We start from the raw sequence: 267,500 nt of genomic DNA, 5'->3' as shown, positions 1-267,500 counted from the left end.
GTCCGGGAAAAGGTGCTGAGGTCACATTTAGTGATGCTCTAAGGCCAAATCATACGTTCCACGCTAAAGCTGATTTGGCACAGGCTGCCTATTCATTATTTTACCGTGCGTGCATGTTCCCCTGTATAACCATGCCATTGCATCCCGCAATGAGGTGAATATACAGGTAAAGAGAAAAGTTTAAGGATACATAAATTTAAGTATTTTTACAACTTCAGTGTTTGTAAAAGAAGGCTCAGTCACACCCATGACAAATATACAACAGCATGTAAATCAAACTGTCTTATATTTATATTTGAGCAGAATTATACAGCAGACTGTTGTCAATATTGATGCATATTATGACCCCTGTCTCTGGTAAAGTAACTGAGCCTATGTGACACCCATCAGTATTTTAATGACCATGCAACTGTTGTGTTTAGAGAGGTCCAAGGCACAAAGTAATGGAACCAGACAGGTTAGGACATGGTTTTAATATTGAGTAGATAAGGGATCCATATATTACTTTTCTGCACCTAACCTTATTTCCATAGAAGCAATACGAACATCAATTTCAAGGAACAAACGAGAGCAGAATAACCAAGTGAGAAGGATCAAGAATTTGCCACCCTTTTTGTCACGCTTCATTTCTGATTTCTCAGATTTTTTTTTTATAATAGCATTTACACTTTCTCCTCTACTATTACACCTGCTGTTTTAACCACCACAGCTATTACGACTACATGTTGCTTTGATGTTAGAACTATTATCACTATAATCAGTATCACACATTTACAGTAACACATGCTGCTTTAATGCTATTACTACTATACATACAAGTTGCACAGTGCTACTACACTGTAAACAAATGGTAATGTTTTCAGCACAGTGAATGACAGTCAAAGTCATCCTCACCTTCAGTTTATCTGTGATTTCCAATGCCATTCAATGAATCCATCTTAGGCAATTTGCATTGCAAATGGATGCAAGAGGTTTTATCGGACCAGTATGAAGAATACCAACTGAACCTGGACACAGTACAGCCAAAGATGGCTGATGAGACAGCTTCAGTCTCAACCCCAAAGCTGCCTTGGAATATAAATTAAGCATCAGAGACAGATTCTCCTGTCAAGAGGTCAAAGAATGGGGAACAGGAAAATGTGATGTGTGTGTCTGTGTGTGTGTGTGTGTGTGTGTGTGTGTGTTTGTGTGCGTGCGGATAGGCTTTCAAACCCAGTGGTTTTACAGTGTAGTGGCTTACTCAGGACACAGGAATTATTTTATGTTCCTTAGTATTCAGCAGTACAGTAAATACTTTGGAACATAAAATAATTCCTGAATAAGGCAGCCACTACAAAAAAGGTTGCATCCACGGTGACTTCTGCTGTGGCAAATTTCTCCAGAACACATTTGTTGGTCCTCCACCATTCAGAGTGAAGTGGCACTTTGCTCAAGTGCTCGTCCTCCATCACCATCGGCGCTGTCTTTTGATGTTGTTCCGACGGCGTGACAGCGGAACGGGGTCTGAAACGGGCGCGTGACGGGGTTCGGGACTTTGTGTGCGAGGGTGGGGGACACGGGGAAGTTGGGCTGACGGGGGAGCAGATGTGCGCGAGGTGGCTGGGGTTGAGCTCCCAGCGGGATTGGCACGCGCGGGGACGCTGGGTCCCCCCCGCCCCACCCGCAGGTGACACATTCCCAAAAGAGCAGATTGTCACAGTTCCTCCCCGCCGCTTCGGGGGAGCGGAGCCATAAATCACCCCCCCCCGCCCCCCCCGAACCCCGCCGCCGGCTCCACCCACGGCGCCGCGCCGCAAGATGGACGAGCGCCTGTCACGCGACCAGAGTAGGATTACCATCCTGCAAATGGTCCCCACGCCCTTTCCCAACACCCTCCTCAGGGCCCTGGCCCTCACCCATCCTCACGCTCCGAACCCTTAGAACCGTGGTTGCCTCTGTCCACCAAAAGACCTCCATACTTTCACTCACTCCCAGTTCCCAGATGAACACCTTCTTTTTTTCCCTTGCTCTTTTTGTTGTCAGGAGGGTGACCGATCTATACAAATCACTGTTGACCATGTTCACTTTGACACCCTTTTGTGCTGTGTCTATCCGCTATGGATAATTTCACGGTGAGAATCCAAAATAATTTGTTTAAGGCGAGAGTCAGCTGTACAACATGTTGGAAGAAATGTTTTGTTAAATGCATTATACAAATACATTTGATTTGATTTTAATTGGTTTTAAGAAGATGACCCAGCCTGTAGAATCCTATCAGCTTGTTAGTGCCTGGTGTATTCTGTCAAAGGGGCAGAAACTCCATGGCCTATGTTTACAGCGCCGTCCGCAAGTGCTGCTCATGAGTGTCAATCGGAATAATTCACTGAGTGACTCAGAAATGAGCTTTTGCATTCTACTGTCAATAGCAAACTTTGAGCAAGACATCACAACCGAATCAGAGATCAGCACAAACACTATATATTCTATTTCTATCATTTTCCCTCTCATACAGGGCACTCAAACTGACATGCTTCTACGTGTAAGCAATTTATTCAGGATGAACATTATCTTGCTTTGTCTTGATCTAGGTTGTACTTCTGCGCTTGGGGTACTAGAAGCAAAGAAATAAAACAGCTGTATTTATGCATTATCACATACTGTAGCAAAAGTTTGAAACCATGTATGATGTCATAATCCTCCTGGTACTGGATTTGGCACGACATGCAATTTGTAATCTTACTGGTTCCCTCTAGTGGAAGGATGGCACACTGCACATCTTGTTTTTCAATGTTTTTTTAAATCAGACATGCAGACAGTTTAGAAAGGTTTGAACATACTAATGCTGTGAATAAAAATTAAAGCAATTAAAATAAAGTAGCGATTAAAACTAAAGCACACTGATTTAAAATTATGGCTACTGTGTCTCAACAAACAGGCAAAGAAGGTGTGTTCTTGACGTAGGTCACTATTTATTTATCAGTGAATCTGAGCTCTGGATGAAGGATGACTACAGAAATAAAAATTCTTGTAAGATAATAATTCTTAAAAAGTGCTGTGTCTTCATTGTAATGATGAATTGAATCCAAAACAAAACTATCGCAAAATACGGACAATGTAAAACTATTAACGAAGTTCGCCTTCTCTGAAGGAAACAGCGCGGGACACTGAGGGGACAACAAAGGGGACCTGAACCGACGGAGTTTTTATCCAGTGCGCATTAGGCGAGCTAACTTTCCTCATCATTAAATGGGTTCCCAGAATGCACCTCTCCTTCCCCGGGCACAGGCATCCTCATGCAGCAGAGCGCGGGCTGCTCCCGCTGTAGAGGGGCTGTTAGTTTTAATTAGTCCGTGGGCCGCTGGACGCATAATGGCAACATCAAAGGTCAGATATACATCAAGCGCAGCCGGGAGAATGTCGGCCTGCTCCGGGAGGCTGGGCCCTGGGCTCGGGAAGAGGCGGATGAACTTCAGAGAGAGGCGCGGGACGCGGCTTAACGAGGAAGGTATTTTTCGCCTTGTTTATCACTCTGATGGGGGGGTGGGGGAGGGGGGAGCGCGCTAGAACGCACAAGTCATTATGCAAATTAGGGAGGAAGATGTGTCTCTTTCTCCCCCCCCCCCACACCCACACCCAAGCGTAACTCAGATGTAAGGATGCAAGGCCAAAGCGTTCCGCTGCCAGCTTTTCCAGCATTGTTTCAGTCCTTTGAAAGCATGTCTCAGATCAAATGGCAAATGCAAGTTCGGCAGAATAAAAGCAGAAAATCGCTGTTTGCCCTTCACAATGCAAATAATGAGATCTGTTAACAAAAAGCGGGTGGCCGTCCGCTCTGACAGTCTAAGTATTTGGCACAGTGGGGGGGAGCGTTATTTTGCTCATTTTGATCTCTGAATTTAATTCAATAGAGGGGAAAAAGACCATTATTAACGAACAACATGCTGCTCTAAACTTTTGCATTTGCTTTCTTGTAAACTTGGGAGAGGGGTTTGCTTTGACGCTGAGAAAACTCGGCTAATAACGGCTAATATCAGGATTAGCTTAACATGAAACCTTTCCATCCAAAAATCTCTTAAGTGCCTATTCTGTGCTGTTTCCATCCTAGATCTGGCTTTCTTATAAACCAGCTTCCCCACCGGGTCAGTCTATCCTTCCACACCCATACAGAATGATGCCATTAATATCATGGTTTGGAAAATGAAATTTGAGAGGCACTTTAGGTGCTCAGTACTCCCGATGAACCGGGTATGTAAAAGGGTTTTCTAGCTTACGAGCTCTAATGTAAAACCCTAGAGTAAACTGAGGGACCCTGTTGTGGAGGGAAAGAGGTTGATGCAGCAGGCATTTATCTGACTTCATGAAAAAAAAAAAGATTCAATATTTTGTTTTATTCATTTGATTTTTTTTCTATCTGGATTTACATTTCTCAGAAATCCAAAGTAAAAATGTAAAAAATGACATAATAAAATTCTGGTATCCAGGAATGCTTTTTGGTTTTGCACCTGGAGAGCGTTATCGGTACTCCGAGAGGATCAGAGCTGTCCAAACGCATTGACTGGTAATGGTGCGATTAAGGTTGGCAAGACCTGACATTTTGGGGGGGAAAAAAGAAAATAAATTTGACAGGACTCGGCTGCCTCTTGGCGTTCCCCCAGCCGAAATCGTCTCACTCTGACTCTGTCTCATGCCATCCCAGGTCCTGCTCAGCTCCTCCGTGCCGCCGTTAGATATTAAATCCGCCCCACATTTGATGTGAGGGACTCTCGCTCACAGGCTATACAAGAGGCCATGACAGGACTTTGATAGTGGGAGGGGTGGCCTCTAAACTTTATTCTTCTATAAAGTTTGGATTTTCCAACAGAATCAGTCATTGCGAGGCCACCATGCAAATCCGGTAAAGTGTTCCGACTGCATAACTGTCTGCCTCTTTCCCCTGGGGAGTTCTGCACTGCTGTGCTCCCGTATTCACGTTGTTTAAAAAGAGGCAGCAGACTGCAGGGGTATATCCTGTCACTATGCATTATCAATTATGCACTGCCAACTCATTTAAACAAAGGATGCAGAATTTTTCAATTTTGTGATTGAGCCAGACCTACGAAGAATAAAATGAGTTCAAAAATATCTTTCAGTTTTTTTTTTTCTCTTGACAAAGGACACAGCTAACAAGGAACACTGCGGAGCAGTCTGGTTAAATTCCCATTTTGTCATGGAATAACACTGTGACAAGACCTTGACAGGGAAGAGTCGCTCTTGCATGATGGAACAGGTCAAAAGCAGTGGACCGAAGCCCTTCCTTGGCATATGTGCATTTTAAGCGAGACCTTTTCCATTTAATCAACTTTTTTGTCTGTAAAATCCATAATTGTGCTGCTTAATTGGAATCGTCATTCACTATTTGGCAGTTGGCATATACCAGAGCTTCATTGAAGAAAAAAAAAAAAAAACTTTGTGCGACCCAGAAAAACGGCTGCCAACGGTCTGGCAGACGCATTACAGTCTAACCTCTCCTATACCTTGTAAACCAGATTGCATCCTTAAGTTTGGCAGCAAATCCAACAAATCCAATTTTCCAGCATGGCTTCCGTAACAGCCCTGGGAGAGCGCACGTGGACGGGAGGGGTGAGGGCTTCGTCGCAAGGTGACCTCACTTTCCCTGAAAACAGATGATATCAGCGCTTCGGCTCTCTAATCACCCCGCTAGCCCCCTCGGCTCCAGCAGTGCCACTCTCAATCGCCGGAGAAGGGTCGGGGATCCTCCGCTCTTCGCCGCCGTGTCCGCCGCCGCCGCCGCCGCCTGCTCGCGGACGCAAACGGGCCGCCTGATGTGCGCCGAGCGTTGCCGCGGATCCCGGGAACGGGGACGAGACGGCGACCTTCCGCCTCGCGAGCACGTGACCGGTGATGCCAGAGCGCCTCCGGGCCACGCCGGGCCGCTGCGGCGGGGTTCTCGCGGCAAGACGCCGCCTCCTTGTCATGCGGCGAGCGCTTGGCGACTCCCTTCCTCCCTCCTGCCCGCACTGTCCCTTCACCTTCTGCGGTGCCACTGTTCCACCCTCCCTGAGACTTGAACCCCCTCCAATAATCGTTATTCATTTTTGCCCCTGCTACTCCTACCAACCTGGCCCCTGGCCCTCTCAACCAGCTCAGGCCCAAGCTTTAGACATAGGGTTGCCAATACCACCAAGAACTAATTATCCGTTATTTTATTTTTTTTGCCTGTTTTGCATTATTGAAATTTGTATGCCTCTTTAAATAAGGATTTCCCATCTGCAGCTGTTCCCATTTTACTTGATTGCAACTACAGTAATGCCGAGGCATTACCTTCAGAGTACTTCACATGAAGTTATTTAAAATTATTACAAACAGCCTGGGTTATTTCAGGCTACAGCTGCTGTTTGGTGATCCTTGTTTAAGTCTGGCACACTTTTTAATCACAAGAAACAGCAAATTCAAATGTCCTTTTTAATCATGTCAAAAGCCAGCCTGAGGCAATTGGCAGTTGAAAGGTAAGGGTTTAAAGGCTTTCTTGAAAGGCTTAATGGCGCCTAGTCAACCCAATGCTCCCCCACCCCTCCAACCCAACAACAAACAAGCACACATACGTACACACACACTCACACACAACAAATGCATTCACACACATGCACACACACACACAAACACACAGATGCATGCACGCACACACTCGCAAACACACACGTACACACAAATGCATGCACGCACATATGCATGCAGTCACATGCACACACATACACACACACACACACACACATGCGTGCAGTGACACACTCTCTCTCTCTATCTCACACACACGCACATACACACACACTTGTCCCTTTTCCCCTGCGTTCTTGCATTGTGCCCTCCCTATTTGCTTAGCAGACCCTCACTCCAGCACAGAGCAGATAGAGTCAGTGAGCATGTGAGCCGGCCCAGGCAGTCTGCTGTGCCAGATGGAGGACACCTGTGTCATTCGAGGCTCTGAAAATTGCCTCCAGAAATCTGCGGGAGAGAAAAGGTCACAGCTGACTGATCGATGATGTATAAACACAAAAAAACCTTGCGGGGTTTAGGTGAGAAAACTTTGCCAAATCTTTCATCTTTAATCCTCTGAGTGCAATATCCTGGGATCTTTATCAGGGATCGGGTGCTGGAGACCGGATTGACGTCGATACTGCGGGAGCAATCTCGGAACCCATTGGCTAAATCAGAATTAAAATTATGATTTAGCTATTATGGGGACACGCGGTAGTCCCGTGAATCGGACTACCCCAGCAGACGCAGGCAGACAATATCTGCCGAAGGAGCATTCTTTCCGGAAGTCCTGCAGTGTTTATAGTCTGATACGCAACTCTTTGAACGAGAATGCAATGGAGATTACAGATTTTATTTTCTGAAATCAACTGTTTTAACAGATTAATACCATTGTACAATGCTCAGCAATCTGAATACTGCTTGCCATTGTGTGAGTGTTATTGTGTGCTAAAACAGCTGGGTTCAAGAAACAAACAGAGTTCATTCAGTCCTTGCTTGCGCAACATATCTGGCAGTTCCACTGAGATATCAATTCATGTTTAAAATTTCTGTGGTTTTTACATTCCTAAATTCAAACATTAGAGCCTGGGTTCATTGTAACAAATTCAATTTTGTATGAGGGAGAAGCAAAACAGATCACTAATTGTCACCAATGGTGATGTTCCAATGATAATAATATTAAAGGTATTTAAGTCCACATAATTAATGTTCATCAAAGCTTATCATCAGCTGCCTGACATTGTATTCAAAATTTCAAAACACTGCAATGCCTTATATTGAGATATTTACTGAAAGAGTAGGACATAACTGTCTGTCTGCGGACAGGTTATGGGAAGAGTTTAATATACATAACATAGCTCACAGCTTGCAATTCAGCCATTTTCAGGCAATTCAGCTATTTCCTATCAATCAGTATCGTCAGCAGTACACATGTGGTGTTTCTCGTGGGTTTTACGCGATTGGTCGAGCCTACTCAGCTTCCATCACATCCGACGGGAAGTTCTCGCCTACGTTTCCATTTACGTGATTGACGTTTTGAAACGGTCTGCCGATAAATGGGAAAGCCGGTCAAAGAGACACTGCTATGGGAGTGGGTGGGGAAGGGAGGGGGAGAGGGGCGGGGGAGCCGGAGGGGTCGCGGCCCAGGCTGGTTTCAGAGGCGCTCACGGTCGAGTCGAAAGACAAAGCCACACAGCCAGCGTACGAATAAACGCATGCTGCAAGCTCCAACGCCAGAACTCGCCTCTCCATCTCCTTTAAGACGGGACGCCTGAAGTGAACGGAAGAACGGGGCTTGTTCAGATTAGCGTTCGTCCCTTGACCCCAGCAGGTCTGGAGGGAAATCACAAGATGGGTCTACAACACACAGGTCAATAGGGAGACGGTTCAAGGGGGTCGTGTAACGGTCTCGAGAAACACGGGGAGAAACGGAGCCTTGCACAGGGTTCCTTTTACACAGGGTCACACACCCAGAGCAGCTGAACTCGGGAAAGCCTTTATCTGCTGGAGGCTGCTGTCTGCCGAGTGATCCACGGCAGGCTGCTGCTAGGGCCGCGCTGCCGTGCTCTGCTTATTTAAAGAGCGGTTTTACTTTGAGACGTGAAGATTAATCATTCGCAGCCTCGCTAATCCGAATTATAATAGTCATTCATTCTGTTTGACATGACCGGCAAAATAGGTGTCCTGGGGTTTGTTTTCTTATCAGATTTACGATTTTTATTTCCTAAAAATATATTTAATTTTGATATATTTTTTGTCAGTTGACTGTGAGGTAAAGTGTTTGCAACCCCAGGAGACGTTTACAAATGAGGTGGTGGTGATAGGCAATCGTTTCGACTCAAAAATATTAGCTGTTAGTTCTCAGGCAATGAAAAATAAGAGGATAGCTCTCGAGAACAGGGCTCTTACCAAAGACTAGCCCGACCAAATGGCAGCAGCTCAACAGCTTGAAATCATCTCATTAAATTCTGGCATGAAGATCATCTATATCTCTAAAACAGCTGGGTTCAGGAAACAAACAGAGTTCATTCAGTCCTTGCTTGCCCAACATATCTGGCAGTTCCACTGAGATATCAATTCATGTTTAAAATTTCTGGGGTTTTTACATTCCTAAATTCAAACATTAGAGCCTGGGTTCATTGTAACAAATTCAATTTTGTATGAGGGAGTGTAATGTGCCATGTGTTTATTTTGTGTGGACTTCCCTGCCTTCACCTGTCAATCACCATCCACCAAGTCCCACCTTCACCAATCCCCACCCTCCGTGTCAATTCTGGACAACCAATCAGAATTCGCCACATCTACTATATAAACCCCAACTGTTTGTAACAATGGATGTCTGACTGTTTGCTCTGTATTGTGTATTTGACTATGTTAACCACTCATTTGAACTTGTCTTGTTTTGTGTACACTACCAAGGCTTGGGACAGGTAAGACTGGGGGCTCCTGTACATATGCCCGTAGGCTATGTTGTGTATAGATTCACTAGTCCTTAGGGGTGATTGCCAACCAATTGTGTTTTCAGTCTGCTAGTTAGAGTAGATAGGCCTTTTGTTTGTGTACTTGATACACTAGATTAATTTACTCTCTGGTTTAGCTAGCTTGTTTTTCTGTTCTTTTGGCAACATCCAGCGTCCGTTGACCCTGGTAGTGTGTGTCTGGGATGTTGTATGTCTGGTAGTAGTTTGTTGCACCTTTTTGTTTACCACAGTAAAACACCCATGCACTGAGTTGCTGCTTTGTCTGTGTTTGATTTATTGTTGTTACCATCTCTACAGCATTAACATCTCCCGGCTATTAACATCCAGTTACATACCCCATGCACCCCTAAACCCATGGGGTCGTAACAGGGAGAAGCAAAACAGATCACTAATTGTCACCAACGGTGATGTTCCAATGATAATAATATTAAAGGTATTTAAGTCCACATAATTAATGTTCATCAAAGCTTATCATCAGCTGCTTGACATTGTATTCAAAGTTTCAAAACACTGCAATGCCTTATATTGAGATATTTACTGAAAGAGCAGGACATAACTGTCTGTCTGCGGACAGGTTATGGCAAGAGTATAATATCGTTTCGACTCAAAAATATTAGCTGTTAGTTCTCAGGCAATGAAAAATAAGAGGATAGCTCTCGAGAACAGGGCTCTTACCAAAGACTAGCCCGACCAAATGGCAGCAGCTCAACAGCTTGAATTCATCTCATTAAATTCTGGCACGAAGATCATCTATATCTCTCCCTTGTATGAAGCAGCTATTAAGAAATAGTTTGTCATTTGTTTTGGAGTTTCAAGTGGTGTAAAGATTGAGCTTGAGTTTATGAGACCATCTCATACTGAATAAATGCAGAATAAATGTACTAATACCGCATCATTATTTCCTGCACGAATGAATGATTATATGATTTTGTGCTGTATGTGTATGTGTTTGAAAAGCCCAGCTAGGGACAAGCATCGGAAATTAGTATATGCTATAAATGCTGAGATACATTGCATTGGTTATTGTTTGTCAATACGCTATGTTAAATGTATCTGTCCCTATCAAATAAACATTAAATAAATAAACTAAAAAAATGAACATTAGCTACGCATGTAAATAAAACAACAGGAGAGGGGAATTCGGCTCAAGAAAGCTGGAGCTGTCATTTGATTGATATCGAACCCATCAGTATAAGGAAGATGGGAGTGACCTGGAGAAAGAGGGAGAACCATAATAGTGGATCCACCCTGGCCTGGTTTGGTGCGCAGAACTAATACGAGAGCACAGGTTTGATGAAGTGTGAATAATTTCAGTGCTCTTGTGTAAGACTAAAATAGATATGACATCGTAGGCGCAGAAGGGGGACCCATCAGGTTAGGAGTACGTGCTGCAGGAGGGGGTGGGAGGAAGTCTCTGCCTCAGAGGCAGAAGGTCAGGCTCATAGGAACTGTGTTCCAGACAGCATGTCTCCAGCACAGAGAACATGGAACTCAGAACACATGCAGGACATGTTCGGAAAAGTGTGCAGTGACAATAAATCTCCACTAGGCTGTCATCCCATGCATATTTCATAAATGTAATGAATTGTACTATGAAGCGGAGGAGGCACCAGCATCCTGTGTGAGTCTCACTCCACCGTAAGACAGCATCAAACTAACCCCCATTAAAGTTAAGACTTGGTTTTCCTGGAATTTGTGTTGACATTCTCAGAAGTATGAGGATTTCAAAAGAACTTGGACACAAAAAAAGAGACAACATGCGAAATAGGAAACTCAAACAGTTCAATCAATGACCTTGCGAAGACAAGCCATTTTTTTTCAAACACATTTTCTCTCTCCTCTTATCCTTATCAAAGTTTATCCATTCAATTTTGGCATAGAGCAATGTCATGCAGAAAGAAAGAGAGAGAGAGTGAGAGAGAGTGAGAATGCGTGTTGCACCAATATAATCTGTCATCGCTGATCACCCTTTTTAATTAATTGTGCTTCTTAAAGAGATGCTGTATAATGGTTGATCGTGATGTCTGGGTTACTGTTGGATTGAATGTAAACACACTCCCTCAATTACTTAATATTTCAGGTAATATTTTAGTTCACTGCCACTGCAAAATACTCATTTGAGATAACAAAAATGTCTTTTTGAGGCCATTGCACTCATTTCAGTCATTGCATTTCGATGTTTTGCTTTTGTTTGTGTCCTGTTTCAAAATGAATTAAAGTTAGCTATAATTAAGTGGCAGTGCTATTCAATACTCCATCATACCTTGTGATTTTATATTTTGTATCAATAATTTATGTTATTGCAAAATATAAATTTAATAAAAGGGTGTTATGATAGCTTTTACATATACTATACCATGCATTATATGTTATTGTATAATTACCTGATGCATATCACCCCTCATATAAATATGTCAGATGAAATAAGGAACTGTGGCACAGCAGTGATAACCCAGTCTAAAGTTGTGAGACAGAATTTATGAATGGCAAGAGTTCACTCTTGAAACAAGAAACTCAGAAACAAGTCAAAATCTGATACTGGACTGGGATGCCTTGGTGGTTTAAATGTATTTTAAAGTAATCGTTTAAAAAAATACATGAATCAAATTAAACTTGGTCCACAACCATTTGAGTTTTGTCCCGTGTGGTAAGAACAGATGTTCATGCCTCCTCCTTTTGTCTTACAAAGCTGCTCCAGATGTGTAGCGTGGACACATCAAGAGAGACACTGTGTCAGTCTCTTTAAAATTCAGCATACGTTTGCGGGAATGACTTGCAAGCAGATCGCATCTATTAGCACGCTAATTCTCTGCAGCAAGGCCTCTGACGTAATGAGATGCACTGTGTGTGTGTGTGTGTGTGTGTGTGTGTGTGAGAGAGAGAGAGAGAGAGAGAGAGAGAGAGAAAACATTTGCATAATGACAATGATGAAATCTGAGTAAAAAAGGAAAAGATTGTGTTCTTTACACAGATATTAATTGGGTGGAGATGTTTTTTGTGACGGTGATTTTCCAGCGATCCCTGCCTTTTATGTAAGCAAGGATTAAACAAATGAGACATTTCCTATTTCCTCCCATCTTTAATATACCCCCCCCCCCCCAGATCCTAGGCACTCACAGTCTAACTCAAACCAGAGGTCGACTATTTTTAAAAGAGCATAGTCAAAGGAAACAGAAGACTGCAATATAATTAGCAGGGCATTTTGTGGCATTGATGTAAAATACTAAAGCGTGACCCCTATTGGTATTTACTATAAAGGCTGCTTCGAAGCCAAATGCAAAAGAGAAAGAGAAAGAGAAAGAGGGATGAAAAATAAAGGAATGGTGGTGGATAGGCCAGTCTCTCAAGTGAATTTGGTTACTGAGCACCACACCTCACGTAAGATAAACGATTTTGAAAATAGTTATGGTATTGATACGAGTTTTTATTTGTACCCTGAGAGGACATGCACATAATGATATTAAATAGGCAATGCTTTGACCAGCAGGAGCACTGATGCAGATCAGGCCTTGTTTTGATGTTGAAAGCAGCAGGATATCCTTGCTTCATTCACAATGACTATGCTAGTGACTTAGCCAGTACAATCAATCAGCCGTAGGCACCTGTGACATTGTAGACCCCAGTGTTTTTAAAGGTTTCCTTTGGGACAGGCGAATGCTATTAGGTCATGATGTATCCATCAATCTGTTTGACAAAGACCTCCTAATTGTCATTACAGTGAAGAAATTACTGCGGATGCCATGGCAAATTAACCACATACCTGTGTGTGCTTGCGTGCATGCATGTGTGTGTGTATATACTTAAAGGAGTACATGCGTGTGGATAACGTAGATCTGTGTGCATTGTGTGGAAAGATCTGCGTTTCTATGCGCGAGGGAACTGTATGTATATGTGCGTATATGTGAGCAAGGGGTAAATCATTTCAGAAGTGAGATAACAGACATAGAAAAAAAACATTTTGGCACTCCTGATGACTTCTCAAATGGAGACCAAAAAATTCATTTTAATTGTCAAGGAGTGTTGGGGAATGGAGATGGTCATATGACCCAATTTGTTCAGTAATAATAACGTTATTTAGAACACTGAATAATCTGATTTAAGCAGAGATACTTGCCGACATAAACCAAAAGTGAGGGTTAAATGAGGGGTCAAAAATGTATGTGAGTGTATGTGCGGCTAGGTGTGCCTGCATGTGCAGCTAGGTGAGCCTGTGTGTGGGGCTAGATGAGCCAGTGTGTGCGGCTAGGTGAGCCTGCGTGTGGGGCTAGGTGAGCCTGCGTGTGGGGCTAGGTGAGCCTGCGTGTGGGGCAAGGTGAGCCTGCGTGTGGGGCTAGGTGTGCCAGCGCGTGGGGCTAGGTGAGCCTGCGTGTGGGGCTAGGTGAGCTTGCATGTGGGGCTAGGTGAGCTTGCGTGTGGGGCTAGGTGTGCCAGCGTGTGAGGCTAGGTGAGCTTGCATGTGGGGCTAGGTGAGCCTGCGTGTGGGGCTAGGTGTGCCAGCGTGTGAGGCTAGGTGTGCCAGCGTGTGGGGCTAGGTGTGCCAGCGTGTGCTTTTGGTGGGGCTCCCATCCTTTTAGTACAAATGAAAACTCCTCGGACATGGTAAACAGCGCTTTAGCTCCCAGCACGAGTGGTGAGCTCCGCTCGTAACTCCAGCACAATGGAGACATGGTGCGGTCATGCACAGAATATGGGGAAGGAAGACAAATGGCCTTAGCTTATATTCCTACTGTTCTACAGTGCATTGGCAGTCATGCAGTTTCTCCTATCTGAAATAATTCAGCAGCTACAGAGAACAGCGTGTCTCTCTGGTCCACTATTACAGATCTGGCTCTTCTGGATGGAGCATGAAAGAGTGCCCGCATTTCTTATCTTAAAAAAAGAAAAGCACTAACAGGTGGCGAACCCTTTTAAAATGGGTGAGAGCCGGCTCATATGCCGGAAGAAAGGAATAAGGGCCTGGCAACAGGGAGCCACAAAGCCACACCAGCATTTACTATATGAAAGGCTTCATTAAATATAACAGAAGCATAAAACTTCAAGAAGCCGAGGGGCTTTCTGAAGGCGGGATCGGAACACGTCCCCCACGCGCGAGGGAGCGCCAGTGGACTCGCTGTGGGATTTACCTCAATCCTCACATTTGTAAGAACACATTCGGAGGATCGCGCCGAACGTCTCTGGAGAAGCCTGCCGAGGAAGAATGTCTTAACAAAGTTGCACGGAAAAGGAAAAAACAAACAGGCGAGCAAAGCTCCGTGGCGACAAACATGTTGTTCGATTTCTTTGTCAACTGAAGCATTATGAAGTCTCTCTTGAAAATAATGAGAACTGATGCAAAGGCTTTTGTAAACATGCTGTGTATCTGTCATTATAATTGGATTAGATTCACTTCTCAATTGCAATGCAAGTAGTTGTAAGTATTAGAAACTAATAACTCCATGAAATGTGATTGCAGATTCATTATTACCCACAAAAACACCTATGAGGAGGAATGGAATACACATAATTTAATAATATTTTTTTGTATAAATTTGCAGCCTAATTGTAAAAGAAATCATGTGATACAGGGAATTTGTTTTCAATGTTTGACTTGCTTGTTGAAATGCTGTTTGTGCATAACACTTTATTCCAAGAGGAAACAGTTGAATACAAACTAAGTGCTGCATTACCTGATTAGGAAACAGCATTGTATGGGATACCAAGCAAAAAACCCCTGTTCTCTTAAAAGCTAAAAGAACATCTCAGTAATAAAAGCAATCAGCTATAAAATCAGTGAAAAGCTAAGGATAAAAGACTGATTTGTGACAGTATATCACAGGATGTTTTGAGACTCAGTTCACCAAGAAGCAAACAAAAGCATTCCCAAATAACAAAAAGGAATCAATTCTCCTTGTGAAAGCTGACAAAGATACTGTCCAGTACCAAACCAGTTTTAAAACAGCGTTTCCCAATGCAAAGAAAAAAGGACATAGAAAGGTGTGGAGGAGGGGCGTGGTTAAGGTACAGACTACAGGCAGCGAGCAGAGGAGCACTGGTTTAGTCAGCAGCCATGGCTGAAGGCAAGTAGGTCACTCGATTTAAGATTTATCTGTTCTGCCTGCAGTGATACTGTGGCAGTGGAATGTGCCACGTGTGTCTGTTCTGCCTGCAGTGTTACTGTGGCAGAGGGATGTGCCACGCATGTCTGTTCTGTCTGCAGTGATACCAGGGCAGAGGGATGTGCCACGTGTGTCTGTTCTGCCTGCAGTGATACCAGGGCAGAGGGATGTGCCACGCGTGTCTGTTCTGTCTGCAGTGTTACTGTGGCAGAGGGATGTGCCACGTGTGTCTGTTCTGCCTGCAGTGATACCAGGGCAGAGGGATGTGCCACGTGTGTCTGTTCTGCCTGCAGTGATACCAGGGCAGAGGGATGTGCCACGTGTGTCTGTTCTGCCTGCAGTGATACCAGGGCAGAGGGATGTGCCACGTGTGTCTGTTCTGTCTGCAGTGTTACTGTGGCAGAGGGATGTGCCACGCGTGTCTGTTCTGCCTGCAGTGATACCAGGGCAGAGGGATGTGCCACGCATGTCTGTTCTGCAGTGATACGGGAGGAGAGTGACAGTGAACAAGAAATACAGAGGCAAAGAAAAAAATAAACAAATAAATAAATATTCATCTTCCGACTGTTGATACTGTGGTCCTGTGTACAGTTGTTCCAGTTAGTGTTATATCGACATCAGGAGCAAGTCCGTTATTTAATTTTATGCAAATATGCATTACAGAAAGTCTGTTAACTTAATTGTGTTAACTTGCCTGGTAGCAATCTTACTGCAATACCCCATTAGCCAATACTCCCAAGTAGGCAAGCATGCCGTGAGACCATTTTGACCCAAAACCCAACTGAATTTTAATATTAACTAGGTAACTTGACTACCATTGAACCTAGCTTAAAGCTAAAATTGGTTTGCATTCTAACGTGATTGAGAGGGACAAGGAAGATGCTATGTTAACATTGCGTGACCAAACCATTTTTTAAAAAATCAGATACGGCTCTGATCCACGTATACCGGCTTAATTCCTATCATTATGATTACTGATGAACTTGATGTCAATGTAAATAATGGTAATGTTAAGGCCAGTTCAGATCAATGATTCGCAATGAGACGAAACCGTTTTAGAATGTTGCAGAGAAAACTGCAGCGGTGTGAACTGGTTAGTAGCAGAGCTGTTGCCTGTCCCTTTAGTTAGCTACATAGCAACGTTGGAACAAGGTAGCATTGCATTCCAGAGACGGTTGGCGAGGTCGGTACCGGTCAGTAGCGTTAGCTAGCGTTTTTTCTAATTGTTAGCTGACATTAGATTGTGTTAATTACATTAGCTAGCTAGCTAACGCAACGTTACCTGATATGAGAGATGGATACTGTGCGCAACGTTGTCTAAACTAATGTTGCCTTTCTTGACATGATCCGGTAGCTAGCGTTAGCTGTGCAAATAGCTATGTAATTTAGCAACGTTACATTGTCATCAAATGTAATACGAAATCTACATCAACAAATAATATGACCTCTCATGTTACACAAGAACTTTTTAGGGTTCCATAACTTCCTCTGTTATTGTAGCAGACCCCGGAAAAAACAGTACACCGCTCACACACAAGTGAGTTGAAGAGCAAGCCTGTTGCGTTAGCTCCGCCTACCCTCTCTGGCGGACCAACCACTGATGGGTGATGGAAAACGCGTCACTATGCGCCGCTTGTGATTTTTTCCCGGGAATGTCGCCACAGACACCCAGTTCTTTAATCATAAATTATAACAATAATAATAATATAAATTAATATAATAATAGGCTCAATCACCATTGTGTTACCTAATTTGGCGATAGATAGTGACTTAACAGACATTTATTTTAATGAAAATCTTTGAGATTATTACTTTAACTCACCAACACACCAAAATATCTGGAGAAAATCGTTTTGGGAAAAATGTACCTGTTGTACACTGTGCTCTCAGGTAAAGCAAACTGCTAGTTTCTCACAGTATTTTGAGGAAGGGGGAGATTTTCTGTATGAATGAATATTTCCATTTGCTACAGCTCCAAGTTGCTTTTGAAACCTCTCTTTGAAGTATCTTTTCTCCTGAGTGGAGCTATTACTTGGAAGGGCTTCCAAATAGGCGCCAGTTTTCATCCTCAAATGAACCTGGTCAGTTTTGTAACACCTTGGCATGCATATACGGCATATTCTTTGTCGTGCATATATAGTAGGGCAGCACAGCTTATTTTTCATGAGGGGGAAATTCTGCAGTTCAGTTATTTTGCTATGCGGAGATACAAGCAAGGCAAATTCTTGTTTAAATTGAACTTTGTTGGTGACCAAACAGATGAACTTTAAAAACTGCACTGTATCAGTAGCATCTGTGCTTCCATCCAAAGCAGCTGAAAAATATACAATATCCTTTGCTTTTCTTTTGATTTAAAAAAACAATACCGGGCATGCTGTCATAGTTATTCTGCAGTGCGATGTTTTTAAAGTTGTCTTTTGTTTCTGGGCAACCTGTCTGATGTCTGCATCAAACAATCTCACAATTGCTGAAAGGACAGCTTGATTTTTGCAATGACCTGAGCAACCTTGAAACTTGAGATTGTGCATGCCTTTGGTTCCTTAGTTTTCTTTTTAAACACGTTGTTGACATGCACAGTAAAATGGCCAATGTTAATTCAACTCTAACAGTGTTAGTTCAACGCTTAACAGATAACATTTGGTCCCACAATGTGAGACCAAGTGTTTTCTATTAAGAGTTGAATTAACACTGGACGTTTTCCTGTGTAGCAGCTTTGTTTACAGGGAGTCTTTGTTGTTATATGTCTCATAGTACCATATATACTGTAATCTTGCAACAACACACCCATAGAAGGCATAGAATACAGCATCAGAGGTCTCATTTTTAGAATGGATTTCAAACTAAACCTGAGAATATGGCCAGTTCCTAAATTGTGCTGGGATCTGAATTTATTGTCTGAAAATGGCATCTTTGAAGATAAAAATGCTTTGTCTTCTTATCCAATTTATGGTCGGGCATCATATTTTAATTTCATTCCAGGAATTCATTTGAAGACTTGACATGTTAATGAGATGTGATTCTTCTTCACAACAAAGGTTTTTTTCATTGTGCTTAAAAAAAAGAAGATATTTTTTCATAAGAGAACGAACACCAAGGCAAGCTAATGAAACTCTGCGCAGGTTCATTTTCTCCTCTTCTGCACAACGGCGTTCTCTTTGTCACATCCCGCTGTTTGTTTAATTCTCTCATAATTGCAATGTACAGTTGTCTTAATGTGGCTAATATGTCAAGGCGAACGGTGGAGTGAATGTGGGAATGCTGAAAGGCAGAAGTGATGAAACGGTGCGATGGCTTTCCCGGCTCCGCCGCCCCGCTCCCGCTGTGCTTCGGCAGGCGTTCGTCTCTTTTAATCGGAAAGGCCCGCGCGGAGCCTGCTCTCGGCTATGTCAGTCATCAGTTATGATTATGAGAATGAGCACGGCCTGCGCAAGCAGATTTAATATCTAGGTCGAGTTAGAGGATGCTTGTGTAAATTTGCCAGGTAATGTTGGGTACAAGATTCATAAGTAACTGCGGTCAAACATGCTGACTCCAGCAAGCAGGAGCCTATTTGTCTCTCCGCCTCCACATATTGAAATGCCGGCTGAGCCGTACGTCATGGTGGACTTTTACCATTTCTAATGGCCGAGGAGATAAAATGCATTTGTGGATACCTGAAGGGAGGACAAAGCAATCAGTATTGAAGGTCTGGGCTTAACAGAACAGCTAGAATATAATGTTACAAGGTTAAGCTCACCTTAATAAAAGTTTTAAGAGGTATCCATGTTTAAACATGATTTTTACAGCCTCCTTTGTTGTAAACTAATGCAAGCATTTCTGTCTGCAAAGTGATTTGTCGGACAGTGGAAACACACTGCAGTCACAACAATGGATGACGACCCTCAGATTGATATGTGTTACGAGGCGATATCTTTTAATCGCAGGTTGAAAATATAACATCATTTCTTTTCTATTTTTTCTACCTTTGATTGATTGATATGTAAATTAAAGGCTCAACTGTGAGGCCTGGAAAAAAGTATTTTTCTCTGTCAGATTTTTTAATAGAACAAACCTGACAGGTCATTTCTGGTGAGTCTGGTGGGGTGGGGGGGGAGGGGGGGTGAAGAGGAGGTAATGCATCTTTAGATGGGTTACTGGGGACAGGGATAGTATTAGCTGTATTATTTAGCATTTCAAATTTCTTTTTACACATTCAGTCACTGACATTTCTGAATTATCTTGCTGCTAATTCTTTGTGAGTACAAATGGTATATTCACTGTGTATTAACAATTAATAGCCATACTGTAGAAAATATGACTATTAAAATTGCTGTGAACATGCACTTAAAGTAAGTAAATAAACCTTAAACAGTAAATTAAATTTAAACTCACACACTTGTGCCTGACGAATCAAATGAACCTTGGTAGACCGGCAGTCTTACCCAGGTCCTGGAGAGCTGCAGTGTTTTTATTGGTTACTCAGCACTTAATTGACCAATTAGAACAGTTGATTTCACAGTTAACTCACCAAGACCTAGACTAGATTAAAATGATGTAACTAATAACATTTTCATGTAATGATGTGATATAGATAGGGATGTCATGATGGCACATAGAGTACAACAAATCTTCCCACCAAGGTGCAAAAAACCCACTGGTGGCACTGAAATCGGGAAGGAAACTGGTGAAATGGACTGTTTAGAGACATTAAAGTGGGTTTTGAAAAATTGTTTTTATGCCCAGACAAAGACTAAAATGTATTAAACATGCTTGGGGGAATGCTTGGGGGAAACTGTCAGAACTACTGGAACCGCCTCCCCTCCCCACAACTTTTAGATAACGTAGAGTCACTATGTGAAGATCAGTGAATTTGTTAATTTGTAGTTATTACACATTGCACAATACTTAATTTTGATTGGTCAGTTGCTGCTCTTTTGAGCAAGACTGCTGTTGTTAGAACATATTCATGCAAAACAGTTTCATGCCCAATAATAGTACTGATATGACTTCACAAATAAGTTGATTTTGAATAATAATTGGCTCTCTGCCAAGGCTAGCCAGTGAAGCAAGGACTTTGCTAGCTAACTGGATATATATTAGCTAAATCGGCTCATTGTGGAGGTTTGAGCAAACGGCAAGTTAGTTTGCTAAGCTCAACACAGTTCAATAGCTAGCTGACAGCGGGCTAGTCGTCACACCACCATGCACGAAAATGTTCAGCCAACCATTATAGTGTAGCCTCTTTTTTATCAAGCTGCATTGTAGGGGCGAGCAGGGCCAAATCTAAAACAAAGTAAAATGTAACACAAACTTTTTAGGTAGATCGAGCCTGAACAACATATTTCAGGCTAAACACACAGAATTACCACTTCTTTGTCTCCAATGAACAGCAGAAGAGTTCAATAAATATTCTGGAATTATTGACAAAAGTCAATTATGTTATGGCAATATGCAAAATAGTATTTTTTTTTAGCAAATAGATTTTCCACCAGAAGTGTTTTTAGGCTAGTGTATTGTGTATGTATGTCAAGGAATCCAAGTATATATAATCGTAAACAGTCTTTCAGTAACTAACAGATCACTTAATTTTGATATAGCATGCTAGTTTGCTGGGATTGCCAGCCAGGTAAAAGTTCAGACACCCCCGCCCCCCCAGCTATGTCCCAAAAACTTCACTGTGGTGTGCATCTCAGCATTCGGAACTTCCCTTTGAAACATACCCTACTGCTGTGTGAAGGACAAGAGCATGGATCGCTTTCTCCGCTACATCATATCTGTGATTAATTCCTGTAAGATGGGTCTTGTGGACAGCCTCAGGGGAGGACTGGCTCTGATTCCTGCCAGCCCCCCAATGGCATGCACCTCGGTGCTGGCACACACTCCCCAGCGCTCAATCTGACAAGAGCCGCTGGAGGGTACCCCAACTCATTAGTTAGACACACTCTGAAAAGACAGCGATCACAGAGATGGTTATCCCTCCTGTATACATGCCCTGCATTAACCGGGGTGAGGGGGTGGATGTCATAGGCCTTTATCAGGACTTAAGCCAGCACTGTTCTCAACACAAGCAGACTCACTATCACAGGAAAAAGCAAAACCAGGCAGCTCTGTGAGGCAGTAGATGGCCAGGGGGGTGGTACTTGCTTCAGATTACGTCCTCATAAGTGCTAGTGCTTACCTAACAATGCTATTCTGCTGCTGTTGTTTTTCTAGAACAGGAGTGTGAGACAAGTCAATAGCCATCTATAAAATATAAATCGGTTGCAGTGCATATCAGTCTTGTTCAAAGCTCATGCCATTTTGTACAGATTTGAAGAATTATCAACCCACTCAAGAGTGGCATTTAAAGGTAAATTTACCTTGAGGAAAGACAGTTTTGCTATGGCCTTACTCACCACCTGTTTCTTTCAATCCACCAGAATAATTACAAAAGACATGGCCTTTTGTTTTTTCACAGAAGGTAGAAGAAAAAAAACTGAATTTAAGAGCTCACTGTTGTTTATGGATTCTTTGGCTATGATTAGCACTAGGGGCCAAATCCTGTTCCACAATTCACAATTGTAGGTTTCTCAATCCCGTGTGCATTTAGAGGACCTTATTTTATGGAAAATAAATGTTAGATTCCTTCCCCGCAGATTTGGCAAAAAAAATAATAGTAATCACCTGGCCAGGAGGAGATTTTTTCACTGTTCCACCTCATGACTAGGAAGGGTTTTTTATTTTTATTTTCCTCTAAAGTAAATGTAATAACACCAGGACATTTCATTGTTTGTAATGCCGCGAGGTTCAGGTGTTTATATTTCATTCGAACAACATTTGTCATTAAATATGACTTACAAATAAGTACATGTTTTTTTGTTTGTTTTTTTGTTTTTTCACAAACACAGTTTGGCAAGTTCATCAATCACATTTACTTGCCGAACCGTGTTTGTGAATAATGAAACAAGCACGTTTGTTTTTATGTCAAAGCAAAGGATAAATGTTGATTGCATTTAGGCCTTTGTTTTTCAGTACAACTAGACTAAGCAATTAATTGTCTTAGTCAGTGGTTTGCTACTCTTAATTTCCCCCTTTGTACTCAGTGATGTATCAGGTTTGCTTTGCTGTAAGGTGAACTGTAAAAATTCATTTTAAGGCCAGGATACCAGTTCACAATTGACTGATTGGCTGATAATTACCTGGAACTAATTATGGGGTTCAAGCTCGATGTGATCACTTATTTCAGCAGTATGTGCAAGACTATGTACTAACATTTAAATGAACTAATCTATATTTATCACCCATAATTACCAGTTATTAAAATGATTAACAAATGGAAATATTATTCATATTCACCTGAACTTCTATTAATGTGGCAAATAAAAACAGGTGCAAGGAAATTTTCTTTATATTAACTAGAATTGACATCAAATTGACATCAAATTGATGAAGTTAAAAGAAACAACATTGGCCATCTTAGCACAAATTAAACAAGTTCCAAAGCAATGCGACTCAAATAATTTCATGTAACTTCATGTAACTTGGCCCTGTGTGTTCACCGTACCAGCTGAAGAGAGTATGGTTATTCATACTTTATGTGTCACACCAACGTGCCAAATGCCAATAATGTATTGTGTAAATAATCTGCAATTCAGCTGTGTTACACTTAAAAATTGTAAACGCATGTTTTGCATGTGTGCCCTGCGATAGATTGGCAGCCTGTCCAGGTATATTCTTGCCTCTCGCCAAATGCATGCTGGGATAGGCTCCAGCACCCCCCGTGACCCTGCCAAGGATAAGCGGGTATAGATAATGGATGGATGAATGGATGTTTTAACTATTGTCGCCATCCACTGTTTTTGGTGTATGAAAAGTACATCATGGATAAAATGCATGTTATTAATAATAATAATAATAATATTAGTAGAATTATGTTTAAAAAATTGTGTTTACAAATATAGACATCTGGGCCCGATGTCTAAGAACGTTTCATGGAAGTACTTTTAAACCCATTCCACTTTATTGCAAGCATGTGTCATGTATCACTGTTGGTAAATACTGCCAGTTTAAGGCTGTGCTGAAGTAGCAGAAAAGTGATGATTTCTTCAAAGATTTCTGCAGTGTTAATCCTGAACAGCATGGAGAGAATGTTTGCTTATGTTTCTTCAGTTTATTGTTTACTTCAGTTTTCAATTTCCTTTACCCCTCCACCATATTTCTCTGAAAGCTGCACAGAAGTTATGGCCCTGTGTCTGTGTAATGTTCAGGCCATTGCTTTGTTCAAGCCTAATATAACCCAAACACAAAGGCAAGCTGTCACGCACGCCTGCTGATATGAACCCTTGGCAAGCCACGGTCATCAACACCCCGCAATGCAACAGGGAACAGAGTGCTGATACGTGGTGCCCTGCTCGAGAGTGTCATTTCGCACATGTGAAATCTCACCGTAAATTATGAGGCTTGCCCATCTGGAGCAACGATCCATCACACCTTATCTGAGATGGGGAAGGGGCGCTTGGTTGGAGTGGAAAATAAAGAAACTGCTCTGTGCATAAGAGCATTCCATGCCATTACCCCCCCCCCCCCCCACACACACACACCCCCCCACCCCCTTCCTGTGGCCCAGCTCCCTATACACCCCCCTCCTCTCCTCAACACTTGTGGGTTGCTCTCCCCTGGCCAGACTGGCAGATGTTGGAGATGTCCCTGAAACTGTAAATCGAGTCACTGTCTCATTCACACTGTGTGAGTTTCTATTTAAGAAATTCAGACATAAATCTGCTTGGTAATATCCCACGGAAGTGGGCGTGTCTTCTGTTGCCAGGAAGTCCTTAAATATAAGCAACATGCCCATAATACACATATGAGACCAGCATAATGCAACATAAACAAGTTGTTTCAGTCATTTGGTAGTGTTGTTTGATTTTTAGCAAATTAAAATTCTTTAATGGCCATAGTATGCAAGCAGACTACATTTCCATACAGCATTCAGTACATTCCCAGGTTTCACCCGACCCAGGTCCTCATCTATGCAGCTAATGTTGTGGCAAATACAATGAGCAACTTTATTTTTAAGGATGACAGCAAGAGCACTAAGAAAGGTGGAAATCATTATAATTCAGGCCGTGTTCAGGAGTGCAGTTATCATCAGGCACAGCTAATCAGTTCTGAAAGAGCTAGCATACTCTGGGTAGGGATATGTCGTTTCTCATAAGACCAAAAAATGAACTATGGTCTTGTGTCAAAAATTATGCCAATTTGGAGGTTGTTTTCACTGTTCAGGACCTTTTCACTATTGTAACAATGTCTGGGAGGTTAAAAAATGGTGTGACGTTGTTTTATATCATTTTTAATCCCAAAATGTGAATATGGAAAATGTCTGCATGAATATGACTTCCTGGTACAACTTGTGGCGTCAGACACACCGCGCTTCAGTGGTCTATTATAGTAGGTGCGTTGTAATACTTAAAGAACGTATCCTCCTTTCCTCCACTGCCACCACATCGTTTCTGTGCCCCGGAAACCAATCTTTGTGTCCTCCCTTGCTCAAGTGTGCCAATAATGGAGGAGACAAGCAAAGCAGCTTCAAATTTGACTCCTTGCCTCCTCCTGGCGCTGGGCACGTCGATGTATGCTAATGTGAAAGCCTCTTCATATTTCTGGGGGACATCATCATACTTGAGTCCACAGAGATTGAAAGACGGTCCCTCAGAATCTGACATCCAAACTTCAGAAAGCGAAGATGGCAGAGCACTTTAATTTCCCCAATTATGCAAGATGTTTAGCCAAATTTGTGCGGTTCAGCAAGTTATTATCACGCATAGCATCCTAATCGAAGGATGGCATGCCTACAATAGATAACAAAATATTAGTTTGTTTTTGTGGCTCATGTCCACAGTTTCAGTAATCTGTGGAAATGTTTCCAATTGCCTTGAAGTCAGGCCTCCACTACTAACAGATATCAACAGCAATAAGATAGACAACAACAGTGTGCCATCTTACTACTTTTTTTAGATTCAGACACCACATTCGTTCTGCATATTACAATAACAATAAGGCCGAACAGTCAAAGGCACCACCCAACCAGCTGCCAGAAGCAAACCACTAATGTGACCCTCTGCAACATGTTCTCATACTCAACCAATTGCATACACACATCACTACATGTTCTCATACTGAACTGCAAATCGCATGCACACTTAGCTAATGAAGCGCCTTTGTTAAACCAACAGTCAGACTTCTCAGGTGCTGCTCATTGCCTGCACTGCTTTTTGCTTCGTAGACTTTCTGCAGCTCACAGAACTGCATCACCTTCCACCACCCCAGCTTCCACCTGTTGTTTGGATCTGCTTGTAGGTACAGGAGGGGTTTGGTATTTCTCTTGTTTGGTAAATGGTAAATGGTAAATGGACTGCATTTATATAGCGCTTTTATCCAAAGCGCTTTACAATTGATGCCTCTCATTCACCAGAGCAGTTAGGGGTTAGGTGTCTTGCTCAAGGACACTTCGACACGCCCAGGGCGGGGTTTGAACCGGCAACCCTCCGACTGCGAGACAATCGGTCTTACCTCCTGAGCTATGTCGCCCCCGCCCCAGGGTAGGGGGCGACATAGGTAGGGGATATGTATAGTGATCCATGTTTGATAAGTTAGTGCGTGTTGCAGCATGCACAGGCATACCTAAAGTGGATCCACTCAGTGCCAGACCAAAAATAATTACTTTGCATATTCATTAATTGGTTTGATCTAAATACATGAGTTGCCCTGACTGAAATGATCTTTTTTTAAGGAAATTGCTTTTAAACCAAGGTTAGCTCCACTCCACACATACATTCTAGTGGGGACTTTATTCTAGAACATTCCAGTGATCCAGAAAAGCAGTGTATAATTTGTATGGAGAAGCTGATGTGACCTGTTCTGCTTCTTGTCCTTCTTAGCATCCAGCAAGACTGAGAGGAAGTGCTCAGTCACTACACTGCTGTGGATGAGTAAACCCCTGGTTTATGCCTGGACCACAGTGTCGGAGCTTTATGGCCACCAGAGGAACCATTTTCAACTGTGTGCTGCAACTCAGTAATGTACAGTGCATTGCTTGCTTGTCTTGGGTCTTTTTTTTTTTCGCTAAGATTGTTCTGTCATTGTACTAGAACTTTTGGAGAGCCTATTTCTAATCCACACCAAGAGTCATTTTTTCTAGTTTGCTTGATGTATCCTATCCTCACTCCACATGTTTTTCAATGAGTATGTCATTGTGTGTGTGTGTGTGTGTGTGTGTGTGTCAATGTTTGAGATGAAGCCTGAGGGACATAATGACACATGGTGCAGTAAACACAAAGTATAATCAGACTTTTAAGTATCTACCGAATTAATGGTTGGAGTGTCATTAGTGTGCCCTAACCAAGACAAATTGACCTGCTGAGTTAAGTCAAACAAGTGTAAACTGCTTGTGTATTTTGTGTTGTGAAACACATTTTGTGTTGTGAAACATAAAACACTGATTTTGAGACGTAAAAAAAATCCAACAACACTACATTATACGAATACAGAACAATCTTCTGCAGGAGAGAAAGCAGTTTCCGAGTCTTATATTTCTTTTTTGGGGCAGGAGGGGTCACTTAGGAGTTGTTGATGAGTCTTGAGATTGCACATAGTAATAAGTTAAGGGGTAGTAAAGTGAGACAGCAGTGAGAATAAAAATAGTGGGTGAGTCAGAGAGTTCCTGTTCAGATCTCTGATATATTTTAGCACAAAAATGAACTGCAAAGCGCCACCAAAGCTGCAGTGTAACAGGAAACCTAATGGGTCAATTGTCTGCTCATCAAGCTAAGATGGCTTTTAGGTCAATTATGTTGTGCTGTCATATTCATATTCAATCAATGTCAGAAAGATAAAACCTACAATCTTTCATTCAGTTCAGGTCACCTTGTCATGTGCTTAATCCTAAATAGGGTCAGGGATGGTTGCTCTTTCTTGGGATGCCTCTTAAGACATCACTACGGAAACAGAGGTCCTGAAACACTGTGGTCATTAAAGATCCAGTTGCGATTATCACAAAGAGCAGAGCATCCTTTGGTGTCCTGGTCAATTCTCTGCTGGGCCCTTATAATCATCAGCTAGGTTCATTGTCTAAATAAATCCCTCTCTGACCACCTCAGGAACTACGTAGTGAGCCTTCTGGTAAAATTACTGCCATGCATCAATGAGACAGATGCTACACATCGGTGGCGGTTGATGCGATTCCCTAACTAAGCATTTTTTAACACTTGAAAAATAGATGACATCAATGGAAATCAAATAATTTAATTAATAGAAAATGGTCATGTATATACATACAGTTTTTCAGAAGTCATTGGTTACTGGCATCAGTGCACTGATGATTTAACAGTGAAGCATGGAAGAGTGTTCTCCCATCAACAGAAACAGCATGTAGTCTTACAGCCATCATGGTCACAATGAGAGAGAAGAGGAGTCTGTCTGGTATATATCTTTTACACTGGAACAGAATAGCTCTAGGGGAACTAATCTAAAAATCAGTGTAGTAGCGTGAGATTGCATGAAATTGAAGATTATATTTTATTCATTTATTTATTTATTTATATGTGAGAGCAACATGTTACAAGGGTGTGAACATCACAAATGGCTTCATCTTCAACATTTTATTTCAGTTTGCATATGAAACAGCCATCACCACATCACACAACCCTTTAACAAAGTCAAAGCAACTACCCACTGATATTATTGATATTTCAGAATTGGGAAAACTGTGAGGTAGAATGTATTTATTTAATTTTTCATAAATTTTAATTGAAAACAAAATTGACAGAAATAAACCCTTCGGAAAGTATTCAGTTCAGCATGGCCAAATATTAGCAATTTCAATATTTCAAAATTATTCTGGTATGTAGATGCTTGGTCCAGTCCAAACAAACACTCTCCTCTTTTTTAGATAATGTCCCACAGTGCCATTAATGTGTTATTTGCAATACATATGATTTGTTCCTCAGTACATAATAAGCCATTTATCCATACAAGAACAGAAATTGAGTCTGGGCTATGCCATTAGCTGACTATTATTGAAGCTGTCCCGAAGTAGCAGGACATAATTAGATTTGTACCTCCAGGGTAGGGTAGGCTTATTTCGACCTGCCATCTGATGTCGCTACTGTTTATTTTAGCACCTCCTAGGAACTTGTGGCAATCTGTTAGCAAACCACTACTCCTATATGTGTTTCCTGGTCTCTTGTAGTACAGGATAGAGTTAGTGGTGTGACAAATATCTGTAAGAATAACAGAAGATTTAAAGTGGGAATTGAGTGGGAGACATTCACTCATTCCAAAATAGGGGTGAAAATAGGCACAATATAATGGCATATGCTTACAGTAATTAAACAATGATTTAATCAGAATTTTACTTTTTACTATTTTATAGTAGAATAAGTGGAGAGAGTTCCTGGTGACCTTTATCTATTTAAATTAAAAATGAGGGAGACATAATACTGTCAGGTGTCCCAGGAAAATATTGGATGGAAGATGATGGCTCATGTAGATAGTGCCAAGGGATTAAGGTGACAAAAGATAACATTTTAATAGCTTTTAATTTCCATGGGTTTCAGTTTTAATGCAAAGTTTAACAGTGAGTTTAAAAGCCATGACAGAATCCATTGCCTTGCTTTAGTTCTTTTCCTCATGTTAGCATTTGCTCCTGAATCATAATAATTTTGCCACATCTTGCTTTCTGGAGCTTTGGTCACCTTGAGAACCGCTTCACACCACGTTGCAATGCAGTCTTGTGGAGCCATGAAAATGGCTTCTAAATGTGGCTTTACACCAAATAAAAGATTAATTGAACATTAGAAATATATTTAATTGATAACCGTGAGAAGTTATTGCTCCAAACTCTAACAATGATGTTCATTTTCCCATATTTTCTGCACAAGGGGGTGTGTTAGTAGAGTTGTTCTCTACAGTACCTTCCAGAACGTTGAACATGGCTGAATATCTCCTGAACTATGACAATATTGAGGAGACTTCTCTGCTTCCCATAGTTGGGAACAATGTACGCTTCCACTGAGAACACTCAGAACAATGTATGCTACCACTGAGAACAGTGTATGCTTCCACTAAAAAAAGTATCCCGTCTGCTGAAACACCAAATGCCTGGTAATGGACCGATGGAAAATAACATGAATGAATGTCCCCTTCAAGCTATGGAGTTATTATTTTGAAGGAGGTTATTTTATGGGCATTTCAAGGCTTTGTTGTGCAGCCCCATTAGACTGCACTATAAAGCAGACTGGTGCGGTTCTCAGGGTGACCAAAGCTCCACTAAGAAAGATGTGACAAAATCATTTTCATTACCGATCAGCATGATGGAAATAGGTAAAATGAGTCCAAGGTGAAAACAACAAAGTTATCTTAAATTTTTTTTTTTTTTTTTTTTTTTTTAAACTGCTAAATATTGGAATGGGCCATCGATTCCAGAGGTGATTGTTCCGCTATAGCTGGGAGATGATTTTTGGAGGGGGTATTGATTTACCTCAGGACATGAGGGGGATTTCTGAGAGGTTGGCACCATGGTGTCAGGCTGTCTGTGAGGGCGGAAGGACAGGGAGTGAAAGTGGGAGGGTTTCACATTGGCAATAAATCCCACATTATCACCGGAACCGCACCTCCACACAGCAACTGTAAATAACCACGCCGCCCGCCTGCATTACAGTACTAAGGGAGGTGATTTAGTGCTATTTGTTTTCGGGTTCTATTTATTTTGCATGATGGCGATATTTACGAGCCGTTTGGAGAGGGCTCCGGTGAACGTACTGTCAGACATGACAATATGACGCAGTACCCCGCTGAAAGCCAATTTCCAGGTATTAGACTACTTTCAGTTTTATGACCCCACATCACCAAACTTAATATAATTACCCTGCAAGGGCAGTCTGTCATTCAGGGTGTGTGCGGAGGTTTGTGTGTGGGGGGTCAGAGGAGGGGGTGGTTGGGTTGTTATGTGCGGGTGAGAAGAACATTATTTCAGGCGAATTCCCCCCCCCCCCCCTTTTAACTTCCTGTACGGCAAGCAACAGGTTATGACCTCACCCATGTTGTTATTAATGATCTTATTATTCTAATTTGGTAATAACATGGACATGGAGCAGAGGTGATGGAAATCACTAAGTGGCCATATAATTAATTTGTCCTGAATGTTTTCCCATATATGTTACTGTAGTAGACAGATCTTTCATTCCTGGGAAGGAAGATGTGGCAAAATGTCATATCCAGGATGTATAATCATCCACCAGTCCCTGGCCCCATCTCTCTCTCTCTCTCTCTCTCTCTCTCTCTCTCTTTCTCTCTCTCTCTCCCTCTCCCTCTCTATAGAAATGCAAACCACCTCTTCACAAATGTAATATACATGACCTATCCTCAGCTTGATGTAGACAAAGGCAGACCACCCACAATCTTCTGTGAACTTCTCAAGCATTCATAAATAGTAACACTGCTGTGCTGCTTGGGTTGTGACATGCTTATGCACGTGTGCTGTACTGTGAGTACTGTTGACAATGACATCAGCCAAAAACAAGTAAGTAGGTGGCACAGTGAAACCTCAAAGCAAATGCATATTTCAGTACCTTGGAAAAGGATCCTAATTGAACTTATTCGTTAGAAAACTAAGAGTGCTCTATAATGCTTGGGACAAAGATTCATTTCTAGATTTGGCATGTAGCAAAAGTAAAGATTCTCAGCTTTCATTAAATACATTTATACATTTGGGTTTCACCATGTAGAAATGACAGTACGCCCATCCCCTCCACCCCCTCCACCCCCCATTTCAGGGCATCATAATCTTTGTAACAAATGGCTTCTCAGGTTTTTCTGATTTGTCAGGTGTGTTCAATTGCTTCCTTAGTAGAGGTGTAAGAGAGCTTTCAGTGTCTAGTTTTGATTCTAGCCTTTTGATTGCCTTTGGAGTTTGCTATTGTTACTGCTGAGTTTGTCAACATGAAGATGAGAGTTGTGTCAATGAAATTCAAGGAAGCCATTATGTGAAATAAGACAAACACAGTCAGAAAGATAGGCCAAGTTTTAGGGTTGCCATAATCAACTTGCCTGGCCCATTATTGAGAAGAAAGAGAGCACTGGTGAGCTCAGAAATCACAAAGGGCCTGGTAGGTCCAGGAAAATGTCTACAGTTGATGACCAAATAATTCTCAGTGTAATGAAGAAAAACACCCAAAACCTGTCCATCAGATAAGAAACTCAATTCAAGAGGCAGGTGTGGTTGTGTGAGGGACTACTGTCCACTGAAAACACAGAGGCTACACTGCAAAAAGAAAACCATTAGTTAGCCACAAAAGCAGGATGGCCGGGTTTCAATCTGCTAAGAAGCGCCTAAAAGAGCCTGCACAGTTCTGAAAAAAAGTTCTTGTGGACAGATGAGACCAAGATGCACTTGTATCAGAGTGATGGCAAGAGCAAAGTGTGGAGGCCAAAAGGAACTGCTCAAGATCAAAAGCAACCCCCTCATCTGTGAAACATGGTGGTGGGGGCGTTATGGTTTGGGCTTGTATGGCTGCCACGGATATTGGCTCTTTTGTCTTCATTGATGATGTAACAGCTGATAGCAGCAGAAGAATGAACTCTGAAGTGTACAGAAACATTGTATCTGTTCAAGTTCAAGCAAATACCTCAGAATCCATTGGACAGTGCATCATCCAATAGCAAGACAATAATCCCAAACATACTGCTAAAACAACAAAGGAGTTTTCCAAAGCTAAAAACTGGAAAATTCTTGACTGGCCAAAGCATTCAACCAATCTAAATTCAAATTATTTCAAATGCAAAATCCATGTTTCAAATGCAAAACGCAATGCAATAGCCCTAAAAACAAGCAGGAACTGAAGACGGCTGCAGTACAGGCCTGGCAGAGCATTACCATTGAAAATACCCAGCACCTGGTGCATGCAAGGGATATGCAACAAAGTACTAAACATGACCTCTTCCATTTTCATAACGTGAATATGTTTCAAACATTATGGTGCCCTAAAATTGTTGGGGGATGCTAGGTATAGAAAGTGCTGTAATTTCTACATTGTGAAACCATGTTATGGTTATGTTATATACATTTTTGGTTTCGCCATGTAGAAATTACAGCACTTTCTTTACAATCTCAACATAATGTAGGTTTTCCAGAAACATTTTAAATGCCATCTATATCACTCGTTCGCTACAAAGGACCTCTTTAAGATCTGTTCTCACAGCCATTCCCTCTGGCAGTACAAACAATACACATGCACTTCCAATACATGCTGACAATCACAGCTTACAAAAGCCTAAACAGTGTAGTAGCCTCATGGTCTATTTTTTCATGTCAATATTGTCAAAGTATAAAATACATACCAATAAAATTTAAAAAACTATTTGAGTATGATTTGGAATGATAGTGTATTAAATTAAATTGAACACAATAATGTCACATTGATAACTTGATTATTTTTAATCCAATTAAAATTCCATTAATAAGAAAATGATCATCTAACTGCATTTCATTAATAAAGCAAATTGCTGCACCTGTATAATTGTATAAATAATGTCAAGTTATTGCCACCCCTGAATCCTGGATAATAGGCTAAATCGTCATGGCTGCACTTCAGAGAATCCTGCGCCTCAAACCAAAGGTGCAGAGGAATATGTTGATCATGCAGAAACATGGTGAGAATAAATGCTGCAGGGTCAGGGTCAACTTTAATCCACTAGACCACTTCACAAATGAAGCCAGGGGTGGGTAATTTTTATTTTATTTAGCCTATTATTCTTGGAATCTTTTGTTTTAATATTTACGTCTTTAGTTCCTCTTAAGAATCTGTCTAACAATTGTGTTTGGGAAACCCACTTAAGGAGAGAATGTCCGTTGCTCAACTATCCTCATAAACACACTCGTTAATCCTAAATTCCAGTGTTATCGGAAAACCCACCCCTGTTTTCTAGGATAAGGTCCAAGGATTTCTGTCCTCAATCTCACTTGCCTATGCATGTTAATGAATGGGAAGGGGTGAATTATGCTTCTTATCTCACTGGCTAGTGCTATTGGATATGGCTTACTTGTTACATCATTTTACTACCTACCTCACAAACAAAATTATTTGTGAGGTATGAAGCATAGGCTAGCTAATTAGACACCTGCAGTCATACGCATATATCTTACTTCACATTTCTACAGTCTTAAACCATCAAAAATGAAACTTAAGGTTTCATTTTTTAATAACATTAATGTTTTTTATTATTCAGTATTTTGGGAATCATTGTCAGTCAATGGGATTCATCTGCACTAGGCCTTATTATGATGCAGTGCATTCAGAACATGAGTGCATTGTATTTGCTTTTAGTTGCAACATTAACTAATATAGAACTTCCCTGATGTCGTGGTCCGTGCGTGGGAGGTAGCGTGGAGGTAGTTTAGCATGGAAGTAGGCGCTTATGCATGCACTAATTATTTGTTTTGCTTGATACTTTAGAAACAAATCTGATTCAATATATGAGTCACAGGAAGCCACGTAGCCGCGACATCCTCCCAATGTGAAAACTACCTCCATGTGACATAGAGGCTACCTCCCACAGACACAAAGCAACATTGTGCCTATGTCGGCCTTAGTAAAGTAAATCATAAAATGCTAAAAATGAGTCCCACAGTGGTCTGATTAATGTTAAACTGAGAAAATATTGTTCACTTTGTGGAGCATGATGTCCATGGTTCGATCTCAATTTCTGTGTAAGAAAAATGCTTTTATAGTGGAAGACACGACTAGTAATAAAATAAAACGTGAACAAAATGTGTATGTCCATGCATATTTTACTTATGCCTTTTAAGAGTTTATTTTTGGACTGGAACATCTCGGCTATGGTTATATTGAATCATACAGTACTTGCACGTACCGTACACAAGGCATTTGAACCCATGGACCTCCGGTAACAAATCCACCACTCCACATTCTCAGTGGGTCCCTATCTAGGTCACATGTTGTGCCCTTTGTTGTTAATGTCTTTTTCCCTCTACATGAGATCTGAGATGAGGTGGACATTAAAAATGCATCCTGAACAAACCTGCCATGGTCAGAAGTGGTAGTGGTGTGAGGGGGTGAAGGGGGGAGGACAGTGGAACTGTAAATAGTTAATGCAGGGCAACATCCTTCTTTAAAGGTTAATGACTTTCTAATCTGTGTACAAGAAGAGCAGGAAAATGTTGGGTATTAATAAGGCAAGACAAGCTGAGCGCAGATGGGCTGTGTCTGGAGTTTATTTATTTATTTTTTCCTGAAACATTAACATTGAGTTTGTCCATTATTTAGGATACAAGGTAAATGAGACACTGATATAGCTGAAATTCCTGGTCCTCTAAAATGTAGTGTAAACTCCAATTCCTTCATGGGTCATCCAATATGGATGGTAAATGCTCTCAAATTAAAGCTGACAGTCTTTAACCTCATATTCATTGTTTCATTTCAAATCCATGTGCTGGAGTACAGAGTCAAAACAGCAATTTGTGTCACATGTCCAAATACTAATGGACTGCACTTGACATGGGACTTATGTTATATGATAATGTTAATAATACGATTAACATTATCAGTATTCTTACACTCACACTGGATCTGCATAACTTTTAAATCAGTGGTGCATTCTCGGCTGCACTGAATACTATATTTCATTTCATTCTGACAAACAGTCGCAGATGGAAAATGGAATCCTGCAACCTCCAATTAAAAAATTACATTTTATTAATGGGTTAAATTTTTTTTTTTTTTTTTTTGCAGATTTCACAATAATGGAGAAAGCTATTTCAACAGCATTTATTAAAACAATTCATTCAAACATGTATGCAACTATTTCAGTGTAACCTTCACTTTCCCCTTAAGCAAACAGGGAAAATTCTGTTACTTGGCAACTTGAGACCATGAAATGCCATTGAAAGGCATAGCTTCTGGGGCAACATAAAGCTGTGGTTCTTTGGAGTAGCTATATTGCTTATATAATATGTATTGGAATAAGATACATTTATTCACCATGCGTGGTGACATTTCACATGTAAACATGAGTGGTTATGAAAATGGCAGTTTACAATGCTGTCCAAATACTACATATAATTAGTACAGTACATGCTTCTGCATGACTAGAGATTGAAAAAATCATACAAACCATGGTGTGGTAGTCAGGGAAAATAAAGGCCTGGATTGTATTATTATTAGCAAAGGTTGGTTCAGTTTAATCTTGATACAGGGCAGTTTGATGCATTTCATTTTAAATGGTATGAGTGCGAGATAAGCCTTCGGATAAAATAGACTCAATGAATGGGTGACAGGGAGGAGAGGAAGAATGACTGGGCAGGTTTTCCTCCTCTCTTTCCCTTTTCAAAGGTTAGACGCGACAAAGCAGACAGTGTAAAATGCAGTGATCCTGGTATGACATTTCATCAGATGTTTGCAATCCGCCTCTGCTGTGGTTATTGGCTTTTTACTGTCAAGGTGCGTCAGTCTTGTGTCATCATCCACTCACATGTCCTGCACCACCCTGACAACCCTAACAGTTATCTCAAGAGGCAATCTCCATTGATCAATCAAAGCCATTTTATTTAGTTTTTATTATGAGAGAAGTCATGAGGACCTCAAAAACCTCAGGCTGTTTTTTTCCTATCCTATAAGACAAAACAGCATCTTAAAAAGAAAGGAAAAAGAATTGTTCCCAGCGGTGACATCAAGTTTTGTAATTAAAACTAACAACTGAAGCACAAGACTAAACAGAGGCCCATGAGCCCAGGGCTCACCCAGTGTCACAATACCTTTACTCACCATCATCATCATCATTACTCTCTCCCTCATTTCTCTTTCTCTCTTTCATCTCTCTCCGTTTGTCTTTCTTTCTTTCTCAGGAATGCTCATAGATGGGCAATTTAGTTCTTGAGGACTCTAGCCATATCTGTCTTCCAGTCCAGCTCAGTTCATGACAGAGGTTATTATTTTGAGTTTCAGAAGTTAACCTTGCACTATATCATCAATTTGTCTCTGCCACACTCCCCACACTCTCTGCCGGTCCCTATCCTTCAAGGAGAAGAGCTGCACATCGCTGTTGTTAAACTCTAACAAAACCACTTACACATAATCATATAGGCTATAGTAATGACAGAAGTTTGAGCAAAAGAAACACTGCAAGGCCAAAATGGCACAGACTGAAATTGATTCTTTCCACATACCAATTCACTATAAAAAAAGAAGGAAAAAAAGAAGTTAAACTGATGCTTTGGTCAATTAGGGCTGTGTGCATCAATCAAAATAAATTAGCCTGCCCAAAAATGAGGAGCTATTATGGAAAGTGATATCCTGGGAACAATCATGGAACTCCCACAGACGAGAGAAGAAAGGGCAGGAGGACAAAGACACTGGTGATATCTGCACAAAGTAAGAAGCCGGTGTTCCTCTTAAGTTCTATATGTGCATGCCATAAATAATACAAGGGGAAAAAAGCAATAATATAATGTTAATGCTGGGAGGCCAGCGAGATATTTCAAGATTGATAAGTGGAGAAGACAGGGCTACTTATTGTTAAGGTCTGGTAATATAGTGTTGTCAGTGCTTATTAAAATCTGGCCAAGATAAAGTTAGTCTGATTCAAATGCATAATAAAGATGATTGCCCTTTTTAAAATGCAGTACTTGTCCTGAAACCAATGACTAAGTAAATAAAATGCAATAAACCATCCAGTGGGAGATAATATAGAAGAGTAGGAAGGTGACACAAACTCACATCTGGAAATGAATTATGAATACAAATATGTATAAAAGAGTTTCAAACCTTTGCCAAAGCCACACAGCTTTCAATTTTTTTCCCATCATCTGTATTTTCATAATAATTACAAATTGTATCTTTCAATTATCATATACATTCATCATTTGTAATGCATGCTTTTCTATACTTCACCAACTGTATTGATTGATACAATATATAATATGAGAAATAATACTTGCATACAATGCATATGTAACAGCACAGTCTGAAATGGAGTTTGAAATGCAGCTTCCACCCCGCATTATATGTTCTGGCAACTGTTAACTAGACGTTGAATGTAGAAATGGAATTGATTCAACAGCTTCATGGAAAATAGTTGATCCTTTGTCATTGCAAATCACATTTTATGATATTTCTTTTAAAAACATGTCTGAATAACCTGAAGACTGTCACGGACTATAGAATTACCGCAGTCTGCTAATGCTCTTATTACTACTCTTAATTTCTTCTGATGCATTTCTGCACGTTACTCGTTAATTGTCAGTTGACTTATTAAACACCCAAATGGCATAAATGCAGGCGGTTCAGTTTTATTGCAGGTTTTAAATCAGCAGTTGTTTTAGATTTGTGTTCACAGGTGGTTTCACTGTTCATCCAACACGGAATGCAGCAGTGATGATGTTAAAAAAAAAAAAAAAAAAAATGGGGGAGGGGTTGAGAGTTAATTTGGCCTTCATGGTTCTGAGTTGCCCACTCTTCCTTTTTATCGATAGGCTGCAAGTTATTTCCATCAAGGCTTTATGTTGGTGAGAGTGCTGACGATGGGCTGAGAGGGTCGTTAACCTGCGGCAAGCCAGCCCCGATGGAATATCTGGGGAAGCGTATCTGTTAGGGTTACACACAGTTGCACGTTTTAAGGGCACATTTCTCCAACTGCTACAACCAAGACCAGGCTCTCGGTCAGTATGTCAGAAAGCAAAATCCATTTTTTCTTTCACAGATTTAAAAAAAAGTTTTGCTTCTCTCATTAACACCAGTTTGAGCCAATTGCACACGAGAAGGTTGTTATGCTGCACAATTTAAATTAGCAAAAATATATTAAACAATAACCTACTGGAGTAAAGTTAACTGAAATTAAAATGTGGAAAACCTTAAAGGGAACACATTTTTGTTTAACTTTTTAATAAAAGACCATTTAAATGTAATTGTGTTGTATACATCACAACCACTGTACTCATTCATGGAGTATTGCTGCTATGCTGGGTGCTAAGGTTGATTCACACACTGGCATGAATACTAGCTTGAATTTCTATTTGGCAAAATGACAGAAACACAATTGAGCAAATCTAATTTAACTTGACTGTTGGTTGTATTAATTCTATTATATGCTGTTCTATTTATTTATTTATTTATTTACTTAAACTTACTCCATGCTCTTTACATAAGTGTTGTCATACAGTATATCAGTGTAATAGAATGTATGACAAGCTTGGATTTGGTGAATGAATGCTGACTTACCAGTGAATACTAGTTTTTTTTTTTTCTTTGCAAATGCTGATTGGTGAGTCTGTGATTTCTGATAAACAGGCATCCCAATCAATTTCTGCACAGAACAATTTACTTCCCATCTGTTTCACAAACTTAGTCAATCTCTTTGTTTTTTAATCTTATTTTATTTATTTTTTAAAGATGAGTAGCTTCCCCTTACCCCCGTCTGTCAGTGGTAATGAGAAGCCTGTTTACTCACATGAGGACTGCGAAGCGGAACCAACCGCGGGACTCCACAAACACGCTCTGTCACACGTTGTGTTTCTCCTGCCCAATAGGAGCCTGATCACCCAATTCTATTTGATGTCATCCGATTAAAATCCATTATTTATTGTTGTTGCTTAACACAAGAAAACACCGCTAAAGGCCATAAGTGCGATGATGTATGTGCAAGACGATGTGAGCTGCTTAATACATGAATGAATTGCTTGTTAGGGTTATGGAAGAGTAAAATGTTTTTTTTTTTGTTTCTCACATCTCACAGGGCACATCTGGGGCTCTTTAGAGGTCTGGTATGAACTTTTACACATATCCTGCAAAATAATCAATAATTCACTTTGTTACTTATCATACTTTATGTTCTACAAGGATTCATTGAACCCAAGAATAAATGTTGCTGTCTAAACATTTCTGCAGTTTCTGTATATGTGCTGAAAAGAACAGCTATCCATATACAGTATATATACAGTACATGGCCAAAAGTATATGCACACCTGACATAAAATATTTCATCCAAAATTATGGGCATTAATATGGAGGCGGTTCACCCTTTGCAGCTATAACAACCTCCACTGTTCTGGGAAGGCTTCATATTAAATGTTGAAACATTGCTACAGTGATTTGCTTCCATTCAGCCAGAAGAGCATTAGTGAAGTCAAGCACTGATTGGGCAATTAGGCCTGGCTCATAGTTGGCTTCCCAATTGATCCCAAAGGTGTTGGATGCGGTTCAGGTCAAGGCTCTGTGCAGGCCAGCCAAGTTCTTCCACACCATTCTCAAAAAAGCCATTTCAATATGGAGCTCGCTGTGTACTCGGGAGCATTGTCATGCTGAAACAGGATAGGGCCTCCCCCAAACTGCCGGGGAAGAACAGAATCGTCTAGAATGTTATTGTATGCTGTAGCATTAAGATTTGCCTTCACTGGAACTTAGGGGCCAAGGCCAAAACATCAAAAACATCCTGAAACCAAGGGATGTCCAGATATTTTTGGTATACTATATATATATATTTGATGACAGTGCTTGAGGGTTTGCATGTTCAACTGCATGGTATAATGAGCAGTGTAAACAGGCATCTCTAATAACGGAATACCAACACAACTCCATGCGAAGGTACTTCAACAAATTCAATTGTCCCACAGAAAACTTTTGCAAGGGATCACTGATGGATCTCTGATGACTTTACAAAGCAAGTAAAGCACCCTAGAAATCTATACGGAACAGTGCAGCTTTGTGGAGGCATAATGATTTCCTCTGCACATGGCTAGTTTACATAATAGCATCTAATTAACCTAGACCATATGATGTATTGGCCGATTTGTTTCAAATGATTCTTTTCCCCCAGAATTCCATTACCATACGATGCTCATCCCAGGCTTTTAAATCAAACTCATAATGTTATGACTGGAGTCACTTACCCGCCAGTGAAAGTCATTTCTCTTCAGGCACACTTAATGAGACTGAAACTGTCCTTTTAAGATATCTCAACTATGGCAACAGGGATTGAGGTCTGCAGTGAAACTCAAACAGGCTTTCCTCAGCCAATACAGTAGGAATCTTCCATTTGAAAGGTATTCAGACTGCCAGCTACAAGACTCCCCTTGAATAAAACATAGAAGCTAGTATTATAAAAAGACATTCATCTGTTTTATTCATTTGTATCGTTATTAGATTGTGGGTAATGTACATGAATTAAGACATATGAGAATTTAGAATTGAATTCTTTTTTTTGGAGAAGACTTGCTTAAAAGTTTTGCAGTCAAAGCACAAGTGCCTTAGTTTGAATGCAGTATTTTTATTTTATTCATGACAGGTGACCTGTATGCTCAGAGGCAGCTCTGAATTTATCTCCCTCTGCATTGCTAAGCCTGTTTGCTGCTACACGTAGGCTGCTGTAGTTATGAGGCAGATAGGATGCAGTGTAATGGAAATTATTTCAGCTTCTGGTATAAAAGAGCCTGACACAAGGCCAAACACCTGCTGTTTTTAATGTGTCTCAGTAATGTGTTACACAGCTAATTAAGAATCCTGTTGATGTTAATCAGTTTAAATACTCCCAAGACCCCCCATTTCCCACGCTGAGCCATGATTTTGCCGAAAATTCAATAGCAGTGTTCAAACAGTCTCAGCTGTCAGATTAAATGTAATGTTGCCCAGTGGCCATGTTATTCCATTTTTATTTTTATTATTATTTTTAATTTTGTTAATTTTATTATTATTTATTTATTTATTTATTTATGGTGCCATTCAGAATAAAAATATCCACATTGTAAATATATTGCACTTATCAAAAGTATTACATAGTGGACTGTTGTAACTGTTGTTCAAAGAGATATGCTCAGGAAAAGTGTTATTTTGAATGAACCCTATGCTAATAAATTTGCCTTGAAGCCTACTGACTTGATGTGTAGTCATACAGCATTTCCTTCCTTTAAATCTTTTAATACATATGTGTTTCCTCCTGGAAACCTTAAATGATTTGTTCAAACTTTAAATGACATTTAAAAATAAATTCATAATCGCAGGGTGAATGAGGGCAATTGTACTGGAGAGCCCATCTAAATTGATAAGAGGTGCCAAAAACTGTATTATTAATTTGCACTGTTCTGGAGGTTAGATGCCAACTGGGGAGACAGAGAAGAGAATGGAGGAGATATTGAGAGAGGAACAAAGGAATGGTCTGATGCAATGCATCAGTAGGATAGAAGCGTTCAGGAAGTGAATTCTGATTGACGGTAGCCAAGTGGCTAACACCGACTAGCAATAACCAAGCGAAAACATAAGCTGCAGAGTATCTGGTGTTTCAGAGAGGCTGTACAGAATGAGGCAGACAGCATTTCCTGGGTGGATGTCTGGAGCAGGTTCTGAAAAGTTGGGGGTGACAAGGCTTAAATCTCCAAGGTACCAGATGAAGGCAGTTGTCAACCATTCACTGGGGTCTTGTCAGCAGCCAAAAAATGTTTTAATGGAACTCTGTGTTTTGGGATTTTCACCTCATCAGAAGCGGAAGGAACTCATGGGAACAGGATGAAGACTCATGGACGGTTTCCGTAGCCTTCGTCTCCTCTGACTTTGGTCACAAAAACTTCCACAGTCATGTGATGAACTTCTTTAGCATTCAAAACACTATATGATATGATGCAAGTGTTTGGTATGTGGGTTTTGTTGTTTTCTTTGTCAGGAAACGGATTAAATTGGCAGAGGCATGCTCTCAAAACCAATTTCTGTTTGACAGGAGTAGAATAAGAAGTGTGCTCTCCTTGAAATAAAATATATCTTGATGACCTGCATTTCAAGCCCATTTCATTATTATGTCTATCCCATCGGATATTGATATGCAGATTTAATCTATCTCTCTCTATCTAGCTCTCTCTCTCCCTCATGCACTCTCTCACTCTCTCTCCTTCCTTCCCTCATGTACAGATACACACACACACACACCGACACACACACAGATAAAAAAAAGAAGTGTAACTGAAGCGCATTTTATGATGTATGAAATGAATGGATGAAATTAGGACACAGGAGAAGGTTTATATACCGGGCTGGGCACTGCCGTTATCCTGTGTGATTGAGGAGGGTTCCAAATGACGAAGCCATGCCAGTCAGTCTGCATGGGGCCGCTGCTGAGGGAGGAAATTAGGCCACATTATTTTTTATGTAGTGTGGAATGATCTTCAGAATTGACCTGCGTAATTGAAAACACTTCACCAGAATTAACAAGCCATTGAAAGGAAATGAAACTACAGTTGTGGACATGAATAGACCGGCAATTACTGATCTTTTAAACCATCCATTGTTATCGACAGATAATCTGACATGATTTTCCCTATGCCATTAGGCACCGAGCGGGAGGGAGATGTGGCAATTCCGGAAGTGGACCGCTTGGTTGCCGCATGGAGAGAGAGAGAGAGCGCACTCACACAAACACGAAAATCAAATAAACTAACACCCCTCACCCTATCCCCTTCCTGGGTGAAAACTATAAACTAAAACAACAAACTAAAATAATAGAGATGAAAAGAAAGTAAAACAGAGAGATTATTATTATTATTATTATTATAAATAATACAGTGTCATAATGGGTTCTTTTTTCCATAACAGACCTGCTGATTTGTACCAGAAATACATTGGATGTCAAAATTATTGACAAGATAAAAACCATAAAGTTTTTTTTTTCTTTTTTTTCCCACAGATCCTACCCTACCCTAAACCAGGGGTTCCCCCTGTGTGCGATGGCATTAGTCAGTCAGTCTCTGGATCAAAGGTTGTTGAAAACACCTTAAACAAGTCTTCATTTTTCAATGATAGTTAGGTATTACTGATACCACTGATCACCAATACCATATCAGTGACCCATTGTCCAAATATTTATATAATTAGGACCCCTCCGATATGACCAGTCAGAGTATAATATAATCCATTTAGAAATAACCTCTCATACAAAGTCATGTGCCATGTAAGAAATGAAATGGAAGAATTGGCTGATTAAAAGCCCCCGGATGTCAATATTGGACATTTAGTGGTGATATGAATAGCTTTCTTACATAATATGGTGTTAGAGTATAAATCATCCTTTAGTAGAAAAATAATTGTGTTAAGAACAATGCACATATTTTTTACGGTTCAGGGGAGGGGTTACAATTTTTGGGTGGAATGAAAACCAGTATGCACAGTGGGGCCCTAGCACCGAGTTTGTGAACACCTGTCCTAAACAAGCTGAACTAGACCCATAAAGAACAGGCCTGCCATGCATGTGCTTTGCCAAAATGGCCAGCAGCCATTTGGCAAATAGGGGGCCTCGTAGGCTTTTGGAAATCTAAGTTGCTGCTGGAAGGTGTGCTGGTGGGTCAGTACAAGGTGGACTTTCCTTCTGGCCAGTAAGAAAAACCAATACCCAGGGACCACAGAATACTGCTCTGTATAAGGTTTGAATCCCAGATTATGCACTGACAAACCAAAGCAAAATCAGTTCAGATAAAACATGCAATATTGAGTTTTAAATACTGATAATGCCAGAAAATAAATTAGATGATGTTTTCCAAATAAATTTAGCTTTGATGTTTAATGTTGTCTGGGAATTGTGACAGTTTCTATTTGTTTTATTATACCAGCGAAAAATGGTTTCGTTTGATATCTAATATCTGATGTCAGATCAATGTAGCTGTGCATATAAATCTGAGAGTCCCTCTGTTCAATGATTTACAACATAATGATAACATTATCAATTCAGACTACTTTGTGGAGTGAACAATGCAGTGTAATGTATTCAATTCATGCTCCAATTAATCCTCTGGAAGAGAATAGATATTTCCAAATGGTGGTTGAAAATTAGTCACAAGATCATGCATCCACTCAGAAAAATCTCCATGTAGAAATGCTGATAGACTGCCAGTGACACAGCTGAGCTCATAAATTAGAATCACATTCTTTGTGAAAATTGTATCCAATCATGTAATTAAATTCAATAACTTGTATTTTATAATCAATATCCCTTTATTATTTTGTTCTATTTAAAACCAAGCATCGATATCACTCATGGACTCCTTTAGTCCATGTACCACATTTTGCTTTCATCTTGGAGTTAACGCAGTTGGATACTTAGTCAAACCTGATAACCATCGATTTTGCATCGATTTAGAAACTCTTTTTGGAAAGACATTACACAATTATAATTTCTGAAATTGCATCCCTTGTCACTCCTGGCAAACCACATTGCTTCTCAAGTGGATTTTGATTGTATCAAAAGTCAGGGGCTGATTTGCCTTAATGCAAAGTTATTGTCCGTTCCCATTTGGTATAACAAGACAGAGGGCGATGCTGACTTGGTTTTAGTAGTGTTGTAAAATTTATTAACAATGTCAATTTTCAGTTTAGCTGTTTCCATTTTTTTGACTGAAATGAGGTGCCATTACATTTTGATTTATTAGATAATAAATGACAAACTTCAAACCAGAAGACATTATCCTGGCTCTCAATGACATGTTTGCTGTCGAAAAAAAAACAAGGACAAATGAATACAATTATAAATACACAGTAAACTTTCTATGACTTGCTTGCTACTTTTGGAGTCATTTACAGCTGTGACCTCATTATTTTTCGCTCGGTTCATCCAGTCTTATTCAACCCTCTTCTCTACAGAATCACTGTACAATTAAAATCTATGGTATGCCCCTTGGAGCTCAGTTATTCTAATGCCTTAAGCATATAACATTCTGTCCTTGGATGAACCTGAATTGCTAAGCTTTTCGTGGGCAGGGCTCGATGGAATGGGTGCTGTGATCTCACAAACAATTTCAGTCACCCTCCCTTTTAAAACATTTCAACGTTGTTTTTGATGCAGATATTGACATAGGACATCCATCTACACACAAGTACCAATATATATTTTTGTATTAGTATTGTATCTTTTATTCTGTGAGTATATAAATGTGACAGTCTTAACAGAAAAATCGGCAAAGCTAGCCCCCTCAGCGCAGAGAATGTGCCGGACACGCCCCTACCCCTCCCCCCTCTACTCAGCGCACCGTAAGTTGGTAAGCTGTTATTTCAAAGTGAAGCCACATCATTTTTCCAAAGCTCGGTTGTGAGATGTAAACACCAGTGTTCCCAAAGTGGTGCAGGGGCCCACATAAGTAATGTTGGGGGCCACTGTGGGCATTCAACGGTCTGACAGTTGGGCTACTGTTGGGAGCTTTGGGAACCTGTCAGCCCTACGCCTCTGGACAGAAATATAATTCTGTCAGTTGCCACTTACGTCTTGTTAACAAGTTAACAATGGCAAGACGGTGCTTTCACATGTTCTCACAACGGTGAACTGTTCCACCGTTTGTACTTAGGATATGAATACTGCTGGAATAGTATGCAGTACTTACAGTATATGGTGGTATTTTTGTAGCAAAATTCACAAATATGTCAATGGTTTCACAAATCTGTAAATGGTTCCACAAATCTGTACAGTAAATGGGGTTTCACAAATATGTAAATAATTTCACAAATATGTAAATAGTTTCACAAATCTGTAAACGGGACTTGACAAATATTTAACTGGTTTCACACGTGTCAAATGTGAGTCCCGAATATGTGGAACTGCCTGGGCAAAACTGCAGTGTGACATTGAAATAGTATACAGATACATGGAGGAGAACACGTGCTTAGGACTTCTGTCTCATTTAGTGTCTGTGCCATTTAACAGGACAATACATTTGCCCTTAATAAACTGGCTGCCTCAGAGAGTTATATCATTCAGGAAATATACATTTCCTAGCTGAGGAAGAAAACACATCAGAATTTATTTTGATACAAAATACCCAGAAGTAAATGTATCAGAATAAACTATAAAATATTATCAAATACAACAAATCAAATATCTTATTATCAAAATAAGTTTTATGAATATATACGACTGTGAGTTGCACAAAATCTTATCCTTTATAGAGGAGGTTGGAAGATATTTTGCTGCCTTTGGGTCTAAAATTATAGCAATATGCTGAATGTGCTGCATTGTGGTTACATGCCCGGAATACTGTATGTGAAATTTCAATGCACCAGGGAACAATTTCTGTTTTTCCATTTTCCATATAATTTTTCATCACACAGCATTACGTTATTTCATACAAAACTGACACCCTTTACTGAAACAATGTCAGATGAGTGCATTTCTCTAGCAGTAGTCCACCCAGAAATGAAAGCTGCAAACGTCTGAGAAGTCCCCATATCCGCTCTTCAGACTAGTGAACAAAGCAATGACCTCAAGTGACCTCAAACTCAACATTGCAGTCTTCAACAACCTATCCCCTCTGCCCAGCTCAGAGGCAGAGCTTGTAACCCCCTTTGTATTTCAGAAAGTCTCTCTTCCGCTTCTACTGCAACAATGTTCATCAAAGATTCTTTTTTATTCGCTTTTTAACTGAGCGGCACAGTTTAAACATGGGGTATCACAGACTGGAACACTGCAGCAGAGAAACAGGAAGGAACTTCAGCTCAAGGCTCCAGCCTGCATTACAGAGGGATCTACTTGTTGTCCCATGACAGTTACCAGTGGTTGCTAGTGGTTACAGTATGTCTCACTCATCCTCATCCTGGATGTAAAAAGGATGCACCGATGAACTGAAGGGTTCGCTCTTGGGTTCATGTGCATGTGGTTGTAATGGCAGTGGTATATATAGCTGTGCTGGGTATTCTCTCTCCCTATTATTGCTGCATACATCAGCACATTATTATAACCGGAATTTAGTTCACATAAAACCATACTGAAATACTGTGCTACCTCTGATGAGGTGCAATGACCCTTTTCAAAGGCAGCAGTGGCCATTAAAAAAGTGCAGTCTTCTCACTGGTTCATTTGGGAGAAATAAATTATAAAAGAGGAACTGTATGAGGGATTGGGCGGCCTGAAACACTTCGTTTTTCCCTTTTTTTAGTTTGTGCATGCCCCAAAGCACATAAAATATAATTACCACAAAGAGCACCATTGCTGTTAATAGAAAAGGCTAACAATCGTGAATTTTTAAATGAGTTCTAATGAGTGAACAAGTGTTTCTGTGGTACAGCCATTGATTAAATTCTAACAATGCACAGAGTATGCCTGGGGCCCTCACTCTAAACTGCAGCACCTGGGCCCTGATAGGCCTGAGTCATTAATTGTGGAGAAAAGGAGGAAGAAAAGGAAAACTACTATGAGAGAAGATCAGCGCAGGGGCTCAGCCAGATGTGGGTCACTAGCCTGGTGTATGCAGTGTACTAAATTTGAACTTCAGTCATCAAAACCTGTAATTGCAGTATCTGTTCAAAATTCCTGTTTTTGAAAATAAATAAATCAATAAACATTTAAGGCTCCGTTTTGAGCCTCTTCCCAGTGCACAGCTGTTGTAATAGCAGATTGGTATTTTAGAATAGGTCAGAGAAAAGAGGCACAAGGATGTTTCCGCCTAGTTTGGTATTTTCAGTATTAATGTTATTGCGAAGCAACACTTAATTATTCACCAACATATTGACATATTGTTCTTAAAATTTGTCCACTATCTCCTCAGAAAGCTTTCAAGCTAGATGCACCCAAACAACTCTCAACTATACAACATAGTATCAATCAGTTTACGTTCCAAAATTCCTAATGGTTGGTAGGATATTTTATGTTCCCATAGAGAACGAATGGTAGAAATTTCAGATTGCAATTTCCATTTTTTTTTTTTGTAAGATTCATTTTAAAATATCCCTTGGCCATTTGTAAATGCAAAAAAAAAAAGTATTAAAGCAACACATCAGCAAAGAATTCACAGATTTCAGTTTCCTGGACCTTTAAGCAAAATAAGTGAATGCTCTTATTGTTCAGGCTATCTAGCCACATATTCCATTACCTTCACAACAATGACAAAATTGAATGTAGCCAAGCTAATTTTATTCTGCTGACATAAGGTACTTTCTTTCCCTTAGTGACTAGCCTACTGGAAGGCCAGACGGTGCCTCATAAGCTAGAGTAGCCTACTTAAGGTAGCCACCACCATCTGCTAGGGGTCAAGTAGTTCATTCCAGTTTATATTTTGTTTATGAAGTTTACATTTTGACGGTGAATTGCCCCGAATATTAGTGACCCCTCTTTATATTTTAATCTTTGGCAAATGCCCATGGGACAAGAGGATTAAGGCACTCCGAGGTGAGCATTAAAGGATTTTAACACACTCTGTGGAGGCAACCACCCTCCAATGTACACTAGGTGGTTCCCTTTAAAACCCTTAACATACACCTTGTCATTGATTATTCTTTACCTAGCTAGCTGTAATGTTGGCTAACTTCAGTGACAGTAAAGATGATATAGAAAAGTTTTAAGACATAGAGAATTAGAGCACAAAATGAAAACTAAACTGAAATTAATCTGTTTTCGAAAACACACAGCGCATAGACAGGGGTCAGCACCCAAGAAAAAGTAAGAACAAATAATGCATAGGCAAAAAATAATAGTACACCAGCAACATCAGCTCCATCGCCCTCAGTTAGTCATTTCTGACAGGTAGTCCAGCAATCAATAATGGATCACATTGTAAAGTGCTGCATATCTCACATATTACCCTTGTTATAGTTAACAAGGATAAGTTATCCCTATTCTGCATAACTCCTTCATTCTCACTGACTTTCATTTTTCTCCAGAATGTGACAGTTCACCATAACAACAATGGATGACAACAGACAGTTGCCAAGAAATGCTGATGGGTTACTTCTTAGTTCTTAGCTCCATTTGATGAGTAACTTCTTAGTTCTTAGCTCCATTCCTTGCAAGTGCCAAAGAAGTGCAGCTGGAGCAGAGTTTTGTTAAATGACTCATCATTCTAAAGCTTGAACTTTAAAGCTTGTACTTTAAAACTGTATAAAAATAGTACTTTTTAATATTTTTACCCACTACCTTACTGCCACAGATGGTCACAAATCTTGCTCTGTGTGAAGTTGCAATTTCTTGTTTTGTAAAGGTGTCAGGCTGGGGTTTTCAGATTTACATTGAATAAATAACTTTTGTTTTATACTGCTATCCATTGCAGAATGGAAATATGAAGGGAGCATAACCACAGGAGAACCGCACGCAGTCAAGGACCCATTCATCATCCCTGGAAACTTCCTTTTACTTCCTTCACGAAAACAAGTTGTGCTCAGTTTAAACATGTTTTGATGATTGTATATTACCAATCATAAATATAAAGTGAAGAATGCGAAATAAATTATTTCATCAATATTTTATCTAGATACAGCCACAATTTTAAAGGAAAACATAAACTATAAACTGTCATTCAAAATAAGTTTGCTCAAAATAGTGTAGCTTCATCTCTAACAAGCAGGAAGTCCAAATGTATTTTCCATGTAGAAATACGTTACTTGCTTTTTGGTGTGCTTTTGTTTTTTTAATAATCTCGCACACAAAATGTGACACATGCACGCATGCATGCGCACACACCCACACACACACACACACACACACACACACACAGAGTAGGCCAGTGGGCAGAAATGCCAGATTAACAGCACATGAATCTTATTTAATTATTTTCTTTAGGTTTAGATAAGCTAATCTTATTCTATAAAATATTAGACTGCATTTGTATCATGTTCTGACCAGTTTGCTCACACATTTTGTACATAATTGAGCCAGGATGCACACGCAAGGAAAATACATTTTTATATTAAGAATTCACACGTTTGTAATTAACAGGTCTGGATTTAGTATGCATTCAATCCAAAATGTAGGGAGAAAAATATGAACACATGTGACATCTTTGTATGCTTTGAGACCACTGTTTAACATTCCCATGACCTTTCATTTTTCTGGGCTAAGTACGAAGCGTAAATGGGCAATGTGAGCACCCAGATGGAACACTCTAGCTCAACACAACTAAATTATTCAGGGAGAAAGTAGGCACAGGAAGTTGATCCACTTAGTGAATGAATAGAAAAATGCCTCTCTTTTCATGACTAGCTGACTGTCGCTAAGGTAGACAAAGGCTCCTGAGGTTGGAAAACATATGCCTCAAGGCCTCAAATAAAACATAATAAATAAATACATACATACATACATACATAAGTAAAATCACAATACAAAGTATACATACAAATGCATACAAAGTGTGGTTACAATAAAACAGAGGTATCCTACCAGTGATGTAAAGGAAAACGCTTCCTCGTCATTGTATCAAGGTGTGAAATATGCCTATGTAATAATAATGCATACTGTTAAAATTCCAACAGCAAAATAGGTGTGGGGAATCAAAAGATTAATTTCAATTAACCATTTGAAAAACATTTTGAAAACAAAATAATGTAAAACCCTGTTGAAGCTTGACTAAAACAAGTTTTTATTGCACTTGCTGTGTTACCAGGAGCTAAGTAAAAACTAAGTGCAAACTTTTTTGTTCTTTGCTCTCAGAAGTAAAGCTACTGTGGAGTTATATTTTTTCCAGAAGGTACAATAATGTTCTATTTGGGAACTAATAAGTACCTTTTACAAGCAAAAAAGGAAAAAGGGTACTCATTAATTGTTATGGATTGCTGGATTGGGGTCCAGTTTTATGTACCTACAGGGTACCACCACAGTGACAAACATTTGTACTTTTTTTTGAGAGCATTTCTTATTGTAAAAAAATTTCAAAAGTGCATTTTAGTATGTTTAGAGTGAATGGGGCAGCAGAATGTTACAATGGTTAGCAAACAGATGTCATTTAAGGGTGGGGCACTGCCAATTGCACCCTTGAACAAGGAACCTAATCCGCTTCAGTAAATATGTTGCCATTTAAACAGATTATATGTTAGATGTAAGCTGTGTAAGTTTCTTTGGATAAGCATGTCTGCTGAACGCATAACTAAAATGTCATTTTTATCTATGTCAGTGTTGAAGTAATGCAAATCTCAAAATCCCTGCCAAGTTCATAGAAAAGGACAAGGTTATGCCCAAAGTGGTCAAGTTACTTATAAAACCAACATTTGGTAAGTAGAATATCAAGTCTGGAGGGTAAAAAGCAATTCGGCCTCTATCATTTACTGCTCTGCGATGAGAAGCCACATTGTTTATAGGTTTCTAATTATTTCGTGTGGCAGCAATTAATGGGGACATAAAAAGCTTCCCAATCTGCCATGCGTGACAGATGGGGCAGATTTGCGACTGACAGTCAAACTGCGCTTAGTGCCATCACTTCCACAGACGCAGAGCAGAGGACACTGTTCACAGCAGTGTCTACGTTATTCTTGAGGATGTGTATCCTGGTTTTTAGAGATGTGCTTCAGTAGTGTCCCTCTGTAGAACAATGGGAATAAATATGATAAAAATGTATTACATTATTTACTTACTTATTTAGTTAGTTATTTATTTCATGCCTTGTGAAAAAGAAGGCATTTGATTGTAGTTTTCCTGTGTGAGTGTGGGTGGCGGGGCTGCCTTCCCCCATTGCTGCGCACTACAGTACCGTCGGTGCAGCAGAAGGCTTTAATTATGAGAGGGAACTGGCACAGCACAGGCTGCCACGTGCCCTTCCTTTTAACACCTCGCCTCGTGGCCTCTAATCAATAAAACATGTGCTTTTGTCGGTGTGAAACATCATGGCGGCATTACTCCAAATGTCACCGAGCCCGGGACGGATCCGAGACAGACCGGGCGTCTTGCTCGACCTGATTGCCGCTCGTCCCCGGCTCTCCATCACGCCCTTGTTTTGTGGCCATTAGGAGCCAAGAAAAAAAAACTTAGGCACGGATGAGTGATTGACACCATTAGAACTCCACCACTACTGAGACATTAACGAGGCATGGAAACGGTTCAAACTGCTTTGCTTTGAGAACAAAGTAAAAACAAGACAACCAGTCAACAGAATAGTCAAACCACTCCCGAGGTGATAATATTATTTACTTATATTCTTCATTATTCCATGCATTACCTGCATTTGCGATTTGGGCGAGTGATGTGTCGTTTTGACCTTTGAGATTTCTTTCAATTCGGCGCAATATCGAGCACGAAGACGGGCGTCGAATTGCTCGCAACACCGTGACGCAGGTTACGTAAATGGCGGCGTTTGATCAATTGTGCCAAGCGTGCCTCTGACGCGCCAAGTGTCGCGCGCAGCTTCTGGACGACTGAATAGAGAGGCATTCTCCTGAGATCTGACAGGAGCGAAGGATAAAAGGGACTAAATGCAGTGGCGGCGCTCTTTACCGTGGCGAGAACAACAGCTGCGAACTCCGAACGGGCTAAATACACATTTCATGTGACCAGCTGGAACTAATGGCATGGAACCACTCGCATCTGCCCTTCAAAAGCAACGGGCTTTAAAGAGGACACGCTGAGGCTTCTAAGAGAAAGAAGAGAAATGCCATCCCTTTGACTGCTATTGTTATTACTGAAGCTTCCATGGTGCCAATACAGTCAATAATGATTTGAAGAGCAGAGCTCAACAGTATTATAAATGATAAAAAAGTTATTAATAAACATATACTACATTTGATGTGACAGTAAGACTTGGCAAAGCCTAAAAAGCAGAAAAATGTACAGTAAGAGGTATTGTCACAGCTCTCACCTATGTCATGACAATGTTTTCTAAAACACTACTGTTTAGAATGGACACCATATTGTCCTTGGCTTCATTTCAAACGGAGAGTTTCCTCCACTTGACAGAACTGTGAGGGGTATTTTTGGTGTGGTTCTTTTGAGTAAGCATACTGAAAGAGATAAATGCAACTTGCATCATTACAGTCATGCATTTATTACATTAATTTATTCATCTCTGGTATCTTCAGTATGCTGTTAGGCTAGGTTCACAGAGGTCTGGCTCGACTGACAATTTAACAAAATTTGGTTAGGAGCACAAGCTGAACTGCATTTTACCCCTAAAAGGGAGGTGTGGATAATAGCTACAGTACTCATGAGAGTTACAATTAATTAGGTTTTAATCTTCTATCCTGTGTACTGATTATTCTGTTACGCTCGTATGTTTCATTGTCATATTTCTTCTGTTACATTACATTACAGGCATTTAGCAGACGCTCTTATCCTGAGCGACTTACACAACATTTTATTTTTTACATAGCATTTTACATTGTATCCATTTATACAGCTGGATATATACTGAAGCAATGCAGGTTAAGTACCTTGCTCAAGGGTACAACGACAGTGTCCTTACCCGGGAATCGAACCTGCAACCTTTCGATTACAAGCGCAGTTCCTTACCCACTGTGCCACACTCCGTCCCAAACTCCGTTCTGTGGTATTTCAATGCTTGTATTTCGTAAAGTTTTGAATGTCTTTTGATATAATTGCACTCGTTATATATGAAAATAAATTGGATGGTTGATGATAATTGTTTACCTTTCAATTGAAGCTTGAATTTATGTTTGCTTAGATTAATCTTTTACATATGTTCTATGTATAAAATACACAAAAATCTGGACAAATTCATTAAAAAAACCTGTGTAAATTGTGTTAAGATTACGTACAGGCTTTTAGACTCTCAGCCATGGCCTTGATTAAAGTCCATTATAATCAGTCCAGTGAAGTGTTTATTGTTGTTTAGATGATTGCCTGAATGCGGAGTATCAGGGTGCATATTGTCTGACCTGTTTGAACTGGATCTGAATGGATGTGGTGTAAACTAGTAAAACCCACAAGACAAGTAACTCTACAGCTGAAAGTTAGTTAGTTACTGTAGGGCGTGCAGTATTTTTCTCATTTGATAAATACCGGCAGGAACAAAAAAAAATGAATGAAATGAAGAATTATTGTTAGATAAAATAAAATAAAAAAACATTTCATATGTGTTTTCAAAAAGAGTAAAGAGAGGAGGCTGAAAGGTCCAAAATGAGCAAACGAACTGAGTCCCATGCATTAGGTATTCTTCCAGAAATGAAAGCTTTATCAGTGGAGACAGACTCTATGATCTCAATGCTGGCTGACTTCTTACCGCTGACTAAGAAACAGATTCTGGAAATGGAAACAATGTATTCATAAAGTCGATCACTCAGATGGAGGTTTTCATCAGAATGTATGAAAACAGAATCGTTATAGCTGCAGTACACTCAAACAACAGGCTTCACACAGCACATCTTATATTTATGTGGTCTCTGAAGCAGGATTCCCTACGAGAAGATAACCATTTAAATGGAGAAAAATAGACTGGAAAGAAAAAGATGTATCAAACCTTTCATACAGGTTTGTGTAAAAAAACAGACACCTCTTCCCTACACGATAACTAATGGCCACACTCGTTCTCCGTGATGGCGCTCATTCATTTACCCGCCTCATCCCTCTGTTCTCCACCCTGCTCTCTTTATATCTCCATAATGTTCTTGGCACCTGTGTTCTGTCACATGACAAAGCAACTTTCACTGAGCATATTAGCTGTCCTTTTAAAGCATTAGCAGCATGGCAGGGGGATTGCCGAATGCCATTTACCCGCTCATCCGTTTCTTCAGAAATAAGCCTCACTTGTTTCTTTATTAGTCGTCACTGTCATGTGTAAACCCCAAGACACCCACACACAAACACACACACGCACGCACACACAAACACAAACACAGACACACACACACCCACACACACACACGCACGCACGCACGCACAGACACACACACACACACACACACACACACAAACACATCAAAGGCCCAAGAGATTTATTCTGAGAGTATAGGCCAGAATGGGCAGCGGGTAGACATTAGAACAAACAGATCTGCAATGTGATATGGACAAGAGGCTGCTCTTGTGATCGATCTCAAGACATAACTGGAATAAAAATAGAGACAATTCCAAATGGTCACTGTGATTGTGGTATACAAGTATATAACATTAAATATTGAGTAAATACAGATTGAATGATTGTCTCTATTTTCAAATCATGAGTGAAAATAAAAAATCACAGCGATGATTTTGAGGTCCTTGTGTTTATAGACCACCAGCTTACCGAGTAAGTATCAGAGAGTTCTGCGCATAGATTTAAAGCCAGGTGTCACTACTCCAGGTTCTCACGGTTGTTGTCATGCTCCTTCACACTGTCACAGCACAGTAGGCATTGTGAGAACTGATGCAAATTACAGTGAGCTGCGCGCATCTTCAGAGCAGAATCGATCTCATTCGCTTTCACTGTGCTCAGCCCCATATCAAAGTGCCCAGGCGCCCGCTCGCGATATCACACGATCCACCCCCGGCTCATATTATTACCAAGTCTCTGTGGGTCTGATGGGCTGAACAGAGAATTTGCACGTGCCTTAGTGTGCAGCACGTTTTAAAACGACTCCGTTTTGCATTTAATAATTTTGTCGCTCTGTTAAGCCCTGGTGGTAATTGTCTACATAAAAGTTAGGCTCTGAGTCAAATGGATTTGGATATGTACCAGCCTGCAAGGATTGTAGCTTACTCATATTGCCGGCATCATAAACCAGGCAGATGGCATGATATATTCTCATGTTATTCATGTACCGTCATTACAATCATTCACACCATATTGCCACTGTAATACTAATAATAGAACTGCATTGGCTGTTATTTTTTATCCCGAATCTGATCAAGATCTGTCAGAGTCAATTACAGAGCTTACATTCTGTGTTGCCTTCGGTGAGAAACTTTGTAATGTCATGCATTCAAAATTCCTTTTCACCATCGCATTTATAAAAGTAAAATGCAGCACATTTCATGAGGGATCAATAGAAAAAAAAATAATGAAAAAAATATATATTTATATAATTTACACAATTAAATAGGTCTTAATTGAGTTGCCACTGATATTCTGAGATTTTGACAAGTCGAAAGGGTTTGGTAACATCGCAATTTATATAAAAATATACTTAAAAAAGAAGAAAATCAGGATTTTGAAACGCCAATGACACGTTTCCCTGTCAGAACAGTAAAATGTATAATTGAATACATATTCATGAGTGATGGATAATTATTCAATGCTCATTTGATGCTTTAAAATGAGCATATTACCCAGCACACACTTTTCTCACAAAGAATTTTTAATCAAAACAGAGGCTTCCTTCATATTTTTAGTTAGGTCCCAACATGATGACCTTTCCACATACATTTTGAGATTCCCTGTTCAAGTTTGTGAATTAAAATATAATTATAAATTATTTTAAATACGATGATTATAAATATTTTATATTTTTACATGTTCGATTAAATACGCAAATATTAATATCAACGATAAGCCATAAACATTTAGTTTTTACAATCAAATCTAAAGAAAGAAAAACAAAGCTTTACTTATGACTTGAGCTCACATGCAAGTGCATGAACAGCACTGACACGGAAGCACTGTGCTTAAAGTGGAAGTTTAGTACTCAAGACTTTCATCTGCACCCTTCTTCTATTGCTGTTTCTCGTGTAACACAAATGCTAATTATTTCTTCTTGTTTAATGTGGATATGACATTTATCACATACTGCATTTAGTATGCCAAAAAGTGAAGTTGTTGCAAAACATTGCATTAATCATCACACTGTGTTTACAAATGTAGTGTTTCCATAATGTGTGCCAGTACTGTACATGCATCCATTTATTATGGATGCAACAGGTATATTATTATAAGTGTACTATGGCAGTGGTGCTTTATATGCATATATTATTTCTCAAGCATAGTATTTTAGCCGTTTGGAAACACAGCTTTTGGAGTATGTGAGTCTGTATAGGGCCACTTTAAATTTGAAGGTGTTAATTCATAAGGGGTCCTTTGTTTCTGTGATGGCTCTGATTTTACATTTGATTGGCACCCCATCGCACAGCGTGTAGCCACAAAAAGACACGTCAAGAGGACTCTCATTTCAGGACCCTGTCATTTCTCACCACTCCGTTTTCTCTAGCTCATCAGATTTAGTCATTTTTTTAAATTAACATTTTTTTCCCCTTTCCAATTCTACCCCATTCTGCCTGTCCACCTGTGCCTGTGAACTTGCTTTGAATATAAAATACTTTGAAATTCACAGAGAGAAATTGTTGTGGCAGATTCTTAAATCACAAAAAAATGGATTTGAAATCAATTCAGTTTCCTCCCCAAAGTATGGATTTAGAGTTTTAAATAGAAGGCACCGCATATGTCCAAAGAACAATCATCACATTGAACAATGACACTGAAAAATTATGTTGTCATTTATGATATATTGATGCTAAAAATCTGATAAAATTCCATCTCATGTGAATGTCGGCAGACAAAAAGCACAGAGTAAATATCAACAAGGAATCACTCCAAGTTATTTGTATCAGCTGTCCCTCTTTCAATAATTTCAGACTTGCAACTGCATTCTTTCTGCAAAGTGTGCAGTGATTTCTTTTTTAAAAAGGCAAAACATGGATAAACATTTTTCTACAGAAAGCATGCTGGCTTGGAATGTAAATTTAGTTCCACCTGCAACTCTAACTCTGAGCCTAGGCATCAGAACAACAAATATATATTTTCCTTGTAATTGCATGAATCTAAGTTGATGGCTATCACATACTGTGATTGCTTTCCTCAAATCCCAAGATCTCTTCTGGACAGTATACAAAGTGTTTATTTGATTTACTTGTCCCTTTTTGGCATGTCTATTTCCCTCCTCATCAATAAGTTGGTAAAATGGCAAAGGTTTTTGGAGAAAGCACAACTTTTGTCTCCTGTGTGGATGCTTAAAGGGTATCACTCTCTGAATGAAGTGGTCTGAACATGCTTCTCTATGTTTTAATATAGCCTAAAGATGTTTGTTTTCAAAGGAAATTTTCATAGTTGGATTTTCAGAGAATGGTTCAGTCTTTGGAGGGGTTTAAATCTCCCAGGTTAAAAGATGCTGGCAGCACTGTAATGACTATTTCAGTAGAATCTGGCAGACCTCAAGTCATACCAGAAGGGTGTTTACGAGTGTGTGTGTGTGTGTGTGCGTGCATGCATGCGTGTGTCTAGAAAGAGAGATAGCAGAAAGAGAAAGAGGGAGAGTCAACATGGCTATTCTCATGACTCAAGACCGTAAAATTTCGTTCCCAGCTTAAGTTTGTATAACACAAACCCAGAGTGGAGCCGTGCTATTATTCAGAGAGGTTTGACTAATGAACAGAATATTAATAATACCGCTCTAACAATACTTCAGAACATGCTATTTGTGGACCTCCCTGGAGGACCTTGTTGTTTGTGTGCAGCTCTCTCTCTCCCGTTGTAGGTAATGAACTGTTGAGAAGGGAAGATCGTCCTGAGCTCCGATGTCTTCTCTTTTGAGTCATCAGTACTTCACGTTACATTATTTAACTAGGACAACTCACAAATCTTTTATTTATTTTTTATGCTGTATTGCATATACATTCCATTATTTATTTGCTCTGCAGATTCCCACATCTGACCAGCATACCCAGGTTGCATGTTCATGTAATGGCAGCTTTAGTTTAAGATGTTCCACTGGGGAGAATTCCAGTACATCATAATGTCAGGTTCTCTCAGTTGTCAGTAGGCACAACAATGATGCAATAAAAGCACACGGCTTACTCCTGTTCTCTTTGCTGTACTCTTCCCTTCTGTCACCAGCTCTGGTCCCACCCTCTAGTGGGCGACATTTGACAGCCCCTCTGCCACTTGACAGATATTCAGTGCTCTGCTTAAGGTCTGCTTCAGGGTTTCAATCCCAATAAAATCCTTATATATCATGTTACATTTTCATTTGGCATATTACATTACCACACACGTCGTTATACCACATGGCCTCTTCAATAATTCCTTAGAATTCCGGAATTTCATTTTATTTTATTTCCTTTAGTCCCATTTGTAAAATGGAATTTTGAATGGTGAATCACTGCAACATCTTTCACCATCCCAGAAGAGCACCAACAAGAACCTACTCTCCTCCAAAGTGCATGTTGCCAGGACCAGCTTATTTAAACTCTGCAGTTCACCAATCCAGCTCTGCTTTTATTGCTGTTATTGCTCGGACAGGCCGACTGCTGGTGCATGAGCTCCCAGAAGAGTCCCTCTTGTGCAATGAAACCTGAACAACACCACTGATACCTTGCCTCCCTAGATGATGCCATAGCCAATTATACAGAAACCTGCAGGTCTGCCAGCCACAGATGGCACCAACACAATCTGCCTGTGATAAAAAGGCACAGTAAACTTCACCACATCGATAACCAATGTTTCAGCAAGGTGTGTCACCCAGACGTTTAAATGACTGATAGAAAATACAACAACAAAAAATCAGTAAATCAATATACAGGAAGCGTGTTTTCTATCACTGTAGAAAAGGGCACTCAGTGACCACTTTTTGGGTACAACTATAGAGTACCTGGTAGGACCCCCTTTTGCCTCCAGAACAGCCTGAATTCTTTGTGGCATGGATTCAACCAGGGGGTTGAAACATTCCTTAGGGATGTTGGCCCATGCTGATTCAATAGTCACAGTTCCAGCAGATTATTCGACCACACACACTTGTTGAAAACATTACATTCCACCTCATGCCAAAGGTGCTCTATTGGATTGAGACTGCGCCAGCCATAACAGCAGGTGTGTACCTAATAAACGGGCCACTGAGTGTATGTTTTACTCTGGTGCCTCATTGAATAGATACTATATCTACTTGTTTGTGCAGCTTGATAATTGTTATTCAGGTCAAGCGGACTGCTCAAAGGTATGGTGAAGACGAACGCACAGCCCTGTGGTTATGAGCCGAGAGGCAGCGCCATGCTCGGTTCTAGTTTCCCAGAAGGCCTTGGGAGACATACCCCTCTGATACTCCGTACAGAGTCTCAGGTCGACCCTGAGACTCATACAGAGATGCAGGGAGCGGAATCCTTTACCCCATTTACACACCTGAAGCACCTAGCAATCTTTCACCTCTTAAAAGCCTGACTGAGCTTCGCATTGGACAGGGAAAAACTGATAGGGTGAGCCATGTCATGCATTTTTATTCCTGATACCATCACGTTATTTTTATTTTTTTCCCCATCTCTCTTTTTGATGCACGCCAAACTGTGCGTGGTACATAATCCATCTTTAACAAAATCATATGTCAGGGATAACTGCCATTGGATTTGGATGAATAGAAACCTGCATTAGTTGGTTTTCATTTTAAAAAAAGGTGAAATGAAGTCACTAATCTGCATATTAAAGGCATACTATGCAGGAAATATTGTGAAATAACTATGCTAAGGCAAACCTTGTACTTGTATTTGTTTTTCTAAAATGTGTTTGGGACATTTCTGGGTGTGGCGATTTTTTTTGTGTGGGTGGGCGTGGCTACAGGGTAGGGGTGTGCAGAGACGTCATTGTCTGTATCTGTATCTGTATCTGTATCCGGATAGAAGATCGGACGTGGGCGTGGTTTATACCGGAAGTCACATTAAATCAGGCAAATGTTGTATTTTCTAACCTAATATTCATTGGCAATGCAATTGTTGTGCCTTCAAAGCATCAAATTGATTTAAAATTGGCATATAATTAATTATTAAATATATTTCCACATCCTCATACTATACTTCTCATTTCTCTCTCTCTTTTTATTTTGATTTTTAACTAAACTAAGTTTTATGAACTGTCTGGGCCCCCCTTAACTGGGGGACATGCTGTCACAAGCTCATTTTATGCTTTGTGTACTTGACGATGGTGTTATGTTATCATCTAAATGAACTATTTATAACAATTATTTACCTTTAGTTTGTTCATTTAATGAAACTACAGAAGTTATAAAAGCAAAATATCAAAAAATATCAAAATTAGCATATGGAACCAAAATCATCATTTTTGACGGTGCTACCTCCCCTTAAACTGCTTTAGAATGCTGGATTTTGTAGCGCATTGATTTTAGAACTGTTAAAAGTCTGAGGTGTCCCTTTATTGAGAAATAATTTGTTGTGAGGTGAAAAAGTAAAATAAAATAAAAAATAAAATTAAAAAAACTGGACTGGAAGAAGAAAAAAAAACTGGACTGGAAGAAAAAAAAACTGGACTGGAAGAAAAAAAAACTGGACTGGAAGAAAAAAAAACTGGACTGGAAGAAAAAAAACCTGGACTGGATGAAAAAAAATACTGAGTCCCCTAAGGGTCATGGTGTGGATTTTATTTTATTTTTTTTGAGCTACTTTTGCATTCTCTGGAAATGCTTTTGCATTACCTCGCAATGTTTGACATTACACGCAGGCTACCTTTCCGTGCAACTCTGGTAATTCATACATTTTGGACGGTGTAGTGGCATGCACCCTTTTGTAATGTCTAATGTTGATAAAAATGGAATGTCATCGCTTGCAGTGATTTGTTAACGTCGTTTTGTTAAGGGTGTTATGCAAGGAATAAACACTGTCCCGTTATTGTAAATTATACAAAGATGCCATTGTAACGTTAAACCACCACACATTATTTTCCAATAACGGGACAGCCCGGAGGGGTTTGTTCCACTTATACAACGGGTTACCAACAATGATATGGTTACTTTAATATTTATTGATTTTTATCGACTAAATCAGCTGAAAGTTAAATATTTTTCCGCGGCCATATTATTTTACCGTTGTCAAGCAAAACTCTGGTTGGTAGTTCTATTTGGACCGTTGTTATGCAAAAACTCTGGTTGGTAGTTCTATTTGCACCGTTGTTAAGCAAAAACCTCTGGTCATTAATTCTATGAAAACAACGATTCCATCAAGAAAAAAAATAGTTCCTTCTCGTGTTATACCATACAATTAGTTTATACCATGTAGGCTATACCATACATTTTTTGTCATTACATTATTTAATAAAACTGCATGCAACCATAAGTCAATCAAATTCACCTCCCTAGCAATGTCTTGCTTTTTAAATGGTATGATCGCGCAGTGCAGACATAACGTCTTTGTAATACCCTCTGAAACGGGTTTTAAATGCCAGCTAGCTTTATGATAGGTTCGCCGTCACGACGCAGCTGCCATGTGCCGAAGCTACCAAAGTTTCTAATTAATGGCTTTGTAAACATTCTCTTCGTAAGTTGTAGTACTTCCATTGAATTATTGAAAATGGTGCTAAATGAATACTTTCTAAACTTTTAATGTATTATTTCTAACTCTATACCTCAGAAATATAGCAATTTTTAGTACTTTTTAGTATTATTAGATTAAATTAACATTTTATTTGGCAGATGCTTTTATCCAAAGCGATGCACAATAACTGCATAAAGAAGGTTGTTGGAAGAACTACAGAACATAGGCCAGATAAAGTAGCTACAATTTGCACAAGGTACCAGTTATCCATAGCCATGAACATATACATATTATGTTGCAACTGAGAAAATAAAAAAGCTAATATTTGGATAGGCTACGGATAACTTCATTAAAAAGTTAGTCACAATACAAGTGTATTAGCTAGCTATGATAGACCTATGGCCAGCTAATGTTACTTATTCCACGCAGGTTTCCATGTTTAAATCACAATTCTAATGTCCAGAATAGCTAAATACCGAAAGAGGAAAAACACAAAATGGCTGCAACAGCTCTACAGAGTAGCTAGCGTATTTTCCGAAGGGGTGCACTCTGTATAGATCATTAGAACACTGCCTAATTACTGTTACCATCTATATGGAATCATTCATGTTGCTAACCCTAACCCTAATTTTCAATATCTCTGTTTCAATTTCTCAATTTTCACCACCTCACCTCTTCATGGTGTGGGTGGGGTTGAGGAGACTTATTTTATTGCAAACAGAATCTAGAAGGGCCGTAAAATCATACATGTTACCTTAAGGTGAATATCAGAAATTCACAATCCCATCCAATGTAGCTATAAATCTGGCATAAATTGTTTACTGCCGGGGATCTTTGTGAAAAGAATTCCGTAAAATGAAACCCCTGTGAATCTATGCAGTTTATTTACTTATTCCGATGTCTGGAGTGATAAGTTGCCACTTTACTGCTTTCCTTATTTATTTACCAGGAGAAAAAGCTGTCCACGGGAACAGGGAACTACAGAGTAATTACCTGAGAGGAGGCTTCAGCCAATGAACAGCCGTCTGCTGACAGCTTAAGAAAAAAAGGGAATACAATGAAGGACAAAGGGGTTCTAATTGATGGACAGCACTGCTTGTAACTGTGGAAAACAAATAAGAGGAGAAATTAGAGAACAGCATACTGTTTTATTCAGAGAAGGAGATGGAAAAGCCATTAAAAAGAAAGGATGGACAGCATTCTAGCGATTATGTCCCTGACACATATAGGGTCTGTAAAACCAAAATCTGTGCTGCAATGACTGATGAGGGTAAATATATTCTCTGTCATAATGACCTGATTACAAAACACATCATTGCCATGACTGTGAGGTTTGTCCTTGTACATGTGTGTACATATGTACTGTATCTGTGGGTTTCTGTAATGGGTGCAAGTGACAGGGAAGGCTTTGTTTTATTATTTTTTTTGTAATTTAACAGTGTCTTCTGTAGTCTTATTGAATAAACTGCAGCTGTAGTTACCGACACTACATAGAAATTGTAACCAGCGTTTCATATAAGCACATGGGTTGATTTTCCACCATGAGGTGAGGTCATTTTGTTCCAGAGGTTCCAAAGATACTATAGGTGGAGGCACAGTTTGGCTCGCCCACTGGGATGTTTACCTATTCTATATCCGTGGATAGTGCTCCATCTCTTGGACAGCCGTCCAAGGTCCCTGTGAGTAAAGGGCCCCAAAGGGGCAGGAGTGCACACACATGTTCCTTCTATCAGAGGACACGGCGGTGTCACCACGGTTCAGGGACCTTCACCCCCAGTGATGGGCAGGCTGCCCACTCCATTACCCATTTAATTAGACAGGCAATGAGCCCATTCTCAACCCAGTGGGGGTAACAGGGTCCCCACTCATTCATTACAGTTCCCCCATGCTAGGCCACTCTCCAGCCAACCAGGGCCTTTCAACAACATTGCTAAACACTAGTCACTCAAGTGGAATTGACCTTTGACACCCAACAACTGTACCGTCAACTGAATCCAGGCTCTTGCTGGAATTCAGTGACTATAATGACTCATTACAGTGGGCTCATGGGTAAAGACCATGCAGGATTCAAAGAGATGCACACAGAGCCAGCTGCTACCTCATTGTTTTCCTTTGGAGAGAAAAAAAAAATAAAAAATATGCCAGCTAATTATTTTGACTTGAAATGAGCTTATCGAATTGATCCATGGAAGAAAATCCATTCTGTTTACTCTGCAGGCTCAAAAGAGAGAGAGAGAGAGAGAGAGAGAGAGAGATAGATAGAGATATGCAGCAGTCAGCAACAACTGATGGAGACCCACGGTGTCTGTATGTATCAGCAGCCTCTTGTCAATAAAGCTTTTTCAGTCTAATAAATCAACCGCTCCTAATGACTGTGGGCATATGCTGCTGAGTTTGTGTGTGTTAGTTTTGTATGTGTTTGCATGTGTATTTGGGGAGGGGTGTCTGTGGGCGAGGATACAGGAAGCCACGCCGAAAAATTCAACAACTTTAACTCAAAGAGTCAAGATTTAGAAGTGGGCCCTCCGCCACCAATGCGTTGCATTCCGCCCATTACACATGACTCAGCATGTGGCACAGTCAGTCAATGGCAATGCTGTAGGTTATTAAATAAATATGCACCTTATTTTCTCGAAAATTGATGGCCGTGGGGGTCTAATGATCTGACTCAACAATCTCTGCTTAACACTGTGGGCCCAGTTTTTCTCGTGGTTCGGGCTGGAAGCGTGGGGGTAAAGGCTTTTTGCAGTTCTCAGCACATAAAAAAGCATGGAATTGCAGGAAAATGCCACTAGCATCACGGCCAACTTTCTGTTTTATTACATGATGCTTAATTAAGGGAACAAAATAGGGTAACAGATTACATTAAGGTCACATTAATTAATCATTAATAAAACATTATTTCCAATTATTGATGCTATTAGCATCAACAAATTGCTTTTCTGTGTCCTAAAACAGTACTCTACTTACCCCATGTGAACTGCTCTTGAAAGCTCACTGAGCATTATTTACTGCTGTTAAGCAGCAGTACTTGTTTTTCATTGTCTGTCTTAAAACCTTTTATAAGCAGCATGTGATGTCTACTTTATGACAGGCACTGCAATAAAAGTTAATAATGTATTAATAATGAATTAATCTATGATTAATTATTTTGGAAGAGCAGGCAGAATATTGGCACATCTTGCACATGTGCCTGGTCACAAAAAGTGATTCAAGCTATACTTAAATTAATTAAAAACAATAAATAAATAAATAAATATACTGGTTCCATGCATCCATTTTTTAAAGACATTAACAACCTTCTGCCCTGCATGTCTTGCTACGTGTTAACTCACATGTGTAGTGGATAATTTAAATGACATTGGTGGAAACATCCATAGAATATGCCATGTATTTTCAAGGATAGCGATGTAACTTACACTTATGCACAGTCCATACTTGTAGATGCCTTGTGAGATTTTTATTTATTTACTTATTTTGTTTTTAAGTACAAGCTTTGTAGACTGTAAACATTTAGCAGGCCAGATTTTGAGGATCTGTTAAAACATTTTTTTAAACTTGATATCTCTTTATCTCTGACACTAGAGAAATACTGAGTGATGCACAGGACTTTCACATGTTTTTTTTCCTGTTCTCATGCATTATTTCAGTTGAAGAGAATTACACTGAAACATATAAAACAATGTTGGTAAATGATGTTTGATTGACAGCACCCACCAGAACTGCAAATGCAGATCCTACAAAACTGATCCTTCAATTTTTCAAATTAAATTTGTCCTTTTTCAAAAAAATCATCCCACTGCTCGGTATTCCTATCCATAGGTTTGCAGCATAGGCCAGTAAATACTTTTAGAATAACATGGAAGCCAGACGTTTGTTCGACTTACTTGCAAGAAAATTAAATAACCGTCAGCATAGCAACAACACGAACAAATGGGCATCAAAAACTGTGTAATATATGTATGTTGCACTGACAGTTATGGTGATTCTTTCTGTTTCTTCAGCATACTGATATAGCTTTCTTTCAGTATTTGTGCTAACACTGCTTATTTGACCAACTGTCAAGACCTGTTTGTCTGAAAAGGTGAATGGATGCATACATGTTTAAACATGGTAAAGTATTTTATGCTGTGAATTCTCATGTTTGATCACCCATCCAGGAGAACAGTTTGGAAATGGTTCTGTGAGACACTTTATAAACACAGGTGAGCCAGAAAACCTGGGTAGTAAGTCAATTTTCCTAATATTGGAGCAGACAAAGCCAATGACGGCAACGAGTCACTCAGAAAAAGTTTATTAAAGTTGGGTCATGTTGGAGGGTAGTTTACCAAGCACGTTTTGCATCTGCTTGACAGAATACAAACCCCTGCACTTTGCTTTATGTTTTATTCATTCATTCATCATCAATCATTTCTGCCAGACAGCAGTGAAAAAGCATTTAAATGCAGACAAGGAAGGTTGGATTTTATATCCATCATTTATATACTTTTAGGAAAGAAAATAACTATACATATACTATTATTATTATTATTATTATTATTATTATTATTATCAGTAGTAGCAGTAGTAGTACTAAAAGCAGCAGTAGTAGTAGTAACAGTGGTAGTATTTACTGTATATTGATAGCAATAATACATGCCAGGTATTCTAAACACAGGGGAAAGCTGATAAGCAACTGAAGTACAACCTGTCGTATATTAATAGTGACACAGAGGCATCTTACTGAACCCATTTCATACAGAAGTACCTAATAACTCCCACACAGCTCCATTATAAATTAAAGTCAGTAGTTTATAGTTTAACAAAAGAAACACATGCAGTATTGGCCATAAAGTACCCAAGGTGAACACAAATTTGGCTGAAATGGGCAATGTTTCACAAACACCCTACAGAAATCTTTCACAGAGAAGTATCCTAAAAGTGTAATGCATCATTCCAAACATGCTGGAAGGGCAAAGTAGGCAAGAGAATGGTTCTGAGGATCCATGTACTTACTCCCACTAACCACATGGTCTCAGGACCTGTTCCAATAAAATAAAAACTTCATTTTTTAAAATCAAATTGTAAGGCAGCAAAAGCAAAATGACAATAGCATATGGTCACAAATGCACCACACAAACTTGGGTGCTGTTAGACACTAAGAAGAAAGAATATTATGGCAGATTACCTGACCATGGTGAGTGATAGAAAATTGAGAGACATCTGACAAGGAAGAGACTCACTGAGCACCATTTGGCCATTAAGACTGGCCTGCACACCACTCACACTGTCAGTTTACAGAGGCTGGGACAGAGCTGTACTTTCTAACAGTGAAAATGACAACTGCATAAAGGAAGATGGTAAAATCTCCCCTTTCCATTGCCTAACCATGTACAACAGAAACTACAGAAAGCCATCTAATGTTTGACACCATTAAATAAGGTGTAACAAAGATTATTAAGACATTAGTAAAATGTGAACTAAGCCTACTTCACAGCAAACAACTTCACAGTACTGCAAAGTGAACCAGCAAATTGTTGAGCCCGTGGCATGATGCTTAAATACATATGAAGCCATTTGTTAGGCATGAACCATGTATACTTTAATACGGGCCCTGCAAAGTGAATCAACTAATGCTTGACATCATGATGTAACACTAAAGCAAACATTATTTAGCCATTTTTAAGTTGTGTAGCGCATTGCTTATTTTGCATCAAGGGCTGCAAACTCAGTTAACTCATGTTTAAGACCAGGATAACACTCATCACACATCACTAAGCCATTGGTAAGGTATGAATCGTTTTTACAAAGTGTGCACACATTCGGCTCATTTAATTTTCTGACATAAAAAAACCTGGATGTCAACAGATGGGGCCCAGATTCCACAACCTGTTTTACAGAGTAGGATGGCAGCTGGATGTTGAACTCAGGTTTTAATACATTAAGAATCAGTTAAAATGATGAAGTACTACAGATGCTTTGTGAATACACTGATAAATAATTTGTCCATGTTAAACAAGGCCTAAACAAAGATCATACAAAACATGTGCTGTAGTTTAGGTAAAATGAACAATTTGTTTATAATAGATGCATAACTTATTTGTTCATGCTAACTAAGGAATTATTTCATGTTAATTAATGCAAATATTATTGTAGAGTTACAGGATGAACATAGTGCCCCAAATCGCAAAATATCTCCCAAATGTATGAATTCGACAGCTATTTTAAAAATTCCCATTTGATTGGGGAGCAGAGGATTACCATCAACTATTTTGACAGTGAGGCCCCCTGTCTTAACCACAGTAACAACGCCCATCCAGGCACCATCTATAACGATAGGGAAGAGAAAAGGGCTGACAATGTATGATTCCCCTTGAAATTTAGATTTTTTTATTTTTTTATTGCCTGCATTATGCTGCCTCCCCCCAGTGTTCACAGCACAGGGACATGGCCAAACCTCTCACTCTGGTTTCGTTACACAGATAAAGGCATCGCTGCTGATTTCATGTTAAGGATCATCTGTAATTGACTTGCTGTGGAAAAACACGGTCAGAGTTTCGGTAGGCCACAAATCCTGCATTGCTGCTCTGGTCTGGTGTCACATGATTATTGTTTTTCTCAAGGTTGTATTTTAATTAAGACGGAATCTCCCTTCTCTGTACCAGGGGTCAAAAACTCAAAGGGCACAGGGAGAAATATGAAATCTTACTTTAAAGATACATTCCGTAAGCCTACTAACTTTATTTTCTGAAAGGATCAACTGAATCTCATTGTAAAGGGCATGCAAATAACATTAAAAATTCACTTCAGTGCTCTGAAGACACAATGTTTGGAAGTGTCATAAAATAAACCAACAAATAAATATATTTAACTAGCAAGTGCTGCCTTCTCGTTGTAGCATACATAAAGCAATTTACAGAAAAATAATATTCTTTCATGTGTCTTTCATACTGTTCACAATATTGGTTCAAGTTCTGAAAACAGACAAGACCCAGCCCAGGATGCATCATGTGCCATACAAATGCTCATCAGCCATTTTTGTTTAGCTGATGTGTGTGCACACGTGTGTGTGTGTGTGTGTGTGTGTGTGTGTGTGCATGTGTGTACACATGTGCTTTCATGCCTGTGTGTCACAGTGGACAGCTGCAGACAGTTTTTAGTGTGATTCACAGCAGGTCTGCTCTCCCTTTAATTAAAGCATAATTAGGGGAGCATTGTAACATCTCTCTTAAAACTGAGTGTGTCTTCTGATGAGAGAAAATTGAGTCGGGTTTGGGAAAGGGCTGGAACAACCCAAATGCATGCACATAATCATTCACATATATGCGCACGTACACGCTCGCAGACACACACAAGCGCACACACACACCATCGCTCTGTTTCCCTCATTAGCATCATCTCAGGAGGTTTCTCTCCTCAGTGGGGTTGGAGAGAAAATGAAAGAGAGACAGGGAATCAGATTGAGCTCATCTCTGTTTCCTGCTTGTTTCAGTGAATTAGATGCTCCCTGGCCTTCCACGCACTGTGACTAATTATCTCCTGAAACATTGTATTAGTTGCTTGATTACCAGCCTATTCTATACCTAATTATAAGCTCTGCCCTTTCTGACCTCTGCCAGTGTGATGCATTGTTCTGGCATGTGATCTCTCCCTCTCCCTCTCTCTCTCTCTCAGCTCTGCCCCTAAGACATCCATGCACCCATTTCTACCTTTCCAGCCCACGTTTAATAATGTAGTGCTGTGTGTTATGTTATGTTATGTTTTGGCAAGCTGAACCACATATGTTTATGTCTAGGTGTACAAATTATTAGTATGTAAAAGGCAAACTACACAATTCACCTTGGAGAAAAGTCATTTTGTGTGCCAAGCAAATGTGCAATAAAAACATTAATAAAACAAGTTTAAATACGTCTGCAAGGTTTTGGGTAGCCCAGAGTATGCTTATTTATTAACTTTGTGCCACCAGGTAGGTCAGTTGAGAGCAAGTTCTCATTATTACCTGAGAGTACATTGCCCACCTTAGGTGATCTCTGGCGCTGCATATAGTGTCAGTGTGACTCTAGTCTTAATATAGGGACATTTGCAACAGTACAGGGGAAGGAGACAGAATCACAGTAACTTCCAGTAAAAGCAGCCAAAATACAGGTCAGAGATAATCAAGGCCCAAGGAACATCATGAGGTATCATTGTTGATGACATATGTATCCAAAAACAAAACTGATGGAGCGTTGTTTTTTTACATGATATAGTCAAGTTCTTCCACACTGATCTCTACAAAACCATTTCTATATGGACCTCTCTGTGTGCCCAGGGGCATTGTCATGCTGAAACAGGAAAGGGCCTTCCCCAAACTTTTGGGAAAGCACAGAATCATCTAGAATGTGATTGTATGTTGTAGCATTAAGATTAGCCTTCACTAGAACTAAGGGGCCTAGCCCAAACCATGAAAAACAACCCCATCAGGGTGTCCTGATACTTTTGGTCATATAGTGTATGTGCCAATTTTATGCCCACCTTGTGCAAGTGTTGTACATGCACACATAGTTGATGCTAAAGGCATAACAGGGACAGGATCCATCTTGATACTTTCCCGCGGTGTCATCAGGTAATTTGCTTCCACAGATTACCTGAATGTTAATGGACTGGACCCCATTTCAATTCATGGAAGCGAGTGGTTGGGTAGAAGGAAGATGCAACTGCACGTTTGCAAATGATGGCATGCAAAACCCTGGGAAATTTATATTTGCTCCAGGTGATGAAGGAAAAACAATGTACTCACTGGCATGTTGGACTAGACTTGAACAAACTGCATGAATGACTAAACTGACATTGCTCTGGCTCACACCAGCCACCAAACCGATGAATGAACCAGGGAATGACCCAGGGACCAGACAGGCAATTCTGAGCCTTTACTTTGAGTACAACTGGGAATGTGCGGAAAAGTGTGTGCCTACATGACCTGCTCAAAAAAGAGCATGAGAAATCGATCAAATCTCGCAGTTCTCTGCACACACGTTGCAACTTTCATGAAGAGCCTCTGGTCTGAGCAGGCGGGTGGCGAGGGCGCAAATCGCAGACCATACAGATCGGAGAATTGCAATGAGCTGCACCGGAATTGCAGCCCGCTGCTCGAACTTGAATGACACACCCCCAGCAGCGACTCACATTTCAGCGCACGGTGAGTCAGGAAGTTCCCCAAACGGCTCATGCGTGTCAAAATACCACTTTGTCAGTGCGATGGCTCACAACACGCTATGCGCCAGTCGGAAAATAGAGCCCATAGTGTTTGGACTGAAAATGGCTGATACAAACATACAGCATTTTCCCCTGGATATGTCCTTATAAATTGACTATTTTCCTGTTACATATTGCAGTTTTCCCCAGCATCTTTACAAGTCATGTCTACAGATTCCTTTGTGAGTGGTGCCATTAGGAAGCAATATTCATGGTCATTAAACATTTACCTGTCTACCTATAGATTTGTTATATATAAATGTTTTAGGGGAATATGCTGCACACATTATTTATTTGCAGTCCACTTTCTTAAGAATACTTTCCTAGACTTCTACTTTTGGCAGCCTCAAACTTGGAGGTCTTGGGTTCAGCCATGTTGAAATTCATAGCGTCTTGGGAGTTGGAGGAAGCAATGGTGAGAGATTTTTTTTCCAGAAGGTCGAGTTTTATAAAGCCTGTTTTTAGCCACATCTCTCTCCCTCTCTCTTTTGCTCACTCTCTCTCTCTCATTGCAAATGCATTTTCTTTAATTAAACAGAAGGGGAGTCTGCCAAGTCTACAATTTGAATTTGCAAGCCTCTGGCCTTTGGAAGAGGTCTGCATGTCCATCAGTCCTCCTTCATTCACACACCCACACCCACACACACACACTAACCACCCCTCATTTCAGACACCATCCGGAGTCCCACTCAAGAAATCGATTATGATGATGCTCTGTCAGCCTGTCTAGCGTATTGAAGGGAAATAATGACATCTCAGTAATGATTGCCTATGCTTTTGGTTGAATAATTCAATATTGAGTATCCACAAGGTTGACTGCACCTGTACGGGTGACAATCAATGTCTTGGAGAGTGACATCACTGACAAGAATGCAATCTGTTAATACCATCATGGAATATTAGCATATTCCAAGGGATCTGGATCTAATGCTAATCTGCCATGCAATTTTGACAGATTTTCCAGGGGTATATGTTCACCAAAGAGAGATATATTACAAAATGTCAAGACAAGTTAGGGGAAATGTACATTTTACTGATTCTTAAAATTATACTTTAGATGATCTACTGAAAGTACTACAGGCTTTCTGTTGAAAATATATTTATACTTTGTACAAACAGATGCCAGGACATGCCAATACACCATTAAATAAAGCTACACGAATAAGGATCGTCTGGTGTATTTGAGATAAGCTTAGAACAGTGTGGTGTGAAAACAAATCTAAGGTCATATTTGTATAATGGCAGCTTATTGTAACAGAAATGTATTAAATCTTTAAATGGAACAAGTTTATGCAACTGATACTCACTTTTGGGTTCAAAATGGAAAATCCCCACTTGCTCTGTGATTCTGATTATTATCCCTCCTCATGGTTCCCTAATTTAGAATCATAATGTTGTGTTTCTTTTCATGTGTGTGTTCTGGGTAGAAAAGTGGCAACAGAAAGTTTCTCCCTGGGATTTAATAATGTTATAAAACTTTCCCATATTTTGCGATGTGATCTAAGAAAGTGTCTACAAAGCATCTGCTCTCCACAAGAAGAGGAGGCCTATCCGAAAAGGCTCTGCCACACTTTCTCATGATGCCACTTCCACAACCCTGCTGTGCATCTGCTTTGCCCAACCAGTGGTTTAAAGATTAAAAATAGCCCAGGCTGACATTCCTCAACCATGAATTTTTGGGAAGTGGTAATCCTGATAGATTCCCTTAAAATAAATGCAAGTAGAGCCCTCCACATATCAATGTGACTTAATAACATGTCCCGTTTGTTGACTGTAGATAAGAGATAGCCACACATTTAAAAATTAACTGATTCTGATCAATGGCAAACAGACATCAAAGAGAAAAAATCAGAGACAAAGGGTCTTCATTTATTCCCCATGTCACTACTGCCTGTCATCTTATCTCTAAGCAGGATTGTACTGTAATAGGCCTGTACAGAGCCTGCTAGCTTCTAAAGCTCTGCTCGGTAACACTGGGATGAATTATAAGTCCAGCTCACCAAGTGTCTTTCCTCATTAGGTTCAAATGCCAGTATATATAAGATCAAATCTGTTGATTTCTTTCAAAGTTTGGAAAGGACGAGAGCTACAGTACAGGACAAGAAGACAAAGGGATGTGAGGGAAAGAGAGTGGTGGGGAGCGAGGGAAGGAGGAGAAGGGGACTGCAGTCTGATTTGATTTCTTGCTCAGATATAATGGCCGTTCGTTTTCTATTAATCTTCCTCTCACAGAGCGGCAAAGGCAGATCGGGTATTAGAATCTTGCCACCGGGCACTGCACAAGCCATTAAAACATCATTACCATCATCTTCGATTATGCTGTAGATGTGCTGAAGGAATTACCTTCATAATGAGACCAACCTGAGACTCACTAGAGGATAGCTCGCCACCCAAATCCTCCATGCGTAACCCTCATCCCTCTCCCGCCCTCTGTTATGTAGGGGCCAAGGCATGAACACAAAGTGGGGTCACAGCCTCAAGATCCCTCTCACTAACCTTGGTGACTGAAAGTGTTCTTTTTGTGATGATATAATCATGCACGCTGTAGCTTCTTGCTCTCCTAAATCAAGAGCTGGAATTAATGGAGTTTTGTAGTTAGTATTGTAAGATACTGAATATCAATTAAAGGAATAGTCCAATTTTTGGCTATCTTACCTATGGTCAGATGATAACATTGATACCAATTTCATGCCCGTTTCTTCAGTATAAAAATATGAGACAATATCTACAGGCTGCATGCTAACTGCACTACCTCTATAAATGGCTGTCAATGAAAGCAATATTTGTGAAGTGACAGAAATACAAGCCTGAGTTGGGGGTTGCCAGGTATGCGTGTCACTGACTGTAAACGTTCCACTGCCACTTCCAAGGCAGTTAATAGTACTGCATACCTGGCAACCCCAAATTCACACTTCAGGCAGCACAGCACAGCTGTGCATGTGTAAATAATTCAGCTTTTGGAGATGCTGAAAAGGGTTTTTCCATCACTTCACTTAGCAAATTTAGAGTTGCTAGTGTTACACCCCTGCTGCGGGCACTCTACTGGCTACCCGGTCGCTGCCAGGATCAGGTTCAAAGTCCTGATCCTAGCCTACACTGCTGCCAACAGGACAGCTCCCACCTACCTACAGTACATGATCCAACCCTACACGCCAGCTTGACCACTGTGCTCTGTTTTTGGTTTTTTAATAACTCGCACTCCCTGTCGTCTGAGTGAATGGCTCTTGCTCATCCCAACCACGGAGCTTCTCCACCCCAGCTCCCCAGTGGAGGAATAAACTCCCCATTCCTCAACAAACCACTCGGTCATTGCCCATCTTCCACTGTGGTCTGAAAACGCATCTCTTCAAACTGTACCTGGACTATCACTACTCTGCAGGGCACCCCCTATCTAGGATCGCTCTTATCACTTGAATCCATCTACTTTGTTCCTGTAGCACTTTCATGTTACACTTGTATCTTCATCCAGCACTTATATTTCACTTGTATTATAGTCTTCTTGTTGCTAGTCGTCATGCCTCCTGGTTTGATTTACCATAACTTTCTGACCAAACCAAAAAGCAAAATTTCCAAAAAGTTGGTCTTTTCCTTTAAATGTGTGTTTTTTAAGTCTACATTCTGGCCAAATTATTACAGTTTACAGCTGCTGTAGTGGATGTTGTGAGTGGGCAGAGGGGAAACTTACAGTAGCATCTGCTATGTGACCTTCCAACCATATAATGGAGAAATATGTATAAATATATATGTATATACTGTATATAAAACCTTAAGTAGAGAGGAATTCAGTTAATATATGTGCATTTACTGAATAACAAACCAAAGTATATACACAATTTAAAATCTGTGCCTAAAATAACAATAAGATGAGTTAAACATTAAAATAATCTTGGACACAACTTTTCCTCAAAATAGCCTCCTTTCGTATAAATAGGCCCCCAAAAGAGAGCACTGGTAAGCTTAGAATAAGAACATCATACCAAAAGTCAAACATGGTGGTGGTCATGTGATGGTGTGGGGATGCTTTGCTGCCTCGGGACCTGGATGATGTGCCATTAATGATGCAACCATGAATTCTGTTCTGTACCGGAAAATTCTTAAGGAGAATGTCCAGTCATCCGTCCGTGAGGTGAAGGTAGATAAGACTTTGCTCAACTTAACACTGAGAGTTCTAGGGCCTATTTTCCCCATTTTGGGTGAAAATAGGCCATAGAATCCCTCTGATTTTTCTATTTTTTTGCACATCAGGTCTTGCATATTTTTTTAGTACAAAATTGTCCTCTCTGCCATTTCATCATAGAGTCATGTTAGAAGACTGTAATATGGCAAACGGACAGAAAAGCCAAGAAAACTGAAATTTTACTCAATATATTGATAAAATATAGCACACAAGATGGAAGAGTTTTTCATTCATAATACTGCTTTTTATGGCCTTTGGTAAGAAATGCACTTCAAATAAATACAACAGACCACACAAAAACAATAACTATGTAAAACATAATCATATAAGAATTTAGCTATGCCAATGCTCAAAACTGTTTCTGACCAAAATGAGGTAGACAGGCACTTGGCAATGTTGGCAGTGCCTATATATATATATATATATATGAATGTATTTAAGAATCCATCAAATTTTAGGTGAACTGAATATTTCAGCCTAAATTTGAGTCACTGTATTTTCACACACCATATCTCACTCTTCATCACACTATTTATATTTTAGATTATTTTAGTAAAATACAGCTCTCCAAGCCTGCCTCTAACGTGACAATGGGTGAAAGGGGGGAGGTTGGAGCACGGTCTCATTATCACCAAAAGTGTTTTGTGTGAAACGTTCCCACTTGCACTTTTTCTTTTTTCACAAAGTGATTATTACACTAAATATACATTTTGCAAGCGAGTTATGGTCCGATAATTTCATTAAGAGCTTTTTTCTGTTTTTTATATATTTGGACACACAGTCTCCATGCATCACCATGGTTTTCCCCTGGACACTTCATTACTGTTATTACTCTGAATGTTTAGTATACCAGCTAATGCACACAAAACAATAGACTATCACTCAAAAAATACAAACAAAACAACCAAAGTACCTTATCTCGACAGCCGCAAAAGAAAACTGTACTGCTGTCTAATCCTTACTACATGCACAATTCCTGTTTACACTACGTGATTGTAGTTATACTAAAATATACTAAATATATTTTTGCTAGACAATATTGTAATAAATTTTATGCAGAGTTTGGCACCTTTATCTATATATATTTGGAACTACAATCCAGCTGGTTTCCAAATGCGCAAAAGTATATTGAACAGCAATAGATTTTTCTTTTTCATTTCACAAACAGTAAGTTAGTAAACAACTACTTAACAAATGGGTTTAGCCATTCTTCACAAACAGTTCCACTGCAAGCTATAAACTTTCTTCAACTGGCGTTTAACCTAGCGCTCCAAACATACCTCCTCTCCAAACACGTGTCTAGCGCCTCCTGGGTCGTAATTTGTTGGTCGCCATCTAAGAAGCAAAGGAATAATATAATACAATTTTTAAAAAGAGTAAAACAATAGGAAAGAAAATGCCTTGCTTGTATGTGTCTGAATCTTGCATTTTCTGGATAAGAGGGTGACTGAGAATATGTGGCTGGATGTCTGTGTGACATTCCTAGCGCCAGCAAAAACCAGTGTGAGACAAGTGTGAGACAAACATAGCTGGCTCCTTTGTGTTGAAAATTATAAGTACCGAGATAGTATGCATCAAACAAGAAACTCCAATTTCCAAATTTCAAGCAGGGGACTGTGTAACCACAGAGCTTAGCTTCACAGTGCAATTTAAAATAAGTTACCACGTGAAACAATAGCTAAGTTATTACAAATTAAATACCATATCCCCCCTTTTTCATCGCCGGCAACAAGGTAGACCTCAGGGGATTAACTGTCCCTTGATTGGATTGGAAAGGCTACTGTCAAAGGATATTTTGAGGAAAGTCATTTCTAAGATTATTTGTAAGTTAAACTGATCTTTTCAGGTTATTATAGGCAGACATTGAAAAATAAATGTACTTGGGTTTGTTATTCAATAAATGCGCATAAATGAACTGAATTCTTCTTTCTCAAAAACAAACACAGGTGGCCTAATACATACACAGACACACACACACACACACACAGTATATGCATGCTCCACTGCAGCATTACTAATAATTACATGATTACAATCAAATTAAACTGACAATTATTTAAGCATCTGCACATCTGCATTCCAGCAGGATGAGATGATGAGATCTGAAGGAGGAAGTGGGTGAAAGAGGCCAGGAAGTGAATGCATCAGAGGATGCAAAGACCGACAGAGGAAGCCGCCCCATTTCTAATGTGTCTGATTAAACAGTCCACTGAGTTTCTAATTAACCCGGCACATCTGATAAAAGCAATGAGAGTGCTTGACAGACTGTCACATCAAGGTTCAGGGGTTAAAATAATTAAAACCATTTACTTTCTATTGAAACATATCATAAGATTAACCTATCCCTCCCCATCTCTCAAAAAAGAAAAAAGAAAAACCCAGCTTCATATAAATTAAGGTCGTCATCACTCGAACATGTGTTACACATTATGTATAATGTATGTGATATTATGGGAGCATTGGAGAATAGTAATCTTTTCAAATTAGAAGCACTGAAATAACAGTAATAAAAATGTTCATCATCATTATTTCAGGTGAAGTACATGAATTACATTTTTTCCCATTTCCCCTTAATCTATTCATTAGAACAGGACACAAAACCATTATCATATACTATTATCATGCTTACACCAGATATCATTGTTTTAGAGAGATATTAAGAGAAATCATATTTCTCATTATATTACCTATGCTGTAATCTCACATGCACTGGCTGACATTTGCAAGAATAAACAAATGCATTAGGTCATTGCTTTCTTAAAGCAAATAATTAGTGCTAAACTAATTAGATATCAGTCAGGAAATTCGTTTCATTCGTATATCCAATAAAAACTGCTTTAGCATATATCTGATAATCACATATTTCATATACCTCTGTTACAAGGATGGTCGGTCGGTGGATCTTACAGCGAACTTTGGAAATGATTCTCGAACTTGTGTGACCCAAGCGGGGCGTTTCATTTACAAAATTGCCTTCAACTATCATACAAAATGTATATACATACTGTGCCTTATGAAGTTGTTTCCATGATCTTGAAACAACTACATAAGGTAGTTGTTTCAATGATCTTGATATGCACTTTTGTACGTCGCTTTGGATAAAAGCGTCTGCTAAATAACAGTAATGTATACAAAACAAAAGAATCAGCACATCAATTATTCCTATTCAATTACACCCACCTACTACCAGCCACCAGAGCGACTGCAAATAACCTGCTTATGTACTCTACATTATCCAGACTATACCATTTGCATACTATATTCAATTATCTCCCAGACGAAATGACAGTATATTTTTTACACATAGAAATCATTAGATATATTATCAGGTGTTATTTTATATCTAATAATCACGTATCTAATTGTGTACGTTAAAATATTGCCAACTACACTGTAAGGCCTCCCCCCGTGTAAAATAGCCAATTCTTCTTGTCCAGCGCGTCCAATAAAATTGCACAGAATCGTGACATTCGGATTACGTCATTCCAGTTTGAACGTGGAAGTTGGAACAAACGGGATAAACAACGGTTAGTAGCAACTCCTAACATTGCGTTTATAGAACATGGTATAGTAAACTAAATCTATTTCATGTTTGAAACAAGATGTGTATGTTTAAGTTATTTGCAGTACATTATGGTGGTGAACAGATGTACAGTAGCGAATGTGTTTGAGTTGACTAACTGGAAAACGTGCTGCACATCACATTTTTGAAAGCGACGTACTTGCGCCTAACATCCGCTACCATTAAGCACATACACAGTTAAAACCTCATCGTTTTAAAAATTAGTGTCCTAGCAGGAACGGAGCGTTCGCTCCGTTACAACCTCCAATATAATGGAATTCTGTCAAGGAAAAAATGTAAATGTACCCTCACCCAAACATACTGCCTGGAATTATTGATATGTTTAACAAATAACAGTGCGATAAAAACTAACCTCTGGAAACGGTCTCCATGTCTTTTACTAAGTACTGAGTGCAGCTGTAACCGAAAGGGTAAGCATACGCACAAGCAAACCAATCTTCCTTTATGCAAGGAAGGGGAAGTTCAATTTAGATAACTTTCCCTTGTTGTGAATTTGTGGCAAGATTTTTCTGTTTCTCTATTGATATGATTGTCCCTATGTGCATGAAGGACTCCTCTGGCTGATTGGGCATGTGTAGTCGCTGAAGGGCACTCCTCAGACACAACGGCTGGGTAGCTCAGCTCTTACAGTGCAGGGTGAAGTGGTAGACAGGTGTGTAGGCTTTGGAGGGTCAGGGAGGGTGTGCTCATCTGCTCTCTCCAGAACTGACAGTGTGTGTGTACCAGTGATGAAGCATTGGATATTCCAAACTTGTTACAAAAAAAACAATCATTTTCAATAACCATTTCTTGAATACTTCTCACACATTATTGCATTCGAAGGCACTTTTCAAAAGAAAATGAATTCAGAGATTAAATGCAAGTCTGAGCTGAGTAACAAGACTGGATATGTTGATGTTCCCCAGGGAAGCCATCAATCTGCCCCATAGAATATATACCGTCTCTTTCTCAACCCAGATCAGGGTATCTGCTGCACCATATGTGAAATATCTACTTCCCCTGAGGAAGTGTTTGTGTGTGTGTCCGTGCGTCTGATTAACAGTATGATTATGGCCAGAAAAGCAATTAGCACTATATGTCTGTGAAGGGTTAATAAAAGTTGGTCTCTATGGAAATATGAATAATACATGAAAATAGAAATGATACTACAGTACAGTCCACCTGTGGTTGAAGAAGCAAAACTTTTTTATCCACTATAGTTTCACAAGAGTGATTCAGGAGGACAACTCCAGGGTAATGAAACAATGAGAACCCCACTACACACACACACACACACACTTCTCCAATCATAAAAGGGATTTGTTCTTATTATTATTTATGGAGATGAGAGTACAGTACGATATCCCCTCTTAGAACTCCGGTACAATACCGTTCAGGTCACACTTGCATGCCACCTTTCTCTTTTTTCAAAGTGAGGATGAATGTTTATCCACTTAAAAGTGGAACTAGTGCCCTCACCATCACAATAGATAATGACTTCTCAGATTGCCTGAGATGCCATGACAAACAAAGAAATCATTTCTGTTCTATCACCACATACATAGACCTACAGCAGCTTAAACAAATGAAAGAAAAGAAGAGATTAATTTCATTCCGGAGTCTCTCCTGGAACAGATAACATCTCAAATGGAATAGGAAACATCTTTCTTGCTGTTCCAGGCATCCCACAGACTTTTTGCAGCAGCTGTCATTTGTGTTTATTTAAGAACACCTGGAGTAGTTTCTTGGAAAATTAAACCCAGTACGTCTAACTTCCTGCACAATAAATGTCAGCTCTATCTGAACCAGCTGTATCCAAGATTGTTGTACAGCTCAGTTGTCCTTGGTAACAGATATTTGCTTTTTTTGTTGCAAATTTGCCTTCATGAACAGAGCGAATGGATTTCTGATTGACCGACTCTACCAGGTCTATCTGGGATTACCAAGCACGTTCTAACTGCAGCTATACAAACATGTTACAATCTAATGCCTGCTAGCTTTCCCAGAAATTAAATTATTACTATTATTTGTAACTATTAGTAGCAATTTAATTATGTAAATTGCTAATATGGCTAGCCTGTAGCTGTAGAACCAGAAGAGGAGCAATAATAACCCATGTAATGCATCAAACTTAGGCCAAATCCCACAGCAAACTTCTTAAATCTCTTTCAGTAGAACTCAGTCCAGTTTGGCATCTTATAGGCTATTTCAGATGTCTCTTGACAGCTGTATATGTAATAACTAGGATGTGGAAAAACTTCAAAGAATTCATAACCAAACAAAGGGCACTGCGTAGTGAACAGTCCCTCTCGCCACAGCTGTGATGAAATCACTTGAAAGAACAGTGGATCATAAGCTCTTTGCAACTGAAACTTTAGACCGATACAATTTGCATACAAGAATAGGCTCACCACTGAAGCTATGGTCACGCTGTGTCTCAATCCCTCTCGGTTCATCACAGAACACCTGCAGCAGTGGAAAGCTCATGCCAGAACATGTCATATTGATTTTTCCTCCGAGCTGAACGTCATATGGCGGAACATTCCACTTTCCCGTTCACAACAGTTAGACATCAATCCCCATCTTGTCCGTTGGCATCATTCTTTCCTTACTGATGGTTAAAGGTACAGGTAATAACACACATTCGTTGCTCTCATCTGTCTGCCATGGTGCACCACAGGGCTTTGTCAACTCTTTGTATGTTTTTGGCTGTCACTTCAATTAAAATTTATCACATCATTGAGTTGTGATGACGTAGGTATATATCAAATAAATCTTTGTTGACTTACAGATTAATCCAAGTGTAACTTTTTTTGTTTAACAGTTTAGCCAGATAATATTGCAGAACTTTGGGGGAAGCATTTTCACTTCAAACTTAATTACAATTGTTCTGAATCTTGACTACTCTACTACTCACTCTTGTGAAAGTTCCGTGAAATTTCATTATTTACAATAAAGGAGTCAACAAGGTGGGGCTAAAATGGGATCATTTTTGATTCCTGGTAAGATGGCCAATGTCCAACAGAAATCTTGCCTGGATTGACAAAGATACAATTCACAGTAACATTTTACAATTGCTAATACATTTTACTTGTCTGCTCATTGGAAGGTGCATTTTTCTGCACAGGCTGAGTAGGGAAAATCAGCAAATCATCCAGTTGTTACTTTGGTCCGCAAGTGAAAGTATAATACAGTTTTATGGAAGAGTTTAGCATAACCACCAGTATATGTAGAGTGCAGACATCACTGTCTGCTGAAAACTGAATCTAACATTTTTGTCACGCTTACTAAAGATGATTGTTTTGAGTGTGAGTGTTTCACACCAAAGGAGCGCTGTTGGTTTGATTTTTAGTCAGTGTAGCATTTGCCATGCTGACTGAATTGTTTTTTTTTTTTTTTCATAAGCCTTGTTTTGAAATTTTTCATATTTTTCACTACTTTTGATTATATGGTTGGAGCTATGTGTATATTTTTGTATTTCAAACTAAGTTGGTAAGAATGCTACTGGATTTCAGGTTCGTGGGAATACCGAATTAATCTTTCCAATTTTTATTTGTGTGATTCACTACTTTGAAGTGCAGTGGTGGCTAGTGAGGGTGTGGAAATGGAAGGACAGAAATAATTTTTGTCCAATAATTGGGGGGGGGGGGGTGCAGTGGGCGTGTGTGGGCGTCTCCTCAAAAGATTGGGGGGGCTGGAGTGAAGTTTTGCAAAAATCACCCCTAAAACGACCCCTAGAAGTTGATAAAAAATTTGAATTTGAATGTTCATCTTGGTAATTTTTTAGATGAAAAACATTGAAAGATGTGGCTAATTGTAATTAAAATCAAACAAAATTGAACTGTCAAATCGTTCCACTATTAGACCTTTGATCTTGATTTGCATACCAACAAGTTTCAAGATTACTAATGTGTGTAATTTGCAGAATTCACTGTATGTGCACAATAATGAATAATGAAGTAGATTCAAGAAATGCAAAAGTTTTAATTGAAGTGCATTTTTCTGAAGACATACTAAGGTCTTAAACTAGGCTAAGTGCATGAAAATAAATAGCAACATATACAGCTTGAATCTGTAGAGCAAAAAAAAGCACAAAAAATCTATGCAAAACTGATATTAAATTCTTCACTAATGGCCTATAAAACTCCATTGGAATGGCATGTCCTCCTGCTCCTTCGGGTGCCAATCGAATGGTCTCCCTCTCTGTGTCCTATTACTTTGTACTTCTCACCTCCTATCCTCCACCCCCCACTACCTCTTTTCTCCTACCCAGACATATGTAGAGGAAAGGAGGGGAGGAGACAAGTGGAGGAAAGGAGAGAACAGCAGACGATTGGGACAGCTTATCTTATTCTCTGGTATGAAAGCTGACATCCCCTAAAAATGTAGCACACAAAAAAATATTTTAATTTGGTTTTCATTTACAGTGTCTATTCATTTTGCGGTACTGTAGGTACTCTGTGGGTGTGTTGGGTACTCTCAGGCACATATTTTAAGAACGCCCCTGTGGTGATTGCTTCTACAGCTTACTTCCAAGAAGACTTCTCATTTCCTGTGTGTGGTTACGTTCATACTCTAATGACTGCTCCTTTGATGATACTCATATTCAATATTTATATTAAAAAGTGTTTTATTAGCAGGCTTCTTAAAGTTAATCCTACTGCTGTCCTACTACTACTGTTAATTTAAAATCAATTTGGCATATTTTGGTTTGGTGTACTAATTCACCAGTCTTTAATTTTGTAGTATTTTATTCATTCACAGTCATTAAGTTTTAAATGCCCATATACCAAGCTGGGTAGGGGGTTGGAAAGTTAGACACACCTGCCTGATTACACATTGGTGCAGAGAAGTTCCACAAAGCGCAGTAATGACATACTGGAGTATGTCAGCCAGGTGACCGCAGTGTGTAGGGAATTAAGCTCTCTCTCATTGCTATAGATGGGCCTGCTTTGAGTGCTTGACCTGAGACGGGACCCTCTCTTCATGTAGAACTGAACTCAATTGGCAGTGTCACTTTCCATCACAGGGCTAACTTGCTGTTCCCATTAAACACATATATCAGGTCAGGTCCACACTAGCACAGTGTTGTTTGTGTGTGTGCGTGTGTGCATGTGTGCATGTTCGTATGTGTTTTCAAGTGTGTATCTGTGTTTTGAACTCAAAGCACGTTTTGAAGCACTAGCATGACATGATACCCCAATTCACTTCACACAAAAAGGGGCCACATTTACTTGCATTTCTACCTGAGATATAAAAGTAAGAATGCCTAACAATTTGCTTTGGAGCCACACAGCACTAAAGAGTTGCTCATCACTGGCAGCATAATCAGATGCTGTGATATCTGGTTTTCTGTTGGAGTCCAACCAATGAAGGAATGCTCTGGTCTTACAGAATGTTTTTGGTATGATATTTTTCCCTCTGTGCCCAGAACAGAGCCCAGAAAGCCACATGTCTTTCTGTACAACTCTCCCACACTCTCCATTCCTTTTCTCACTTTATTAGTGCATTTTTTCCTTCACTGAGAATTGGTTTGCCTGCACATTTTTTTATCTTCCAAAAGGGAGAAGATACTAATACATTTCAATCACAAATTCTGTAGGCTTTTGCATTTTTTATTTAAAATAATAATAATAATAATAATCCATAAATTCATAAGCGGCTTATTCCTGTTCAGGGTCACAGGGGTGCTGGAGACTATCCCAGTATGCATTGGATGAGCAGCAGGAATAAACCCTGGACAGGTTGCCAATCCATCGCAGGGCGCACACCCATTCACTTATATCTATGGGCAATTTCCATATAGCCTAATCTGCATGTCTGTGGGAGGAAACCCACATGCAAACTTCACACAGAAAGGCCTTCTTGCTGTGAGGCGACAGCGCTGCCCACTGCACCATCGCTCAGCCATATAATAATAATAGTAATAATAAGAATAATAATAATACATCACTCTAGTAATCTTTCTAGTGGCTCCTCATCTTACAATGAAAGCTGTAATTACCAACTGTAGCTTTTGTGTTTCTGCAAATTAACTGTCATGTCTTGTCATGTCCCCAAAGTTGCAAAATGCCATCTGACTGAGCTACAGAGATGGGCTTACAGACGGGTATGAGAGGCATGGTGCAACAGGACATTAGATGTTGGACATCTCCAACCCTCTCCAGTTGGGTGTGAGCTCATTACAGCAAGTGAGAAGTGGGAACAGTGCCATCTAGTGAGAGACAGGAGAACTGAAGGGAATCTGGCAGCACAGTCACAGCCCGACAGTTGTGGAGGGTAGGGCTGGATTCGATTCCACTAAATGAATGTTTACAGTATCTCTTCCCATACATCATGAGGCCTGCTGACCTCAAGCTGTCCCCAATATCCTTGCATCAGACCTGTTAATACCCCAATAGATTTCGCCGGGAGGGACCGGAGTCATAATACATTTCAAATCAAATTGGCTGTAATAAATGAGCAGTCTTGTGACCTTGTGATTGATCAGCTGGTATAACAGCCTTGCCTGGCCATTAATATGAGATAATGAGTCATTAACAAACTCCCCCCTCTGCCCCCCAGAGCACCCCCGTCCCCCCTCTTCCCTTACTCCCCTGCTGTGGTCATATCTGGCATGTTCGGCATGCCTGCTTTCCAAAGTTTAATTGTACATAAACTGAAAAATCATGAAAAATTATTATGAGTTCAGTCCCCTGATCCATTACAGAGCACTTTGTGTTCTGATCAGTCACAGAACACGGCGAACCTCTCTTTCTCTTTATGTTGTGCTCCACTGCGAAACAAAATCAAACATTCCCCACGCACAGACACCGAAACACACACATATATACCCCACCTCACTCACACACACACACACTCCACCTCACCCCAATTATTTTCAGTGATTTTTGCACTAATTTAGATTTTGTCTTTGGGGCACTTAGAATAATTCATCCCTAAATGAAATTAAGCATGTCGAATTGCACTCTCATTATGTACTTTAATAATAATGTTCATATTCATAACAAATGAAGCCGGTCCTTGCATTTTGACATGGAGGGATGGTTTAAATATTCATTTTCAAGCTGTTTTCCATTCATTATGTTTTTATTTATGTATTTATTGTAAGCAATATTACTCTCCTCCTGTAGTTAATTTCATTTTCATTCAGTTAGATTTTATGATACAGCGTTTTGTCATATCTTTATGAAGAAATATTATAATTTGATTGTGTTTGTTCAAGAGGAAGTTTCATATTTATGCCAGCTAGTATGTGACTATACGATCCTGTTGTGAATTTATTCTTTCTTTTGAAACCTTGGATTGTTTATAGTAGATTGCATCCATTTCGATACTTAGCCTACCAAGAGAAGATTTGTTTTTAACTTCATAACAAGTGAATGGATCTGGTGGACCTGTGGTTGATAAACTCATAATGGATGTATCCAGCCAGTAGGCTTCTGTACGCACCTTTTTTTCTCTGAACTTCTTCCTGTTCTTCTGTAAAAAAATACTTTTTTCCCAGTCCTTGCTCAAAGACACAGAGTTGTTATTTCCAACATTGGTACGTCCTACCTGGATATCAAACCTGCAACATTTACCGTACAAGCAGTTATAGTTTCAATTTTGTTTCTATATTGATTCTCCCGGCCTAGACTGAGACACTGTAGAGAGTGGAACCTAAAGTGTACAGCCTGTCTACTCATGTCCACACTTCCTTATCTGGAATACAGTGCACCTTTAAATGGGTGGTTTGCTTCTACTGGACCACGTCTAGAAAGTGTCCTTTAGACAGTGATCGGAAAGATTTTAATTTGAAGTTACTTTAGAAAACCAAAATACCTTTCCACACTGGAAGAACAGTAAATGTCACAATAATTAAAATGACAGTCTCTGAAAGGTTTTAAGCACGGTAGTCTAATTATTTAAATTTTACAGTTTAAGATTCTTTAAAAAATGTTGAATGTGCAAATTGTTTTGAATGTTAGGTACTACTTAATTAAGGCATTACCACAATTCACCACAAATTATGAATTTTTTCTAAAGAAAATGGTATCAGCATCAAAATGAATTACACTCCAAAATGTGTGTGGGTGCAACAGATTTTGTTTCAGATTTTCTGAATGTTTCTGAAATGTTTGATGGCCTTGTGCACAACACATAATTTTGCAGATAATTGCTCGCAATATTACAATCTTTCTTAATAGTAGAACATCAAAACTGAATGTATTTCATTTTCATAAACCTCAAAAATGTTGAGAGGTATGTGAGGCTCTCGAGTATTGGGCCGCTTATATTACACTGTAGGTTTGCCCCAGGGCTATGTCATCATAGCCCTGGGGCATCATGAATAGTAGGAACAGTTGGCTTCATTATGCCAGGAGTTGGGCAGGTTCCATTTAGCCAGGTTTCCTCCAGTTACTGCTCCATCAGTTACTTCCAACAATGAGCCAAGTGCCTATGAGCTAGCAGTTTTCACCAGTGCATGATATGCCTCTCCACCAATCAGCACTAGGTCTTTTTGTAATGCTGTGTTGTATATAGTGAGGAAAATAGTCTCTAGCATGTAGACATTGATCAGAAAAGTGCACTCACTGTAGCTACTGTGCTGCATGAGTAGGGTCTGGATCAAACAGCAGTATATTGAGGTATATTGAGAGTTACAACTGGGTATTCAAGATTGTGGGCAAAAAGCGAGACAAACTTTTTAAAATGGTTTGTGTTTTGGTGTGAACCTAGAGAAAATCAAGCAATATACTGCCAGCATGTTTTCCCATATTACATTCTCCATATTCAATTCTATCATTCATTTTTGTTTTATATTGCATATTTGTAGAGGAATATCTTATTCTCTGTGCCCCCAGCTGAATCACTGTGTTTGCATAATTCAACAATGCTTCCTGCATCATAATGATGCATAGTACATGTAAGAATGAAGCTATCATGGAAACACTATGGTTACATTCAAACAAACTGCCCTAGCACTTTTTACTTGACTTTGAAAAACAAATTTAAGTACTGATGGTTCCTCATAACTTCACATAATTTGTCAGATGCTGTTATCCAGAGCAACTCACTTTCCTTTAACTGGACTTAATTGGCTAGTTATAGCCACTTAGACCCACTTATACACAGCCTAACTTTTTTGTGCAGGTGTTGATTTTCATGCCAGAAAGATACAAATAAAATGAACTAAAAATGGTGGTCTTGATGCCTTTGTCAATTATGAACAGAAATTCAGTTGTGTGTGGTACCAATGGCACTATAACACTAGACCAAGCATTATATGCACTTTGACTCGAGTAAGTTAGTCCAGATGGGGCATCTTTCAGCTCTGGCGGGCCAAAGTCCCACAGGCCTCTCGGTTAGCATCCGATTAACTTCAATGAAACAATTAAAAGTCGTGGCTGAATGAAAACCAGCTCATCTGATGGCACTGCTGATCAGCAGGACTGGAGCCTTCCACTCCAGGGACAATGGCATCTGGAAATGCAGCAATGTAATGCAATTCCGTGTCATTTTTAAATAATCTAATAGAATTTCTGTTATAATTGAATGCGTACCCAATCACAGATGTTAGAGAGATGTATGGTGGATGGGGTAGCCCACAAAAGCCTGGCCTCCCTTGTTCAGATAGCTGGAATTCACTGGTTGCTCTCCTTTTATGCGAGCGAATGCTGCCTCATTTACGCACCCGACAATGGAAACGCACAGCGGTGGAACGGGATTAACCGCATGATTCTAATCGTTACACCCGCTATGCGCTCATCGTAACAGTCTCACGCTCCGGTTACAGCTTTGAAAGTGTCATCGCTATCGGATGGCACTTATAAGAGCAGGATTTTTTATATTTTTCTAATTATTACAGGCAATCAACGTAAGAGCTACTGGAGAATACCATATCTGCCGAGGTTCATTCCTGGTTTATTGAATCGCTTTGTGAATTAATGTAACGTAATAAATAAAAGGCCTCTAATTTTAAAAAGAGGATAAGAAAAAGGACACCAGTGCTGAAATATTTCCTCTTTCCTTATTAAAACTGCTGTCAGAAATTAGAAATCCATTGTATTCAATGATAAGATATTTATTTGGGCCATAAAATTAGATCTCCCGCAGCAGGTTCTTTTCCAGACAACAGGGCACTATATTTAATCTCAGGAATACAATAGATGGCAAAAAAAGGGATAAGAGTGTCTGAATCCTGTATAATTCCACCCCAGCGAATGGCATTCTGTTACTGCAGAGGGCTCATCTGTTATAGGGGACATAATATGCTTATTAGCATAGCAAAAATGCTATTCGATATGCAGCTTTGAAGTCCCTACAAGAGATTAAAAAATATTGGCAAATATTGACAAAAGGATAGGCCAGGCAGCAGCCCGTCCAGAATATTGCATTCGTCCTCTCTTTTGCGGCAGCATAATTAAGTTGATTATCTGATATTTCAAAGGATTATGATCAGACCACCCTTTTTTTCATTGGAAGGGGGGTATCTTGGATCAGGGCTGTGTATTTTATTACTTATTTGTGCACATTTCCCAATGACATCAAGTTTAATTAAGATGATTATCATTCTATACTCTCAAATCCTCACCAGAGTCATATGCATTAAAAAAAGAAAAAAAAGAAAGGGCGTCTATATACAAACATGATTCCTCCCCATTACCACCCCATCCTCCATCTGAACTGCATGATTACTATAAGGAATAAAAAGGTGTTATGTAATAAGATGAGGATAAAGTAGGACAGTGAAGGAAATAAGGCGGGCTGTGATACATTTCCTGTGACATATTACAATTTTAACTCCCAGTGGAAACTTTCGGTTGAATTGAAGTCAGAGAGCAGGCATCTGATATTTAATGAAAATACATTAAAATAACAATTATTAAAATAACAAAGCATACCTATGCCCTGACTAAATAAGTGCAAATAAATGACTACATTTCCTGCAGTCCCTGCACATGAAGAAAGGGAATTGAAAAATAGCTTGACATAAAAGAAATGAATGGTTTCAAATATATAGCCTAATTCAAATTATATATTTTTTTTAAATCATGCATTTTGGATTGGTTTAAATGAAAATGCTATTTTTTACAAAGATTTTTAAATTATGATTTTCACAAAATAATATGGTAAAAGAATCCACAGCTAACTGAAAATCCCATACATTTTGCATTACAGAAGAACTGGGGTTATCAGGGAATTGATTTCAAAGATCGCTGTGAGGATGATTATGATGGCAATGACAATTATGATAATGATGATTAGGATGAAAATTATTTGTAGTCTATTTATATCTTCTATCCCTGCTAAATGGCATCTTTGTTTAGGGTAAGCATCTAAAAATGTCCTGCTTTGCCTGAAATTGTTTCTATCACCCTGAAAAAAAACATGCTTAGCCTGACAACATGCCCTGGTATGCTTATGAAACTGACCCAAAGTAATAAATAATTTGCTAAAATGGATCCTGCACATCAGCTGAGAGGAAAGGATTTATTTTGCCAATTAAAACTGGAGGATGGACATTGCCCGACTCCAATTTTGGCTCAGTCAACACAGGAACACTATTCTTTTACAGTAAGTACAGTGAGACCTTTAATTGACATGCCGTGTACTGCTTCCAAAATGCAACAGTTTGGACAGAACACTCAGATATAGTCAGAGGATAAGAGATGCTAGAAGGTTTAGTTCAATAGGCTTAAATACAGCCCTAGAAAGGCAATGGAAAGTCCAAAGACAGCAGCCAATGGTCATTAGGTCTGAGTGACATAAACCCACCCTATGCCAGGACAAAAGAAATTAAGACCAAGGTCATTATCAGTGAGAGGACTTGCACACAGAGGTATAGATTCCAGAATGGGACCCATTTCTTTTAGCATCCAGGCTATGAGGGCTCTTTGTTAGTGCTATCGGAGTGGAGAGACAAAGCACATGCTTGTGCTCCATTGCTTATCTCTTTGTACCATCGTGCAGCACACTTTCCAGTTGCTTGATTTTCACTGCTTTAGTTTGACAACAAGAAAACTGGGCATCTTAAACAGACCTGGGGAGAACGGTGCAGAGATAAGAGTGGCATTGTGTGCCACCATGGGGGACTCCTTTTATTTCAAAATGGTGGAGTGTGTCTTCCTGGTGGCCACTATGACAATGTCTTTGTGCGGGTGGGGTTTTGGGGGAGGGGAGGGAATGGGAGGCCTGAGGAATTATGGCTGCTGGATCAAGATTTCTCTGTTGCGTCCAGACAAGCCGTCTCACACTCACTTTGTCAGATGAAGACACTTTCGCTCTTTAAAAGACTACAGGTTCAGCGTGTACATATTGTTAATAACCCCCTGCCCCAATGCACAAGTAGCCGGGCACAGACATGCACGGCCTGCACCCACACACCCATGCACTCGCACACACGCGCGCACACACAAACCCCAGACAGCAAGCAACTCCGGGCCAGATGTGCGGCGAGACCGGCCCGGCGGTGCTGACCCCGGCCAGAATCGGCCCAAATCCGGCTCAGAGTCACTTGCTATCTGAGACACACACACACACACACACACACACTGCTATAATAAAAAGCATAGGTGGTGGGTTGGCCCGCCTGTGGCTGCAGAGCAGAGTGCTTCTCTGTATTCTTCCCAGGGGTTCCTGATCATTTTACGATGGGCTGTTTGATATGCTGCCAGTTCTAATGCTGCCAGTGTAATGTCCCTTGTCAACTGTGATAAACTCATAAATCTATCATAGAGATTCACCTTAAAAACTTTCATTACAAAAATGATCTTTAATTCAGGGGCCAACAGGCAGGATACTGAACAGAGTACTTGGGGGAAAATGCATTTTTGTCTCAGTTCTGGACCAAGGTGTGTGGGGGGGGGGGATTGTGTCATGGCCCACCCCATGTGTACATAACAAAGACTTATGTTCTATGATCAGTGAATTTAATTTGAAGTTATTGTGCAATACTCAAATCTACATCTGGTTGCTATATTTTATTAAAATAATGCTTATTAATGAGAAGTCAATTTGAGGTCAAAGCTGAATTGTCTAATCAGCTTTCAGTATTATTACATATTAACCTGTCATTGACTATTGAGTGTGACCCATAAAGAATACAAAAACACAGGTACAAGCTTTTATGTAACAGTGAATTTGATTGCTAGATTCCATCCTGCTCTGTGCATTCACAGTTGTCCTTTCACTGATGTAGCCATCTCTGAAACAAGCTAACGTTAATATAAATGTGAAGCTTAAACAGAGTGCTTAAAATGTCTTCACATCACATTCACATGGTAAGCGAAGGTGAGGATTCAGCCCCCTCAACAGCTTAACCCTACTACTGTTCTTAGACCCCGATGCCAGCAAATCAATGACGAGCGGACATGTAGGCTAGCTAACTAGCATTCATAAACAATCTGACCAAAAGTACCTGGAGTGAAATGCTACATTTAACCCCATGGGTAGGGAAAAAACTAACGGTGGGGGGTACACCAAACAGTCTTAATAGCTTTAAAAGTTAACTTAAAGTAAGGCAATTCAATACAATTATCAAGATGTTGACTTTCTGGTTGGTGACATTGGTTTTGTGTTACTGTCCATTGTGGTCCATCAGTTGATGCTAACTACAAGATCAGTTAATGTCACTTCATGTACAGGTTAACTTACTCAAACTTTCTCTTGCATACTGGCCCTTATTTTAAGCTCCTGATACTCTTTTCTGCTCCCATCAGTGCTTGAATTGTGCTGATACTCACTTTTGTTTTTTGCCCATGTAGCGTAAGGCTACTTCTTATTGTGTACTGCCACTTGTTAATGGATTTAGGTATGCATGCTATAGTTATTTACCACAATAAGACCATTCGTTTTGGGCTGCCTGTTTGTATTTGTGAACTTTTACCACTAAAATAAAGGTAAATTCTTATTGCCCTGTTTAAGGGATTATAATTCAGACAGCAGCTGATGCCACAGGATACATTCACTGGATTTAGAATTCTGAGCGTATCCACTTGATGTGATTTACAAACTGCTTGTAGATTACTTCTTGTTAAACGACTTTGACTTGCTTGACCCAACAATAGATTCCAGTAAATGTTGGCCGCTGCAATGCAACCCGCCTTTTCAATGTTATAGCTTGGTGCAAAAATGGAAAGTTCCAGAACGGACTGGTACGCCATACTGGAACTTCTACAGTTTGCGCCTATGAGTACTGGCACTGCCCATAATAATAATAATAATATTTTTTTAGATAACTGACAAGTTCCAATGTGTGAGAAAAAAAGAGAAAAAACTATTGTCCACATGTGCACCCCACAGCAATGATGTTTATTGGAATACATGGGCAGATAAAGTTTATAATCCTCAACCACTGAAGTATAGCTCCTTTAAAGCAAAATCTGCATGTCGCTTTAGTTGCATACGGTATCCTCTCATAAATAATGAAACATTTATTAAATTATCTTGCTGTGTTTTTTATTCACTTTTTTAATCGTGCTTCTTTTTGCCAGAGCAGGCCACCTTCATCCCTGTACTCTTTCCGTCACAGGTAGCCTGCCAGACTCAACGCTGAGCTCCAATTAAATTTCCAAGGTGAGTGGAAAGACCGGGCAGTGGAGGCAGTGTTTGGAGGTGAATGAAATGCAAAGCAGCCTAATACAGCGAGACAGGCTTAATTAGAACTATTACAGGAGAGCTGGTAGGTGCGGGCAGGATCAGGGGGTCATCCCCACAGCCTCGCAAGAAACAACTGCATGATTAATGAAAACAAAAAAAACTGATGACCGCACAACTTTAAGGAGAAAGGGTAGAGGGGCGCACCAACAAAAACAAATCACTAAGTTGAGATGGCCCAGGAAATTGATCGCCAAAGATAAATGGACAAAATGCCAACAGGAGGGCCTTTGAGGTAGCAAGGAGAGAGGACAGCCGATGTGTTTACTCTGGGGCTCTTAAATTCAGAAAGCAGCGCTCTGCCACAGGAACTGGAGGCATTGTGGAACCAAGGTTTACAAGCACTCTCCCTGCACAATTCTGCACACGAAAAGGCAGCTGCCAGACAAATGAACTGCCTGTAACAAATGTGCAGGTTTGAAAACAATGAAATGACGGGATGCCAAAAAAATCTTGTTTGAAAACACACTGACAAAAATTTTGTTGAACTACAAAAGCATTCCAGAATAGGTTTTTTATATGAAGTATGCACGCCAGGCTTTGGAAGCATCCCTAGTTCAAAAATAAAGTGAAACCGCCCCATTGATTTTCATCCTGCACTCTTTCACATGCTGTTGCAACCCACAATTCAAAATGGGTACTGATGGATACCATTTGAGATCGGTCAACACAAATGAGTGACACACTGTGGGTGTGTGTGTGTGTGCGCGTGATTGTGTGTGTGTGCAAATGTGAAGCATGTTTCCTTCATTCTCAGCACTGTTCTCTTTTAATTTCTCTCGCTCACATACAAGCACACACAAAAAGTCCAGTGGTGAAGTACCTGAGGAGGATGATGGGGTGAGAGAGTCAGTACATTGAATCATTGAGATGTTCAGACAGTCTTGTCAGCCCCAGTTTCAAATAGGAAATTACACGGTGGAAAAACTCCCTGGGAAAAATTGTCACCATTATTGCTTTTCCTCTCCAATTGCTGAGATCAGATAACAGGTGCCCATCTCCGAGCCCTAAAAAGACACAAAAATGGTTCAAACAAAATTTTGAATCTAGAGCTGCAAATCTACCTTTTGGGGTTATAGACTGATTAGGTACAGGATGGGCCAAGAATCTGTAACCTTGCAGCTTCAAGTCTAGACGATGACATTAGCTTACTATGAGCCCCTCGTTGCTGCACACACTTGCCTGTTCCCATCAAGCATAAGATGAGTTTGAAAACCAATTAAGCAAAGATATTAGGTATTGTCAGTGAGAGGCTCAGCTCTTTTTTGATCTGTGCTCGCTCTTGTCTTTGGTACTGTGTGGCCTGTACTGTGGAAAACCATAGACAAGGTACTTCAGCTGCAGCGCTCTTTGTGTGGGTTGCCGCGGGAACAGTGACAAATCAAGAAGCACACTTGACAAAAATGGTAAAAACAGCCAATTTGATTAATTTATGCTGTTGGAATGAGTACTTAATTAACTGAACATTTTTTTTTTTTTAAACCAATGGATTTTTAATGTATTTATTATAATTTTGTATCAGCATTAGTCACAATAGTATTTTCCTTTTGAAGGCGAAGCACAAGGATTATTATTAAGAACAACAGTGGGGGGAACAGAAAGGCTGTCCTTGGGTAAACCATTGACTTCATCTGAAAGAATAATACTTCATTATAAGTCCTTCAGTAGCCATCACTTATCACCTTGTTTCAGCTGTCAGATATAATTCTGTGTGACCAAAGGACATGGGCATGCAGTCAATCTAAAGGCCAGCTCCCAGACTTACCTCTTAACTGATTAGAGAGGGACTGCAGGAGACAGCAGGCAGTGGCTACGCTTAGTTTGATTTTGATCTTTCATGATTATCGCAGAAATGCTAACATTGCAGAAGTAAGCAGAGCATTGAAACACTGAGCACTACAGTTGTTATAAACACTTGGATCAAAATCAAAATGGTGGTGCTATTGAGTCTTTTAGAGACTTAAAACTTTCTGTAGTGTTCTGAAGTTTGTCATCTGGAACATATAACTCTACCTTATGTTTTGCCTCCATCTTGTATTGGCCACATTTTGGAATGCTATTACCAATTTTCCTCTGTCCCTTGTTTTGGCCTAACCACATGAATGAGACTTATCAACTTGGCAGATTGTTTGACAGTATGTAACATGATTATTATGTCCATGTATCGCTGCTTGCAGCAATATTTATTATTGTTTTGGCACAGTAACATTTTAACTGTCACTTCCACTCCCTTTCCTGCCGACAAACACCTGCATCACCAGAGGTTTCTGACATCCTGTGCTTCTCTGCAACCTCCCTTGACACACAAACGCACATTACTTTTTAGTTTTCCACTCACACACACATACACACACACACACACACACATACATTCATATACGTGTGTGTGTATATATATATATATATATATATATATATATATATGAACAGCTGGAGTTTTGGTTATCTGTTTAGTCCATCCTCTTTGAATGCGTGCTGTGCTTCCACACTTGAACACTCTTGAACATGGTGTCCTCCCCTAAAACGGCTGTGGAAGAACACCAGCGACACATGAGCAAATTCCCGCTGTTCCGAGCCCCCAGTGCCTCTGATACTGGGCTGTGTATCAGCTGGCCATTGATAGTGCCCTCTGATTAATTACCTGCAAAATCATCTCAACCCATGCTAATGAAACAGCTGGCCGCAGTGCAAAACCAAAGTAGTTTCTACCTAATCAAAACATAGTCTCACGTTCGCTGATTGACAATACTGGCAGCTGTACAGCACCTGTTACCATCAATACAGAATTATACAAGAAATTTACATGCATGCACCCTGTCCTGGGGTTTCTGTTGATCCTTTTAAATAAAATTAGGAGCAAGGATTATGTATACAAAAGAAAAAGGTCTCTCTGTTTTTTCCTTTCTCTTAAGATCATTTTAATCACATTAGCCTCGCATCATGTGCTCAGTGACAACATTTTTACTGTTCTTGAAAGATAAACAGATGCCCGGAAAATGGATTCCATAATGCATTACGGGTTTTGTCATTTGTGAATGTATGAGTTCCTGAAATTTTTGACCTTATTTGGTCAGCTCTTACAGCAGTCCCCCATGGTTGTAGTTTTACTGCATTGGCCATCCCTCAGCTACACATTATAAACATATTTTTTTGCCTTGATTCTTCTACGATCTATTCTGTGCCGTGCAGCACATACAGAATCGAAATAGCAATGATGTAAAGGGCATTGGTGGTCTGAACAAATGATGAAGCACAAGCACAACTCCAGTGTCCTGGCAACAACAGGCAAAGCGAGAGCGAAGAAGGAGCAGGATAGAATTCACAAGAAAAGGCTTTCTGTGAAATCCCACGATCTCTGGCCAGATCTCAGTGCTACCTCTCAGATTCCCTTTCAGTTTAAATAAATCCTCCTTGGTTTCTCTTCTGATATCCTCAAGTCACCCATACAGTTCCACTTGAACTTTTAAAAGATGCCTCGTCTGATGTGCACAGTCAGAGAATTCAAGGCTCGTAATTAGACACTGGTTAAGCTTTTGAGTTGTAGGAGGTTTTCAACTGGCAACCAAAAAAAAAACCGTCTGCTACAGCCCTGGTCCCAGATGCAATGGGATTTTAACTGGATTTGCCAGCCTGTTTTCAGTATTCATCATTTAGACGTTTTCCATCAATGATCTTAATGGCAGTGGACAATATTAATAGCAGCGCATCAACTCAGAACAAATCTTATTGATTGTAATTAAATTATAAATCTAATCATTGATTCTCAACAAACAAATCACTTTGCGCAACCCACAGAAGCCAGTGATTGATAAGTTAGTCAAGTAGAATGGGATATTATAATAATGATCATGATCACTTTTATCTCCATAGTGATTGCTGTTGAAAATCTCCTGATCAGTATACAGACTATGCATTTCTCACATTAGAGCAATATTTGGATTTCCTATCACTGAACATGGTATGGGGTTTTGTTTCTGATATTCAAGCTACATTATTGTTTAAAAAAAAAATGGAAATGGATCAGTACATCCTGTGTCATGCTGTTTATAAAAAGCCTTAACATATTATGGTCTATCTATACCTGTTCATCCCCTTAATGATCATGTCATTGTCATTGAGACCAAAAAAGAAGAAAAGCCATTAATGGTTATTACTATCTTCTTTGAACCACAGAGATGCTTTTCTATGCTTTTATAAGGGCAGTGGGTGCCTTGTGACATGTTACAACCTCCAAATATTTGAAAAAACATATGCATTGCTAAACAAAATGTATCTTAACCTGCATATATACCCGTGCAGCTTATATCACATTTGGGTTATAAAAGCACTTTTTATAGAAAGTCAAACAATTAAAAGTCCAAATAATACCAAGGATCAAGAGGCCCTGTAGTTCAAATTCATCTTTGACTAATTTTGTTGAGAAAATTAATTGTTGCCCTTTTACATAATAAATATATTAATGTACGGTACTAAATTAAATCGAAATGTTACAAATATAGTTTTAACTTGCACCAAATTATTAAAATTCCCACATTTTTTTCAAACGGGGGGGGGGGGGTACTGGTGCCTATCCCAGCGTGCATTGGGCGAGAGGCGGGAATGCACCCTGGACAGGTCGCCAAGCTATCGGAGTTTTGTATATATGTAGAGAAGAAAATAGAATATTATTTTTAATATGGGGGTAGACAGTGTTATTGCCTATGCAACTTTACTTTTCACCTGTCAGACCTTTCCTGTGGCTTTGAACCAGCTGTAACCAACTATATCATTCATATATCTGTTCTCTCTGAAATCAAAGATGGTGTGCTTGACTAAAACAGTGAATTACACCATCAAATATATATTTTCTACAAAAAGTAAGATGAAAACACCGTAGTAGTTAATGACAAAACAGCGTATGATGATGTATGAATTTAAGTGCTCACAATTCCCGGGAACTCAGCTTGAGTATTGGAAGCGTAGCTTTTGAGACTGGCATGCAAACATGAGCGCTTACACAAGCTGTCTTGGATGCTATTTATAGAGACTGTTTTGACAAAAGATAGGACAAGGGCCCTGTGCTTGGTTATTGCGCTTTATGGTTTAATGCCATCATTGTCGATTTGACAAGCTGATAGATTGTTTTTCTCTCCTGCCTGTCTTTTACGCTTGGCTGTGTTTCTTCACCACTGCCACCCCCCCCCACACACACACACACACATACACACACATGACAACACTGAACAATGAAATCCGAACAATGTCTTCGGCTGGTTTGTCTCACTCCGTTCCCACTCTGCTCTGAAGAATCTTTCAGGAGGAACAGATATCATTATCCGAAAGCATAAAAAAATAATTACGTTGACAGCTTCACAAAAACTCAATGCCAAGCAGGGCGAGGAAGATATATACGGCTGTAGGATCGAATGGACTCTGTACAACCCCTTACTGTTGTATTGTGCACGCGTTGTTGTGCACATATCATAAACCTCCATTGCTCTCCATCTTTGCTGGGCTTCCAGTCATATCTGTACATCTGCTGTGTTAATGATGCCCTTCCCATCATGATGAATGACTGGGAAAATGGCAGACTTATCCTTGGCAAAATCTTCAATGGGGAAAGAATGCCGATAGAATTTCAAATAACCACAACAAATTGCCAAGAATTCACCCAACAGAGATACATTTATGAATACCATACTCTATCCCTAAATAGAGAAGCCTTATTTGTACATTCCTACATACAGATGTCAAGGAAGCCTACCTGCTCCATTTTAGTTGCCATATGTTTGACATGCAAGCCCTTGGTGTTAAAATGATTAAGAGCATTTTTTTTGTCATGTGATCCACGGAATGCTGTAATTATGCATGCTTGTCATCACTGTAAAACCAAGGTCTTTCGTGTGAAGAGTTTGAGATGAGTCAAAAGGTTGACCAGAGACAATCATTTCTGAAAAACAGAGAACATTTTCACACTTGTGCATTTAATATTAGAATATAGGCTACTGTACTTGCCATTTAAAACAATGCAAGCCCTGCACATTAGCTGTCATTGAAATACATGAGATCTTCGGAACTTGCTGTGCGAGTGGGACTTGTTCCTCAGTGTGGAAGTCTCGTGACTCTGGTGAACGATGAGATGTCCACAGAGCAGTTGAGTTGATGCCCAACGATTAGAGGAGCATGAAACTGAATTTCTCCACGTCAGATCTGAACCCAAACAAGCCTTTGTGGAATAGTCTGTAATACCAAATGAAACAGTAAAGCTACTACACGAGTTTCTCTGCTAAGGCAAGTATAGGGAGATATTTCAAAGGCGCAATAATTTCAGTCACTGCTAGCTCTGGCCAGCTTTGATGCCACATCAGGGAATATCTTCGAGCACTTAGAGCCGTGAGAGAGAGAAGAAGAGCAGTGTCTTAGTCTTACTCTGGTCTGAGACATCACAGGACACTGCAAGCACAGTGTTCAAAAGATTAAATGGTTTAATGTCCAAAGCATATTATCAGCCAATGCTGAAGGGCAGGAGACTACGGATCAACATTCTGACATAAAACCAGCAGCACAAAACTTTTCTGGATGAACAGATGAAAATCACCTGCCCCTGCCATGAAGGCTACTTCAACAGTTACAAGGACAATATGCCCATATGCATAATATATAATATATTATGCCACTGTGTTTCATAATTATGCTGAAAAAATGTGTGTGTGTATATATATATATATATATATATATATATATATATATATTCAGCATTTCTTTTTACATCCATTTAGATTTTTTCTTGTGTGTAAGTAGTGCCCGTTAATTTGTCATATTTTAAAAAGCAATTTAACATACTTGAATGAGTAAAGCTTACTCAAAGATGACATTTGTTTAATGCAATATAAAGCAATGTAATGGCCCTGGCAACAGCAAGCAATTCTGTCATAATAAACACATTTTTTAAATAAAGCACTTTTGTCACCGCAGTAGGAGAAAGGTGGGAAGGAAAATGTCAACATATAAGGAGCGACCTAGAATATATTACACATGGGGCCGTGGAGAAAAAGAAATGTTGAGAAACATTGATGTTGAGTACACAACAATGATTACATTCTCGGGACCAACAATTACAATTTTTGAGTTTCGTTTGTTAATAATTTGCTACTTATTAAAGTAGTAAAGTTAAGTTATCTTACATTTTCTGTGTATTAGAAATTTTTATGTTTGGTCAGTAAGAGGTTTACTCAATCCACCATGAAAACCTGAGGAAAGGCTCAAACAGTGTGCAGGAAATTTGAAACAAACTTATTATTTTATAAGGTTATTTATTTTATAAATAATATTTTATATTATTTTATACTAGGTTATTTCAGTGCCAATTCAAGAATTGTTTTAAAATGTTGAAGCATTAACTTTACTCAGACAAATTTAGGGATTTTGTATGTCTGCAGGTTTACAGACTATGCTTGAAATGTGTACTGAAATACTGTATTGAAATACATTGTAATACATTGATGATATATATTTTTTTAAACTGAAATTTTGATCTTATATTTTTCAAACACCCTAAGAACTTCCTACCATTTTAGTGAAGAACTTCACTACCTTCTTTAGTTTTAATCGTTATTTGTTTGTTTCAGGTAATGTATGACTTCTGTGAAGCGCAATGGAATGTTTATTATTCATGCGCTTTGTCATTTTATTGGTCCTCTTATTTGTGCATGAATACAGTTTTATGAGCTATCACATTAAAGCTTTTGTGCCATTATCTTGAATGCTATTTCACTGGCCCCTGAAATGGTAGCTTTAGGATCGTAGGTTATCCATTTACCTTAATTTGCAGCTTTCTCTACAAATTGTCCTAATAAAGAAGGAAGTGTTTGCTTAATGCTTTAGCTCCTTTTATTGCAGGCTATTACTGTGTAGCAGGAAAGGAACCATAAATTCTGTTTTAATTTGATATTACTTTATTTAAAAAAGAAAATGTTTGTTGCTTAGAGTCCCTGATTTGAAGGGATTTTTTGGGGGAGGGAAAAGCAAGGACTTGAAAAATCTTTCAAGAGCCATGTCAGTATACCCCCTCCAGGTGTTCAAGACACATATACTGACTATATAACTTTCCATTAAGTCTGTGACTTTTGTGAGACGATTAACTGTCTGTAATACGTTCTGTTGTTAAACCTATCCAATAGGTCAGTGACTTTAGAACATTCACTGGGATCGTCTGAGGCCGCAAAAAGTGACAAACAGATCAGTTCCCTCAGTTTTAAAGGACATAATTGAAAACACACAGGTGTGTCAATAACAACCTGGCTGATGATGGAGATGATGAACTATATAGTTGCACCTTTCTACAATGATGTTTAATAATGTAAAAATTAGATTTTAAATAATCAATACTTTTGATTTATAGTATCCCTGCACTGAGGAAACAAAGCAGTGAAAAAATAATGTTAAAGGAAGGATTTTAACTACATATATGTGAAAGAGTCACTGGAATAACAATACAACTGAATGAAATGATCAACTATTTTGGAAGCACACACAAAAATGCATCCCTTTTCAAAGCTATTATAATACATAATGGAACTGTATGTTTAGTAAGGATAATCCACGACAAGGTGTTCTGCTATTGAAAAATAATGACCAACATGGAAGTGAAGAATGGTTGACTTTGCAAAGGTCATTATCTTCTGATAGCGGACCACCTTGGAGTGGATTCATCCCGCCTATCATATGACTAATTACCTTACAAAAGAAATCGATCAATAATGTCACACAAAATTATTTATTTATTATTATTTATTATCCTTTATTTAACCAGGAAGGTCCCATTGAGATACAATATCTCTTCTGCCAGGGAGTCCTGGTCAAGATGGCAGCAGGAAAATAAAAGTTTCATATTAAAACATACCAAAGAAAATAAAAAAATAAAAAATATAATAATAAAAAAAAACAGACATACAAGGATCAGGAGCTAAAAGGCACTTGTTGCTAAAAGCAATAACATTGTTCAGTAAAAACAGATTTTAACATATTTTTATACATGTCAAGAGAGGGTAAGGATTTCAGATTAAGAATGCCTTGTAACTCATTCCAGACATGCGGGGCATGAAAGGAAAAGGCTGATTTACCCAGTTCTGTTCGAATACTTGGGACCATGAGGAGAATTTTCTCTGAGGATCTAGTGTTATGGCTACTGGAGTAATATTTCAGTAAGCCGGATATGTACTGCGGTAGTTTACCCAGTAAAGCTTTAAAAATAAAAATTAACATATGGGTTTTTCTCCTTGAATACAATGAAGTCCATTGAACCATTTCATACAAGTTACAATGGTGCGTATGTACACTTGCACAAGTTACAAACCGCAGGGCAGCATGATAGACTACATCCAGTTTTTTCAACAGAGATGAAGATGCATGCATATAAATTTCATCACCATAGTCTTGACTTAAAGTGATTTTATTAGTCAATTATTTTCCACTTTGTTTTCGTAGATACTGTGCAGGTGTATCGACAAAGGGGAGCATTGCAGTAAACAGGCAGGAAGATATGAGGTAAGTTAATGGTGGACTAATGTCTTTTAATTTGAAAATTACATGCAATTCTTTCATGGAGTGATATGAAAAGTCTGTCACCCATAGTAACAGTCATTTTTCAGAAGTATTTAACCATAGAATGTCTGAAGTGGCCAATCAGAATGAAGCATTCAACAAAGCCTTGTAATAATGTTACATCTGATACAGTGGGAAGGATATTTAAGTTGTGATTTCACTGTACATGACGTAGTTAAGGTATTCTCAAAAAACCTTACTCAAAGCACCCCTAAAATGAGCATGCTGATTTAAACATTTTAAGAAAAGAAAAGCAAAGACTATCAGTCATAAGGACTCTGGATCAAAGACAAAACATCAGTAGATTTATGTTGAATATGAAACAATGTCCACATTGAATCTGAAATTTCCCTTTGATCAATATGTCCATTGTGCTGTATGTGTATGGATATATGTATGGCTGGAATGACAGTTAAATACGATATACAAATCAAGCATAGGTTAAGTAAGAAATAAGTGACATAAATTTTACATATTCAACATGTCTGCATGTCTCTGTTTATATTTGAGCAGGTAAAATTAGAGTTCCCTGCATTCCTGTTCATGGCATCCCTTCTCACCTGAGTGTAAAAATAGTCAAAATAAATACATTAGTGTTCTCATAAGCTGTTCCTCTTTCCTTCAGGGAGGGTAATAAACATCTCATTGGGGCTACGTTATGAATTCATTACTGCATTGACTTTCCGGGTCGAGGAGGTTGAGGGAAGGGCAATGTCATTTGGATAGGAAACTTGAATTTAATCTCATCCCAACCAACCTTGAATTCAATCAGTGTTTTTTTGTGTGCTAATAAATCTGCAATGAGGCCCACACGCCGACTTAGCGCAGCATTTTCGTCCCCTAAAGTTTACTTTACATGGACGCTGTGGAATTCAAAATGTAACCGCGTGAACTGTCAGCGGCCCACGGCACCCCTGATCACGGAGCTGTGGGACCTGGGCAAGGGACCCCTGATATACGTAGCTCAAATCCTTTGTCACTGAGTGTCATTACATCCAGTGATTTCTAGGACTGCTAGCCAGAGTTGGCACTGCCACAGTCCGGATTCAGTAGTAGGCCTTGGGGCTCTCCCACAAACCAGAACCTTATTTCCTGGCAAAGCTAGCCATCCAGCTGCACTGGTTCTCTTGTACTTGATTCTCTGTTGTGAACAATATTTGTCATTTTCTGGGACACAATTTTTGACACTACAAAAACATCCAATCTCGTTGTTCAGTTTACTAAATGGCCCTAAAGCATTCCTAGCCAAATCCTACTGTAAATTATTTAGTCCCAAGGGGCATTTTTATCTGTTGTCTGTTGTATCTGATCCAGTGATTTTTATGATGTTTGAGAGCAACAAGCAGCAAAAGGGAAAGATAGAGATTTTTCCTTCAGGGCTGTTTCTCTGAGGTAAATAATGAAGAACCAAGGCACGTTGCTCGGGTGATCAATTATCCATGTCACCAGATGGGTGAAAAAGTGAATGATTTTCCAAACACATTTCTGCCCGAGAGTTTGATCGCCTTAATGACAGCCATATGCTGATGGATGACAAAAGCTTCAAATTAATTAGGCTTCAGGGATCTACCAAACCTGGGGGTACTCTGTTGCTTGCTTGATCAAATTAGCGAAGGTATGTGCCAAAAGCACTAAGGCCTGATTTCAATCCTTGTTTCATACGGTAAAGAAATGAAGAAATGTCTTGGGGAGGGGTGCCTTTGCAAAGGTGGTATATGAAGCCTAGAATACAAACCACAAAAAGGCATACTATATCTGAAGCCAGGTCTGGGACTAAAATCAATGATGACCATGGAACAGTTTTGAAGCCACACAGACCTGATCTCATGACGAACAGCAGAAGAATTTTGGTTTGGGTTAGGGTTAGCACACAGAAGTAGTTATAGTAAGGTGGTACTGCTTGTATCGTATTCACAATTATTCACAACTATAATCTTACAATTCAATGAAACTCAGATTTTGCATTTTGCATTGTACACTGTCTACAAAGCCAGTCGTGTTCTAATTGCGCATTGCGTTGGCACAAAATCTACGGAATGGATATTAAGCAGCCACTTGTCAGATTTAGTTCCCATTGTGTATCATCTGCCATTACGTCAGTGTTGTTTTGGACCCTGAAATCCGGAGTGCTCTGCCTTTCATTTGATTACGCTGGAGCTGCACAGTAGTACCGGACTGATGAGAGTCTCATGAATAGGGATCAGTGCCTTTGTGCTAATGATGCCGTGCATCAGAGAATGTGGAGTAAAGCAGGTAGAGAAATGGTGCATTTTGAATCAAAAGCAAATCACCAAAGTAATAATCGCATATAAATAAAGGTAATTGGGCATGAGTCAACCACTCAATGCTGTATAATGGAAATTAAGTCGGCGTGCACAGCGGAACTTGCTGGAACAAAGGAAGGTGCCTCAAAGTATCTTCCTTGAAAGATTTTCTAAACCCTCAACTCAAAAGGACCACAAATGAATGGCCCAAGCTAGTACAAAAGTATGGCTCTGTTACTTAAAAAGTCTATTTAGAATTGTACTTATTAAAGTCACTTTCACTACATAGTCTTAAAAATTACTAAACTGTATTTTTTGTTACAGCCAAAAACATCTGGTGGACATAATGAAAGAGAAAATGATTGTGTTGTAACTATCAAATAACTTTAACCCAATTAGGTTTATGAATATCTCTACTAAAACTCACAGCCTATGCTATATTTCTAATATACATAATTAAATAAATAAATAAATAATGTTCACCTTTCTTATGCTCCTTAATACTTTCCTTATGAAAATTTTGTCACTTAGCCTTTATTAGATCATTGATGATAATACATTACATTACATTACATTACATTATAGGCATTTAGCAGACGCTCTTATCCAGAGCGACGTACAACAAGTGCATAGGTTTCATGATGTAGAGGCGCAAAAGAAACACTAGAGTGAAGTAAGGATCGTAGTGCCAGAAGTGACCACATCGATCAGGACTCCAACCCTGTAGAGTAAGCTTGTTCAGCAAGCAAGAATCCTACCAAGTACAAACTAGCACTGGAATCACACCTAATCATACAAAAACAATCCTGCCAGATACACTAACATAATCAAATTATCCTAGCTAGGTACAATGAGCTGAACTATAGGCTAGGGAGGGGTGGGGAGAGGTGCAGCCTGAAGAGATGAGTCTTCAGTCTGCGTTTGAAAGTGGTGAGATTCTCTGCTGTTCTGACCATCACGGGGAGGTCATTCCACCAGCGAGGGGCCAGGACAGACAGCAGACGGGAGCGGGAAGTGCAGACGCGAAGAGGGGAGGTGCCAAGCGTCCAGAGGTGGCAGAACGGAGAGGTCTGGCTGGTGTGTAGGGTCTGATGATCCTCTGAATGTACCCTGGTGCTGACCCTTAGCTGCCTGGTATGCAAGCACCAAGGACTTAAATTTGATGCGAGCCATAACAGGCAGCCAGTGGAGGTCAGTGAGCAGGGGGGTGACATGGGAATGTCTGGGGAGGTTGTAGACCAGACGCGCTGCAGCATTCTGGATGAGCTGCAGGGGTCTGATGGCGGATGCTGGCAGACCAGCCAGTAGCGAGTTGCAGTAGTCCAAGCGGGACAGGACCATCGCTTGAACCAGGAGCTGGGTTGCGTAGGTGGTGAGGAAGGGGCGGATTCTCCGGATGTTGTACAGGAAGAACCTGCACGTTCGACTCACCGCCGTGATGTTCTGGGAGAGGGACAGTCTGTTGTCCATCACCACTCCAAGGTTTTTTGCGGTGGGTGATGACACCACAGTGTCCCCCAGGGAAATAGAAAAGTCAAGAAGGTTAGAGGATGGAGCAGGGATGAAGATCATCTCCGTCTTGCCTGGGTTCAGCTTAAGATGGTGGTTATCCATCCAGCTCTGGATGTCCCTCAGGCAGGCAGAGATGCGAGCAGAGACCTGAGTGTCAGAGGGCGGGAAGGAGAGAAAGAGTTGGGTGTCATCGGCATAACAATGATAGGACAACCCATGGGCAGAGATTACAGGACCAAGAGATTGGGTGTACAGGGAGAATAGGAGGGGGCCAAGGACAGAGCCCTGGGGAACTCCTGTGGCAAGGGGGCGAGGTGCTGATACTGCACCAGCCCAGGCGACTTGGAAGGAGCGACCGGAGAGGTAGGACTCAATCCAGTCAAGTGCTGTGCCACAGATCCCCATAGCTGCCAGGGAGGACAGGAGGATGGGATGGTTGACGGTGTCAAAGGCAGCAGAAAGGTCTAGGAGGATCAGGACAGATGAATGGGAGGCTGCTTGTGCGGCGTGAAGCGACTCATTGACCGAGAGGAGTGCGGTCTCTGTCGAGTGGCCAGGTCTGAAGCCAGACTGGTAGGGGTCTAGGAGGTTGTTCAGGGAGAGAAAAGAGGAGAGTTGATTAGAAGCAGCTCGTTCAATTGTTTTGGATAGGAAAGGGAGAAGGGAGACAGGACGATAGTTCTGGATGACAGAGGGATCCAGAGTGGGCTTTTTCAGCAGTGGGGTGACGTGGGCCAGCTTGAAAGAAGAGGGGAAACGTCCAGAAGACATAACATACATTAAGGGGAAGAAAAATAATTTGCATTATCAATTGTCAAAAGCAGTTAAAAATGCTCATATAACACTTGTAACTGTTCATTCTCATATAACATCTCACAGATTCTAGGCTTGTATATCATTGCCACTGTGCCATGCAGTAGTGGACGTTGTATGCAAAAACAGAGGTGACAGGTTCTTATTTATACATGATTTACATTTGTATGATTTATATTTACTAGATTTTAGACATATTTACATGTGCGTTTCAGAAATTGTCACAATTGCCACAATTTCAGTACCTAAACTGGTTTTACCATTAGAAACTGACTGAAGTATTGTGTTAAGGCAGAGTGGAGACTAGAGACTGAAAGGAGGGTTCAGCACAGCTGAAAATGCTGAACATGAAAAGTGAAAGATATACCAGAGACCCTATTGCACGGTGGTGAGTTCCCAGACAGTTTTCACTGGAAGAAGCCATATAGAGCACAAATGCCCAAGAAAAGGATTTGCGCCATACGGTGGCCATGTTGCTACGGTCAGCATGTCACCGTCTCAGAACAATGTCCCTAAATTACCCTTATCCTTCTTTTTTTTTTTTACTAAATACTTCAGGTCATGCATGTCCTGTGCATTTCAGGACCTAGTGTGTTTGCTCTTGCCTTGTGGTAAACCAATACGTACTCTGAGTGAAGCAGGTCCACTGCAATGGCAGAGTTCGGAAGAGGACAGAGGTGTTTTCTCTTCTGCTTTAAATTAGGAAAGGTACGCAGTCCTGTAGCCAGACACAGCCATTCTGTTCATGGGAAATGGCTGCTGATGTAATTGATGTTCTATATTAAAAGTCCAAACATGACCATAGATCATGCAGATAAAGAATGTACTCCATTAGCACATTAAAGAGTTCAGTTCTATCAGTGTGTAGAATATAACTCATGCTTGACAAATAAGAACTATTATTCCAGGGATAAACAAGATTGCACAGACCTTTAACTTAAACCTTGAGCATAGATGAAGACGGCAAATAAAGACCAAAGGAAACTCCAACTCAATGCAGCACAAAGGATTTATTACTGTTTCTGGAGAATTCTTTGCACTTGGATGAGCTGAAGAAGCTCTGCTTCAGAGGTCCTCTCTCCATGTTGCGGCCTGTAAATCTCATCAGGGAGATGACCTGTCTCAGTCTTAAAGGGTGGCCATGGACATTCTATTTGGTTTCAGACACATTATCCTCCATTCCCTGCATGTACAGAGGGGGGTAGTATAATCAGCCCAGAGGAATATAGGTAATGCTTGCTTCTTAAAGCAGGCTCGAGTCCCATGTGGAGGGCAGCATGAGGGACGGCCCATCAGCCTCTTACCAATGAATCCTAATCCGCCTCACAGATCAAACGACTGACCTTGTAAATCTCATGTAGTAATTGGGATCCAATCGTTTTACAGTGTCAGGTTTCTCTGGAATTATTAACCCTTTCCCATTAAAACATCTGTAATGTAACTGATTTAATTGGCATGTGAATATTTAGGGCAGAAATATAGTAGTAGGCAGAAATATTGTAAAATCCTTTAATGTAACATCTTTGGTTCATAATTATCCATGTGACCGGACGGCAAACTGCAGCAGCTTGTCAGTGGTCACAGGAGACAGGCAAGATGAGGCTCTTACTGTCAATTTGGTTGATGGAAATATCTTGGGCGTGTCCTGGGTTTAATGGTATCCAACTAAAGAGTTCTGTCGAGGCTGAAAGTGGTGCCACCGTAATGAGCACTGACATGTCAGTCTGAAGTCCAGAATGACTTGGCCAAGGACAGCAGTACAGTAAGTCTCCCAGGCATTATTTAACCAAGTGGATGAGCTTGTCTGGACAGGGAATGGGACAGAAAGAACTTTCCCCACTTTGACCGTCAAAAAACAGATTTTTTTTTTGCAACGTTCTGTAATTACAAGCGGACTGCTCGCTGTCTAATGGTTTTCTCCTTTTAAATCCCTCTCATTTGTTCCTTAAAGGAAGGCTCTCTGGGTCTGAATCAAAGGATAGATTTAAAGCCATCTTGCTTCAAGGCCGTTACACAAGCGCAACTCCCAACTAACCAAAAAATGCAGATGCTGATAGCGTGCCTTGTTTTTAGTGTTGGCCAGCTTTTATAAGGATTCATCTCAGCCAATTCAACATGTAAATCAGTATTTGGCAGAGTTGGTCCGAGAACAGGCTGCAGGCCAACTACATAGCATGCTGCTCACGTTCACTGGCAGTTTCTCCCATTTTTACCATTTTCCTGCATTATAACTTATTTCATTTTAATACTACCAAACTGTATCCGTGTTCATGCTCATATACACGTGAGTGCACACATTTTGCCAAAACCTGTCTGCTAACTAGTTTACTTGCTCCATCTGTAGCTAAAAGGGATCTCTGTTAAGTCCTTTGTAAATTAAATGCAGTCCCTGTAGTTGGTATTCTACCTTTGTATCAAGAGAGTGCCCAGTGCCAGTAGCTTGTGGATTTGCTCAGGTGCAAAGCATCAGAGTTTGAAAACGCCAGTGCATTCTGCTTACATTTCTCAGCAGGGGTCTGGATAAAGTCCCAGGCATCGAGGTCTTAGTAACCACTACCAGCTGGGATCCATCAAATCACTTATGAATTAAATTTAAAAAAATGACTGTTCATCTTTGAAGCACATTGAGCAATAAAGCCATTATTCCTTTCAGTATATGTTTATTGTATCATATTGTAGTATTTAAAGTCTTGGAAGGTAATTTTTCATTACCTGTTAGACAGCAAACTTAGCCTGGGCACTCTGCTCTACACGTTTTAGTCAAAATCAGCCAAAGCTGGTCAAAGTCAGCTTGTTGGCAGATTTGGGTTGGGGTTTAATATGGCTTAGAGCAGTACTGTACTTACAGTGGAAGGAAGGTCCATTTATACGTTTTCGTCCTGCTGCAATGATGTACAGAAAGCTTGAAAGGGAAGAGGGCACACACCATTTTCACCCCATTTACCGGGAGAGAAGCAAGAGGCCAATCATAATGCTTTTTCGAGCCATTTCAGAGATCACACTGATGGTGGGTAGGAGGAGGGTATTTAGTGCAATTTTATCAGATGTAGGGAACTTGCATTTCTTCCAGTGTTCTTGTGAATGGCTGTTATACAATTTATTCTTTATTCGATTTAACTAGCTGGGACAGATTCCCTTCTGGCTAAAGGCATTGTAAGGATGTTGCAACCTTAAGCCTCTATGACAAACACAATGAAGATCAAATGTGTTAGATATATTTCAAAGAGTGTGTCAGTCATATAAACACACAAACACACACACATAGATGCAATAAACACTATTGCAGACAAAGTCAATGGAGGTCTTTGATGACTCCATTTCCACATTGATTCAGATGAAGGGAACACTAATGAAACAGTTCCTGGTTATTATGGTTTTATAGAACATTCAGTCCTGATTCTAAGAGCAGAACTGGGTAAACAAGATCTTTCTACAGGTTTCTATAACTGCAGCACCACTAATTGTGCACCACATTCTAATTAGCAGATAATAACACCATAATATCAATATAAAAGGAATAATGACATTCATAATGGTAAGACATTCGAGAGAGAGAGATAGAGAGAGTGAAAATACCACCAATGACCAATAGGTCTTTTTACATTCAACAGAATCCGTTATGAATACATTAATCCTAAGAAATCACAGACAGGGTACCTAAGCAGTGGCAGCACAATCTAAAGTTTTAGGAATAGCACTGCAGGTTGCTGCAGTTTTTTAAAATTTATTTGAAAGAACATGAAGGATAAAGGGAAATGTGTTCTTTGTATCACATTAGACCCTGGCTATTAAGTCACTCTGCTTCAAATCTGTCCCTGTCTGTCTCAGTTGTGAATCTCATATACACAAAGGCATGCTATCTTGATGAGAAATGACAACATCTATAGCCTCTCCTCGCTCATAAATACTGATATATAAACACATATTTCTTTCCTGTATCTGTATGAATATATCAGAGATTTGTTTTGTTTTTTTCTTTTGTGGCACATCCACCAACAGGCTTTTGGTAAATGAGTTATATCTAGGTCCTCCCATCTACACTGTGAGGTAAATATACTCCTATTAGTGTTTGGCCACCAAGCATAAAATTCTCAGGGCCAAATTGAATTTGGATTTCCAGAAACAATTTATTGTAAGTCAAGTTATGTATAGTGAAGTTCTACAGTGAATACTCCTTCATTAAGCAAAGGCAGAGGTCTGCAACAGTATTTCTGCAGACTATTAACCTGTTCATTGGTCCAGTGAGCAGAGATGTCACAGGAAAACAGCAGCCAGAGGCCCCAGATACGATGTGCCCCACCACAGAGGCCTGGTGGAGGAGCCCAGCATTTACACATATGAACCGAGCATGGCGGAAGTCTCTGGCAGCCCATCAGCAGCTGCCAAGCCTTTTATTATGATTTTTTTTCTCCCGCTGCGTGATGCATGGGCTCCGTGACTGAGGACTCTCAAAATCTGATTGCCACACTGAATAATAATCCGCTGTCTGAATTCACAGTCCTTTTTTCATTCTCTGCTCTTCAAAAGAAAAGTCTCTGCCTTGATGCGCCATAGTGGAAATTAGCAAATTGCTATTACCCGGTACATTACATCTCTCCTTGTTTAATATAAGGTTAATGTTCTTTGTACACTGTCCCTGTTCAAATAAACTAAATAAATAAATTAAAAAATAGACACACAAATAACATGCAGACCATTTACTTGCTAAATGCCAAATCAAATTTTGTATGTTTCCACCACCCCACTCCCTTCCCTCTCCACCATCACACCACCTCTCTCTCTCTCTCTTCCGCTCTTTCTTTCTCCATCTCCTTTGGAGTTTGTCCCACCAATGGGTCGGCACAGTGTCCCAATATCACATGCAAATCATACTCCGTCCAGGCCGGTGTGTCATTTGATGTGACTTTGATGGTCTCTGATGATTAAAGACCCACGGAGTACATAAAACAGAGTGCGCACAGCCAGGGTGGCTAGTCTGTCCCCGCTTGCAAATGCACCGGATCACGAGTCATTAATAAGGGGCATTTTGACGTGTCCCGAGGCAATCGTAAGAGTGAGGGGCGCAGTGATGGAGATGGTAATAAGAGGAGCCATACATCTTACCATACATTAGTGGTTGGGAGGAAGCATCTCCCAGGGAGAGACTAGCCCCCTCCAAGCATCCATCACCAGGTCGCTGTCCACGGATGGGATTTTGATGGAGCTGCATCCCGGCGCCCGTGTTTGGAGCAGGGAGGCATTTTTGGGGATGTTGACTGATGTAACGAGCGTAACAGTATTCAGACTGAGACGATGCCTAGGGAGAGGCGGGGCCTCTGACACATTGATTAAACGCCACCTGGCCGTGACGGCCCAGGGCGGCTCCCGGCATCCAGAGTCGAGGCGGAGCGCTGCCTCCCACCGCCGGGGCGCGAGGTGAAGCGAACGTCCGCCCACCGCCGCGGCCCGAGGCGGAGCAGCCCTTCCCCACACCTAACACCAGCATCCATCTCAAAGATGAATATTTCCCTTTTATTCAGATCTCAGGAGCCCTCCTTCAACGTGACCCCCAGACTTAATGCGCGCTCCCATATAGACAGGGGCGAGTATAATGACTTTGCTGGTAATGATCTGCACCGGTGGAGGATTTCACTCTCTAAATGTACAGAGTGGTGCAGTTTCACAGAGCAAATGGACAGGGGGAGAACAAATAAAACACTCCAGTTCAAAGGCGGAACACTCTCTCCAGTCTGCCAAATTGAATCCTCAAAGCCCGTTTCCTCTGTCGAACAGATTTATCATGTTTCACACTTGGTGCGGAAGTCTGCTGCAAGCTGCAGATGAGCTGCTTGTATGTAGCATGCTTACGGATTTGTGACTTGCATGCATTATGGGCTCTCTATCGACTTCTGATGGATTTGTGGTGTGAGCTGTTATAGCTGCTCTGGACACAGCCAAAGTGCCCAGGGGCTGGTTGCCTGCTGTTAGGAAGTTGAGCGGTGTTGGGGCCGTCGTTAGTCACAAAAGAGTGAAGAAGACCGTGCCCCTGGGTATGGCCGTTAAACCTGCCTACCGCCTCTCAAAAGCCTGGCTGCCATTTTATTCCTTGAGGTTTCGATTCCAGTCGGGCATGCAGTCATCAGATTCTGTTAGAAACTCCTCGGCTGTATCTTAGTTTCCTTTCCAGTTTCTTCAGTTTACCAGTCTGTCCTGAGGTGGTAAGAACGGCAGAAAGTAATGTGCCCATTGAAGAATGAATCCCCCCATTGCTACTTAAAAAAAACCCTGCAGGACTTAATGTTATTCCCCTCATAATTTTCTGTTGAGCCAAAGAAGAAAATGGGGCAGTTCAATCAAAAGAAACTGAGCTGGCAACATGACAGCCATAATTAGCATAAAATGAGATGCTGGTTACAGAGGGCAAATGATGCTTCTACAAACAGCTTTCCGCATCTTATATTTATGGTTTTCATTTTCTTACGACCCCCCCACCTTTGGAATCATGTTTGTTTCATTAACCCCCCACATCTTAGAAATGATTACGAAATGCAGAAACTGTCAGAACCAATAAAGGGAGACTCCGCAGTGCACTGATTGGGTTCAGAAAAACCAACTAACTTGAAACACAGTGGCATTTCTGTTGGTCCGAGTGCTCATGTAACTTTTAAACAAACCGATCAGAAGGATGGGGTGTGGTCTGGCTACAAAGATCATGTAATTCATATGTGAATTATATGATAACTGAATCATTCTGAGGTCTCATTTCCCTCTTACGCATGTACATGCACACCCACCCACACACACACACACACACACATACATACATATTCATATGTTTCAGGCCTCTACACCCTCTAACACATGTTCTTGGTCTAGCTGGTCCACAGCTCCATAGCAGGCCCAATGTTGAGTTAGTTTTCTTCCTGGAATAACACACAAGCAGAATCAAACTCATAACATACACTTACATTACAGGCATTTAGCAGATGCTCTTATCCAGAGCAACTTACACAACTTTTACATAGCATTTACATTGTATTCAATTATATATATGCTGAAGCAATGCGGGTTAAGTACCTTCCTCAAGGGTACAACGGCAGTGCCCTAGCGAGGAATCGAACCTGCAACCTTTTAGGTTCCAAGACCAACTCCTTACCAATTAAGCTACACTGCCTCCCACTTTTATCTTATGATTCCAAGAAAATGTAAGCTGTAAATGTACCACAAATCTGGTTCAGCCAAACCTCACTTGTATATTAAACTTGCCTCATACCAAGCCTTTTGACAAATTCAATGCATATTTTAATATTATTTATACACACAATATAAAGTGTTGCACATAACATTTTCTTTTAATATTTAAATATCTGTGCCAAAAAAGCGATGTGCAATATGAGCAGCATTGTTATTAAAATGAATTATAGCACACGCACGTTCCCACACACACACACAGCCTAGCAACAAAAATAAAACACTTTGCATAAAATTATGAATATTTCTATGAGTCTGCGTATCTATAAACTGCAGCTTTTGACTTAAGACTAAGCAAGCAGCACACTCAACTAATGTGATTATGCATATTAGCTGTGACACAACTGTAATTTTATTTGCCAGGATGCATAGTGACAATGAAAATACAGCAAAATAAGCTGTTATGGATATTCTGTATTGGAAACATGATTCACCAGTAACCAGCAAAAAATAGTTACGATTCGAATGTTATTTGTCCACATTCAGACATTTATAAGATAATGTGTGTCATAAATAAATAAACAAATAAATGTATGCATGCGGATATGTAACAGGCCACTGTCAGATTCACATAGAAGTGTGTTGTTTTTTTTTACATTTTGGAACTGAATATCAATCTGCTGAGCGGTGCAGTGGATATCACTGTCGCCTTGCCACAAGACATTACCGAGTTCAAATCCCAACCAAGAGCCTTTCTATGTGGAGTTTGGGTGTTCTCCTGGATTTCCACTGGGTAGTCCAGTTTCCTCCCACAGTCCAAATACATGCAGTTGGCTAACTGGAGACTCTAAATTTCCTGGAGGTATGAATGTGCGAGACCTGTCCAGGGTGTACTCCAGCTTCTCGCCCCACAGTATTCTAGGATAGGCACTAGCCCCCCCATGACCCTGACCAGGAATTGGTTAAGAAAATGGATGGATATCAATGTGCCCTGAAGAAACAAGAAAGATGCACCGTATGCTATCAGTAAAAAAGTGGCAATACTTTTTATTCATTGGGCTGTTTAACCCCTTAAGTTGCACTCTAACACAAGCCTGAAAATTACATACCCAAAATAAAATGGTGACATTTCTTGAACCCTTTCGAGTACAGGCATAATCCTGGTCTCTTCTGAAAAGTAACCATGGGGCGTTTGTTTTACAAGAGTCAGAATTACTCTAAATATTACTGAAAAAAGTAGCAACAGATCAAACAGTGGAATTTTTTTGTGACCTTAAAGATTTTATATTTATTTATTTATTTATTTTTGAGTGGATACAGATCCTTGTGGCTGTGCCTGGTGGGCTTAAAAACACCATGCAGCCACAGCCGCAACGCTGGTTCAAATTTATTAAATTTATTATACCACCAAAAATGAGCATTCTGTATTGTTTTTCCTGAGTTATGCCTAGGCAGATTTCCAAAAAGACCATTGGAGACTTCAAAAGGACACTCAGTAACCAAATAATATTATGGGTCTTCAGAAGTGTAAAATTCTGCATATTGTATACTATATGCTTGTGGAAGAAGTATGCCTAAAAGTAGCTTGCATTCCCACTACCTGCCACCCTCCACCTCCCCCTCCCACTCCATCTCCTTTCTCCTCCCCTCCCCTCCCCTCTCCACCTATCTGTTAGTTTCTCCATTTTGGGGACTAAATATGACAACGATTTCGTTCGCTGGATTTTTGCCTTGACAAGCATATTACTTTATTGTGATTTGTGTCATCTGTGGAGTTCCAAAATGCAAAGATGGTGATCCCCCAAGCTTGTCCTGCCACCCCACATATTACGAAATAAGGAACCATTGTCGCTAAAACACCGGTATGGTAAAATAGTTTATAGAGATACTGTGAGATTTAACACTTTCAAATGGTGTATTGTGTGACCAGACTGTAAAAAATGGAATGAATATAAATAAACCCACATTTCACAAAATGTCTTACTGCTGCCATTGTCACTGTATGAAAGCAAAACATGTTCACTTCACATATTTGTGGGAAATATGTGGAGGTCAGGTAGATACACAAATGTAATCATTAAAATAAAGATAATTCCAAAAGTAAACCAGGTGTATTTGTGTGTGTCTGTGTGTGTGTGTGTATATATATATATGTATATATATATATATATATATATATATTACTAAAAATACTACTCCACATTTAATTCTGTGAAGTAATGCCTTTAATGGAGACCCAATGTCTCTGGGGAGTTTGATTGTTTATACCTTCTTAGTTCATGACCAGCTGTACCACTCTTCAGTAACCTCTAAAAAATATTTAGTTATTAATGGGATGTTGCCATTAGCAACAAAAGCAGTATTCTTGCCTTCTGTGAAGAGTGGGTTGGAAATGTAGAAACTATTCTCAAATTATTTTTATTCCAGACATATTGTGCTGCAGTTCTTCAGGCTTTTTTCCTCATTAGAGATTTTTGTTTGTGGTTGTTTTCATGGAACAACAAGACAAGAAAACAAACAAGAAAATATGCACATATACCATCAACAATACATGCTTAAACTGACATCTGAAAAAAAATTTGTGAGAAAATTATGTTCGTTTTTTTTTTTTTTTCTTTCGGGGACATTTTTATGATTTTAAACTATAGACTACCCCAACCAGATAAGGCAATAAAAAAATATATGTTTCTATTTTCACCGTACATTCCAGTCAAGAAGTTGTGGGAACATTTTGCAAGGATTTATGGGAGTTCAGCGCATGCCAAGTACGCTTCAAAAAATATCCTACTCTGGATTTCACCTCCCATTGCGCTCCATCAGAAATGTTTATAACAATCAGCCCTTTGAATGCACCCCTTGTGAGCAATGCTCCCTGAAGCTTGCACTTTCATGGTCTGCCCCCAATGGCAGGATTGGGAAATGCACATATATTTCCCCTACAGGCCTGTTCTCTGCTCCACGCTGCACTCATAATCAAATCTAAGTGTTTTCTGTTTCCATGCAAGTCTGAGAAGCCGAAGGCTATGTTGATCTTCTGCAGCAATAGTCATGGGAGTGCCAAAACGCCTCACTTCAGAGACCTTTTGTTGGTGAGTGAACTTTACATTGTGAGTGTACCACTGCCGTTTAGTATGCCTTTGGTTGAATCTCTAACTTCTGGGGGGAAAAAATATATCTCTCATCCCCCAGCCACTTTTGAGCATTGCCAGAAGGATATTCCATGGGGAGTAGGAATTTTACTGTGCAGCTTCCGAGCTGAGGGACTTTGATAGCAGAGAGAAAATAAAACTCTTCAATCTGAAGCAAGATTGTTTTGACCATAACAGTGCAGTATGCTGAGTGTAATAATGGAACAATCCCATCACTCAGAATGTATGTGCTTCAATATTACCTTTGTTGATTTGGGACATTTATTGCATTTAGGTTTTGTCTCTGAAAATATACTGTACAGTGAGAGAAATGCCATTCTTTTAATGTAGTACCAGCCAGGCTTATATTTCTTTTGAGTTGGGCAAAAATCCATGTTATGTCACGGGAGTTTCAACTAGACCGTATTGACACCTCATAGAATTGTTTTTTCCACTTTAATTAACAAAGATATTGGGTGCTCTGTTTGTATATTTATTTCAGTGCAAACAATATGAAATTAGCAATTGATGCAGTATACCTACAAAACATTTAAACATTAAGGGAGTGAGTCTGTTTTCAAAAGCATTATCTCAGGGGAAATAAGTAATACAAATCTGCAACAGTAAACAAGAACCTGAGGCAACACACAGAAATTGTCACCAATGCTGTGCCATGAAAAAGTATTTGCCCCCTTCCTGGTTTCCTCTATTATTACATGTTTGTTAAATTGAATGGTTTTCAGATGTTTAGCCAAAATATAATATTAGACAAAGGGAACATGAGTAAACACAAAACACATTTTGAAAATTATTATTTCATTTACAAAATAATATAAATTAAAGTTATCAAAAGAAAGTAATCAACAGAATAACTTAAACTGAAGTCATCAAACACCTGTATCACTCATGAGAAATATTAATTGCAACCTTAAACTTAACTGGTTGCACCACCTTAAGCAGCAATAACTGCAACCCAATGCTTCCTATAATTTGATATCAGTGTTTCACATCACTGCAGAGGAATTTTAGCCCACTTTTCTTTGCAGAACTGTGTTAATTCAGACGACTTGGTAAGTTTCATTTCAGGTCCTGCCACAGCATCCCTATTGGGTTCAATTCAGGGCTTTGACTCGACTCCAAAACTTTAATTTTGATTCTTTTCAACCATTCAGTTGTGAACTTTCTTTTGTGTTTTGGATCATTGTCTTGCTGCATAGCCTAATTATGCTTCTTCTTCAGCTCACAGACAGATGACCAGACATTCTCCTTAAGAATTTTTTTTGGTACTGAGCAGACTTCAGGGTTGCTTCAATAATGGTACGTCGTCCAGGTCCCGAGGCAGCAAAGCATCCCCACACCATCACGCTACCACCACCATGTTTGACTGTTGATATGAAGTTCTTAATGTGAAATACTGTATTTACTGCACGCCAGACATAACGGGACCTGTGTCAACCAAAAAGTTCCACTTTTGACTCATCGCCCATAGAACATTATCACAAAAAGCTTCAGAATCATCCAAGTTCTTTTTTGCAACTGTGAGACTTTGATATTTCTGTTGGTTAGCAGTGCTTTCTTCCTTGCTACTCTCCCAATAATCACATTTTTACCCAGTCTCTTTCTTATTGTGGAGTTATGAACACTGACTTTAGCTGAGGCCAGGGAACATTCTTTGGATGTTCTTCTGGGATCTTTTGTGACTTCTTGGATAAGATGTTGCTGTGCCTTTGGAGAAATGTTTGGCACTCCTAGGAAGATTCACCACTGTTCCAAGAATTTTATGTTGGAGATAATGGCTCACTGTGGTTCAGTGAAGTCCCAGAGCCTGAGAAATGGCTTTGTAAGCCTTTCTAGAATGATACATTTATTTTTTCTCATCTCTTCTGGAATTTCCTTTGACTATGGAATAGTGCGCTTTGCAGTGACTACTCCTCTCTTACTGATGGTAAGGTTCAATATGTATGATCTTTACATTCAACAGGGCTGGCTGCAATCAAGACTGGCTGTGTTCAATCAGCTGAATTTAATTATCAGTTAAATTTGATTGATTGGTTGAGTAACTAAGGGGGCAATTACATTTCTAAGATGGGTCAAATAGGTGATAACTTTTTTTGATAACTGTTTTGTTTACTCGGTTTCCCTTTGTCTAATATTACATTTTGTCTCATGATCTGAAACCATTGAGTGGCGCAAATAAGCATAATAGAAGAGATCAGGATGGGGAAAAATACTTTTTCACAATACTTTCTAGTGTAGGAAAATGTGTAGCTGATTGCCTGACATTTTAATTGATCAAACTCTCCTGGGAGTGTGGTGCCACAATGCTAGCTAATGACACTGCTGCTACTGTAAAAGGTGCTTTCTAGGAGGGCTGTGCTGGACTCTGGGCTGGCATCCTCCAGTGCCACCCCTCACAGTTAGTCAGTGGGCATGCTGGCTCTGTTCATTTGATTTGAGCTCCAGTCACTATTGAAGTCAAATCAAAAAAATGTTTTCGCTGTCCTAACTTTAGCCAAGTACTACGATTTAATTTACTCATTTTTTAGACAATTTGTTTCCTTATTTTTTAAATGAAGTCAATTTATCAGAATTTATAGAGAACGTAAATTTTTATTGGATCTGCTCTCCCTGTCTGATATAAATTATATAAAAGACGGGTCCCTTAATGAGCTTGAAGGTGAAATAATTGTCAGTGCCAACTATAAAAGGATATGATTCCAATTTTTACCAACATATGCTGTCTACATGAATATCTGGCCACATGCCTGAGATGCATAAAACCAGACAAGAGTAGTTAATGGAAAATGTTAAGAACTATGCGAATGTAAAACTCAGCACTTATGGTTGCCCTCACGTCACTTGTGAGGTTACACTTGTGGTTCTGTGCTATGCACGTTTTGTGCAAATGCAATTAGGAAAGGTTTTCCCTGCAATCATTTAATATGAAGCATATGCTTCTCTATAATTGCTTATACTGTATGCTTTTCTTGGCACTCTGTGTACTGCTTCCTCACACCATGTGGTACTTCCTATTCTGTGCCTATTTATGTTCTTGCACTTCTATTCTTTATGGTACGCACTTTATACTATACTCTTTCATGACGGCCCTGCCATTTGACAGATGCTTTAAAGTCATCCTAATTTTTAAAGCATCTGTCAGATTAATAAATACCTGTGACTAAGACGTGAGTGATTGATCCATTTCTAAAAGGTTTGTTATAGTGATTAAGGTTAAACTGATATTTTAATTGTAATATTTATGTAAATTTCTGGAAATACATTTTTCTTTTTTTGGTGGAGCTATAAAAAACAGAAATGGTTGCCAATCCTATTTTTTTGGGGGGGAAGACCTGGGAGGAATCTGAATTTTGTGTGTACAAGTTGCCCAGAACAGCTGGCATGTTAAATAATTTATTGAATGCAATAACTCTGCACTGGTTGCTAATGGAAGTGACATGGAAAGACACAAATTGTATCGTGTATCTCTATAGATTAGAATAACAGCACTTTGGCACTTAACATGAAATCAGAAATGAAATAGCTGTTCGGTATATTTTACCTTTACTCAAGCATGCCCCGCTTAGATAATTATTTTCAGTTCATAATTTATGTTTATTTGCCTGCTGGCACTAATTTTCACCATTGATTTGGAAAGAATTATGTCTTAGGAACAATTGTATGCAACAGGAGAATGGTTGGATATGATGTTATTGTATTGTGACCTTCATGAAAGAATGAGAAAGAGAACATGCGGTCATTGCTTTGTACTGGTAACAATCTGTTGTGTTTAATGCTGCCGTCTAAAGAAAGGGAACATGAAACAGGACAGAATTCATGGCACCTGTACTAGCTTCAACCTTAACTGCTGTAGGGGAGGGTAAAGGAAACAAAAACGGCAAAGAAGCACTGTATGCAGAGAAAAGGTGGACTCAATCTCCTGTTGACAACTCCATGACTCTGACCCGTCTACCATTAACATATAATTAATCACTTCTGTATCAGTCTAACAAATCAATAGACAAAATTTCATGTCAGATTTGGCCTGTTGGTGGTGCTAGAGGGGTGGATGAACTGACCCCAAGCTTGGTTTCTGGATACTTTGGCCTGTCCTCTATCAACGTGCCAAATTTCACAGAAATCCACCAAGCTGTTCTATAGGCTGCCATGGCAAAAACGACAATAATAATAGTCATAGTGAAAATTATGACAATTACAATAGGTGCCTACGCACCTTTTCCTAACTATATTGTCCCTAGTGCTCTGATTACCTATATCTTAGATAGTATCTAGCACTGTATCAAGCCTGGTCTTGAAAATCCCTAGGGTTTATGCCTCTACTACGTGACCTGGCAGGCTGTTCCACACATTGACTACTTTCTGTGTGAAAAAAATTCTTCCAAATGTCTGTATGAAATTTGCTAATTTCCATTTATGTCCCCTCATTCTACTAACAGCTCAACCTGAAGAATCCCTTGCAGTTCACTTTGTTAATCCCCTTTATGAATTTACAAGTCTCAGTCAAATCACCCCTAACTCTCCTTTTGCTAAGCTTGAAGAAATTAAGCATCTTAAGTCTTTCCTCATAGCTTTTATCTTTCATACCAGGAATCAATTTGGTTTCCCTGCTTTGAACCTTTTCCTGAGCCTCTAAATCTTTTTGGAGTTACATCCCCAATACTGCACACAATACTTCAAGTGTGGTCTAACAATTGTATGAGATAAGTATACAGTAACTTCCTTGGATTTATACTTGGTACGATATATACCCCAGCATCCTTTTGGCCTTTTTTACTGCTTCAGCACAGTGCCTAAAACCTGAAAGGCTTTGATCAACTATTACACCCAAGTCTTTTTCAAAGGTCTACAGCTACATACTGTGTACATGCACTACAGTAAGGATCTGTTCATTACACAGTAATACTGTAGTGAAAACTTCAGAAACCATTTACATGTACATGAAACACAAATGTGGAATATCTGGCCCTCCTCGCTGGAAGTGCATGCCAACCTCCCCATTGTTCTCAGTCATGCATCTGACTCTACAGCAATCAGTATTGCTGAGATTTCATTTTCAGTTAGTGCTTTAAAGTTATCTAGGGTTGCGCACTAGAATATGAGTAAATTTCAGTATTTCAGAAAGTAAATGTCCATCCATCCATCCATTATCAAAACCCGCTTATCCTGAGCAGGGTGGTGAGGAGTGCTGGAGCCTATCCCAGCATGCATTGGGCTAGAGGATCACACCCTGGACAGACCGCCAATCTATTGAAGGGCACACGCACCAATCACTCACACACTAATACCTATGGGAAATTTTAGAGTCTCCAATTAGCCTACCTTCATGTTTTTGTACTGTGGGAGGAAACCGGAGTACCCAAAGGAAACCCACGCGGGCACGGGGAGAACATGCAAACTCCAAAAATTATATAAAATTATTCAGGCTGACAAAGATTTTTGACCAAAAAATGGTGTTCAAATCTTAAAGTCATTTAAAGCATTCAGATATTGTAACTGAAAATTGCATTAACTTGTGAGGCAATTACAATGACAATTATATCACGCTGTTGAAATTTAGGTATATAATATTTGAAGACATCAGCAGGAAAAATACTCAGTATGTAAATTTCTGTCATTTAATGTCAATGCCATTTTTCCTATTTAATTGGGGGTGTGAGTAAATCTGGAAGTCACTGCATAAGCATCATATGTATTATTTCAGCACCACAGGAGTTCTTCACAAAACTTCAGAATACATCTCGACTTATGCAAAAAAAAAAATACAAAGCAAAATGAAAATTAGTTAAATTATACGTCAGCCCAGCGAAAATTCCATTTTAAACCAGCAAGCTGTTCAAGCTTGTCAAGCTGGCTTAAGCTGTGTTCTTGACATTTTTAGCTGTTCACCAGCTGACTAGCATATATAGTCAGCTGGTCCACCAGTTGATCACCAGCTTACTCTACCAGCTTAACCAGCTTTGACTACCCACAGACTACCTATAACCAAGTGTCAAAAACACAAATTAAATAATCAGTTTAGAATCCCTGATCTTAGCTGGAATTTTCAACAGTGAGCTATAGATTATGCCTATGATTTATTATTATTAGGTGCATACCTTAATCCTTTTTACAGATTTATTGGCGTCTCTGGCCATGTTTTCAGTTATAAGTTAATTTGCCTGCAACCTTTCCCGTACTTTGTAAAATGAACAAAACAAGTGTGATATGTGACTTGATAAATTATCTACTGCACATCTCATCATTTTTACAAAAAATACCTTGTGCTTCAGTCACCAGATCAGAGATCTGTTGCCTAACAGCAGGGAACAATGAGATGTACCCGTTCGTTTTAACATTAAACTAAGAGTATTCCAAAATTATTTTATGTTGGATTGGATATTTTTTACAAACAGGTGAAAACCCTTCAGTCATCTTTTTAGTAACAGGGCCAGGTCAAAACCTAGTATATGGCTGGACCGGCCGACCAATGGTGTAACTTCATCACTCAGTCACTCAGGCACAGACATTCGCGTTTATGGCCCCGCTGTTGTGGTCCAACCAAAAACACTCACTTTTCCATTGAGGATTGGACAAGACATTATGTTTCATTGGATAGCTGCCTGTTTAGATGATGATCTGTAGCTAGAAACTAATTGGTTTTTAGAAACTAATTAGCATTAAAGTGTATATAGCTTCATAAAATGTGTTATAATGCAACTGAAAATATTTTACTTCACAAACATGTGTGATGAGTCATTGTATGTGTCCTGGAGTTTTGCTGTGTTGTTTTCTAATAGTTGTCATAAAACAGGTTTTTCAATGAAAACATAGCTTCAGAAATATTTTTTTGGCCTTAGGGCACAGCATGTACACCATTATTTCATCTAATTCCAAAGAGAAATATTATTGTTGCATCTAATGATACTTATTATAAGAGAACTTATAGTAAGTATGAACAAACCTTACTATACTCCTTGATTCACTGAAATTCCCATGAAACTAAACTGCACAAAAAGGCTAATCTTTAAGGTGCAATATATCATTCTCCTTGGCAGGTGCTACTATCTACATTTACAGTGGATATGCAGTCAGTTGTTGTCAGCTGGGATCATTGGCAAATAAAACATTCAAACATTATTTGCAAAAATGCAGTGCAAAGTTAAACCTCAAGCTTTCATAAATCAACAGGTGCTTGTGTATAAACACCCCAGTAAAACAGACACAGGGCACCAGCCCTCTTTCTCCTATTTTAAAGTGGGCCAAAAGCACTCCTAATATTCAGCATAGGTGCAGCACTGATTAAACGCACTGCTCTGCATTTGTGGCGCTGGGTTGATTCTCACTGAGTGTAAGAGATAATTTCACACTCGCTGCTCTGGTAATGTTTGCCTGGGCTGGCAGTGGACAGGCATGGATTTGTCCATGTCTTACTTTCCGTTTGATAGTGTGTGCTGTTTCCTTGAATCTTTGGCCCTGGTTCGGGATAACAGATTGCAAAGCCAATTAACTAAAACATATTACATCACCGGCACATTAAAAATAGCCAACTCAGCTAAAATAATGATGTCATATCTATGCTTGAACCAGCAGCCTTTTAAAAGTGGAGGGGAGGCCACCAGTACCAGTCTTTTTTTTTTTTGTTTGTTTTTGGTTTCAATACCAGCATTGATATGTGCCTTTAAATGGAGCAAAGGACCATATAGAGTGGACTTTTGGATTCTTCTTATTTTATTATTATTTATTTTTATATTTATTTATTTATTTATTTATTTATTTACTTATTTATTTAAGTAAACATTAAATAAATTTAATTGATTGGAATTGATCATTTAGTCATTTCATTTGGTTGCGCTTCTCTCTGCATTTTGTAAAATCCCTTCCTACCATTTGTGCAGTTTGCAGATGATGAGTCTTATCAGTGATTGATGTTCTGCAAACTATAATGTCTCAGTGAGTAAAATCCTGAATTTTGATGTCTAGAGGGGTGTAAATCTAAGTTGAGAGACGTGTTTACTAGGTTAACCCCAATATACAGTACAGTAGTACAATTGAAAAAAAATAATATTGCCAAAGAGGTTTAAGAACTGAATTTTTAGCAATTCATGCAGTTTCTCAAGATTCGCCAGATCCTGAAGTGGGTAGAAATGAATTATTGCTTTGGATTAAAAATAATGGTATATATTAAGGAATGACATTTTTATTTGATTAGTTATAGATCAGTATGCCGAAAAATGACTCAAAAGATGTCATTCCTTACTTTTTAGCTGCTCTATTTGTTCTTAACTCAAAAATGATTTTTTCACAAAGATGAAAGGGCGACTTGCACGTCCTGCCACCCGGTTAAATGGTTTTTGCTGGTCCTGACCATGGAGCTTCTCCACCCATAGCTCCCTAGTGGTGGAACAGACTCCCCATTCCTCTACAAACAACTCAGTCACTGCCCATTTTCTACCGTGGTCTGAAGGCACATCTCTTCAGATTGTACCTTGACTAACTCCAACACTACTCCTCCGCAGGGTTACCCCCATTCTTGGATCATTGTCTTATATCACTTTTATCCTTTTATTTTGATATACTAGCACTTGAATTATGTTACACTTGTATCTTCATCTAGTACAGTACATTTGTGTTGCACTTGTACTATCATTTTGATGCCGTAGCTCGTTCTCATATCTCTTGTAATCATACCTCACTTCTAGTTTGACTGGTCATAACTTTCCTGGCTTAGCCTACACTTACTGCTTGAACTAGACTTGATGTTCATGGCTATGGATAACTGATACTTAATGAGAATCGTATATTAACGGACATGCATTCTGTAGTTGTTCCAATGACCTTCGGTATGCATTTATTGTCGCTTTGGATAAAAGCATCTGCTAAGTAAAATGTAATGTAATGCAATGTATAGAAAGGTCCCTTTTCTTTTTGCTCTGCAAAGACCTTCAGTACAGAAAACAGTTTACTAGCAAAGACCTTCATCACAAAGAAAAATGTTTTATTATTTATTTACTTTTTTTTTTTTTAATGTATTTAACTTTTCACTACAGTGCTTTTATTAATAGAGGTTTTCGCGTTATTGAGTGAGGACTTCATTTATAGCTTTTAAAGAATGAGAAGAATTTTCACATTCTGGAGTTGTAAACTACCTGAACAGTCTACTCACTGCCTTCCAAACACTCCTCTAATGGGTTTGCAAATACATTGACCATTTAATTTCCTTGCAAATCCCATCTGCTGCTGACAGTGAAAAAGATACAAATCGATCCTGCTTGCAGCTTATTGTAATGCTTTTGTTGTTCATCCATTAAACTCACTCAGTGTTATAAATACATGGACTACAAATTCAGGTAATCTTTAAAAACAATACTAAATATTTTAGTATCTGTTCTTTGCATACTGGAGAAATGCTGTAGTAATCTCAAGCTCGTAAAATGTGATGGAAAATGTAATTCTTCAACATAACTGTGATTCAGTTAGGTAAGAGTACGTAACTGAAGTGGCACAAAGAAATATGATGAACCATTGCATTGCATGTAGCTGAATTAAACCAAATAAGCATGAATGATACTGATTTTCCAAAACGATTTTTAAAGTGAGGCCAATTTAGTCCATATTTGCCACAAATCTAAGTAAGCGTTGCCATTTAACGTTCTTTCCAACACTTTTCATAAATTATGTGATCACTGAGCTCAGTACATTATGTTTTCTCCAGATCACAATAAGGTACATTTGTTTCTCAGCAGTAAGGACAAAGTAAATTGTGGTTATCTTGATTTCAGGCCCCAGCTGTTTCAGCTGAAAAAAGAGAATTGTCAGATTCAAATTTAATGAATATTTCACACAAGACTCAGAGTTATTTGAAGACACAGATTATATATATATTTTTTAAATCAAGATAAAGAGTTGGGTTAAGCTAATTAAAACCTTCTAATCTTAATAAATGGCTGATTAGCATTGTCAAAGGTCATTTCATTTTTATATCACTTTTTATGTAGATTATGTATAAACCTTTTCAGACAAAATTGATGATCTCATTCCAAAAGGTAAGCGGGGCCCCATGATGTCAACACCACTGTTTATTATAGTTACTGATGCATTCATATCGATACCTATTGAACATAGGAACATGGCTGTGTCAATGTGGAAATATGCTTGTGTTGTATGTGTCTCATACAGTGAGTTAAGGAGAACTTTACCTCCATTCATCTAAACTCTCCCCAATGGCAATCCGGTCTCTCTTTGATTTTGTGATTAAATCAGGTATCAGTATATCCGGCAGAATGAAAGCCCCCACAAAAAAGTAGTAAGAAAAAAGCTTGTTAGAAAGAGAAGGAGCAATATCAATTTTCCTCAGTTGGTTATTAGGCAGAAAATTGGAGCTAGACATCGTCAAGTGCCCTTTGAGCCAGTGGCATTCTTGCCAGAAGCTTTACTCCATGTACACTTCACTCGTATAGGCGAAGGCTGCCACAGCGATACCGTTTGTGTGGATAGGACTGCCTCTGGGCCAGGCTAAGTGTATTACAGGCCTGGGAATTGCTGATGTAGTTAAGATAACCCAGCTGGAGATCTGAACAGGAGTGCTCTGAAAATACTTATTTTTCTTGTATTATATCAAAAGATGTAATAAAATAAAAGAAAAAGAGGGGGGTTTAAAGAGATTGTTACATATAACAACTTCATTTCTGATCGAAGGTCTCCCAGTCCAAAGAATGTTCATGTACATATTTTGGGATGCTATGTACTGTACTGCATGTTTAGACTGTGAATGGATGTGATATATACACTGTATTTAGCTTTTTTTTTATTTATGCTTACATCGGTTACCTTGAGCTATTTTAACTCTCTAGTCCGATCGCCTGGTCTGTTGTTCACCTTAAATACTTGAAATGAGCAAAGGGAAATGTACATATGATGCTCTGTACCTCCCAGACTGTCTCCCCTCCAGCAGTACAGATCTGAATTTGTTGAGGGATCTCACCATTGCCCTCGCCATGTCATCAGCAAAGTGCACGCCTCATTTAAAGGAGAACTTTGCAGCATTATCAGGCCCTAATGCAGTCTTCGTAGCGGAATTGCACCAACACACTCACCTGCGGCATCACATTTCCGATGACCCTGACTTGCTTTTAGTAAAAAAAAACACAAATTTAACTTGTAATGTGCTTATTGGCTGCTGGCCTTTTGCCTCCTAGTGTATCATACTGTAATTACTTCAGCAACTACTCGCTGCGTACCAGGCAGTCAGTCCACAAGTAAAAGACACTGCTGGGCATAGTTGCCTCAGTCATAGCAAACATAGCTAAATAACTAACTGACTAATTAACTGACTAAATAGATAAGTAAATTGTCTTGTTATTTTTAAAGATAAGGGTGAATTCAGGACAAAATTTATATTACTCCTTAATGTTGCATTTTGGAGTGCAAAACATATATTATTACAAATATTTTAAAAGCCTGTTTAAGAAATGGGAAAATAGCAGAAGAATAAAAGTAAAACAGTAAAAATGAATGTAATTTGCTCCAGATTTATTGATTCAGCAAAGTTATTGTGACTCTCCCATCTCTGCAATTGGTAACAAGGGGAATGCCAGACTATTGCCAAATCTCAGGCTTATTAATAAACCTGATTGCTTTAATCATTATAGCTTTAGTTTTAAATTGAATGGAAGGATAGTGGTGCACTGCTGAAATTATATCATTAGGGCAGCATTAAAATGAAACATTAAAAATTGAAAAGGTTTAAAAATATATAAGTGGGTACAGAAATCTGTACAGTTTGTGCTAGGCATTGAAAAAAAAATTGGTTTGTTAAAAGAATCTTTGAAGTAAGTGGGAATCTATATTACAAGAAGGTCTGAATGTATTATGTGCATGGAAGTATGATTTTACGTATGTTTCATTCAAATAGAAATATGCCAGGTTCTGCGTGGGGGGGTTGGTATGTAATTTCTATTTTGCCATGTCAACATACAGGCCACGGTCACTGCATATTGCAGAACCGGTTTTTTAAGAAGTTACATTCTTAAGTTTGCCGTCTCCATTATGCATCTGCACACCTTTGATAGAGCGTCATGTTGTTTCCCTCTCTGCTTCACTAGCGGCCTGTGAATGTACTCCCTCCGGCAAGGCAGGCCTTTAATAAGAAAGTATTCTATCAATGCTTTTAATGTGAAAACCCAATGAAGTCATTTCACGCTGGATTGAGCAACCTCGCTTCGCTATTGCGCGGCCTCTGCGGTTCACGGAGGCGAACTTCGCCGCCTCGACTGATTATGCTAAATGTCCAATCAGTGCGACGCAAAACGCAGACTAATCTCTTTCGCATGAGCGCGAAGCCTAGCGGGGGGTGGGAGGCGGCTGCCATTTCGCGAGGGTGGAATCGTGGGCAGGCCGCAGATGCTTCATAATAATGAAGAGATGGGGAGAAACCTAACGATGCAACATGCTTGTGTCTTTATTTGTACTTTCTGACGTTGTGCCTCAGTATGTGATCAATCACCCATGGTGCACTGTCAGAAAAGGCAGTCTGCGGGATGGAGAGCTCATTACAAAGCTGAGGGATAGCTAGGCGAAACTCTTCTGCAGCGGAAAACGCTGCCTTAATGAGAGATGTACAGGGCTTGCATCCCAGAGGTCAATTTGTTTTAAGTGAAAACATTCAGGCAACTATAATTAGCCTATGGAGATTTCTTTGTTCGTTCTTGGGTGTGCCTTTACCCTCAGATATGCTCCAACAAAAATTAAAATATTTAATGGAAAACTGCAACGCAAGATGGTGGTTGATCATTCTCTTGCAGCGGAGTGTTTTCTCTTGACTGTGTGGGCTGATCACTGCTTTCCAAGTGTACTTTTACATGAAATGCTGATTAATAAAAGAATGATTCCTAATGAGGTTCCTCCTAGCATTTAAAAAGTACCATTTAAAAAAGTAGGCAAGGGTTGTATAAATTCTGTGTTCTTGAGATTCTTGCATCTGAACATTCAGAGGCTGAAGTTAAAGTAAGTATGGAGGTTTTAGAGGATAGTTCAAAGGTAGAACAGTTTTCTGTATAACAGATTAATGCTCTGCTGTATGTTAGGGCAGTTAGGGGTGTAGCATGGTGCAATGTGTGGAGCTGTACAGGGGCAGCACAACACATACACTCATACGCTTTGTTTGCTAAGAGACAGAGGATTCCTGGAGAAGGATGGAACCTGTCATTTCCGAAGGGAAATACAGTATTATTTTTGTCTCTCTCTCACTCTCTCTCTCTCTCACACACACACACATACACACAATCAAATCCTACACGCAGACACACAACCCATACATTTCACACACAGAACCCATGCATAGCAGCACACACACACATCACACGCCAGCACGCCAAACACCATATTTCCATTTTATTGCTCCAGCATGGAGTTCCACTTGTCTCCAAGTAGCTTGAGCATAAGCCACTATCACATTGCCGCTTGCATGCATCAACTAGCACCCCATTCCAATCAACAGATTGCTTCCCTTGGCCATGAGGAACCTGCAGAACCTCCTTGTCACATTTGTGCCTCTCACCCCAGCACCACGTCACCCCAACGTGATGAGACAGAATGGCTCCCTTCCGGTCACAGTCTGGGCCCCTCGTGTGGATTTGGAAGAGGGTGGTCTCCACGCCCACGTGCGGTCACGTGTAGGTTTCCCCCGAGACAGCAGATGGCGCACGGCTACGCAGGAGTCCGACACGTGCACGCTGTTCCCGGGGTCTGCCGCCTGACCCACAAAACCATGGGACATTCAACTACGGGACTTTCCATTCAATCCTGATGGCCGAGCAGACTGGCAAGAGCAAACTGAACACAAATGCTGCAAACCTGCTGCAGCATCACGCTGGACAAAGCCATTATCCTGCTGCTTTAAAAAAACTGGTATATGTATGTGTTTATTTGGTGTCAGTTATTGTTTGCAGTGCAGCAATCAATTGTGTCTCCTTAACTCAGATTCATATTCCGTTTTTGTCGGGTTACAGTCGTGTCACAGTATCTGCCTTCAGATTTTTTTTTCACCCTTTCCTAAATTGGAGATCCTGACCTCCCCAGTGACGCAGAAGATAGCCATGCGAGGGTGTGGAGGTGAAAGATCTGAAGGAGTGGAGATCAGATGGTTAACATATCTTGGCAACAACAGCAGATGGAGATGGAGGAGGAAGACAGTGTTGGTTGTGCTAGGCAACAGGATGGGAGGGAGGTTACTCATAGCAAAGCTGCTCTTCATCAGGAGTGAATTGTGGAAGAAATTAGTCAGCATGCGCCTTTGACATCAAAAACCAACGGAGGGCAAAATCTGAATTTGCCATGAAAGGAACACACAAGTTGAACAGCTGAGATTTAATTAATTTTACCTAATTAAGTCCCACGTTTACCGATGAGTCACTGGCAGGGAGAAAATAAATGGGTACATTTCACAACAAATAAACATTGCTTTGTCATCTGAGAAGAGGACTGGAAATAATAGCTTACCCTGAGAAACGTGATCTGAAAAAGAAACTGGGTATTTCTGTGGCTGAAGCTCTGGGAAGGACATTGGTAACAGTCCTGTAATGTTACCGAAGCTCTGGGAAGGACATTGGTAACAGTCCTGTAATGTTACCGAAGCTCTGGGATTTTCAGTTCAGGTCCTGAAAGATGATGTTGTCTGGTCATTAAACCAGACCCTCATAAGCTTATTAAACAGGTCTGGTTCAGGGGAGGTCCTGGGACCTGGAGTTCTGCTCCCTGTTCTTCTCTCCAGCTATTCAATATCTGCCTCCCTGGAAGAATTCAATGCAGCAAAGCATTCTGGCTCCTCGGAGCCAAAAGGCATGGCAAAATCAATAAGGTTATAACTGAAGTGTGCTTACCTCCAAAGGGTGTGGTGCCTGTCAAAGTTACAAAGTAAATCCATTGGTAGAATAAAGGTCATTGTCCATAGTGAATTGTTTAACCCAGTGTATGAATTTACAGATTTTCTATTCATTAATTTCTTTGTTCATGAGAATTGATTGTTTCAGGGTACTTTCCTCAAGCGTACAATGTCAAAGTGTCGAGTCCAGGGTTTGAACCTGCAGGTCTCTGGTTCACAGTATGGTGTATTAATCACTACTGCTGGTTGTTGTTAAAAATGTATTCTTGTATGATACAAATATTTGTGCCAGACTAGCATGCATAGTGTGTGGCCATTGAACACATACAAGTTACATCAAACGCTCTTTGTCCTAGCTTTACCTTCACTGTGCATTACCCTTGACAAGGGTGTCTTCAGTTATCACGCAGCTTCTTCGAGACATTTAGATTGAATTCTGTCATGCCTTGATGTTCAAATACAACCTTGTGCTTTTTGCCTTTTCTTTAACGAACAGTGAACAATCTGCCCTACTTATTTACATTTTTACAGACGGTGAAATGAGCGTTATGGATACAGAGTGGATTACAGTGCAGAAAGTGCCACAGCTGGGAATCAAACCTTTAGTCACACAGGTGGGATTCCTATATGGGGTTGCCTGATTGACTGCATTATGCGGTGTCCCTCAGCTTTTTTTTTTTTGTCTTTTTCTTTTAAAGACATGGACCTTGTGATGCCCCAGAAAAGAGTCCTTAACTAGCACGATGAACCTTTCACTCTGGCCCACTTAACGTGACCCGTCCACTGTCATCTCAGAAAAATATTTCGGGGACTAAATTGCCTGCTTCTGACCCATTCATTTTCACACCAGGACGCTCTGCTTACAAAGCTTCCGGTTCACTGGCCCTTCTCTCTCTGGGACAGGTGTCTGTCTCGCAAAAACAGCTCACAGGCTTGAGCGCTACATTTTGCTTTTTTCTCATCTTTCCCAAAGGCTTTTTTTCTGGGTCTGAGCTCCGCTTGTGCTACTGTTGCCTGGATGAGGGACATCAGCCGGCACACTGGAGATTGAAGATGGCATCTCGCTGATGACTGCATCCTCCTGGGATCCGTCACTGACACCCCCCCGCACCCCCACCAGTCAGCTGACCTCATGACATTCCCAGCAGACATGGGACCACCATAGCACTGACAGGCTTCAGTCAAACCACAGCTGTAGGCAGTCCCAGAGCACCGCCTCAGTTTTTACACTATTTGTAAATAATTCTAAAAATGTGCTCTCTTCGAAGAGATGGAAGCATACATGAGAAATTGTTGGTTTTGTATTCAGAGTTCTTCAAAACATTTGAAGAATGTGGCTTGAATAGTTCTGTATGTTGGTAAGTTATGGTGTTGGATCCAGTCCTGCACGTATGCATATTTTTGCACTTAACATTTTCATGATCAAATGCATGCTGAAAGGTTTGCAGCAGGATTTTTTTTTAAAACAACAAAACCCTCATGGATGTCTGTGCATGAATGTATGCATGTGTATACATGCATATATGATTGCTTGTGCATATGCATGCAGTTTAGTCTGCATTGTTTTGTTTTTTTTTGTGTTTTTTTTTTTGAGTGCATTGTGGATGCATGACTCCTGTTGGCCGATAGTTGTCCTTCGCTTTTGTTTTGACTGCAGAACAGTCTGGCCCCCAATGTCCCCAGAGGGGTCACATCTCTTGGAAAAGTCACCATGACACCTGCTATGTGTTCAGTGTAAAAACAGAAAGAGATACCAAACATAGAGCAAAACTGCAAAACTGTCTTTTGGAGCTGCCAGTTTCCAGGGCCTGATAAATGATTCATACTGTTTAATGTACTCTCCCATTCCCAGTCCATCACACCCCCATCCCAAAAACTCTTTTTCCCCCTTCTCCAAATTCATGGTCCCCCAGTTAAGGTTCTGCTGTGTTCTCTCCAAGAATACAGGGGATGATTAAAATCATTTATGGCGAAATGAAAACCTTTTTCATGCCATTAAATTAAGATGGACATTTAAAAGAGTAAATGATTCATTTAATTCTGAAGAAACAATGGAGGTAATTAAAACAATGACACTTTTTTCCCTCAACTTTTCTTTGCAAATACTGCTTAAGGGTTGACAAGAAAATAGCTGGAGAGGAAAGATGGGTGGGGGGTTTGTGTAGGTTGAATATTTTGTTCCACTTTGTCACAATATCCCTTTCATCTTTTCATAAAAAACCAGTAGAAGTGTTCTTGCAAAGATAGAATATTTCCTTATAAAAGGTTTCTTTTTGAAGCGCAGGTCAAGGCAATTTGCGATCTCAACTGGCTGGATGTGTCTCTCTTCTGCTACCAATTAAAGGAAGGTCTGTTTTGAACACACCCCCCTTCAAGGATCTGGCCCACATCTCTCTTTCTAATGCGATGGCATGACCTTCCCTTGTTCAGGGGTTAACTTACTGTCACCACCTGTGGAGTTTAGCCACGGATCCTTCACAGATAGACTGACTGTACTCTTACTCCAGAGTTATCTGCTTTTCTGTGCAATGCATCAATCTTGCATTTGTTGTTTTCTGCACTTTATGGTTCTGAAGTCTCCCTATCACTGAACAATAGTTACTATTAAAATGGCCTAAAGGAGTAGTTTGGGTCTATGAGCAAGAACGATCAAGATCAAGGACGCACGGACGCACACACAATCAGGCTTACTACTACTTAAACCATTTCAAACTATATTATTTATACATTAAGTCTCTCTGGATAAGAGCATCTGCAACATATCTGTAATGTAATGTGATATATATTTCTGCATATTTCATGGAAATTTTTCTGTCTCTAAACATAACCTTGGTAGGGACACAGGAATGTTAGAAAGTGATAGAAATTCTTACAATGTGTATTGCCACTCTTACAATGAATATTGTTAGCATTGCTTCTGCATTCTTGTGTAAGGGAAAAAATAAGTAAGTAATTATTCAGCCCTGCATTGGTATTTAGATTTTGATACCCTGCATATGAGCCATTATTAAAAGTGAAATGCCATGGTCCCCTTTGCTCAAAGACCTCTGCGCCTGGATCATTCTTTTTAATCCAGCAATGCGGTGAATCAAAAGACAGAAATCATTTTGGCTCTTAGAAATGACATTTGGTGCCACACCCTGTACACAAACCCAGGTGGTCTGGCTGGATGCAGCATTGCTCGTTGAGTGATATAATTGCTTTGCTCTCAGAGACGTCAAACAGTTGTTTGTTTTTGTTTTCGCTTTTGATCTTAGTTTTGTTTTCCAGAGTTCTACCCTACCTACATGTGGGAAGTGCAATCATCAGTTGTTGTTTTTTGTTTGTTTTTTTGACAACCAAAGGAGACGGCATGACATTTTCTCATCAAAAATAAAAACAAGGTCTTGCTGTGGATCTAATATAAGAGACTACAGAGGTCAACGACTCACTTTTTCAGGCAAAGACATGACTAGCCAGGCTGGGACATTGTCTCAGGCCTCGGATTTAAGGGCTTTTTTCTTTCCTATCCAAAGAATATACCTTTAGCAAATGTCTTAGAGAAGAGGGGTCTTCACACATTTCCTCATTCACTGTTACTGCAAATGCAGGTGATCTGAGAGCAAATGAAAAACACAAAATGGAAGTAAGAGGTAGGGGAGATTGAAGGGGGGAGGCCCACGTCATGCTGATAACAGCCTCCCGGGTGTCCGGGAAGAATTCCATGCTCCCCAGTTACCAGCTGACACAGATGAAGAGAGGGAAGGAGAGAGAGTAAAAGGCAGACAGAGAGAGCCTCGTTACCTGCAGTAATCCCCAACTGGTTCTCAGTGCAGGAGCTCTTGACATCAAGTCCTCTCAAGCTCGGAAACAACACGAGGAGATGTCACAAAGCTTTGTTTCACCACAACCCCCGAAGAAACAGAGAGGAAATAAAACTGTAGGAACACCAGCAGCCACACTACTGTTCTGAATTATGGCAGTCACATTCCAATGCAGAGGTCAGAAATAAAACACAGAGATTTCACTGCGGTACGCTGCTGTAACGGATAGAGACAAGCGTTTTCATGTTTGCCAGTTTGCTGCATTCTCTTTTTTCCCTCCTCTTACGCCTGATCGCTTTCAACTTCAGCCCACTGAAAGTAAACAGAACTGGGGTACTGTACTGAGGCATGATTGCACTGCAAAGTGCCTAACCCGCGTGTTCTAGGGCTGAAGAGAGGGAGCGAGAGAAAGAGAGAGATACAAAGAAAGATGCTCAGTCTGGTGCTTCACCCACAAGCATCTTCCTGTCTTCCCTCTCAGAAATAATTAGAGGTTTAGAACAAATGTAAGCCCCTGCAAAGTTCTGGCATTGACTCTGGGGGATGGGCTAAACCTCTCCTGAAGCAAGGCTCTGTATTCCTGTTTCAGAAGCAGGTCCAGAACACGGGATGGTACTTTTTCACAGAGTAAGAAAAAATGATTCTGATCTCTTTGACAGCAGTAATTAGGCCATTTAATTCTTGTGATGTAACACATTAACAAACATTTGGTGGAGTTCACAAAGAATAATCTCCAGCTAATTGGGAGTATTTAATGAGAAACTGGAGATAAAGGCTACTCTGGCCCTCCAACGGCGATGTTACAATAAAGGCTTATTGTCTCGTGTTTAAAGGAGAGGAAAAAACTACAGTTATTGATAGAAGGCTTTTATTCACACCAAAGTCTGGCTTTAGAATTCATTTAGTGGAGTTAATCAAACTCATTACAAAAGGAAGAAATATTTATCTTTGAAATAAACTTATCTAATCGTTCTAAGAATTACACCAAAAAGGAATTTGAAATATATCTTCAAAACCATATTACCTTTATATATACCCTTCTCTTGCCAAACAACCGAAGCTAAGCATGGCAGGAGCTTAGTTAGTACTTGGATAGTACATGTCCTGGCACCACAGAATTATAAATACAGCTATTATCATTGCAGTTTTTAAAGGCAGATTGGTAATTAACTCAGAAATCCACTGTTTATGATTTGAACACTATATAATCTGCAAATAATGTCTGTACACATTGTGAACAGCTGGAGGATGGTGACAACCCAGGCAGGTTTGAAACTAGACAATCCTTCCAGCAGGAACATGGAGTGCTTAATGACTAAATACTACTGTTCATCCTAATGAATCATCTACTCTCCCTCTTTATATTTAAAGAAACATTGTTTCCATTGCAGACACTCCTAAACCCCACTCACTGTGAAAAAGAAACTGCTAACATTACAATCTATGCCTTGCTGGCAGTCACACCTGACTGATTTTATTCTTTCGATATATCATTCACTCTGTCAGGATCTTTGTATTATTTTTTTGTTTAAATACATTTATAAAGAATTTATATAGCATTAGAGTGCTATATATGAAGCAAATTACAATGCCAGTGATCTGAGTCATAGCTATTGTTTTCACAACAATACTTTTTTTTAGTGATCATTACAGTGAAATCTGCTCATTTAATGTTTACTCAAGTAATGAGTATATTGATACAATTGTCTTGGACCATAAAACAGGGCTCCACAGCCAATATCTTACTAAATGTGTTTGCCTAGTAATCCCAAGACACCACTGCTGCTTGATTGATTTTATCTAATTTCAGTATTGCACATAGATTTGCCCTGGCTGTATGAGCTTATTAGACACCATAAATATAACATTCATTAACATTTACGGAGGTCTCTACATAATATGTGTCCAACAAAGTTACAAGGTATTAATTAATTTGCTTACTTACTTACTTACTTACTAATTAATTATCTTGTGCCATCCTGATATTGTATGCTACCCTGTGATCCCCTTTGAACAGACTGGTGGAAGGCAGCTGTTGAGGGAGGGGAGGGCTGGGCTATAAATGGTTCCTTCTCCACTTCCTCTGACTTGTGTTTCTATGGTAAGATTGGCCCATTTCCAGGCCCACCTCTCCTCAGTCATAGCCCCGGCCCTGTTTTCACCCATTAACTGAGTGGCCTAATTCAACCACGGCACCACAAGCTGAGCATAACATACCACGTTTGCTTTATCGAGTCGACACCAACAGACCTCCCCTTCCAGCATGGCTGAGAAGCGCTTATGGACACAGTATGTGCTCCTGTCTCAGCTAATTTACAACACATACTCTCTTCCTTAAACACCCCCATTCCATAAACGCAGTCGTGGCCCTTTTCTTGCCCTAGACTGAAAGTTAACGGCACAATTCTACAGAAATTTCAAAGCAAGAAACAGACCGCAGGCTTTCTGCTTTCTGCTTGTTTGTTTTGTGTTTTTCTAGGTCTCAGTGTCATTTCTTCTTTTTAGGCCCTTCCTTCAGTGCTACAGTTGAAATGCTTTGAATGTTGAAGAGAAGAGCATGCATAAGTGTAAGAGCAGCTAATGTTCCTATGTTCAATGTTCCAGGTTCAAACCTACAACTTCAGAGGAAGGGCAACTGCAAACCCAGCATTTTACAAACACAACTCCTGCGGAGAGACTAAAAAGGAAATCAGTGACTGAAAACAAATGACTGCATTTTATTTCCTTGTTCTACAAACCTTTGATTCAAGCCTAAACCTCCCTGACATTTTCATACAGGCCTCCAAACAACTAGAAAGCCCCTTTATTAGATCTTGGCATCGCAGGTGGGATCGATATCGCCTCAGCCAGTAGCTAAGAGACAGTTCCTGGAACACAGCCTGTTCTGATCCTTATTCTTATTGATCTTCATTACCTCACAGCACTAAGCACACCCAGCTTCGGCACAGCTGACCAGGGCTGTCTTAGGTGTGTGGACAAGTCAGAATTTCTCACCCCTACTGTTCTAATGCACAACCATTGTCATTGCATCTATGTACTTAGCGGGCAAAATTGTTCTCAGATCTCCTTGCATGGTTCGCTGTGCTGATTCTTTATGGAGCTGGGTATTTATTGAAGCAGGTTGAATGTCTTGTGAAATGGGAAACTGAGTACATTAACTTTTATTTACATGTTTATTCAAACACACAATTTAACCCAAAGGTTTTGACCCTGGGGGGCCCTGATCATTTTCTTGGAGAATAACAGGATGTGATGATTTTCACTTTAGCCTTAAAATTAACAACCCATTTTGACCTGTGACGCATCATCGGTGTAATCGACTGCTTTATTTGGCCAATTAAGTGCATAGTAGCATCAAACCCTGTACCAGTGCACCCTGTAGCTCTCCAGGACTAGGCCAGGGTGACAGACTGTTGTTCTGACCGATAAAACACAAAGATGCACAGTAACAACAAACACCGTTTCAGTCTGTAACTTAATTCACAGTGGTTTGGGTGGGTCACAGGAGTGTGAGAAGGCAGAAGCCTACCTGTAACCAGAATACTTAATTTCCTGCTGCTCTCCCCTCCGGCAATGCACACACCCTGAATTCCTGAATCCAGTGTTTGCCGAAGCGGTTCAGGTGGCCTATACATAAAAAATGTTAGCTAGGCAAATTGCCCTGGGGAAAGGTGTCTGCTAAGCAAATGAATACTAATGTAATGGAGTTCACTTCTGTGACAGCCTTAGCATGCTATACTGAGGTATGTAGCACTCTTCAAGTTGATTAAAAACTGACCAATATATGTTGAAGAATCACCCTGATTAATGGCACAGCTGAGGAATAATAACTTGCACGCAAGGCTCGTTGGTTTTTTAACATTCTATGTCTTCTTCCAGTCTTATGGGAGAGATTTTGTTTATGTCAAGGGACAGGTACAGTATATTAAAAAGCCTGTATGAATGAAGTTTATTTAATATGGAAGCTCTTGGGGGGCAGTCTCCTTCAGTGAATAAGGCTAATTGAATTTGCTTCCTGTGCTATCAAAGTCTCCTTAAGAACAGATGACATCAGAGCCATTCAGGAAAACACTGAATGACTATAACTCAATTGTTGCTTCCTTGTCATTGATTGCAGCACAGCTGAGACATGGTTGGTGGGGTTTGGAGGAGGAGAGGGAGGTGGGGGGGGGGGGTTATTGGGGGGTGCCTAAAACCCTTTTTTTCACACTGACTCAATTATTGTGTGTGTCTTGCTCCTGGCCCTGGCGGCAGCATAGTTTCAGCTTCGTCCTCTCACCCATAGCCGATTACCACATACTCAAACTGATGAGTTAAGCAGAATCCCCTCAGTCTGCGGGATGCATTCTTGACATGTACACTCCTCTGGTCGATAGCCATGGTTCTCTCAGCCTGCTTACATGCATGCCTTCCATTATCGTAGCCTGTTTCCATTACCCACTGGGGAAAAGCGAGAGGTCTGTCGCTGACCTCTAGAAGGTCACATGCAATTGTGTGTGGAGCGTCTGACAGGACAGGACAGTACGGAGAGGCCCAGCGTTGCGTGGCAGGTTAAGAGGTAGGTCAAGCCATACAGAAGAGCCGGCCACTGGCACAAACACTCCATGCGGATGTTTAGGGCCACGACCATCCCTGGGCCTCACAATTCAGCTGTTAAGTGGTGAGTGATTTATGTTGGAGCACTTTGGAGCTTGTTTAGAGCCACCTAAACCCAAGAGCCAGCTCTGTTTTACAGTCATGGAGGAACTCCCCTAACACACGCGCACACACACACACAGGCACACATACACACACAAGTACACGCACATACACGCGCACACACATTCACACATACACATATTTATTAGTGAGACTCTCCCTTAAATAATTTATCCTGACTTCTGAGAGGAAGGTATTACCGAATGTATCTATTAAATAAGGCAATCAAATGCAAAGAGCCATTTACTTATTATTAAAATTTAATTTGCACAGATTTTCCATGGTGCCTCACAAAAGGATAGACACAAACAAAAAAATCTCTTCTGCTGAGGACCAAACAATCAGTGTAATACTCAATACAGGGATTTCATCCAATACGCAAAAACAAGTTAGAGATGTGGTGCAACAGAATATGAAGATCCATTCACATAAAGGATTAATGTTCATACTATTTACTCTCTGACAACAATATAAACAGTGAAACAAAAAAATTGTTACAAATTAAGATACATTTTAAATTGACAAACGAGCAATGGCAGCTTGAAAGTTTAGCAGCATCCTGAAGAAATTAACCGTTCAAGCTATCTAGCCCTTGTGGCAATTTAGCTGACATAGCTATTGTTTATATTTGCAAACTCTATAAATTATAATGAATTTCAGTGTTACCACTGTCATTTCAGAGCAGTTATAATGAAAACTAAATACTAACCAAAGAATGACACTGTAAAATTTTAAGTTGACACCAACTGGTAAAATGCCAGTGTTTTATAATAATTAAGTAAATATTTCTTTATTCATTCATTTACTGATTTATGCATGTTTGACATTCACCACAGGTCTCATATTGGCATAGGCCATTTCAGGAACAGGCTATTTTGTCCATATTTTTCTGGTGGGAGATATGACGCCAGGTGAATAGAACTGTTCAACTAGGATCAAAGTCATATAGAGCTTGAAGCTCGGTGACAGTTGCTGCCTTTGGAGCTGGTGTCAGAAGAAATTATTCAAACATTAAGATTCACAAGCACAGCTTATTCTGACAGAAGATGTGCTCAGCGTTTGAAATTTGTGTGTGAAATATTAAAATGACTGCACGACATTGGTGAACCCTCTTTGTGAAGTCAATGCCCTTAACCTGCATCTGCGGTAATAAAAATACATCACCTCAGCGTGGGGACATAAGATTCACTGGCAGATGTTTATAGAGGCATACTGTATCACACTGCTTTTGTTCACTTCAGCAAGTAACCAGGTTGCACACCACTGCTTCAGTGTCAAGCTTTATTGACCGTCAATACGTAAAATTTAAGGCACACCAGGATAAGGATGTCTGTCAAGCAAACTAGTAATGCACTGTTGATGCAAGCAAGATGTTTTTGAGCGAATAGCGGTCCACAGCAACTGGTCAGCAGTTATGCCATTTACAGTCCCCACTCTCACGCACATAACTTCAAGCTGCCGCACAGTCTGCTGCCAGATGCCCCTCCCACTGGCACCACGGCGATGACCAACTTGTGAAGCATTAGACATGCTGAGATGCCCCTCCCCATTGGTACCACGGCGATGGCCAACCTGTGAATCATTAAACATGCTGAGAGGCTCTAATCATCTCACATCATTAAGCGCGTGTCACTGATCAACAGCGTCATTAGGGGGCCTCTCGGCTTGACGGAAGCTGACAGGGTAGCCCTGGGAGGCCGGCTCCCCGGGAGATCAGCGTCAGCCGAGATGGCCGCCGGAGGACGCGTCTCGCCGCTTCGCGAAACTTTCTGCTGCACGTCGTCAGGGTTCCCACAAGTACGCCCATCACGGTCGCTTGGTTCACAACGCGGAGTGCTCTTCACCATAAGGCGCTGTAGGGGGCTTCAGCTTTATTAAACAATGAGAAATTCAATTATACCTAATTATTTCCTTTGATTTGCAGAAGGCCTTATCCACAGTGACTTAAATATCTTCTATGAATATTAAATATTTGTGCAGCTGGGCATTTGCAGAATAAATTGATGGTAAGTACTTCTATCAAGCAGAAAAGCAGGGCCTCACCTGGGACCTGTATCCTTCTGGTTTCAAGTCCCGGTTCTACACCGCAATGTCACAAATACAGTGAACGACTACTCATTTACCATAGAAGAACAATACCTGCTGTTTTTAGAATCCAAAAAATCGAAAGGAAGAGTTATAGGTTGCTTGACAAATGGCACAAAGGCAGAGACCATGCAAAAGATGCTGAAAGAGACCGTGCTGAAAGTGCCTGTAGCCATTCATTATGTCCTGCCTTTCGATCTGTTTGGAGCACTGCACATGCATTATGTGACATTTCTATCTATCTGTTTAGGGTATAGGCAGCATGGTGGCGCGGTCTATTGTGAATCTCAGCCCGGGCCTTTCTGTGTGGAGTTTGCATGTTCTCCCCATGTCCGCGTGGGTTTCCTCCCACAGTCCAAAGACATGCAGGTAGGCTAATTGGAGACTCTAAATTACCCATAGATATCAGAATCTGCATGAATGGTGTGTGTGCCCCGCGATAGATTGGCGGCCTGTCCAGGGCCCCCCCCCCCGCGATCCTGCTCAGGATAAGCGGGTATAGATAATGGATGGATGGATGTTTTAGGTATATAACAAAAGATAAATATTCACTACAGATAATATGTTTGCTATTTCTTTACGTACATTAAAAATCATTAGAATGGAATCATTCCAAACCTTCCTGGACTAGTGTTTTTTTTATTGTTTTTTTTTTAATCAAGCTTGACCCAGGGATCAGAATGGGGTCTTCCGAGGGTCAAGCTTACAAGCTCCTTTCCCTTGTCTGCAGTCCAGAGTATCAGAGACTCAACCCCGGCAGGACAATCATCAGATGGCAGCGCCTTAGATTTTAAGGGACGGTTCTGTCACAACACAGACATATGGCGGTTTGTTTGGTGTCACAACGATTCAGGACGGACGAGTTCCGCGTGACCCCCGGGAGTCAGACTGATGGCCAGGATCTCAGTGTGCGCGCAGACATCTGCCTCGACACGTCTGCAAGGCCAGCAACGGATGGCTGCTGCAGCGCAGCTCCCTCCCCGAATGCACGCTGTCATTCCCCACTGGAATCTGAAATCAGGCATTCCTCCCATATTCTCAAATTTAGTGGTATGTGAGCAGACATGGGCAATGGACTATATATCAATAGGTCATTGCTTTAAATTTAATATCAAGTTGTATTGTATGCTGCAAGTTCTGTATCAATCCAACTGGGGAAGAAGGTACATTAACACCACACTAATCATATTCAAATCAAGCACTGATTGTGCTTATTAGCATGAGCATGAAGCAGCATGTGAAGTCAAGTACTAAGTCACACCACAGCTCTGGTCTCAAAATCAATTGGTAGACGCTAATTTCACGCAGTATGTGCAGAAAGCCTAATTTCCCACAGTTGGGCCATTAGAATGTGGTTTGCGCAGCGGGAACTGTGAGGAAGGTGTTCTAATAGACCTCGCCAGGCCAGACTAATTCACAATCTAGGCTTCTTAAAACCTTGCAGACATCCCGCGAATCCCATGATTCACAAGTTTTCAGCACCTGACGCAGATGTGGCCAGCCGATTGGCCAGCTCCGGCAGCTCAATGCCTTTGAGGAGGAATCTACACAGATGGCGAGGGAAGAAGCTCGTGATGAAACGGCCATTGTGTCAGGGCACTCAGTGAGCCACGACCACGAAAACATTTCAACAAAGACTTCAACTCCATTAGGTTCATGAGATCCGTTTTTTATTCTTCTGTGGATAAAAATAGGTTTCCCTTCAACTGGTGGCAGCAAGGCCTGAAAAATCACTAGTGGGGTTTGTAGAGCATTGGCTTCCCCTAGTGGAAGCTTGGTATTTTGCAGGCTGTTTATTCTCTCTCTCTACCTGTCTGTCTCTCTCGTTCTCTCTCTCTCACACACACACTCTCTCTCTCTCTGCCTCTCTCTCTCTTCTTTTCACAGTCAGCCATTATAATGACATTGTTACAGGTATTCAACAATGATATGGCTGTCAGAATCTTGATTTCAGTGATACACTTTTTTCTAGTGAAAAGAGCATGAAGAGAAAGATCATTGCCGTGGAAAGTCAAAGATCCGGAGATCCTGCTGCCTATTTTGCATTTCGATTTTAACACTTGCATTGATTCAGTGCTAAAATTGGTCATGTATGACAGTAATGCTAATCCCATTACAAGATTGCTGCTAAACATCATAAAAGGTGTGGCCAGTGTGGCCTGGGACATAGATTTTAACCAGCAATGGCAATTCTGTAGGAGGTATAACACTGTTATGAGAAAGCAAATCCAGTTTATGGGAAACTCTGTCCTTTGTGTCGTTATCATCTCAAAAGACAGAGCTCTACACAAAGAAGAAACAGGGGGGAGGTGATCACGCCATGCCATTAAGTTCAGGTACCTAAACCATGACAGGGAAATTTGGCCCATTAAAAAAACCACAAGAATCTTCCACTGTGGACAAACCATTGTGTTTCCTTTTTTGTTAAGACCTGTATATCTGCTTTATAGTGTGTCAGCTGTATCATAACCCTGCATAGTATAGTCGTAAGTCTGTGGCAGCTGGCCTATCACAAATAATCACTCTCATGCCCCTCCCTTCTCATTCCTTCCATTCTTTCTGTCTCTCTTCACATGTTGTCTTCTCTGTTCCCTCTCTTAATGCCTGGGGCTTGAATGCTCAGGTTGGAAGTTGAATTGTCAGGAAACATATGACACCTTTGCAGAAACATCATAGCAAAACTTAAGAGAAACATGTTAGACAGGGTGTGTCAAAGCAGAGGCAAAGGCAGAACTGGTTATGCAAACTAAAACAAATATGCTGCTACCCACACACATAGAATCCACATACTTCAGCTCACTCATACAACTAAAAATAGAGACATGACATGACTGAACATCATGTACTTTTTCCCTCTCTTCACATATATCCAGCCTCTCTCTCTCTCTCTATCTCTCAGCTGCATCCACCCCATTCTCTCCCACATCATTGCATGTCATATGATACCCCAAACAGATCATGTGTGTGACACACAAAAACACACTTTCCCATCATTATGGGGAACCGCAGCACGGCTTTGTCACGGTTGAAGAATGAGGACCCAGGTGCAGAGACCAGCACGAAGGCAGAGATCAGGCAAAACAATAAGTCTTTACTGGGACTTCAAATAAGCAAATGTGAGCACTCAAATCTACAGCTAACTGTTTACAGGGACTCCGGACTCACCAACCCAGAACAGCGGCTTGCAGAAAAATGACCACTGCTCTTTGTTTAATGGGAAAGGAGAGGAAAATACATTACAGTGGCAGGCTGTAAATAGGCTCAGGCTATTCCTGTTACCCACAGCATATCTGTGTGTATTTGAGTCAAATAGACATTTATAAATGGTTATTCGTTGAACTTTGTGGTCAGACTATAAAACTGTAAAACAATACATAACAATAACAATAGTAACAAATTACAATAACTATAGTCGGATAGTTTTGAGCACAGTCTCTAATTTCATTCCATGTTAGTTTCACTAAGGATATTTGTCTGTAATAAGTATACAGATAAATTGCTGATAAATTCATTAATTATACAGATAAATTATATTTATTCAAGATAAATTGCCCACGAGTCTTGCCTCTCTTGTCAGCGTCTAGTTCCTCATTCATCAAATTCAATTGGATAGCAAGTTCAGTCCTCTGGCACCTCCCAAAGGCATGGAGCAATGAGATGCACTTTGTGGGAGATATTTTCAAAATACTGTTTTTGAGTGAGCTATAAGTAAAAATTTGTTCCGGAAGTAATTCTCAGGTATAAGGCATTATTATTATTACATTTTTTTTTTTTTTTTTTTACAATAAATCAAATCAGACATCATTTAAAAAGTTACCTGTCCTTGAAATGTTACTATGGTTTGTGTTCTAGGGGAAATGGAATGCTAGGTGACCAAAAGAAACCTGATGTCCCCTCTGTGTAAATGTAACAGCTGTTATAATTATGCTGCCACTGATTTCCTATGCTTTTTTTGCTATGATATGTCTATAGAATACAACCTAAAGAGAAACCGAGAGGGTTGTACCCAGAGAGTTCATAGAGCGGCCTCCAGATTTGGAGATTTGGGACAATAGATAGTGTTGAAAAGCGAAATGTGTTCAGCTAATTTGCTTGTTGCATTAGCCTCATCTTCTAGATGCCCAAGTCATTAATGGAAAAGAAACAGCCACCTGGTCATGGGCATTTATATCAAGCACACGCCAGATTGGTCTGTGTGGTAGGCTATTTGCTTTGTCAAAGCTTTCCTGGGTGTTAAGAAACAAACAAAAATAACTTTCCTAATAATTTTGGACATTACCACAACTCACTTCACGATGAGTTACGGAGTTGCTTGTGTGTCATTGTGTACACAGTCTTTTTTATGAATAGCGACCCATGCTTCATATTCTGAGGATGTGGCTGGTCTCATGTTACCAGTGGAAATGTGTTTTGTTAATTACTATTAGTATGTGCAAAAAAGCCTGTGTGCGCACATTATAGGGGGTTTTCATTTGCTGTTATAATTATACCTCTGTTACAATCAAACCAACTAGATGGGCAACATTGGGCTGCGTGTTTTGGTTTTAATTGTATCTGACTCGATCGGGTTACAAATGTAATTGAAATTGCTAATGATGACTGACATGTCAGAGCTATTTGAAATAAAATTTCATCGTGCTAGGCTAAATATTTTCAGAGCAAATGAGCAAAATCCAAAAACATTGTTACATTTATAGAGACTTAAATATTCATGCACAAATCCATAGAAACAATACAAATATGTTTTATTTGCTTTAAAGCAAGTGAAATTATCTTAAATAAATTTCATTTGGCGATCTCCATTCACCCTGTACCACTTAGGTTCATTTTGTTTTGCAAATGAGTAATTGGAGGTGTAAATTGGATGGACAGTGTAGGAATGGATTGTGCAAAAATGTGGAATTGCGAGGAGGACTAACTGTATGGAGAGAGATTTCTCTCGGTATTATTGACAAATAGATGTATCATGATGCATAAACATGATCCATAAATGAGAGATGAGTCATGTTTCACTATCCACAAATATCTCTCAACTTCTGTCTTGTAAATTATCATTTAAATGAATGTGCACTGATTTGTATAAATGCATAGACAAATTTTTCCTTTTACGCAAATACCTCATACTTTGTTTAAAAAAACAAAAAATATGTTTCCGATTTCCATATTTAGTTTTTACAATAAAACATTCTCAAATGTAAAATTGGCTTGTGAAGTGATGAATCTGCATTTGCAGATCAAGAGACACACGTGTATCTGTGACGTAAGTTTGGGGGTTTCCTTTTTTATTTTTCTGATTTTGAGACTGTTCTCTCGGTGCTTCGTCATGACACTGCATAATTACAGTTACCATCTACAGTATGTGGAATCATTCATGTTGCTAAAAATGCTATTTCCAATATTTCTGACTACCTCACCTCTTCACTTGACATTTTGCTTGTAGCACTCAAGGGTGTGTCCTCAACTGAGGTGTGGGTTGGGTTGAGAACTAAGGAGAGGGGTTTACAAACACAGAGTCTACAAGGACCGCAAAATCCTACATAGTATACCTTTAATATGATTTTAAATTTTAGCCACTTCTTCTATTCCAACTCAGGAAACAGGGGAGGCAGGAAACCAAACTGGCACAGAAATGGTGATAGCTCGGCAGATGAGCTTCGGAAGGCGTTATATACGTACTCTACTCAGGCAAGTGGCTTGTTCCAGGATGAAGGGTTGGCTGCAACGTGGCACCACAAAGATGGTCTCCAGGTCCTGGTTGACCTATTCTGTCTGTCTGTCTGTTGGATTGTGGATGGAACCCAGAGGACAGGTTGGCAGAGGCACCTATAAGAGAGCAGAAGGCGATCCAGAACATGGAGGCAAACTAGAGGCAAATGGTCAGACACAATGTCCATGGGAAGACTATGAATCCAGAACACGCACTGCACCATAAGTTGGGCAGTCTCCCGAGCAGAGGAGTGCTTAGGCAGGGGAACAAAGTTAGTGGCTTTGGAGAACCTGGCCACTATGGCTAGGATGGTGGTGAACCCATCTGACAGAGGGAGCCCGGCAATAAAATCCCAAGACAAATGAGACCAGGGTATGGGTATGGGCAGGAGATGTAGCAGACCCAGCAGAGGCTGAAAAGAAGAAGAGAAAAGAAAAGAAAAGAAGAGTTCAGTGAACTCCAGGGCAGCATGTCAGGTGAGAGCAATGAGCTCACTGGAGCACGTGAGAATGCACAGCACTGGGAACAGAACCACTCCAACTCCTACGTCGGAGGCGTGAGGTGCAGAACTGGGTCTGAAAGGGTGAGCACAGGGTAGAGGTGAACTGTCTCTTGAGCTCCTGGACCACCTTATTTGGTTCAGGGGATCAACAGAACTGGGAGGATGTGCCTGAAGCCTAAAATGGCAGTAAATGTTGGTAAACCCCTGGAAGCGCTGGATCTCCCAATAGGCGGACTACGTAGGCAACCTTAGCACAGTCCATGGGAAAGAAGGAAGGCTGAAGCGTAAAGGCCAGGGAACACAGTCAGAAATCCCTTGCATTTGCCAAAATGTCAGTTGCATCTTTACAGGAAAGGTAGGTGAGGTTCCTGCGAGCCAGTTGAAGGAGTGGCTGGAATGAATTGGCGTCGGCAGGCAAAGTGGAATTTTCCCCGTGAGGAGTAGGGGCTGACAGGCACTGGATGGCTGCAGCGAAGATCTGCAGATTCTAAATTTAAATTGCAGTTTGTGGCAGCCAATGATTGTCCCCTGGTTAGATAGGGCTCTTCCAACATGAAGGCAGAGATCAGAGAAAACAATAAGTCTTTACTGGGACTTTAAATAAGCAGTGAAAAACAATAAACAGGGCAACACAAGGAAACAAGGCGCAACTAAACTAGACACAAGGGGCTGGTGCCCAGGAACAACATACAGAAACCACAAAGACCATGAACTGAGGAAAACCAGGAACTTAAATACACTGTATTGTATTTGCAGACAATGACCTAAACTAGCAGATGTGTGTGGAATGTGGGGAACTACATTATCTAATTACAGCAGCAATTAGTAGACTAAGGATGCAAAACACAAGGGGAATCAAAAGGAACAGGTTAAGAACAAAAACAGGGAATTCAATGGGCAGGACCCCGAGTCGTGACACTGCTTAATATATCTCGGTGTTGCCAGGTGAAGAGCTGACCCTGGCCTTGCCTGCCTGTTCCCTGAGACCCAGCTATCTGTACTATGTCCAACACATTCTGTTTTCTACATCATCACTCTCTTACAGTCTTGGTGTCCTCCCCACCCAAGCTGTTTATGCATTCTGTTGTGAGAGGTGTGAGATGACATCTGTCGACCTGCAAACACACCCAGGCTTCTCATACACCAAACCTGTTACAGGGGTGTAAGAGGAACGTCTTGATTGATCCAAATTGGTTTCTACTCATAGCAAGGCATGACCACATACATTAGAACAGCATACAACATATAACTGTGGATTTAAGTCTTGAAATGTATAGTATGCCTGCAATTAGAATCATTGTTGAAATATTGTGAAGTGTGTGTGTGTGTGCATGTGTGTGTAATAAATAATGAGAAAAAGAACAGATCATAAACACCATAGCCATAAAAAGATAATAATTTTATATTTATTATTATATATTCACTTTTAAATTATATTCATCAGAATTACTGTGCAGCAGTGATTATCAACCTAGCTCCTGGTGGCACAAAGAAGTAGATAAATGTAGATTTTAAAAAAACATCAGATTGCAACGCACCACTCAATCAAACCAAATTAACCAGCTGTTTTTTTTTATGGAATGAAAACCGACTTCATTTTCCAGGGTGGAGCAGTTTCAAGTAAATGCAGCTTGAGTTCCAAGACTTCAATAACCCACAGAGCTTAATTGAAGCTCTTTCATAGTCTTCATTTCTTTCTTTCTCCTTGTTTATAATAGCTCCCCCACCAAAGTCACTGAAATTGGGGAGCAGTCAAAGACTTGGAACCACCTGTCAAATGATACTCCCTGGATTCTGAGGCCAACTTTTTTTAGTTTTCTGGAAGTTGAGCCTGGCACACATCTGAGGGCACCTGCCAACATCTTTGTGTTACTTGTCTGTGATTGATTGGTGGATCTGTCTTGGCTCATTCTGACCCCTTTAAATCAAGTTTTGTGAGAAGGGATGTGACAAGTGGTCAAGCCACTGCACCTACATCCAGAGAGCTGGGGGTTCATATCTTCAGGAGTGCACTATTATTTACCCTTGAGGAGACTGAGAGTATGTCAAAGATCAAAATTAAATATGATTTATTTAAATCCATACATTTTCATCTGCATTGGCATAACAATTTTATCTTCGGACATGCTCAGTCCCTCTGGGTAGTAGCAATCATGCTATGTGTCATGCTCATTGCTTCACTTCCTTTTACAATAAATACATAACTAAAAGTGAAATCTGAACATTAATTTACAGTACAAGAAAAAAAGGTATGGACTCCAGATCAAGTCAAAAAAGTAAGGAAACGCTACGCCCCGTGCATCCTTAGTTTGTTTCTGTCATAGTAACTCAAATCGGATTACACCAGGACACAGTTAATTACAGAAGTCTGATATCTCTACAAGGTCCAGCTTTTTACCTACAGAACTTAAGTTAATACTGACAGTGCATTTGTGGCATTCAGTCCGGCGGTGAACTGGATTGGTCTCGGCTGAGCCAGCTGGTGGAGAGAGCACACGCACCTGGGTTGCCTTAGCTAATCAGCCCAGGCGCTTAAAAGGTGTGTATTTGTTGTTTTAGTTTGTTGTTTTATTTAATTGTTTTTGCCTGGAACCCATGAGGGGGAAGGGTGAAGATGTCGTTTATTTTATTTTGTGTGAGTGCGCTCTCTCGCTCTCTCTCTCCATGTGGAAACCCACGGTGTTCCCCGGCCCTGCCGCATCTCCCTCCCAGGGGTATCACTCTGGCGTGTGACAGCATTATCTTTAGACACACATTTTAGTTCACTTAAGGATTATGTCAAATAAAATGGTTATGTGGACCTACAAAAGGTAAATGTAGGGTTATGATAGTGGCTTGGATCAGGGCTGCAGGGTGGTACCGCCATGTCAAACAAATTCAAAAGGCCCAGAAGGTGGAAACACTGTTTCCCATTTGTGGACGTGTGTATGAGAGATCGCTGTGTGGGTGACAGTGGGAGAAACAATGGGCAAGTCGATTCTGGCTTTTATGCAACTGTAACTATGGAGGGGGAATTCCTCTGTTTCTCTGCATATGTGAGCAAGCAATGGCTTTAATTACAGGAAAGATAACAACAATGTCCACGCTCTGAAACTGAAACTGCTACACGCATCGGTGGAACATTTTTCTTGTTATGCCAGTCTTGCTGTTTCTGGATAATTTCTGAACATTTATAAAATGTGGTCAAAAAAATTGCTTAACATTTATGAAATGTGGTCGAGAAACAAATGGTTGAAAAAATTATTATTAAAGGTATACAGTTATATTTTTATTGAGATTTTACAACCCTTCCCATATGTCACATTACAGTCAGAATATAGTCAAATATGGTCTAAATTGAATAACCTCTTAATAGTTGCAATGCAATTTCATAAATTTCATAAACAGTACAACAGAAACACTGGGACACCCCTTTAAAATAATCCTAGAATCGCCACTATCTTCGATGCAATGACTGAACAGCCCAGCTAGGAAACTACAGAGTGAAAAGAAGAGTGCCTGGCAATCCATGGTTCAGCCAAGAGAGAACAAAACAGTCTCTTCCTTCCCAAATCGACTGGGGATGTTTCAGCAATGAGACGAGTCTTACAGATGCAATTCAGCATTGCAAATTAGGAGATAAGAACACATTTTCTGTGAATGCGATTATGGATAACATTCACACACACACACATGCACACACAAACACCTCAGTGAGTCTAATTATTATAAAGGATTAGGTCAAAAGGTTTAAAGCGGTGTATTTCATTCAGATGACAGCTTGGCTGCATTGTTGAAAATGCAATGTAAAAGGCCAAAATGTACTCTGTCTACTGTTAAAACAATTGACTTTCAGGAACACATTATGCAGAACAAGGATAATCTCAGCCGCTAGATATATAAGCAAAGTTCTAGATTTCACTCAGCTGTTAGAACTGTTCCAGGACCAACCCAAAATTGGATTGTTTACCTAAAATGCTTAAAATCTGAAGCATAGGCTGTTCTTATAGTATTTTCATAGGCAGCACTGTGGAAACTCTTGAAATAGTGCATATCTTTTCCAGTAGTCACCTTGAGAGCTTCAGGAAGAACAATGGAAACCACAAGCTGTCAGTTACATAAATGCCAGGACAAAATGTGCTAAAAAAAAAAAACAAGCACAAAACCATACTCATCTTTCACTAAGTGTTGGTTTTCCAGAACATATGTTTTCCTTATACAAAGGCTCAAGCCCCTAAACTCATAACAGGGGTGTGTTGTCAAAGGGAGGCAGTAATAAAAAATAGACAGTATTTATATTTCATTCTGATGTATTTTTTCTTGTCAGCCATGCTTGGCAGCTAGGTAACTAGTGGACTGGAAGGAATTCTTTTTTTTCCTCTTAAACGCTAGCATTGTACTGCTCCACTGGAATAGCCACAATATCTGTTATTTAGTTGTGTAAATGGTTCCCAGTGTAAGGTGCATCTGTACAGTTTGACCATCCCAAACATGTTCATTTTAGAAACTCAATCATTCCAGGCCTAGGTTTTGCGATAGGTTATCTTTAAGAATCCAGCCGATGTCCACAGCCTGAGCTGAAGGGGCCTCTGCACAGTGCTGAATGTTTGGTAGCATTTCACCACCATCTTGTGCCTCCCTAAGATCGCCGTGATCTGTCTGATTTTCCTTTTCACAAAAGTTGTGTGGAACACAATATGTTGTAATCACTTTTGGCATGAACTCGTAGTGGATGTCACTCTGTTTGGGGAGCACTCTCCATTTTGCTCTGAGGTGTCGAAACGTGTGCTCTACAGACACTCTAATAGCACTCAGGTGCCTATTGAAAGCCTCTTCTGCAGGGGATGGCCCGGGGAAAGCTTTGAGAAGCCATGGCAGTGGGGGATACGTTGGATTACCTGCAAACATCAGAGGGATGTGTCCTCCATTCAGTTCACAAGTGGCATGTGGGTGAAAGTCTGGTCTTTTTTACAAGTTTAACTCTCTGAGAACTGCAGCATCATGTGCACTGCTAGGGATACCAGTGAAAACCTTTCTGAAGAGCCCCCTGTCATCGACGACAGCTTGCGAATCAGCTTGCAAATAACATCTTTCTATTACAAACCATGTATTTTTTGCTGTTATACGTTTACAGAATGAAATGTAAAGAAAAAATGAAAGGGTTGGTACCCAGTGAGGTTATGGAGAGGGCTTAAGATTTGGAGATAAGGGTCACTAGATTGTGTTGAAAATAATCTATTGTAGATGTAGCGTTCTTTTGGGAAACATTAGGTATTTTAAATTTAAATGTAATATTTATTAAAGAAATTAATTTTACTCATCAACGTGTTTGTGTCAAGCCCAGAAGGTGGAAATACTGTTTCCCATTTGTGCAAGTGTTGTATGAGAGATCCCTGTGTGGATGACAGTGGGAGAAGGAATGGGCAAGCTGATTCTTGCTTGTATGCAACCGTAACTATGGAGGGGGAATTCCTCTGTTTCACATGAATATTCAGCGTCACCCTAGAATGGTGTCATCGCGGCATGCTTGGAAACAGCCAGTAAGCCCAGTCTATTACCTGTGAGTGCTACCTGGGAATGCAGTGCCACTTCCCCTCCCCCAGTTCAGAAACATCCTATCAGGTTCTTCTCAGTCGTCAATAAACAGGAGCGGTTGCCGGGGAGCCTTTCTGCTGCTTTTGTTTAATGTTTTTTATCCCTTTTCTTGCTTTTCTGCCTTACTAACATTCATTCAGGTAAGACAAATTCATGTCCCTTTAAATTCAAACAAAACATTGTGCTTAGCTGAATCTGTGTTTATGCATTTGAAAATGTATTTTAGTCAACAAGCAATTGTGAGGAAACAGAACGTGTCCTATGGAAACATTGATGCGGTTGTGAAAATGTTAAAGGGTTTATGACCTGGGAAATTAGATATTCATGTATAAGTAACCGATAGAATATCAAGTATATTTCTGCTCAAATAACAAGACTTTTGTGAAATCTTGTGGGATACGCCTTTTCATATGTGAGCAAGCAATGGCTTTAATTACAGGAAAGGTAACAATAATGTCCACGCTCTGAAACTGAAACTGCTACACACATTGCTGGAATATTTTTCTTGTTATGGCCGATCTTGGTGTTTATGGATAATTTCTGAACATTTATAAAATGTGGTCAAAAAAAGAAATGGTTGAAGAAAACTTCACACTAAAAGTGAAACCATAGAGTCAGGACTGACAGCATATTGGACGGGCAAATGAGCAAAGCTAGTAATGTAAGGTGTTGGCATTTTCCATATATAACAAAAGGCATATATCTATATGTATGTATGTAAGTGTTTATTGCCGTTATTATTATTATTATTATTATTAAAGGTTCACAGTTGCTTTTGTGGAGATTTGTGATTCCACCCTTCTATGGTCACATATAGTCAGAGCTGTAAAACACATTCAGTTATGACCCACCATGGTATTGAAAAAGTTAAACGCCCTGTGGATTAGAAGGAACCTTAGGAGAAAATCCTGAAGTAAATGCATTTGACCCGAAATGAAGTGCAACATTTGTGGGCTTGGATCAAAGAAGGTGTTTCATGTAATGCAGTCCATTTACCATTTACCATTCTCATATGTCACATTATAGTCAGATGTCTGTTCTTCTTCCTGAAAACACATTAATTTCATGTTATATGAACCCTACCATTGTGTATTGAAAAAGATTATATTATGACTCTGTGGTATTTAGAAAAGGGAACTATAGTGGGGAAAATCCATGGAAGTAGAAATGCAATTTCAGCCAAAACCAACAAGCAAATGCAAGCCTGCAAACATTCTGTTGGGATTCTGGGTGGCGTATCCAGCAAGTACATGGTGTTTCAGTGTAGTGATGCACTCCTCTGTCTGGCATTGACTCCAGTCCACAGGAAAGCACACAACTGGCTGTGGCAACTGGGTTGCCCAATCTCATTGCACAAGAGCAAATCCTCTGATCAGCTGGCCATGAAAATTGTGCATGGAGTATATTTTTTTTATATGCAATAACTAAATGGCTCCATTGGGCATTTGCAGAGTGAAAAGAAGCATTGCCTGGAAACCTATGCTTCAGCCGAGAAAGGACAAAACAAGCTCTTCCTTCACAAACCGATTTGGGATGTTTCAGCAATGAGACGAGTCTCACAAATGCAATTCAGCATTGCAAATTAGGAGATAAGGAAACACGTTCTATGAATATGTATACAGATTCTCTCTCTCTCTCTCTCTCTCTCTCTCTCTCTCTCTCACACACACACACACACATACACACACACACCCCTTTGAGAGTCTAATTATTACAAAGGAATAAGGTCAAAATTAAAGAAACAGAATAGAAATATTAACTCCAGAAATCCTTTCTGAAATTGAACGTGGTCACAACTCGAGACCATTTAACAGTTGTTGATTTGCATTCTTACTACAGGCACACCCTTTATCACGAATCTTTGTAATTACATTACATTACAGGCATTTAGCAGACACTCTTATCCAGAGCGACGTACAACAAGTGCATTAGTTCAAGGTGCAGAGGTGCAAAAGAAACACACTAGAGTGAAGTAAAGATGTATGTAATAAAAATGTAATAAAAATGCATGCTTAAAATCCATAATGCACAAAATAATAGGTAAATATGATGGTGTGCAATGTACTACTCTGTACTGCATTAATTATTATATTACAGCTTGGGAAAAAAGGCAAAAATGTACTCTGTCTAGAGCTGTACAAATAACAAGGCTAATCTCACCTGCTAGACATATAAGCAAAGTTCTAGATTTCACTCTGCTGTTAGATAGAACTGTTCCAGGACCATATAAGCAACATTGGATTGTTTGCCATGAACACCTTAAGTCTGAAGCATAGGCTGTGGTATTTTCACAGGCAGCACTGTGGAAATAGTGCATATCTTTTCCAGTAGTCACCTTGAGAGCTTCAGGAAGAACAATGGAAGCCACAAGCTGTCAGTTACATAAATGGCAGTAAAAATAGAGCTCAAAAAATAAGCTCAAAACCATACCCATTGTTCACAAAGTGTTTGTTGTCGAATAGCTATGTTTCTTCTACAAAAGGTCAAGCCCCTGAAGTCAAAACAGGGGTTTATTGTCAAAGGAACAAAAAATCGGCAGTATGTGTATTTCATTCTGATGTATTTTTTCGTTAGCCATACTTGGCAGCTAGGTAACTAGTGGATTGGAAGGCATTCCTTTTTTCCTCTAAAATGTTAGCATAGTGTTACTCCACTGGAATACCCACAATATCGTTACTTAGTGTTGTAAATGGCTCCCAGGGTAAGGTGCATCTGAGGTACAGTTTTGCTCTATGAACTCATAATATCTCCACAAAACTATCATAGACCTTGACTTATTAATATGTCATGCCACATTGCAGGTTTCAGAGTGCATATGGATCACTGGAGAAGGAAAGGAGGGAGTGTTTTGCCACATTGCACCAAAGCTACACAACCTTGCTAAAAGGGCACCATGATAAGGAGGAAGGAAGTAACAGATAATCCAAAATAGAACTCGGGAAACCTTATTGAGACCCCACCAGGGATTAATCTGAGCAACTGAAGCTGGCTCACCACATTTTGTAAAGACAAAATGTGCTGAGTACAATGTGCAGTCATAAAAACCTAAGGACTGATAGTCTAAACTAGACCAATACAAGAAATGTATCCAGGGAATTTTCTGGTCAGCATGTTAACAGAATGGGTGGCATTTGGTAAAGATACAATAAAATCCCGCAAATGGTATATAAATAACATCAACCATTTGTTTTCTCATTCAGGAGCAAGCGGTTTTCCCCCCTGACTGCCAAGCGACCCCCATCCCCCCACCTCTGATGCAGAGATGAACTGGTCAGCATTGGAAGTTCTCATTAGTGGAGTCAACAAGTACTCCACTGTGTTTGGCCGCGTATGGCTCTCCATGGTGTTCGTGTTCCGCGTGCTGGTGTTCGTGGTGGCGGCGCAGCGGGTGTGGGGTGACGAGAACAAGGACTTTGTTTGCAACACGGCGCAGCCGGGCTGCACCAACGTCTGCTACGACAGCGTCTTCCCCATCTCCCACATCCGTCTGTGGGCCCTGCAGCTCATCTTCGTCACCTGCCCCTCCCTCATGGTGGTGGCGCACGTCAAATACAGAGAGGAGAAAGACAAGAAGTACGCTACCCTTCACAAAGGCTCCCACCTGTACGCCAACCCGGGGAAGAAGCGCGGTGGCCTGTGGTGGACCTACCTGGCCAGCTTGGTCTTCAAAGCGGGCTTTGATGCCGCCTTCCTCTACATCCTCTACTACATCTATGAGGGTTATGACATGCCCCGCCTCTCTAAGTGTGCCCTGGAGCCCTGCCCCAACATAGTGGACTGCTACATCTCCCGCCCCACAGAGAAGAAGATATTCACCATCTTCATGGTGGTATCATCGGCCGCCTGCATCTTCATGTGCATCTGTGAGATGATATACCTGGTGGGCAAGCGCTTCATGAAGCTCATTAGGGCCCGGAAGGAAAGCGAACGGGCGCTTTTTGCCGAGCGGCACAATCTCACAGTCATGGCTCCACTCAACTCAGAGTATGCCAAGCAGGATCCCACAGCCGCTCCCTCCAACCAGAACAACAGCAACATTAAGGCCGAGGAGGCATCCACCAGCAAGATAATGTAACAGAGCAGCACGCATTGCATGTGCTTGCAACTGTTTCAGACACTACACTGTGCTGGTGTGGAAAAAAGACACCTCACAATACCTGTGCAATACTCCCAGACAGACAATGAGACGAACTAGGACTTGCTGAGATCCAAAAAGCTTTTTTATTTTTTTTACCGTGTATGGATTTTCTGTTGCGTATGTTTTCACAGACTCACAGTGGTGGACTATTCCTGTGCTTATACTTTTTGCATTAATTTATAAAACTGGGATAACTTGGACAATGGAAAGTGCGTACTACCAAAGTATATTGCCCATCCAGAATACATTGGCACACGATTGTTTAAATCAGTTAGCCATCTACCAGAATGTTTTCACCAGTCAGACCTCTGGGATATTTCAGCAATATCATAACTTTTTGAAGGAGGTACATGGGACGTTCTCATTTTCTTTTCCAGTTTTCACAAATGGGTGAAAGGTGTATGCTGTCCCCTAGTGTTTGAACAAAAGAAAACACCACAAGCGATATGAAGGAAGACTGCTATAAATCTCTGAAATAATTATGACGTGAAATTGATTAATTAAAAGGTTGTTTTGCACTCTACCCAAAAGCGCATATGCACTGTTAAATGAGTGATATTACTATAGTAAACAAATAAAAACAATAAACTTTTTTAAATTATATTTTTGGATGGAATTTAATTATACACAATTACACTATGTGTAACAGACGGCGTTGAATAATCTTTGTTTTTTCTCCTTCGTGAACGCCCTTCCCCTGCCCAGCATAGTTGAAACGGTGGACTTGCATTTATTACGCAGTACGGCATTAGTTTACTGTAATTGTACTGCGCAGAAGAATCTAAAGTCATTGTTTTCTGTCTGATCACAGATTACGGTTAATCGCGGATAACTTGGTCTGTTGTTGATCTTTAAAAATGTAAAAATCCAAATAACTGCATTAGCCTATACGCCCTGCGTGTTATTATATTATGCGATACGAAGGTCAATGACAATGCAGTTACGCACTTGCACTGAGATATAATGCAGCGTTTGTTTGTCGTCTCACTAAGTGATTAGTCCGACCCTAGAGTGAGAAGCAGGGAGGAGTAGAATTTGTCCTGGCAATTTTTAATGTTAACTAATAAAAATAGCTATTCTTGTATGTAAATTTTAATCTAAAAAAATCTGTCTGAAAAGGTTTTTCGTACGCTTTACAGCCATATGACATCCTGAAATGAGTTTTCACTACGAGCAGGTAATAAAGCACTTCCGGGTTGGAGATGTGTAGCCAAGCTATATTTTTAATTAAGGCAAATAACGAACAGTTTGTTAACTTGCTATTAACCGTGAACATCACGTATTTTTAAATATATTACTAGATAAAGTCAACTATATTATCTTGATATTTTAGCAAGTAGACTGATGTTTAGTGCATCGTATTACACTACCACGACCTGCGCGAGACACACTATACACTAATTTGTTGTATCTTCAGACTGGCTGTTTCCAAAGTAATTTTGACTAGTAAGCTACCTGATAGCTGTTGCGATGTCAATATATGAGGCAAGTCGCTGTTGTTACGTCAACGTGTTAACCAGTTAGCCAGGTAGCCTGTTTGTGTCAGTTTGTTACTTCAGCTATGTTTGCTTTTTTGTCAAAACGTGCTTAAATGGGGACGCTTCCCTTGTTAGGATGTGACGACAGCCACTCTGATTTTTTATAGCTATTTATTTGGTTGCTGTGTCAGACGCATACTCTCCATTTGTATTGATAATAGTCGATATGTTGTCTAGCTAGCGAAGTATTTCTCTGCAGCCTATCCTCACAGGAACTAGTATATCGCTGTGTAGCTTGTGTAACTCCTTGGTAACAAATGGAACCGTAGCGGTAGAGCCGGATCGATAAATATACCTGTAGATGGCCAGCGTTTTTTGGTAGATAACTAGTGTCAGCGTGATGTGGTTGTTTCCAATAATACATTAATTTTTAAAATGTAGTAATTACGATAAGTCAGTGCCAGCCAGAGTGACTGAGTGAAGTCTTGTTATGCAGTGTTATCCTGGACCTGGGGGAGGAAGTCATTTCCCAGGACAGGGTCCAACGGGGGGTCCATACACTGCTGGGATGCCCCTAGGCGGTCAGTATGGAGGCACAGCCCCACCCTCGGCTCCACCAGCACCCCCTGGCTATGAACCATACGGAGGAGCTGCACCTCCACCTGGGGGACAATACGCAGGAGACCAAGCTCCTGGTGCCCCCTACGGAGGCTACGGTCAGCCCCAAGGTGGGGCTTATGGACAACAGCCTCCTGGGCTCGGTGAGACATCGGCCTGTGTGTTTGTCCATATTTTTGTCAGGTCATTGTGACATGATGTTATAAATTCATTCAAGGGTCTTCCAAAACAATGTGTGCTGCTTTACCTCCATGTCTACTCTCCACATGCACCAGCGACAAGGTATTTCGCAGCTAAGGTTTTTAATCTAAATAAATCTCATAGACTGCGACTGCTGCCTTCCCTGCTCTGTTGTCTGAGGGGACTCAATGCAGTTTACAGCACCAGATTTCAATTAGTGCCCACAGAGGGCATCTGAAAAATGCACAGTTGTTACCCTTTCCTGGAGCTGACTCCCTTCTATGTTTGCACTACTCTCCTGCACAAATACACTAATGTGCACACGCATGAATACACAGACACCAACGCAAATGCAAATATAAAATCACAATGGGTTTTGTTGATTTTAGGGCTGGGCCATTCCTGTTGCTTCATTTCTCATCAAACATAAATAGCCAGTCCAGTCACCACTGTTGTTTTAAGAATTAATGTGTTCTAGACTTCACGTGACTAGTGCAGAACAGTGTGGCCTACTCCAGAAGCGTGTTCTTCAATAATTAGTCGGCTCATATCAGATATCATTGTTCAGCCGTGCCATAATTCCAAAGCAGTTTTAAGACAGATTATAACAGGGGTGGGCAATTCCTGTCCTGGAGGGCCAGTGTGTGTGCAGGTTTTTGTTTTCACTAGTTTCCCTGACTAAATGAGCTAATTGGTTGTATAGAGGGTATGCACATGACATCACAGTAGGTGGAAGGCACTGCGGTTACACCCACTGAGTGGCAGAAAGACTATTGAGTGATAGTGTTGGCGTTCAGCTTGAATGCCGTGAAAACCCAAAAAACACATCTAAAATGGGAAAGAGCTGTTGTGCGATTGACTGTACAAATAGATTCGACAAGAAATCGGAGCTATCTTTTTTACAGACTGCCGAAAGCTAAAGAAAAGAGAAGCAGACAGATCGCTGCAATTCGCAGAAACAACTGGAATCCAGGCACCGAAACGTGGATTTGCGGTTGTCATTTTGTGTCAGGTATGTTGGATTTTTGGGTAAAATCATACCTTAAGTTATGTAGGCTACTGTATTGACTACTCATCAATTAAATATTTAGCATCTTTCATTTATATTCTGTGTAACTGTAAAGGTTTTGTCAGCATTTATTAAAAAACATCCATGATGATGAGTGTTCTACAAACAAAGGGGGGATGGTTAGATAGTATTAGCTAGCCAAGCATATAAATTATTAAGGTATGATTTTACCCAAAAATCCAACATACCTGACACAAAATATCAACCGCAAATCCACGTTTCGGTGCCTGGATTCGAGTTGTTTCTGCGGATTGCTGTGATGCATCGCTTCTCTTTTCTTTAGCTTTCGGCAGTCTGTAAAAAGATGGCTCTGATTTCTTGTTGAATGTCCATGGACCACTGGTTCTTTGGTAAGTTGTAAGGATCACTGTCGAGTCCAACTGCCTTTAATTTAAGCAGATAATCGTTTGTTTTACTCCCGGTTTTGCAGTTTCCTATACTAAAGGCAGCCATGTGGCAGCATGTTTTGCCACTCAGTCCCGACTGAGGGGGCGTATTCCGGTGGGAAAGTGACGTCGGTGCATACCCTCTATAGACCAACACTGGTTCACTCGTAGATTATAAATGGACTGCATTATATCACGGTTATATCATATCACAGAAAGGCGTTTCATATAGGGACACAAGTCTTTGGCTGTCATTCAACTGCTTATCAAGAAATGCAGTGAAATTGTCAGATGGCGTAAATGATAAGGCTAATTAAGTCATTGAGGCCAGAGCCAGAAACGGATATGGCCCTCGTTGCCCACCTCTGCTTTAGAACAAGCCTAACGACAGCAGCAGCAGAACTACTGCATGCTAATTACACATTTTTTTCCCCACTGGTTGCCAGTCACAGTCACGTGTCTTTGTTCTGCTGAGCTATCCAATGACATTGCAGCACTAGCTGACTGATGATGGCTTCATTCCAGCGTTAAGGCAGGCTGCAGAACTAGTGCATTTCAGCCAGGGGAGCAGTGCAGGACAGGCATCCGTAAAATGCATCAGACGTGAATTATGAAGAAGTGGCGAAGGAGGTCTTGTCTGGGATGTGTCAGCCATTCTCTGAGGATGATTAATGGAACGACTTAACGTCCAGGAGTTTAGCAGGTGCAGGTTGTACAGCGGATCTGTACCTGCAACAGAGACGAGTGGAGCGCTAGAGTGATGGCTGCAATAATGCAGAGCGAAGATGTGTGTGTGTGTGTGTGCGTGCGTGCGTGTGTGTGTGTGTGTGTGTGTATGTGTGCGTGTGTGTGCGTGCACGCATGCATTCATCCCCCATAATACTGTCCCCCCAGGGGGACTGAGTCACAGGGGCTGGTTCTTAAATGGAGTAGTCCTCGCTGCCCAGAGACACTAATCCATCTGGGTGGGGCCTGAAGTGGCACCAGGCCTCTTCTGCCTCCAGATGGCTGCAGTCAGGGTGCCCGCCTGCCAGGATGTGACAGGAACATGCTGCTGGTCCAAATCACTGTAATAGAGCTGTTTATTCCGTAAGCCTCGCACTTATGTCTTAAAGGGCATCTGTGGCTGTTCCTGAAAAACTACACAACAACACAGGTTTGACTCGGTTATTAGGTGCTATGTGTATCTAATCGAATGTTTGCAGTGCGTGTGTGCTTTTTCCTGGAAACTATGAAACGGACTCCCAGGAAGAAGAATGTTCAATCGGGCGTGCTTTGCTGAGAACGCATCAAGCGCATTGCTGCACCAGGGCAGGGTTTTGAATAATTTACACGTCCAACAGGACACATCAATCCCTGGATATTATTTCCTCATATGACGGCATTGGTGTATTTTAATCAGTAAGTGGTGTCCAGGTGAGATTAGAGAGGTGTGCTCTTGTAGAATAGTGTTGAGTAGGGAGTAGAGCATAGATACCCCTGAGCGCAGTACTTTATTAGCTTCACTGCAGTAAAGGCTTCACAGAATGAACTGGCTACAGAATGCACATTACCACTTATTTATCCTTCATAGGAATATGTGCATATAAAATTGAATAATGTGGAACATAATAAAATTTATTAATCTCCTTTTGGAATACTAGGTTGCTGTCACCAGCATACCGGCTGTGAAAATGTGACACATGCAGTTTAAAATATGGCAGTCAAGCGTGGCGTTGAATATCCATTCCATACATTTTCAGAAATGAATGTATCCGAGTCTAGTTCAGCTGTTAGAGAGCATCTGTATTCTGCGATACAGTTACAGTGTACTCTGGATGTAGCTTGTTCATGAAAATGAAGTGTGTTTTCTTCACTGCAGTCTGTTGACCATGCTGTGCAATGATTTTCTGTAGATAAAGGGCTGCAGCAACTGTTTACCACAACTTATGTTTATTTGCAGCACCCTCGGTCACTCTGTGTCCCCACGCACCATCAATAGCAAACAGCACTAGCAACGGCCCTCGTACTGCATATAAAGCGTTTCACCACAGAGGCTGAGCGATTGCAGTTTCCTGACAAGCTGTGCAGTCAAGCATCGGTGGAGGTATTGGCTCTGAAAACTAAGAGATTGAGCTTTATCTGCGCCACCTTTCCCAACAGGTAATGTACCCCCAGGTGTAAACCCGGAGGCCTACCAGTGGTTCCAGTCAGTGGACACGGACCACAGTGGCTGCATCACCCTGAAGGAGCTGAAACAGGCTCTCGTCAACTCCAACTGGTCTGCCTTCAACGACGAGACCTGTCTCATGATGATCAGTGAGTGCAGCATCAGTTTGAGTGGAGTGGTGTACGTGTCATAACCTCAAGGAGTGTGCACACCGAGGAAAACCCAATATAAGGACATCTGCTCGGCAGCTAATAGCCAGATAATAAAATGTTACACTGAAATTGACTAGTTCCCACAGGCCAGGGTAAATGCCTGTTACATTTTCTGTATTGACATATTACAAGTAGGATTTCTTGTTCTACATACCTCAGGGGAGACCAAATATGGTTAATGTGACTTGTGATTTTGCTATCCCCCCTTCGCTTCATGGAGACATGTTTGACAACACCAAGTCGGGGCGGATGGATGTCTTCGGTTTCTCGGCGCTGTGGAATTTCCTGCAGCAGTGGAGGGCGCTGTTCCAGCAGTTCGACCGCGACCATTCCGGTTGTATCAGTGGCAGCGAGCTGCACCAGGGTAAGCAGGGAGGCGTGGCTCGCGGCTCACCTCCGCCGCAGGCATGTCCTCATGTTAAAGAGCATCCAGGGGCACAGTCTGAATGTTGGTAAAGGTCATGTAAGTAATTCCCTTCATGTCAGTATCTCAAAGGGCTGTACGGTGAATGGGGGCGTGCACCCACCCAAGTTACTTTTCTGCACTGCGACAGGGAAGATCCAGCTCATTGACGCCCTCCGTCCCTCCCTGGGCAAGATTACGCCCAGTTATACGCTTCCACTGTCGCAGTCAGGGTTTAACACCAGACTACAGTGCACATCACTCCACTGAAACCCAGTGTGCTAATAGGACTAGCCTGGAGAGAGGTGGAGAGAGAGAGCGATTAGCCAATTAAACTGGGGAATGGTTTGCTGTAATGTGTTTGCAGTAGTAATTTTCATATTTGCACATATGCTCGTGGTAATAATCCACTGTATACGACACCTCCCTTGAGCTCTCTCAACCAAGTATTAACCGAGCCTAGCCCTGCTCTGCTTAAGCCATCAAGGAGGAGGAATTTAAAGGGTGGGATGTATGCAAATTAATGTCGCTATCAGTGTCTTACCATAATTATTATTGAGTGTGTATACCGTATCTAAATGGGGCTTGTGATTATTTAAAGTTTTGTGGAAAAAGTCAACACTGTGCTTATCTTTAAATGAGTCCCAGTGAAAGTGTTTAGATAGGAGCACTGAGCACACACCAAATGAAAATGGAATATTTATTCATGAAGAGCATATTTATTCATGCTCAGCATGTCTAGCCGGATAGCTATTTTTGGTCTTAATATTTTCATACAACGGCTCTGAGATTTTCAACATTTGATGTATGGCAGATGTTTGGACTGATTCTGGGAAATGGAAAGTGGCCAGGGGTTGACAAATTGTCTGACTGTTTGTCTAACAATTAATAGCAATTACTTTTTGTTCCTTGCAAGTTCAGCGGTCACTAACATGCCAAACTGAGTTTGAAGAAAGGGTATAATGCATGCATTTAATTGCAAGTCAAACTTAAGGGCAAATTTTTCTTGAATGCAGGCCAATGTGTCTGTGGCGTGCTTTCACTTACTTATTTGGGGGGAAATGGCTGTGCATAGCAGGTTGCACTGGGAACAGCAACACTTTGGCCCCTGTTGTGTGAACACCTTAGCCTGCTCGGTCTTGCATGTCCGTCCTTGCCGCTTTCTCAATAGGGCATTGTGCTGTTTGTTACGTTCATGGAAATGCTTAGTCACCAGTCCCTGGAGGACGCAGGCCAGCAGAGCTGCAGTAGTGTGTGCACGAAATTCATAGGAAACACTCTTAGCCTGGTTCCCGGAGGACCCTCACACAGGCGTGACTCGGCCCTCGCTAGACCCCCGACAATGACATCACTTCCCCATCAGCCAAGCCGTGCGGAACACAGCCTCTCATTAGGCTCGGCCCGCGTGGTTTTCCCCTTTCCCCAGAGCGCGAGTGGAGCCGGCGCCCCTGCCCTCGTTTGGCTGACCGTCTGTCGCTCTGCTCCTTGCCCCCCTGCAGCTCTCTCCCAGATGGGGTACAGCCTCAGCCCTCAGTTCACCCAGGAGCTGGCGGCACGGCACCCGCCGCGGGGCTCCATGCAGCTGGACCGCTTCATCCAGGTGTGCACGCAGCTGCAGAGCATGACCCAGGCCTTCCGCGAGAGGGACGCCGCCGTGACGGGCAGCGCGCGTATCAGCTACGAGGACTTCCTGTCCGGCGCCATCTCGCGACTCGTGTGACGGGCGGCTGCCTCTGCCGCTCGCCCCCTTCTTCTCTGTTTACAAAAAAAAAAAGTACCTTATAACCTAACAGTTTGCTCTGTTGTCCTGAGGCACTGTTTCAATTGCTAGTGAAAATGTTTGTTCTAGTAATAGTAATTCCTTAAATTGGCACACGTTGCCCAGCAGTGAATGGTGGATCTTGAAATGTAGTAATTTGACAGATGTGCAACTTATTTACTTAACACATAGGTATTCCGCATATTGTCTGGTTCTGCTTTTAATATTGATTGTTGCGGTGCTGTGAAAAAGTAACCAAAATTTGCGCTGCTTTGATAAGAAGTGGTTACTTGTGATGTCTGCTATATCAGATCACCTTTATCTGTACTAGGACTTATGAGATGAACAAATGTCCTTTTGACTTAAAATGTGCCAAAAAAAAAGGAAAAGAAATCACTTAACTCTGTCACATCACAGTCTATATTGGCTGGAGCTATAGGTGTAAGTGTCTTACTGGAATGCATCTTTTAGCCCAGGACCCAAACTACTGCTCCATACTACTATACTAAAGAATTGTTCATAATTTCTCCCTTCAAAGTAACCCTAGTTTCACATTCTTAGAGGAACAAAAGCACTTTAACATTCATTACAACTCATTGTATAATTTCTCTTGTTTTCATCATATGGTTAGAGCTGCACTAGGAAATTATAGAAAATGACTGAGATGCACTTTGAATTCATTTTAAGATTAGGGGGCAGCAAAAAAGCTTTTAGTGTCTGAAACACTATAAGAAACTTATACACAAGAAATTAAGATGTGGACTAAGGTTATGCCAATTGGCAGTTGGTAACCCCCATTAAGACTGCTTGTAAATATTCCATTGATTCCTAAGCATGGGTACAAGGAAAAGAAACAAGCAAGCTCATCACTAGGCATAGTTTGCCAATTTAATTGGTTTCATATTTATTTCATATGAATGTGTATTGTGTTTTTTTCCCATATTTATTTATTTAATGGCATTAAATCCTCAATAAAGAATCAGAATGCCTATTACCTCCACTTTTATCAATAAAAAATAACTTCAAGTTCTGTGCCATTTTTAGATTTTAGTAGTTATATCTGTGTCATGTGTTTCATGCTAATTAAAATGTTGCAAACAGACTGAATTTGTTTGTTTTTTTTTTCATTTTATTCCCCCCCTTTCGGTTGCATATACGCCTATATCAGTCTCGATCCTGGATAGGAAGCCTGCCATATTAATGCGGTTCTGATAACTTCACTGCTTTCTCCAGTGAATGTCGCTGTTGAGCACTTCTGTCTTGTGGATTGAAAAAAGACAACAAGGAAGCACTCTGCGCGTCAGTCAGGAGAGTGTATGTGGACCTTAATGTTAAACTTTCAAAATCAGAGGGGAAAAGCATAGTTTGGAGGGGAGTAATCAAACAATGGCAACAACATTGGGATAGTGAAACAAAAGGAAGACCTTTATATAAAATACAAAATAAAGTAGGAATGGCAAGAAACAGTGGAACCGATAGAAGAGAGCAAGTAATCATAAATAGATTAAGAATTGGTCACAGCAACTTGAATAGCACACTATTTATTATAGGAAAACATCCAACTGGCTATTGCGATCAGTGCCAGGAATTAGAAACAGTGGAGCATGTCCCGATTGAATGCAGGAAGTATGAGCAAGAAAGAAGGGTAATGTTTACAGGATTACAGAGACTAGGTGTGGAGGCAAGGTTTACAGATCTGTTTGAGTGTGGGGACACGGTGGAGGAAAAGAAGGAGATATTTAGTTTTTTGATGGCAACTGGAATAAGTAACAGGATATAAGAGATCCAGACAGCAATACATGGTTAGATCCAGAAGGGGGCGGTAATGCAACTAAAAAGGATTTCAACTGCCGTAAAACACCAAAGAAGAAGAAGAACAACAACAACACTGTGCGTTGTCATTACGTGAGCCAATATATTTTCAGCGGGGACGGAAGTTAGTTCGGCTGCACGTAGAAGGCAGAGGTGAGTGAGCCATTACAAAATAATTATGTATCAGTACACTGATTATTGATTACGCAGGACTGATATAGTGAAAAGCCGTTCACCTTATGTTTAGACATTTTCATAAGATATGCTTTTTAAACAATTGAATAAAAGCGTTTTATGCCGGTCACGTGTGAGTACCTCTGCATTGACTCGAGTCTCCTTGGTGCTACACGAATATTGGTTAGTTGAGTTGGCTAGCTGTATGTCTGGGTATTTCATCAAATTGCATAGCTTAGTGTGATATACAAACCATCCAAAAAACAAAAAAAGTAGCTACTTAGCTAAATTAGCCAGTCTGATTACGACACAGATTTCGTTTGCGGCTATCTCACCGCAGTGAGCGTCCGTGAAGGATTACGTTAACATTCGTGAAATGACTTTAGGAAATATTCTGGAAAAACCCGGCGTCTTTCAACGCGTTTTGCGTTTAATTAGGCAATTTTCCATGGCAACACATCCATGATTTTAAAAGTGCTTTTATTAAACGCATGTGCTATGTTCTGGACGTCGTTTTTATAGAGAACGCGCTGTTAATTGGGCTAAATTAGCTAAACTAGTCATGCTAGCCGAGTTTTAGTTTATAATATACAGTTAATTAAGCAGATGAAATAAACTGGATTAAATTGCGCCTTAAAGACAAGAAAACCAGAATCATTTTGGGAAAGTTCTCTATAGGTCACTGCAGGTCTTGATGCCCATTTTTTTTTTTTTTTGGCTTAGCCTATATCCGATTTTTTTGACCGCCTGTTTACATATCCATACATGTGCTCCCGCGGTTTACACTAGAAACAACCCCCGCGTGCACACAAGGGTTTAGATACCGATACGAAAGTGAACGACCATATCGGTATCTACAATGGACACAAAACGAGAGAGAAATAATGAATCAAGCGTTGGCTTTTCGAAGCGTCTTGGGTCCGCAACGAACTTCCGCTGTATTTTGGCCTACACCGACTCTTAGCCCCACATATTTAAAAGGACGTAACCTTGGTTTTCGCTACTGGACCGAGCCTTCGTCCTCCGTTTAACTTCTTTTAGCATTTACCATTACCAGCTGAGAGTGTTGTGCATGTGACATACGTTACGCGTCATTAAAATGCGAAAAGGAATGAGAATGTCGCATTTTGAATGACTTGCGAATCGGAATGAGCGGAAAATTACGATATCTGCGTTTAGATGACAGTCGCATTGACAGATAAACGGGTTCTTATCGGATTTATTTGCACATATGAATGGGGTCCAAAACGGATCTGAAAATATCCGATTCTATGTGCTTTCTTCTGTTTACACGTTCATACATATCTGATCTGTGCCCCGTGGGCAAAAAATAGAAATTGGGACACTTTTACTAGACGATGTAAACGTAGCCTGAGATTTCATGTTGGAGAAGTGAAGTTTTTGCTTACTTGTACCTATATACCAGACTCAGTAATATATGCTGTGTAGATTATCAGCAGTTCCTATCTAGATATTTGTGTGTGTTTATGTTTTAATGTGCAGTGGTCATCAGCCCTGGGACGAAGAGCAACCATGTGGCCTGTGATGTGGGTAGCCATGCGGACCTACGCCCCCTATGTCACGTTTCCAGTGGCTTTTGTGGTGGGGGCAGTGGGGTACCACCTAGAGTGGTTCATTCGGGGCACACCAAAGCCCCAGCTGAGGGAGGAGAAGAGCATTCTGGAGCTGAGGGAGGAGAGGAAGCTGGAGGAGCTAGCGGGGCAGGACTGTACCAATGTGACCAGCCTGAAGGAGCGGTTGGAGTTCACCCCCAGGGCCGCACTAGAAAGGAACCGGCCTGAGAAGAGTTAACTAACAGCTGCCCTGTATGTGGAAGAAAAGGGGGGGTACCTTCTGTGACACTGAGTGTTGGTGACATCCCCCACCATCCCTTGTCTTGGAAATATTCACACACATATTTACACCAGACACAGTCACTAGGCTACCACAGCCCTTTAAGAAAGCGATGGATGATGGGAGTTGTAGTACCCTACCCCCCGCCCCCCCATTCAGCCTGTTTGTTTTGTATACAAGCCTTGATTAAGTTTCTTTCCCAGATGCTTTCACACAAATTGATCTGTGGTGATTCACGTCTCAGACACATCCTGGGAGCAGGGCTTTTGTTAAGGAGACTGGAGACGCTTTATTCTGGAGACTTACTTGATTGTACTTTTCAGCCACATTCATCATAGAGGAAATACAAGAGCGAGACTGGTTACGGTACAGAGTCCTCGTCCTTTTTGATCATTTGTAAAGCCAAAACCTATGGCTGTGGTTGCCAGAAATCATTGCTGTGATTTGAAAAGGGACATGTTCCTGTTTGAAACGTGTGTAAATTAGGTTGGCCAGTTGGCGCCTTATTGGAATTCAAGAAGCTTCTATTCTAAGATGATGGCAAGAGGTAGTGAGAATTTGCACTAATCTTCAATTTTAATGAGTTGCCTACATTCACATTTTTGTCCTTGTGAATTGTGGGTATTTTGAAGAAAAATGTGTGTGTTGATGCATGTCCAATTATTCATAATTGAATATATGTACCGGATTTGCCTTCATTTTCAGAAAGCACATCAAGTATACTTGCTTGTCATCTGTTGTGTTCCTAAAGTATTTGAATATTTTAATTTTCTAATAGGTTAATGTAGTTCAGTCATTTCTGTGGCAGATGTATTTTTGCTTTTCAAGTATGGTTTTCAGGGAAGAATCAGGACGTGAAATGTGACAATTAAATCTGCATCCGTTTTAGAACTTCAAACTGTGATGACGTTTTCTTAATCCGTGTTTCGGCAGCGCTTGGTACAGTTTTATGAAGCAGTAGTAAGTCACAGTCCAATCTGAGCCAGAGTGTCATCGGTCATGTTCTGATCACAAATGGGCACCACTGTCTGTCACTTTGAGGGGGGGGGCGGTTTCATCCGCCAGGTCAAGCACAGTGAACAGGAAGTGATGGAGTCTCTCTTGGTAATGCATGCCAAAACAGTGTTCTTAGAGGAAATGGGCACAGTTTCTGTGGGATGCTAATAAAATCCCTTCAACAATCAAAAGCCTCTATGACTCACAACTGAAGTTCTTTTGGAGGAAATATCTTGTATTACATTCAGGTTGTGGTAGTGCAAACATTTTATAAAAATAGTGATGCCATATTACAGCCCTGTTTGGAATTGCATTTTCTGAATAGTCCTGATGAAATTCTAAGAAAAAGAAACATCTATATCTCAGAAAACAAAGAAAGAAAATGCAAAACTCCACAAAGAGAGCAGCCCTTGTGAATTTTTTAAATAAATCACGTGAAGCAGCAAGCTGTAAGACCTTATTTGGGTTTACCAATAAAGAATCACCGAACTCTCAACGAAAGGCATGTAGCCTATATGCACACACTGGGCATGTGTCATTGAATCCATCCTCAGTATTCAAATGCCCAAATATGAGCCTTAAAATTGCAGATAAAAATGAACCAGTAAACTTTCTTGTAGCCTTACTGAACCCTTTTCCATCGTATTCCCAATATTAATTATTGCTCATGCAATGCAATCATGAATTCAGGATTTCAATTTGGGTGTGTAATAATTCCCACGGACACACCCAACAGCAGAAGTATCTGAGTGGAGAAGGAATGTATGTAGTCTTACCTGGTGATACCACTGTCCCAACGATTTATTTTTTTGGGTGTAGATACAACATGGTGAAAAGCTATGATCAGTTTGCTATTTATCTATACTAGTTCAGTTAGCGAGCTATGGGCTTGTGATGTGGTCTGAGGAATTGATAGGAGAAATTTACCCCAAGTCGTCAAAGACACAATTGCAATAAAACGGCAGTAACAATGACCCCTGCTTGCACTCTGTTCTCTGCACGTTTATCACACCTCATTAACTGTAGCACAGCTGGCTGCTGACTCATAGGTAATTTTCATTACCTACTGTTCATTTTTGAATGATGTTCCAAGTTTATTAAGTGGCCACTGCACCACCCCATCAACGACACCAACTTGTTCTCCATGACATCGGATTTCATGATTCGTAGTTCCGGGAACATTCCACAGAGGCAGCGGAATGATTACAACAGTGTTATTGGGGCAATGGCATTGTTTCTTCATCAAACCTTGCTGACTCCCTGCCAACACTGTGAGCACCGTCTGTTCTCCTTTGGGGGTCCGATAAGCGGCACACTTCTGTAACTCTTCTCCCCGCAGGTGTAATCACATACTCTGCCTGACATAATGTAGCCTAACAACACCTGCTGATGTTTCTGAGATTCTCAGCATCTAGCCAAGCGTTAAGAGGTTTCTTCCTTTAGGGCAGGTGCAGTGGTTAAAGGTCAGTGCTGGGTCAGCACTGGTGGGGGTGGGCTTGCTGGCAGACGTCTAACCCCACCCTTGATGACATTTTCTGCCAGGAAAGGGGTTGTGTGACTGGAAAGCAAGCAGGATGTGGAGTCTGGAAGGCTGGAGGAAAGGGCATGAGGCTGCTGTTAGGGGAGGTCTTCCACAACTGATTCCTAACGTCTGCTTCCACTGGCTTTGAACAGCCTCAAAATTGTGTCTTTACCGAACATCTTTCCTGTATAACACTGCTTGTGCGATACCTTTTGATGAATCTCTCTGAATGATTCAGAAAAAAAGGTAAAAAGATTTGAATTGGATCAAGTGAGCAAACATTTCGGGAGAATTTTTGCAGGCCTGATGCACAAGTTTTCTGGTGTCTGCCTCTGTCAGAGCTGCATCTGGACGGGTTATTACAATTTCAAATAGATAAAATTCGGAACTCACTTGTCATTTCAGGCTGGGAAGAATGCTGAGATTAAAACGATAAACACAAGCACATGCTGCTTTACCCGTTGCAGTGCTTTGACAGGTGGCGATCCATCTGGTCTCAGCTCTCTCTGTACCCATGTTTATGGTGCAGTTTGATTTTCGCTTATAAGGTAAAGATCCATTTAACCTTAGGTCTTAGTTTGGCAGGGACTTTACTGTACAGGTTGTAAACAGTACTTATATCATAGAAGTGGATGTATGAGGACTCCCAACGGCATCACTGGGATGAGTAATTAGGTACTCAGTTGAAATCCTGGGGCTAGTGGTCTGTGGCACAAGAATGGGGTAACTCTAAAGCATGGCTCCATGAACTGTACTTGCAGTAGACCTTGAGAATGCAAACCTGCCTAGCCCAGTTCAATGCTAAGGAGCAGCTGAAAGTGACTGAGTGTGTTCGTCTGGGTGTGTGTGTGTGTGTGTGTGTGTGTCGGTCTTATGGCAGGCAGGCGGGCCCATTGTTCCCGGGCAGAGAGAGCCATTGCTGGCTCCTCCGGTCAGGATGTGTACAGGACAGCGGCACAATAAACGCATGATTATCAATTCCCACAACTCGTATCATCCCAGACCGAGCAGAGGGGAGAACAATGGTGTGGCACCCAAAATCTTCCCGTTTCACACGGTCCCCAGCCCACCACTCTCACAGCCTGAGGACCATGGAGCTGTGGTCCAGTACAGCGTCCATACGAGGTATCCTGTCTTTTACCTAATAGGCCTGAGCACACACATATAACCACACAAATACACCCCAGACCTGGGTCAAAAACGTCTAAATATTTGTATTTGAAAATGAAATTTCCAAATGCCCTGGCCAAAACAAAAGCTTATAATTTTTAAACTATATATAATTGAGATTTTAAGTACAATAATTGAAATTCTTTAAATACATATCGTGTTTGACCTAGGTATAGTCAACACAATCACACCTCTGCACACGGACCTGCTTCTTCATATGTATGGCTTAGCTTTTTATTATTCCATTGAATTAACTGGAGTAGTGGAGCTATAAGACTTATTGTTGATATTAAACAGGGCCAATGTAAACACATAAATGAACCTAGACAAAATGATTTTGCACTTCAATTAGAAGGAGCAGTGACTCATAAGCATTCCATTGTCCTTGGTGCTCAAAGCGTTTCCTTTCTTTCTGCAGTGTGAATGGATTTTTACAATGATGAAATTCAGGCTCTGATGAGCGTAAAACTCTATGCGAGCGTATGATGAGGGAACTGTGGGGTGTGGGGAGGTTGCTTCCCTTTCTCAAGGGTTTGCAACACAGCCCCCCCCCCATGTATTCTTTTATACAACTTTTGTTAGTGGCCAGGACATTGGGTAGAGTTCTGTTTTACATTTACTGTGTATTCTAAACAATATAACAATTAGCACCAACAGTCAGTCCATTGTTTGGGTGACCAATCCCCTGTGGATTACCCCTGGGATAACAATGGAGAGGGAAGCAGATAGAGACATGCTTCCTCCCTGTTGTCTGACTTCAGGACCCATTAGAACACTCTTAGTTCTGACATGCATGCATACCGTAGATATAGGTGCACACTACTGATGTGACCATACAGAGGTCATGTAGAGGGAAGCAGTGCATGTGTCCGTTCAGCCTGGTTTCTGTGTGTATGTCACTATATGCTTCTGATCAAGGATACACAAATGCAGTGTAGATCCAATGTCTTTTTGAAAGCAGGAAGACTCCTCCTGTTCACTGATCCCCCTGTGGATCATCTAAAATAAAAACACAAAGCATAAATTTTATATACGCCAGATAACCTGTGTATGTGTCCTAGTGCATATGTGTTCATGTCCCAGTTTACAGTATGTGTGCATGTGCCTTTCAGACATTTACTAGGATTAAGTCAATATTTCCCCTTTACTTTGACTTAAAAATAGTACAAATGCAAGGTCAACTTTTTGTAACTGCCAAATGCTGGAATTGCCAAAATCAAAAAAAAAAAAAAAGTTGAACTAAAACTTGGGCTGTTGTGTCCATGAGTATGCCTGGCACTAAAATTAACATGGCAATGAACCAAAAACCAAGGGGCAAAACAATATAATGGACAGCCTGATATGCCTGCCCCAGGGAGTTTGGGGTTGGGTGCAACTAAAATAGCAGCCTGTTGCAGTTATTTTAGTGCCATTTTCCCCTGCTGTTGTTGCAGGGCTCAGATGGCTGAATAATGGCAGGAGAATGGGAAACGCTTTTCATCTGTTCAGCTGGCAGGAAGCCGCCAATCATCCGGGTCTGTGCAGCACGGCAGATCTGCTCCAAGGACGAGAACTGTAAGACTGCTGAGGTTGGCACTCCCGACCAGGGGACTCAAGGGACCATGCCTTCGACAACCTTCGCAAGGCAAGGGCCCGGGGCTTGCTCATGTCTTCGCTCTGGGTACATAGCTAGCTCTCCTGTTTTGGCTTTGTTTTTGATTGTGGGTCTGCAGAGATGGAGCAGCAGGAAGTAGGGGCCACGGTCGTGGCAACAATGTCAGGATACAGGAAGTGAGCGAGAGAGCGTCAGGTGGGTGGCTTTGTATGGGTCAATTGGTTCACTTATGTTTGGAGTCAGAGGTGCCCTGATAATAGTGAGAGAGGCTGTAGGTTGAAAGTGATGGGGTGATTATAGCTGTTAATATTTGCCTCTAGTGGTTAGTTTCTCTGTGATGTACCAGCCTTGATTACAGAGAGTCTGTGTCTAAAACAGGCATGCAGACATGTATGAAGGAGCTCCTAAAGGAGATATCTATCAGTGTGATTCCTTTATCACCAAGCTTTATTTCTCAGAATGAAGGGAAATTCAGAATGAAGACTGATGTGATGAGGCTAGCTTAGTGCTCAGTAAGCCCCCATTGTGCATTCTGAGCAAACGTGTCCAGGCCAGATTGTCCTGGCAAGAAGGCCCCGACCACAAAAGAGGAACCGGGGAAGCGTGTTTGGCTGGGCCACCTTTCTTCTACATTTTCGGAACATGTTGATAACAGGATTTGTAATGTTTTCTGTTGCGGCCCACACTGTGAGCCAGGAATCAAAAGGTTAACCCCTCACCAGCTGGTTGGTGACCTTCTGAATCCTGTGTGCCACATCCTGACCCCATGCTAGACCCAGAACGCAACCACAATGGATCCCATGCCAAAAAGCAGAAATGCACAGAGAGAATATCAGGAGAAGAGCCATTTCTGTCCAGCTGAGCAGCGGTCGTAAATCCATTAAAGGAAAAACCGGCCACAAAAATGAAGCCCTCTTAATAAAATACTTTCCATTAGAGGTCAAAGCGGGTGCACTTTTGTGTTGTTAGAAGTGCTGCCAGACATTTCTCTTTCCCTCTACTTGTTTTTTGTTTTCTTTTTGACCCAGAGGTTGTAAAATATGCTTTATATTAACCTGTCCTACCAAGCAAATAGACCTTCAGCCCATTTCCTTCCTCAGATAACTGCTTATCATTGGAGGGACAGTTTTTGTAAATTCCTGGAAATGACTCTGCTAGAATCCACAGTGCAAGTGAGGCACAGAAAGTGAATGTAAGCAATAAAACATTTTATAAAAAATTGTGCTCTGAAGCCATATTTGTATATTTTTATCCGCTGCTTTGGACAGCAAAACTATCGGCACTAAACAGTGAAAGTGCAAAATGCCCTATTTATCTACCTTTTATTGATGTTTATTCACAATCACTATCGCTCAGTAGTTTTGTATTTCAATGCCAGTTCACCTACAGTGCCACATAACTGAAAATACTGCTAACTTAGTAGTTCATGTTAAATTAACACTCAAACAAAATTTCCATGGGATTTCTAGAAAGAGAAGAAAATGTAGATTTTCTCCCTTTATCAGATGAATTTCCACGCATTAAAATGTAAATTCCGACACTGAACAAAATTTAATGTGGTGTTGCTATATTTATAAATGTGACTGCTCATTACAATGCAACACTGGAAACGCACATGGGCCTACTGTATATGCCATACACATTCCAGATATTTTAGGGTTCTCAGACATGAGGCTGTTTCCACCAAAGAACAGATACTCAGTCTCATCCCCTGCTTGATACCTCACACAGCCATTGGGAGGATACCCTTTTGTCTGTTGGCCACTGGCTGCCAGTTGTCACTCTTCTTCCATTAAACTGGCCTCTGTCCAAAATATGCCTTCTTTGTTTTCTGATTAGAAGGTAATAGCTTCAGTTCCTTTCTTTATTTCTCCCAGTTTAAACAATGACCAATGCAAACAAATAAAATCCTTTGTTGCCCATAGCCATAATGTAGGTTTAGGAATTTTACTTATTGTTTTGATACAAAAAATACCTTTATTATAATCTTAGAAAATAAATATGCATTTTAACAAACAAATCTTACAATGGCATTTCTCAATAAATCATTCTGTCAATATTACTCACAGGATAAACTTCAAACTTGGGATGACTTCAGTTCCCATCAACTATTTTTTTCCCCAAGCTTCCTAAAAGTACATAAAACATTTGTTGCTGTACCATATTTGCAATCTTCATTTGAATTAGTAGCAGTAGCACATCAGTAGGACATCAGATGGTTGTGTGTTCAAATCCTGAGGGGAACACTACTGCTGTGCCCTTGCACAAGATAATGAATTGTTTCAGTAAATATATAGCCATATAAGTGGGTAATGTGCACAGTGTCATTTGTCACTCCGGATAAGGCCATCTGTTGAGTAAATGGCTAATATAATGGAAAGATCCTTTGCCTGGCTTTATACCCACATAACTCACAGTGAATCTTTAGTGTATCTCAAATATATTACATTCAGAATAGTTATTCTTAGGAGCAAATTTCAAAGTTTCCCCCAGTGTTTTTCCATGATGCATTTCTTAACCTTAGTCACAAAAAACACAGCTCTGAAGAGCACCATGGTTTGGCACAGTTCCACCTCATTCATGGACGTCAGTTCAAGCCAGTTCACTCCTGGGGAAATGCTCTGGTTTTGGCTACTGAACCCGTGGGGATTTCAGACCAGAGGGCGTAACTTGAGCCAAACAAGGAAAGGACTCCAACATCACTTTAATCCCTTAGGACATGATAACGTGTTCCTGCACACACGCACACACGCACACACACATGCACGCACACACAGATTGACATGCAAGGCATTGCTCCCTGCTCCTCACTAAGATTCTGTTTGGCCCCCCTCCTCAACCTACTGCTGTCTTCACATTTTAAGGAGAGCAGGAGCTCTCCAATGAGTTCACAGGTTTCAGACATATTGTTTCAAATTCCCTTTCTTTGACCTCTTGCTTTGTTCTCTATGAGAGGATGCCTTTGAGGACGCTCTGTTCGAAGTGGATTTCATGGCCCTCATGCAAGTCGAATAGCTGGGGAGCGGGTTTGAGAGTGAGCCTTCGGTCGTCCCCTGGTCTCCGACACCCCAGCTGAGCTCAATTTCGGGTTCCACGTACTCCTGGTACGGCTGGGGAAACCCAGCCCCAGGCAGGCACAGGTGTCCCTTCTCCTGGTAGTGCACAGCGGACTCCCTGGGCAGGTCCAGCTGTGAGGGCTCTCTGTCTATTTGCAGAGTGACTGGAGTTTTGCCCAGGTACTTCTTCTCCAGGTAGTGGGTGACGGCGTGCTGCGCAAGGTAGAAAAATTCCACGACGTTGAGGAGCATGGAGACCCCGGCGATGGCCTGCATGTACACAGTGAAGATGGTCTTCTCAGTGGGCCTGGAGACGAAGCAGTCCACCTTGTGGGGGCAGGGCGGGCGCTGGCACACGTACTTGGCGTGGACGACGAAGCCGTAGAGGAACCACAGCCCCAGGATGAAGCCCGCCTCCAGCAGCACTTTGAGGAGGATGCTGAGCGTGTACGCACACAGCAGTTTGCCCTTCAGCTTGGGTCTCTCCCGCCGCTCGTTGCCCTGCTCGCCTCTCACGCCCTTCGCCTCCCCTTCCTCGCCGCCCGCCTTCCCGGCCCCCCGCGCCCCCTCGTCGGGGCTCGCCCGTCCCTCCTCCGCCCTCCTCCTCCCCGCCTCCTCCACCTCGCGCTTCCTCTCCCAGCCCATGCGCAGGGCCACGTAGATGAAATAGAAGATGGTGGGCGTGGAGACGAAGATGACCTGCAGGACAAAGAAGCGGAAGTGGGAGATGGGGAAGGCGCGGTCGTAGCAGGCCAGCTCGCAGCCGGGCTGCTGGGTGTTGCAGACGAAGTCGGACTGCTCGTCGTCCCAGGCGGACTCCGCGGCCGTGCCCAGGATCAGCATGCGAAACAGGAAGAGCACGGTCAGCCACACCCGTCCAATCCCCGTCGAGTACTCCTGTCCCTCCTCCAGGAAACGCTCCAGAAAACCCCAGTCAGCTCTGGACATCATCTGCACCCGCACCCTAACACACACACACACACACACACAAGAAAGTCAGGTCAAGAGGCACACCTGGCCCTTTTATGTATGTAAGCCCACCTGTGCCTAGCCTAGCATCACATGCAACACCTGTCTTCACACATAGAGTTCTGCACAACCTTTACTGTTGGTAGAGCCATGTCTATTGCAAAATTAGCTATTATTGCAGTCATGGTCATACCAGCTGGAGATTAATGGTAATACTTAATCACATCATATCTCTAAAGCCTATTCATTTAGTCATTAATTCTCTAAATGGCTATAAATGACTGCAAAAAGAATAAATTATCTAATGTATCTTGCAATAAGCTTGGTTACAAAAAGGTTTTTAAAAGGAATCTGCCAAATGACTAAATAATACACTGTAAATGACAGTGTGTTAATAACATTAAAAGAAAATAAGGACCATAATTTATGTATACTATTCAATAACACATCATTGAAATACTCCATAAATTTGAGCAAACTCTCAACAGTTATGCTACATATCCATTGATGGCACAAATGGAAGTCGTATGGTATATATATCGCCAAAAGTATGTGGACACCTGACATCCAACATTTAATTCAAAATTATGACCATTAATAAGGAGTTGGTCCACCCTTTTCTGCTATAATAACCTCCACTCTTCTGGGAAGGCTTTATATTAAATGTTGGAGCATTACTGCAGGGATTTGCCTCCATTCAGCCAGAGGAGCATTAGTGAGGCTGGGCACTGATCCCAATTGATATTAATAATTATATATATATATATATATATATATATATATATATATATATATATATAGCAACATAAAAACACAACCTCCAGCATCGCAATCCAAGAGTCTCATTCATTTTCATTTTCTTTTCATGTTTTCATTGTTCTATTCCTTCGAATCTGGCGCACGACACTTTGTCCTGGGAATACTTTGTAAAAGTAAAAGTAAAAGTAAAAGTAAAAGTATTCTTCACATTGATATATGAAGTGTATTCCTATTTGAAATGTATTTCTGTTTCCCTAAAAAAAGAAAAACACCTCAATGTGTTTTATTGTATAGTAATTATAGGAACTTATTTATGCCTTATACATTTGTTTTGTTTTATCACTGGCAAGATACTATTTTAATTATGTATTGTATGTATGTATTATGTATATATTGTGGAAATATAATAAATACTTAAAATCAACTTGTTTGCTATTCGGTAATGATCAGTTAAGTTACAAGTTTTGCTTGTAAAATATCGGCCGAGATTTTCCGTAAATATTGGCGAATACGTGTTATCTGTTACGTAGCTATATTGTTTCTTTAGACGCCTATCGTATGAAAAATGAATATGTGACTTGAGAACAAACCCGATTAAATAATAATAATAATAATAATAATAATAATAATAATAATAATAATAATAATAATAATAGTAGTAGTAGTTTTAACAATAAAAAGTCAAACTTTTGAATTGCAGTGGCATTTTATGAAAGTACTTTAATACTGCTAATATTATTGAAAGATTCAGTCTGTTGTGCCATTCTGAAGTAGTGTGATACATTCAAAATATCGCTGTAGTAGGCTATCGGACAGTATTAATTCTGTCAAACTCACTCCTACACAAAATTCAATAAGCATCCAGGTCACATCGCCCCTCGAATACTGTAAGCCTACTATAAACCAGTTAACTTGATATTGCGTATGTTACTAACGGGAAAGCGCAATTTGTTGAAAGCTGAAAGCATTACCTGTCTCTTTCTTTAAGTTGTGGTTGTAACCCCAATCCCCTCGTTTCTCGATATTCCAAGTGAAAGGCAGCTTTGTAAAATTCCACTGACTGCCAGTGGTTTGGACTGTGTATTTAAGGGTACTGTAATCGGAAAGAAAAAACAATTTTCCCATGGCTTTTTATTGGAATTCCCACAGGAAATCGGTCCAGGAAAAGGGGTGGACAGGGTCAAAAATAGTTTTCTTTTTCCCGTTCTCTGCTTTCCATGTGGTAAATGGCGTCAGCGCGACAAGTTACTTGTACAACACTTGGAACAAAGTGGTGCCAATTAAATAAAATGTATTATTATTATTATTTTATTTTTATTATTACTATTATTATTACTATTATTATTACTATTATTATAAGATAATTAGTATTTATCAAAACATTTTTGTGTTGGCTAAATAATGAATGAGAGATGGCAGCAACTGGTTTGAATATGTTTAATATATGTAACTTTTTTCTGTAATTGAAGTTTTAAACTCAGTAATAAGACTCTGAGGCCATACATGAAGTTGCAAATCAGCATGACATGCAATTCCACAATATGCCACATAACGTCGCTAGTGTGCTTTTTCCCAAGAACATTAATTTACATACCCGCAGGAACGGCTGGTACAGACGGCACAATGCGGTCCACCGGTACACTATGAGAACCGCATGGTGCGTTGCTTAGGCTATTGAACTTCTCCGATTCTGTTCTCATAATGGCAGCCTTATTACCGGTATGAATTATAGAAACAACACGAGAATTTCTGGACGTTTGAGAAATCCTGAAAACATATAAGTTATTACACCTGTTTAGTTCACTTGAGATGTTAAATTGGATTTCTGTTCTGAAAGCAATACATGTCTCATACTGCCCACAATAGAATGACATGGTATTAGTCCAGTTATGAGACTGTGTGTTGTGTAATTACATTGCAGATACATTTTCACCTTACAGTGGTACAACCATTCAGTAGGCTCCCAATCAGAAGTGAACTTGAAATAAATATCCATACAGAATGGACACATCATGTTGGAACTCACTTAAGTTCAAAATGAGCTATGTTACATCAAAAGATTTTACATGTTTAAAATGTAAGAAATGTAAAATACATATTCATTCTGTCTTAATAAGCACTTTCAATGCAAGAAAAAATGACTGCACAGGCTCTTTAATGGTACTTCACATTGTCACATTAATAATGACATGTGTCAGAAACAACTGATTCCAATGGATTAGCGTGAAATCCAGAGTCTGTAAGAGATTATCATATTGGCTATATGTGGGTTCTACTGAACCATCTAATGGTTGGCTGGAGCACTGTTATTCTACCCTTAACATGAATTACCTCAGTATATATGCAGCTATACAACTGGATGGTAAATTAAATCCCAGCTGAGTAAGTCACGCTGAATAAAGTCATATGCTCAGCAAAAGCACAGCATAAACTGTCCAGCTCATGAGATGCGGGTGTCATTTTGAAGAAAATAGCTCCAGGCACTGTCACACCATAGATGTTTTTTTCCCCTCTGCAAGGTTTGGCCATAACGTTTGGTGATAAATGCAGGAATTGTAATGGCACCGACTCACATGAGTGCGCATTTGGTCAACTGAGCTATTTTCTGAAATCGTGTTTTTTGCTGAGGCAGTTCTGGCATCAAAGAGTGTGCTGTGTGTGTGTGTGTGTGTGTGTGTGTGTGAGAGAGAGAGAGAGAGCACCAAATCCTTTTTGATAGCTTTCCCTCAGCATCTTCATTGAGGGTCACATTGTGTTCCATTTCACTGGCATTATGAGATCTTGCTCCTTTCAAGGCTAGACACACATATAATGCTGCATGTTCCAATGAACACTTTTCATTCTTTAGTGTTGGTCTGAGATCAGGACAATGATAAAGTACAATACAGGGGCTGACTTTGCTCATTGTGTTTTTGGAATGACATACTGAATTCAATTACCGTTTATATCCCACTGAAATGTGATATGTTTATAGGGGCCTACCCTCAAAGTGAGGTTTGTTATGGCTGACTGCATGCAGGAACCTGTAGCAGAGTCTGAATGGCTAATAGGGTCAATCCCATTTCAGTGAAGTAAGTATGAGTACAACAGTCTGTCAGAGGACCAATACCCACAATGTACCTTTTAATTTTAAGTGTAACCCAATGAAACCATTTTTTCCCTCATAAATATGGTGTTTTCTCTGATAGTGCAGAGACTGAGGCCAGGCTCTAGAAAGAATCTTCCTTGATCACGCCCACCCTTTTGATAACTACGGAGATAATGGGATGATTGAACGATATAGATTTCCATGGCATGAAATATGTGACCTTCTTGACAGAAATCTTAGGTCAATCAGTAACAGGAGCATGGCATTCTTGCTCCAAGTGTCCCTTTGCAAAATGTAGTACATTAAAGTATAGGTTCCTTAAGTGTGTCAAATTTATTTTTAAAGTAGTAGAGAGTCGGTTTAAATGTAACGCATCATAAATATAACACGATCAATGACTCTTTTTTACAGTAGTCATTTCATGTTTGTACACGCGCAATTCAGTTCTCTACTGCGTGCCAAAAAAAGAAAGTAATTTTAGGATATAGGGCATTATTTTTATTTACAATAAATGAAATCATAGGCTACATCTTTTTAAGGAAATATCTGTCCTTGAAAATTTAGTATGGATTTCTGAGTGAATTTTAGTGGGAATTGTTTTCTAGGTGACCAAAAAAAAAAAAACATGATATCCCCATTAGTATAAACAGAACAGCTGCTACAATTATGGCAACTCTGAGTGCTTTTCTTTCTGTGATATGCTTACAGATATACCATCTAAAGTGAACCGAGAGGATTGGTACCCAGGAAGGTCATGGAGAGGGCTTCAGATTTTGAGATTACATTACAGCCATTTAGCAGATGCTATTTTCCACAGTAGCTTACACAACTTTTACATAGCGTTTAAATTGCATCCATTTATTCAGCTGGATATTCACCGAAGCAATGCAGGTTAAATACCTTGCTCAACGGTACAACAACAGTGTCCTACCCATTAATCGAACCTGCAACCTTTAGGATACAGTTCCTTACCCTTTATCCTACACTTCCAGGGACACTGGATATTGGTAAAATACCGTATGGTGAGACCTTATGCATTTTAAATATTTAATATTTGTTAAAGAAATGAATTGTACTAATCAATGTGTTTGACTTTTTAAGTTAGTCCAGTGTTTAATGTTTAATGTGTTCAGCTAATTTTCTGGCTACGTTGACATAACATCATCTTCTGGATTCTCAAAGCGATTAATGGAAAAGAAACAGCCACCTGGTCACGGGAATTTATAATACGCACTCAGCAGATTGGGCTGTAAAGTAGGTGTTTTCTTTGTTACAGCTTATCTACGTCTTAAACAAAAGCAGCTTTCCTCATAGATCCGTCTGTTACAATTAAACCAATAAGTCATTTAAATGTAACATCGGACTGCTTGTACTTTGGTTTAAATTGTATCCGACTTGATTAAGTTATAAATGTATTTGAAAAAGGTAATGACTGCTGACATGTCAATGCTGTTTGAAGTAAAATTTCATTTTCCTTGCAACCGACAGCTTTCTGTCAGACATTGCAATGGAGTAAGCATGAAACCACCGCCAGACATTGCAATGGAGTAAACATGAAGCCACCGTCCTCATGCGTCTACAAAAGCTACGACGTATTGTAATACTAATTTCACTCAGTTTCCAGAAACATTGACTTCCCATGTAGCCCACGTACAGAACAGGAGCGCAGAGAATGCTGTGCACAAAAACAAAAGTACGATAACCAAATTGAGGCAGGCAGATGAGAAGGATCGTGGATTTACCAGGCTACATGAACGTGTTTGCTATATGTGTTCGTGGCTTACAACACGCTCCAAAAGAGCTAACTAGCCGTGATAGTAGGCTAAATTCGTATACTGGCTTTGCGAAACCGAAAATCAAGGGTTTAGCCCAAAATGGCCTTCGATGTTTACATCTGCTCGCTTCTTAATAGGCTGTGATGTGATTGGACCTATTTCATACGGTCTATGGTTTGGACACGTCACGAAAGACAAGCTTCAAACAAGGTCAAAGTTTAAACGATTTCAACTTCGAGTTGATTGCAACCATTTTTTACAGTCTCTGATTGCAACTTGCCATTATTTTGAGCTGTGCGCTACGCCAGGCGCGTTGCTAATAGTTTGACGCCAGGTCGAGTGTTTTGACGCTGATCATGTGCAAGCCGCTTTATTCCAGAAGGTGCCGTGACTGGCCCCAGAAGTGCACAGTCCTGGTCCAGAGTAGGACCCAATTAGAGCTGAATTTGCGCTGGACATTTCACTGCGTAGCAGACCATAGCCATCCAGGCAACGACCTGATCACTTCGCTTCCACGAGGAAGCCGCTACCGCTGGGAGCGCTATCAAGACAGGCAGGTAAAGCAGTGTTCATACAAAGAGGTTCAGGACCTGTTTTTACCCTGAGGCCGTTAGGTTTCTTGAATCAGCGACACCACAGCACTTTTTACTACTGCATTTTATTGATCATTTATGTTGTCGAAGTTGTTTTTGTGATTAATGATTCCAATGTATCTTATACAACTGGCAAATAAACTACTTGAACTTGAATTTCTTGAACAGGTGGTTAAATGTAGCTACTGCATGAATTCTACCTGTTGTTTTCATGTCCTTATGGATTGAAGTGTGTTGTTGGAGTCCTTTCCTTGTTTGCCTATAGCAGCACCCTCTGGTCTGAACTCTCCGTGGAAAATCTCTAAAGCCGTATTTTCTCTTGGTACTTGATGATTCTCACAAGGAAGCCATGTGACAAATAACATTACCTGGTCTATACATCAGGGAAACTGATTATGGCTCTTTGTAAACAAAACATTTGGAAAGAAGCCAGTGTTTCCATTGGAGTATTGAAGCACATTTAAAGAATAATTGTGCTTCTAGTAATGTATGCTAACCTCCCACAAAGACGAGCATTTCCAAATTTGTGAGGAATTTCCAAAATGTATTTGCATGATGTAAGGGAGGCCTGCTGCCTGCAATTAGCAATAACCTGAATTAATAATTTGTATGACAGAATGATTGCTATAAGTTTTAGTTGTTGAAAGTTATGTGCATTAGTGTTGAGCTTTTCATATCTTTCCTGAACTGCCAGCTTATTAAAAAAGTTCAATTGCCTTTTTAATGTTGTGCAAAATTCACTTAAGTAAGAGTGATAGTGTAGAGTGTACAGCTGCCGGTGCTGGACCGTGAGAAAGAGCACAGGCCTCGGAATGTGTGTGCGTGTCAGTGTTTGTCTGTGAGAGATACTGTGAGGCCGGCTTCCTCTTGGTATTTGGATGCAGTCGGCATATGGAAACACAAGGGTCATAACCTTCACTAAATTCAGAGCTGCCCTTTAACTGCACTTGGACATAATATGGTCTAAAGGGTCTGATGCTGGTTATTTTGTTTTCCACTGCAGGGCTGTTGATACCCAAGTGACTCCTCCTTGAAGAGGTAGGCCTCATTTTCATTGGATGTGTTATGTTCCCAGCCATTGAGAATTCAATTGAGTGTACTGTATGTGTATACTGTGCATCTGTTGAAATCTGTATGTGCTATACTGAGGGTTTTTTCTACATGTGTATATGCGTGGCGTGCGTGTGTGCGTGTGTGTGTGTGCTTGCTCACATATCCTCATAAATGATAAATGAACCAATCTGTTTGATTTGAATTTTGTATTTGGCTGCGTACGGTTGCCTCTACTGTTCTGTCAGTTGGAGGCTCTGGCATGCTTCTATATGAGATATAGGCCTCTGAGCCCCAGAATGGATTGTTTGATGAAATATTCATTATGCTTCAGTGAAGCTGGGTTTAAGAGCTAGTGTGGATGTACATGCACATGCAGGAGGAAAGGAAGGGCTCTACAGTTCCTTATAACATTAAAGCTGGGGACAGTCGATAATTATTATTAACCATCCTTGCTTTATAGTCATCACATTTTACACAAACACAGAAATGCTTACATACATGCGAACACACGCCAATATCATGTATGCACACACGCACACGCACACACACTCACGCACACACACACACACACACACACACTCATGAATACATATATGCATATATAAAAATGTAATGCGTAGAAGGTGTTATTCTTTCATTGATGGTGCTCTTACGGCCTCAGTTAAAATGAGAATAAGGTGTGCATGTAATCGCACTTATTGGTCTTACACAAACATGAGCACACACATGCACGAATGCATACCTATAAATATGCACACACATGCAGGTGCAATGCATGTAAATGTGCACATATGAATATAAATATACACAACAATGTAACAGGGAGAACTGTTGCTGAGAACCAAGCTAGTGTGAGACTCTGATCTTGTTCAGAATGCTGGGCTGTTCGGTGCAGGCCGGGAGGAAGCCAGCTTTGGAGCGATGATTGGGCCCGAGGATTATGGGTATACACTCAGTGTAAGCACATGATGTACTGGGAGGGTGGCGGATGTGACTCTCTAGTCTCTCCCACTGTCTTCTGTGCTTCAGAAATCTCATCTGGCTCTGTGCCCCAGTGAGATTTTACAAACAGCTGAGGAAGTTGTTTCATTACACTTTGAACTTCAGATTCCACAGACTGGTGGAGGTACAGCTGTTACTGTGATTCCACGATATAGGTAATATTCTTGGTGGTTTTGCTGGTACATTTAATGTTAGGTATGTGCTGTACATTATCCAATATTTTGTGTAAAAAAAATAAAAATACACTCATAAGATATTCACTCTCATTAACATATTAATGTTGTGTTGATATTCAGGACCTTGCACGTAGATTTCTATATCAGCATATTAATTTTTAATTTGAATGAAGGTAACTGTTTGCCTCAAAAAGATATCTTAATTACAACTGGACATAGAGTAAATAAATAACATTTAGATAATTTGGTCAGTTTGAAATATCTGTCTCTCATACTCATCATACTTCCAAACTCCCACTTTTCTTGTAAAGCAGTAATTTTGTTTATGATTTGAAGCTAATTTGTTTTCATGGAAATGTGCCAAAACACCTCTTTTGTTTTAGTTCTTTCACTCCTCTGCGAGACGTTTCAGCCAGACGTGTGTACCATCATAAACTAAGCCCGTCCGGTTGACAGCCCAACAACAGTGTTTCATTAGAATGACAAAATAAGGGGTACAACTAATACAACAGTACAAAGAGCTCAGCAGCCAACCATCCAGTGTGACTCTTCCGCTCGCCCCACACATCCGCACTCACAGCGTGTGCTCATGTATGTCATGTCATGTGTAACCCAAACACAGGCACATATAATGCCATTTAAAGGGCCATACACCCCAACCGACTCATACATATGTCCACAGATCCAGGAGCTGAAGTGTGCATTAGCGGGGAGCTTTTGAATATGCCTACTCTTGACTTTCCAACAATGTCGAGCAGAAAGGATAATGACACATCAGGGCGCAGTTCAGACTGCATATTCCGTAATGAGGTTCGAGAACCAAGTAAGCACGAGAGGGCTGTACAGAGTAATGAAGATGCCAAGTGTTGTGTAAGCCCATTGTGTATAAAGGGGCTTTTTAATACATGATGAGGGTGTGCATGTTTAGTGACCTTTCTACCTCAGGGCTCAGCAAGTGCAGCAAACCTTGGTCTCCTATTGGTTGAGAGCAGACGAGAGCATTGCGTGTTAGATATGAACACGTTAGCATGTCAAGGGAGAGCTTGATGCAGAGTAAAATGCACTCTACTTATGTCAATTATTTTAGTCGGCTCAACACTGTCATTTCTGGAAAGTAGCATCGTCTGCACGCTGCTTGCTCTCTCACATAATTACTTTTTATTTGCACGCACTGAGCAACATTCTGATCCAGAAAGATCTGTCCTAATGTGAATAATCTGCGTTATGTCAGCACAAGAGTAGTGCGCAGACTTGAATTTTTCTCAACTCTATTATTATATAATATTGTGATTGATTCATAGGGTTTTAAATGCGTGATTCAAATGTGTGAATAGTAACACCACTCCACTTAAATGCATGACATTACCAAAATGTGTTTTATTCTGTGGTACTTTTCTAATTAGTCATGGAAAACCTCACCAAAGAACCAGTTGTTCCAACTGCAATGTGTCTTGCCTGTCCTTTCTGTTCTAAAGAAATACATGAATTTTTTTCCACATTGCCTTTCTCAGTTTATTTTGAGTCTTGCCGTTCCATTGTTCCTTGTCGTCAGAACAACAAAGATGGCAATGATGCAGTCATGGTTTTTGTGCATGCACAATGATAAATTGTTATGTACAGAATGTTAACAGATGAGCAAACAAATGTTTAGTCCCCACCATATAGTTTAAAACAAATAAAGAGGCTGCATAACAGTTATTTGTAATTATCACCTTAACCTTTCTGTTTAAGAGGACATTGATGAAGATGTATTAGAGAAGCAACACCACAAAAGTTGTAATATATCATAGAAATGCCAAAATTTCATCAGCGTGCACATTGAAACTTGTAGGTGAATCATCCCATCAAAACAAAGATTTCAACTTCAGTTGGAAGAGTATGGTCGCAAAATAATTCCCTTTAGCATTAGCATTAGCATATTTTCTGTAGTAAGTTCCAGAAATGCTCTTCAACCGTGCCTTTATTGGTCTGATTAATGTGTAAGCACTGTTGGCCTACTCTTGAACAAGGTTTTTAACCTGAGCTGCATCATTACATTAGCAGGGGTATTAATTGATCATTTATAAATCTGTATAAATTCATTAAAAAAAATAAATAAATAAAAAAAACATTAATAAAGGGATTGTTGAGAAAAAAAAATTATATAAACTAAAGACCAGCAAGACATGCAGACATTTATAGTATGTAAAAGGTTCATGTACATTTTACATTAGGCTACCTGGTGGTGGTCAGTGTAGTGTGCTATGAAAATCACATTACATGCATATATGTGTGTATGTATGTGTGTGTGTGAGAGAGAGAAAGAGAGTGAGAGACACAGAGAGAGAGAAAGAGAGTAAGAGACACAGAGAGAGAAAGAGAGGGAAAGAGTAACAGTCAGCCTGTTATTCATTCTCACTAACTCGCCGCTGACCAAGGTACTGAACACTGAGTTGCTCTTGTGTTTCACCGATGCGAGTTGGCATCTGCATCACCCTTCTTTCTCTGGTAACCCGCCCATTTCCGTCTGTCTGCCCTATTATTGCGTATAATATCCCTCTCTCTCTCTCTCTCTTTGTCTCTCTTACATCACGGTAAAAGTGTAGCCTGTCGGACATCCCAGCACGACATAACTATCCAATATACACGCGTTGATGCGCGTTAGGATACGCTTCAATGGCCCACGTCTCCGGTTAAATTACAAGTCAGGCATTTTATTGCGGTATGATATTGCAGCTTGTGGCAGGCCTACAAAGACTTCTGACGAATAAGAACATTATATTGACAGTGGAATTTATTATTATTATTATTATTATTATTATTATTATTATTATTATTATTATTATTTGTAATAATGTTTGTAATTAGGTTACCCTTATAGGTCAACATATAGAGCATTAGTAGAATATAGCCTATTCTACTCCATGCAACTTCCGATTCGAAGGAAGAACCCAGCTGGGATGTGAGTCCACGCGCAAGAAAGATTTTTCCCGCGTACGCGTAGTCTAACACGACGTCCTGATGTCAACATTGCTTGCGCCAGTGTAGCTTCACATTTTTAATTTGTACATGCCTTCACTTTGTGTTAAATGTACTTTAACGTAATTTTCCGGACGAGACACAGTCATAGCCTACATATATCTGGGTTAATTATATTTAGAAAATTGGATACATGCGAAGACACAAACTTTCTATCGGACGTCTAAAGGTTTTTTTTTTTTTTTAAGATATACGATTGCAGTGTAGATTATGTGCACTTCCATCTCAAGAAGCTACCTACAAAATCGTTGGCGTGACATGGATTTGCTTCAGTAGGCTGTATTTGTTCACTGACTATCTTAAATTTCACTGGAAATGAAAACTCAAGGTTAAACCGTAAGGTCGTTTATTTACCGAAAAGCTGCTATGTATTCATCCATCAAATAATGCACAGGACTGACAAGGCGTGCACTCGCGGGGGAATCCAGCTCGGTGTTTTAGCCCCTCCTTTTGTGTCCGAAGTCGAGGATTGGAGAGAGTGTATTGAAGTGCAATGGACCAATAGGACAGCAGTGCTGCTTGACAGGGGGACCGGTGTGCAGTGGAAGGGCGAGCATAAACCACAAGAAAATAACAGACCTGCCAGGAGAACGCTGCCGGATTTCTCGCCTTCCTTTATGTCACGAATAGATTCTGCTTTTTAGAGGAATACTTGTTTTTACGGGGATGCGTGTCTAACCTGCAAGAATTCAGTGCCAGGTAAGGTTTTCGACTGCAGGGGTAAAGCACTCAACTACTCAAACAATTACTATTTTTCTTCCATGACTCAAATCGTGTTCTATATATTGTGCCCCTGAAATGGGGGATTTTGAAGAGGCGTGTGCTGAGTGTTTGATGCATGTTCACTACACTGAAAAGTACTATCCGAGCCCTTGGAATGAAGGGGGAACCGCGTATCTTACAAAACGCGTCAGAAACCTATCAACTGTTTAAGCCAACTGCGGTCGGAAGTTTTTATAATGGAACTAGACATATTATAAAGGGGTTTCCAGTCGCAACACGTAATAAATGAGTTCGGGATGCAGACGTAAGTGATGCTGTCACAATGTCTGTTGAATCCTAAAACGGCTTCAGTCGATGAGTTCGCTGACCGTGAATGCAAGTCTTGGGGAGAAATTCTGTAAATGCTATCACGATCGCAGTTAAAGCAATTTTTGCGAGTTTTTAATTATCACGAGAGAATACGGCGACCTGAGGGGGCATATACTTGATGAATCCGTTGAACTGTCAGAAAAGGTAAATCAAGTGCACATCTCGGGACTGTCTGCGAAGCGCATAGCAATTTAACAGAAACGCGCCGCATATCTGGCCATAACACGGGTTAATTGTGTAAACTGTTTGCAGAGTAGACTACACACAGTTGGGGTGACAGAATTAGATGTGTTATTCCTTATATTGTGCTCAATACATCTGCATTTGTCCCATTAATCCCATCATACTATATCGAACAAACAATGAGACACTATCTGAATTGCAACTGCAGAAAAAAACATCAATCGACTTGTGAAAGAGACCAATGGGAAACCCGAGACGTTCCAGCTTTGATTAGTTTTACTAATCATGTTGTGTTTCAGTCGCGCTGCAATCCGATACGAAACGTAGAATGCGTCGCCTGCAGCGCTTTTAACAAAGCTCCCTTGGTTTGTGTGATTGGTAACATTTGTTCACTGTAGAGTTGTAAGGATAGATGTCCACTCGATCAATTATTGCGCGACCATGTGTTTCCGTTGGGTCAACTACAGTATGCAGCAGCGCTTAATACAAGTGTTAACGGTAAAACATACAACCTATGTACAGTCCCGTTTGTAAATGATACAGGCTGGACGAAGGCTTATTAGAAAACGTCAACAAAATTGGGGAAGATACATAATCAGAAAATGCTCCTGCTCTAACAAATCACTATCTACTGATTTTGTGTGATTTTTCTGGACCAAAACCGGAGTGGGGCCAATATTTTTCTGAGACCAAATTGCTTGCTTTATGCCAGGTTATGGATTATATATGTCACTGGTATCTCTAAAGCAGCACGAGCGAGAGGTTCAGGTTACAATAGACATAGAACCTAAGCAAGATTGCAAATTGAGCATTTAATCAAATAATTATGGATTACATTGTTTTTCCATATTTATTTATGGACTCCACTTAGAGTGTATTGTTTCCATACAAGCATTTCTACTGCGTATTGCAGTTAAATGTGTATGCAGGGCAACAGTGCAGGGAGTGGAGGGAGGTCTTGCATGTAGAGTGCCTTATAAGGCAACAAAGAACATGTATAAGTTGAAAAACAAAAATACACATATTATTCTTTTTGTTGAAGTTACTTTTTTGAGTCCTTAGGCTTTCTGAAGGATGTTAGGCCTATAAACTAATGAAACAGATATATTTCCAATATATTCTTATATTTCCAGGCCAATTATTGAAACATTTTATGCAGGATAAATAGATACCATCTATAACTCAATGAAAAGTAGGCTCTGTAGAATAATTTACATTTAATATTTGCAATTATTTTCACTGCCACTGGGGACAGTATTCTGAAATAATGTGAGTACATGCATATGATGAAGTTCAGCGGTGCTTAACTCTGGTGCTGTCCTAAGTAACACAGCACCGAAAATCAATGCTAGACACCCAAAAAAATATGTAGGCCTATCTGCAAATCAGATTGGGACTAAGCATTTCAATCTGAAAATGCATTGTATAAAGCTGCATCATGGTTTAGAGCCATATTGAGCCATGTTCTTCATGGTTTTATCCATCTACACTGGGCTCAGTCCTCCTGTCTAACATCTGTTCGACAGTTGAGAGCCGCTGGTTTTTCGAAGGCTGTAAGCTGACCTGATTGCCTTCCTCTGTTTGTTCCCCGTGGGCCAGTGATAGTGTGGGGTACAGTGCCTGAAGACATGGACACAGGGCAAGATACCGTGCTAGGTTTTCACAGCTCGCCCCCACCCTCCCACTCTATTCACAGGGAAGCATATTGCCCATGCTCCCATCTCTGCCCTCAGGGAAACCAGGGAGAACGTATGCCGTGTGTCATCTCCCAGGGCACAGTCTTAGAGGCTCGACGACTGAGGAGAGGTTGTGACCTCTGATATGCTGTGACCTCACTCCATCTGAGTAATCAAGTTTCTCAATTTTAGTTTTCCCACTGCAAGATGTGCTCTTCCATTTGCCTGTGGAAATGGACACCTAAAAATTTAGGGCGAGCCGTTAATTTATGTTCTGCTTTAAGAGGAGAGATCACACATCAGGAAGATTTTCTCTCAATAAATAATGCTGAATGCCTTGCGATAAACACAGCTGTTTTACATATTGCATATCAGTGAAATTGCACCATTTTATGGCTGGGTAATGCTCAAGGGAAACGCGTGTTGCATGGTCAGCCCAAAGACTGGAAATGCTTGAGCTTGAGGTTTTAACACTTGACCTGCTTATGCATAGAATAAACTGTTGCTGTGTTGTAGTTTTCATCTTGTTATCCCAGAATGTTTTTCTAACCATAGTGATAATGTGAATAGGGGTTGAAGTACAGAATTTGATTGCCTTTTTTGTGTGTAGTTGTGTAATAGATGCTAATATACTGCACCACCAGAGCACAAGGTTGGAAATTGGGTTCCAGTTTTGATGAAATCATCATTCATCCATGACTTGTGCTTCACAAAGTCATTACATGGGGATTGACTGAGGTAGGGGCGGGATGCGGAGTCGGTGTGTGTGATGCTTGGATGTAGGATGAAACCTTGTTAGTATCTGAATGAAAAAATGGACTTCAGATATAAATTCAGTTATTTTATTTTTTTTTTAAATTCTGTATCAGTGATGCTTTGTACAATAGAGGATCATAAACATATTTACTCCTGAAGTGGCAGGGATTGAATTGGAATTACTTGGGTAGAGTTTTAAGCCATACCAAAGGCTAGGGGACCAGTGTTGTAACAGGTGCTTGCGGCCTAATATAAGTGCTTTATCTGTTGCATTATACTTTGCCAGATGGCAGAGCCAAGATGGCCGACAAGGGCAAAGCCCACCACTGTGTCTCGAGGAACCGTGAAACAGATTCATGTGCCCCTCTAGTTGCCAGCTTTATTTGCTTTTGGAATTCTGCACAGTAACATGTCCAGTGTTTAATTAACTCTTACAAAGTACACATGGTCCCAGTCTGGTACGGAGTGGAACCATATGTACTCTGTTAGAGTTGAATTAACACTGGACATTTTACTGTGTGCGAGCCAAGCAAGGTGGTGATGACTTCGGTCTTACTCAGGTATATGAATGCACACGTGCCTTTTTGGCGTGAGGGCACACAAGGACAGTGAATCTGCAGGCTGAGCTAGTTCCTGTGGTGACAACTGGTGTGAAAAATGCAGATACGTTATAATTTTCAGGGCTATGTTTGTTTGGTTTGGGTCTCACGGTGCATGTTTCCGTTTGACAGTATGTGGCGGTGTGGAAGCACCCATATTCAGAAGATGGCGGAGCGTAGAACGAACGATAGCACGGCGCATTAAAAATGCAGAACGAGTGTGTATGTGACAGCTTAACTGTGACTAGCGCTGCTCGCAACCCCAGAAAACAGGGATTCAGCTGAGAGCCACAGCCAGCGTATTATCACTTCTGAACCGAAGAAGCAGGGCGGTTGGGGGTGGCAACTGTAAAAAATGTATCTGCCTGTGCGTAAAATCGAGCGACAACCCTTGTAATCTGCCTAGGCATGAAATTGTCCCATTCCACCTGGCCGACCAGCTCCGTTCATGAAAAGAGGCCTGTGTGGTAGGCTGAGGTCTCTTTATGTAGTATGACCATTTTCCATAGCTGTTCTGGTAGGGGGGAGGTGGGGGGGGAGATGGTGTGGACACTGCAGCATTCATAGCCTGCTGCAGTACACAGCAGTCATATAAATACAAGAATAGGTCAGGAGAGGAAAATATAAGGTGCTTATAGTGCTATCTAACAAACACATTCCACTGCACTGCCTTAGGACTTTAAACTGAAGCGCAGTGCAAGAGGGATGGGACGGACTGTGCCAATTGAACGACTGTAGCAGTAGGACCACCGGCATTTGTTTGTTTACTACAAGTAGACGATTTTAGTTGTGAGCATAAGATTAACATTTTTTAATTCCTTTGTGCCCCGCTTTTCACACTTGGAAATTTCCTAAAGGAAACACTTGAAAGAGCAGCCATTACCGCATTGTGTTCTGTGAGAGAACCCGAATGTATATCCTGTTTGTGATAATTCAGCTGAAAGCCTCTCAGACTACTCCAGTAGGTTTCCACTGTGTGCCAAGCACCATTACATCTATACATATACTGTGGCCCAAGCTGGTTCTTAATTCATTCAGTTGTTCCTAATTAGTTGCTGTACTGTCAATTGAAAGGGGAAAGGGAATCCTAAGAGAGAGAGAGAGAGTGAAAGAGAGGGAGGGAAAGAGCAAGATGGGTGAGAAAATGAGCAGTGGAGGATGACAGGATAAAGAGAATTGATGGATGAGCATGAGGCAGCGTGAGGGATGACGAGAGAGCAAGCAGTCTTTGGCCAGGTGAATAGTGAGCATTCGTCTTTTCATCTTCACGCTAGTTTGTCTCCATGGTTATGCCACAAAGTGGCATCCCGGTGGGAGGAGCCTGTGCTCATTTGTGATTATAAACCTGCTGCTCATTGGTGCTTTGATAATTAACAGCTGAATGGAAAATAAAGATTTCATTTTATGCTACGTCTTCATAGTAATCCAGCCTCCGGCTAAGACGAATGACATCAATGGAGGCTTTTGTTTCATTGACAAGGTTGTATGGCAGATTTTAAAGGCTTGTTCTCTTTACGGTTATGATTCATGATGTTGTTCTGGCTGTGGATTATTACTGTAATTAGTATTTGAATGATTTTACCCATGTCAGTAATGCAATCAATCTTAATAACATATTTATGTCAGAATGTGCAGTTCTTTCACCTGCTGATAATAATGATTTGAATATGAATTGAGTATTCAATACATTGAATACATTTTATACCAGAATGATTGCCAAATGCTTCTGCCATGTAATAGAAACTATTGGTATTGCACAAGACATTTGAGGAAAAAGTGTGAAAAAGATTTCATCAACAAAAGTAATGGAAGTCTGCTTTTTCCATTTGTGTGTGCGAGGGGGGGAGGGAGAGAGGGAGAGATAGAGGGAGAGGCAGAGGCAGAGGGTGAGGGCACCAATTCATTTTACAGTTACACCTTCAGCATCTTTATTGAGGGTCACGATGTGTTCTGTTTTGTTGGCATTATATGTTCTTCTTCTCTAAACAATACTCCCACGTGTAACGCTACATGTAATGCTGCAGACCATGCAAGCGTGACGATGGCCAGTTTCCCTGCCCTCTCCCGCCCTCAGGAGTTGCTGTGGCCAGGTGAACTCAGCTGGCTGCTGTCTCCTGTTAGCGCACAGTGGAGGGCCCTAGCTGCCATGGCCCTGTCTCATCCTGTCCCCGGTGCCCAGGCAGGCAGGCACGCTGACTGATTGATCTGCTCATATGACTGGAGAGTGATTGCTTCTCTGCTATGCTTTCAATGACGTGAGGTGTGTCGTTATATTCCCGGCCTCAGAGTGGTGTGTGTGTGTGTGTGTGTGTGTGTGTGCGCGCGTGTACGTTTGTGCATGTGTGTCTGTGTGTGTGTTCATGCGTGTGTGTGCACGTTTGTGCAAGTGTGTGTGTTTATGTATGGCAGTGTGTGAATTTCAATTGGGTTCCTTTCTTTGTGGCATGCTCACATTCATTCTCTCTCTGCAAGCATGAGAGGCAGCGCCACAGTTTTGTCATATGCATTTTATTCCACAAAAGGAGATTTATCAAGAAACATACCACACTGTTGTAAACGTCACACATGGAGAGCTATGTGGTCTGTAGGTTTCAGTGCTTGTAATTGTGAAAGGCAGCTCTTCTTATGCTCGCAGTTGAAGACCCGTAAAATGAATGATTTACTACAGTGTCGGAGGTAGTGCACCTCAGCCTCTAGTGTCTGACCTTGATCACATGACCTCTCCTCTTTGGGAAGCCATGTTTGCCTGATTCATCCTGGTTCTGGAAGGCCCATCTCGAGACAGGGTGAGCAGGAGTGTTATGTTTCCGGTTGTGGCAGTGTCATCTCGGCAGACCTCCTTTCTCTAGCATTCTGGGATTCTGAGGGCAGTGGGAAATGGAACTGTCAGAAGCCATAACTGTGACGCTCCGGAGCTCCAGAATGAGAACTCATTGTTCCTGTTTGCAGCGTAGCCCCCCCACCAATCACTAACACAGGTCGGTGTACTCTGGGAGCAAGGGCAACAGCAAAACAAACCTGCGCGGCCTCCCTCAGGGCCTGAGCACTGTGGACAGCGTACTGGGCAGGTTCAGCCACTACGCGCCGGTCGGTTGATTGAAACCAGGTCCTCGCCAGAATAACCAGTGCGGTCCTTAAGCAGTCCTCACCTTCAGAAGGCTGCTGGGATATTTAATCCAGCGCAAAGAGGTGTTCCTGTAAAAATGTCTTCCTGACCCTCGGAAAAAGCCACCCCATCCTTGTGATCGATAGATCCTCCCCACTGAAACTTCTCTGGAGATCTCTCCCGGGGCTGCTTTCAGAAAATTACACACGGGGTGTGTTGTAGCGATGCCATACCCTTACTTTAGTGGTCCTGGGAGTGTAGGCTTTTCAGGAAAACACAGTCGGATGCATTCACCCGAGGCCCTTTTTGCTGTTTGCAGGATATTCTTCTCTTAACTCGGTTAGTCACTATGGGGAAGGGTGGAAGAATGTGTGAGTGGCTAGAAACAACAGAGGCACTGTTTCGTCTTGGAGTTACTGAGTCATTGTGAAAGAGTGAAATAAGATATTTATTTCACACTTCGCAGGTGAGGAGACGGGGATACTGATTTCCCATAAGCAAGTTAATGGGTCAAATGGGCCCCTACACATGTATGCACACCATTCTGTCCTCAAATGTGAGCGCACCAATGTATTCATGCGCCCAGGGTGATCATACGGTAACACTTTCCCATCTGCAAATATCATACAAACAAAAAAAAAAACCAAAAACAATCCAGACTCACAAAAGCACATTCACACAAGCTCCCTCTGGGAGTTACCTTCATGAAGCTCTCTTCTCCCAGACCCTTCTGTGCCAGACCCAAATAAATTAACTATTCTGTTCACTGAGAGAGTTCACCCACACAGATTGGCCTGTCTGCTGCACTAATTGAGTTGGAAGCTGTGGCCTTAGTTATAGTTCTCTGTCTCAGAGTGAAGTAACCTCTGGTCCCGAAGATCTGACCCATAAATCCCAAGCGATCACGTTCTCATTTGCCGAGAAGGACACACGTTGCGTGTGCCTGTTGGCATTTACACAGGGATCACATTCTAATAAACAGAGAGCGAAAGTAATTTGACAAATAGGGGTGCACTGATGTATTGACTTAGTGCAGCATATTTGGCTGTGTTTCTGATGTCTAAAATATGGCTGCCGCATGCACTGTTGAACACTACACTGAATGCAGAGAAACCGTGACAAAGATACAAATGTATGCCATTACGTTTTTACGTGACTGAAAACAACAACCAGGCCGCAGAATCTACTGCCTACCCAGTGGAACTCAGACCTGGCGGGGGCGGGTGAGGGGAGTGAGCGAAAGAAAATTTAATACAACAAATTTGTTTTGAAATATATTTGTATTATAAAGGATGATGACAAGTAAAGCTCACTTGCGAACACAGGAAATACAAATTGCCACTCGGCTGTCTCTGCGGCCAGCAGCATCACAGTCAGGACCGACAGTTCACCAGCATGAAGAAATGACGCAAAAGGAAAGTGCCGTTTATTGCTGTTTATGATCAGCCATTCTAGATGATTTGTGCTTCTGACATTTATTAAATGCATTGAACCCAGCTACTCTATACAGCAGACTGTACTCTCATCTTACACACATACGGCATGTTTTCTCATAAAATTTCACTGGTGCACTTTACAAGACGTTTGAAGCTAAGACGTCTCGCTGCCCTTGGCATTTTTAATCACACAGTGGATTGATTTGAATTTCACATTTCAAAGGGACGTCTTGTGTGTCCAAGAATTGATGGCTCATACACATGCCTCTGCAAGTTCAGACACATTTCACTAGTTTTAAATGTGGTAAATTTGCATATGTTAATCAGCTTAACTCAAGCTGTAAGCCATTTTATCCCGCAAAATCGTTCAAATATTAAATTGCCAAGCTAAGTTTGCAAACTAATAAATGTGATTTTTTGATGTGCATCCTTGAAGTGCAGTGTTTTAATTTGGTCACTAATCACTATTATTCTTTTGTGTTATATGCATTTTTCATGTTTCTTATCTGGATTGTTGTGATGTTCAGGTTTAATTAGCTGATTATATAATGACGAGGGAACTGCATGTACACATATTAACCAGCTTAATTGTATAGAATACTCCAAGATAGCTTTTTAAAAAAAAATATTTTTTACATTTATTCTATTCTAATATCTAGTGTTTATGGATTCTGCCATGTTACAAGTTGGTTACCTCATACTTACATACCACAGGGAGTTTTGAATCTTTCATCATTTCATATACACTTAATCTGGTAATTTGTGTTGCTAGGAAGAATGTGAGATAGCCATCAGAGGATGTGAATTGGCATTGAATAAAATCTTATTGGTAGTGGATTCTGAATCTTTGTGTTTGTTACAACACAAATATTTGTCAGAACTCCTCAGTCCTTGCCAGCCGCTACAAATGAAACCAGAGGTGGGGTGGGGAGCTGGAGGGGGTGGTCATTTCAGCAATGCTTGTGGGTATGGAGAGCCCTTTCATTGTGAAATCTACGTACGTTCATTCACTCAAAGCACTCAAAATGCCTATTCGCGCTCATCCTCTCCAAAGGCTTGGTTGTATTGTTACGAGCATTTTACCATTTTTAAATGGTGACCTACATACCCAGGACAGTGTTAGTGATTTACTGTGCTTGAGTATTGACGTAATTCACTGCACTGATCTGATTAGTTGATCAGAATGGAAATACTACCAGGGCCTGATCTGTCATGTAAGAAATAATTGCTGAATATCTTCCACAAAGATAAATTGGAACTGATGTTATAAGACTAAGCAACTATTTGAAAACTTTATTTGAACTTCCAGAATCACCTGAAACCAGTAATTAGTACAAGAAACCAAAATGATTTTTTTTTTATCTCTCAAGACATTATCAATTGTAATGCAGTTATTCATATTGTATAATTTGCTGTACACATCCAAGTTTGAGTTTTGAATTATTATTATTCCATCTTTAGGGAAACAAGAGAATGCATGTTTAACAGCTAATTCCTTGGAAATTGTGTTGCTTGACGTGTCATGAACTGAACTGCCTACACAGAACCGCTGTGAACATGCTCGTTATACCCAATAAACACTTTCCATGTGTTTTTGCTGAGCGCAAGCCTTGGTGTTTCTGTGCCATGCTGCTGTTCCCCATTCTTCATAACAATATCATACCACCTGCCATTGTGTCAGAGCAGCATAAACAATGGTAAATAAGCTATTACTGCTAATGACTGGTGTGGAGCTCGGTTAAGCCGTACCGCTAACAGACCACGGCATGGTGCAGCCCACGCACATTATTTCACGCTCATGGGCTTATCGGTGGCACTGTTTACGAGCGGCAGCCCATTTGTACGGCCAGCCATTTTGTTTCACAGGAGCATTTCAGGCTACGTTCTTTGCTGAAGGGTAGAACAGCCTTGCCCCACCTGGAATCTGGTCGGCTGTCTAGCGCCCTAACCGCTGCTCTACATTTTCCTAGAACGACTCCCAGCGTGCTTTCATAGCGTCGTAAACTCATTTAATGAACTCATTAAAAATTGAAGATCCACACACAACATCAAAGGATGGTTTGTAAAATATAAGATACAGTTGCACCAGTATTTTCCTACGTGTTGTTGGAAGAAGGCAGCAGGGCACCACAGATAAACACTTGCAATGAACCAGAAATGCATTATGGGTTAGTGGGCCTATATTAGCAAAGCGCCGCAGGAGGACTACCTCTAGCTACCGCGCCTCATGAGTGAGTGTTCTGCCAGAGAGATCCTCGCAGTTTTACCAGGGCGCTACGTGTTCAGGCTGCGGATGGATTAGGAGCTCAGTGTATGTGGGTTTGGGAAGGGGTGAAGTGTGCTGCAGCAGCAGTGTGACAGTGAATTACACTGGCTCACTGCACCTCCCCAGGCTCCAGAGCACAGTGCATTAGCCGCATCACAGAGGCAAGACTCCAGCCCACTGCATAAGATTACAGAGTATCTTCAGTTTGCGTAATGACTGACTGTTGTTTTTTTTCTACCTTTATTTAACCAGGAATACCTTCATTGAGATTGAAATTTCTTTTACACTGGAGATACTGTGATATTGTTTTTGTTCACACACAGTTGTCCACAGGCTGGCGCATATGTATGAGAGAACATGTACACAGGATGTACAAACACTGCTTTCAGCAGCTAGTGTTGTTTTCACAACTGACCTGCAATCTGCTTGCACTTACACTGAATCCATTGTGGTTATTTTTATCATGTTCATTTTGATGATCATCATGATAATTAAAAGCTATTGTTTGATTGGCTGCTTGTCCTTATCTGGGGAGCCTTTACATTGCCTATGTGATACTGAAACATCTTTATGAGTTACATTTGTATGTTTGTATCAGATAAAGCACGGGACCACAGGGATATAACACTGTGACCCCTGAGGTAAACCATACTCAACAGAGATATGAATGCACTCTGTCCTGTAGGGTAAAGAATCTGGCTTTGGGCTTTGACAATTTTAACTGTCCTTTTGGCGTTGTAGTCTCACCACCCCTTAATATTACTTCCTGTTGAATTTGTAGCACCGTATAATAACAACACCCAAATCAGCAAATCGATAAGTTTTTATTTTTCAGGTTGGCAGACTGGAATCTGATTAAGGCTACTCGGTATGTAAGAGGCTGACGAGAGGTCCTGGCTTCGATAAGACATTTTATCAGGCTTATCAATGCTGAACTCCTTCATTTGTCATGCATTAGGGATGCAGTGGTTGAAGAAGGACATGGTGAGATCTCCTGTGATGTTGTCATAGGGCCTACCATTTAGAACAAAGATTAATTGTGGATTAATTATGAATTGATGACGGGTCCTTGAGCTGGAGATGGGTGGGTGTGAATGGCCGCTGTGGCCTGAGACAGACGTCCTTGTTAAACCTAGTCAAAACCAACAGCAGTGCCTATTCTCCTTTTTGATCTTTTCATTTTCTGCACCTTTGTCTCTGAAAGGGGGTGGAGAGTGAGTAAGCACGATAATAAATGTAGATGGGAAAAGGCGGGGGGGGGGCTGGATACTGTGAAAGAGGGAAACGAGATGAGGGGGAATAACAGAAATGATGAAGGGGAGGCCGTAGAGATTGGAGAACAAACCATGGCCTTGTATGTGTCATAGATTGAAAGGAAGCACTGGTAAAGATGTATAGTCAACGACTTGATAGTTGCAATGTTCTTCCTTTTGTCCCTCATGTCAATCCATGCAGAAAATCCCAGTGACCCTGTGAAGCAAGTGCCCCCCATTACTCAGGACAGGAACTGTACCCTGTGGAAAAAAGGCCTCTTTGAGTCTTTGATTGGTGTCATTCGTTTTCTCCCTGCGGCCTCCCAAGCAGTCACATCTTATGTTGTAATGAATTCATCATATCCAGGTGGAGTGTGTGTGTGCGCACATGCGCACGTACGTGTGTGTGTGCACGTGCGTGTGTGCGGGTGGAGGCAGCCACCTTTTGCACCATAGGCTCCCTCTCCGCTCCCCTCCACGTGTAGTTACATTCCTCTCTGCAGAAAAGTGACCACCCTTTGACTGTTTGACTTATTCTCCTGATAATTTAATGGGGTCAGATCTAAAAACAGAAATACTCTGGTGTTGCTTCAGAAGGTTTCATTATGCTTATCGTGAGGATCGGGGTCAGGTACTTTATTTTTTATTTTATTTTTTTGTTTTTCATTTCCACTCACGTCACTCTCGTTCTATCTTCAATTCCTTTTCAGATCTTTCTCCCGTTCGCTAAAGCAGCCTTGTTCTTCGCTTTAATTACGATCCCCGAATCGGGATTGACATTTCAATTTGACATTTTCCGTCCCGCGTATCAGTTCCATCAATTCGTGAATCCGCCTGTGAATTAATATTAGCTTTGCGTTCGCAACATTGGCTCCACTGCGGCAGCGTGCGGGCGCGGCGTCTGCCCGTGAGGAGGAGACGGGGGGCCTGTGAAGGCCCGGCTTCTCCCGCGGTAAACAGCGAGGTAACGAGGTGCCTCGGCTTTATCTCCCCGGTCCGCAGCGCAGGAAGATTAAAGAGGAGCGCTCTTTTGAAGTCGGCGGCACGGCTCTCGTAGCGTCGCCGTAAAGATTGCCTTAAAACGCCGGCGCGCATTCATCAGCCTGGGATCCCTTTGATTTCAGCTGTCTTTTGTGTCATCCTTTAGAAAGTTGAGATCTTCTTTTATGAAAATCCAATCTCACCATCGCATACTTGAACGGTGATGAAATGAGCAACAATTAATGAATGGATGAATAAATCAATAAATAAATTTAAGTCATTTAAGGTGCAACTTTCGTTTTTTGCATAATAAGCAGATAACTTGTCGTAGATTCCAGTAAATTACTAGTTTAAATATTTCCAGTAATAAATAAGAAGATTAATAGAGTGGTTGATGCACTGATACCGATTCTCCCTTACATGAATTATAGTCTAAACTCAGACAAGCACATATTTAGGTGGCCCTAATGAAGAGCTTAACTCGGAAATGTCAAGTGGTAATTACAAAAATTATTAACAGTGAAGAGAAAGGTCAGCACTGTCTTTTCTTAAAGGCTGAGACTGTGAGCAAAATTATTTTAAATTGGATTTATAGGCATGATGTTGAGCATTATAAGCTGCAAACAGTGCTAAATATTTGGAAGTTTATCCAGTGGCTCATAGAGTATGATTTTTCTATACATATATACTGATTAAAAAGCAAGATTTGACTGTTATTATTTCAAGGGCATAATGGCTCACGTGATAATTATTTTATTATTATTCTTAATAACGTGCGCATAGCACCCGGTTTAAAAGAAAAATCTTTAAAAGAAATGTCACACTGTCAATCCTGACCCTGAATTTACACAGTACAGGTACTAGGTGCCTGATGTAGGACATTTCCTTTTTGGAGGAACCAAGGTATGATGTTTGTGTCAGCCCCGGAGGGTGAGGAGTGATGCTGCAGTTCTGACAGTCGTGTGCAGCTTGTCTCATTGCTGGACTGGCAGTGAGCAAAAGGGCTGAGGCTAGAGTGCGTAGCCGTGGAGAATAATGATTGGCAGGCGCTTCTGCAGGGGTAATGATGGACTTCACCTGGAACTACTCCGTAAGTTAGCATTGAATCAAAGCTAGCAAAGATAACCAGTGGAAGAAGATGAGGAAAGGGGACAGATGGACAAATTTCAGGAGTTTAATTTTTTTTTTGAATGATGTTCTTAATGAAGATTGAAGGCTTGCCAGCATGGAGTTGTTAGTTGTACATACAAGGTACGAGAGCCTGCAACACAAGCTGGCTTGAGCTGGCTGAGGAAGAGGAGGGTTCTCAGGTTTTTTGAGGAAGAAAAAAAATGTTCATCTTATCAGAGGTGATCCTGGAGTTCTCGGCAGTCAAGAAGGGACTGTAGAACCTTCCAGGGTTATGGCGATGTCTCAGAAAGCATTTGGCTGAGAGGGAAAGCAGGTCTGTCTTGGAAAGTCGATCTTAATTAAAGTGATACTCAGAGGTGTCTGCGAGGCATATGGACATGCTCAAGGACACCTTTGGGGGGGTGTCATAACTAAATAAGAATAACTAAAAGAAAAGCACAACCAAAACTGACAGATCCAGCTGGGTTTTTTTAAGTGAACTGAAATGTGATTACATTAGAGAATTTCACCATCCAATTTACTTTATAATTAGTAATAAAAGGTTTGGTTGTGTTATTGTAATAACATGACAAAAATCACTCACACCAATGAATGCAAAACGTAATGGCATGCATATCATAGTATTACCACTGTCACTTGAATGTTCTATCACTGACTGGTGATAGAACATTCAAGCTAACATTCAAGCAATTCAAACCTTTAATAGTGACAAAATATCAGACTGTATACTTCACAGTAATATTTTGTCACTGCCATTGTCAAACAGAGTTCTGTTGGCAGATCATTCCTTAAGTAAAATTTAAATGACTCAACCAGTACGAAGCAAAGAGTGCACAATGTTTATACACTGTCTAGTGATAAGTGAGTCTCTCGACTCAAGCCTTGGAAAAGGCATAAATTGGCTTGTGTAACGCCTGAGGGATTTCGAATCTGTACCATTTTGGAGAGCAGTTTCACAGCGTGATTTTGGATGGATTTGGTGCGGAAGGGGAGTTAAGACCAGCAGCTTAAACCTGCCTCTTCGTTAAAAAGCTCACCGTGGGACTGTTCTTAAACCCTCAAGCTCTGTCCCTGGCTGTCCACACTCGCTGCCATACCTCTTCAACCTAATCGCAACAGAGTAGCAAACCTTTTTCCGCCTGCTCCTTTTCCTCCCTCTTCATCTTCCTCTTTGATTTGGAGTCATTGCTCTTTCTCTCTGTTCATCTTTCTGTTTGATTTGGAGTCATTGCTCTTTCTCTCTGTTCATCTTTCTGTTTGATTTTGAGTCACTGCTCTTTCTCTCTGTTCATCTTTCTGTTTGATTTGGAGTCACTGCTCTTTCTTTGTGTTCTTCTTTCTGTTTGATTTGGAGTCGCTTCTCTTTCTTTCAGTTCATCTTCCTCATAAACTCCTTTTCCTCTCTGCTCGTATTCTGTTTGTTCAGTCGCTGCTCTTCCTTCCACCGTTTCTCTCTGCAGACTCTGCGCAGTCTGAGAGCTCAGAGCAGGCGGGGATCCCATCAGCAGGCGCTGGGACAGGAACACGCATTACTCACCTAACGGCCCCATGAAACCACCTTTGAAGGCCCCCATCTCTCCTCAGTGCTCCGGGGAACCCAGACCCACAGCACAGCGAATCAATTTACGCAGGTGACATCGCCCATTCTGCTGCGGGCGCGCTGCGCCCCGAGTTTGGCAAAGTTTACAATGGGCTTCCAGTGAGACGGCAGCGGGACAGCTCGGTAATGAAAGCGCGCCCCCCCGGATCACAGTTAATCTGCGGGCGCCAGCTTCACCTGAGCCGGCGTGCTGGGGGAGGGGTGGGCGGGGGGGACCTGCAGAGCCGCGATAGCAGACGGTGAGACCGCGACCGGCCTCTCCTTTTTAAACGCATATCTTCGCCCGACCGCTCCAGCCTGCCCTCATAAATAAATGAGATGATCAATCGGCCGGGCTGAGCGGAATACCAATCTCCGCGTGCTGGCGCCGGACCGCCGGAGCTCTCCCGAAATCGACGGCGTTCCTGGGTGCGCTGTGCCGGCCCGCGCCCGTTTTCCCAAGCCCTGATTATACGAGATTCCGCTCGCGGGAAACGCTGGAAGGACATTGGGCAGGTGTGCCCAGATCAGAACAGTTTGCCTGCCATTTGCACTCCTATCGCCAACTATTTGTCGGCCAGCTAAGTGACGCTGTTTTGTTCAGGCACGTCTCAGTGCAGGAGAATGAACCAGAGCTTTCTGATCTAAAGCCTCTCTGTGCAGGTCCCTTTTGCTTTCAACATGTTTCAAGCATGTGGATGAAAAAATGTGAAAAAAAAATGCTTTGAATTATTAACCATAAATAAAAAATCTAATATTTTAAACTGTCAGGCTCTTACCTTTGCCAACATAGCCCTTTGGATTACTTAATGTAGGCTTATTGATTTAAAATGGAAATGAATTAAAATGAAAATAATGGAAATGTAGAAGAACCCAGACCCCCCACCCCCAAGGGGTTATCGGTGTAACTTGTGTAAAAGTTTGTCAGTCTCACAGGATGGCTACCGATGCTAACCGCTACCCACAGCGAGATGCTAAACCTGCGAGCAGGGATGTGGAGTGCGGTGTGTGGTCAGTAGCCTTGAAACCGGCTTTCCGTTTGATTTCCACAGGCGGGTTAGTTTCGGGGCAGCTGGGCCGTTGCCGTGCGCCTGTGGCCGAGGCGATAAGCTGACCTCTCTCTCTCGGCGCCCGCTTGCCGGCCTGGATGACTGGCCGGCTGTGCCGCGGTGAACCATGCCTTGGCCCCGGCCCGTTCTGCATACTGCTCCATAATCTTTCCAGCCCGAGCCAACAGGCGAAGGTGTTCCATCTGTATACTCCCCCAGTGGAGTGTGTCGCATTAATTGCCAAATATTGAATCATTGTCGCATATTGCGAATGACACCATAGCCTCGAATTTGAGTTCAAGGCAGGAGCCTAACTAGATATTCTTTAATGCATTTCATCCCTGTTTTGCTTTTATTTCCAAATGTATAATGGCCACCTAGATTTGAAAGTCCCTCCCACCACTGCAGCATCCTCTGTGGATCAGGGAGACTGGAGGCCGGTGTCTCCACATGGCAACATAGCCTGGACCCCTGAAGACAGACGCAGGCACACTTCACAGCTCTGGGCCTCAGCACCCAGAGCCCGACACTCTGCTAACATAAGAGCGCAACCCTACTTTACGAAGAAAAAAAAAACAGTTGGAGTGTTCAGCACAGTACCTCCATAATGAGTGAGCTGCTCATTTCCTGCAGAGATCCTGTGAGTGGGTCCTCTGTGGCAGGCAGTAACGAGGGGGGGGCGCTTGGCCTGGCACCTCCGCAGACCAGCTGTGACGGTCAGGCAGGCCGCATGGAATGGCGCACACCCCTGCGGGCACCTTTCCAGGGGCGCCTGCGTTGGCCCAACGCCGTCTGCTCTGCAACCGGGTCTGTTTTACTGCTGCAACAAGCGCGGATTAGGAGTCATTAGGGAGTCCTTCTTTCTACCCGGCTAATGAAGGGAGAGAGGAGAGAAGAGGGAGGAGAGAGGGAGAGGGAGTGTGAGAGAGAAATAGAGAGTGAGAGAGAGAAAGAGAGGGGGGAAGGGAGAGAGAGAGATGGGAAGGGGGAGCAAGAGAGAGAGAGAGAAAGAAAAAGAACAAGAGAGGGGAGAGGGAGAAAGGGAGATGTACAGAGGGAGAAAGAGAGAGGGAGATGGATAGAGAGAGGGGGGAGGGAGAAGTATGTAGTGGCGGATGGTGCACTATGCAAGAAGCCCAAAGCAGGAGCAAAGCTGAGGAGGATTCGAGCAGTCACCATGGCAACCCTTAAAGGCCGGTCCCCAATGCAATTAGAGGCAATTTGGTCGAAGGTCTGAGGGCCTTGGTATATTAAAGAAAAGATATAAAACACTGATGATATGGCCGCATCATAAAGAATAAAAAGGCACTATAACCTGCCAGAGTCGTGGAGGGGGTTGTGAGTAATGATTGAGATAAATCTACACCAGAGGATTGCGGTGTACCCCTCCCCCATCAGTTTACTCTAAGGGGGTGGGGGTGGGCAGTTAGTGGTGCTGATGCAGTTGGGGGGGGTGGGGGGGGGGGGTCATTGCATCGAATAAGATCTTGACAGGTTGGGATCTTAGAGGAAATGATTGTCCAGCCAAATAGAAAAGGCAAGCAATAGCCTGTAAATACAGAAGATCAATATTAAAGAGGAGGCTGTTTGATTTAGGGAAATGGCAAGGGATGAGGGCTAAGCCAATGTGGTATTTGAACTGAAATTAAATTTGGAGCGAGCTGTTCTGGTTTACATAGCAGTACAAATCTGGCCTGGCCTGGGTAGGCTTGCGTGAGAGACGGGAACGCGGGGAGGGTGCTTTGCTATTAACCTCGACTTTAAAGACATTTCATAGATTAGTGTGAGTAGTCGAGGCTTCTCTCTCCCAGGTTTTATAGCACAATTAAACGGAGAGAGAGAAAAAGTGGACGCTCAAAAAACTGCAAACAAAGGGGCACACGCAAGCGGACCAGAGGTGGAGACGATTGGCGAATCCGCTCTGACCATTTCCCCAGAGCTCAATTAAGCTCCGGCTTTGCTACGCCGTGGCTAGATTGCCGACCAGTTTTCCTCCAGTACCGCATCACCTTATCATGCAAAAAACTATTTTTTATTTTTTATTTTTTACTTGCCATTGTTGTTCTCCATCTTATTAATGTCCATTACTCATGTTTCACTTGCTCGTGAACCAAGATTGCACTTGCCCTTTTCTGGATTCGAACCCATAACCTCTGTGCCCTCTTAAACCTCTTTAAAGCATTTTAGATCACAGGTCAAGCAGCAGTAGCGCGCATTTTCAATCGGCCACTTAACTGGATCGACCCTATTGGACGATTTTATAACCGCTCCAGGCTTTTCAATCAAATTTCAGGACGGCTCAAGTTAGCACTGTCTTGCATCTTTCTTTGAATACACGCAGCTGCCTCTTTCCTCTGGTTCACTTCCACGGCTCACCATACTCAGCTATGGTAACTCACCACCTTATTGCCATCATTGAATATTGCTTTCTATTTTCTCTCCCCTCCCCCTCAGGACTGGTAAAATCAGTCCTATTATTTTAGACAAGAAAGGAGATGGAACTAGTCCTTCCTGAAAGGTCAGCTGAGCCTCAGTGGACACCTGGGGGATGTTATAATGAAGATTCATTCTTTACATGCAAATACTGAGGCATTTTAGCAGATACAGTTTCTGTTGCTAGGGCATATTACTCTACCAGGCCTTATTAATTAACTGACAGACATAAAGTCATCCCACACAAGCTATATGAGCAGATTCTTATGAGGTAGGTAGATGATTTGATAAGCATTGACAAGCAACCCTTTGAATATAACTTATTCAACAATATAACAATTCAGTCTATATTTAGTTCTTGTGTAGCTGAGCAGGTCATTTCTTTCACTTGTTTACAAATGTAAGAATTAGTTTCCCTCTGGAAATGTTTTTTTTTTTTTCTGTGACGGTGTACTGTGCCTTATGAAGGGAAACAGGAAAATAAGCCCGATGTGTTCATTTAAAGCACTTTTCTTCCCAATGTAAAGTCTGTCTTTGCACCATGCCAAAATCTTGTTAAATAAGTAATAGTAATTATTCATTCAATAATTATTGGAGTGGGTGGTAACAGTACGCAGTCTGCCAGGTTGTAAAAATGGATCAGTTCCCATCATAGTGTAGTTTTAAAATAGGTATCATTACTGGAACAAAGATTGCCTAGAAAGAATGTGATTTATTTAGTTATATCCTAATACTCAGCTAAGTACATTTTGAACACCCTGCTGGACAGCTACTTTTCAACTACTATTGACATTGCATTGTGTATTATTTTGAAACAGTAAGGACAGTCATTTGGGTACACGGTTTGTTTTCAGTGCCAGTTTTGTCACAGGCTGGCGGACTGTCCAATTTGTGTTTTCTAAGATAGAATAATTACTTATATATACAGCTGGATATTATATTGGATATTAAAGCCATTAAGTGTTGATATGGCATTTAGTTTTCCCTAGAACATAATACTGAGTAAGAACATCGGGGGTTCTATAATGAGTCCATTCTTATCTGTGCAACCCATATCTTATCTACAAGTATTTAATGACTAATTCATTCATTAATTCATTTATTTATTTATTTTTCTCATCCATATTTTGTCCATGTTAATAGCCTGTGGCTGGTTGTTGTTCATGTTTGTACAAACGGAAGAGAAATGAGCTGCATGGTGCTGTGATGAGGTCTTTGGGTTTTCTTTTTTTTTTTCTTTCCCCTATTTTCTTGCACACCTCAGTGGAAAGCCATTAGGGGAAGATATCTCATTAGATGCAGGTACAGACGTTGAGTCTGTTCAGTTCCCTTTTACTTTTTAATTGCTGAGCAAATTTGCACCATCCAAATGAGAGAGAGAGAGAGAGAGAAAGCGAGAGAGAGAGGGATGCTAAGATTCGTACACAAACTACTGATGGCATGAATGAAAATGAGGCATGGTATGCATTTCATTTTTATGCCTTGAATGCAGTGTTTTCATATGTATTTAAAGTATATATATATCATATTTTTCATATGTGTATGTCTGAACAGATTAAATGAATGGGTGAACTGTAATGACCATGGCATTTTGTGTGCGTCAATGTCAGTAATTTGCAAACAACTCTATGTGTCCGTGTGTGGGAGAAAGCCTTTTCCTCTTTAATCTCCAAGTCAGTCCTGCCTCTGCTGCAGAAAAATGAGAACGGGGGTCCCGCTTTGGTTCCGTATTCTCATTCTACGCTCCAGTGGCGGCATCCATTGTAAGAGCGATGGCTCCAATAATCGCATTAAAGTCAGGGTGTTTGCGTGGTCCGGACTTTTCCGTATTAACCAGCCCCTGCGAAAATGGACAGTTTTCATTAGTTCTGTTTGTCCCTGCATCCCTTCAGATTTCCAGAAACAAAAAAAGATGGTTGAAAAATATATCTTAAGACATGGGTGAACATCCTGAGAAAATGAGAGGGGGTGCTGTCATAGACTGTAGGGACGGTGTAACTGCACGGCCTGCTCCCCCTGCACGGTTCCGTCCCATTGTGATGTGTCGACCTCTTATTGGATAGCACTTTGACAAGCACTTTAGACTATACCAATATATGATGGTGAAAAGCGTCATATTGATAGCTAGGCTATTTTGGGAGTAGTCCAGCCCCCAGCAGGTTTGTTGGCTAAATCAGTTGCGCCCTTGTTCACACAGCGCTCATGCTAACTAAACAATAACTTAAGCTAAATTGCTGTTTAACTGAACAGTTATTTTATCAACATGCTACTTGCGGCTCATTTTTCCGGTATCGTGGTGTGATTTCGAGAATGTGTATTGTCGCAGATACACAACCAGCAACAATTCTGCCTGAACACACTGGGTATGTGGCACCTGTCTCTCTGCTGTGATCTAAAATGGGTTTGCGCTGTTAAAATCAGCCTCATGGTCATGCCCATGTGAAATAAGTTTAGGCCATTTAATTTCCAGGCTAGGCTACCAGCAATATGTGCATGTCAGTCAAAACTGCATTTAAGGTTAGGTGCTGAGGCTAATTTTTCATCATAGGCTAACCATGGATATCAATCCCGCTTACAATAAGACAAAATATGATAGTTTATTTTGTTAATATAGCCAAACTGTGACATTCAAAGGCTGAAAAATAGGCGTCTTTTTCATCATGAGTATTTCCATCATGTTTTCTCATTATTTAAGCCTACGAAAGGTTGGTCCACAGATAGTCTGACAGTGGTGAGACTTACAGGTAGCCTACAGCCTACTAATTTATTATAGATTAGCAGTTGTGGCTAGCTGCAAATTACAGCGGCAGCCATTACAATGCGCAAAAGGGGCAAACTGACCACGTTCATGTGACATGTCATGTTAGCCAATCAGAGAAAAAACTATTGGCTGTGGAAAAAGCACTGTTTTGAGCAGGCAGTTTCCCTTACAGTTCTTATACAGTTCAGTGTTGTTTACTTAGTCTTGCCCATGACTAGCCTGATGCCTAAAGTTATTAGCTATAGCTACGTGTGCAACCAGTTTTCAGAGTGCATTTATCTCAAAGTTAGGTACTGTTGGACACCGGTAGCTAATGTTAGCTATGTAAATAACAACTGTAAGGTAAGGCAAGGTAGTTAGTTCTCCTGACTCAGATATTTACCAGGATAATATTTTAATTATTATTATATTATTACTGTATTAATTACTTTGCAAGGTTTTCAAGTGTATTCACCTAGCTAGCAAACGTTAGCTAGCTATCTACTGTAATTCACATCTGCTAGCGAGCTATCTAGTTAACAAATGTACCATTAACTATACATATATGCAGGTGCAATACTATGTTTCAAAGTGTACAGTTAAGTCGTAGCGTTGTATCCAAAAAGAGATTGACGTATCGCAATGGTGACGAAGCCAGATATTGACCTGAGTAGGCTGAGCAGGGGGAGCACGCTGAGCAGTTACACCTCAGCTCTCCCTGCACGACACCAGTAATGATGGTCCCTTTAGCTTCATTGCTCAAAGCCGTGGGTTTCTGGCTGTGTTATGTCACCCAATTAAAATTATGGCCTTAGTTTGATTTGGACTTTGAATGCAAAGGGGAGTGAAAAGTTGTGCAAGCGTTTTCAGCTTAGCTGTATTAAACCAGTCTTCCACAAGCAAAACGTCCCTGGGGAAGGGCTTTAATTTAAACCCTGAAAATCCTCAGAGGTGTTATTAATGCCAGCAGATTGCTCATTCTCATGTTGGATTCCTAGAAATGGTACTTTTTAACAGCACCGTTTATAAGGGCAGTTTAAAGGAAATGTTCGTTTTTGTGTCTGTGAAATGCAGGTATGCTTCAGCACATGATCGTGTCAAATGTTTTTGAGAGGGAAGGGAAGAGAAAATGGAAGACACCGGAGATTGTGTCCCTGTGCTGTTATTAATATTTCCCCATATCCTTACAATACCTGTAAGGATATGGGAAAATAAAAAGGTTCCTCTTTTATTTAATACTCTGGTATTTAAAAATAATTTTTCCAGCCGTTGTCCCATATATGTTATTGTTATCACAATATTGAGATTTGCTGACTGATTGACAGATCTAGGCCAGTGTTCCGTATAATTTTTAGAGCTTTATGGCAGTCTTCTGATGTATCTTTGTTCTCTATTCATTCCAGAAGATGGAGGATAGGCATTTTCTAACAAATAAATGGTTTCAAATACTCACCTCATCCCAGCTGCAGTCAAGTTTAGCTTTAGCGCTAACTGTTCTGTTCAGTCTCCCGTGAGGCCCCATGCCTGACCCCTTCTCCTTACCCCCCTGAACACCCTCCATGGAGTTCATCCTCCCATCTCAGCTGTCAGTCATATTGGTCATGAGATTGACAGCTGGGCTGTGTTTTAGGGTTAATGCTGACCTGTTCCAGGGGTAGCACCATGAACGAAACCGACAGTACCAAAAAGATAAGAGCAAAGGCCTGTTGCCTGTTCTGTTCTCAAGGGTCTGCTCTCTGATCTTTAAAAAATAGAAATATAAAAAAAATGTTATAAAAGCAGAGAATGCAGCTGAGCAACCAGCCAGAATGGCTGACACAGTATAGGCATAGCAGCCTGGTCTATTTGCTCTTTTCTGGATAAACACAATGGGGTTAACACGTTCTTTGAATGGATGGTATGAGACCGACATCGGAACATTGGTGAAATATGTTAAACAAACAGACATGGAAATGAACAGCTGTCCAAAGAAACAGGTAGATAGGAGACAAACAGTGCCAGAATGAGGGAGATATATAATAAACTGTACTAATGGTAATCCATGCATTTTTAAATGTTTCACAAATTCAAGTTTTATTCCCAAGCATAACATACACCAATACAGTAAAATAATTAGTATCACCTGGAACGAGTGAGGTTGTTAATAATTATGTACAGTATTATTAAACAACCACTTTTTAATCACATTTCAACTGTTTGATATTCCACAAGATAAAGGTGTAAACTTTTTAAATATATAAACAGAACAATAAAGTATTTGGAATAGCGTATGTACATTCAGCGATGTCAGACACAGATTGTGATTAGTTATTGGTGGCCGGGGAGGTAGCGAGCGTACCATCAGGTTAAATAAGGGCGAATGGTAAACAACAGACAGCACGGCGCACTCTGTAATTAACTCCAGCAGTTCTTAATGGCTTGCTTCGTCAGGGGTGGCTAGCCTCCCCTGTCCACCTCTCTCTCCACTCCCTTGTCCTCCTCCTCCTCCTCCCTCTCCCCCCCTCTATTTTCTGTTGCCCCTGATTTGTTTCGTTTTCGAATGGTAGGCCAGCACCAGCATTTGAGAAATATGCGGAATGAGGTAGCTTCATAATAAGGGCAGGCCTGCTGTGAATGAAAGGCGCGACGTTGCACGAGCCCAGGCACCCCAGTTTCTCCGCTTGTGCCATACCGCCGCCCCTCCACACGCCAGCTTCTCCCCCCACCTCTCTCTCTCTCCCTCTCCCTCTCTCTCTCTCTCTCTCTCTCTCTCTCCCTCTCCCTCTCTCTCTCTCTCTCTCTCTCTCTTCCTTCTTCGCTCTCTTCTCATACTCCTCTCTCTCACATCTGCTTCTCTTCATTTCGACTCTCTGTTCCTTGATCGTTCGGAGCTCCAGCTCATCAGGCAGCGTTGTTTCATGTTTCATGCTTCAAGAATGTGCGATTCTGATGTCGGACGCAGGGACTAGCTGGGGGATGGTATCTTTTACCACTGCAAGATAATGTAGACTTGCAACAGAATGTGACGTTACGTCACAGACAATAGAATATTTGTATTGGTATCCTGCTCACCCCTAAATGAGTGTTAGTTAAAGATTGTGTGTTATCATTATATAGAATATTTGTATTGTACCTCATGATTTTTATAATTCTGTTTTCTTTTACACCATTTATTTTAGTGAAACGCTACGCCCTAGCACTGGAAGCAGTACAATGGTAGAATGTGTTCTTGGATTGATTAGCTGTAATACATTGGCCCCCAACTTACTGAATCTGCCTGCACTGATATATGTAACCACACTTAGGGTTCTAGCTTGTGGGAAAATTATTGAAAAGCAATAATGTTTTGAGATGTGCTCATACATAGCAGATATGGACATTCTGACCATGAATGATTTAGTATTGCACCAACATCCTGCTTATTGATAGTTTATTGTCCTGTACTGTATTATATTGCATGGGAATCAATTGTAGGATCAATATTCTTGCATCAAAATATCGACATCAACACTAAAAGAACATTGGTAGAAAATCATATTAAGTATACCCTAGCTTCTGTCTTAATGATAGTAAAATATTGCGAAAAAACAAAATTCTCTGTCTTGACAGTTCTTGCAATATTTAATTAGAAAGACGTCCCATAGGATCAAATTACTGGTGAGAAACGTGTCTATAGCCTAGCAGAATTTTGTCAATTAGAGACGCTGAGACAGGGGTGGAGAGTGTGTTAGAAGGGCTGAGGAGAAGGAATTAAAGAAAGGCTTCTGTTGGACCCACCGTTCACTCTCACCTTTTACTTATCCGGTCTGAATCTCCTTTGTGACCCGGCTCACAATCCGTCAGCATCTTCCTCTCTGAGACTCTCATAACGTCCCGCATCATGTTCCGCAGAGATAACACCAGGGCTGAGGAGGCCGCGGGAGGCCGCTTGGAAATGTGCCGGAGACTGACACTTTCCTTATCTCCAGAACGCTTGTTCTCTCCAGGCAAAAAGGCACTTGCACAAACACACACATACACGCACTCACACACGTACACACACAAATATTCGATTATTCAAACATTCCTGCAAGTGTATACTATTCCATTAGCACGTCTGTTCTGTAGCGTTTTTATTTGGCACCTTGAACACATGTAAAAGCACCATACTCCGCCGTAGGCCTCATTATGTTGCATCCATACCAGTGTGGAGACCCAAGCCCGATTAATGGACTTCACGATAACATTTCCATTTTTGTTATCACGGCCAGTGCATATGTGTAAGATTATCCACTCAAGTCTCAATCACTGGCAAATCAATCATTTTCGGTCAACTTATGATAAGGACGTCACCACTGATCGGCATAGTACTCAGTTACAGAATAGAGACTGGGTGTGGGTGACCAAGAACTATTCCAAACAAGGAGATTTGATTAAAACTATATCAGACCCCCTATTGATCGGCAGACTGATTAATTTAGGTAGGCCAGACACTGCCTTCCTTAAATCAGCTCAAATTAGTTTGAATATACATTTCTCACCTCAGAAAGCATTGTCTGAAAAAGAGTGCTTAAAGCCATTTAGTCCTGATAACAGGGTTCAGTCGACTCAATGAACCCTTTGAGGCTGTTGTGCATGAAGGATTTGCTAAATCGTATCACTACCTCTTTCTCGCTGCTTATGTACTTCTAATAAACTTCATCAGCTCTTCATCAACATCAGAACTGTCGCATTTTCTCATGCACACGTAAACACACACGCATGCACGCATGCACACACACGCACGTTTATGTGCATGCACACAGAACTAATACCTCTCAAGGTTAGTCCTAAACTATTCTCACAAAAAAAATAAAGTTTTCCAAAATTTTCTCTGTGACCGAATGTTACAAGATGTTTTTCACTTTTAGTTGAAGGTGACACATCGGAGGCAGATCCTATCCCAATTAAAATGTGACAGCCATGTGTCTACAATATGTCTGCTGTTTAGTCTTATTTTTAGTCCCACTGATTACATTCTATACAAATGCTTCTTTTAAGCGTCTGCAAGGACAATCAAGGAAATGTTAGAGAAGACACTGACTGAAGTGGAAGGAATTATAAATATGTGTCCGGTGTTTCTAAAACTGTTTCTTTAAAAAAATACTAACTAGCTGTACTAACAGCTTGAGAAGAATCGAGGCTTGATGAAAAATGTATAGCCTCTGCAGAAAACCCATAGCATAAAATAATCATAGCATTTCGTATTTCAGAAAGGACGGAAGAGAGAGGAAAAAGGAAATAATCCAGATGGCCAAACTCATCATGTAAATTTGCAGAAGCCTGCCTATGAGCGTGGGATGAATCCGCTTGTATTTATGATGGCTGCAGTCACCTGAATCGGTGAACCGTTGTGGAAAAATCCCATTAGCACAAGTAGCTTGTAGCCGGCACACCGTTTGATATTGAAGCAACCACGGCTTTGCTGGAATGAAATTTACAGCAGTCAACTGAGGTCCAAGGCGTCTGAGATGACAGATAAGAGTGGAGGCACCCAAATAGAAAATTCACGTGCGAGAATAGAATCACACCGTAGGATTCGTACCGATGCATGCAATCACAAGGGCTACGGAGCAGGTGCAAACATGCCTCGTGTGCACCGCAGGGAATGCTGGGATTCTGAGGCCTTTCTCTGCGGGACACGCCGGCGCTCGGCTTCCTCTCGCCACCGCTCAGTGCGACTCACGACGCCGCCGTCGGTGGTCTGCGACGAGCGCGTTTCCCTGAGACGGTTGTGCAGTTGGGGTACCTGGGGGCTGATATTACTGCTGCAAATCACGCGCTGCGCTGCTGAGGCAAGCAAGCCTCTATCTGCCTGAGCTCGGGGCCCGCTACCGTCCCCGGCCTCTAAATTACAGCCATGGCAGCGCTACGGCTCCTGCTTTCATTAGGCCCTGGCTTTTATCAGCACGGCTGCTGATGGATGCCCATTAACACACACACACACACACACTCACACACACACACACACACACTCACACACACACACACACGCACACACACGTGTACCCCCCACCCCCACACACACATACACACACACACTCACACACACACACACACACACACACACACACACGTATACCCACACACCCACCACTCACACCACACACACACAAACTTACCGTTCACCCTAAGTACACATATCTTAATTACCCCTGCCCCACACGAGCGGACCAAGCCCAACTCTGACGGTTAGGTAGACCCACCCACCCCCACACACACACACACACACGTATACCCCCACCCCCACACACACACATACATATAGCACCCACCCACACACACACACGTATACCCCCCACCCCCACACACATACATATAGCACCCACCCACACACACACACGTATACCCCCCACCTCCACACACATACATATAGCACCCACCCACACACACACACATATACCCCCCACCCCCACACACACAGACATATAGCACTCACCCACACACACACACGTATACCCGCACACACGCACACACATATACCCACCCACCCACACACACACATACATATAGCACCCACCCACACACACACACACACGTATACCCACCCACCCACACACACATACACACGCACGCACACACACACACACGTATACCCACCCACCCACACACACATACACACGCACGCACACACACACACATGTATACCCACCCACGCACACATACGTATAACCCCCCCCACACACACACACACACACACACACGCACACACACACGTATACCCACACACACACACAAACCTTACTGTGTTCACCGCTGTAAGGTTTGACAGAGTATCTTAATTAACTGCCCTCGAAGGGAGCGGAGAAAGCCTGGTTAACTCTGTGGGACGGGTTAGGGTGGAGACTCGCAGTAGTGCGTAGGCTTCTGGAGGCGATGCCTGCTTGTTCTGACGTTCAGGGGCCTTTTGGGCTATGCTTGGATGGACAGACTGCTGAAAAGGGGGAAACAGATTGTCTGTACAGTTGTCTGTTCTTCCAGCCACGCACTGCACAGCAGTGAGAGAGCAATGACAAAACACATTTGCAATGGGCTAATTCCTTGTGTTGTTTTTCTTTGTTGGGCTGGGATATGGCTGACTTACTTGGATGTTGGAAACATCATAAAACAACAATAAGAGAACACAAATCGGCAGCAGTTTAAATTATACACAGATACTGCTGTGCTTTTTGTCAGAGGCAAAATCAAGAGTTTGTCTTGATTTACACATAATGCAGGTCCCTTGGATTTCATTGTTCTAAATATCACTTGTATATTTACTTGTAAAAAATCAAAAACATAGCCTGCTTAATAAACTATGTATGCAGATAAAAGGCAACAACTGATATGCTGTATTTTTCTTCTGAGATTTAACTCAAGTGTATTAAAAAATAAAGGATTAAAAGGATTAAAGAACAGTAATTAGTCAGGGGTAATATTCAGAGCAAAGAAGCTACACCCCACTGCCGCACCCACAGTGCGTGAGCTACTGGATCAGCGGTTTTCCTTTCAAAACACAGCTCCGGTCTGTGTGCAAGCGCAAGATTTTAACAAATAATTGACTGGAGGGAATTTGTAATGTTCTGTTTTGTTCATGGCAGACCTGGCTTTTGAGAGGCCACCTGTCTTCTTGTTGGAAGAAATCAAAGTGTGATTACTGAGCAGACTTTGCTTGCATGTCTGTAATAAGAAACATGCACTGTTTTACCTGATCCTAAGTCTTATCTCAATATTTAGCCATATCCTTGGTCCTGTAATACAACAAACCCATTAGTGTGCATATTTTTCACATAGAACAGATGCCATTATTCATGACAGTAATAATAATTGTGAGATATGTAAGAGGTACATGAAAGCAAATATGGCGCTCTCACATTTAACAATTCCCTTATTATTAAACAATAAAGTAAGGTGACCATTTCTATTTATCTGATTGTATGGGCTGTTTATCATTGGCTCAACACAACTGTGCTGTAAAACTGGTATTATTCTCATGAAAAGAGAACTGGCTTATAAGTGTATTCTTTATTGTTCATATTTGATTATATAGTTGAATGGTGTATTTCAGTCTTGATATCAGGAAATTGTTGATATGAGGAAGACAATGCCTGGTGTCAAACAAGATGAAGTGAAAGAGAATTGCAGCTATCAAAATAAAATGCAATATCAAACAAAAACATAATTGCATCCAACAGTGGTAATGTAACTGCATAACAATTATAGCATATCAAGCTAAGGCAGCACATTATTGGTAGCAAAAAATAATGATTCAATTTCAAACATAATGTAGCATGTAGTGTACTTGTCAGCAGTAGAATACCCTGCACTGAGGTCTTCTTGCTGTTTATGAACAGAAACAGTTTTTACATTATGGACAGTCCTACCAACATGTATGTGCACTCACAAGTACTGTTTCTCTGTTCTTCATATTCTTCACTCTTCATCCTTTTATCTTCTCTTGGATCTACTGGAAGAATCTTAATCATTGGAATTAATGGGTTTGCGTATTTATGCCTATTGATTTTTATTTTCTCTTTTTTGGTTGGGTATCTAAGTGGATGAAGGAGGCAAAATTCAAATAATTATGGGGAAACCCCAAAATGTTCCTATTGATTTTTTTTTACCTTTTTCTTCCTCTCCCTTTTATCAGCTTTGAGTTGGTTCTCTCTATTGTCTGTGGAGAGGAGATTTGCTTCACAGAATCCTTTCTGTTCAGCGTGTATCTTAGAGGGAAAAAACGTACATAGTGTCATTTATATTAGTCATTCATCCAGCCGTAGTGTAGTGAGAGTAAAAAAAATAATAAATACTACGGATAAATGTAGCATTAATAACACCCTTTTTTCATGTCGTTGAAGTTGGGTGCTGTTTGTTTAAATGTTGCTTCTTGGAAAGATGGTATTTTCAGTGATAAATTAAGGCAGTGCCTGAGTGATTACTGGAATGGCATCACCTTATCATTGCCTTAATATTCACGGTACATTAGCATCCAGGCAGCTACAGGGAATGAAACACAGCGTGTCAGTTAGACTGTTGTGCACTGTCGTGGACTGTGTTGTGGATGATTTCTCGCTTGATAGATATGATACTTATGAATTGCCGGGTATGAACAAATTTGCTGATAAAAAGGATTGTGACAGTGAAATTTAATTCTGTGGAACGTAATATTTTAATGTACATGGTAGGAAATGCTTTAAAATTATTCATAAAATATACAGATGTGCCTTTCCATTTAATCACATATAAAAAATTTGAGAGTGCAGTGCATAATGGGAGATGAGAGAGAGAGGGAGAGAGAGGGAGAGCCTGTCTCTGATAGTGAAGGGATCCAGATGTGGCAGGCTTCCAGTGCTCTTTATTGATGACAGGGTGATTGCCTCTGCTGTCCACTCTCATTAGAGCTGAAGAGAGAGCGTTGCATCTCTGCGCCATAATCAGTGTTATAAAAACGCATAGCACTTCACAGAGCTGATTTAATTATGCCCTTATTGGATGCAGGGCAGACATTCAACATCCCCCCCACACACATACGCATGCACTCACACACTGACCTCCCACTTTCTGCAATGAACTCCCATTCACATGAAACTCACACACATACTGCACTCACACTAATACCCTGAACTCACCCTCATACGCTTTACTGAAATACTCCTCGCGCTGAACTCACACTAATAAACGGAGTCTGACTCAGTTTCGTATTCGGTTGAACTCAGGGAAACCACAGGACTCCAGGCATATTTCACCCTGGCAACTGAGCGGGGAAAGACATGAGTTGCTTCCATCACATGCATATGCACATCCAAACACACACACACACACACACACGTGCGCACACACACGCACACACATATACACACAGACAAACACAAAGCACATGATATTCATGAACATGTTGTAAATGCTATTTCAACTTATTGCATGTGGATGTCATTTACAGCTTGTATTGCCTTCGTATAAGAGACACTAGATATTGCTGAGGGGAGAGGAATATTTAATGCTGATAATTTATTTATATTAGGCTCTGTGTTACAGTTGGCAGTAATTAGCATCATTGTCATTATAATTGGAATCAGTATTGTTTGTTGATGTACCCCTTTGCCAACATGCGTTCATGTGAGGTCATGCTACTCACGCACATTGAATATGTAATTACAATGGTTCTGTTTCTCCCAGCGCTCTGGTTTATGGTCAATGAAGTTAAACCGTCAACAGGTGCACATTGCCTCTCTTGCAGGCCCATGTTCTTGCTAGTCAGCCTGCTCCCCTTGCAGCAGCATTTTCACTGAGCTGTTTCTAATAGTCACTTTCACAGAGGCTTTAAACTTCAGTGAGCGCTTAGTGAGAAGTGCAGCGATGCTGTTACGTTCAGTTAGACTGGATTTCATTTCGCCAGCATCTCAAGCACTTCTTATGAATACGTTACTAAATGCCACCATGCCACTCCCAAGCCCCCAGCCACACTGCAACCATTTTAACAACCCGAGGCTAAAATATTCAAAAATACGTGCAATATTTTAATGCCCAAGTTCCTTTGTTTCTGTTGCTCTTTTTTGGCCTAACGTTTTCTTTGGAATGAAACAGATAGCATTAAGTTGTCGGTAGATTGACACAAAATGTACGTATCAACACCCAGCCTCATAACATAGCACTTCTTAATTTAATCAGGGATCAGATGGGACACCTGCTCATCCGTCACGGCTTTCCTAGGAGAAGGGTGTTTATTTAAGCCCAGCGGGGGACGGGACCGTACAGTAGCTGCAGCAGTTTGTATGATCGGAGGATTTGTCTCACGCGCTGCTGAAAGCGAGGCCTCCGGTGCAGCGAGCACGCGTTCGCTCTGGAGCGCTGCGAGGTGCCCACAGCGAAGGCGACGGCGAGGGCGACGGCGCCGCAGTGCTCCGGTACGTGCAGTGAATTAGCCGAGGTGCTGCCGGGCTGCAGCCGGGGTGCGGGTGACTGCGGGAGGGGGGGAATGTGTGAGACTCGGGCCGTAGCCCTGCGGTCTCACGCCCGCCTCACGCCAGTCTCTCCATCCCTGATTCCCATCACAGTTTACCGAATTCCATTTCATTCAGCTCTTTTCTCCTTGGATGATGAGCAGGTTTTAATACTGAGAAAACATCAATGTCTACTGTGCTAAAGAGCAGACACGAAATGGTTAATCCTGTCTATCTATCTATATATCTATCTCTAACTATCTATATCTATCTGTCTTTCTATGTGTCTGTCTGTCTGCCTATCTATCTATGCAATAATCCTCGTATGATTCCAGTATTAGATTGAGAAGAGTCTGTCTTATTTTTGGCTGAGCGTCTGTTTGCTTAGTGCTCATCTCAAGGAATCTGCAGTCCAATGGAGAAAGAAAACATTTCAAGAGCTAGCTCTTCAAGGAAAAGAAAAGAGAGAGAATCCCTAAGTACATGGTGTGCTCCAGCTCTCAATCTTCCTGTCCTGTTATTTGCTCTGTATTTATTCGCTTTCATTCAGTAATTGAATTTGTAGCGCTCACACGCATCCTCCTTGTGTGCACGGAATGGGAATTATTGTGACGTCCTCCCACTGCATATTAGAGGTACAGTGGCTTTCTTGAATTAGTCTCGCTCATTTGGTACAGTGTCATCCTGGAGATATTTGCCTTTTTAATTGCAGCTTTCTTTTGTGTTTTCGTTGCTTCCGTATATGAGAAATTATGGCTCGGGGACTGGTTATGCTTCAGATACGTGCTGCAGAGTGATATCCAGGTGTTTGCTTATGAAAGAGACTTCAAATGACCTAACAATAAGATGCTGATTCACTCTGAGAGTTTTACACTGATTTGCCCTTAGATGCATAATTTATGAATTATAGAGACACTTGTGTTCGGTGCGTCTCCGTTGACTTTATTCATAAGATGAAATTTAGCAATGGTTTTACGGTATATTTTGCCAATCACATAAGTAGATTAGTGTAGTTTAATTTTACAGAGATTTTCTGGCTTAACTATAATGTGCAATGTTGTTAGTTTTTTAAAGCCTTCATATCGGCTAAGTAAGCCTGATATAATCTCTTTATAAAGCAATGTTTCCATATGCAGTGTGCTATATATCAAGCTGAATGTTCAGTGCAGTTGTCCTGTTGTGGCTTTATGTAGGTGTTATGTGTGTTTCATTAAATTGTTACATTTTTTATTGCTTGTGTGGTAAGGCTTGTTCAGTACATATACGAAATTCAAATGAGGGCTGCTGGATGGTTTATTCATTTAAGGATGTGGTGAATGGATGAGCCTCATGGTCTCGGATCGAATCCGGACTGTGTTGACTACGGCCACTAGCTCCATGGGGTGATTGTGTCGCCCGGGGTATTATAGGAGGGTTCAATCGGACAGGGATCCGCGATTCATCGCTCTTCAGCGACCCCTGCTGGTCAGTCTGGTACCTGTGGACTACATATTGAAGCCAAATAGGAAAGGTGTTCCTCCGACTCCACTCAGTGTGGCTTACGAATGAACGTGGCTGCAGTTGCTGATAATTGGACATTCCAAACTAGCGTGGGAATTGGACATGTTTAGCCGCATGTTGGGTCCCAAAAAATGTATAGATGAAATAGCTATAATAATTCAAACAAAACAATTCTAAACAATTTCATCTGTATTATCTCTCTGCTATTTCTCCCCCTTTAGCATGTAAAAATATTATTCATCTTGTTGAATTTTTTTCAATCAATGAGAATGGCCAAGTCTATAACCAGCATCAAAGGCAATGTCAGGATAAAATCAATAATAATTACTGTAGGCATCATATGGAGTGCTCTTTAATATTGTGGGGAAAAAAATAAATTTCTTAGTCAAGGTGTGGCTGGAGAATAGTCAAGACACAGCACCATGACTATAAAGCACTGTGAGAAACACTGACTATATCAGGGAAAATTCAGTAATATATTCTTCATTAAAATCTAACCAAGCAATTTTCCTTCGTTTTCTAATATAACCTTTGAAAAACCTTTAAAAAATTTTAAAGTATGGGCAGCAGGGAAAGTGGAGCCGCTTTTATTCTGAAAACATTCAGCCAACAATCCAAAATTCTTTAAATGAAGTGGAAGACTAGGAACATCTTGAAATTGATTAGGCTAAGTGGATATTTATCTGAATGAGATAACAAGAAGCTCTGTTGAACTGTGAACCAAAAAAGTGTGTCCTCTCCATTCATGAGTTCAGTGAGGCACTAACCCAGAATCACTTGCTTACAACCTGATTCAGAACAGAAAGATAATTATATGCAAAGTTCAGGGTGGGAAAATTGTGTTGAATGGCATTTGGCCATCAGGTTAGAATCAAGATGACAGTGTAGCACAAAGATAAGACAGTGGTGTCAACAGAGACGCCTGCCTGATAGTGTGTGTATGTCGGGCATGTGTGTATGTCCTGTGAGTAAATATTTCCTCAAATGGTTAAATGAGAGGTGGGGATTGCGAAGAACAGTTGGGGTTGTCATGGCAATGGATTAGGACCTGTCCTCCCACCACAGGCAATCCACACCTTACCTGGCAGAGAGGTGGGACCTCTGGTTATCTCAATGAGTAAGCAGGCCGTGGGCTGATTCCAGAAGCTACTGGAATTTTCTGGAGATAAAGGGGAGAGTCAGGCAATGGGAACCTCAAGAAGCATTAAATAAGTACAGGCTATGCAGCCCATCTTGGCTTTTGCTTTAAGCCTGTGCTAAAACTAAAAGGATTAAGTACCCAAGTCTCACTTTGTAGCTCATACGCTTGGTACCCAGAGCATTGAGCTTTGTTGCCCTTCAATTTCCATTTGCTTTGATATGCATTTTGAAGAGCTACTGGCTGTGTAAAAAACTAAGATTTCTTATGTATTTTTTTTTTTTTTAATAACACTGATTTTTATGAGCATGATGCTCGAAGTCCCACAAAATTGGGAACCCAAATTCACATTAACGGAAATGCAGCTTTTGCCTCCTTCATTCCTCACATTTATCACAAGAGCTTTTAACTCAAAATGAAGGATCAGGCATCGTTACTCCAAAACGCTGAAGTTTGCTGAGACCATCAAAGTGAGGATTTATGGACCCTTAATGAATACTAACGCTGCTCATGGGTTCTCCTCTGCTTTGCAGCCTGCGTTCAAGTTGCACAGAATGAATTTATATATATATATTTTTTGCGATGAACACTGTATGCTCCTCGTATACAGTACACATCATCTCCTGCTTTAAGTCATGCATTTTTAATTGTGGCACTGAAAACATTTCCCTAAAGGGTTTGCAGAATAGCAAGAGGGAGAGGGTGGGAGGGAGGAAGGCAGGGAGAGAGAGAGAGAAAGAAAAAGAGAGAGTCATCACTGTGACAGTAAAACAGAAGACACGCAGTAAGAGTCCTGCAGTACCTGACACAGATCAAATCGCACTCCCCTGTGTCACCACGCTGGGCTAAATGAGGCATTTAAAAGAAAATAAACCTGGCCCTGGATCAGAGATGCTACATGGGCTGCTAGCATGCTGTGTTCGACAAAAGAGTAAACACTGTGCGGTAACAGGCTTCCAGTTAACAGACTGCAAGGAACAGATGGTACTGTCGCTCTTGCCCAAAGCATTCTGCTTTCAGAGAAGCAACCCCCCCCCCAACCCCTCCCAAAAAAGAGAGTGAAGTTTGAAAAAGCGAAAAACAACACTTTCAATTATTTTTAAAGAGCTGGCAGCAAAAAGAAATGCGTGCACGTTGCAGTCTACATACTGATTGGACGGGAGGTCTGGGGGAAAATGGTGAGGAGGGCGCTTCTGAAATGACCGATAATCAGCCCGATTATACCGGGGTCTACCAAAAGGGTCCAGCTGGAACCCAGCGAAGCATGAACTGGGGAACCTCGTTTCTGCAATTACAGTGGCCATGGTGGTTGAGTTTAGCTATCCCTAATGTCAGATCTCCTTGTCTACGGGTGATAGAACCCTCTGATAGAACTGGGCAGAAGTTTAGAAACCGTGGATCTGTTGAGTGGGTGTGGAAAATCCGTTAATCTCCCTTTAATGAAGCTAAAGTCCATGCATGAGTTCTATGCATAAACGTCGTCATTACTATTTATGTATTGGTTTGGCAGAAGCTGTTATTCAAAATGATTTACAGGGCCAATGTTGATAACATGAATTTTTGTGTATATCATAACAACAACACAAGCAAAGATGTGGTTACAGAATAGCAAGTAATTCACAGCCAAACACTGCTCAAAAGCATACAGCCAAGTATTCATGTAGCTCTGCTGGCATATGAGGTACACAGATCTGTGATGCAGACTTCCCAGCCAGGGCGGTATGAAAAAGCCCTGGGGAAGATTTAAAGAAATGTCTGATGTCCGCACCTCCAGCTGTGAGAAATGGCAGTAACCTTTCCTCAGACACCTTTATTAACCAGAGGCAGGGAAGGAAACACAGCACCGCTGTACCGTCTCTCTCTGTCTCTCTCTCCCTCAGCACGACTACCCCCTCTCAGAGCACATCGCAGCTATATAAAGTGGACACCTTTGTGCAGAGTAAAATGTCCAGTGTTACTCCAGCACTAACAGTGTTAATTCAGCTCTCACAGATTACATTTGGTCCCAACGGAACCAGTTGAATTAACACTGTCAGAATTGAACACTGGACATTTTGCAGTGTGGTTTATTTCTGTCCAGCAGTACTAATTAGTCGTATATCTGTGTTACATTACTGCTCTTCCTGGCTCTGCCCCCCCCCCCCCCCCAAAACAAAATGACTTGAATGTTCCCTTTGAGTGAGGTCCGAAAGGGAGTTTGTGAGCCCACTGGAGCTCAGAGGCGGGGGCTGAGTGTGAACATCCCCCACCGCCCTCACGCGCACGCTCGAACGCGAGGATGGAACGCAGCGCATTTCTGCGAACTGCCCCGGCCCTCTGAGGGGGCGGTGCGGCAGAGCCCGTTAGCGAGCCCGTTAGCGAGCCGGGCCCGTTCGTTAGCCCGCTCGGTCCTCCGCCGCCCGGAGCCTGGCCTGGCACGGCGTTCAGTGCCAGTCCGACCGGACCGCCCGAGCCTGCCAGCGCCGGTTATTGATCAGTTAAGCATCTAACCTGCTCAACGAAGCGATGGCCGCCCCGCAGGGGGAAGGGAATGAGCATTCCTCGCACGGGTGTTTTATTTGAAACGACCCCCGCTGCGGAATGCGCCAGCGTCGGACGGAATGAAAAATAGCCGCGTTTCTGCGGTGGAATCGAGGCTTGGCTCGGAGATCATATTTATTGCGGGAACGTGTGATTTACATTTTTGAATGACAGCCAGTGAATGAATGGACCGAGGCCTTGTAATTTCTTTCATGGATCTCAGAACGCTTAAGTAACTCATTTTGAACCAGCAGACCCACTTACTCTTCAGCCTACATGGAGTTTGAGGGTGTATTCAGCCGATTAAAAAGAATAATTAAATAGCCAAATTGGGAATTCTACCACAACATTTTTTAAAATTAAATTTATGGTATTTCACAAATGTAATGGGACCTTCGAAGACTATGATGATGTAGGATCATGGTTTAATGTCCTTTCCGGTGGGAGAATGTTTACTTGGTTCAAAAGAAAGGTTCCTGGTCCACTAGCACTCCATCTCCATTCCCATTGCTGCTTTTTCTAGAAAGATCTTCCGACCTCCCCAGCACGATTAATTGGAGCCATTGGACAAGAGAGGGATTTAGGACATTATCACAGCAGCTCCCCTGGCCTTCGCCGCCGGTCCTTCCTGCGGCTGCCCGTGCCTGCGATTTACACCCCCGGTTGTTTGCATTCCAATCGCCGTTCTTTATTATTGCCTCTTTATTGAATTCCAATGCGGACAATCGCTGTGCTGGGAACTGCCGTGGAGGGAGAGGGGCCACGGCAACAGTGAGTCATAATCAGGGGGAGGGGATGTTAGGGACGGGGGGACAGGGTGGGGGAGGCTGAGTGAGAGAGGAAAACTACCAGAGAGAGGGGGAGCGATAGAGAGATGGCGGGAGAGAAAGCCGTCCCCGTAATGACCTGAGGATCGGGGGGAAGGGGCGGTGGGGGGAAGGTGCGGTGGGCAGACTCGCAGCCACGGCCGGTTCCCCGCGCTGGATCTTGTTTACGGACACATTGCGCGCTAATTGCGATGTTCCGCGCTCGGCGCGTCCGCACGGGCGCGAGGTTCCTGTGATTAGAGGAAACGGACCCAACATGCTTCTGCCTCCGTCGCTGCTGGCTCCCAAACAAGCAATTAAAACCAATTCAGTCCCACCACAAAGGCTCCACGCCTCGGCACCCCAGCCATCCTGTGTGGGAGGACGTTAAAACACAGCATTGCGTTCGTGCTTCACATGCTCCTCATTAATACAACATGGCTTGCGTTACACTGAGGATTAGTGGCTAGTGGCTTTGATACCCTCTCTCTAAATGCCCTTGCACAATGCTCCCCTGTCGACTCTCCTGCTCTTCATTGCCGTGCTGTCTGTAGAGGATCTCTGTCTGTATTTCACCCCTCTAACCATCTTATGTCTTCCACTGCTTATGAGGGTCATTAAGATCAAATGACATTGGCTCCCCATCCCTCTTCATTCTTCAAAGCATTGTGTTGGCATGGGGGGAGGGGGGGGTGCTTGACATCTGTGTTTGTCTTCAAGCTAGATGTCCTTACTGGTAAGTATTGGTAGACTTCCACCCAAACCCAAGTGTGTGTGCATGTGCGTGCGTGTTTGCGTGTGCGTGTGTGCGTGTGCGTGTGCGTGTTTGTGTGTGTGCGTGTGTGTGTGTGTGTGTGTGTGTGTTTGTGTGGGTGTGTGTTTGCGTGGGTGTGTGTGTGTGTGTGTGTGTGTGTGTGTGTGTGTGCATGTGTGGGTGTGTGTGTGTGTGTGCATGTGTGGGTGTGTGTGTGTTTGCGTGGGTGTGTGTGTATGTATATGTGTGGGTGTGCTGTGCAGGAGAAGGATGAGTTTCATAAGCAAACGGAGGAAGCTTCGGGGAGGTGGCCTCGCTCAATCTGTTTTCTGTGCCTTTTTTGTGTGTTTTGCCTCATTTTACCTCAAAGGGGTTTTAAGACCTGCACCAGTTGTGATGAGTCACATCTGAGGGGGATGCATCTTCAATTATTACCCAGAATGCAAAAGAGCGCCAGGCAATCAGTGTGTTTAGCTGGCGAATCGCTGCGCAGAAATGACAACGGATCTGTGGTGTAGAAATGGTCCATAATGTCTGAACCCCAGATTACAGGGATTTCAAAAAACACATTTATTTCCTATACACAATATAATATTATAATAATAATACTATAATAGTATAAACTATAAAAGATTGGGAACCTCAGGCTACAGAAAAGGGATGTTCAGAGAGAGAGGAAGCGATACATGTTTGTTTGATGTTTTTTCCAGAATGAAATCATTGAATTTCAAGAAATGTTGTGTAAGCAGATGCTCATAATTTTGGATAGATTAGAAAAAAACTAGTCTGCAGCTTGAATTCTCATTAAAGGGGTGAAACAATCCAATGAATTCAAACATCTGTCATCATGACATACGTAGTGTGTATGCACGTGTGTGTGCATGCATGCATGCTTATTTATGTAGCTATCCATGTACTGTTTGAGTGTGGGTCTGTGTGTGTGTGTGTGTGTGTCTGTCTTTGTCTGGGTGTGTGTGTGTGTGTGTGTGTGTGTGTGTGTTTGTCTTTGTCTGGGTGTGTGTGTGTGTGTGTGTGTGTGTGTGTTTGTCTTTGTCTGGGTGTGTGTGTGTGTGTGTGTGTGTGTGTGTGTCTTTGTCTGGGTGTGTGTGTGTGTGTGTGTGTGTGTGTTTGTCTTGTCTGTGTGTGTGTGTGTGTGTGTGTGTGTCTTTGTCTGGGTGTGTGTGTGTGTCTGTCTTTGTCTGGGTGTGTGTGTGTGTGTGTGTGTGTGTTTGTGTGTGTGTGTCTTTGTCTGGGTGTGTGTGTTTAAGTGCTCTGTTCCCTAACGCACGGTGACAGCCTTGATTGAGAGAGGACAGCAGTATGAAGTTGATGTCCTTAAGCAGTTGGCTTGATTTATCGCAGAGCTTTACCAAGGCGAGGCATCACACGGGGACAGTGAGAGACGAGCGCGGGAGAGGGAAAAACAAATGTGCTGCGAAGAAACTCTTCCTTTTTAATCCGCCCTGAACAAACAGCACATTCATTACATTACCCAGGCGAGGAGGCAACACCGAGAGCAATCACAGACGAGTTTTCCGAACTCTGTCCAACTGTCCATCTCTGCCAGCACTGGGGGGGGCCCCCGTTAAACTCCATTAGACACCTTTGCTTCACGTTCTCTCTGACCCAAGCTGTGTATGTGTACCGGTGTGTGTGATTGCTGTGGATTGGAACATAATAGGGTTTGAGGGTGATGTGGGGAGGGGGGTTGGGGATTGGGGCTAGATTAGCTGCAGGTGCACTTCGGGGAGCAGCGCACTAGGTCGACTCTCTCATAGCAGGCTTTTATAGGGTAACAGCTGTGGCAGGCTGGGCCACGTCGCCACGCATCACGTCACATGTCCGCTCCGGTGTTGCCTCCCGCACCAAACTCATCTTCTGACAAGCAGCTTGGAAGCCTGCCTTTCCTCTCCGCACTTATGGGTGTGAACAGTCAGTAATTCTATACTTATCTCTGAGGCCGCAATATTGCATTTGGTTTGGTGTTTGCAAATAGTGATTTATTGTAATTTGATTCCGTGGCATTTAGCACGGAATGATGCAAGCAACCGAGCAGAAAAAAATAGACAATTTACAAAAACATTGTCATCTTACAGCATAATTAATGCATTGCATTCGCAATCCCGTTGAATATTTTTCATCATCAGTACAACATACCACTTGTTATCGGCGTATAACCCATAGCAAGTATCCTAGCAACCATTTGTTTCTGTAAGGTAAAATATTGCAGTCAAGTGCTTTCATACATTCTAAATGACTCTGAATGCACATTATTCAAATCTGTGGCGATATTAGTGCTTCTACAGCCGCTAAGATGCGCCATTAGCATTCAAAGTGATGAATTGGCCGCTTGAATCGTCGCCGTCTATGGCGACACCCCTGCCGGTGATTTTGTAGCGTTGTCGCTAAGCTCACAGAGGATCAGCAGTCCTGCTTTATGGAGCTTCATGCATGAGTGCGCAAGGTAATTGAGTGCCTGCTCACATCTCCATGCTTTTAATCGATGGTGAAATTTGACTGCATTACTCAGTTATCAAACTGTGCTATTTCCGTATTTTTTTCACGAAAGGACTTTAATTCGTCTTCTTTAAAAAGCTCAAGATTGGGCTACTTTTTAAAAATCTTCAGAAAAAGATAAGGACTGCGGATGGTGATAGAAATATCAATGAGGAGTCTTTAAAGAGCAGAAGATTGTTGGAGAGCGATTTCATCATAGTTTAGATTGTGGTGGAGGACGGAGCGGGTAGGGGGTGCATATGTCTGGGCTTTACAAACCACCTTGAGCAAGGCTGTTCCTCAATTTAAAACCCGAGTCCCAGAGTCCCGACTCAGAAACGCAGGAAATCTTAGCTATCTGTGAGTCACGGCCCCATGGGAGGAGGAGTGAGGAGAGAAGTAACACTGGTGAAGCTTTTACATGCCCGAGACCTGGCCCCTCAGCAGTCTCTCCCCTTCTCCACCCCTCTCTGCAATTCAACTTCTGCTCTCTCGCTTTTTTTCGGCATATGATTACATTGGTACCTATTTGCAAAGCGTAAACATAAGACCCTGAAAATATAGAGCTACAAACAGACCAGCTGAGTCACAGATTGAGATTGTATCGTGATAGCACTGCTCTTGTGTTGAATGGGTTCCTACTGCATTTCTTCCGCTTGCTCTCTCTGTTTCTCTCTTTGCTCGCTCTCTGGAGTTGCAGTCAGGGAGATGTTTCTCCAGGTGTGAATGATGTAGGGTGTGATTATCTATACTTAACTCTTCCCTCTGAATATTTTTCCCCTCTTCCCACTCTATTCATATGCATGCATAACTCTCATCCTCACTCGATAGGAAGTTTCAATTAAAGGAGCTTTAATTGTTTCTCGTCTACTTTCATTATCCATCTTTTATAATAAGGAGACTGTCACCCATTAACTCTTTTCCCAAACTTCGGAACAAGATATTTATGCAGGTGTTACTTTTTTTGTATAGTAACGCCAGTTTATGTTTGTTGATTAATATTTACTGACACGTTCTGCCGCTGCTACATTTGGCTAAAGCTGATTTACTGCTTTGGGAGGTCTCTGCTCTCACTTACTGCAGATATTTTTTCCAAGCAAATAAATGGCATAGGTGTGGGAGACATCCAGAGGAAAGAGAGAAACAGGGGTGCTGTGCCAGTGTGTAGGTTTAGTCACCCAATCATTTACACACAAATAATAAAATGCTTAAATTATTATTATTTATTTTATTTATTTTTTTTTTTGTGCTATTGGTAATATGAAGTCAGCATGTGCATACATACCTTAGTATATTTGGAAGGTGTGCATTATTAAAAAAAAACAAAAAAAAAAAAAAACTGGATTGCATAAGAGAAGGAAGCTGCTCATCAAATTACCAACATAAAAAAAGCCTTTCATTTCTGCCCCTCTAATCGACGTTGTATCGACCTCTATGACCGACATTGATTAGGCATCGAACTGTCATCTAACTTTGGTGGGGTACATTGTGTGAGGAATGACTGCTACGATCTGTTCCAAATTATTGTTTCCATTAAGATCCATGGCTAATGATCACTTTAGTGCACAGTAAGTACTTTCACTTAAGATATATTTCACCAGGGGAAACTTAATAATTACCAGTGCCCTCATTAGGGGGTGATAAAAACAAGCCTGTGGGCTATTTCTGACATGGTTATGCCAAGTTTGTAAGTCAAAAAGAGTGGCATTTCCAATTAACACTGCAGACATCTTTCTCAGTTGAAGAACGGCCATTACTTTGGGTTGTCTTATTGACACTTTCTGAACTTCACATGCACGCACACACGCACGCACGCGCACACACACACACTAATTTTATAACATGCACATTTTCAGGAGAAATACTGGGTGTTGAAAACAGATTCACTAGCAATCTAGCTGATAAATTATGAAATTATAATGCACTCTCAATTAGTACCGCCATTCTGAACCTATAGCAAATCAAATTTGTCTACTGGCATTTCACACAGTGGCGGCTAAGCACACAATGTGCTAGTCCTGGTGGGCCAGTTCTTTTTTAATCACTGACTGTCTAACCCTTGGGAAATGGTACTTAGATAGTAATTTGCTGAATGGAGTGATTAAGAGAATGAACCATAGAAAGTTCATGCCGAGCCTGTGATATTAAGCACTAGTGAATCTGGGTCAAAAAAACTGAACAAACAAAACACCTTGCCTGATATCTCCATCTTTCACGGATACATACAGACTGGCACTAATTCTCATTGGAGCCTGGTTGGACCCAATACACCATTACTAGAAAAAAGGAACCTAAGGATAGCTTATCTCTGTGCATGCATGTGACAGGGTAGACAATCAGAGAAAGGTGAAGGGAGTACACCATTTATATCAGATTATTTATTATGAGAGAGAGAGGGAAACAGAGATAGAAAGAGATAGAGAGAGAGAGAGAGAGAGAGGGAAAGAGAGATAGTGAGGAAGAGAGAGAGAGAGAGAGAGAGATGGGGCTGGGGCCACCTGCAGTAGGATTTCACCATGGTTACACAATAACTCAAATGCAGATATTTTCTTACCCCAAGCCGGTCCTCTGATACTCCAGTCCCCCCACACCATCTCCCCACCGCCCCACCAGTACCACTAAGCCCTCTCCCCCCACACACATGCAGTCACAGACAAATTGCCCATGCCCTTTGAAGTACTTCCATAATCAGCATTAATACATTAAATTATGAATTAATATCTGGTATAATGCACCCCATGTCATTGCACGTTCCCCAGTTAAAAGCAGTTTAACTTACTCTTGGTTCAGCAGACAGAAAAAGACATCTTCATTCAGTATTTCTTGTGAGATAGTTCATGGATTTTGATTAACATCTTCAGTGGTCTCTGTCCCTGTAATCACTACGGAAAGCTAAATCATCAAAGAGGCCCTTTGATTTTCCGATATTACCTTCGGCGCGATATGTACCCACTCAAGCTCTCGCCAAACCGTGGAGGATAGCTATCATCGTGTTTTTTCCCCCCCCACTCCTCTTGCAATTAGCCATGCGTTTTTGGAAAGGTTGAAATCCTTCTGAGAAGCTGTGCTGGCCTAATGCGGCGCACAGGCGCAGTTCGTCTGGCAACAAAGGCTGCAGTTTGTCTCTGTCCTCTGTCAGAGCGCTGGATGTGTATTTACGCGTACGTGTGTGAGCATTCCTAAGGACGGGAGGGAATTAGCGGAGTTAGGCTGGGCCGCTGTCGCTGTCTGCTTTTGGCTGTTACGCTGCCTGTGAATTTGGGAGTATGTCATTCTCCCTTTTCCCCGTCTCCTCTTCCCTCGCTCGCTTCTAAGGATCCTTTACTGGCATGACAACTTGACTTGTTTTACTTGAACAAGCAAAACTATGTTTTTTTTCCTTTTTCTGAAGAAAGACAATCTGAGCATTTTGCAAGTGTTTTTCTCTCGTATTCATAGTGACTTGCAAGGCTCCCAGTCTCACACTGTCTGTTTATACCGGCGCGTGTCACATGAGGAAGCGCCAAGCAGTTGAATTTTTTCTCTCCTTTATACATTGATACTCTGGGACCCCCCAGCGCTCCCTCTCTCTGACTCTCTCTCTCGCTCTCTCTCTCTCTCTCTCTGACTTTCTTTCGCTGTCTCTCTCTCTCTCTGACTTTCTTTCTCACTCTCTCTCTCTGTCTCTCTCTCTCTCTCTCTCTCTCATCCCCCCCACTGCCCTCAAGGCCAACAGCCCTCACCTCATCCTGTAGCCCCCTCCCCCCCCCCAACCCTACCAGCCCCCATTAACGTCCTCGCCACAGGCTCGCATCAAGCACTGATACTTAATGTAATGGGATTTACATGTCAGGCGAGCCATGCTAGGCCCAATTCTCAGAGGACGTCATCTTCACATCGCGCTCTAATTCTCGCACAAGCTCCCAATCAGCTGAAAAATGAAAGAGGTGATTTTTCCCACTTAAAGACAGAGCCGCTGATTTTTCCTAGAGGAAGCGGTACGGCGAGAGTTAAGGTGGGATCACGCTGGCACAAACATGTGTTTGTCATTTACAGTATGGAACGGGGAGCTCGGGTGTATGGGGGCTCATGAAATATGTATGTCGACTGCACACTTGGAAAGCTTTCCGTGTTTTCAAGCCGACCCACGTCACTGGTTGTGGGGGTGGGGGGTGGGCCAGAGGGACTCGGAGGTGTGCAGGTTTTTCAGCAGTACCCCTGGCAGATGCTGCCGGTCTGTTTTAGCATACGACGCAAAGAGAGAATCGTTGGAGGTCGATCTTTGTTTGCTTTAGTTTTTTGGTTTTTTTTAAGAGCTCTTAACGGATTTGCAGTTCATGTATGCAGTCATTCATTCATTCATTCAAGCATAATAGATGTGGTCATGAGCATTTATGTCAAATGGATCAATTTGTATTTGCAAATCTCAGGATGTCTTGTGTAAACAAGTCTTCATTAGGAATTCCAGTTTTTATAACCACACAATTGAGGAAGTCTCATGATATTGCTGTGAGTGTGTGAGGCTTTCAGGATACCATTTATCAGACAGGCTAATGAGACAGGAATCAGGCATTCCAAAAACCAAGGCAGATTGTACCAGATTGTAGCTGGCATGTTAACAGGGTTTGAGAAGAAGATAACAAGGACATGTCAGAGCAGGCTGAGTGAATAGTGCCAGCACAGCAAGTTCCCTCTGTGCTCCACACACACACACACACACACACACACACTCACACACTCTCAGACACACACACACTCACGCGCACACACACTCACACACACACACACACACTCACACTCACATGCACACACACACACATACACTCACACACACATGCAGACACACGCATAGGATCACATACACAAACAAACGCACATCCTCAGATATACACACATACAAACACATACATACACATGCATAGGATCACATATACAGACGCACATGCTCAGATATACACATACAACAGACACACACCACATCTTCTCAAACCTGCTGGTGACGCACCTATGCACATACTACTCTTATGTCTTCCACAGGTAATTTAATCAGTGTTCTCTCAATGGGCTCAGGATTTCAGAACTTGAGCTGAAATGAGTACAGGAACAAGTTGTTCTGAGTACGGTGAGGGAGGGGTGAAGAGCTACCGGATACTAGCACATGCGAGTGCGCAGAAAGGACACCTTTTAAGCAACTGCATTTACAGCACTGCACATGTGCATTAGTTGATCCAGGCTCACCATCCTCCATTTTGTGATATTAAATGAAAGAACACCAGCTTTTATACCGTTTCCAGCCGTGAAGAGCAGGGCTGTCAGGTGTGAGGCCTTCTTTAATTAATACTCCTCTCTCAGCACTTTGCTGTTCTCTGCGGAGACATCGCAAGCCCCATGAAGGCTATTTCTCTTCTTTTTCTCTTCCTTCCACCAGAGGAAATAAGGGCACCGAACCTCTTCACCGCGGAGAGCTCGGGGGGTGAGGGGTGGAAGTGACTGTGCCACAGGATATGACAGGAAGATGATATATAAGTAACCTCAGGTGCTGCCACGCTCTCCTTCCCTCTCCCAGCATCTCCGGGGAAGAGCGGGTCTTTCATGTCAGAGAGACACAGGCATCAGCCCTCCCCTCCCACCCCCCACCCCCCCCCCCACCCCGCCCTCTGGGTTGTACCCCTCCTTCATTCTGGGCGCATGCCGCTTTGAAAATCGTGCCCGGTGCTGCCCTGGTGGAAGAGAACCAGCGCGAAACCAATTCGTACTCCTAACGTCCGCTATCAGGGAAGCGTCGCTAAGGAGCTAAGGAAAGGGTTTGCGGGGTCCTCAGTGACCCGTCGCTGCATGACCGCGGTGAACACAGCGGCCTGTGTTGCTGTTGGAATCCCGCTATGAAGAAGCGCTTACCGCCAAGGACGTCACTGTCGGAGGCGGGAGACTGCTCTCCTCGCACCAGGTGGTGGAGGGCGAGTCTCATCCCGTGACCCCTGTTTCCATAGGCACCCCGCCACACCCTTTCCTCTGCTCTGACATCGTCCCTTTGTCCTAACACCTGCAGAAATGTTTGCATGGGTGATAGATTTTCTCTTGGCGGTCCAATCTCGAGTGAGTTATGATCGCAGATGTCTTCCTACACTCGTGACTTCATGCCAGGCCTTGTGTATGTCCTTGACCCTTTGAGCATGGGAAGGGAAGGGGGATAGGTGGGAGGGGTTGGCTAGGGTGTCCCTTGGTTGTGCTTTGTCATGATGCTGCCTGTTCTCTGACTGCCTGGATTGATTTGACTTGGTAGGAATAGGTGAACCTGCCACAGAGGTCAAACTGTACCCTTGCATGCACCGGCGTCCTTACGTACACTCTTAAAAACATGAGAAACTATGGTGACGAGGAGAGACCATTCATCCTCTGTCAGCCTGGACTCTGCTTCAAATATATGACCTTTCAAGCTGTCTCACACTTTCCAGGAGGAGAGTTCAGTCCTATTTGACAAAACATCCAGGAATCCTGCATCAGAGGCCCTCTCTCAAGGGCTGTGACATCATCACATCGGGCACCTGATACATAAACGAGCCCTGCTATTCGAGCAATGTCAACACGTTGTTGAGCAGCTCTAAAAACTGCTGTAATTCAGTCCATCTGTAAGCATCCGTAGCGTTTTCTGTTTTTTGCATTGAAGATATATACTAATGATGACCACTGACACCATTATGGAATTTCAGAGGGCTGGGTCAGACAGGAGAGACTAATCAACCTGCTGTAATGACGCTCATTTCATCTTGTGTCTCTGTCTCTCCATTAGCGTTCCACCCGTTAGCAGCAGCGATCATGGCAGGAGAGACGCGCTCATTGGGTAATTAGAGAGAAGAAAGACTCTTCCCCTTCAGCCTCTCGGCCCAGCTCGCTCCCGCGTCCCTTTCTCTCCCTCTTTCCTCCCATTTCCCTCGCTCCTCGCTGTTTGCTCGTCGCAGCGGCGCGTTTCTGTGACCTCCTGCTGTAGACGCCAGCCTGCACTGCGTAATTACCAGACCTCCTAATCTCTGAGTTTTCCTCTTGGAGAAACAATTAGATTATGGGATTCAGGCAAATCATGCCAGTCAGTGATTTTATGTTTTTGGAACACACACACGCACAAACAGACACACATACACACACAGTGGTACATACGCACACACACAGACACACACATAATTGTGATGAATTAAAACCAGGTATTATTTTGTTCATTGACACCAGTAATATAGTTTTCTTTTTAAAAATCCTTTCTTGTGATTGGATCACAGCTACTGCACAACTGCCAAGTGAATGAAGTCTTTGCATTGCCATTTAACCGATTGCATGTGCTGACATACTAGGACATGACTGCAAAATTATATATTATGGTGCTCCAGTGTTCAGCATTCACAACCATGGTTGGCAAAAACCGTATCCTTTGAAAAGCAGGTTATTTGGAACTTTTTCAAAATTCTAAGTCAGTGTTCTAGAACTCAACTGCTTTCAATTACCAGTAGTAATTGTTGCACCAGCATTAGAATGTTCAGGTAAGAACCTTCTAATCATAAACACCTTAAAGGGTTAAACTGGGAGGTTTGGGTGGTTAACAGGACCTTGTTCTGTGCTGACAGCTAGTGCCTTTTTGGGGTGCCTTCCGTGATGCACCGTGGAGGTGTAATGACATTGCCCTGACAGGCCCAAATCTATTACCAAGCCACCCACGCTGCCGGTATTGAATGTATCGATAAAGCTTGTATCCCAGGTCCCTGCTGTGCTGACATCTACTAACCAGAGTTGGACAGTCAATATCATGTAGCTCCGTTCAAATGCCTAGTGCATGCCCAGTACATAATGAAATCATGGGCCACTGCAGATCTGGACAATGCAGCCCTGCACCTAATGCTTTCTGGCAACAAATCTAAGGACATCTTGTGCTTCCTCGGTGCTAACCCCCAACCAATGGGCATAAATGTTTAATTCTCATTGTGGGTCAGTCGCTGGGGTGTGTACTGACGCTATGCACTGTGTCCTCCCAGGCAATCTGCCAACAGAGCTCTAGTTTATTCTTGCTTATTCTTGCTCATGTTTTTTGGTACTACACACTGCATTTAAATTTTGAATAAACCTGGACTTCAACTTAATTCAGGTTGGGAACACAAAAGCTCCTTACCCTCCCCCTACCCTATACCTATTGAATCCACACCAACACCTCTACAGTGTCCCAGCTACACCTCAGGAGCTCTGCACCCATCAGGCTGATAGCATGAAGAGACGGTAGCAGTCCAGCTGCACTCCGTTTCGAGAGCGAGCGGGAGGAGCGGCCAGGAGCCGCAGCCCAGTGCAGGGCTCCACTGGCCCGCCACAGCCGCGCGGCCTCCACCGGCGTGTCCGCTGAGCCACGGGTGCAGGGATGTGGACCTCAGAGCCCCTTCCTAATCCTCCCTGCGCTCTGTGAATTTTTGTAATAGCATAGAGACCTTATGTGCCTAAGAGCTCAGCCTTACCCAGTTTCCCATCAGTTGATAACATTTTCTTACAGTTACATTGTGGATTTATAACTACAAAGAAGTGCATTTTTTGCAGCATAACAATTAGCTCAGGCAAAGTAAGGAACACATTTGTTCAGTGCGATTTTCTTTTCTTTTTTTTCCTGCTTAAGCCATCTGCAGTGATATGGATTATCCTTCTCTCCATAAATGCTCATTGTTCTTGCATTTATGAAAAGCAGAGCGGCATTAGGTTTCATTGTATGAAGGTAATTGTTTGTGTAAAGTAGATGTTAATGCATGCAAACCCCTGACTGTCTCAGGAGAACCTCAGAACCTTGTACACTTCCTTGACTTCATTCACCTTGCAAGTCTGAGGGTTTTGTGATCAGACTTCTTCTTATGCAAAGATACTGAAGAAAGTGTTTAATCGAGCAGGCCATTCTCAAGATCCTTAATCTGCATTTAACCTCGCAAACATGTGCGAATGTAAAAATCTGTGAACAATAGTCAACCATTCTTCTCCTAGGCGTTTGATGGATTTTCACGTTGAATTCGTTCGGCACAACCAGGGACAGATGGGTTTGAGTGAGAGGCCAGGCTACGCATTTGAAGATAAATAAACTTCCTTCCCTGCAGTAATTAGCAATTGATTGAATTGAATGGATTAACCAGGTTAGGGTGGGAGGTGGAAATTTGCCAATAAAACTCAATAAGGAGAGGGGCTCCTCTACTGAGCATAAGCTCGTTTAATTTAGGCCACGTCTTTTCCATCCTCCCATGCCACAACTGGATTGATCTTTTGGAGACATAATTTTTACAAATCTCATCATTTCTTTTATGAAAGAGAAAGAAAAAATACATTTATTTAAACGGTTGTTCTACTTTTGGCAGAAGGACTTGTGGAACCACAAATACAATTTCAAAGTACTGAATAAATGGTTGAATTTGGCACGCCCCCTTGTACCCAACATTAAATAATACCCTGCATGCTGTGTCGCTGAAGAAGGCCAGAATTATTAATGCCAGAGACAGACTACCTTATTCACCATTCTATAGGTTTTCTGGGTTTCCCTTTTTTAGCTTTCAAAAACCATAAGTTGGTTGCACATAGAAAGCTTAAAGTCATTGATGGATCAGAGATCTGAGGCAGCAATGGGCACTGCAGGACTGGTTTCTCATAGACACCTAACCTGGGAGTCTTCTGATTTGACAGTTAACTGAGTGGGTTTGAAGGAGTTTTGTGATGTCAGCAATGCTTTTTCACTGTACAGGATATTTTTTATGGTGGGATTTCACATACTACTCTCAACATGTATTAGAGTGAAAGATGACCATCACTACACTGCTTTTTTGTGTGAGAAAGATAAATATCTGATGGTAGTCATGACTGGAGTTATGAGTCGAATGGACTTATAAATAGTAAGGTAGAGTAAACAGTTGAAGCAATAGACTGGATAAGTTTAAACTGTATTTCTAGGTTTATTGATCTATGTAAGCACACTGAGACCATCTCTCAGGTCTTTGTAATATTTTTTGGTCATCAGGAGACGAGATCATGAGAATAGCGCGCGCCAGTGACTTATCTGTAGTCTGTGCCATGATTTGTTGTTTTGTGTCTGATGATTGCCCAGAGTGCTGCTCAGTTGCACTAATTCTATTTGAGATGTTGTAAGCGCAGGCAAATTGGCTTGGAAATCATATGTGCAATTTACATTTTATTACTTGGAAACAGACATTAACATAATGCTCGATAGCACACCTCGAGCCTCAAAACATGAACAAAATGAATAAAAGGAGGCTTCATTTGTTATTTCTCATATGTAGGCTTGTGACCCGGAAAGAACAGAAGGTAAGTTAGAGACAGAGAAAGCAATGGCTGTGTTTTATCTTCACTGGTTTTCTTTGCTGCAATCATCTTAGAAGTTGTGAACATGAGCAAGGACTTACATACACCATCAACAAATTAGAGTCAGACTGCTGCATTCCTATTGTGAAATAAATGAGCATCATTATCAACAGAAAGGAAAAGGGAAATGAAAGGAGAAAAAAAAAAAACTGAAAAGGTGGAACACATGTCTGAAGCTCTGAGAATCGCTACACAGAATCTGTGTTGAACAGGCTGTGATTGGCCCTTGCTACCTGGCCTTCTGGCCAGTTATTGGAGCTCCCACACCTATTGTTCCATGAAGGGCACTGTTTATATCTTGGTCCACTGCACACAAGTACACACACGTTCAGACACATACATATACGGACACACACGCACAAACACGCACGCACACACACGCGCGCGCGCGCGCACACACGCTCACACACAAATGCATATGCACACCCACACACATAGGGCTTAAGAGCTGCTTGCTTGTTTGCAGTGAGTGACATGGGCAGAGGTGTTGCTGGGCTCCAGTCCAGGTTGGCACTGTTCCCAGGGCACAGGGTATTTACTCTGAAGATGATTTACTGAAGTGACATGTTCCCTACTGGACAGCACAATCATCCTGCACCACACCTCCTGCCAGCCAACTGCCAATCAGCATCACCGCTGCTGTCCACTGATGGGTTGTTGAGGCGCTCCTTCTTCTATTGGAACCGCTTCCCAATGGCAGCGACGACCAGAGGAGGTCAGGAGAGGAAGTGTCACTGCCCACAGGGCTGGGCATTAAAATACCAGGCTGTTCCCTTGATCAAAATACGTAGTGTGCATGCTTCTGATTGGCAAAGAGCAATCGTGTTCCGCTGGTGCAGTGATGAAATTTCGCATCTTATGCAGCCCTTGTGACATGCTGCTGATTGGACTATGAGTGCTGGAAGTGAGGGCAAGAGGTTGGATGTCGTTTTTTGGCGGAGATATCTCAAACGCCACTTCGCACAAGTCAGAGTTGTGTGTGTGTGTGTGTGTGTGTAGGTGTGTGTGTTTGTGTGTGTGGGGGGATGGGGTGTATACATGGTTCAAATTTAACAGTAAAAGGGGTGATTGGTAGGGTAAGACAGTAGCAAATGCTATTTTTGGGGTCATTTATGATTGCTAGTGGTGGGTGCCGACCTTGAAATGAGGTCGTGAAAATACCCTCAACTCTTGTGGTGGCCTAAATCTCTTCCTCAGTGTGGATAGAACTGTAGGTCCATCCCATTGCTGGAATCAGGGAGTTGCTATTGAGTGATGATAAGTGGGGGAGACCTTGCTGACTGACGACCTCCCTCTTTTTGTGACACTTCACCGTGGCGATAGCTGACACTGGTCTTTGTGTCGTCTGTACCATGCACATCTGCCCCGAATGCCCCACTGCCTACAGTAGCATTCATGTTTGGGTTATTAGCCCATCATTTAGAGAGACAATATTTGGTGCTGAGAGAACAGCCATATTAAAGCTTTTTTTGAGTGGAAAATGAGTAATCCTTATGTACTTCACTACCACCACCCCCAGCTCCCCATGGAATACTCATAAGTGTTTAATGTGAGCCCAAGGACTATCAGGACTGCAAAGCGGGGAGTTGGGTATGCACAATAGAGACTATGAGAGGGAGAGAGAGAGAGAGAGAGAACTGGACTGGCATACGCGACAGACTGGGTATGAAATATTGATGATCCCCAGGTTTGGACTCGAGTGTACACACAGTGACTGTGATGTTTCTCTCTGACTTCAGTGCCAAGAGAGAATCACAGTGCAGTTTGCAATGGGGAGATGAGCATACACGGGTCACGTGCATACACAAACATCTGCTCAGGTGCACACGCACAGGTACTACGCATGTGCACATTATGCACATTTTGTGCATGTGCACAAATACACATATTCACACCTACACATTATCACACACGCGCTAAGTACATAAACACACACCAGTAATTATGCATGCAGTCACATGCCTTTACATCCAGTGCCCATTTTCACCCAGGCAAAAATATATTCACAGGTGCACATTTAAACATGTAGGTTCACATCTGGGTGCAGTCAGATTTTCAAAAGAATTATATATATGTCATATAGCTGAATGTGTCTGCACACACACACACGTACACACACATTCACACACACGCACAGACATACACAGACTTGCTGTCACATTTTGCAAAGGAAAGTAATAAAGATATGGATAGAACAAGTAAAATACACTTTGAAAAATCTGTTTTGGATATCATCGCCTGAACCACAGCACAGCAAAATGGTTTTGAAAAAGGCTGTGACAAAAAAGAAATGGCAGGGAATTTTCAGTGAAGGAGAAAATTACCTTATTAAATATTCAAATTATGTTTGACAGGAAAGTTGAGTGTATGAGATGGGGCTTGGGGAAGGGAGAGTGCTACTGGGCACTGTGGGGACATTTTCCAGTTGTGGAGAGGGGGCTCTAGGACATTGCAGCAGGGACGGCATTATGACTACAGTTCGGCTGCCACCCCCGCCGGAACCTCGTCTGAGTAAAAGCAGTTTTCACTGCATCAGCCTCTCTCCCCTCATTTCCCTGCTCAGTCACACACCGCCACGGTGCCTGCGTACCGTTTCTGTGAAGCTGAGCTGCTGCACCCTTCAGTGGGGCTGCACTGCTTCTGTTTCTCAATGGCTTGCTGACACTGGAGAGAATGGAAGCCTGTCTGTGGCTGGCGAGGGTTTTCATCACAGGACGGGCAGTCGTGTGTGTGTGTGAGTGTGCGCCTGTGTGTGTGTGTGTGTGTGTGTGTGTGTGTGTGTGTGCGCCTGTGTGTGTGTGAGTGTGTGTGCGTGCATTTTCTGTGACCCAGCAGTGTGTTCCTCATAAGGATCCCATTTGGCTGTTTTATCTTCCTCTCTCGGTGCAAGGGAATTCATTCTGATGGAGGGATGAAACTGTTGTCCTGAAAATGAAGTACTTTATCTCAGGGTTGAGTTTTGTGACTGGTAGGGGCAGAAGTACTTAAAGCTCAGTGTTTTTTTTGTCGTTTCTTTCTGCTGAAGAATTACTCTGATTAATTCAGCGGTTCCCCTACCCTTGGTGGTAAACCCAGCCCTGAGGAGAAAGGAGGTTGAATATCCAGGTTATTGGAAAAGAATGAAAAAGTGCATTTCTAAAATCTGTAAGCAAAATGAGGCTTGGTGAGCTGGCTCATTCACAGAGGTGCTCCGAGTTCTGTTCTTACATTAATGGCAGCTTAATTACCATTTTTTGAGTTGAGGGAACACGAGACTCTATTGGTCTGCCCTTGAGCAAGGTGCTTGAGAAAGTACCCAGCACTGGATGAAGTGTAAAATGTAAGCTCTGGGTGTCAGTATGGATACGAATGTCCACCATGCATGTTTATGAGAGCACTGTGTGGTTTTATAAGCACACACATGACTCGGATGTGGATTGTTCACTCAGCACCCGATTGCCTTTTATTCAATATCATTTGAATCTGAGGTAACGCACCCTCCTAGTTCAGTTAGAGGCAGACGGCAATGATTATCGTTTGAATAAAGAAGCTCGCTGTATAATTTCTCCCTGATTAAATCCCCTGCAATGTCTTAATAACTGCAGAGATCTGATTAGAGAGGTATTGATTCCATTAGCATAAAAACCTGCCGCGGTGTTGCGTAGGTCCGTGACCCCGATGGCAGTGTCCCCCGGGCTGTGGAAGCAGCCCTGCCTGTGGAGCAGAGGGGGAAGCGGGCCCACCAGAACCCCACCGCACTGCGACAGGGACGTTCAGGTGGAGCGCCGCTCGCTCGCTCCCAATGCCTTCTGGGCCGCGGGCCAACATCGGGGCGGCGTCGGGGAAACGGCAGCCGGCACAGCCGGTCGTAAATGCTGGGTTTAGAAGGTTATTCGGACAACGCTGTCGCACAAACGGCATACCTGCATTGCTCCAATAAAAACATCCGCCGTACATATGGGCAGAATATTGGCATTTACTACCTAGTATGCACTTCCGTACTGCAATTTATATGCAGGCGATTTTTATTGATTTATTTAGTTAGTTTTTTCCCTAATTATTTTGTGTCCTGGATTTTAGGATTTGAAACTGCCTTCTGGTAATAAGCTCTAGATGCGGCTTTGCATGCCCAGGATGTGCAGCATTGAAACAGTGCCTACTCAGTGAAGTCAGTTCTGGGGGAAGATTTTACTGTAGTACCTAGCACCACAGGTCACAGTGACTGGATTTGACATCCAGTCCTAATGGTCATCTACAATCAGATCAGACCTGTCTCTGCAGAAGCTGTCAAACTGTCAAGGTTGAAATTATCCCTGACCTAAGCGGTCAATGCCCTCACAGACTGTCACACATAGACCTTCCCTGACATGGGCACTGCCTCAGTGACTGCAATGCTAAGATCATCCCTCAGAGACTGTGACTCTTAGATAAACCCTGACCTGGGCAGTCACTCCCCTTAGAGACTGTGACTCTTAGATAAACCCTGACCTGGGCAGTCACTCCCCTTAGAGACTGTGACACTTAGATAAACCCTGACCTGGGCAGTCACTCCCCTTAGAGACTGTGACACTTAGATAAACCCTGACCTGGGCAGTCACTCCCCTCAGAGACTGTGACTCTTAGATAAACCCTGACCTGGGCAGTCACTCCCCTTAGAGACTGTGACACTTAGATAAACCCTGACCTGGGCAGTCACGCCCCTTAGAGACTGTGACACTTAGATAAACCCTGACCTGGGCAGTCACTCCCCTTAGAGACTGTGACTCTTAGATAAACCCTGACCTGGGCAGTCACTCCCCTTAGAGACTGTGACACTTAGATAAACCCTGACCTGGGCAGTCACTCCCCTTAGAGACTGTGACACTTAGATAAACCCTGACCTGGGCAGTCACTCCCCTTAGAGACTGTGACACTTAGATAAACCCTGACCTGGGCAGTCACTCCCCTTAGAGACTGTGACTCTTAGATAAACCCTGACCTGGGCAGTCACTCCCCTTAGAGACTGTGACACTTAGATAAACCCTGACCTGGGCAGTCACTCCCATTAGAGACTGTGACACTTAGATAAACCCTGACCTGGGCAGTCACTCCCCTCAGAGACTGTGACTCTTAGATAAACCCTGACCTGGGCAGTCACTCCCCTTAGAGACTGTGACACTTAGATAAACCCTGACCTGGGCAGTCACTCCCCTTAGAGACTGTGACTCTTAGATAAACTCTGACCCGGCCAGTCCCTATCCTTAGCCTACATCTTGCCCTTGATATCAGGAAGTACCTGCCACGCCCTTTCCAGGACACTCATTTAAACTGAACAAAGGAACAAAATGCATCAGGAGGAGAAATATAAATTGGGAATGTATTGTGATAGCTGAAATCCTCCTAAGCACAATTATTGTTGTTTTGCATGAGAGACCTTTATGTCATGAAGATGTCTCCAAGGACGCATGTCTCAGTTGGATATGACAGTCTGCTAGTCATACTGTGCATTCTGTGTTCTAATCTAGATTCTGTCAACCATACTCCTTGGGGTATAGTTTGCATGCTGTTTTTATAATGTATTTATTCCTGGTGGCTGGTAGTTTAATAAAATACCATGTTTTGCATCAATTGACAGTTCCTCCTGATTGCCCTTTGTGAAGAATGTGTAATTAGAAGGGTGTTTACTCTAAAAAGCTAATATACAGTATATCTGTTCATTTGTGAGCAGTTGATATTTAGTTCATATTTACTTTAACTGAATTAGATAAATTAGGTTTTCAAGTAACTAGTTTAAGTAATAGGACCGTTTATTGCACAGCTGATTCAATTATTTGAGGCTGCTTTTTCAGATGCATTCAGTGACCTTGTCCAGTGAAAATACTGTTCTTGTCTGAAAAGCCATGAAAATGCCGTTAAACTTCCCACACATGTACACTCTCTGTTAAAGAGAGGCAAGGTGTGTAGTCTGCATTATATCTGAACTCTCTCACGAGGAGAGAGACAGTCTCAGACCAGTATGCTTCTTCTCTCAGAAGAGGTCTTTAAGTAGGAGACATCACATACGCACACGCACACACACCCGCTCATGCACACACACACACACACACACACACACACACACGCACACAACTGTTAAAGCCCTTTACTTGTAAATGTTCACAAGCAATTTATGAACTCAGTGGAGATAACTGCCAAAGTTAAATGCATATGTTCAGATCAATCAAACCTTATTTGAGGAAAAACACTGGAGCATGAACATAAAATATATGCAGCGTGTGCCTGGAACCACGTCTGTGAAGTCAGCATTCAAAACCACTACCCTAAGGCTGTGCTCTCTTAATGAGTATTCACAGTTACAGATGGCCGCTTGTGCACAACAGGCCAGGCCGGGCACTAAAGAGTCACATCCTCATCAGAGTAGCTGAGAACTGGTTCCTCACTGTGTTCTTTACCACTGTGTGGCTGGTCCTCTGCAAAGCTGCATAATAACTTTGATTATTGTAAACAGAATTAAGGCAGATATGTAATAATTCAAAAGCACCACAGTTTGAAGTTTTATGAGCTTCCTCTGTAAAATCCTTCTGTGGAATCCCATTAAGTGAATATCTGCTGGGTTGTGTCCAGATTAAAGTGTCTCGCCCTGCCAGTGGGAAAAAGGCCACTGTGGTTGAACAGCAAAGAATTAACATATAAAATGCAGAAGGAATAGAAAGAGATACGTATTACTGCTGCTTTATTTATATTTTAATGCTGGAGCAAGGTCTTGTGGCCCTGCCAACTGTACCCTCTGCCATGAATAATCAACGTGCTGGCAAAGACAGATCATAGGAAATGAATGCAATATTAATGTGGTGCTGGCCTTAGTGCGTGAGCACTCACACACACACACGCACACGCACACACACGCACACACACACATATATACACACGCACGCACGCACACACACTCACACGCGCATGCACACACACACACACGCACGCACGCACACACACAGTAGTATGTCAGGCAAAATAGGTAATGCTGCCGCCTGCTTTAGTAAAAGATGAAAAGGATAGGTTTAATTAACTAAATTGTCAATCAGGGCTCTCTCTCTCTCTGTCTCTGTCTGTCTCTCTGTTTCTCTCTCTCTCTGTGACATAATATGAGAAATGGCATGACAAACAGCTTTTACGAATGTGTTGGTATCCATGCCAGCCAATTCCCCAATGGCGTAATTTATATTAAAAATTGCCAGGGCTACTATATTGTTATTTTCTATGTTGTTATTTAACTTAATAAGCAACGTCAAATCTGTTAGATTCAAAAAATTTTAATAGAAAGGTATTTTAAATAGAAATAATTTAATTTCAGAAGAATACGTGTTGTCAGTAGTAAATATCAAACATTGTCCATAATTTATTGAAGATATTTTATTGTATGTATTGTACATTATTAGCAAGATGTATTTGTGAATTATGTATTTTATTTTTTGTTCTTGGACTTTCAAATGGGGGGATGCTAGAGTATTTTTTTATTTTATGTGAGGGGCATATTGTAACCTTAAAATCATTTTGAAATGCAAATGAATGAAAGTGAATAGATAAAAATGTAAATGAGTACAGTACAAAGAGTACTGTGCACTTTGTAGCTAGATGTGATTTGCTTGGCTGAAAAGGAAGCGCCTTCCAGTAAAATGACTGACACATGTATATTACTGCATGTATCAGCTTTATTACCAAGCAACACGCAATATGGATAATCTATGACAGGAAATGTTTGCTTAGTTTTATTTTAAATTTTCATCCAATGCACAAAATGGCATACATACAGAAAAATGTCACTATTTTATTGGTTCATAGGTCGTCATTTTTTCATGCTTCGTGTCAAGTCATTCATCTGATTTTGAAGTGTGAAGCAAAATTATAAGGAATTATTTCCCCCCTTGAAAATAACGTCGTCATCCATCGTTGTTGTGTGGTTTCCAAGCAACCTAAAGGATTTCATGCGTCCAAATTCCTTGAGGAGTGTGATTTAAAAGCGCACACAGTCCGTTTGGCTCTCTGTGAAGCCAGCTCTGGAGAAGTCCCTCCGATGGCTGCTCGCCTCACGTGAAGGAGCAGTTCCCTGTGCACAGCTGTGTTTTCTGGGGCACAGGGCTGAGGTTTGAGAATCAGGTTTTTCAGCTTCAGAATCGACGGACACGTTCTCACAGCTCACGGGTACTAAAGCATGCTTCCTGGTTTGTGTAAATTAGCCATTGCCACTGCCGATGACCCTCGCTCTCCATGTTCCTTGCAGATTCCGTGGAGTGCCTGTGATAAACTCTGCACTGGAGCTGGTGCTGTTGGGATCAGAGAAGACTCTTCTAAACCAAGATATGGACAACAATTTCCAGATGGCAAGGCAGTAAGTACAAGCGATGGTCAGATTGCAGAAAACATGAACTCCTTACTGTGCATGCCATTCAGTGTCTTTCAAATGGTCCTTTGCTTCGTTGTCCTGGAATAATACCCACATCAATGTACCTGGGTCTGATTCTTCCACAGCAATCTCCTTTTGTTAAAAGAAAACAGGTCTCTTTTAAGGTATCTTTATCCTCCTTGGCTGTTTGATCTCTAAATCTTAAAACTAAATTAAATTAATAATTCTATTCTAACTTATGTTCTGCTGCTCAGTATTCTTGGAAACATTTCTGGAACAAAAGTGGGGGTGGGACCCAAGTGGTGTGGTTCACTTTGTTTTACTTAATTCTCCAAGATGTGCACATGATCCCGGTAAACTGCTAATATTTTATTTATTGCATATACATCAAATACAGAGGGAATTCAGCATCCTCCTCCTGTTTGACTTTTTATGAGCTCATGGAAAAGATCGTATGGGAATATGCAATATGTTACAGCAGCCTTGCTTCATTCATTAGCTTTGTAACTAAACAGTCCACTTTTCATCTGCTGCGTCTCAGGCAAAAGTCTCAATTAACATTTTTCTGATTTTTAGTTTGAATTTTTTGTGATGTTGTGTTATGTTCAGTTATGTTTCACTGAACTTAGTTCTCTTAGCAAATACGTTGTGACAGCACAGCATAATGTGGTGTTCTGCAAAGACCCTGAAATTATAACTGACACAAGTGAAATGGTGTGGGGGAGCAGTGATTGTACATGAACAGAGAATCCCTTTGAATTAGTATCAAAGGGAAATAAATATAATTGGAAATTGTTTCCTTCGTCCCCAATGACAGCCAAAAATACATTTTTAGAGCAAATCATTTTTTTGGGGGGGATCATTTTTAATGACTTCTAATTAAACTTTTTTTTGCTTCAGGCGTTGATAGAATTCCGCTTTGTAGTCTGAAGCAAAGCTGTGAACTACTCCCGAGCTCCAACTTGGCAGTTTTTGAACCGTCAGTACATCAATGCCTAGTTGCCAATGGCAACGGTGCTGCTCTGATGATGCCGAACATCCCAAAGTGACCAGTGAATTGAGAATGTATTTTAGCAGTCTTAGTCAAACACTTCCATTCTGACTTATGGCACACCACTGCCTGGCTTGTTGGCAAACTGTTCACTGAAGAGAATCAACCTTTAATATTAAAACTTGAAATTTGACAAACAATTGAGACTACAGCAAATTAGCTTGCTTGTTTGCTTGCTTGCTAACTGCCCCAAGTGCATTATAGCTTACTGAATGAAGTACACAGGTATTGGGTACACATCTATCTGGCTTGCTACGTGTGTAGGATGCCAACTCTTTATTACAGAACCTGTCAGGGCTTTCAAGAAGCTTGAGGGCTTATTTGCTTAATCCATGCCTGCTTTAAAGAACACCACTCACACATTATACAATAGTGAGCATCTACTTTTTAAAAATTAGCCTATTTTCTACAGGACCTTGTTTTATTTGTATGTTACTGTGATGAAGTTGGCCAATAAAAAGGGCTTATGTCTGGCTAAAATTTCTGAATCATATTACAGGCTACTGAAAGCAAAATGAGGTCAGATGAAAAGGTGCAACATTCACAGTTTCTTTTTTTTATGTACTTATCTGCTTTGTTATTCACAAATTCAGGGGAATGATGAAATATATTATTTAGGACATGAGCGCCTGTTGAAGTTCTGGGTGTCAGAGGATCGATGTGTTTTCTCCAGCACAGTTGTTTTGGCCTAGCAGAGGGAGTTGGTCGATCCCTCCAGAACAGAGAGGGAAAACTGGACGGCGAACACACCTTTTGTTAATTACAATGCTTGGGTTTGTCCTCAGGAGACCCCTGCATTTCCGGAAAAAAAAAAAAAAAAAAAAAAGCACTTCACCATCTGCAAGATCATTGAACCAAGGCGCCCAGTTAACTTACACCTCTCCTCTTTCTTAGATTTTTTTTAGAATGTAAGAATGCTGACCCCTCTTCGTGGGCTTTGGTTCTCAAAATCATGCTTCGGGTTCATCCGCGCAGTTCTTGTCTCCGTGCAGAAAACAAAACAAAAAAAAGAAACCATAACGCTTATGCAGCTCTATCTCCGAATCTCTTTCGAATAAGCGCTGTCGTATAAATAACCCACAGACTTGATGCCTTATGAGCTAAGCACTGCGAGCCGTGCAAAAATAAGATGTCTATTCTTGGCATCGCGACCGTTCTGTTTTCATTACAGCTCTGACGTTAGGACCGTGCCACTGATGTCTGGAGGTAATTCGTTTGGAGGAGACTTTTTTTTTAACTTAATTGGCTTAAACATGTCCTCCCTTTATCCACCACTAAGCTGAGTGGAGAGCTCAGGGTTTTGTGTTACGTCGTTGGAGCTTCCACATGATATCCGTGGTGCAAAAGGAAAAGAAGGTTGCGTCGTGTGAAAGTGTCCGAGGACGTGTACAGTGGCCGCTGTTTGATTAATGGGCTCGCGTGCCCCCGCGTCTCCCCGTTTAATGTGTGCGTTTAGCAGCGGGCCTTGAAAGTCACCTCAAGCTGCAGTGTGGTGGTGATGGTGCGCCTGGGGGGGGGGGGGGGGTCACCGTGTGGTTACCCGGAGCAGCAGAGGTTAATCATTTTCAATGGTAAGAAGAGCGGTAGTGGTGTAATGGCGCTACGTCAAGCATAATGAGGCTATTATGGCGGTGTCACCCCCTGGAGTAAGACAGGCTCATTACAGGCTCCTGGGTCTTTTTGATATTATTGTCTGGGATCGGTTGGTTGGGGGTATGCCACAGGGTCGACAATACCATGGGTGCATGTCCCACAGCAGTCAGACCACAGTGGCAATTTGGGAATTTTCATGTCCTCTGAAGTATCACTCCTCAGCCCAACTGTATGTACCGCAGATAAGTCAAGCTGTGTTTTTTTTCTTCTTCTTCTTTAAGTACTGTTCACATTGTGACCCAGTCATCGCTGACAGAATTGAGCGAGGCCCCATGTTTTTTTTTTTCTCTTTTCAATTAGCACCACCGATTGGTCCCATATTCACACCGCAGAAGTGTGTGGTAACCAGGCCTTCCCACACCGCAGACAGCAGATTATACGGGAACGATAGCACCAATTGGAAGAAAGGCATGTCTACCGCTGAATAGCCATTGGCAGCCTAGCCAGTACAGTAGTAATCCACAGGGCCTCTGCTGAGGTGACCCCACCCGGCTCCTGCTGGGATGAAGCCAATCGTATACTGCCTAAGGGCTGTGTTTTTTTTCAGTCTTCACAGTGTGTATGCGTGTGTTCTGGATGCTTTACCCAGCAGAAGTCAGCAGCGAAGACTCTCGTGTGCTGACGCTCTGAGCTGTTGACACCAGTCCTCATTTCAAAGGGTTTCTGGATTGCATGATCCACTACAAAGGTAGTTACAGACAGTGAGTTTGTGCATTTCAGAGAGGCTTGCTCCAGTGTTCAATCAGAAACAATGCGCGCTCTTGAGGGAAAATGCTATTCAATCAAACGAAAACAAAACCTCCTTCATTAATCACGGTAAACATCGCCAAGCCGTCGCCAAGGGAAAAAAGCCACTTTGTTTTGTTTTAACACTGCAGCAGATAAAATTTGGCAGCCTGGGGAGGGTGAAAAGACTATTAATGACCTAAAAAGTTTTCACAAAAGTGTAATGAATGATCAGCAAGGAAAGGAAATTCACTCTGGTACTTCTGGTCAGTTAGGTAGCGGTAATTCAGTTGTTAGCCAAGTTCTAACTCCCCTCTGTTTTTTTTTTTGTGTATGCGTGTGTTGGAAAACCTATATATACCTATAATTACCACTTGACTCAAGTTGGTACGGTTATTTGTTTATTATCGTTATTATATTTAATGGTGGGTTAGCTGGAATGGGTTGTCTGTATTCCCAGTCCGGTAACAGTAATGGCCTGTGGATGAATCATCGTATCAGTGAAGGGCAGGAGGAAAGGTCTGTTTACTGCATAGCGTCGTTATCTCAGAGCTATTGTTTCAGCATGTCCAGCGCTGAGGGAGAGATGCAGTCGACCGACACGGTTCTTAACAGCCCAGTTCTCACAACAGCTAAGCACCGCGGCTTCTGAATGGGGATTTTGTCAATTAGTTACAGTCACTCATGAGTCCAGGTATATTCTACAGCGTGTCAGACGCTCAGCTGTCACTCCTTGTTCTCAGAATCACACCTCAAAGCTCAGCTCCCTGTAATGGGGGTGAAATTAGATTTCCTTATGATGAAATCGTCTGGCAAACAAACAACATGTGAGGATGGAGAGGAGCCAGGTTATTTCCATGAATTCAGTTGAAATATATAAATATTTATTTATTTTATTTTTATTTCACCAGGCAAGTCATTAAGAACAAATTCTTATTTACAATGGCGCCCTGACAAGCGACAAAAGCCACTTAAGGGAAGGGGAGGTGGGCTAGAAGATAAAAGTATGTTAAAAGCACAAAATACACTGTTTATGAATGGTCCTTTATAAGAGCTGAATAACTCCTTAATAGGCAGTATATAGCACCTTCGTAAGCACTACATAATCATTCATGAATGCTTTTGTCTGTAAACACAAATACGCATATGGTATGCTATGTCAGCAGTCTTGTCAAGCAGAGGAGAAACCGAATTCTCCTTTTACTTTTATATTTTGGCCATTTTGGCATAGGGCCTCAGGATGCTTTTGTACTTCAATGAATACAGGATGCCTTGTGAACTTGTGTGCTGTTTCGCCATTGAGGGGAAGCATTGTGCATTGTGTGTGTATCAGCAGTGGCATCTTCCCCTGTACTATCAGATGGATGCATTAGTGCCCTGTGAGTCCAGGAGCATGGTTTCAAAGTGTGCCTGAATGCCCTGGCCTCATTCAGCAGGCCCAGAACCCTCAAATCTGGGAAATCTGGGCTGAGAGTGTTGTGCAGTGCTCTTCTGTTGTTTTTATATTACCAAAAGAAGGAGGTAATTGTGTGTTGAATGTATACTGTATGTATGTATGCTTGCATGTGCGTGAGTGTGTGCGTCTGTGCGCCTGCGTGTGTGTGTCTCTGTTTGTCTGTCTGTGCCTATGTATCTGGCTTCTTAGTTCCCTGTTTTGCTCATTTAACAGCTCCATATGGGGTAAGAAAAATGCTAATAAACAACCTTGCTACGTGCTTGTTAAAGGCCACGGTTTTGCTGCATTAATAACCTCATTTATAACTACAAAACCCAACAAGCGACAGGCAAATGTCATAACCGCTACACGGTGAGTAATGCCGTCATGGAGGGCAGTCTCTCTTCATCTGCAGAGCAGGGAAGCACACGCCTGGCGACAAATCTGTTTGAATAGGAGGAGAGTGGCCTAAAGACTCCAGATGGCTATCGAACGACTTACTGAGATTATCACCATTGTGGCAGTGCTGATCCATACCCAGCAAAAGACTATGACAAAATCATCTTAATGCACACTAATTTACCATCCATCAAGCGTTCAGCTTCACACACTGCAAAAAACAAGTAATTAGTGCCTTTCTGTCCAATAGCTGTGATCAGTTTTTTTTGTGTGTGTGTGTGTTGAAAGCTCTATATCAAACTCAAGCAAATCTCATAAGATTATCTGATACAATTATCCTGTTTTTAATCTGCCTTCTGGTTAATCACAACTGTGCTCACTGTGGTTATAAAAAAAAGGCAATTTAGAGGTATATATAATGATCTATTCGTGTTTTTTGGTTGCTGTTGGGTGGTGCATAGCAACCATGCAGGAAGAGCAGGAGGAGGGATTGTGTGTCACTAGGCTATACATGACACAAATGCCAGACTGGCTGTTTATAATGGTAGTGATGTCAGTGCTTCTTGTCTCTGCCATCTTGACACAAAGACGTGTTTTCTGCAGATTCTGCGGTTGGCTCTTCCTTCAAACCAGGACTGAGGAGTGTTAACAGTAACCATCATGCATATCACAGCGCAAGAGATATGGTGTGACCAGTAAAGATCCAGAAGGCTCTACCACACCCCTCTCAGAGAACATGTTCCTATTGCTGTAGTCCCACTGTGCTGCCACCTCATAACTATTTCAACTTTGAAGCATTTTATTTTATTGTATAAGGGCCCAAGTTTAGCTGAACTAATAGGTGTTCATCATAAACTCTGGGCTTTGTGTCGCTTCGGTGAAAAATGTTAAAATGCATTTTTGATGACTTTCAGTCTGAGCAGCGGTGGGAGCTGTCACTCAGTTTGTACATGCAGGTTATTGAAGGGATAACTCACTTCCTGGGGATTTTTGATATTACTTCAGTTTCTGTCTATGTTTCTGACAGGTCCAGACAGCTTTTCTTTACAATGAATGGTAATTCGGATATTTACAGAAGATTGTGCTGATTACAGTGGCTGATGTAGGGACATTAGGGGGTTCGTGAAGTTACCTCTTGTAACTTCAAAGCTGCTTGTACTTTGAATTAGTTCTTCAAGTGTATTCTCTTGCATTAAATCAAAATTCCCCTGTACCTGCCATTGTAAAGCTGGCAGGCAATCAAAATCATTTCTTAAGTGCATTTCAGAATCATAGAGAAGAGAACAACTTTATTTCTCCTACAGTCTGAGGAGGGTGTAGCACCGTCAGGCCTGGTCTTGAGTACCCCAAGGGTATCTCCTTCTATTAAATGTCTTTGAAAACTGTTCCACCTATTGGCAACTCTCTGTGTGGGAAAATATGCTTGTACTTCAGGGCAAAATTTGCCCTTAACTGATTTCTGCCTGTGGCCCCTTGTTCTTCTGTGATAACTCAGCCTGAAATATCTTTTGTAGTCGGCTCTGGGGTATAAGAATTTCTGTCTACCTCAAATAAGTCCAGGAGATTTGATCTCCCCCTGCAGAAGCCATGTTGTCTTTGGCTTACAGTAGCTTACAGTTTTGCTTTGTCAGAGGACAACCTGGCAATTTTCTGCCTTCTAATATGTTGTTTTCCCCTCAGGTCACTGATACCTTTAGCTGGAAATGCATGTGAACACATAGAGCTACCATCTACTTTGCGCTACGGCAAGCTGCTTTTATCCTCCCCTGCACTTCTATTATGTTCAAAGTGCACATGTCAGCTCTCTTGGTGTGTAGTTTATTATGCTAGCATGAGCCTTTTCCTATGGTGCCCTTCAGATGCAGTTTCTGAACTGGAATCAAATGGAACTGAAGGTATTGAGTGAATAGAACACCTGTCACTGCTTTTATACATCATTTTATAGCTAATAAGGCTAGCTAGCTGAATAGCCATTTCATTTTTAATCATTACGGCGAATATGATCTCACACTTTCCCAGTGCAATTATATTTATATTTGCAGCCTCAGTAGCCCCGTTAATGTCTTTGCCATGGACCCAGCATGCACAATCTGCCATAGCATGCCCATGTCAGTCTTGACCATGGATAATGCGTGTTAACATGTAAAAATTATCTTATGAATAATTAATCTACCATTAGCTTCCATGCCTGCCTTCTGAACAGCATGCCTGCACCCGGTCATGTTATCTTGTGGATTGTGCACCCATGTCTCCGAGTTCTCTTCAAACAGATAATGTCTTGCTCTCTCTTTCCAGAAGAACATTGCAGGCCATGGCAGGGTCCTGTCAGGGAGGTTTATTAATTGTGAAAAGATGATTAATTACACCCCCACACCCCCAGCCCGTTCATGTTCTCTCCGTCTTCATGGAGCGAGTGATTTATTCCTGTCTTTTATGAGTGTTGAAAGGAGGGCTCATCTACTCTCTCTTCCTGGTCATTCCTCTTCCTGACCATGCCCCTGCAGGGGTGCGTTTGTGTGCGCTTTTCATTCTCTTTTATCTAAATGGGAGTTGTTAGCGGAGCTGCGTGTAGTTAGCAGTCAGTTCCACAGGGTTCGGTAATCAAATCCAGTGCATCCATCATACTTCCTTAATTAGACAGCAGGCAGACTGCTTCTGCACGCACTGCCTCTGCGTTAGCCTGGAGTTTTAACTGAAAGTAGCTTGTGCCTATTTGTATATGAAGTGCTTCAATGCATAACAGTTTCACAGCAAAGCGAGGCACTACTGACCTTGTGCTAATTAAGGAGGCTTTACAATGTTTGCACGACAGGAAATTGAGTGAATTTTAATTGTGTGTGAGAGTATGTTGACTCTGTGTGTGTGTGTGTGCGTGTGCGTGCGAGTGCGCATGCGTGTGTTTGTGTGTGCGTGTGCATGCGTGCATGTGTACGTGTGTGTGGAAACATGAGTACTTACATGCACCATGCAAACTGTTTCTCTGAGGCTGCTACATAGTAGCAGGCTACTGTTTACCAGCTAACCCCACTGAGCATGTGCACTGGTTTTGTCATATTTGTACACGCATGAGCTATTGATACAAAAGCAAGATTATACACCAACTTTATTACAAGAAGGTAATGTTCCCTTCAGCTCACATGCCACTCCAGTTTGCGTTATAATGCTAACAGGTCTGTTGTGTGCTGTCGTGTGTACTTTAGTCTAGTTATGTATGCAGATGGCAGTTTATGTTTGCAGGCGTCTGTTGGCTTGAAATTACTGTCTGATTGCAATTTTCCAAGGTTATTTAGCTCAGTTGCACACAACCTCATTTATTCATAATGATGGGGAAAGCAACAGGTGTTGGTTGTTACAGTACTATGGTCTGACTCACTGACTCATGTTCCCCATCAGCTGTAAAACCAAATCAAACATTCATTTTCAAGTTCATTCATTTTCATTTTCGAGGGTAATTGCTTGCAGTGGAAATTCCTTGCATTGTGTGTGAGCAAGTGGTCTATTACTTGTGATTAAATAAGTGTATTTCCCTTGGTAATATCTTTGACAGCTGAAGTTACAAAATTATGTGGTACAAGTGTTTACATTGTCTTGACACTGGCTTCAGTTCTCTTGTGTGTGAGCAAGGATCTAAAATATCCTTCATCACACACAAAACTGGTACAATAGAAAGCATACATAAAACTGAAATAATATGAAATAACTCCAGAAAGTGAACTGTCCCTTTAATAGCTGAAAAATAAACAACAATCAAGAATAAGCACATTTTAAAATATTTCCATTCAAAAGAAAAAAAAACATTAGGTAATTAGATTACATCACAAAAATGAGCATGAATGCAATAAATATAATGGACCTTTCCATGAAATGAAATGAACCCAGGAATAATTGTGATTTTCATCAAAAAATAAAAAGCCTCACAAGAGTGCTCAATTATGTGTGAATAAATTTTTTGGGGCCTGAAACAAATGGCCTACTTGGCATCCATAGCTCTGTATCTCCAACAGTATGGAGGTTCTCTGCAGTCCTGGCTCTTAATCTGACAATCTAATCAACGCCCTGATGATGATGATGATGATGTCCAAACATCGTCATTTGTTTTGTAAACATCTTGGCTGGTTCATAGTGGTTCATGGTTGAATCTTTGTTTGAAATTCACTGCCTGACTGAGAAACCTTACAAAGACTGATTTATTTTATTTTATTTTTTCTGAAATCATATAGAGATTTTTTTTGAACAGACATCAAGATTCGGTCAAAAAAAGTGGTAGCTGGCGATAAAAATGCTGATTCCTATGTATTATTTGTCTCTAGGCATCGGTTGAAATTATGGAATTCATGGTTCAGCCCATACGAAACTAAATTAGATGTCTGTTGTAAAGGATATTGGAAGATAAGCCGTAAGAAAAATGAAATTGGGGGGAGGCAAAAGGTATTTGTAATAAGATACCCCCAGGATGCTGGAAAAAGGATTGGGTGAACAGCACACTCCCACATACCAAACTATATTCACGTACATTTTGTCATAAGCTGTAATACTACGGAAGAAGAGGGGAAAAAATGGCTTCTGAAATTGTTTAAAATACACTGTTTGGTCGAATGGGAATGGGCTCCTGGGTTCTTTATGGGAATGCCTGAGTCCACACACTAACTCTGTGCGTGTGAGTGTGTGTGTCTATGTGCGTGCGTGCGCGTGTGTGCACTTATGCATGGTCACTTTGCAGATTGGGTCTCCACTGTGACCGGCAGTGATATCGCCAGCTGATCCTGCATAGATCACGCACACACGGGAGTAAATGCCCCGCCCCCCAAGCACACACACACACACACACACACACAGCTTTTTCAGTCCTATCTGTCCTGTAGTGTGTTTCACAAGATGACCAATGTCGAGGCATACGGTAATAGTCTTCTTTCGGTACAAGACACACCTGGTTGATTTGAACAGTTATATATACAGAGTCAAGAGGGCAAGCTTGTCTCAGTGTGGCCGACTGGATGGAAGTCATACTGTGTTGGAGTGGTTGTGAGTAATGGGGCTTGTGGTGGAGCCTCAGGTGCCGTCACGTGGAGAGGCCTGCTACCCTTCTGTTCAGATCTGCATTTACACAGCGCATGCTGTCATGTTCCTGTCACACTGATCCAGAAACACTCTCAGAATTGCTTAATTATGCATCACCTGCTCTTTGCTCAACCATTCCCCTCCTCCACGGCTACCCTGCTCTCACAGCTGCACACCAAACCACACTGTAGAGAGGATATCTGTGCCCCAGCTTTCCCTCTCTTTTTGCAGTCAGTAAGCCTGAATTCAGTTACAACCTGTCTTCTACATCCTATTAGAGTCTCTCTCTCTCTCTCTCTCTCTCACACACACACACACACACGTGACAGAAAGCCTTGACTCAGGAGAGATGCTGGCCCAGTGAAGCCTGGGCTTTTGTGGCTCTTGGAGTTTGCGAGCACTCTTTTTATGAAGCACTGACGTTCTCCAGGATGGCAGGGATGGTTTTAATTAGTGCAACAATCAGCTGACTCAAACATTTAAACGTTCAGGTGGGAAGCCGAAGACCCCCAGGAGACTTTAATGCAGATTTCAGATTTTACACGCTGTTAGTGTGGCCATTAATGTTCCGGATTTTTCTGCCCTGTACCTGCACCTGTTTCTTAACCAGCTTTCTGAATCTATTTGTATATCTTATTGCTGCACCTGTTTCTGGACCTCGCTGAGGAAATTTGCTTCTCACATTTGCTTCTGCAGAAATGGCTGGAAGTCTTTTTTTTTTCCTAAGGAGATGAAATCCACATCTCCATGGCGGCTCCCTGCTTTGTGTGCGTCACAACCGATTTTCACTTTTTTTTTTATCAAGCAGCAGTGCAATACTGCTGTAACATTACTACCCGAGCACAAGTTCATTCATACGGAAATGTCTTAAAGCAATTTCATGTCATATTGTGCAATTACCATGAAGCCAGACAGGGGAAAAGTCAATCAAGTTTGAAAAATGTAATTGCTTGGGTGGCGGGGACTTGACTGAAAAATTACTTGTCGTTAACACCATCTACTTCTCTGACATCATGCGTTTCCTGCGCGCTCTTTGTATCAAAAACCTAATGTGACTGTACTGTGGACTTATTCGCTTGCCAGAAAGCACAGGGAAGAAAAGCAAAGCCATGGGAAAGATTTCAACTGCTGTGGCTTTCAGATGCAGAGTACCCTCAGACCCAATTTGAGGCCATTTTGAAAAGATGGCATTCAGTACTTTTTCGGAATGTGGGTAAAGCCAGGCAGAATGGCGGTTGTATGGGCCAGGCACTCATTATACTGTGTGTGTGGAGTCAGGGCTGCTCTGAATGTGAAAACGACTGGTTTCAGTATAAATTGCCCATCACACCTCACGTTCTCTTCTTGCACACTCGCTCTCCCTGTTTCTGTGTGTTCCTGACCATGTGAGTCACCCCTTTGGATTTGCAAGTGTGAGACCTCACTTTATTCATGAATGTGCTACCATATGCAAGAGAGGCATGAGATATAGATGGGAGATATCTATGCATATAGAATGAGAAGCGAGGTGTGCTGCATGCTGGGAGTGGAATGCAATTACCTCCTAACTGCTTAGCCTTTCCGCACACCATCGAATATGATATAACTGCAATTCCCATTGGCCCTCAAGACTGTTAATGAAGGAATAATGCTGGTAATCCCCGCATGGTGTTTCAGCAACATTGATGAAGCTTTTTGTGTCACGGATTCGATGTAGACTCTTCGCAGTCTTCTGTTCCTCCCTCTCTTTAAAGGTGTATGAGTACAAGAAGCTCCCTCTTCACTGTACCTCCCCCCTCCCCTTTCACCCCCTCTCTCATTTCCACAGACTGTGCCCCAAACACCTCTCTCTCCTCAATAGGTTCTTTTGTGAGCCTGAAGATGATATTAATTGGTTTCAAAATGGGAGACAATGGGATACAAGGATTATCACAGGCTTATGTCCTAGTATATGACTGCAGGCCGGTATTTCACAGCATGGTCTCCCTCTCCCTCTCCCTCTCCCTCTCCCTCTCTCTCTCTCTCTCTCTATATATATATATATATATATCTCCATCTCTATCTCTATTTCCATCTTTCTCTCTCTTTCTCTATCTCTTTCTATCTCTACCTCTATACCTTTATAATTCTCTCTTCCTTGCCCACCCGCTCTCACCGGCTAAACACCCCGTGCCCCAGAAGCTTGCCAAACAGTGAGATCCAATCCCTGGTTATTATCCCTTCCCTGTGAAAGCCACATCCTCCAGCTGAAGAATATGAATTAGTTTGACTGAGTGTGGATGCCAGATATCTCCCTCGTTGAGACAGAACAGTGGACTGTTGGAGGAAGGAACAGAGAGAGCTGTTCTTTGTTACCTGATATGTGGATTGGAACCAGCGTTGACTTCTTCCCGTTCCTTTCACTTGACAAGCTGCATAGCGAGAGGTTACATAGCAGTTATGTTCAGCTTTCTTGCAGCTGCACCATACTCGTGTACAGTCATCCAGTGCTTATTTAACTACAGCGCAATCACGCAGAATGGCTTTTTTGTAAACTGCGATTAAAACAGGTGTCAGCGATAAAAGTCAAGTGATCTGGCTCTTTTCACTACTGAATTGTCGCTGAATATGCTAAGTCCTCCTGATGGATGTGTAAATGCACTGAAAATATGTAACCTCAGACACATAAGATATGCAGCCTTCCTTTCTATTCATCCAGCTGCTAGCACCTTGCCAGCCCAGATGTGCTCCTTCTTTTTGATGCAGTAAAGAGCAGCACTGAAACAAATACGGACTCAAAGCGCTCTCTTACTAGTCCAAGTGCCTTATATAATTCTCAGTGAGGTGTTTACAGTTGAGACGTGAGCATTTCTGAGGGCATAAGACCCCTTGCCTCTTCCATAGTTTTATGTCACTAAGTTTTTAATCAAACTCGCAGGGTGACAGTCGGAGGGCCGCAGTATATATCTCTTCAGCGCCACAGTTCAACTGGGTTTTATTAAAAAGGAAACATGGCTAGCAATAAAGATAGACGAAGGAAATGGCAAAATGTAATGTTTGTAAAATAAACTGTGCTGGGTATCCCAGAATGCCTTACGCAAACACAAATGAAAATGTAGAACAGTGAGTCCTGCATGAATAATGAAGAGATCCCATATGTCTTCTGTGGTAAATTAGATCAGCGACTGTGGGCATGGCATCAAGTGATACCCGGGGCTGCCCCACTGCCTCAGGAGGTTCGCTTGGATGAGAGCGAGAGCCTCATGCTGTCCTTTAGGCAATCTGGATTGTGT

At 41.3% G+C, this 267,500-nt stretch overlaps 5 protein-coding genes and 1 long non-coding RNA gene across 25 annotated transcripts in view; 4 read left to right on the top strand and 2 right to left on the bottom strand.

The window, feature by feature from the left end:
- Nucleotides 1-37,891: 37,891 nt before the first annotated feature.
- On the bottom strand, nucleotides 37,892-79,074 carry LOC135261382 (uncharacterized). The gene is made up of 4 exons (XR_010331906.1): nucleotides 78,757-79,074; nucleotides 77,165-77,219; nucleotides 42,626-42,710; nucleotides 37,892-38,202 (listed from the first exon to the last, which is right to left on the bottom strand). It is a non-coding gene; the product is annotated as an uncharacterized LOC135261382 (long non-coding RNA).
- A 220-nt stretch (nucleotides 79,075-79,294) lies between these two features.
- gjb9b (gap junction protein beta 9b) lies at nucleotides 79,295-160,538 on the top strand. Of its 17 annotated transcripts, none has more exons than XR_010331902.1 (5): nucleotides 79,295-79,411; nucleotides 83,720-83,804; nucleotides 93,962-94,044; nucleotides 103,552-103,611; nucleotides 134,404-134,889. XR_010331902.1 is itself a non-coding variant. In XM_064347619.1 (4 exons), the coding sequence occupies exon 4, from the start codon at nucleotides 159,062-159,064 to the stop codon at nucleotides 159,872-159,874; it is 813 nt and encodes a 270-aa protein (XP_064203689.1). In that variant the 5' UTR covers nucleotides 79,363-79,411; nucleotides 83,720-83,804; nucleotides 93,962-94,005; nucleotides 159,000-159,061; the 3' UTR covers nucleotides 159,875-160,538. The 17 variants fall into 17 exon arrangements, 3 of the variants coding, with proteins under 3 accessions (XP_064203690.1, XP_064203689.1, XP_064203688.1); XR_010331894.1 differs by lacking the exon at nucleotides 134,404-134,889 and adding an exon at nucleotides 132,048-132,685; XR_010331900.1 differs by lacking the exon at nucleotides 134,404-134,889 and adding an exon at nucleotides 132,113-132,685 and having other exon boundaries at nucleotides 79,299-79,411; nucleotides 93,962-94,005.
- A 191-nt stretch (nucleotides 160,539-160,729) lies between these two features.
- On the top strand, nucleotides 160,730-169,293 carry pef1 (penta-EF-hand domain containing 1). Of its 3 annotated transcripts, none has more exons than XM_064347621.1 (5): nucleotides 160,730-161,114; nucleotides 161,912-162,176; nucleotides 165,811-165,966; nucleotides 166,250-166,393; nucleotides 167,932-169,293. In XM_064347621.1, the coding sequence occupies exons 1-5, from the start codon at nucleotides 161,094-161,096 to the stop codon at nucleotides 168,150-168,152; spliced, it is 807 nt and encodes a 268-aa protein (XP_064203691.1). In that variant the 5' UTR covers nucleotides 160,730-161,093; the 3' UTR covers nucleotides 168,153-169,293. The 3 variants fall into 3 exon arrangements, with proteins under 3 accessions (XP_064203691.1, XP_064203693.1, XP_064203694.1); XM_064347623.1 differs by lacking the exon at nucleotides 160,730-161,114 and adding an exon at nucleotides 161,126-161,422; XM_064347624.1 differs by lacking the exon at nucleotides 160,730-161,114 and adding an exon at nucleotides 161,444-161,465.
- Nucleotides 169,294-169,954: 661 nt separating this feature from the next.
- smim12 (small integral membrane protein 12) lies at nucleotides 169,955-173,221 on the top strand. The gene is made up of 2 exons (XM_064347636.1): nucleotides 169,955-170,156; nucleotides 171,681-173,221. Exon 2 carries the CDS (start codon nucleotides 171,711-171,713, stop codon nucleotides 171,987-171,989), a length of 279 nt encoding a protein of 92 aa, XP_064203706.1. The 5' UTR covers nucleotides 169,955-170,156; nucleotides 171,681-171,710; the 3' UTR covers nucleotides 171,990-173,221.
- A 6,025-nt stretch (nucleotides 173,222-179,246) lies between these two features.
- gja4 (gap junction protein alpha 4) lies at nucleotides 179,247-183,227 on the bottom strand. Of its 2 annotated transcripts, none has more exons than XM_064347634.1 (2): nucleotides 183,069-183,227; nucleotides 179,247-181,333 (listed from the first exon to the last, which is right to left on the bottom strand). In XM_064347634.1, exon 2 carries the CDS (start codon nucleotides 181,318-181,320, stop codon nucleotides 180,211-180,213), a length of 1,110 nt encoding a protein of 369 aa, XP_064203704.1. In that variant the 5' UTR covers nucleotides 181,321-181,333; nucleotides 183,069-183,227; the 3' UTR covers nucleotides 179,247-180,210. The 2 variants fall into 2 exon arrangements, with proteins under 2 accessions (XP_064203704.1, XP_064203705.1); XM_064347635.1 differs by having other exon boundaries at nucleotides 179,247-181,320.
- A 3,038-nt stretch (nucleotides 183,228-186,265) lies between these two features.
- dlgap3 (discs, large (Drosophila) homolog-associated protein 3) overlaps nucleotides 186,266-267,500 on the top strand; it is a 119,247-nt gene continuing 38,012 nt past the window's right edge. The window contains exons 1-3 of the mRNA XM_064347625.1: nucleotides 186,266-187,517; nucleotides 188,557-188,591; nucleotides 253,805-253,912. The gene's annotated coding sequence lies outside the window, so the exon portion shown is untranslated. The remainder of the gene's footprint in view (nucleotides 187,518-188,556; nucleotides 188,592-253,804; nucleotides 253,913-267,500) is intronic.

Source organism: Anguilla rostrata, chromosome 8 (genome assembly GCF_018555375.3).
Source record: "Anguilla rostrata isolate EN2019 chromosome 8, ASM1855537v3, whole genome shotgun sequence".
Lineage (NCBI taxonomy): Eukaryota > Metazoa > Chordata > Actinopteri > Anguilliformes > Anguillidae > Anguilla > Anguilla rostrata.
The sequence above is the reverse complement of the archived record's forward strand: the minus strand, read 5'-3'. Positions and strand labels throughout refer to the sequence as shown.

What these genes read in the sequence shown, in the direction of transcription:
- gjb9b (XM_064347620.1), top strand. Translation starts at nt 159,062, where the DNA reads ATGAACTGGTCAGCATTGGAAGTTCTCATTAGTGGAGTCAACAAGTAC.
- pef1 (XM_064347621.1), top strand. Translation starts at nt 161,094, where the DNA reads ATGAGTTTTCACTACGAGCAG. An exon ending in GACCTGTCTCATGATGATCA is followed by an intron (nt 165,967 to 166,249) that starts GTGAGTGCAGCA and finishes CGCTTCATGGAG; the next exon opens with ACATGTTTGACAACACCAAG. An exon ending in TGGCAGCGAGCTGCACCAGG is followed by an intron (nt 166,394 to 167,931) that starts GTAAGCAGGGAG and finishes GCCCCCCTGCAG; the next exon opens with CTCTCTCCCAGATGGGGTAC.
- gja4 (XM_064347634.1), bottom strand. Translation starts at nt 181,320, where the DNA reads ATGATGTCCAGAGCTGACTGGGGTTTTCTGGAGCGTTTCCTGGAGGAG.
- smim12 (XM_064347636.1), top strand. Translation starts at nt 171,711, where the DNA reads ATGTGGCCTGTGATGTGGGTAGCCATGCGGACCTACGCCCCCTATGTC.